Source organism: Episyrphus balteatus, chromosome 4 (genome assembly GCF_945859705.1).
Source record: "Episyrphus balteatus chromosome 4, idEpiBalt1.1, whole genome shotgun sequence".
Lineage (NCBI taxonomy): Eukaryota > Metazoa > Arthropoda > Insecta > Diptera > Syrphidae > Episyrphus > Episyrphus balteatus.
The window spans coordinates 68,252,105-68,531,901 of NC_079137.1; the positions used below are offsets into that span (position 1 = coordinate 68,252,105).

At 31.7% G+C, this 279,797-nt stretch overlaps 22 protein-coding genes and 1 long non-coding RNA gene across 32 annotated transcripts; 9 read left to right on the top strand and 14 right to left on the bottom strand.

Annotated features, from left to right (window-relative positions):
• The first annotated feature begins 1,687 nt into the window (after nt 1-1,687).
• LOC129918620 (uncharacterized) lies at nt 1,688-57,888 on the top strand. Its single transcript, XM_055999241.1, has 10 exons — nt 1,688-2,628; nt 32,822-33,048; nt 36,650-37,804; nt 37,884-38,014; nt 48,311-48,538; nt 54,939-55,191; nt 55,263-55,400; nt 55,460-55,736; nt 55,800-56,127; nt 57,109-57,888. The coding sequence occupies exons 2-10, from the start codon at nt 32,973-32,975 to the stop codon at nt 57,886-57,888; spliced, it is 3,366 nt and encodes a 1,121-aa protein (XP_055855216.1). The 5' UTR covers nt 1,688-2,628; nt 32,822-32,972.
• Nucleotides 43,244-45,139, bottom strand: LOC129918621 (cilia- and flagella-associated protein 157). The gene has a single exon (XM_055999243.1). It carries the CDS (start codon nt 45,021-45,023, stop codon nt 43,323-43,325), a length of 1,701 nt encoding a protein of 566 aa, XP_055855218.1. The 5' UTR covers nt 45,024-45,139; the 3' UTR covers nt 43,244-43,322.
• A 9,085-nt stretch (nt 57,889-66,973) lies between the features above and the next one.
• On the top strand, nt 66,974-74,761 carry LOC129918906 (probable DNA mismatch repair protein Msh6). The gene is made up of 12 exons (XM_055999665.1): nt 66,974-67,340; nt 67,404-67,858; nt 67,912-68,124; nt 70,409-70,609; nt 70,673-70,807; nt 70,861-71,631; nt 72,884-73,033; nt 73,102-73,401; nt 73,461-73,856; nt 73,912-74,241; nt 74,303-74,458; nt 74,521-74,761. The coding sequence occupies exons 1-12, from the start codon at nt 67,151-67,153 to the stop codon at nt 74,641-74,643; spliced, it is 3,420 nt and encodes a 1,139-aa protein (XP_055855640.1). The 5' UTR covers nt 66,974-67,150; the 3' UTR covers nt 74,644-74,761.
• A 3,564-nt stretch (nt 74,762-78,325) lies between these two features.
• LOC129917997 (glycoprotein 3-alpha-L-fucosyltransferase A) lies at nt 78,326-107,690 on the bottom strand. Of its 5 annotated transcripts, none has more exons than XM_055998281.1 (6): nt 107,582-107,690; nt 85,766-85,894; nt 85,201-85,688; nt 84,909-85,134; nt 80,373-80,556; nt 78,326-80,298 (listed from the first exon to the last, which is right to left on the bottom strand). In XM_055998281.1, exons 2-6 carry the CDS (start codon nt 85,849-85,851, stop codon nt 79,783-79,785), a joined length of 1,500 nt encoding a protein of 499 aa, XP_055854256.1. In that variant the 5' UTR covers nt 85,852-85,894; nt 107,582-107,690; the 3' UTR covers nt 78,326-79,782. The 5 variants fall into 5 exon arrangements, with proteins under 5 accessions (XP_055854256.1, XP_055854254.1, XP_055854255.1 ...); XM_055998279.1 differs by lacking the exon at nt 107,582-107,690 and adding an exon at nt 107,147-107,554; XM_055998280.1 differs by lacking the exon at nt 107,582-107,690 and adding an exon at nt 100,858-101,091.
• A 3,701-nt stretch (nt 107,691-111,391) lies between these two features.
• LOC129917998 (TGF-beta-activated kinase 1 and MAP3K7-binding protein 1-like) lies at nt 111,392-112,923 on the bottom strand. The gene has a single exon (XM_055998284.1). It carries the CDS (start codon nt 112,803-112,805, stop codon nt 111,444-111,446), a length of 1,362 nt encoding a protein of 453 aa, XP_055854259.1. The 5' UTR covers nt 112,806-112,923; the 3' UTR covers nt 111,392-111,443.
• Nucleotides 112,924-113,862: 939 nt separating this feature from the next.
• LOC129919336 (uncharacterized) lies at nt 113,863-114,714 on the top strand. Its single transcript, XM_056000194.1, has one exon. It carries the CDS (start codon nt 113,863-113,865, stop codon nt 114,712-114,714), a length of 852 nt encoding a protein of 283 aa, XP_055856169.1.
• Nucleotides 114,715-118,501: 3,787 nt separating this feature from the next.
• Nucleotides 118,502-119,043, top strand: LOC129917999 (cytochrome c oxidase subunit 6C-like). 2 transcript variants are annotated; one of them, XM_055998285.1, is made up of 2 exons: nt 118,502-118,605; nt 118,706-119,042. In XM_055998285.1, the coding sequence occupies exon 2, from the start codon at nt 118,741-118,743 to the stop codon at nt 118,978-118,980; it is 240 nt and encodes a 79-aa protein (XP_055854260.1). In that variant the 5' UTR covers nt 118,502-118,605; nt 118,706-118,740; the 3' UTR covers nt 118,981-119,042. The 2 variants fall into 2 exon arrangements, with proteins under 2 accessions (XP_055854260.1, XP_055854261.1); XM_055998286.1 differs by having other exon boundaries at nt 118,508-118,605; nt 118,722-119,043.
• A 3,108-nt stretch (nt 119,044-122,151) lies between these two features.
• Nucleotides 122,152-123,694, bottom strand: LOC129919622 (peroxisomal biogenesis factor 3). The gene is made up of 2 exons (XM_056000566.1): nt 123,544-123,694; nt 122,152-123,417 (listed from the first exon to the last, which is right to left on the bottom strand). The coding sequence occupies exon 2, from the start codon at nt 123,376-123,378 to the stop codon at nt 122,311-122,313; it is 1,068 nt and encodes a 355-aa protein (XP_055856541.1). The 5' UTR covers nt 123,379-123,417; nt 123,544-123,694; the 3' UTR covers nt 122,152-122,310.
• Nucleotides 123,695-125,384: 1,690 nt separating this feature from the next.
• On the top strand, nt 125,385-130,677 carry LOC129919088 (alpha-soluble NSF attachment protein). The gene is made up of 6 exons (XM_055999922.1): nt 125,385-125,651; nt 125,791-125,977; nt 126,043-126,174; nt 126,247-126,393; nt 126,457-126,630; nt 129,553-130,677. Exons 1-6 carry the CDS (start codon nt 125,560-125,562, stop codon nt 129,700-129,702), a joined length of 882 nt encoding a protein of 293 aa, XP_055855897.1. The 5' UTR covers nt 125,385-125,559; the 3' UTR covers nt 129,703-130,677.
• Nucleotides 130,678-132,649: 1,972 nt separating this feature from the next.
• LOC129919081 (serine protease inhibitor 77Ba-like) lies at nt 132,650-141,736 on the bottom strand. The gene is made up of 6 exons (XM_055999913.1): nt 141,244-141,736; nt 133,867-134,224; nt 133,525-133,801; nt 133,262-133,457; nt 133,018-133,193; nt 132,650-132,958 (listed from the first exon to the last, which is right to left on the bottom strand). Exons 1-6 carry the CDS (start codon nt 141,257-141,259, stop codon nt 132,695-132,697), a joined length of 1,287 nt encoding a protein of 428 aa, XP_055855888.1. The 5' UTR covers nt 141,260-141,736; the 3' UTR covers nt 132,650-132,694.
• A 4,380-nt stretch (nt 141,737-146,116) lies between these two features.
• Nucleotides 146,117-159,679, bottom strand: LOC129918087 (26S proteasome non-ATPase regulatory subunit 2). The gene is made up of 3 exons (XM_055998436.1): nt 159,563-159,679; nt 158,342-159,497; nt 146,117-147,911 (listed from the first exon to the last, which is right to left on the bottom strand). The coding sequence occupies exons 2-3, from the start codon at nt 159,389-159,391 to the stop codon at nt 146,253-146,255; spliced, it is 2,709 nt and encodes a 902-aa protein (XP_055854411.1). The 5' UTR covers nt 159,392-159,497; nt 159,563-159,679; the 3' UTR covers nt 146,117-146,252.
• A 788-nt stretch (nt 159,680-160,467) lies between these two features.
• LOC129918096 (uncharacterized) lies at nt 160,468-161,111 on the bottom strand. Its single transcript, XR_008772924.1, has 2 exons — nt 160,806-161,111; nt 160,468-160,739 (listed from the first exon to the last, which is right to left on the bottom strand). It is a non-coding gene; the product is annotated as an uncharacterized LOC129918096 (long non-coding RNA).
• A 2,800-nt stretch (nt 161,112-163,911) lies between these two features.
• Nucleotides 163,912-167,804, bottom strand: LOC129918097 (E3 ubiquitin-protein ligase Topors-like). Its single transcript, XM_055998447.1, has 4 exons — nt 167,657-167,804; nt 167,380-167,597; nt 167,074-167,311; nt 163,912-166,840 (listed from the first exon to the last, which is right to left on the bottom strand). The coding sequence occupies exons 1-3, from the start codon at nt 167,696-167,698 to the stop codon at nt 167,074-167,076; spliced, it is 498 nt and encodes a 165-aa protein (XP_055854422.1). The 5' UTR covers nt 167,699-167,804; the 3' UTR covers nt 163,912-166,840.
• Nucleotides 167,805-172,305: 4,501 nt separating this feature from the next.
• On the bottom strand, nt 172,306-173,181 carry LOC129918098 (uncharacterized). Of its 2 annotated transcripts, none has more exons than XR_008772925.1 (2): nt 172,865-172,916; nt 172,306-172,742 (listed from the first exon to the last, which is right to left on the bottom strand). XR_008772925.1 is itself a non-coding variant. In XM_055998448.1 (2 exons), the coding sequence occupies exons 1-2, from the start codon at nt 173,018-173,020 to the stop codon at nt 172,441-172,443; spliced, it is 342 nt and encodes a 113-aa protein (XP_055854423.1). In that variant the 5' UTR covers nt 173,021-173,181; the 3' UTR covers nt 172,306-172,440. The 2 variants fall into 2 exon arrangements, 1 of the variants encoding a protein (XP_055854423.1); XM_055998448.1 differs by lacking the exon at nt 172,865-172,916 and adding an exon at nt 172,981-173,181.
• A 1,044-nt stretch (nt 173,182-174,225) lies between these two features.
• Nucleotides 174,226-177,948, top strand: LOC129919620 (retinoblastoma-binding protein 5 homolog). The gene is made up of 7 exons (XM_056000563.1): nt 174,226-174,353; nt 174,419-174,639; nt 174,695-174,901; nt 174,959-175,140; nt 176,937-177,056; nt 177,116-177,738; nt 177,806-177,948. The coding sequence occupies exons 1-7, from the start codon at nt 174,335-174,337 to the stop codon at nt 177,889-177,891; spliced, it is 1,458 nt and encodes a 485-aa protein (XP_055856538.1). The 5' UTR covers nt 174,226-174,334; the 3' UTR covers nt 177,892-177,948.
• Nucleotides 177,949-179,484: 1,536 nt separating this feature from the next.
• Nucleotides 179,485-180,236, bottom strand: LOC129918613 (matrix-remodeling-associated protein 7). Its single transcript, XM_055999236.1, has 3 exons — nt 179,994-180,236; nt 179,738-179,925; nt 179,485-179,680 (listed from the first exon to the last, which is right to left on the bottom strand). Exons 1-3 carry the CDS (start codon nt 180,099-180,101, stop codon nt 179,563-179,565), a joined length of 414 nt encoding a protein of 137 aa, XP_055855211.1. The 5' UTR covers nt 180,102-180,236; the 3' UTR covers nt 179,485-179,562.
• A 1,874-nt stretch (nt 180,237-182,110) lies between these two features.
• LOC129918623 (adenosine kinase) lies at nt 182,111-188,919 on the bottom strand. The gene is made up of 3 exons (XM_055999247.1): nt 188,668-188,919; nt 182,565-183,219; nt 182,111-182,507 (listed from the first exon to the last, which is right to left on the bottom strand). Exons 1-3 carry the CDS (start codon nt 188,679-188,681, stop codon nt 182,142-182,144), a joined length of 1,035 nt encoding a protein of 344 aa, XP_055855222.1. The 5' UTR covers nt 188,682-188,919; the 3' UTR covers nt 182,111-182,141.
• Nucleotides 188,920-191,838: 2,919 nt separating this feature from the next.
• Nucleotides 191,839-192,699, top strand: LOC129918889 (40S ribosomal protein S12). Its single transcript, XM_055999638.1, has 4 exons — nt 191,839-191,887; nt 191,984-192,026; nt 192,148-192,282; nt 192,349-192,699. Exons 2-4 carry the CDS (start codon nt 192,010-192,012, stop codon nt 192,614-192,616), a joined length of 420 nt encoding a protein of 139 aa, XP_055855613.1. The 5' UTR covers nt 191,839-191,887; nt 191,984-192,009; the 3' UTR covers nt 192,617-192,699.
• On the bottom strand, nt 192,629-195,636 carry LOC129918888 (zinc finger MYND domain-containing protein 10 homolog). The gene is made up of 5 exons (XM_055999637.1): nt 195,093-195,636; nt 194,757-195,022; nt 194,551-194,702; nt 192,879-193,309; nt 192,629-192,826 (listed from the first exon to the last, which is right to left on the bottom strand). The coding sequence occupies exons 1-5, from the start codon at nt 195,539-195,541 to the stop codon at nt 192,739-192,741; spliced, it is 1,386 nt and encodes a 461-aa protein (XP_055855612.1). The 5' UTR covers nt 195,542-195,636; the 3' UTR covers nt 192,629-192,738.
• Nucleotides 195,637-195,673: 37 nt separating this feature from the next.
• LOC129918890 (probable prefoldin subunit 6) lies at nt 195,674-196,370 on the bottom strand. Its single transcript, XM_055999639.1, has 2 exons — nt 196,191-196,370; nt 195,674-196,127 (listed from the first exon to the last, which is right to left on the bottom strand). Exons 1-2 carry the CDS (start codon nt 196,261-196,263, stop codon nt 195,823-195,825), a joined length of 378 nt encoding a protein of 125 aa, XP_055855614.1. The 5' UTR covers nt 196,264-196,370; the 3' UTR covers nt 195,674-195,822.
• Nucleotides 196,371-198,004: 1,634 nt separating this feature from the next.
• LOC129919470 (GATOR complex protein NPRL3) lies at nt 198,005-201,323 on the top strand. Its single transcript, XM_056000353.1, has 3 exons — nt 198,005-199,566; nt 200,693-200,848; nt 200,905-201,323. Exons 1-3 carry the CDS (start codon nt 198,155-198,157, stop codon nt 201,245-201,247), a joined length of 1,911 nt encoding a protein of 636 aa, XP_055856328.1. The 5' UTR covers nt 198,005-198,154; the 3' UTR covers nt 201,248-201,323.
• A 4,693-nt stretch (nt 201,324-206,016) lies between these two features.
• Nucleotides 206,017-234,832, top strand: LOC129920139 (uncharacterized). Its single transcript, XM_056001352.1, has 8 exons — nt 206,017-206,624; nt 217,592-220,810; nt 222,941-223,638; nt 223,707-223,908; nt 223,981-230,221; nt 230,294-230,579; nt 230,656-230,832; nt 232,861-234,832. The coding sequence occupies exons 2-8, from the start codon at nt 218,217-218,219 to the stop codon at nt 233,385-233,387; spliced, it is 10,725 nt and encodes a 3,574-aa protein (XP_055857327.1). The 5' UTR covers nt 206,017-206,624; nt 217,592-218,216; the 3' UTR covers nt 233,388-234,832.
• A 13,556-nt stretch (nt 234,833-248,388) lies between these two features.
• Nucleotides 248,389-275,542, bottom strand: LOC129917932 (uncharacterized). 4 transcript variants are annotated; one of them, XM_055998168.1, is made up of 5 exons: nt 272,780-275,542; nt 268,055-269,980; nt 267,761-267,944; nt 254,049-254,170; nt 248,454-248,635 (listed from the first exon to the last, which is right to left on the bottom strand). In XM_055998168.1, the coding sequence occupies exons 1-5, from the start codon at nt 274,524-274,526 to the stop codon at nt 248,586-248,588; spliced, it is 4,029 nt and encodes a 1,342-aa protein (XP_055854143.1). In that variant the 5' UTR covers nt 274,527-275,542; the 3' UTR covers nt 248,454-248,585. The 4 variants fall into 4 exon arrangements, with proteins under 4 accessions (XP_055854142.1, XP_055854143.1, XP_055854145.1 ...); XM_055998167.1 differs by lacking the exon at nt 254,049-254,170 and having other exon boundaries at nt 248,389-248,635; nt 272,780-275,541; XM_055998170.1 differs by lacking the exons at nt 248,454-248,635; nt 254,049-254,170 and adding an exon at nt 259,715-259,963 and having other exon boundaries at nt 272,780-275,541.
• Nucleotides 275,543-279,797: the final 4,255 nt, after the last annotated feature.

Below are 279,797 nucleotides of genomic sequence, written 5' to 3' on the forward strand. Positions count from 1 at the left end.
ACAATAACGCACATTCGAAAAAGTAATTCACCTTCAAAAAAGAAGGAACAACAAAATTTTGAAATACAAAAATTAAAATCGACATTATTGTCATTTTTCGACCCTACTGTTAATATCCATATCAGTTCGGCAACACACAACATAATATCTTATTCATCCAACCAGAAAGGCATGCGCGCAAAAATTTGTTCACCCTCCTTGCGTCACATTGCAATTATCATCATCATAGACTTTCTATGCGATTTCTACTATAACCCCCTTTGTCCATGTCCACCATATCGTCATCATAAGGCATAAGAAGGTTTACACTTCGAACTATGACTATCATATCGTCGTACACACAACAAGCGGCGAAAAACAACACAAATAACAGAGTCGTCGTTCGGTTGGAGTTAGAGTCAAAGCCAGAGTCGAACTAAACCCAAAACAACCCTTAAAATTTATAGCTTTCACTGGCAGCAACATCATCCAATCCACCCCCTAAGCGCAATATAACAACATCAACTACATGAACAACCCACCACCACCCAACAAAAATATATTTGTGAAAGCAGCATAAGAACAGCAGCAGCAGCAGAGTAACAACACACAACAGAGCAAAAACTCCAAAAGAAGTCTATATGAAATGATGTTTTCCCTTCCAAAAACTACACTTTCACCACCAAGCAGCAGCACACAGTTGTACTATACACCAACCAACAAACCAACCCTCTGAGTCTGAGAGTTGTTGTCGTTGTGTCGTCTGTCTGTCGCTTGTTTCACACAATTCACAGTAAAGTAAAGCGCCTTTAGTTCTTTGCTAGCATTCGACGATGCCAGTTTAGAAGCGCTTAAAATATAAAATTTTAATTTCGTCCTTTTTTTCGTATTGATATTCAACAAAAGTTCGAGAGTTGATTTACGGAAGTATAAAAGCCAGATCAGATTCAGATATACACGGAAACACGACTGCGACTATTTATAATATCGTGTATTTTGGGGGAGGCATAAATTAATTAAAGTCCACGGAAAGCATTCCTGATTAAAAAACACACACAGGATTTTGCTGGCTGGATGTGAATGTCCTTGGCTAAAAGAAGCGAGATTTCGTATTAAAATTCGGAATTGAAATTCGAAAATTTTTGAATTATTCAACCGCGAGGGAGTTTTACAGGATTACATACATTTTCTACATCCCTTGCTAGCTGCTGCTTTCTCATTTTCGTCAGTCGCAAATATCGTAGTCATAGTCGTTCTCGTCATCGTCATCAGCGGTCGACAGCGACGGTTCTTCTTCCAATTTGAATATTTACCATCCTGTGTGTGCATATTTTTATTTGAGTGTACTTCTTTTTTTTTGGACAGGAGGATAATGCCGGCATAGTCCCATTCCAATTTTATTTGTTGTTTTTTGATGCCCAAAAAAAGCATGGAATATTGTTCCGTTGGCAAACACATCGCATGTGCAGTAAAATAAAGTCCTTAGTTCTTACTGCTGCCGTGTCATTTTATTGCTAAGCCGACCGACCCCACTGTTTGCCGCCGGCTTTGCCAATTTACAATTTATTCGTGACTTGTGTTTTTTTTTTACAAGAAAATTAAACAAAAATCTTTCCTTGTTGGAAATTGTAATCGGGGGTTACCATAAAGTTCATATCCTTGTTACTACCTGAAGACGGAGGTCATATTAAGTTACACAGTCCGACAGGACAATAGTAATAGGTATAAATTTTTACTTGGAAAGTACTAAATAAAAGTGAAAATTATATTTCGAAAGTAAAACGTACAACGAAAAGCTCCCCCACCCCCTTTTTTAATAGTAACTTGGCGATACCTTTAAAGTGAAGACCTTTTAGCCATATCGTCGTCATCCCCCTCTCATTCGGTTGGTGTTGTTGTCCCCTTAAACTGTGAACACCGCGCGCAAATGTTTATATTATAGAGAGTACCGAAGAGTACTTTGTGCATATTCGACTGAATAATCATTGCAAAAAGGAGTTTTTTCGACTAGAACGGCTTCGTCGTCGTCGTCATATCGTTCGTTACGTATCGTATCGGATTGCAGAATAGATACCACCTCTTACACAGCACGTACAACGACGTATAGAGTGTGTGCAACTACTATATACGGTTTAAAAAAACGGTATCCGAATGAACAAGTGAATTAGTGCGCTCAGGTGTGATTACAGCATTAAATCCGCTTGTACCTTCTGCTTGGCTCTGGTGGAAGGTACGTACGCGTTACCTATTCTCGGTATCCGTGTGCTTCTGCTTGGTGTTTATTTCAGTCTTGTTGATGTTGTTGTTTTTTTTTTTTTTTTTTGCTATAGTGTTTTCATTTTCTTAAAGCTGTTTACCTTCTAAAGCGTTTGAAGTGTAAGCCGTGGTCTTGACGAGATTTTTGAACTTTTTTTTACTTTATTTTGGAGTGCAGTTTTGCAAGACTATCTACCTACAAAAAAAAACAGATAGTTAGAACGTTGTTGTCGTACCTACCAACGACTGCGTGGGATTGTGGTTAAAGCGTACGAAAGGGGGTGGTTTTTTAAAGAAGGGTTTTGTTCGTCAAAAGCTAAGCCTGTTTTAAGTGGCATCTTCTCTCGTTCTGGTCGTTGAGATTAAATGGATACAAAAAAGGAGACGATTTGTGTAAGTTTTTTTTGTAGTATATTTGTATTTGTTTCTCTGTTTGTTTGTAATTTTTTTTGTTTCGTAATGAAATGTAAATAGGTTTAACAGTTGGGTATTTTGTTGTTGTTTTTTTTTTTTTTTTTTTGAAAGGAAAATCTTTATTTTTTGGTTTTATTTTGATATACCTAATTTGGAAAGGGTGATGGGAGATGGAAAGATTGATCATCTGTTTGAAGAATAACATTTTTTATTTCAAAGGCTAATTTAATTAATTTAATAAAAAAAAAAATTAAAAAGATTAAAATCTTTTGAAGATTATATTCTTGAATTTGAGATTTCAAGGAATTTAAAGTAGTCAGATATATGAGGAAATAAATATTACAATCATGAATTTAAGATGAATTCAAAATTTAGAATACATTATGTATTTACCTAATGCTTCTTCAATGTCGAGTTACAGTAATATCGTATAGAATTTAGTGACTTCAATTTATTGATTTTGAAATAATAATTTTACACATCAGTATTATTCCAGAACATCATAAGTATAAAAAACTCTTAAAAAAAAATTAAAAAAAAAAAAAAATAAAACAAAAAATCATCTTATAAGGTATGAGGTGAAAATTGAGGCTGGAAATCATGATATTTTAGCAATATTTTTCTAAAGTATTAATTTTCATTTGAAATGGAAAACAGCAAAACAAATAAGCAAAATCGGTCCAAAAATATAGGTAAAATGGCCCCCTTGCTAGAAATCGTAGAATCGAACATAATTAGAAAGTTTTATGAACGCGATTCTTATGTTAATCTGGCAAAACCGACATATACGAAGTTTAAGCAACTTCAAGCCATTATTTAAAATTCGACAGGTCAAACTGTCTCTAACCACTTCAAAAAGTACACTCGTTATAGTTTTATGATATTTTTTTTTTGCAAAAAAAAAGTATAAAAAACATTGTACATATTTTGGAAAAACAAGTTAATATACGTATGTATGAAGTATTTCTTAATAATTTAATGTAATAAGTTGGCTTATAACGATTTTAGATTTTTCGGTATAAAACTTAAATTCAAAAAACCCAAAATGGGCAAAATGGCCTACTTAGTACTCGGGTAAAATGTCATACTTACTTTCACATGGCATTTTATACCGTCTTTCACATTTTCATTTTTTTATAGTGAAAATGGTTGCTAAACATAAACGATCTACAGAGAGGAAGCCCTGGACTGAGGAAAGTCCTTCATTCCGTCCAAAATCTGGGAGATGAGAAACCAACAGGAACAGAGTTTTGAATGACTCACAGAAATTTTTTTGGGGGGGGGGGGGGGGGGATTAAGCACCACTTGTTCCAAGAAAATGGAAAAGAAGCCCTTTGACTCGATTTTTCATTTAAAATCACGTATATTTGGACAGTGTGCCATTTTACCCGGATAAATGTGATCAGTGAAATTTGTAGACGTCTTGAAAATTAAAAAATTTTAATACTTTTTGGAATTTTTTTAACTCGCAAAGCACAAAAATGTGAGAATAATATATTAAACTTTGAAAAGTATATAGCATTTAAGTTTGAATGTTACTTTTTTTTTCGAGATATGGGACATTTCCCTTAGGGGGGCCATTTTAGGCCACCTTCCCCTACCTACTTACTTTTAAAATTTTATTTTATAGGTAAATTCTAAATATCAAACGAAAAAATCAAAAATGTTAAATTGTTATATTAAATATTACCACCTTAATACTAAGCCACCTCAAATCAATGGAATTTTAAAAAACACTTAGTCTTTGAATAGTAGAATCTTGACAAACAAGAGTATAAAAAAGCTGGGGTCGAATTACGGCAAACGTTCGTTAACGTATAGTTGCTATGTGTCCCTATCTTTTTCTACTAATTAAATAGAGACAACAATAGTCAAAATGTTTTTTAACAGTTTCCAAACGAATTGATTTCAGAATTTTAAAATATTTTTTTGTTGACTAAATACAGTAGGGTTCGGATCAAAATTCTGCCGAGGTCAAAATTCTTTTACTAAATTCTGGTTTTAAAATTCTGTTGTAAAAATTCTGCTTTTCATAAATCAGTTTTATATAAAATAAGATTCTTGGAAAGCAGAAATTTATAAAACTGAATTTTTTGAAAAGAAATTTGACCCCAACTCTATACCAATGGTTAAGCTTGGAGTTGGAATATGTTTACCTACCTAAAATTTTTTTTAACAAGCCACACATTTAAAAATATGTATTGTTTTTATTATTATTATTTTATTTATTATTTTTATTTTTTTTTATATTTACTTTTTTCGGTGGTGGCTAAAATATATTTGTTGCAAGTAAAAATATTTCCCATTAAAAATGGAATTTTTGTATTGAAGAGAAAAGTTATCGCAAAAAATTAAAAATAGCAAAAAAAAAATATTTTCGAAATAAACAAAAAATTTTAAATGGAAAAATGTTTGCATGAACAAAAACTTTAATGCCAAATGATGCATTAAATTTTTTACATTATTGTTGAATATGTTTTAAATAAGTTCATCGAATTTATTATAATTTAGCTATATCTAATGTTATGGTTGAAATAGTTAATGTAATGCCAAATAGTTACCTAAAATTGTAAGAAATTCAACTTACATTTTGCTTTTTTGACCCCGGCTGCATCCACGAAAAAAACGTGATTCATTTTTTTAAATAGTTCTTTTTTATCATAAGCACAAAACCTGTTTTCTTAGTATGTTATCACGGAAAATTATCGTCCGTAAACCGACTTTACAGACAACCGAATTTTTTTTTGGAAAATAATATTACGCATACACCACAGTGACCAACATTATTATATACAAAAACTTTTATTTCTATTCTGTTTGCATTTTTTCAATGATAGTTTTTGTATTTGCAGTAATCATTTTTTAAAATTTGTAATGTTACTTTAAAGAAGTTCGGCCAATAAGAATGTAATTAAATTGACTTTGTTATCATTTTTTTCTTCTATTTTTCGGAGGGATGCCGGATCCCACAGTTCAAAAACCATACAAAGTAAAAAGAAAATGTAAATTATAACAATGAAAAAAAACAAGAATTAATTAATATTATTAATCCTATCGAAAGTAGCAGAATAACATTGATTTCAAATTAATAGTACCTCTGCGTATTGTTATTAAAATTTATAGATAACTTTTAGTGGATATATTAACCGGTGTGTCACTTTTTAAAAAATTTCTAATTGAATAATTTTTCACCCAATCAGCCCTCATTAGCTTTAATGGTTATAATCTTTCGGATTGAAAATTTAAGAGTTTTATTTTAAGCAACTACCCTGAACCTTTCACATCAAATTTCATGGAGTGTGGTTACCTGAAAATTGGTAAAATGTGACGACACTTTCAATAAAAAAAAAACTAAGGAAACGGTGAAAACACCGCACAAAATTTTCTGATTCCTGATTCTTTTTTTTAAAACTAAACTGTTATAAAAAATTTTCCATTTTAATTAATTTCCAAAACAATTTAATTTTACCCGATGGAAAAACAACAGAAGCTACCTTCAAAATATTTCCCTATTTACCTTTAACAAATTTACATATTTTCTTTTTTTATTATTCAAGACGGCTTACATTCATTACTCTAAATTAAGTCTTAATTAAGAATGACTGCCACTGTGCGGCGGTAATACAAACCCTGCCAAAACAATAGAAAATTAAGTCCTGATACCACAAGAATTTCATCAACATAAAAAAAACATACCTTCTTTATATCGTCGTATCGCACAAAAACCACAATAACGCGAATGAATAGAAATCTCTATAGATTCTTGAAAAAAAAAATTAATAAAAAAAGAAAATGACTCTTTACGGGTCAAAACTCAAAAGCTCCAGAATATGAAGGCTGTTAAATAAGTAATCACTGTTATTGTTTTTTTTTTCACCCTCTCCCACACCAATAATATGCATATAACGTACGAGTAATATCACTTCCCGTCTATGTGTGTCACCTCATTGACTTATCCTTTCCTCTTATTGCACGGTAGTGATGGAAATGATGGGTTCTTATGCACAATAATCATTTTTGTTAATCACTGTTACATATGTGCATGTTTTTGTAGCATATCAAACCTATATGCATGCATGTAAGTATATCTCTTAAGAGCATACAGAGCTCCCCTGATGATGTCGACCTCGCTCGGCGGCAACCCCTCTTGCGTGTGTCGCCTGCCTTTCAGTGTCGCACAAGAAAAACACCTTATTGAAGAATCCTCTTATAACAGCACTCTAAGCACCAGTGTTCGGTGTTCCTTATCAGATTGATGTGTTTTTCTCAAATTAAACACGTACATTTTAATTTTGAAAATTATCGCCATTCACAGGATAAATTGCATGCTCGTGCCTTGTGGTACCTCCTGGGGGAGGAGGTAAGAGAGGCTGATGGAGGACTCGTACTCTCAGTTGGTGGTATATATGTTATTTTAGGAATCCTACCTCTAAAAAAACACACACAATACACACGATACACTTGAATGGAGACCCCCGCGAGACGCGACATTCTGCTGGCTGGATGTTGATGTTGCTTGCGGTAGCAGTGTGGTTGTGTTTTTTTTTTGTTGTAGTCAGAGTTCTACCTCTACTAAAGAGTACTATAATAAAGGAAGGAAGCAGGATCTCCTCGGATTCGCCGAGTGTATTGCGATTGAGAGGCTGCTATACAACCATAACCACTTGCTTGTATTTTTTTTTTTTTTTTTTTTTTTTGACTGACTAAATGCTTATTTACAATGTAAGCCATTGGGTTGGGAAATTGCGTTTTATTATGGTGTTTTAAGGATAAGGAATACTTCTTTTGGTCCTTTTTTAGCAGACGAAGACAAGGAAGTGAAACGTTAGGCTATAGAGATGGGTTGCCACTTTGACTAATTCTTAGGAGAAATATTTTAATTGAAGAAAATATTATCGAATTTTGTTTTAAATAATAATACATAGAAGTGAAAATAATATGGGTAAAATATTTTTTTTTTAAGGCTGAAAGGGAAAGACAAATTTTTAGAAAACACAAACAAAAATGTTGCATTAAGTTAACCTCTTGTAACCCAACATCGTAAATTTTAAAATTAATAATGTCAATCGAAAGGGCTTTAGCTATAATAAAACACGTATTTTTTAAAAATTCAATAAATTCATTATTTGCTTAGTTATTTCGAAATTTACGCAGTAAAAAAAAAAGTTTAAATAATTTATTTTTGTATATAAATGCAAAAATTCAAACAAAAGGCTATCTAATATTTATTTTTAAGCGCATTCCTAAAATCCAAAAATAAAACCCCGTTAGTTTATGCACGAAAAATATTTTTTCTGAATTTCGTAGTTTTTATATAAATTTGCTTGTTTTCCAAAAAAGCCGAACTTTGAACATTAACTGCCAAAAAAAAACTATTGCCGCTATTTATTAGAAATATGGCGCATTATTTCAATAAAGCAATTCTTAAAGATTGTGAAAGAAGCTTTAAAAGAATAAAAATATGTTTTTTACAGCTTTTGGGCGATCTTTTTCGGTTTGTTAAAGAAATGTTACATGGGGCTACAAGGGGTTAAAAAAAGAATTAACAAAACAATAGGGCTTAGCTAAAATTGCATATGATGGAATGACTTGTTGACTTCAATCGCTTTGAGTTGATTTTTTTGTTTTAGCAAGTTTTGTAAAAGTAGCGTAAATCTACAAAATGGATTTCCATTCCCTGAGTTAAAGGCATTCATGATTTTAATGAGTTTAAAGATATTAATTTAGGCTTCAATCGATTCTAGTCGATTTTTTCGTCTTAATTTTTGAAATGGGTTGGGGTCAAAATTTTGTATGTGCCAATATTCAGACTCCAAAATTCTGTATTGCGAAATTTTGTATTTTAAAATTCTGTAAATTCAAAATACTATATTTAAAAATTCTTTATTTTAAAATTCTGTAGGTAAATACAAAATTCTAGATTTCAAAATTCTGTTTTCTAAAATTCTGTTCTTTTATTTTGGCGTACAGATTTTTGGTATTTTCATTTGCAGAAGTTTGAAGTTTAGTTAAAAAACGAAGATTGCTAAATAACGTAGATTATTAAATAGCCCGTTTTCATCAGAGTCCAAATGAGTTTCGAAAATTTTCTCGCTTCGAATGTCATTTCGTATAGAAAAAAAAAAATATTTTGAACTGACCGAATTTGTGTAATTTTAATTTTTTAATTTGCATTTAGTGAATGAAAACATCCAATGAACTGAATTTTGACAAAATAATTTTGATACCTGTAAAATTTTGACCCTAACCCTGAAATGCTTTTCTTAGTGACGTGGCTTTAAATATTTTGCCAGAAGCCAAAGAAGCTTTAGCATTTGCAATATTTCTTAATAGATGAGAGAGGCAATGATTGTTTCAATTATGTATACTACAGGCAATGAATATGACTTTTGGCTTTTATACTTTCTTCTTTATAATGGAAGATATTATTTTATAATAAAATATCTTCGTCTGGCCAAAATAAAAGGCCCCGATTCCTACCTATAGATTTGCATAGGCATTGCAATTGTCACTGAAATCGGATAAAACAAATGGAGAAGTATAGAAATTCCAGCGAAGATTATACCTAAAAAAGAGAATGAAGATGATCTCCTTGAACAATTAGCACTTTTGCTTCCGTTCCAGCTAAGGTTTCGCATTGAAGTGCTTATTACTACATATTTTCATACTTTTCCACTTTGATAGACAGTACCACAAATTCCAGCTCCAACATTGTTCTCAGGCAGTATTGTGAGAACAAAAATTCTGTCGTCAGCCCTTAAGTATTTTTCAACTATCTACTGACAGAATTAAACATGTACCTGGGCGAAACGCTTTATAAATTTTTGGAGTTGAGGTCACTTAAACTTATATTGAATTATATTCAATCACTCCACTTAAATATAAAAATAATTTTAATAATTTTTTTATTATTTTTGTTATTTTTTTCTTCGTTATCATGTGTAATTTCTATCAGCAAGCCCATAATAAGCGATATATTTAAAATCACAGTGAAGAGTTCTTCAAGTGTTACCAGCATTTTGAAATCTGTTTACATTACATTACATTACATATTAATCTAATCCGAAGATAAATCTACGGACTAGACACACACTACAGCTTCGGAAACTTAGTCCATTTTGCTGATACAGCACAAGACATTAATACAACAAAGAGAAAGACAAAGAAAGAAAGAACAACAGAAACACATATAACACATAACTACGTGGCACAGAGGGGGAAATCTGTTTGATTTTTCCCAATTCATTTAGATTTCGTTTTCTATGAAGTGGCAACCCTTATTTATCGTCTACAGCGGAAGCTTCGTCGTCGTTACTATCAAACAACAACGAGCCGAGAAAATGCAAATTAAATACACGCCAAAACGAAATTGTTGTAGGTATACATATATGGATTATTTTGTGTAGGTATATGTTTGTGAATGTTTGTGTATATATCCTTTTATGACGCAATGAAATGAATAAACCTGTCGTCTTTCGTCGTCGTTTGGTCGGTCATAGTTCTCGGTCTTCGCCCTTCACACCACCACCATCTCAAACCATCTCAACCATCATATCAACGTGCTAAGCAATGAAAATTACTATGAAACACTCCTGTGGAAATAAATCATAAATTTTGGAGAGCATGGAAAATTTTTAATCAAAGATCCACAGATGGCGTTTTGTTGAGCCAAGGTGAATTTTTGCATATAGCACCTTGGAGAGCCGCCTTTGCAAGAAGAAGAGAAAGTCTCTTTGTTTGTATTATTATTATTTTTTTCTTCACGTGCTTTTTTTTCAAACGGGAAGCCATGACAGCCTGAAGGATGTTAGTTTCCTGTTTTTTTTTTTTTTTTTCTTTAAGTTGAATGGAAAAGTTTATTTCCGTTCCTTCCGCACTTTTTTTTACTCTGTTTGTATACATTTTTAAATTAATAACTTCTTTAGAGATGGATACCTGAGGAGATATGACAAGTTGTTTCATCTCAAAAAGGGTGTGTAGGAACCTACTACAAAACTGTGTAGAAATAACTACAAAAAAATAAAAGGGGGGAATGTCTGGAGTACCTACACATAATAAATATATGGTAGAGTAGGTACAATATTGACAACTCTTGTTGGGTGCCAGCGATGCTATTAACATGTTTCTTTAAAACTTTGTCATATTAGATAGATTGAAAATATGTATATAAAAAAAAATTAAGTGGCATTTTGTGTTTGACATTTACCTTAGGGTTGTTTTTTTTTACCTTTCTATATTTTATGGCAAAATATTGACATAAATCTAACTTCGTCAAGACCAAGATGGTTATAGAGGTACTTGGTATCTAGTGGATTAATTCAGAGTCATTGAGAAAGTTTGTTTAAAACTTTGACATGAAGCAATTTTTTTTTGACTTAGAATAGAGTACACACATTAAATTGGTAATTATTTCCTTGTCTGCTTCCATGGAAAAATGGAAAAGAAAATCTGATAGGAGAGAAAAGGATATTTCCATTTAATAAACTTGTGGTTGATTGGGTTTATGTTTTGATGGATGAAATGGATAACTTTTGAAGGTAGAAAAGATATCGTTTAAGAAAAAGGGGTAGATTGTTTTTTTTTTTTCTTGCTTGTTTGGTTAGAAAATTGCAATTTCCGTATACAAAAATCGGTTTGTTTTCTTTTTGAGGACTGCATAATGAGATTGACTCTTTGTATGATGTATAGAAGGAGATATTGATGCTTATTCTTTTAGGAAGTCCTTGAATTTAAATATTTATAAGGACACACATACGATTAAGAGAAGTATAGGTACATACTTCATAAACGTTGTTTTTGAGATTTCCTTGCGTATAGGTACATTTTGTTTTTATGATGGATTTAAGGATTGTTTTATATTCATCAATCTGTGTACTTAGTCATTAATTTAAAGGGAAAACAATTTTTTTGACGTTGTAGGTGGTACATACACATAATACATAGATGATGATGATTTATTGTTTTTTTTTTGTTTTGTTATATTTTTAATGGTAACAAACATGCATCGTTTCGTTGAGATTACAGGAAGTCTGTGTAAGGCCTAACCAAAATTTGTTTTTGTTTTTTTTTTTTTTGTGGTAAAAAACAGTCCATAAATCACATTGTTTATTCACTTTCACTGTCATATACGAGTATATATTTTGTTAATGATAAGTAGAATGTTATTTTAAGGATTTCACATTGAAATTGTGTTTGTCAATTGACTGGTTTTCCTTATTACTCACACTGATAACACGCACTTTTCTCAATTTTTTTCCGTGGATTCAAGTGTAAGTATTTTTTTAGAGGCCTTCAATTTGTTAAAGGCAGAAATTCTATACCCATGTTAAATGAAAAAGATTAGAAAGTGCCATAATCATGGAGGCTTATTTATTATACCTTTCTCCACAAATGTTAACAAAATAATTATTTTACCTATTTCATTTTAACAAAAAAAAAAAATGCCCTAACATCGTTACAAGAATGCTTTCATATAGCGCAAAAGCTTAATATCAATTGCCCTCAACTCATTAAAATTGCAAGGATTAAGAAATTTTAATTTGCTTCAATAACTCTAACATGCTTTAAAAATAACAAATTTAAAAAATAATCGTATTTTTTTCCACTTTGTAAACGCCATAAAATATCAATATTTTATTCATATAAGTTATTTACAGAATGCGTTACTAGTGAATTTGTGGCCAGTAGTTGACATTTTTGACTTTTTTGTTGTCTGTGAATTTATAAAATAAACATACAAAAATTAACACATTCCGGAAACGCCAGTTGATAACAATAACCTTCGTTTTCTAAATATTGTTATTTGTTAGTAACAATCTAGCCTCCTACAACATAAGTTCTATTTTTTTTTTTTTTTGAAATCTTTTTATTAAACATGAAGGCGAAGATTAAAACGCGTCATTTATGGAAACATTCAAAAGTACTATGATGAATAGCGTTGTGTTCTTGATATGATTCTGTCTATTTTTTGGTATTTTTAGTCAGAATCTTATCCAAGTAGGTACGATAAAATAAAGAGCTTGACTAGGAAGCTCGAACCTGTTCTCATATTTCAAAAAACACATAAAACTATAACCATACAAAATTAAACTTTAAAGCTAAGTATACAGTTCTTCTAGCAAAAAAAAAAAAACAATGCATTTCTTATAGGAGAGATTTTTTTAGATTTTTTCCGAAAAAAATATTTTTTAACTCACCACAGCTGTAAACCAAAATCGAAAAAGAAATTTATACTTACCACGATTTTTTTCTCGCAAAACAATGTGCAGCCCATTGTTTTTGCGGAAAAAAAAACTAACAACTGTTCACCACAGATATTTTTTTCAAGACAACAATTTTTTCTTCACCACTTATTTTTTATTATCAAAAAGAACTGTAAACATACCAGGCTTAATTTAAATTTTTTTTTAAATTGCGTAAAATTTTTTTCTGTAACTTTTTTTGAAAATTTTAATTAATTTTAGAGCCCCCGCACACTACAAACTTTCTATCGGCCGAGAGTTTAGTCGGTCTCTTAATCAGAATGAAAATGTATGAGAGTGCGCACACTACAACGATTAAGTATCGGCCGATCAAAAAGTTTGTTTGATCGAAAAAAAAGTTTGTTTTGCTACACAATTGCCTTCAAACTAAAATATTTCATACCCAGCCGACTATTTAGTCGCCTGCCTGTGCGCACACTAGGAGCCCAACCCGACTAAACTATCTGCCGATAGAAAGTCTGTAGTGTGCGGGGGCTCTTAAACTTTAAAATGATAAGAAATATCTGTTTCTAATAAAATTTGAAAAAAAATCGAACTTTAAATCAAAACCAACATTACGATGATGGGGAAGTCCGAAAAAGTGGGTGTCGTAATTCTTTCCGTCGGTCTGTGCGTCCATCTGTACAAATTTCCACAGCCCAAACGGGTGAACAGATTTTCTTCAAGTGATTTTTATAGAATTCCGAAAGTTATTTTGTGTTATTGATTTATACCTCGCTTAAATAGTTACAATTACAATTTTTTTTAGTTTTTGCAATTTTCTTGAAAACAAATTTTGATTACACTTTGATGCTCACTTAATATTCAAAGCATTTGCAACAAATCTGCAAGTAAGGTTTATCAAAAAAAAAAAAAAAAAACCAAAAAAGACATTGAACAAAATTTTGTGTTACATGTCGGCTTTTTTCGTTTATCAACCAGAATAATTCTTTAAAATTTATATAAAGAAAGTTCTTATAGTCTACAAGTAAACTAATATAATAGTGCTTTGAACTGCAAGAACAAGTACATGCGACCCAATTGTGCAATTTATTTTTTAATACAAATTTTTGTTTTTGACTGAATTAAAGAAAAGCGCCCATATTTGCTTCTCACAAATACGGCCCTATTTTTTAATCAAGGTACTTTCAGTAAAGTGACAAAAACGATATACGGAAAATGTGTGGCTCGTTATTATCGTTATTTCGGCTGGTGATATCGTGATTTAGAAAAAAATCGCGTGCACTCGATTGAACTCAATGACCCCTGCACAGAGAATAACCACTGGCATTACCATTTGGTACCCCAGGACCGGGACTGGGACCATTCCCAAAACTACCACCAACTTCGACCACCAAACTACAACACACGGCAGAGATGTAAGATCTGATACACAATACGAGTCGAGTATACTAATGCCATTTGGTGTGTTCCGATGTGTGTGCACTATAATGGCATTTGAATGTTTCTTATTCTTTTTCTGTTGGGAAAGCATTGGCGGCAATTCTTAAATTTTCTTTACCGGGAGGGGTGGCGATGTGTGGTTGTAGTAAGCATAGTATAAATATTCTAGGGCAACGAGGGTTGGAAAAATGATCGATATTTTTCGTTCAATTTTTGTTTGTTTTTCCATGTTCTTCCGGGACTCAAATATCCATCCATCCATTCAATGTAGGGTAATAGCTTTAGTTTGTTCGTAGGTTTCATATGTCTATGTCCACCACCCCTTATTTTGAGACGGCTAGGCGTCGTCGGAAATGTTGATGGTGGCTGGCGTCTAGGATTTTTTTCTATTCTATTTCACTCCACCCTCACCCTTAATCTAAAATGTCTGGCTGATGCCACAGAACCATACCTCGAAGCGCCAAAGGGGGATGATGTTAATAATTGTAGAGCAAATAAATTATAATATTGTTGCGTTGTATTTTTTTTTTGTACGCAAAGTCCCAAAATTTGTGCGTCCTTGTTCGTTGTGAAAAATAATGTGTGCCTTGTGTTTTTGTACGAAACATGCAATTTGAATGTGATGACTTATTTGTGTGAATAATTTATCGTATTCACAGATGAAAAGAACTTGATATGGTTTCTGATGAATGAAATCACATTAGGGATACATTTTGTACGTTTTGTTCCCGGATCGGGCATGTATATGGAGGCATTTGAAAAATGCTCCTTTGATTTATTGAGATGTATATGGGTGTGCATGAGATTTATTTTCAACAAAAAAAAAAGAAAAAGAATTCCTTTACCATATACATACATAAAGAACAAATCAGAGGTGCAAAAGCATCAGGCGACTCTGATGAATTGAAATAGGTAGGTTTTGTAGGTTAGATTTAGTCTTTCCATCAAATAACCTCTAGGTTCGCAAAAGAAAAAAAAATGAAACGGTAGGTATTTCTAGTTTGTCGGATAGATTGACGTTCTTTTTGAGGTTCACAATTTTTACATAGAATTAAGGAAGACCGGAACTCTGGAGTTATAAATTGTTATGTACCTTTTGTAGATTTAGTAGTTCCTAACAGAAAAAGCAATTGCTAGACCTACAATCGGATGATTGATTACAGACTAAAAGACTGCCTGATAGTATAGAATGTAAAATAGAAATACTACCTACATATCATTTTACTCTAAGAAAATGAAATTGACCTTAGTTATAATAACAGTAACTGGAATAAATAATTTTGGAACCAGTCTAAAACAAATATTAAAAAACTTTTATAAATAAAAAAAACTAGTGAAATTAAAGTTTATTTTTCTGTGTTAAGATTGGAAGAGAATTTGTTTTTAAAGATCTTAAAATAAAACAAAATTAAATTTAATTGCTTTAAAAATTCAAAGATCATAAAAGCCCAAATTAAAAATACTAAATATTTATAATAATGATAACTAATCAATTAATATTACAACCAAAACAAAAATTAGTTAAAATATCATTAAGAGACAATATCCTTTTTGAGTTTTAATTTCAAAAGATTTTCTGTTTTAATTTTTTATGAAAGATGCATAAAAAATAGTAAATACTTGTTTGATATGCACAAAAAGTGGATAAAAAAGTTTATACTTTACAATTTGTCAAGTAAAAGCATTTACTATTTTTTATACATTATCATCCATAGACTAAAATTTTCTGACTTTCTCGTAAACGACTTTCAAAAAAAATTGAAACAAATTAACTTTTCTTTTGAAAAATATTTTTTGAAACTTTGTTTTTATGTGTAGATTAATATTTCATTTTTAATGGCTTGAGAAATTTTATTTATAAAAAAAAAAAACAATTTTCAATTTTTTTGTTTTAATTCTTATAGCGTACCTACTCGTACTTGGTTAAGAGGTCAAAACCATTAAAAAATATTTTTTTTTTATATTTTAAAATTAAATGTTATTTTTTAGTTTTATTAATTATTTTAATTTTATAAAATTTAATGAATACGCCTAACCTATATTCGAAACCAATGGAAATTTAAATGTTTATCATAGGATTTTATACTTATGTTAAAGTTCTCACTTTCTAAAAATAAGAACATATTTTTCTCTAATTGATTGATTGTCAATTTAGGATTCACAAGAGCTCTTGGTCTGTTGAGGTGCAGGGACATACATAAGCCCATAATTCGATTATGAATTTCTTTTGATATTTAATAATGGTGAGCCTAAAAATGGGGGTTGCAGGGGGCAGTAACTTTTAAATTTGTGGTCCTATGTTCCATTAAAGTGGGACATAAGTCCATAATAATTGCATTATGTTTCGCACCTCAACGGGATATAAGTACATTTTGGACTAATCTCCTGTGGAGCTATGTCCTGTTCTGACGTAAAATATGAGGAAAAAGATTTTTTTTCAAGATTATGTAGAACATCTTTGAGCAAAGGTTTTTCCAATAAATTTAAAAAAGACTTTTTAAAAATCATAAATGAAATATTTACAAAAACAGTCTGTTTGTTAATGTTCTTCGGAGGCCGAACATTTTTTACTGAGGAAGCATATAACATTTTATAGGTCATACAACTAAACATTTAAATGAAAGAATCTGGTACGCCTTAACCAGAAAACTCACAGTCATTATAATTAAATGATGGGCAATGAACTTAGCGAAAATGTGATTGAAACGGCTATAGCCAAAGGAAAGTTAAAATGCGGAAAAGTTCTCATTCCGCGGATCTATTTGGATTTATTTTTAAAATTGCGAAAAAGTGTTTCAGTAAATAAGGCAAATTTCTTACTGCCACGGAAATACCATTCCTTTTAATTTAATTAAAATACTTTTCATTTAGATTTTTTTTTTATTTATTGAACTTTATACAATTTGAGATTTTATTCATACATACATATATGTAAATAAAACAATCTGAATGAATTTAATTCAGATATTAAGTTTACTCAAACTCTTATTGATTCCGAAGGGGAACAAAGATCGCTGGGTCAGCTTGTAATTTATAGAATAAATAACTTAGCTATAAACCAAACTAGGTTATGTACATAAATTAAGCGACATACTTAAGTTTTGCAAGATAATTACATCATCTTTTATAGACACAAAAATGTCAAAATCGTAAAAAAAGACTTAATATTAAAGCCACAAAGTATAACGATCCTTGCCAGCAGCGTAATAATTATATTCTCAAGAGCTTAACCTAACTCATTTCATCAGCATCACCAGAACCAGCAACCAGGAGCAGCAGCTGTTAACACATCATCTTACTTCTTACCCTTTTCACTTTATAAAGGTTATAGGTACCTATATAGTAAACGAATGTATACTATATAGGTTATAAGCAAGTCTTATATAACTAGGTTTAGCATTAAGATTTTAATAACTTCCTCGTAAATTTTCGGGTGGACCGATGTTATGATGGTGAATATAAACCTCCTCCTAATAAAGCAAACAATTTTCCTTACACACACAAAATTCATCGAGAACAATTTTACCATGTTGTCCATATAGCTTAGCTAGTAATAATAATATTTCGTCCTGGGCCCTCTTTTTCTTCCTCATTTTGAGCTTACTGCTTTTTAATTAGTAATAATTTTGGAAAACCCTTAAAATATCAAATTACTGTCTCTAATCGGCCAGAGTTTATGTTTCGTATTTATTAATTAGTAAACAACTCATCAGTCTTTGCCCTCAAACTGACTCTGCCTTCCTGCCTTGACTTGATATGTTATCGTAGAGGGTGCTCTTTATGGATTCACTCAAGCACACTGAATATCTACTCCAGTAAGTTTGTCTTTTCAAAGTGAAGCAAAAAAAAAAAAAAATTATTAGAAGTAGTATAAGGATGAATGTATATCAACTTTGTAATGTTAATGTCCTTTTTTCCGACAGATACCGCCACTATACGTCAGCTATAAAATGTCTCGTCTCAGATTTCATTCAGAAAAATGCATTTCTACCCCGTTTTTTTTTTTTAATGGCTAGTCAAATAATTTCTGTTTTCGGTAGCAAATGCACATAAATTACACTTCTTTTCAACACAATGAAACAAAGCAGTGTGTTACATACAGCAGCAGCATAAAGACATGGAAGAACAAAAGCCAGGAAAAAAAGGAAACAAAATGAAAAAAATGAAAAAAAAAAAATTCACGACCAAAATAATGTAAAAATAGAAAAAGGATATGAAGAGAATTCCCTTTAAGGTGTATACAGAATATGTGTAGACGACATGCAAGCACGCGACAGACAGAGGGTAATAGCACTTAATAATTTAAAACAAAGCGTCCGGGAAAGGATAAAAAAGAGGGGGTGGTTGTTGTTGGCTGGTTGATATGGCTCTGTGCAATGTTTTTAAGATACACCTTATTCATTCCTTTTTTCCTTCATGTCCAGGATAATAATCTCTTATGGAATGAATGTGCTTTGTATATGTATTTGTGTGTATTTGAGAGGCGCGAGGGTGTGTGGTGAAGGAGTGAATCTGAATAGGTTTATCCATTGCTTTACCTTTAATTTATTTTTTTTGTCAAAAAAAGGGGGAAGATATAGTTGTTCTAAGGCAGAAGCAGCATAGCAGGAGGGTTGAAAAAATCTATCATCCTTAGAGAGTATATTTTCAATGTGTGCATGTGAAAGTGTCTCAAAGGACCTGTGCTCTAGAGCTTAGAAATAAATATCACACAAATTTGTGTTGCTGCTGCTGCACCGCATAACCAATACACTTGATTCTATCGCTAACGAAAGCCGCCGACGCTACAACGTTGATGTCGTTGTCGTCGTGTCGTAGTAGTCGTTATCGTCACAAAAGAGAAATAGCTTTTGGCTAGGTTCTTATATTGTTCGTGCGACAAGAATTTAGGACACAGACAGTCAGCGGTGGCGGTGTGGTATTTGACTGCAGTTCCTGTTTCTGTCGGACAGTGATGCATTTGTATAATATGTACAAAATAGTGTAGACAGTTTTTTATTCGCGCTTTAGCAAAAGGGTTATCAATTCATATAGAAAATCAGAAAAGAGATTTCGATTTTGATCGACTGTGGTCTAACAACACAATGAGATTAATAGTAGTGGTCTTTAAGCATATCGAGTTTCATTTAAGGTCCCATCTCATACAAAATTCTCTCCAAAATATAGTATGTTTAAGATTTTGGAGAGAATTTTGTATGGGAGGGTATCTATTTGTTAGAGCGATGAACTGTCAAGCCAGAGGTTCTGGGTTTAAATTCAACGTAAGCAAACCTGAATGGAAACCTTTTGGAAACTTAAATCCTTCCATCTTGCGAGGATTTAAGTTAACCTAGTTATGAGAGTGCTAAGTTTTTTGAATAAGATTTAGTGCAAAAATTTTTGGAACAAATTTTTTTGGGATTTTATGAGACTTTGAATTTTTCAGTACAAAATTTGTTTTTTTTTAAATATCTTACAAACGTAAATTTTATATATATGGTGAAGAACTAGAGGTGGACAAACGACAGAAATTTGAATTTTTGGGGATTTTAGGGGACTTTGAATTTTTTAGTACAAATAATGTTTTTTGAATATCACCTAAACGTAGGGTGGACAAACCATGTTTTTTTGTTTGTATCCATTGTTGTATCGAGGTGGACAAACGACAAAAATTTGAATTTTTGAAAAAAAAAGTAATTTTTGGGGATTTTAGGGACTTTGTATTTTCAGTAGGTACTCTGTGGTGTATACGTACTTTTTTATTGAAAATTTTGAAAATTTGGTTTTTGAATATCACACAAACGATGATTTTTGGTATGTATCCATTTCTCCAGGTGGACAAACGATGGCCGTTTTAATTTTTGAAAAAAAAAAAATAATTTTTGGTCACTTAAAAAAAAAACGATATTTTTAATGAGAGTTGCTAAACAAAATTCTTTTTGGAATATCTCCTAAACGGAGGGTGGACAAACGATTTTTGGTATACGTCAAAAACTCGAGGTGGACAAACGACAACAGTTTGAATTTTTGAAAAAAATTGATTTTTGGGATTTCAGGGGAATTTCAATTTTTCAGTGCAAAAAATATTTTTTGAATTGCTCCTGGAAAAATGATAATATTTGGTATGTATATATAACTCGAGGTGGACAAACGATTGCAGTTGGTTTTAAATGAGCGTTTTAGATAGAAAGAATATAACTACAGAATATATATATTATTTTAGAAACATTTTAGCACCTAACCTTAAGGCGTATGTTATAATGGAAAAACTCTAGATTGCATAGAAACAAAAAAAAAGAGGACATAATTCACACCAATTTGTTATGTTTTAATTTTTGTACGATTTAAGATTTTTATTGGGAGCTGAAAAAGAAAACAAATTATGCAGCCCTCTGTAAGCCCCACACTCAAAATTTTGACTCATTAGGCGTTTAATTTTCACAGTTAGTAAATGGTCAAAAAAATCAGATTTCCTATTCAGTAAGTTATTAAATTAGAGAAAAGAAACAAGGTCACTGTGGTGTATGCGTAACTTTTTGTTACATATTATTTGTTATGTGTTTTTTTTTTTCATTATTTTAGCTTTTGTTTGGGATTTGAAATTTTTATTTGAACAAACTACAAAGATATAAATTAAGTCATGTGACATTCCAATAAAATAGTGTTGCCACATAAATGTTCCCATTTTAAAAGTCCCAACCTTATTTTTTTCTTTTTCTCTATCAATTTGTCTTTCATTTTACACCAATTTGAAACTTTAACTTTATGAGCTAAGTTACCCTGCGGCTGTCGACTCTCCGACTCTATATCAATACTAAACAAACCAACTAAAAAGAATATTTTTTTTCTTCCAAATGACTTCTGAAGACTTAAAAAATAAAACTTTTCCGGCAACTGTCAAGATAGTGATATCTCCACATAGATAAGATTTTTGCATTGCGCGCGACTAATGAACCTGATTCACCATAAAGAATATAAAAAGTTCAAAATCATGTTCAAAAATGAACACCAAAACTATGGTTATAGTTTTTTTTCTTCTTCTCCATTCAAGTGTTAAAAAACGAACACAGAAAAAAAACTCAGTCCACAAAAGTTTTGCAAACCAACGAAGATGGTTAAAACAAAATCAACCAAATAAAAACTTCAACCCTATATATTTGCCCACTTAACATCCCGAGAGGAAGTTGAAGTTTAAAAAAAAAAAACGAATAATGAACGAATGAACAAATTTCTACCTTTAACTCTCTGGTGTTTGTCTGGCAAAAGTTCTTTGATTTCCATCTCAAGTGTTCTTCTTTACCACTTTTCTAACTTTTTAATTTAATTTGCATAAATTACACTAATAGACAATTTTTCCAGTCAAAATACTTTTTATATTAAGAAAAAAAAAAAAACAAAAAAAAAGGATGGCAAAAAAACAAGGAATGCCATTTAGCTTGAATCAACAACTTTATAAAACAAAAAAACGCACTTCTTCTCGTCAGTTGACTCAAAAATTAAACCCATTTGGAATGCAAACAAACTAACAGAAGGTACTAAAGGAGGAGTAAGGACACAAAGGATCCTCTCCATTTTCTGTCCTCTCTAACAAACTCTGATGTCATTCATCGTCTGTGATTTTAGTACTTTTTTTTTTCTGTTTAACTTTTACCCCAGACGTTATAGAGAATAATTCGCTTCCTTGGTCACCTCCTTTATGCAATCAAAATGAAAATCATTTTGAAAGACATAGACAAAATTGAAAGGATATACAAAACCCATATTGCTTGTTATGTATATGTATACACAATATTGTACCTATTTAGATTTTACCTATACACACACTCATTGAAAAAGGTATGACTATAGTAGAGACCTCTGTATTGCAATTGTGATGCTGTGCTGTGAAAGGTTAAACAAATATTTCAATGTTGCATTCCACTTGAATTGGTTTCATGAAATATGCAAAACATCTCAATAACGTTATCCATTTTGATTGTGCCAGCAATACATTCGATTATATCCTTTGTGATCAGCATAGAGAAGAGTGATGAGCAGGAGCTTGATGCTATATAGTGTTTGATGCTTGGGCTTGAAAGCCCCCCAGACCAAACTCACCAAAAGAATTTGCATATTTATGAAATAGCATTTCAAAATATTCTCCTATCTTCATTCTATATCTGGGAAAGTTTATCCTATATATAGGTTCACCATTTTGTTTTTTAGAATTTTCTTTTTTGTTTATATTTTAATTTCCATACAAAACATCCTCTTTTATAGTGGCAACCCGTTTTGTGATGTTCCATCAAGGAGAAAACAACTTATAGTAGAGAATCATAACTCTTATAAGTCACAGCTTCTAAATGCGGGCGTGCTCTCGAAACACTTATGTGCGAGTGATGCCAATGCCAAGCGAAAGCCATATGACTTAGGACTATAAGGAGACGACTACTATACTATCAGGATGAGGATGTAGGATGATGATGAAATGTGGGTGAAATGTGAATTGTTATGGAAATTTTTCCTTCCAGATGTTTGCACAATTTCAGTTTTTTTCTATTCTTATTTTTTTCTGATAAAAATATATTTTTTGGAATAGAGCAAAAACATAGAAGATATACCTACCATATTTTATATATGTTTGATAGATTTTGAAGAGACATTGGAGTGTTTAATAAATATTTATATTTTTATTTATTTACTGTTAGAGAGCAGGTCTTTTGGTATTTTTATATTAAGTTAAAAATATATGTTATACATGCTTTCATATACGAATAAAGTGTGCATGTGACTTTATTAAATAAGGAGTTAATTCTTGATCCTTTTGGAGTGTTAACGTGTGTGTGTGTGTATTTGTATGGTATTCCATATTTTTGTGGTAATTCATGTGTGATATATTGAGTTCCAGTATAAAAGTGGAGGAAATTACATTTTATCATGTTGAATATTATTGTCAATAAGTTAAAATATTTTTGGCATCAAAATGATTACATAAATATCGATATATTATTACGCTTTCGGAAATGAGAATGTTGGTGAAATGGAAAATGTTTCATTTTATATTTAAATAAACAGAACATTTATGTTTGTTTTGTTGAAATTTTGATATTATGCAATTACATTAAAGGTATCTCCATTACATTTACATAATTTGCTCAATCAAAAAGGGTCAAACTAAGAGAATGACAACAAGGATTTGTAGATAGATTTGTAGAAAATATCAGAACAAGTTAGATGGAAAAATTCTATATCACAGATATCAAAATTGAAATTTACATAAAGTTATTAACGTGTCTCTGTTTTCCAACTAAAATATGATTTGATTAGCATAAAATGACTCAAAAAGTGTTTTGAACCATTTTCAATTTTTAAAGACTTTTTATTACATACAGGGTGTCCCAAAAGTTAGCGTCGAAACGAAAACGGTAGATAGGGTAGGTGGTGACAGTTATCAGAAAAATAATAAAAAAAATCGCAGACATATATTTTGGGAGTTATGGGCATTTGAAAAAAAGTCGAAAAAATGGTCAACCTGTGACGGTTTTTCATGTGCCGTGACTATAAATCTTAAGTTTTCTCATTTTTTTCTTTTGTTACGGAACCTTGAATAACCCTGCTACCAAATGCATTCAAAAATTTTAACTCAGCTGCATCAGTTTTAAAGCAAAAATTACTTTTTTGCCCAACTAAGTACTAAAAAATTTTACATGGCTCTAATTCAATGAACCGTAGTGTAAAAAAAATACACTACGATGCTTCGGCAAGTTACCTTAAATGTTGGTGTGTTCAATTCTCTTTTCAAAAAGGTGTAACATTGTTGAGAATATTCCATAAATAACCCAGATAAAATTTTTTTTCTTAAGAAATCCGACTTTTTTATTAGGTAACACGGTGTAACACTCAAAATATACTCGGGCGGAGACCTATCAGGTTTTGTAGAGCTAGTCGCACTGATTGCGAAACGGTATTTGAAAATCCCCTAACAAATTCTGGAGTTACGGGCAAAAAAACGGATTTTTGGACCTTCACCCATTGAAAAAATTCTAGCTTCGACAATTTTGTACCCATTTTCGATTTTTTTACAGTTTCTGACAGAAGATAAATATACCTTTTTAACAATGTATAAAACATGTAACTCGGTTAAACCACTTAGAATTTATAAGATGTCAAATTTCAAAAATTCAATTTTTTTTGTCATTTGCCCAACTTCGGCATCAATTTAAAGTATATGTTTTCAAAACAACGTGTTATTAAAAAAATATATTTTAAAACTATATCTATTTCCCAATTGATCGAGGTATTTTTTATGAAAATCACTTCAAAATTGGCTTAGAAAAAAAAAATTTTCGATTTCAACCCAGATACAGAAATTCGAACTTTCAGGTATAGAACAAAAATGTTGTTTCGGCACGTAGTAGGATAAGTTGGGAGCCAAGATTTAATGAAGGGTTTTTGTAGAAGAGCTCAATACAAACATTTTTTTCTTTGAGAGGGGGGTCTATCTCCCCCCGTTTAGGTGGGAGGGGCATTTTTCTAAAAAAAAATTATCAAAATAAAAAAAAATTATTAAAAAACAACGGCAACACTTACAGTAATAAATGATACCATTTCCAAAAGGCAAAATTGTGCATTTGATTCTAGTTTTTAAGTCAATATAATATTACTAATAGTTTTTGAAATAATCGATTTCAAAGTTAAAAATAGGGGAACAAAAATTTTTTAAAACTCATTTTATACTATTTATGTCCAGACTGTGAATTTTAGTAAATAAATTACTTAAACAGAAAACTGCCTCAATTAATTCCTTATCAAACAGTGAAAACTATATGTTTCTATGTCTTCTAGTTTATGAGAAAATTGAAAAAAAAAAAAACAAATAAAAGCAAAAAATATTTTGAAAAAAGAAAAATCTGATAAAATAATAATTTTTCAATTTTCTCAAAAATAAAAAGACATAGAAACATATAGTTGTCACTGTTCTTCAAGGAATCAATTGAGGCAGTTTCCTTTGTGAGTAATTTTTTTACTAAAATTCACAGTCTGGACAAAAATAGTAAGAAATGAGTTTAAAAAAATTTTTTTTTCGCCTGTTTTTAACTTTGAAATCGATTATTTCAAAAACTATTGGTTATATTATAATGATTTAAAAATTAGAATCAAATGTACAATTTTTCCTTTCGGAAATGGTATCATTTATTACTGTTAGTGTTGCCGTTGTTTTTTAATAAGTTTTTTTTTTTTGATAATTTTTTTTTAGAAAAATGCCCCTCCTTCCTAAACGGGGGGAGATAGACCCCCCTCCCAAAGAAAAAAATGTTTGTATTGAGCTCCTCTACAAAAACCCTTCATCAAATCTTGGCTCCCAACTTATCCTACTACGTGCCGAAACAACATTTTTGTTCTATACCTAAAAGTTCGAATTTCTGTATCTGGGTTGAAATCGAAAATTTTTTTTTTCTAAGCCAATTTTGAAGTGATTTTCATAAAAAATACCTCGATTGATTGAGAAATAGATATAGTTTTAGAATATATTTTTTTAATAGCATGTTGTTTTGAAAACATATACTTTAAATTGATGCCGAAGTTGGGCAAATGACAAAATAAAATTGAACTTTTGAACTTTGACAGCTTATAAATTCTAAGTGGTTTAACCGAGTTACATGTTTTATACATTGTTGAAAAGGTATATTTATCTTCTGTCAGAAATTGAAAATGGGTAAAAAATTGTCGAAGCTAGAATTTTTTCAATGGGTGAAGGTCCAAAAAACCGTTTTTTGCCCGTAACTCCAGATTTTGGGGGTGTTAGGGGATTTTCAAATACCGTTTCGTAATCAGTGCGACTAGCTCTACAAAACCTGATAGGTCTCCGCCCGCGTATATTTTGAAACCTCATTTTTGTAACACCGTGTAATTTGTCCATATTTTTTAAGTTTTGTACCCTTTCAGAACCTTTCAGAATACAAAAACTTAAATAATATGGAAAAATTACCTCATAAGAAAGTCGGATTTCTTAAGAAAAAAATTTTTATCTCGGTTATTAATGGAATATTCTCAACAATGTTATATCTTGTTGAAAAGAGAATTGAACACACCAACTTTTAAGGTTACTTGCCGAAACATCATAGTGTATTTTTTTTACACTACGGTTCATTGAATTAGAGCCATGTAAAATTTCTTAGTACTTAGTTGGGCAAAAAAGTAATTTTTGCTTTAAAACTGATGCAGCTGAGTTAAAATTTTTGAATGCATTTGGTAGCAGGGTTATTCAAGGTTCCGTAACAAAAGAAAAAAATGAGAAAACTTAAGATTTATAGTCACGGCACATGAAAAACCGTCACAGGTTGACCATTTTTTCGACTTTTTTTCAAATGCCCATAACTCCCAAAATATATGGCTGCTATTTTTTTTATTATTTTTCTGATAACTGTCACCACCTACTCTATCTACCGTTTTCGTTTCGACGTTAACTTTTGGGACACCCTGTATAATGTAGATAAAATAAATTGAACAACGTTACTTCTTTTTTTAGTGTAGGTATATAAGTTAAAAATTAATCTCACCTAAAAAAAAGGATACAACTTGATGTCTTTTATTTAAATCCATTTTTAGTAAAACATTTTCACAATTATTATAGCAATTTTAAAATAATCCCATAAATAAGGAAAAAATAATTAAAATTATTTGTATTTTTAAGCTAAGAAAGTGAATATACCTATAGTTACATTAAAAAGTTAAAGTAAAAAATGAAATCCCATTTTGTAGCCTAAATTTTCAAAAAATTCAATGTCACATTTTAAAAAAATTGATTTTTCGAAAAAAAGAGAGCGGGTCAAAATTCTGATTTCATAGGTAATTCTACTACTATTTTAACGAAATTTTTTGTTTTTCAAAATCGTAATCTTTATTGTCTTTCAAAATTCTGCTTTTTTAAATTCTTTCAAAATTCTGCCATTCTAAACAAAAAAATTTTGCTAATTCTGTTTTTTTTTTTTTTCAAAATACATAAATGTACCTACGTTATTTTAATTTTGTTATTTCACTTTTGTATTTTTCTAGCTGTCTGTTATTTAATTGTTGCAAATATTTTTCAATATGCATACAATAACGTTCTTCTTACAATTCACATTTATTTAGACAACTAATTGGAAACAAAATTGTGTGATACAGAATATTAATTTTCTTATTCAATTTTTTTGAAAACCTACATATTCATTTTAATATGATATCAAATTTTAAATTAATTTTTTCGAAAATATTCAACATTAAAAATATTTTCCTAATATTTTCAAATTAATTGATTTATCAAAAAATAATATTAAAAAAAAAATTACAAAGCAAGTAAGTAATCAAATAAGCATCCAATTTTGTGATAAAGATGATTTTACAAAATTCTGAAAAAAATTAAAAAAAACGGTTTACCCTTTTTCAATTTTTTGCAGAATTTTGTAAAACAGAATTTTGAATTTTTTATAAATAATTTTTTGGAAAAAAAGTTTTATAATAAAATTGGTATGCCATTTTGTAGAAATCACTAATCAACATCTAAAAACAAAATTCAATGTCCCGTTTTCGAAAATTTGATTTTTCAAAAAAAAATTTTCAAAATTTTTTTAAAAATCCAAAAATTATTTTTTTTGATATTTTCTGCTAACTTTGATTTCGTTTTTCTCAAAAAATTCATTTTTTTTGTCTACAAAACTCGACTTTATGTACCTAAAACTAAAATTTTTGTTTTTAATTTCGCACTGTTACAGGAAGTTATAAGTTCTTTTTTTTCAATTCCTAAACATTTGCAATTTTCATAGATAGGTACATATTAATTATGTTAATTAATCTGCTAAATGTTTAAAACCGCGAAGACCACATTAACAAATATTAAATTCAGGAAATAATGAATCAGGAAGCAAATAATAATGTCGGTTATTCCGTTTAAAACAAAAATATTCATAATCAATGTCTATCTAACAGATGGCATTGACAGTTGACATAATTTCTGATTAGAAAAAATACTTGTCAAATCATTACCTTCCTCCCCCAACTACATACATATTTTATTGATAAATTTAAATTTCATTACAAGATGGTACAACGTAACTTTGATTAACTTGGTTTTTTCTTTCTTTAACAAAAGTTACAACATGTTGATTCACTCTAGGGTAGTACCATTTTATATGAAATCAACCTTATCTATAAGATCTATCGCATTCTGATACAAGATATCCCAAGATAATTAATAAATTAAATACCAAAAAGAAAAGTTTCTAAGTAGATTGATTTCTTATAGGCTATAGGCAAAAGTTAATTACGCTTTGGAATTTCAAAAGTTAACCCAATTTTTGTTTTGTTTTTATTTTTTTGCATATTGAAGACTTAAAAAGAATCAAAAACAAAAAAATTTAAGGCTTCATCAAGTAAATAACATTCCATGAGTGCAAAACTTTTTTATATTAAAAAATAAATAAAAAAACAAAACAACAAAAAAAATAGATAAGTGTCTACGTTAAGCTATTTTCAGCTTGAAAAACTTTGTTTTAAATTTCCTATACTTGCCATGGGTATAAGAAATTTCAATGTCAGAATCTTTTATAGAACAAAAACTTTGTCTTTTGTTTCTCTATGAAGGTACCTACTTTTTGATGTCTTAAAGTATTTTCCACCTTTTTCACGACAAAATCATTTAGGATACGTTTCATTTCAAAAATAAAGTTAGTTTGTGCGAAGAGAGAATACCAATGAAGTTTTCTATATCTCGCTAAAAAGACATCACAAATTCAAATGACAAAAAGGATATATATTCAAATGAATTGGCATTAGAAAATTGTTGTCTCTTGTTGGTATGTTTTGTTGCCAAACTTTAGTTCACAACACAACCTACGCTTCGTGACCTATTTAATGTTTATTAACAGAAACAAATTACACTACATGACATTACAACAAGCTCTATCTCTGTTGTATAGACTCTGTTTGGCAATTAGCACTTTGGGGCGTGATAGTCATAAATACTTTGTGTACCTATTAACTTTAACTTTAGAAAATCAGTCCCACCTCAACACACACAACCACTGCATATGTATAGGTACGGAATGGAAATAATTTGAATTGTTTTACAGAATCTTTTGTTGTTCAACAAATTTTCAAAGGCCATTAACCCAAGAAGAAGACACAATATGAATTTAGAGATAAATTCTTTTCAAAGAAACAAAACAAATAAATGTCATTTTTAGTGAAATATATTAGCCCATTAGGACTTTTTAACTCAAGATTATAGTAAATTGACTAAACACACTTCAATGCATGTACAAAAGTTTAAAATTTACAAGAAAAATCTTAAAATTTCTATCAGTTGAACGTTTATACAGCCCGGTACAAATGATTGGAGACAATGGCAAGAACACTGGTCGGCAACGGATATAGAGCAAGAACCAAACCCTACTTTTCAAGAGGAATTTTGTGTGCTAAGTCCGAATCTGAAGTCAAAATTTCACTGGCACGTCACGTTTTTGAAATAATTGAATATTAATAGGTCAAAAACGCGTGTTTTTGGGTACACTAAAGTCAATCAAAATCACCTTATAAAGTTCTTGCTCCCGACTTTTTTTGAATTTTTGGCCGACCAGTGTAATCATAGAGTTTAGTTTTTCTTTTATAATTCCATGAGAAAAGCTTGAAATTTCATAAGCTTATAAGCTAAGAGTTGCTTGGAAATTGCATGGCAATAAATTACCTACAAACGTTTTTTAATAATTTTGTATCAAAAAATGTTGAAATTTTTTTATAATGACACTACTTACTTTGCAGCTGAAAATGGATTCGTTTTCGAGATATGATTTTTTTAAGTTTCTTTTTTTTTTAGGCATAAACTAGTTTTCAAACTGTACCTTAAATTTTAAATGACTGTTCTGTAGAATTGGCACCTGAATTCTAAAAAAAATCAAGGGATATTAAAATAACTTTTCTGCTCGTAAAAAAAACTTTTTTTCACAGGAAATTTTTTAAAAAGGTAAGAAAAAAAATGTTCGATAAGATTTTTGAGTTTTAGAAATATAACGACAATTACATATATGTCCAATTTATTCTTTTTTCCTTAAAATTAAAAGCCACATTTAAAATGCGATTTCACAGATTTTTTTTATTTTTAATGGTGACCTGAAATATATTGGAGAGTGAACAAATGTCCGATGTTTTTTTTTTTCTTTTGGAAACTAGTGTTAAACCAAAAAGGTGTCACGTAGATACAGATGGACAATTTAAGAAAATTTATGAAGGTCCATTTAATTTTTTTGGAAACTCTATAAGATTTCGTGTTATGATGTGTAAAGAATTATTGTAGGCTAAGTCTACCTAAACTGCATTATTATAGCTAACAAAAAACTCTTATGAAACATATCGAGCCCTTTCCTCCAAATTATCTTAAACGACAAATCTTTTCTATCTTTTGTTTTTAGACTACTTATTGGAGACAATTTTGATGTGAATGATTTTTTGAGCAATTCTCGATTAGATTAACACAAAAAAGTTATATTTTATTCGTTCTTAAGCTAAGTATACAGTTCTTCCAGCAGAAAAAAACCAATACATTTCTTATGGGAGAAATTTTTTAAGATTTTTTCCGAAAACAAATATTTTTCAAATCACCACAGCTGTAAACCAGAATCGAAAAAAAATTATACTCACCACGAATTTTTTTCTCGCAAAACAATGTGGGAGAAATTTTTAAAGATTTTTTCCGAAAACAAATATTTTTCAAATCACCACAGCTGTAAACCAGAATCGAAAAAAAATTATACTCACCACGAATTTTTTTTTCGCAAAACAATGTGCAGCTCATTGTTTTTGAGGAAGAAAATTAAAACTGTCATCTGTTCAATTCTATATTGAACAGATGACAGTTTTAATTTTTTTTCAAGAAAAAAAATTTTCCTTCACCACTCATTTTTTTTTATCGAAAATAACTGTATACTAGGCTTTAGTTGAAAAAAAAAAAAAACAGTTATATGTTGGCCATTATTCATATTTTCCGAAATCTGACACTGGGGTGCCATTTTTGTTACAGTTTTAATGAAATCTACATAATTCCGAATTTCAGACTTTTTAGATTCTTAGTTCTTATACAGAATGATCCATTTTTGCAAACTTTAAAAAATAAAAAAAATTATGTTAGTTGTTATGAAACCGTTCTCAAACATACATAACATATCCATTCAAAAAACACTTTTTTTTACCAAATATGTATATTTTTAAGAACTTTGTGGATTCTTTATCCCTGCTTCATCTCAAACCAACATCCTGAATTTCATCAGTGTATCCATGGGTTTCGGTTTTTTTTTTATCTGTCGAAGTAAAAAAGTAAGCAGGTAGGTACCGTTAATTTCGATCAAACAAAAAATTAAAATCAGCTGTTTGAAAAATTAAACGAACTAAAAGACATCAGTGCTCTATAATTTTAACTGAAGTGCATAAAAGCTAAGTAAGTAGGTCAGAAAATGATTCACAAAAGTCAACTGTTTTCATTATTTGTACAGCAAAAGCAAATTTGTTTCTTACGACCTAGAACGCCGATCGCGTTAAATTTTGGCTCCCACAATTTATGGTAGCTTCAGATTGTTCGATGATTATTCTAGGCTTAGAAAGTTCATATTGCATTTTAGGCATAATCAGTATAAAATTGTTTAAATAAAAATTACACATACGCCACAGTGACTATGGCCGAGTAGAAATGTGAAAGTTATTTTGAAAACTTTTGGTATCGCTAGGCTTTGTAAGTGCTCTTATCAAATAAAACTGTTCCAACGAAATGTACTATTGGCAATAATTGTGCAGTCTAGCCAATTAAACCACTTCACTCTGAAGATACACCTTAAACCTCTGAAGCATATACCTATTTGTTTTTACATATTTGAAATAAAATATAGTGTTAAAATATGTCTATCAGTTTTGATTGGAATGCATATCACAACTTGATTTATATCCTCCAACAATCTCATTCCAAAAAAAAATAATTTAAGTAAATTTACTCGACTGTTTCTAACCGGTAGATTTTCAATGTAATAATAAATCTTATGTTTTCTTCTCTTTTGCAAACACCCTGGTCAAAATTTATTGGATACCAGCCAAAAAGGATGCAATAAATTCTCATCCTTCTCAAGTAATCGGAAGTCCAGTAGTATATATCTATGCGATGATTCATTGAACAAAATCCACATATACGAGTATGTATAGAGAGACAAAGAGATGTTTCTTTAAGCCCTTATATCCTATCTTAGGATTATGAGCAATCCCATTTGTACTATTATTATCATCACTTTTCATTGATATAATGGCTTTGGAATTAAAATTTATGGTTTTTTGTTCTCAAAAAAGTAGGAGCATGAGATTCATAAAGCCATTGTCCTTATCTTCAACACGAAGTAGGATTAAATAATTAGTTGGGTATTCAAAATGTTCTCTCATTTATATTAAAAGTTCGACTACCTTTACTCACTCTCTACCTATGCAAATTATATAAAAATACAACTGTTTTCAGATAAAAACTAATTTCTTACTTTTCTTTCTTTGTTTTATAATTTCAGCTTCAAGTAACTCTTTTATAATCTAACAAGTAAAAAAAAATAAAAGTAATAATGGCACACCCACACAGCTGCCTGTGAAGCAAAAGGAAGAAAAAAAGAAGACTTTGGAGCTCCTCTACAAGGATACCTCATGCTCTGGTGAGCGCACGAAATGTGCTGCTTCTACAAAACGCCACTAAAATGGACTGTGATACTATCATCAATTATCTTTGCTCTATGTCGAATAGGTAAGGAAATGTTTATAATAAAAGACGAATAGGAATGAACACAAGAAAAAAATAATACAAAAAAAAAATATAAATAAAGTAAAATAGAAGAGAAATATAGAAAGAGCTAAGGCAATGATTCTATTCCTTTGAATAAGTTCCATTTCTAAAGATAAGAAATCCATCCTATAGAGATGGGATTTTTCTTGTGTGCTTTGTATTATTACTGTGTCCAGGAAAGAATATTCTCCTATAGGGAGCAATTCTCCCGCAGGGCTGCCAATTGCAGGGAATTTTCAGTTTAACCCTTTGAGAAATTATTTATTTTAGAGTAGTAGTATAATTTGGAATTTAGAAGATGACGATGTTTTTTGCCGTTGGGTTTTTAGCTTGAAACTATTTACAACGGATGTTTGTCTTTTAAGAAAATTTTCCGAAAAAAAAAAACAAAATGGTTTAAAATAGTCGTAGAAAAAATAAGATTAGAAATATATACATATATTTTTTGAGATATTGCATACCCAACAGATTTTTTCAATAATAAAAATGAAAAAAAAAATTATATAATATATATGAAATTTTAGAAAAAATCTTTCAAGACAAGGAGCCCGTCGGGCGATTTCTTGTAATTTTCTACTTAAAAGCCACCTATGGGCAACTAAAAGATACAGCCATCAAATTTTCAGATCTTCTCCGCTGCACAGTATATGCTGCGTCTGGTTTCTGGACACTTATTTGTATGTATTGGGGGTTTATTTTTTTGTCTGTGTGAGTGAGTATTCACTTAGGGGAGTTCTGCTTAAGACATAGTTGGCAAGATGACAAACTTTCATTTTCACAGTACCTACCTAATTATAATTGCTACGGGTTTTTTGTAAACCCCAAAATGTAAAAATTTATTTTGCGCAAAAATTCCAGATTAAGCCCTTTCCTAAAAAAATACATTTTCAAAATTTTTCTCCAACTCGATCGAGTGAGACATCAAAAGAAAGGTCTCTTAAAGGTCTATTCAAAGGTAACTGAGAGCCAAAAGTTTCTTTGATATCTGTTTGCTGAGTTTATATTTACATGCAATCGAAATATTTTTTTGCGGAAGCAGATATTTTCAAATCAAAGTCTCGAAACAAGTTTTGGTTTACAGATACGAGTTCACAATAAATAGGCCTATCTTTTTATGTCAATACTCAATATATTACAAACTTTTTTTTTCGGATTTTCGTCAAAAAATCAAGGTTTACTTGCCTAATAAAATTGATTTAAAAAAATTTTATCCAAATTCATCCAGTGAGACATCAGAAAAGAAAGGTCTCTTTAAATTCAATTCATAACAGCAAACCAAAAGTTTCTTCGAGATCTGTTTGGTGAATTATTTGCAATCCAAATATTATACATTTTCAAAAATTTCCAAAAAAAATGTTCAAGTTGGAAGAGTAACAAGATTCGAAAAGTAGTTTTCACTAGTTTGCAAACCTTTTTTTCATGAGAAATTTACCTCCATAAAAGTATTTTTTTTTTTGTAAGAACTTTTTAAAGCAAGTTACTAAAGTTTGACAGTTGAACATGTCATCGCTGTAAAAAGCGCTGTTTTCATTTTTAAAAAAATATTTAAAACATTTTTTTATATATGAAAAAAAAAAAAATATTTTTATAATTTTCTTTGTACAAATTAATGAACAAGTTGAATTGACTTAAGTTCCGTTGAAAGTACTCATTAATTTTTTTTAAATTTTATGTCTTAAAGAAAAAGAATTACATCTTGAGTAGAGCTCTCCCACATCAGTAAAATAAATGTCAATGTCAATCAAGTTAGCAGAGCAAAGTGAGCAGAACTTTATTATTCTTATTGCATCTTTTGGTGCTAATTTAAAGCTAGTTAACTACCCCAAAATTTCCCCATTTCTTTTGAAAAAAATTAAACTTCTGATAACTGACACCATGATTTAAAATTTCCAAAAAATGCCAAAAATATCAATGTCAAAACCCAAAACTGTGTGTCAGCGTGAGTCTCATCGTATCCGTCAGTAAAAGATTTGAACTTAAATTTTACGTCCGAGTGCTGATTTGTTGCCCCCTTTTTTGGATCCCGTTTGAAACCTCTGTTCGGCTATTGGAACCACTTTCCTGATTGACAGAATGTTATACAAATATAAAGCCAGTTGTTGGTTTGTAAGTTCAAGCCTTCACTTTGAAACCTGTCAAATGAAAGTGCGAGGTGAACAGCCCACAGATCAATTTTGGGCTTACAACCCACCCAAAACTGCTCAAAAGTTAACACAAAACTTCCTATTTATTGCCAACTAATGACACAATTAGGATGGTCAAAATCAAAATGCAGCTGAACTCTATCTTTTGAATTGCTATAAAACAAAGTAGAAAATATAAAATTCGAGTGAGTTTTCGAATTCTGCGCATTAATTTTCGAAAGATTTTTCATTAAACGTTCAACCACCAATTTTGTAAAACAACTTTTAAAACCAGTTTTGATAAATTTAAATTTACGTTTTTTATTTAATTTAATATAGAATCTTACATATAGATTAATAGATTATACATAGATTTGTCGTGAGTTTACGAAACCACTTCATTAAGTTTTAAGCACGAACCACACACCAATTTTCAAAAAATTCTTCATAAAATTTTCAAAAAATTAAATTTATGAAATAATTTTAAAAAATCTAGTTGCAAATAATGTTTTAAAAAACTGTGTGTATCCTCATTGTTTTCAAATAAATATTTCTTAAGCACCTTTAACCCACATCCTGTGGGTTTAACAAAAATAACTACGAGGCTATCTAGCCAAACAAAAGTTTTAAATCTAATTAATTGATTTTCACTAAAAACTATGTAAATAGTAAATCTCGGAATATGAAGAAAACCTGATTGCAGTTTATCTTGGATTTAAAGTCAGTGAAAACATAGCTTAGGTCGCCAAGAGGTGTTATTTAAAAAACAATAATGCTTTTACCAATGTTGGCAGACGTTTTTTAAACATGTGGTATCAAAACAGTTTGATTGACAGCAGTCAATAGAGTAGTAGATTAGACACAAAAATAACCTCTAAAGAATAACCTCATAGAATAAATCTGCATCACGCAAACAGCTTCAGTACTGCAGTGATTGCAAGAACTTCGTTACATACGATTAGCGTTCGTGAATGCAGTGTTACTTCAAATGTTATAAAAAATTGCACCAGGTCTTGTATTTTTTTTAATAAATCATGTCTAACCTTCATTAATTGTACCTAAATGGTTATCTAATCTTTAAAGTTAATTTTTCACTGCCCCTAAAAAAAAAACAAAAGTTTGACTCTATCATACTTTTCAAAAAAAAAAAAATCAAGTACATTTATTTTCCAAACTCACTGTTATTTAATGACCATATGCCGCCGCTACCATTATGTGGTAACCCTAAACAAGTCTGAACTCAAATAACTCACCCCATTCAAGCAAAAACGGAACTCGAAGGAAACACTCGCAATTATAAAATTACAAAAGAAATTTATGTTTTCCCATTTTTGTGTTCTCTATTCATATAAACTCTCGTGCAATTTTCCTCTTCTTTAACTTTTCTTTTATGTGTATTTCTTTTTATATATGTATATTTTTGCAACGATTATCCTTAGGTCACGTGCTAGCAATACGAAAAGGGCGGCTAATGTGCCCCAGCTCGTTCATAGCTCTAAGTGGAGATTTACATGTACAATTGCAATATACGAGCATCACGGAATATGTGAATCGAACGACGACGACGAATGCCACGCAACCGACTACTACCTCGACAACACCATCATTAACCACTACCACCAGAACCACCACAGTTGTGATGGAGGAGCAGGATAATGCGCTAACGAACCTTGTCATTAGCATAATGACAAAAAATGGAGCCGAGACCGTAAGCAATATAACTCTCTACCCCGACCCGAGAAACAATGTTACACAAATCTCGGTACCATGTCAGACATTCTATCGGGGTGGTGAATACACCCTTCAAGTTATATCACAAACAACCAGTAGTTCTTCCATCGTTGATGATGAACGCTTGAAACAACAATTAGACGTCCGATGGCCTATAGCCAACATGCAAGTCACTCCTAAACGACTCGTCACTTATCCGGAGATTCCGGTCCAAGTCAAACTAACCTTCGACCAGGTACAATGTGACCTTACTTCCACCAACATGATGACTCTGATGAATCTACCCGAGTTTTGGTTGGAATTAATTTACTGTGGCAAAGATTTAACCTGTGCCAGTCATCATAATGACTCCAAAAGTAATATCCTGTATGCGGAGGAGATTCGAGGCTTTCCCAAACACAAACTAATTAAGTTGCGTTGTGAGCTTTTCGGATTAGCCGGCAATTATGCGGTCCGGCTGCGGCCAATACCCCCGACCCCTGCTGACATAACCACCGTACAATACATCAGTGTTGATTGGAGTAACAAGTTCGTGTTCAACGTCTATGCTAGGAGTATATTTCCTTGTGACCCGCACACAGGTATCGGAGTACTTTATGAATACCCAGCATGCATCCTGGAACAGGGCGACCGGGTGCGGTTATTTGCTAAGCTGCGTGCCGATGTGGCATCATTGAAACCACCCACTTCCTTGCACTACGTTGCCGAGCAGCGTGTGGTCAAGAGTCAGTATTCGCTGTATTTTAATTGCGAACTTTTTTCAGAAAAATACGTCGAATACTGTTTCGTGTATGTTAGTCAGGGTATTTCGGGGGCTGTTGCCGATGTTCGAATGGACTGCGTGCCAACGTTGCCAGTTAAAGGTGAGTTTGTTGGTTCCCACGAAAAAAAAGGCCAACTTCAGTGAGTATTTTAATTACTTTGTGTTGTGTGTATTTGCAGAATCGGATACTGGCGGCTGGGGACCGTGGAGTGACTGGACGGCATGCTCGACTAATTGTTTGGGGGGCACTCGAAATCGGTATCGATTCTGTGATTCGCCACCACCGAGATATGGAGCAAAGTTTTGCGAGGTAAGTTTTTTTTCAGTTTTTATTGTGTTTTATTACTTTTTACAGCTCCCGAGAATGTGAGGAATTTTTGTGTGTTAGAGACTTTTCGATGTTGAGCCTGCTGTTGGTTGTGAATTTATTGTTTTTTGTAGTAGTTTTTTTTTTGTTTTTTGCTCATAAAGTTAGTAGCTTCCAGGAAAACGAGGATAACATTATTTGCAATAGGGATTGTGGCAGGTTTATGTTGTTGTTGTTGTTGTTGTTCTATTGCTGATGGTTGGTACTGCATTGAAAACAGATTTTTGGGGGAATGGAAAAGTATTTGACTTGCGGCTCATAAAATGGCGAGTAGTAGAGTGAAAATCAGAGAAGAACTATGTTAGAAAATCGGTTGCATTAAATATTATATATACGTGCCAAGCGATGATGGTTTTGTCAGGAATTTTATTCAACAAATATGTTGTTGGTTGTTGGATATAGTATATACAAGTTTGAAAAACTATATGGGAATGGGAAAAATGTTGAAGAGGCGAGAGGATAAAACTTGAAACTTTTTTGATGGTATAAATGGGGTTAATGTTTGAATGAAAAATGCGGAAATAATATTTTTCAAACTTAAGAGTGTTTTTTTTTTTTTTTGTTTTTGTTTTTTAGTCTTTTTTTTCTAGGAATGTCATTCATACTTGAGTTTTTTGTTAATGGAAAACTTTTTCAATTAGTTCCACATAACTTTTAATAGCGCGAACTGCTATATAAAAGGTTTCGATTTAGATACTCATGTCGAACTATTAAAAGTTGTTTAGTGGTCAAATAATGATGGAGAATATTTCAAGTAGTGGTAAAAAGTTTAGATAGAATTTATGACATAAATTTTTTTGTAAAGATACGTTTTACCACGAGTTATGCTACTGAAACAATAAGTTGTTTTAGTTGTTTTTTGTTTTAATCTTTTTTTTTTATCAAAATAGTCGTGTTTAATCTCTATTCCTTCTTAATACTGTAAGCTTTAAAACTTTAACAGGCATGACAAAAATGTAGTTTTTACTTCATCAGGTTAGTAATGATGACAATACTTGCAAAAAAAAAAACTTGAATAAAAAACTCAAAGTCACATGAATTGTTTAAATTATTATTTCTTTTTCTTTTTGTAAGCATGCTGACATGAATAAATACACAGAGAAAAATAGACCACATAAAATAGAACAAAAACAATAAGATTTCTCTATGGTTTTCATCCAAGAAGGAAACCTTATTAAAACAATCGGGTTTTCCTTATTGTTTTAAAATCTGCAAACAAAATAAAAAAAAAGGTGACCAGGCTGGGAATCGAACTGGAGACTTCAAATCATTAGTCGATCACCTTACCACCTGAACCAACCTGCCATGAAAATATTGATCGCGATTTTTGTTCTAGTGCTAAGTTGCAAAAAAAAATCAACTTTTCAGTCAAATTTTAATAAGATTTTCTCTATAAAAATAATAAGAAATCTCCTTAAAAAAACCTTATTAATCGTTGATTTTAATAAGATTTCCTTATGAAATGTATGGACGGTAAAACAATATGGCAATCTGTTAGTTTTTATCGGGTCATATTTTTCTCTGTGTAGGATTTTCATATGATTAGGGTTTCGAGATTTAACACCTCGTTGGTGAGAGTTTAATAAAAAGTCATAGAATCATTTAAAGCAACAGAAAATGGTAAATAAATGCATTTGAATTTTTAAACTAAAAAAAAAGTACGTATACACCACAGTGACCCATATAATAATAGTTTACTTTATAGCCTGTTTCTTTTTTAATTTTTCTTAGATTTTTAAGATTGAGATATCAAATGAAAGCAGATATAAGAAGCAATATAGGAAAATATCTGATATAATATTGCACTGTGTTAATTCTGATTTAAAGAAACAGTTTTTCAAAATTCGCTTTTTTAACAAAAAATCTGTTTTTCAAAATTCTGCCAACATTGTATTTGAAAAAAAAACTGCAGTATGCGGTTATTTAGCACCTCAATAATGTAATAATTAAAGATAAGTACCTTTCTAACTGCTTGTTGTTTAACCATCCCAAACAGTTTTATAAATGCACTGATTTTTCTTACAACTCTATAATAGCCGTTAACAACTAGTTACAATTTTTTCAATGTACATTTTTTTTTTATTAATTTATTAAATTTTAAATTTATTTTTCGAAAATATTTAATATTGCATACAATTCCTTAATATTTTTAAGTTTATGAATTTACCAAAAAAAAAAAAAAAGAAACCTAAAAAAATGGACAAAAGTAATGAAATAAGCAACAAATTCTGCAAATCTTGCTTAAAAAGTTAGAGGATGATTTTAGAAAATTCTGGAAAAAAAAATTAAAAAAAAGGTTGGGAAAAATTTAAAAAGCACCTTTTTTTTACATTTTCCTAACCCTTTTTTAATTTTTTTTTTTTTTGAAAAGTTTTGTAGAACAGAATTTTGAAAAACAAAATTTTAAAAGCAGAATATCGAAATTCAAAATTTTGAAAAAAAAAAAAAATTGACCTTGCAGAATTTTGACCCCAACCCCTGTTATCAGTAACTACGTGAAAATATATATTTTTTTATTTTTTTTTACCTTAAACAGTCAATAAAACTAAACCTTATGTGGAAAATTATTCAAGCAATTTGGCCACACTTACAACCTTTGAAATTGGAAAAATCCCGTCACTGAACAAAAGTTTTCGTTTAAATCGGTTACGCCTTTTACGAGAATGTCAAACGTCAAGAAAACGGTTTAATGCCAGGTTTCGTTAGTAAACCTTCCAAAAAATATTATTTTTCAATTGAAATGTATTCAACAGCAAGTGTTTTGTGTGACCAAAAATCGTTAGATTGAAGAAATACAACCTTTGTCCATTTTAATCATGTGTAGCATTAATGTTGGTCGAAAAAATACAATTTCAATAAATTTTAATAACGACATTTGAATTATAAATCACTTAAGAGGCTTGAGCTGTAACTCGAAATAGAGACAGACAGACAGACAAAGCTACGAGACCCATTTTTTTCGTATTGTCTATTATCGTAATGTCATATCTGGGGTCGAATCACCGCACACGACATACGTTAACGTTTTGATTTTTTTGTCTCTATTTAATTAATTTCTATCTAAAATTCAATTTTTTGTATTGTAAACTTACCTTATGCTATATCTATGTATTGTAGGTATATCCAAGTGAAAAAGTAGGTTCGCTTCTCTTGAACCGGAACATCTACTCCCATGGATGTGGCAACCCTACTTACAAATTACAGAAGATAGAATTAGTATTGTTTGCAGACAAAACTGAACTTATATTATCCATTTCACTCCACGACAAATTTTGAAAAAGTTTATAATCATCCTAAAATCATTTAGATTTTCAGTTAAAACATTTTAAATTGTCTAAAAAATTTCAACCGTTTAAAGAATTTAAAAACAGTGAAATGACCACAAAATAGTTTAAATTATACAAAAAGAATTTTCAAGACCAAAAAACAACTATATATTGTCAACTTCAATTTCAACTTCAACACTTTTAGTCATCTTTGTTATAAAAGCAAATTCCTATACCTAACAGAACCCCTAGTCATTTATTAAAGATTTTTTTTTGTTCAGCTATAAAAACTTTTTCAAACACTCTAGTTTTTTTTTTCTGTTCAAATTTAATACTAACAAAAAAAAGTGGGGTTTTAGTTTTTCACCACAAATTCAAAAGAAATGTTTGCAGAAAGTCATAGAAAAAAATCTTCTTATCTAAAGCTGTGAATATTTTGCACTATGGTCTCTTAGTATCGTATAGTTTACAGGAAACAGATAAAAGGGTGAATGGTTTGAAAAAAAAAAAAATAATAATAATAAAAAATAAAATACCAAAAAGCATTGTCTAGTGTCCCGAATAGTAAAAAAAAAGAAAAAAAAAAACAAACAAAAGCATTGTTTGGCATCTCTGACGATGATGGCACGCAAAATATTTTTCAGTACAAAGCACTTTCATCATATTTTTTTTTTTTCATTTTTTTAATAATACCTTTTTTTTCTATATAGATACTATGTTACTCTCTTCTATTTTGTTGTTTGCCTTTCACTATCTAGCACGTAAAGCTTATTTTTTAGAGAATATTGGGATAAAAGATAACAAAAACACGGTTTTGATGGTTTATGGTATGTAGTATTGAAAAGAATGCATCTAATGTAGATAGAAGATAGTTTTTTTTTTTTTGTGGTTCAAAAGAATCCACAAATAATAAATTTATAATAAGGGATCATGATAGGGAAGTTTTCTTGAATATCATGGATGGTTAAAATAGTGTTTTTTATAAGGATGAAAGTTTGGGAAAAAAATTTTTATTCAATGCATACATTTTTATGAGATGATTAATTAAGTGTTATGCAAAAAAAATATGTTTTTTGTTGCAAGAAGTTGCTTGCGAAGTTACCAGTAAACCTTGAAATCATACCTTACAACAGCTTAGATTAAACTTCTACTGATAACGTCATAAGAAAAAAGGTTGTGTGCTTTTGTTAAAAAAAAAAATGATTTAAAAATTATTTATTTGTCAACTTTCTTGTAAAAATATGTATAAGATAGTAAATCTTTTAGAAAAGTACTTGGTTAAGATTAAGACCTTACATATTTATATCTGTATGTTTTGTAGAAAAACGGAATAATTTTTTTAATCCTATTATAATTTACAAGAAAAGCTTAAAAAAATACCTTTTTTGTTTTTTTTCTCATTATATTAATTTTTTATATATGATAAGCTTACAAAAAAATTATGCCATTAAAAATTTTAATATTATTTTTAAATAAAAGCATACTTAAATTTTTACAATGCGTAAAAGGTATAAAAATAATTTATTGTTTCAGCTCAAAATATTCATATCAACCATGTCTGCACGACATCTACAAAAAGAGCTAGAATTTTTTGAACCCAATTAGTTTTCAATAAAAAAAAAAAAAAAAACAAAAAAAATCAATCTTTTTTATATTCTCACACCATTAAATCAATTTTTTTCTATGACAGCCTATAAAAATTGTATATCATGTAAAAGCTTATTATTTCACCTTTTATATAACGCTTCAATCATATTTCTACGATGCCTACAAAAAAGTAAGAATTTTTCAAAGCCAACTATGTCGAAATTACAAACTGAGAATAGTAAACAGCAGAGCAGTAAACCTTGAAATCTTACCTTACAACAGAGTAGATTTAACTTCTATCATAAAAATGCATATCAAATTAGTTTTTAAAAAGGTTTATTTAATAAATGCTTCAAAAAAGGTAGATGGACAAAATATGTTTGATTAGCTGACAAAAATTAATAAAACAAATTAATAGAATCCTCATCTTCTCCTTCGAAATCTTCTTCCTCGGCAATAGCTTCTGCTGACAATGATGCTCCATCAATATATTCCGAAGACTTTAATGACGGATCTTTTACTGAACCATCAATACTTAGCTGTGAACGTTGCTGCACCGAAGAAGTAGTTTCACCAGTAGACGAAGAACCATAATCAGCACCTTCATCATCCTCTGCCTTTTCTTCTTCGACTGGTATCCCAAGTTCATCAGCCGTTGATGACATATAATAAGTTGATCCATATTCAACATCTAACAATGTATCCCCATCAACACTACGAGCTCGAGGTAGTATCTTTCCATCAAGCTGTTTCTGTTTGAATTCTGGTGAAATACGTTCAGCTGAGGCGATTTTTCGTGCTTCTCGTTTGAAAATGTCCAACAAATTCGATGCAGAACGCTGAAGAAAACCCATTTTCCCAGGTCGATAAGTTGATATTTCCGAGGACATAGTTGCCACAGATCTAACATCAACTGGAGCTTCAGAATACGATGCAAGAATAGCTAATAACTCACATAGAAGATTTTTACGTGAGATTCCCTCAACAGGTTGTTTTTCATCTATAGCCACTTGGACGGTATTTCGAATGCTTTTAATAATTTCCCGCAAATTAATAATTTCATTTTCATGTTGTTGATGCATTCCGATTAGTTTGACTTTTTCATTCTTCAAAGTATCAACGCGTTGCTTCAAAATTCTCAACTTATTTGCCAAATCATTGTAGGTGAATCTATCGCAGATATCACGTTTCACAGAAGTTTCATACAATTTACGATATTTCTGCAAATTAATGTATTTAACTTTTAAATTTTCATAGGAAGTTGTAAGTTTTTCGATGATTTCGATTTTATTCTGACAAGTTAGAATAAGACGTTGCTTCATTTCTTCGTTGGCTTTGAATTCTTCGTCCAAACGTTTGGTTTTAGCTTTAGCCTCGTTGTGTTCTTGCATCATTCGTAGTTGGGAAGTTATCAAACTATCAATTTCCTTGGTCAAAGAGATGTTTTCTCGAATCAGACGTCGTGTATATCCAGCGTTACGTATTTCACTTGATCTTGTAAAGTCTTCAGAAAGTTGCAAAAGTTTGTGTTCAACCTCTTTCTTGAGAGCATCTTTTTCAATGATAGCCTTCTGCTCCATTCCATAGACAGCTTCTTTGTGCATTCTTTGATGTTCTTTTAAATCTTGTTCCTGTTCATCAAATTTCGCCAAAAGAAGATCACGTTGAACACGAAATTCTTCCAAAGAATTTAGCTTTCCATTCAACAGCTTTATCTCGGATGTCAATTGTTCATGCATGGATTTATATTTAGTTTCCCATTCTTTGATTTTTTCAGTAAATGCCAAATTCTCTGAATCACGAACTTTAGATAATTCTGTCAAACGTTCATCAAGTTCATGAATTGTTTCGACTTTTTCCACTAACGTTCGATCTAAATGAGCTGTAACATCAGTTCGGTCTTCGTTTAGCTGGCGAAGTTTTTCAGTTAAATCTTCATTGATTTCATCGGTTTTAGCTAAATGTGTCCGCAAACGGGATAGCTTATTATTCAAATCGGTTATTGTTAGTTCGTAGAATGTTCTATCTACTTGAGTGAGTTTGTCCTTTTCAACTTTGTCTTTTTTGCCTTTTTTATTTTTACCTTTTTTTGGAGGCATTTTGATAAGAAGAAGAAGATTAAATACGATTTAGATTTGATTAATTTTTTAAAGAAGTCTATTTGAGGACTCTTTCAAAACTTGCTTCCTATAAATGCCGAATGAAAATAACAACTGAAATTTATCGGAAAAGAAAAAAGTAAACTCCAGGAATGCAAGGAATATTGATTAGTTTTTAGGTTACCAAGGTGGTTGCCAGGAGGTTCATTGTTTCGTAATAAACAAGAAGTTCTCTAATAAATAGGTGCATGTTTAAAACAGCCGTTGGTGAAATTAAATTAAAGCAATATAAGTTTTTTCACTCACTTAAGCTTCTGGGTATCCAAGGGTGTGACTTAAGAAAGAAAATATGCTTTAAAAATAGTTAAATCTTAGCTGAAACTGTTCTGAGATGCGCCATTTCAATACCACAATTCGCGTATCCTGATGTAAATGTTTTTAAGGTTTTAAAATTAAAGAACGCTAGGTTAACGAATTGTATTCATATTGCAGAAAATGCTAGAAGACTCGCTTATGGGAGAAAACGTCATTGTCTCATTGAGAAAAGTGATCAAATCTCTTACCTTCGACTCTGTTAGCTTGAAGGTCTTTTTGCCTAGTATTCGGTTTCTCATAATTTCAAGAGAAATATATTTCCTTTTTTATCACATTAATTTCAGATAGAAGTATTCTAGTTTTTTATATCACAACTAAAAACGTCTTTAAAAAGTTTGTTATCAAAAGCATCTTAAAAAAACAATTTGTTTTAATTGTTACCTGAAAAGTAGACAAAAAAAAGCACTTCATATTAAAAAATTCACTACACAATATTAATAGTAAAAAAGTGGTCCAGAAAAATGAACTGATTTTATCATTTGCTAAGCAAAAGAAAAATTTTGTCAATAAATAATTAATTTGTTGAATAAAAAAATGTTCCACATACGCCCCAGTGACCTTTGAAGTTTAAACTTTGAAAATTCATAGAAACAAACTTGACACCGTTACTTAAAATGAATCCATATAGAATAGAAACGTTTTTAATACGTAATGGTGATGCGATAATACTACTATGTAAATGCCTGAAATGTGAAAATAACCCAAATTTTGTTTGAATTGTTCGCAAATCATGGTAACATTTGTGGTCTGTCTTAGTAACGTAGTTGTTTTTCATACAAAAAATGGAAGTTATAGAGCATTATTCTCATGATATAAAGAAAAATTTCACTTAATATCTTATGTATCTTATTGTACTTGAAGATTGTTGACCAGTTTTCAATTATATCCCGATCTCAATCGATATTTATTTACCATATCATATTAAAATAAATACAAAATAATTTACATTGTATCAGTGCGTTACAATGTGAAAAAAAAAACTAAAAGTTAATGTAGTTAAATTTAATGAAACTCATTTTGTTTGACTTCAAGTTCAAAGTAGCTGAAAGAGATGCGAATGTTTACTAAGTGACCGCTGCTGACGAAATTTGTATAATTGTTATTCTTCTACAGGAGTTTTATGCTTACAGTTTTGTTAGTGATAACGTTTTTGCTGTTTGGTGTTTAACTAGGTTCATATTTACTACATACAAAAGATATTAACAACTTTGTTACTATTCTACTATATTACCAAAAAGAATAAATTGGTAAAGCAGTTATTTAAGATCCATTTTTAAGTTATTATGTTCAACAAATTTCATATAGATTAATGGAATTCAGTTTTTAAAATAATAATTGATTAATAATTTTATGAATACATTCTAGATTATTTGTTAATTTAAAGGTATTTATAAGTAAATTATTCTACGTTAAATCTTTTCTTTTTTTTTTTTGTTTACTATTCTAGAAGTATCAACTTTATGAAAGTACACATTTTTTGTAGGTAAGATACTGCTCTGGTATAAAGATTACATCTGCGTTACGTTTTTTCCCCAGTTTTGTATTGCATTTCTGATAATATTTGGGCTTTTGATTAGTAAAAATGTCTTAACTTCATGTGATTTACTGTCATAATTTGAAATACTGTCATATTTTGTTGGCTTTTTTTATTCGGTTTTAGGAAATTTGATGTTTGTAAGTTATTATTGTTAACGCAGAGATATAAGCTGTTAAGAATATTTTAATTTAAATTAATGTTTCTGTGGTTTTACCTTATGGAAGGCTTAACGTTTTAATTATAGTTTGATATTCAACGAGAAGTTTTTTTTATAATAATATTTAATAAATAAAACTGAAATTTTCGATAAAGTAACGCAGTTGTATAGTTTTTTTCGACCACATTGTATATAAACTGCCATAAATATAGAAATATCATTCAAAATATTCATAAATTAAATTAAAATAAAAAATAAACAAAGTATAAATATGAACAAAAGTACCTACTTAAATATGTCCACTTCCGATTTTTTTCAAATTGGAACAATTTCAAGCTGAAGACAGGTACTTTTTCTAATGAAATAAAATATTTGAGTGTGCATAAGTACCAAAACTACTTGTACAATAAAATATTCCATCTATATATTTCTTCCCTTTAACTACAATAGTTCTTCCTTTAAATAAATACTTAAAATATACAATTCCCTATTCCCATAATCTCTATACACACTATCTAAACATAGTCTTCTTCTCCACCCTCAAGCCAAATCACATAATTCTGTGTAAATCGAATCGAAGCACCTATCGCCTTAAAGTCTCCCCTCTTTTTCCATAAAATTCTTTTGTTATTCTTTCAAATACAACACCATAGAAGAGATAAAAAGGAGGAACCATCGAAGTAAAATCTATTTATTTTTCTAAATTTTATTTGAATTCGGAAATTGAGAAATAAAATCTAAACTCAACTTTTATAGTACCACTCTTTCCAAACAAAGTAGTAGATAGTAGAGTAGGTATACAATCTGTAAGAAATCTCCATTACAACAAACAGCGCGGACGTTATAAAAGAAGTATATAGAATATAGAGAATACTTTGATAACGATTCAGCAACAACAACAATAATAACAAAACCGATACGATTCGAAATTCTTTTATCAACAATATCACCGAGAGATAAACATTCGAATAATACATCCATTGATTGTGTGATTCGCTCAATACACTTTCTTACAAGGATAAAAAAAAAAAATTCAACACACTTAACCTCTTTTTAAGGACCAAAGCCCTTAATCTACTTATTTTTCAATTTGTCGTCCATACAAACACACACACTTACAAACTTAAATTTATCTTCTATTCTTTCTTTTTTTTTCAACTTCTTCCTGGTAAACTAACTAATACATACATATGTACTTTTGTACCATCCTTCCTGAAGGGTCCTTCGGTTGAAACGGAAAAATGTGGGAAATCTATAGCAGACACTTGGGATTGTATCTACGAATCAACAGGAAAATCCTCAACAGCAAATCGCACTGATGTCTCACAGGAAATCGGTCCTGGTTGCCGGTGTGGCTGCATAGTTCATCTGGGATCGTCAAAGCCAAAGCGTATTATTGCTGGAGCAACACAGAGCTGTCCTGGGCGTTCATTTTGGTTAATTCAAGTGAGTACACCAGCAGAACATCTCTAATCTAAAAACATTTTAAATTTATTAAATTGAGATTTTTTTTTTCTAAGAAAAATTTATATAAATGTGGTCCTTTTCTATATCGCTGATGGGGCTTTGGGGTTGGATGGTATTATGGAGAATTGAGCTGAGCTGGTTTGAATTGAAAAGTGATTCTTTTTCAAACTTTTTTTTTTGCTTTCTTTTTTTTTGGGAAAAATGTACCCTTGTGTACTATACCACCAGTCTATCGCCACCTTCAAGAAAGAATTATGTCGTCGATTTATGTTTTTTTTTTTCTTTCTGTCTCTTCCTTCTTTTCTTTGACTTTAAGAATCCCCAAAATGTTTGCAAAATATTTTCCATATGACCGGAAAAAATGCCACACATTCAAATTACAAGGATATTGTTCTTCCCCATACGAAATACAAATCCCCTTGCTCCATATACCGACCGATTGTATTTGACTTTCCAAACGATAAAAATCGCATTAAGGCGTCTTGGGTAACTGATTTAGAAGAAGAAGTGTCAAACAACTACCCTTATTTCTGGGGTAACTGCTTGGACAATATCCGGGTTTTGTATAAGGACGATGGGTAGTTTGAGAATTTTTAATACAATTAAGTGTCCTTCCGGAGATGACTGTTGTCGTCGCAATTCTCCACCACAAAAAGGTTCTGCTCCCTGGCGACAACGCGATAATTATAAGTTTAATGTGCGTCGCTTCGTCTTTAGGTAATAGAATAAGAAAAAAGGACAAAAGACAATCACACAACAACAACGCAAAAAAAGGACGTTAAATGTCCTTTAGCTTAAAGTCGTTAAGTAAAAAATAGTTTTATTTTTATTTTGCACTCCATTAAAAAGGTGTGGATGGGATTGAAAAAAAAATAAAAAAAAAAAAAAAATGGGGAACCGGAAGGACTATAAATTGGTTCAACTATACTAAACTTTTTCGTTTTTATTGACAATTTTTAAAAGGAAAGAGGTAGATTTAGGTACTGAAACGACTTTATACGGTCTTGTATATAAATCGACAAAGACCAACGATAGAGTTTCGAGTTTATAGACTCTGTTGGCACAAGAGGGCATATACAACGATGATGATGATGCTTCGAAGTATAAATCTGATTACCAGGTGGAAAGTTATATAGAGGAGGTGTACTCGATTAGGGATTTGATAGAGTTTCCCAAATGGGAAAAGTTATCTGGAAAATTTTTGGTTAACTAGCTTTTTTTGTTGAGTTTTATTTTTTTTTGTAACAACTTTTTAATAAAAATGTTATAAAAAGAGAGAAGATAAATAGATATATGAAAGAGTTTTTTTTTTTTTTAATCCTTAAGGAAAGAAGGAAAAGGATGAATTTATATTAACTCTTGTTATCTTTATTTACTTTTTAGTTTTTTTTTTTTTTTTTTTTTTAAAGCAAAACAACAGGATGCAAACAATATATAGAGTTTTTCATATTTTTGTTTGGCAAAAAAAAGTTCCTTCATTTCCGGCAAGGATGTTAATACAGGAGATAGTTTACATTAGGATATGTATGTGAAAGTGGCAGCCAAAGTAGCAGAAACAGAAACTCTAGAGAATTCAAAGTACTTGTAGAATGGATGAGACATGGTGTCTGTGTTTGTTGTATAGAGTTTTAAAAGAACTCAGAAACAGAGTGAATATGCATTTTGTAGACAAAAAGTCAATGGAGTTTATAAAGAGTCATCTTTTGAAAGTTAATTTTTTTTTATATGGATGAATGGTTTATGTTTTGTGTTGTTCTTTTAACGTTTAGTTTGTATCAAATACACGCTTTAAGTAATTTCAAATGAAGGCTATCTTGTTCCTGTCTAGAAAAAAGATTTTTCTTTTGAGTATCTCTAATGTCACGATTTTTGATTAAGGACAAATATTTCATTTACATTTTAGTGAACTTGTGTCCAACTATAAAACTAACTGCGAAAAAAGCATTTTCACAACAGCCATTACCAAGAGACGAACAAAAGAGTGAATTGAAATATTAATTTCAGTGTCTGTTTATTACAGTCTGGAGTTCAATTGAGAGAAAAAAAACAATGACAGTGATAAATTTGATGTTATGGAAGGAATACAAATTAGTTATATTGAATTTGGACATAAGGACATAAGGACATAAAATCCGTACGGTTTCTTTAAATTCTGGATTCTTGTTAACTTAACATTAAAAAAAAAATGAATTACAATTTATTGACAGATAGCGATGATACAATCGTATGTATTTTTATGTTTTTACCAACAATTCAAAGGAAAGCATTCAAGCTTTTAAATGAGACCATGAGACTTGAAAAAACATTATTTTATCCATTGCAAGTTTTGTTTTTTTTTTTTTATCATTAATCATTTATTTGATTCCGTTTTTTGCCGTTTTTTTGTGTATTAAAATATTTTTTGTAAATTTGTATAAAGCCTGAACTACATCAAAACACAAAGTCAAAAAAGTACAAAAAAGTAAAAAAAAGCTCAAAATATAATATAAAAATCACATGTATATTTACCTGACATCTATTGGAAAAAAATTAATTAACCCTTTCGAACCCAAGTCAAAAACATCATAACTAAGAAATATGAACAGCAAAAAGTTATTTTCCAAAATAATAAATAGCAAAACTAATGTGTTTTTCTCATGTTACATGTAAGTAATATGCACTGCCTATTACCACCAAAAAAGTCGGAGAACTGAGAAAATAACTTTTTATGAAACTATAATGTATGCTACTTCTTCTAAGCAAAAAAACAAAACACTTTCTGCATTAACATTTTTTATATCTTTTTTTCTTTTAAATTGTAATATCTTTAGTTCTAACTTCAACTTTGGAAACTTTTATACATTTTTGAAATCTGCAATAACACGGCAAGTTTTCAAAATAATAAACCAGGGTCACACCATAAAAAATTTGTTCAGGGTGTTGCTCTGAAATAAAAGTAAGAAATTGAGTTTTTATAAAACATGGAACTGTTAATTAATTTGCAGCAAAATGGCGAATGAAATAAAAAATATTTTGATTAATTAATTATTTCTTGTTATTAGGCAATGTTTTAGTGAAAGAATTGTAAAAAACAAAAATCTATTATGAGCGGAGGAAGCAAAATACTGTTGCAAAGTCGGGATTTATCGAAATTTCACAAAAACTGCATTTAATCAAAAACCGTAAGGATTTGGGATGAACAAGATACCAAATTCTGAGAGCCCTAAAGCTGGCCTATCAGCATACTTCGTTTGATCCATTACTTTTGGGACACCCTGTATATTAAAAAAATTTTTTTTGCAAAAAAAAAAAATCTGAATTTCAGTCCCTTTCTCGATAAAAAAAAAATTAAAGGTATGATATTTGACTAGCTTTTTGTAATAATTCAGTAACTAGGCATTATTATCCTTCAATTAAGCCATCGTAACCTAAGAAATTGTTTAATTTAATATTTTTTACGAATTTTTAAAAAAATGTTACGTGAGAGTAACGCTGGGTCCGAAAGGGTTAAAAAAAAGCTCTTTTGTTTTTGAAGTTTTTAATTTCAAATAAAAAAAAAATTGAAAAAGTAAACAAATTATAGTCAACTCCATCTTAGTCGAATCGTCACAGGACACGAAAATTAGTTCGAGTTAGAGGGAAATTCGACTAAGAGGAATCTATTTAATATTTTTGCTGCAGTCGGTTTCATTAAAAACGGTAAAAAAATTTGAGTTAGAGGAAAATTTGACCTAAAGGAACTACGACTTATAGTTAATCGACTGTTTTTGAAATTTCAATTCTTTGTCAAAAGAGCTTTTTTTTCGCAAAATGACAGGAACTATGTGATCGAAAAGCTTCCTTACAGAAAGGATATAAAATATTGTTTGAGTGTATTTGTTTTTAAAACTTTGTGAAAATTGAAAGCTTGGTCTTGTTCAAGCTTTTTGAATCGAATACTTTTTGAAAATGAAAGAGAGATAAACAAACAAGCTACTAGGGGGAAGAAGAAAAAATATCGTGTTTACTTTTTTGTACTTTTTTGACTTTGTGTTTTGATGTAGTTCAGGCTCTAAGCCAATGTAAAATTCTTTCATTGAAATATATTTGCATACATTCTTTTGATTCTTCATTTTCATTGTACATCAAGACGAAATATGGTATAAAAGTTATTTTTTACCGAATTACATAAAATTTGGTTCCATTAGAGTGAATAAAAATCCAAATTTCCTGAAAATTTAAGTTTCGTAAAAGCTGAAGTTGTTTTATAAAATTTCACTCGACTAGGTTCCGCTCAACTGTGTTTTAATGAAGACAAATATACAAAACTGCCATGCACCACTCTTAAAGTTGTCGAGATTCCGTCCGGCTTTTTTACTAATTTTTGATGCTCAATTGTGTTCAATTGGAGAAAAATTTTCAAAAGTGCCGGGCTAGACTTCTTAAAATTGTCGAATTCAGGAAAATTTTAAACACTTGAGTAAGACATTTCTGCAACGTAAGCACGCGTTTTGCTACGACTCTGTTTAGTGATGTTTTGTATCACTTGAAATCCAAGCTGATAATCGAGTTCTTTCTGTTTGATTAAATTAATATTGATGTCGAAAACTTACTTCTAATATTTAAAGTATTCAATAGCATAATTTTCGTTAATGATAGTAATTTTGGCCAATTTTTCTTGTTCTCCTCTATTTGAGGTACCATTTTTCAACCAAATATATTCATGGAATAATTTTAGTCTTGAATACCATGATACCATCAGAAATTGAACGTTTAAACCGAATTTCTTAAAGTTACTACTCAAATCACTGGCTAAATATCAGGTTTTTTTTATAATAACAAGTTGAGTAATTTTTCAGAAAATTAAAAAAAAAAAACGATATAAGCTGCACAATTTTTTTTATCAATTTCTACAAGTCATCTTCTGCAAATAAAATGGTCTGGCCACCCTAGAAATTTATTTTTCATTTTATTTTTTTTTTTAGTTATTTATTTTATAAACTCTGCACTGTAAAGAAGATTTGAAGACCTGTTGCGTATCGAAACACTGAAATTTGGTCAAGTTAAAGGCATTTTTTGACAGACTGGTTGAGCCACTGCGAGCGGTCGACTCTCTTTCTATTGCTCTATTATCTCGAACCTTAATTTTTGACCTAGTACCTACCATCGAGATCTCAAAAGCTATCCGTCCTATTGTTTTCAAATTTGAACTGAATCTCTTAGATTCAGGCGTAGGATTTTTTGATAACTTGTTTATTTTTTTTATGGTTTTGCTTTAAAAATCTCGGTAATAAATGCAAATTTTATTTTTCGACTCAGTCTTTTTAATGGTCGAAATAAAATTTTCAATGTTTTTTCTTGAAAAACTTTTTTTAATTTAGAGCCAAAAAATAAAATTATTCCTATCCATGTGTAGTAGGGTGTCCGTTATTTCCCAAAGTGATGTTTTCGGGGGAGACACCCCCTAGATCGAAAGTTTAGGGCCTAAATAAGGGGAATTTAGCAAAAAAAAATTTTTTGGAGGTCATTAACCCGTGCTCTAGGGTCATACTTTCCCCATACAAATTTGTATGGGAAATTTTTAACTCATACATAAAATTTTTTTTGTCTCGAGTTAAATCATATTTTTTTTTAATGTTTGATAATTCTGGTTGGAAAACAGTTACTTTAAAAGATCACATTCAAAATTTCCCGTTAAAAAATTTTTTTATATTCTATTTCGGTTTTTGAAATTATTAGCTGTTTTCGTAGTTTTTGCTTTCACCTATCACACAATTTTAAATGCAGTTTTATTGGTTTTTAATTCTTTTCAAATATTGCATTCAAAAATTTGTGAATAAATCAAAAAAATTTTTTTGAAATTTTTGCCGTTTTTATACGTTTAAATTTATTTTTCTCGAACTACAAAAGATATGTTTACAATATTTTTATTGAATTTTGTTTAAAAATTATTCGCCCAAAAAATTACATAAAAAAAGTTGCAAACAAGAAAGGGTAAAGTATTTAATAATATTTATTTATTATAAAAACGGCAAAAATTTCAAAAAAAAATTTAAATTTTTTTTGCTTAATTCCCCTTATTTAGGCCCTGACTTTCGATCTAGGGGGTGTCTCCCCCGAAAACATCACTTTGGGAAATAACGGACACCCTAATGTGTAGCTTCAAATTTATTAATTAAAAATAAAAGTTCCGGCAAATCAAGCCATTTTATATCAAATTGCTTGGTCTTCTTGTCTTTTCACTTAACTTTTAGCAACGAAATACGATTTTAAAAATACGTAATAGATAATTTAAAAACAAAAATAAAATAAAATTAAAGACAAGAAGAAGTCTTTCTTCTATTTTTTGGTACTAATCCGACTTGTTTTTACAATTCTTAGACAACTTTTTACTTATCAAAAATATTTTTTTTTCTCTTAGGTTGATGGTGACGATACAATTTCATTCGATATAAGTTTCCTCCGCCTGCCATGCGTTAGCCAATACATAAAGATCCGAGATGGACCATCTTTATCTTCAGCACTTTTAACTGAATTAATAAGCAATGATGATATAACACAATCAACATGGGAATCAACAGGTCAACATATTTTAGTTGAATTTTATTCTGGAGATAGTAATCTAATTGAAGCATCATGTACAGGAGGATTTCTAGCAAATATCGAACAGATACGTGAGCTAATACAAAAATTAAAATTATAACCAAGAAAATATCAATTTTTAATGACTTCTTCCAATTTCTAGAACCAACAAATCAAACAAATAAAATTGTTATACGAAGTCGAGCTGTGATCCAGGCTAAAATGAAAACTAATTTTACCCTAGTACATTTGTCAGCTGTTATATTTGCAAGCATTATCATTTTAATAAGTGCACTTTTGGGTTTGTCAAATATAACAAACATTTTAAAATAAATACTTATTTCTGTTTAACTTAAACAGGAGCCCAATATATTGTGCGATATAGGAAATATCATCTGGCTATAAGTGAAAGACATGATCATACATCCCCCGTACACACTCCCATGACTTCCATGGGATCACTTCATAATCCACCTTCTAGAGCAGTTTCGACAACAACACTTCTGTCAGAAGTGATATATTTGGTAAAAATTCGACCTAAAAGACAATTGAGACATTCAATTCTGAGAGAAAGTATAGATGCTGAAAATTTAGCTAAAGAAACCGAAATGAATGATACCGAATTACTGACGAAATGGTTTGTCTTTTTATACATTTTTGCAATACAAAAGTTCACTATTTTTTTTATCCTTTTTGACAGTGATGAAATGGGTAGCAATTCAAGCATAGTGACATTACGTAACGAGATCAATACTGAAGACAGTCTGACAACAAATAGCCCCGAGGATCAGAAGGACTCAGCATCAATGTTATCAGGAGTGAGTTCATCTGCTAGCACATCCTTACGCCTTAGTAAACATTCCAAATATCCCGACAGGCGGGACGATGGAACGTTAAAAAGAAAAAGCAGCCTTTCACCAAACGATGACTCCATTGAGTGTTCATCAATACGATCGCATTCAGTCCGAGACAGCAGTGATCGATTTAGTCAACTAGATACAAAAAGTATATCAGCATCATTGACGAATGTGAGTGGTTGGTAATAAATACCGCAAATAACGGTCAATTTCAATGCAAATATTGTTTGATAGCCTCATAAACAATTATGCTTCTATAAAGCCTTATAGGTATTTTTTTTAGCTTCTGTTAAGCTTTATAGGAGCAAAATTGATGGCTAGGAGCTCTGTATAACAATTTGTTATGAGCAACACTCGTATAACAATTTTGCTTCTATATAATATTATAGAATGGTACTGTTGCTTCTGTAAGACCTTATGGAAGCAAAATTGTTAGAATCGCAATTAAGTGATAGTCTTTATCGGGGCGTCCATGGTCAGGATCTTTATCAACATGTAAAGTCAGTTTTGCAGTGTATATTTAAGTTTAATGATGGTAAGGCAGTGCATATTTACATTTTGTCACTTAGGGCCAGTTTCAAGTGAGTGACACTTAAATACCCGATATGAACACTCTGTCATGCCGCCCGGGCCCCTATGTGTTGACTGTGAAGTAGTTTGGCAAGCCAACGTCCTTGGAACTTGACATTTCACCTTTTCACAACTTCTCATTTCCCAAATTTCTATCTTATCCCTGTTATTACGTACTTCCTTACCGACACTTTCTCTGTTCTTTTTATCTCGCAATAACTGGCGAGTATTGGCGGGGTCAATTTCCCACGCGCCACTTAATTTAAGGGGCGGCAATTCAGTTCGTATGATTTTAACATACAAAGTGTCACTTAAGGCCGGTTTAAAGTCAACACTTAAGTTTATGGATGGTAAGGCAGTTCAATTTTTTTCGTGGTTGTCACTTTTTAATCTGAGTCTAAGGGCTTTGAATTACAAGCACTAAACTTAAATGTTGAAACTCTGGAAGAAATTCCTATCGAGAGTTGATAGATTGTTTCCATCAAACTCGCAGACAAGCGAAAAACTTGATTTGCATTGAAATTGACCAAGTTTACTCCAAAGCAAAATTTAAAAATTATTTCCCTTTAATTACGTTTTCAGGGATGTTATTCGCCAGCAGCAAGTATAGTAAGTAGAGCAACAATTCGTACAACCAATCCAAAAGAAAGCAAAGAAAAACAAAATCGTCGGAAACTACTTGCCCGACCTGGATCAGAATTTTCTTTGGGCAATCCAGAAGATTTTGAACTAGATTATTATGATTATGATGTTATTAATGCTGGAGCAGCGCCGGGTTCTTATCTTGGCATGGATCCGGCATACTTAGTGTGGATTCCTCCAATGGATGAGGAAACGAATATAGATGAAGCAAATAAAACACCTGAACCTATTTATGAGGAAATTCTTCCACGATCCAATACAACTCTTAGTCCGGGAAGTAATACTGAAACACCCGAATTTGAACAAAGTCAAAGTAGTAGTCTAGCTAAAGTAATTCGATCACCCTCCGAGACAAATATGAAAAATGTTCTTATCCAGAAATCAATAGCTGCTGCAGCATCAGTTTCTCATGAAGGTACACCAATTTTGGGTGTACGAAGAAATCGATCGCAGAGAGATAATAATCATGATAAGGTAGTTCGAAGATCTACGGATAGTAATAATTCAGAAAAGGAGACATCTGTAGTGAAGTCGCCAAGTGATTTACAAGATTTTTATGAGTTAGATGATATTCAATTTGCTGATGAAGAAAGTGAAGCAGAACAACATGGTAAAGTTTTAGCACCAACGGTGACGCAGACGACGAGGGTAAGTTACTTAAAAACTGTCGCTATTGATAATCAATCAATTGCGTCAAGTACGGAACAGATAGCATTATAGATGTAACATGTAAGAAATTTATATTTATAAGTTATATAATATACAATTTGTAAATAAGAGAATTTAACTTTTAAGTATTTAGAATAATGTATAAGGAAAGCACAAAATATTATTTACACCATCAATTGCAATATCAAAATTGAAAAAAGAATAAACAATCCGAAGTATATTCATTCTTTAAGGAAGTTCTAGAGAAGCTTTAAAGAAAATTGTGGAAATGCAAGTTTTAGAGTCAAATTTAAAGGTAAAAGATGTTAAGGCTTAGATCTTCTGAAAAAAAAAGATGGGAATTGCATTGGTATATACTCAAAAGTGCGTTTCATTGAAAATCGCTAGCAGAAAAGTTTTTTTTTCGAAAGAAGGACAATTTTCTCATTTACAGAAGTGACAACTTTCCAGTAATTTTTTCACTCAACTTACAAATGGTGTTGTCATTATACTAGGAAGGAAATTGCAGTTACCATCTCTTATTGCGCTTTGCCATAATTTTAAGGAAATATGCTGTTTTTATTCGACCAACAAAAAATGTTCTAAAAAGAAACTGTTTGCATATTTTTTTATATTTTACCAGTTTGGCATCTCAGATTAGCAAAGCATCTTGAAAGCTTTTTTAAAACTTCATCTATCAAGTCAGAAGGACATCAGGCTAAGAAAAGAGAGTTCAAGCGGTTAGCAAAAAAATTTTAAATTAATAAAACTCATAAATAGCTAAAAACCTATGCAGGTAATAGCCAATAATTAGCAGTCTTCATTTTCAGGCGAATCGATGACAAGGCTAGGGGTGTCCTTAAGAGCGATTTTCAAAGAGCAGTGATAGCAGTGAGCAGCAATTAATAAAATATAAAATAGAAAAAGAAACTTATATAACGAAAGTGTGAAATCACCTTCATAAATAATATGGAATGGATAAATCTCATTTCGATTTCACTACCAATTACTAAATTTGTACCAAGTTCTTATTTAAGATTTCACTTTAGCTATTTTAGCTTACAAAGAAAGACGAAAGACCAATCTCTCTCTAAAACAATTTTCTCACATTAATACCATTCAGTCACTTTTTCCTAAACTCTTCTCCACAAACGACATCTCTGTTTTTTCATCATTAATTTCATTAGATACGAAAAACAGAAACAATGAATGCTCACAAAAGAGCAGATAATTTTCAAAGAGCAAGAGTAAGGTTTTGTACTGAGCAGTGAGCACCTATATTGAAGAGTAATAGCAACTGTTCTGTGCTCAGTGGAAGAGCAGAGTGATTAAAAGCAGCTATCGCAATAGCAGCCCTATACAAGGCAGCGTACATTTTTTCAAAGAAAATCCTAGTTAACGGCCGCTTTCATATTCGAAAGACACTCAAGAGCCATTTTCACAATCATAACCTTAGTTTACGAGCAATAAGGTACTGTACATATGTACAAAACAAAGCAATACTTAAGCGATCGGTATGGGTCATATAAGTACCACTTACTCGACTATAAAAGTAGCCCTAAGGTCCCCACAATATTGGAAACTTATATATTCCCTGAAAAAAAAAAGAATCGGAACTGCGCTACCTTCCCTAAGTTTAAGTGCAAATTGTGAAATTGACTTTAAGTTTCCAATATCTTCAACTTTAATTCAAATGTGAAACTTTTTAGATGCATTAATGCTAAATTATCTAACTATTCACTTTTAAATAATCAGATAAGGAGTTTTTGTTAATTTTATACCTTTTTTGTTTCTTGAGCTTCTGAAAGACATCTTTTATACAAAACGGATAACATTTCCTATTCCAATTCTCCTCATTAAAAATCAACCAAACAACTTCATAATATCATTCAAATAACTGTGTACCTTTAAGAAAAAAAAAAATATTTAAACTTAAAGTAAAATAAATAAAAAAAATTTAAATAATTCAAATTACAATCAAAACTTATATCAAATATGTAAAAAAAAAATATTTTAATGCAGTTACAATAATTCAGTGTAAACATTCATAGCCACAAATCTTTTAATCAACATATTTAAATTTAAATCACTGCCAAAGAAAATATCTATCATGTTTAATTATATAAGTTTTCCTTATTTTGTGTATATTTATGCCAAAGATCAAATAAGAAAAAAAAAATAAATATTTAGATTAAGAATTTTCGGACCACTTTCAAAACATGTGCTTTATATATTTTTTTTTTTGTAAAAATGCAATATTCTTCGCACTTAAACAAATCTGTAAATGTAAATTAAGTTTATTTTTATTTAAACAAAATAATGTTGGCTATATTCTTCAGTAAATTCTTTCATGACTATAAATTTTGGCAAAAGATAATAAATATTTATATAAAATTTAATCAAAATGTAAAATGTATACAAGTTTAAAATTATATTGTTAATTACTGTGCATTTGGTGTACATAAAAAATATACGCTTCAAAATTTTTTTAAACTTAGAAAAATATTAGCTAAAGGCCAGTTAAAAAATAGAATAAAATTTAACTATACTTTTTATGCTATATATTTATCGTTTTTTAAATTAAATTTATTTAAATATTTTTGTTGATGATTGCCTTTCCTGTTTTTTTTTTTTTTTTGTTTTATTTTATTTAATATTTTTTTTAGTTAAATTTAATGTTACTTCAGGTTTTTGCAAAACACTTACAGCACGCTTTAATGCCAAATACAATTCAGTTTTATGTACAGTTATATAGAGATTTCATTTACAATAAATTAGGTACATACCATTCATAGATATATAAAGTGTATAGCAAACAATAATAATAATAATCAATTCAAATAAATGTAATAAACCCACACATACTAAAAATTAGATTTGTTCATAAACAATATAATGCACTTTCGCATTTTATATAAATTTGAGATTTTATTTTAAGAAAAAATAAATAAGAAAAACTATTTATACAAAGTGTAATATTTTTATGTAAATAAATTGAACAGTTTATGAAAGGAAATGGAACATTTTTTTATTTTTCAAATACACAATTCTACTACTGTTTAACATGTTGGATATCCAGATCATTAGATTTTTTTTATCATAGAGGACATCCGTTGTAAGACTAACGTAATTGCAGGACGCAGAAAAATCCCGAAAAATTGTAACGAAGTGTTACATTTGTCCTATATATACCCCCGGACTATATACATCGCTTCAATCTTAAAACTGTACGCCCGGACTATAAAATCGAAGCAACCGTACCAGCCGTACTATAAAGCGTACCAACCATCACCACACCACCGACAGCAACAACAACAACATCTTATTTAAGAATTAGTAGAATGTATAAGAAATTACTCTTTGTTTTATACGATTCACACTTACTTTAAGTAATAATATCACTAAGTAGATGTAAGATTTGTATGAAAAGAGAGAATCGTCAACCTTCAATAACAGAAGTAGTTCTCCCGCCGCTACTAGAGTTGAATAGCAACTTGGTTATGGTGACCGTGGTTCAATTTTAATTAATTGTTCCTATTTTCAATAAAAGTTTTTAGTTTTAATAAATAACTCTTTCACCCTCGTTAGGAGGCTGTGCTTTAGGGACTTAATTACTTCCCACTCATTTTGAGCCTGGGCTTTCGCCAAGAGTTATAGGTAGCGCTCTATTCACCCTCGTTAGGAGGTGTGCTTGGAATATTCCCTATCACCTTGGGCCTGGGCTAATTCCCACTCAAGGCAGGGCTTTTCTATTCAGAGCATGTTAGGATATATTATTATGTAATAAATAAAAAAAAAATATAATAAATAAAGAAAAATAAAGAAAGAATAAATAATTGTAAATAAGAAAGTAGTTAGTTGATTAAGGGCCAATTTTTCAATAATCAGATAAACCTCAGATAGAGCTTTTTCCTTAGAATAAAAGTTTTTTTTATATTGACATTTATTCTACTGATAGTCTAACTGACGATTGAAAAATCAGGGCTAAAAGAATAAAGAACATTACTAATTGGAAAGAATTCGGTGTTTTCTCTCTAACTGAGTTTTTAAGATTGCTTTCCTCAGAACGAACCTTGGATTCCGGCGAGCTTACCTCAGCCCTTGAAAATTAAGCATCACAAATTGGCGCCCGAGCAGGGACCTTAGAAGATTCTTCCGAATTCTCACCGCCGCCGTCCGACCAAGAAATCTTCGACAGGTTCCACCGACCTCCGCTAAAACCGATTCCAATTACGTTCTTATCAACTAACCTTTCTTCCCCCGCTTCACCATGCCCGACGATTTATCACCACCACCGTCCGATGAAGGAAATCCCTTCAAAAATCTTGGTTTCATCTATTTGATGAAGAAAACCGAGCTCATTGAGATGCTGGCAGCCCGAAAATTAGACACTGATGGAAACATGCAGGTCCTCCGGCAACGTCTCAGTCAGCATCTTAAGCAAGTACGGGCACATGCTTCCACACAGAACTTATGTGAACATTGGGAGAACCTCACAGAGAAAAGGCTAGACGCCGCACTCTCCGACGAAGCCAGCGAGGTCGATTCTTCTAAAGATGAAACCGCCGGAGTGTCTAATAATAAAGTTCTGAAGACTCCTTTATTCATTCAGACCACTATTCCAGTTCCGGCCTTTCCACTTGTCCAGAACAACCAGCCAAGCCGAACCCAGTCCGACACCCTCGTTGCCACGAACAAACCACCAGCGCCTCCCAACCAGTACGATTCTTCCTCTTGTACAGGATTGGAACCGGTCAGAACAACTTTGCAGCCTCATTCCTCAAGTCGCCTAACGCTGAGCTATGAGGCCGAAGTGATGAACACCGTTCGCAAGTGGGGTTTGCGATTTGATTCCACAGGGAATCCACTCGAATTCCTCGAAAGAATCACGGAGTTGACCCGATGTTACAACATTCCACCTAATGACATGTTGAGGACACTGCCCGAACTATTCCGTGGCACCGCGTTGGAATGGCTGCGAATCAAAAGTGAAAGTTTCACTCAGTGGGAAGACTTCAGAGAAGCTTTTATTTTCTATTTCCTACCAGCCCGGTACCTCCAGAAGTTAGAGGATGAAATCAAGCGCAGACGCCAAGGTCCCCGTGAGCGAGCGAAAGATTTCCTTTTAGCCATCCAGTACCTCATCCGACAACATCCTCACATAACCGTAGCCGATAATGTTGATAGAATTTTCGACAATATGCGACCCGAGTATAGGTTATATATCCGACGACGGGATTTCAACACTCTAGATGAGTTGATGGATATGGCAGAAGAGTTTGAATTCATCAAGAATGACGAACGCAATAGCCGTCCAGTAGTGTCAACAGTTTCAACAGTGCCTCCTGCGCAATCCTTTCCTCGTGGTCCGACCGCAACCGTTCCATACAACAGGGAAACTCACTGCTGGAACTGCAAAGAAAAAGGCCACAAACCCTTCCGTCCCTTTTGCTCTTTCTGTGGTGAGGATGGGAGACTCACGAAGAATTGCAACTGCCGCCGAAACTCCGTAGCTGTCCTTACGTCGCCACCCGATCAAGATCCCCGATACTTCATGCCGATCACCGTAGGAGACCGAACCTATCAAGCCCTCGTCGATACCGGATCTACGAAAACCTTAATTGGTCATGAATTGAGACAACAGTTCATAGAACTAGAACTACCTGTAAGGTTTAAGCACCAGGCAGTGAATCTGGCAAATGGGAACCCAGTTACGACCACTGAACACTATACGGCCACGTTCACCGTTGGAGACCTTAAATTGTACGGAGAAGCAACATTCATGCCCAACCTTACAGAAGATATGATCTTAGGAGTAGATCTCATGAAGCAGGCAAACTTTCAGGTCTTTCTAGGTGGCAAACCCGTTACTATAGGAAAAACTAACCAGTGTGAAAACTTATCAGTCTGCTATGTAATTTCGCACCTACCTGCCCACCAAACGCAACCGCCGTCGAAGCATAGCCCTGATATCAGCCGTAAACCTTCCGTCGCTGTCACTAGCCAACCACCACCGAAGAACAACCCGAAAGCAAACGTTACCCCGCCAGACCACCAGAACATACCACCGCCAACCACTAACGCACCGTACCGCCGAAACCAATCGAAACCGACCGCCACCGCACCCTAATGCCATCACCAATTGAAACTGACCGCCACCGTACCAGATCACCATAGCCAACCGAAACCAACCGCTACCGTACCAGTTCGTCGAAAATATCCGAAGCCAGCCGTTGCTGCAGCAGGTCGCCAGAAAACCGCTTACCAGACCACTCCGAAGCAGAAAAACTCCACACCGAAACCGACCAGACCCGTACCAAAACACCACCATTGCGCTCGCAAGAAATTAAGAATGTTTAAATTTAAAGCCCTACCACCGGAAACTACCTCATTGCCCAACGATCCGTCACCAACTTTTGATCCTTTTGCGGGCATATCCTTGCGACAGAATCACCATCGCCAGCGCAAGTTCATTATTCAACGCCCATGGGGACCTGTTTTGGTGTTGTTAAACAGAAGCGGCAACCGAGCTTCACTCCGTTTTGGGGAATACCACAAATCCATTCCCATTCCAAAATTATTTCCTTAACCATTTTTTTTAGTAACCTATTTTTATTTATATGAATTACTTTTATTTACAATATAAAAAAAAAAAAAAAAAATATTTCATTACAGCCTTATTAACCTGAATTATACAAAAATTATAATGAATTATTTTTCTTTACCGATAGGGAGACCTATAATAGACGAGAAGGTTCTCGTCTCCGTAAGAAAGGGGGGTGTGTAACGAAGTGTTACATTTGTCCTATATATACCCCCGGACTATATACATCGCTTCAATCTTAAAACTGTACGCCCGGACTATAAAATCGAAGCAACCGTACCAGCCGTACTATAAAGCGTACCAACCATCACCACACCACCGACAGCAACAACAACAACATCTTATTTAAGAATTAGTAGAATGTATAAGAAATTACTCTTTGTTTTATACGATTCACACTTACTTTAAGTAATAATATCACTAAGTAGATGTAAGATTTGTATGAAAAGAGAGAATCGTCAACCTTCAATAACAGAAGTAGTTCTCCCGCCGCTACTAGAGTTGAATTTTGAATAGCAACTTGGTTATGGTGACCGTGGTTCAATTTTAATTAATTGTTCCTATTTTCAATAAAAGTTTTTAGTTTTAATAAATAACTCTTTCACCCTCGTTAGGAGGCTGTGCTTTAGGGACTTAATTACTTCCCACTCATTTTGAGCCTGGGCTTTCGCCGAGAGTTATAGGTAGCGCTCTATTCACCCTCGTTAGGAGGTGTGCTTGGAATATTCCCTATCACCTTGGGCCTGGGCTAATTCCCACTCAAGGCAGGGCTTTTCTATTCAGAGCATGTTAGGATATATTATTATGTAATAAATAAAAAAAAAATATAATAAATAAAGAAAAATAAAGAAAGAATAAATAATTGTAAATAAGAAAGTAGTTAGTTGATTAAAAGAATAAAGAACATTACTAATTGGAAAGAATTCGGTGTTTTCTCTCTAACTGAGTTTTTAAGATTGCTTTCCTCAGAACGAACCTTGGATTCAGGCGAGCTTACCTCAGCCCTTGAAAATTAAGCATCACAAAATGAAATAAGGCCGAAAAATGTTTTTAATACCCAGTTCTAAATAGGTTTTCATCAAAACCACATGTTTATTTATCATCAATTAGTTAAAAATTCACCACGCTAGAATTTTTGCAATGACTGCAGGTGGAAATATTTATTTCTCCAAATTCGCAGAAAACAAAATGTAGCATTTAACAAGTTCAACCAGCTGCTCTACAAATCATACTAAGTTCCAAGAGTAAGAAAAATTCTTAGGTCACTTTTCAGGTGTCATCAATGAAAAAAGTTGATCAATTCAGGGTTAATCTAATATTGTGTCACTTTGTTGTATCCTCAGTCAAGTCTGAATGTTTAAAAAATAATAGACGAAAAGGTGATGTTTCATAAATAAATTTATCAACAAGTCCAACCATGTAAAAAATCGAAAATCGACTCGTGAGAAGTTGGCATAATTTGATTGAATTTCTGCTATCACCTTAATTGTCAGCTATTACAAGCGTTGCCAACCCATTCAGTCAAAATTATTGTTTAATTTTAATTTAATTATGCCTTAATTTAGATTTTTTAATTTATGTTAAAAAAAATTAAATACAAAAATTGAACGTACACATAACGGAATCTTTAATTAATTAATTTATATATAAGGCAACTTATTTGTCATGAAACGGCCACTTATTTTCTTCGAAAGGAATTTTTCAAGGAAACTAAGACATTGCTTTACATAATTGGAAGAAATTGTCGACCAATTTTGTTCACCATTAAGAAATAATCGCCTATTTGCAAGCTTTTTAGGCCTTTTTATAGCAACAAAATTGCTTTTATAGATTCTCGTCTAGTAAAATTGATTAATGTGGACAAAATTCTTCGAGAAAAACATAACAAGAGTTAAAGGGTAAAAACCAATTCTGTAAATAAAATCTAAAACAACATTTATTTAAAAGATATAATGATATACTATTAATTTTTAGTCCTTTTTATCAATATATTTTTTAAAAAATTATAAGAATCTTTTAAAATATAAATCAAGAGTGGAATGAAAAAAATTATGCCTTTTTGGCAAAAAATAAGCCTCAATGCCTTAGCTAATAAAATTATGCCTTAAAGGCATAATTATGCCTCAGTTGGCAATGCTGGCTATTACACACGGAGACGCAAGGGGTGCGCCTCTTTTTGAAATTCCATGAATGGCTAAAACCAGAACTATAATTGTCGGATCGTCGGATGCATACGGAGGGGAACAGCGCTCGCAACCGCACTCGACGGATGAAAACTTATCGAAAATACAAAGAAAACAACAACAATTGACAGTAGCTTCCGACTCCATCCGCCAATTATAGTTCTGGCTTAAGAGAAAAATCATGTTGTCGTCCCCTTCTAACTCATTGAATTTCAAAAAGAGTCAAGCCTCAAGCGTCACCGTGTAATAGCTGACAGTGAATTTTGCTGTCGGTAATACAGTTTTTTTTAAAATATATAACAACTCTGTTTTCTTTTGTCTGCACCACAAATGTCAAAATCTATTTTTCTGCAAACATAAAAAAAAAAAATAAACAAAAACTTCGCAAAACATTTTGGCGGAAGCAAAAATAAAAAGACGCGTCGGCGACAGTCGTTCTTTCTCCTCGTTGTCGTTAGTCCTTGAAATTGTAATGTGCACGTGAAAAATCGTCTCAAACTATTGCAATAAGTTATTTCGTCTATATTTTGTTAAAAACAAAAGAAAAATGTCAAAACGCAACAGCCTTGGTGGAACACCCAAAAGCGGTGGCAACACATTATTCAATTATTTTGCTAAATCACCCGCAACATCAGCCAAAAAACCAACAAAACCAGAAACTGAAATTAAAGAACCATCTCAAAATGGAACCAAAAAAATTAAAGAAGAATCACCAAAACCAGAAACAACTAAACCAAGTAAGTTTATTTCACAAATTCTATTAAATTACATTAAATAAAAAAAACCTCCCAAAAAAACAGCCAAACGACAACTAGACACTTATTTCAGTGATTCCGATCAAGAAGAAATAATTGTCCAAAAGAAAAAACGTTCAAAAATTTCATGCATCGTCGATTCGGATGATTCAGAAAGTGAAAATACTTCTGACAACATTCCACCAGTTAAAGAAGTCAAAGAAGAAATGGAAGTCGATGTCAATGACAACGACGAAGACGATAAACCACCAACTGAATTAATGGAAAAACTAAAGAATCTTCAAGATGATGAACCAAAATCCAAGAAAGAACAAAAGAAATTAGAAGAAATTGTCAATTCTGGGTCAAATTTGGACGAGCCAGTTGTTTGGCTTCATAATAAATTGGAATTCCTTAAACCAGATAAAATTAAAGATAAAAAAGGTCGTCGACCAGATCATCCAGATTATGATCCGGGAACTTTATTGGTTCCGGAGAGTTTTTTAAATTCACAAACACCGGTAAGGATTTTGATAGAGTGTAATGTCTTTTAATTTATTTGTTTTAATTGAAGGGAATGAGACAATGGTGGGTTTTGAAACAAGACAACTACGATTGTGTGTTGTTCTTTAAAGTTGGTAAATTCTATGAATTCTATCACATGGATGCTGACATTACAATTAAAGAACTTGGATTCACTTATATGAAGGGAGAATTTGCACATTCGGGAGCTCCGGAAGGGACATACGCTAAAATGGCACAAACTCTTATTGAAAGGGGTTATAAGGTGAGTTTAAACTACAAATATTTTCCAACTTCATTTTTTTTATGTTTACAAATATTTACATATTTGAAAGTATTTTGCAAATATTTTGCCATTTAAAAAAATCATTACAAACGTTTATATAACTATTTTAAATAAATCTATTTTTAACGTATTCTGTATTCATATAATTTGTTTTTGAATTTTTGTAAATTTTGTTTCTTCTAAAGCCTAGGACCCTGCTGATGCGAAACGAAAATTTCCATACAAAATTTCGTTAACGAAATCTTGAACGAAATTAAATTTGTTACTTGAATTTTGTATTTGTATTTATATAATTTTTACTTTGCTATAATACCCGATGGCATTTTTTTGTTAACATGTTTGCTGTTGACTTTGGAGACTTCAAAATTTTTCGATTCGCTTCAGCAGCGCACTAGGCTTAACGAATTTTAATTATTGCATTTAGAAACTATTATAAGTCTATAAGTCCCTTTTTTTTAAATCATTCATTAGTATAATGGTTCAACAAAATTTACAATACCAAAAGTTATGATTTGTTTTCTTACCCAATTTTTCAAAAATAGCAAAAAAAATACATAAAAAACTATTCCAAGTCATTGCCGTGTTTTGATTCCATAGGTTCATAAATTTGAAAAGTTTGACAATTTTATAAGAACCTGGCTGGGAACTTAAATACCTACTCCAAATTTATCGAAATAAGATTTTTAAAAAACAAGTCAAACTCGTGACCCTATTTTTTGTTCAATTTATAAGTTCAAGTGACCTCAACTCCAAAAATTTATAAAGCGTTTCGCCCAGGTACGACAGTGGGCTCATCAGTTAGATCTGTCGTACCCTTACTAAGACGCCTTATTTTGGTCGATGTTTACCGACACTATATAAAATAAGGCGTCTTAGTAAGGGTACGACAGATCTAACTGATGAGCCCACTGTCGTACCTGGGCGAAACGCTTTATAAATTTTTGGAGTTGAGGTCACTTGAACTTATAAATTGAATTATTATATTCAATCGCTTCACTTAAAATTAAAATAATTTTAATAATTTTTTATTATTTTTGTTTTTGTTTTTCTTCGTTACTATTTTTTGTTCTTTAAATAAATGTATTGTTTTAAAAATCTAGTTTTGTCTAGTTTTTCTTTCTTTTGAAGCCCATTCAAATTTATATGGATCCATGGTAAACCAATTTAGGTCATTATTTTTCAAGCCATTCATTTTGAGTTTATCAATTAAAATCAAATAGTCTTCAGTTTCGAATAATCTTTTAAATTCTTGAGACCCGGCCACTACCACTTTTTTTCGTGATCGTCAATTTTCCACTTAGTGATGACAAGATTAAGAAAGGATTCACAATTATGATTTTTTTCAGAAACCAGATTGGTGGCATGAAATAAGATTAAATGATTCTAAGTAATTTTTTACCTGATTATATACAATCTTTTCCATAATTTTATTTTCTAGATACATCATTTAAACAAGCCTGAAATCCTTTACTCTCTTAAAATCTTATTTTTTTTTTAACTGGGGCAATAACAAATTCTTTGCAGCAATTTGTTAATGATACACTAATAATTTTAACCAACATTTCACCACAAATTTCAAAAGTGTCAGCTCCATTTGCATCCTTTTTATTGTTCATTGATTTTAACACAGGTTTCAAGTCATTCAAATTAATTTCTTTAAGTTGAAAATTAAGGTAATAATAATAATAATCAAATACAGAATTGAAATATGGTTTACTTGGGAAACTGTTTCTAATTTCGACAATGCTTTCGACAAAAAACGTGTTTAAGACATTGGACATTTGGATATATTTGGTGTATTTACTGTTATAACTTTTTAATTTAAGACGAATAGCTTAATTGTTCTCCACATTGATTTATTTTTGATCAACAAATATTTCAATATTTCTACTGAATTATTGGTTCTTAGCGTTGTTGGAAAGAAACGTTTTAAATCTGTTTCTGCATTGCTTGTAATTTTTTATATGAATTGTCTTTTAACGAATTTATATTTATATTACATATTATTATCACAGATTTAAAATCAAGCCCTAAAAAGTTCATCCAGTTGATCTGTAAATGTCCTATAGACTTTCACTAACAAAAACCATACCATTTATTCAATCACCATCGTTTTATGTATTTAATATTCCAAGTTTTCTGTTTTGATTTTTTTTTTTTTTTTTGATTGGGCTCTACGCTATAACACAGTCGTTTAACACAGTCTTTAATTTAACGATCATTTTCTACAAATTTCTTTCTTATCTTTGCTTGTCTCTTCAAGGTGGCTCGTGTTGAACAAACCGAAACCCCAGACATGATGACCGAGCGATGCAAGAAACAAGGTAAGACAACAAAGTACGACAAAGTTGTGAAAAGAGAAATCTGCCAGATATCCAACAGAGGAACTCAAATCTTTGGATCCCATTACTGCCAGATAACACCCAATTACCAACCCAACTTTATGCTGTCCATTGTTGAAAAGGTTTGTATGTCCTTCGTTTAACCAAGATTCTCTAAATAAGCTAAAGACTTTTTTTTAATTTAGAATGAAGGAACAACAAGCAAATATGGAGTCTGTTTCACTGATACATCGATTGGAGACTTTTATGTTGGTGAATTTGAAGATGATAAGAGTTGTTCTCGTTTTCTTACCCTTATTTCTCATCATTTTCCTGTTTTGGTAGGTTTTTATGAACGACACTCCTTTATTTCCCAATAACACACCTATTTTAGATTATTTCTGAAAAACAATCGCTCTCGTCGCGTACTCAACAAATCTACCGAACTATCTTAGGCGGTGTTCTAAAAGATTACCTTCCCTCTGGAAATCAATCGTGGACGGCAGAGAAAACCCTTAAACATTTGGGTGAAAGATATTATACCAAATCTGGAAAAGAATGGCCAGCATTGATTAAATCAATGCAAGATGAAGGCGATCATCTTGGTCTTACTCCTCACGCATGTTATACCCTTGCCTTAAAAGCTCTAGGAGGCTGTATCAACTATCTCAATCGATGTCTTTTGGAGGAGAAAGTTATGCCATCGGCACATTTCCATTTATACGTTCCACCTGATATGCTTGATCAATTAATTGAAAATAAATCATCAGCACCGAAATCAGAAGCTAAACGAAATCAAATGAATAATCATATGGTTTTGGATTCTATTACATTGTCTAATCTTAGAATTACTGGAGAAGAACATTCACTTTACAGCACTCTAGATCAGTGTTGTACAAAGTTTGGAAAACGTCTTCTTCATTATTGGGTTTGTTCGCCAAGTTGTAATATTGATGTCATACGTGAACGACAAAATGCTATTTCTGATTTGATGGCGAATGATGAAGTATTAAAGGAAGCCCGAGGTCTGCTAGCTCCGCTGCCTGATTTTGAAAGATATTTGGCACAAATTAATTTGTTTGGTAATAAATTGGTCGCGGAAAAACATCCAGATGGAAGAGCAATATTCTTTGATGAGAAGATGTATAACAAGAAGAAAATTCAAGTAAGTTGATAGTTTTTTTTAACAATTTTTTTTTTTTTTCAAGAAATGCTATAGATTCAAACTAGAAATTAATTTGAATATTTAATCCAATTAGAATACGGCATATACGTTTTGTTGGTCAATTCATATTTAGATTTGATTTTTTTTAACTCGAGTTTAGATGCCATTGAAAACAACGCAAACATTTATTATGTGAAAGTTGCTTTAAACATTAATTGAAGTCTAGTCAGTATTAAAGTTAAAGGAAAATATTTCAGAATATCATGTTGCCAATAACAATATGCCTTTTCGGTTGATCTTCCAAAGCATACTGCAAATGGTTTTTTTTTTTTAAGTTTAAATGGATATAATTTTTTAAAAAGAAGAAGAAAAAAAATGTAAACAAAGAATAATTTTCATTATTTTTTGTTTAAATTGCATGGACTTTGTGAATTTTAATTCAATTTAAAATTATATTTTTTCCCAATACAGCCACGGGACTTTAAATTCATGTCATAGATCATATTGAAAAAGAAAAATTTAGAAATCAAGACAATTTCTGGGAAAGAGTTCAGAAAACATTGGAACCAATATTGGTTGAAATCTGTCTACTTTTTTTGAGTTTGAGTTTCGAGTAGTTTTGCGGAGAGATTTAATGCAAACAGTTATTTAATCATATTGAATTTTTAACTGATGAGAAATGATGCATAAGAAAATTTGAGAAATGATCAAAAAGCAATCCTCCTTTATCTACTAGAATTATTATCTTCAGCATTATTATTAATGTTTTGCAGCTAAAGAGCAATATTTGAAATTTTACAGTCATTACACAAGAATGAAAACTTTTTACTCTTAGAATTCAAATTGCTAAGATATTAAATACAAATTTAGTAAAATGTATATGTATGTATTTAGTAAAAAAACTATTTTTTTATAAATAATTTTCTAAATATTTTTTTGAAAAACAAGCTGGTATGCCATTTTGTAGCAAATATTAATATAAATATTATTTTAGATGTTGTAAAAACAAAATTGTTGCGTTTTCGAAAATTCGATTTTTCAAAATCCAAACATTAATTTTTTCTCCAATTTTAGTTTTGACTCAGATTAGGCCGTATACATACAGAAAGACAAAGTTCCGGGACTCACTTTTTTTGCATTCTCTATTTATCGTAATGTCATGTCTGATTGTATCTCAACTTTTTTTTTAACATTCAGTGAAACAAAACTTTAAATATGAAATCCTAACTTTCAACAATTTTTTTTGTTTTAGAACTTTATAGACATTTTAAAAGGATTCGAAGTCGTACAACAAATTCCAGAGATTTTTAAAAACTGTGAGTCAAGTTTAATCAAACGCTTATCACAACTGCAGCCAGATGGATGTTTCCCAGAACTAAAGAAAGTCTTAAAGTTTTTCAAAGTAAGTGAGAAACATAATCCAATATTCGTTTACAGTAAATTGAATAAATGTGGCTTTTATTCTTCTAGAAAGCATTTGATCATGAAGAAGCTCTAAAAACAGGCGTCATAGCTCCTGAAAAAAATGTTGATGCCGAATTTGATAATACCGAAGCTAGAATTGAAGAAATTAATAAGAAACTCCAAGAATATCTCGTAAAACAGGAAAAATACTTTGGATGTCGTATAACTTACTTTGGTAGTGACAAGAAACGTTTTCAACTTGAAGTTCCCGAAAGTCATGCTAGGAAAGCTGGTAGTGATTATTTCTTAGAGGGACAAAAAAAGGGTGCCAAACCATGCCGCCGATATCATACCAATGAAACAAGGGTAAAAATACAAAAACCGTTAATTAAGAAATATTTTCAAAACAACAATTCTTGTTTTAGAATTTGCTCAAACAAATGCAACAAGCTGAAGATGATAGAAATAATGTTTTACGAGATTTATCTCGCAGAGTTTTTGAAAAATTCTCAAATCACTATGATTTGTGGAAACAATGTGTAGATAATCTAGCAACTTTAGATGTTCTATGCTCTCTTGCCGAATATGCTCGTAATCAAAATTTCATTTGTGTCCCTGAGTTCGATTGTGATGCTGAGACGCCATTCATTGAAATTGAGGAAGGTTATCATCCTTGCGTAGCGGCGGAGACCTACATTCCAAATGGAATTGCATTAGGATCATCTGGCAATGCACCTTTGTCGCTTCTTACAGGCCCAAATATGGGTGGTAAGAGTACATTGATGAGACAAGTTGGACTTTTAGTGGTTATGGCACAAATTGTAAGCTTGATTTATTCTAATTACTTTTTTTGTCTAACGGAAGATTAATTTATAGGGCTGTCATGTACCAGCAAATAGTTGCAAACTATCGCTGGTTGATAGAATATTTACTAGATTGGGTGCTCAAGATGACATTCTTTCTGGTCACAGTACATTCCTGGTGGAACTTAATGAAACCTCATTGATCCTGAAACACGCTACAGTTAACAGTTTAGTTCTACTTGATGAATTAGGTCGTGGAACTGCAACTTATGATGGCACAGCCATTGCAGCATCGGTTGTTCATTTCTTGGCCAATCTTAAGTGTAGAACACTCTTCTCTACACATTATCACAATTTGATCGATTTCTTCCATCAAGACAGTCGAGTTGTTTTGGGTCATATGGTTAGTATTTTACATGAATGGTTTTATCTTCATTTAATCTATATTTGTTTTTGTCTTTTAGGCTTGTATGGTGGAGAACGAAGATACCGAAGATCCAACTCAAGAGACTGTTGTTTTCTTATACAAATATACATCTGGTGCTTGTCCAAAATCATATGGCTTTAATGCAGCCAAATTGGCTGGAATGTCTCATTCGATTATAAAAAGAGCTTATGAAGTAAGTTTCTTAATACTTATTTGTTTTAAAGATGTTTTAATATTTTTTTATGTTTCTTATAGCTTTCTAAGAAAGTTGAAGCAATTGCACTTAAAAGAAAAATTGCTTCTAAAGTCATGGCTGGAGCAGATACCTCATCTATTAAGAACCTCATTATGCAACTTAATACCTGTAAAGTCCATTAATGAATCCACTTGTTTTTTATATAAATCTTATATTTACTTTGTTTTTGTAACCAGTGTTTTTTGTTGTTGAAAAAAAAAAGAAAAACCAAATACATTCTGTTAATGTTTCATATTCAAATATATTGTGTTTTGAATTGATTGGATTCGAATTTAGTTTATGCAATCAAAAACATTTGATAGCAACCGATTCACAATCTTGCCAAAATGAAAATAATAGATGATCACCAAACAGTTAATTTCGTTTTGGTGTTTGGTCAATTTTCCAATGCTTGAAGTGCTCAATCTTGGCTACTTATAGAACTCAACAAAACTCTTTAAGCGGCTTTATTTTGGAAACTTCTGTTAAGTTTATTATTTTGTTAGAATTGCTAATTCCGAAAATTAGAGTCGATATTGTTAGTTAAAAAGCCAATACTGAGTTCTTTTCAAAATCATAATTGAGGGCTTTTGGCTTAGACAAATGACAGACCATCAGTTCTTGTGAAAGTGAATTTAACAGAATAATGTGAGTTTCACATGGAAGCCCTTGCACCCGAAATATTTTTGGTCGCTCGGAATCTTGGAAGTTTCACCCGAATGGAATACACATTTTCTGTTTCTGTTGAGTGCTTTATGACCATTTCGTTGTCATTAATGGTAAGGATGAATAGGAGGGGACCTAAATAACTGCCTTGGGGAACCCTGAAAGTAGCGAAAAAAAGGTTTTCTGAAGCCCAAACTTTAAGAATGCTTTTAAAGGTAAGATGTTTGAAGAACATGAGAACATCGACTTCCAGCCCAGCCTCAACCGCTGAAAAGTTATAGGACAACCACCAAGTTGACTCAACTTATTTTCGATGAAATTTTTGTCGGTGATATAGGAATAAAGGGCTGAATGAAAAATGTTGGCAACAGTCAAAAAAGCTTTATCTGGTTTAAAAGAATCATCGGTGAAAACGATCTGACAAATGCAGAAGACAAATACGATACGTTAAGGGTCGCTTAAAGCTTCGTTTCGAACTCATAATATGTTTTAGGACCGTTAATGAGGTTGGCTTTGAGGACTACCAAACAAAATCGTTAATCGCTTTTTACATAGAAAAAGATAATAAAAAAAAACAGCAACACTTTTAATACTTTGTTATAAACCCAGCCAGAACTACATTCCTAATGTTTAAAATAAAAGATTTTTAGTCTCCAATTGCAACAGGTGGGACAATAAATCTGTCAATGCTAATTATGGAATTGCCCAAAAAAGCATGTCTATTATGTACCTATTCTTACTTTTTATATTTATTAAAATCAATCTTGCCTCGTCGCAATATTTTGAGACAGGTGTAATGGACATATGATACAATCACACACTTTTACATTTTATCTTGTAATAATGTGGGCAGCAAAACGTTCCAGTTTAAATGAATAAAAATTTAATCTTTCTGTTGCTGGATATAATTCATATTAGTTTTTGTCTATAGAAGTCGAAATCAATTGCGTGTTACAAATAACGGTATCCTTTTCTTCGAATTTAAAAAAGAAACAACTTCAAAAGTTAGGTATATAATTATTTTATTTCAAGTATCACAGAAACTAAAAAAGCAAAATGTACTTAAAAATCATCATAATAACACAGAAGTAAATAGGACTCATAAATTATTCACATACATTATTACATTTTTTTTTTGTTAAAATTAAAATTGAAAATAATGAAACAAAAATTATAACTTAATATACATACATTTAATTTTAAACTTCTTATACAAAAAAAAAACTTCTCTGGAAGCTATGGTAGGCAAAGTCTGATAATTATTTCATTTTGTTTTTTTTTTTTTTTTATTAATTTGTTTTATTTATTTTTAAGAATTGTACAAATTATATGAAATTGGTTTTTTGATTTTTTTTTTTTGATAAAAAAAAGTCAGTTTGGTAAATTCGAAGCATACGTTTTAGCTTTAAATGGAAATTAAATGTTTATATTTATTAGCATCGCTTTTTTTATCAATTATTTTTTTAAGTCAGTTTAAGCCATACAAAAATTATTTTCAATTAATTATAATTTATTATATTAATTTAAAACAAGTTGGTAAAAAAACCTAACAGTAAACTTATTTAATTTTTTTTTCTTGCAAAATCATTTTCGCAATTAAGTACAAAAGTGTCTGTGTAACATTTGGTTACTTATCAAAATGGTTTGCAAATGATTTTATTTATATTTGTTTGATTTTTTTTTTAAATTTTTATTTAAACTTTTTCTAAAACTAGAAAAGCCTATAGTTCATTTTTTTATATTCTATTCATTTTTTTTTGTTTGTGTTAAAATAATCTATTTAATAAACAGTATCTACTAAATTTTTTTTTAGTTTATAATTTTTGTTTTTAATTTTCTTTTTATTTTTTTTAATTTTTCATCAAGAAACAACTTACAATTATAATGATAAACTTTTTTTTAGCCTTAAGTCTGTTTGAGTCAAGAGAAATATAACTTAAAACAAAACTAAAATGAAACTTAATTTTTATTTATTAAATTTAACTTATTAATTTTACTATATTTGAACAATTATTACAATGATTTGTGCTGCTTTTTTAGATTATATTGAAGAATGTATGTTGTGTTTTTTTGTTTTGTTTTAAACTTAAAAGTTTAAGTTTAGCTCATTATTGCACATAAAAATCTACTTTTATCATAAAAAATTAAATTATATTTTATTTAACTTAACTTAAGTAGCACATAATTTGAATACAAAGAGGTTAGATCGTTTTGATTTCAAAATCATTTTTTTTTTTCATGGCCATGCAAGGTGGTAAATGACTAGAATTTAGGTTGGAATCTTTTAGCAATGTAGACATCAACCAAGGGTGTTTAATTTTCTTAGCTTAAAACATAAGTTCTAATTTTGTATTCGTTAGTCAAAGGCTCTATTTTAGTCCAATATTTTAAAGTTTTTTTTTTGGCTTTGCATTTTTGGTTAAATACACAACAGTCAAAAGTTAACTGATACTTTTTGGTTGCAAGCAAATGGAAATTCAATTTGCAAAGAAGTTGAATATTTAACTTAGAAAAAACGTTGGTAAAAAGTGCATATATAATAGTATATTTAAACTTTTTTACATACTTTTATATGCGAAAGTCATAGAAGTGTAATTTTGAAATTCCAGATAATTTGTATTTCAATTGAAATTACACTATGCATCGAACAGCATTTAAATGCAACAACTTTAGTTTAGAAAGTATTCATCATACCGGGAACGCATTCATAACTCAAAATTATAAATAATTTTTTTTTTCAATCAACCGACTTTATGTAAATGTAGAAGAAACTTAAATTAACATTGAAATACAAAATGTCTAAACATAATGTCACATTGTGGACACAATAAAAACGTATTAAAGTTAAATTAAACTTATTTAAAACACAGGTGTTTTTGAAATGTGCCTGGGTATAATTGTCATTTTTAGCAATAAATTCTAGTCAAATATGGCTTTAAAAAAAGGGGTTTAAATGAAAAGCATAACTTTTTTTTTCAATTAATTAACAAATTTTATTCATTCAACTTGACCAACGGATTCAAATTATTTTAAAATATTTTTTTTAACTAAAATAAATTATAAATAAATTCATTATCATTGTCGCCTTGGCCATTTATAATCTGAAAAATATAGTGCAGCAGCCAATTTTCCACCTTTATTATTTTGACAAAATTGTAGGTAAACTTTGTAAACGGAGTTACTGAATACCACCGCAATGACCTCACAAAGAATCATTGGCCATCATTCGTAAACGAACGACTGAGAAGAAATGACATTGAGACTTCTAAAGGCTTTGCGAATTCCTTAGAAGAGGAAAAAAATCAAGTCGGTATAGGTTGGATTTTATCCCAGAACCTCCAACTTGTCGGTCATATAGTTGATGTTCGACAGTGTTGACATGACTAAATATTAAAATAAGTTGAGGCAAGTTTTACAGTAAGTGGCAAGTGGTTAAATTTCCGAATAAGTTGTACTTGACACTGGAAATTTAAGTGTTGCATTTTAAGTAAAAATAAGTACATACGATTTCAGTAGCAGTTAGTGAATATTTCTTCTTAACCGAAGTTAAGTACTTGCACTTATTTATCCTTCCTACGCTGAAGGAAGACGAGTGATTTCAACAGAAATACATTTCTGAAACGACCACTCCATAAAGAAACAAGGCCTAGTTGCAAAATACTCTCAACCATTCTTCTGTGCATATTATCTATTTGCAGGAATAAAAGGGACCTACATTTTTTTTTACTGAGATGCACTTTTTCATCACAATTTTACTCTGTCAATTCTTCGCAAGAGGTAGAACCCCTGAACAAAAAATGTTTAGGTGGTAGATGCTGATGGGATTCAAACCCAAAACCTCGTTCGTTTTTCAAATTATCTCCATAAACGATTTCTGTATCATTTCTTCATTTTATATATTTTTGTGGTTATACTTTTTTCCGCCGCCGTTTAGGTATACAGAGTAAAAATTAACTTTTTAACTAGAATGTCAACAATAATGAAGGATTAACTGATGATCTTAGCACCATCTTGTTCTCAATTTGTTGAACAGTTTTGTTTGTAATGGTTACTAAGTTTATTTCTGTGAGTGAGAAGCATGAAGTATTGCGTGTACATGTACCTAGTACATACTTTTTTTTATGTATTGAAAAATATGCAATGTCTGGTCTTTATGGAAAGTTTCGGAGTCCACAGTTCATTTTAGGAATGTTAAGATACTGAACACACGCTTTTGAATTTTGATTACCCTTCGCGCAATTCAGCTTAACCAAAACCCAAATTTAGTTCTCACAAATTTCACTAAGAAAATTCACTAACCAGTTATTTTGGCAACGATTTTTATCTCACTCATATAACCAATTGGATAAAGTTTCTTTTAACTTACTACAGTCTCACCCTTGGGCCAAATTTCAAATTTTATTTAAAAACAAATAAGGCTTAAATCATCTTTTTTTCTTTTTCTTTGTTCTCTTTAAACAAAAAAATCAGTACGACCAACTTAATGAAAACAAAAAACAAATTTATATTTATTTTAAGCCTATTGCAATGCAATAATCTGAATACCTATTTATATAATAATTAATAATAAATATACCTACACATAAATAACCATCCCCTCCCTCCGCCCCCCCTTCTTAATCATCTGTGATTATGTCTTTGCGCGCTTTGAAATTCCGCCACGAACCATTTGTACATACTCCAGCACCTCGCCACCAATCATTTATATCCGTATACCATCTAGGTTTCTTTAAACCCTCTTCGTCATGCAATGTTGCACACACTCTACACCAGAAGTATGTATTTATAAACTCACCTGTACCCTTCCATTTGAAGTATGAATTGTACAATTCATCGTCCTTATCCAAGATGTTCAAATACTCGGCTAACTCTTTGGGTGAGGCAAATTCATCCACATGAATGTAAGATCGATGAGGCGACGACACTTCGTAATCCTCCGGACGGGCACCCATAACAATGGGTAATATATTCCGATTGAGTGCGTTCACAAAGAATTTCTCGGTAATATAATCCTTACAATTGGAATTCTCAAAGGCGAGGTAGAATTTGTAATCATGGTCAAGGATGTCGAAGCATCGGTCAGCCGTACTACGTGAGCACTTGAATGAGCCACAAGCTCCATAGATGTCAACCTATATAAGTTAAATAATAAGTTTTATTTTTAGTTTTTTAAGGTATTTTGGATTTTATATAAAATTGTATTTACATCGATATATTTTTGTAATTCATGAGCAAATTGTAATCGGCCATTTCTTGCACCACAATTCGACACAAACCATGCAACTTTTTTGGTTTTGTTTAGTGCATAATTTCGATCCTGTTCAATTTGTCGAATATTACTGTTATAGTATTGCCATTTTTCATATGGTGCAACAATGTCACTGTCTCTCCTAAAAAATTTTAAGAAAAAAAAACATACGAATTACAAGGATGGAGATTAAACATAAAATATGAAAAAAAAAATTACGTATACACCACAGTGTACAATGTACACTGTACATGCAGATTTTTATTTTTTCTACTTCTTAACCTTGTCTGTTGTGTGTCATGTTTAAAAAGGCTAAGAGTTAATTAAAAATCTGAGGCATGACTATTTCTTTGCAGCAAATTACACTTATAACATAAAATGAATTATCATTTTTGAGAAAGAAAGTGGAATGCATTTTTAAAATTTTTTTGAAAATTAACGAAATTTCCTTTTGTGAATTAACCTAAATACGTCTGTTAGTTGATAAAAGCACAGAGAAGATAACGGGGCAACAAAAATGAAATGTATCTAAATCAAAATCTTATCACTATTAGGTATATCAATTCATATAGAAAAGAAATAGATTCCATTCAATATACGAATACACTTTATGTACATATTTGTATAAAAGGAGGTCTTTATAATTTGTTTTCTTTTATATTTAATGGTTCTTCCCATTAAACTCTCAAATAAAATCTTGAAATCTATGAATAAGAATTATAAAATGGATATTTGAAAAAAAAAATTCTTTTTTCTGTTTTTTTTTGAGTAAAAAATTAAAAAAGAAATCAATAAATCCTTTCAAGCTTTAATGAAATGGACCGATAGATAGATAAAGCTGATACTTATCATGATTTATTTTAATAGTTCGCATGAGTTTTAAGGAGCTTGAAGGGTTCCTTGTATACAAAAATGAATTAACTGCATTTGTTTATTGAATGTTCTCTATATCTTTTCTTTAGTTCTATTCACTGTAGTATATAAATAAGTAAAAGTAATACGATATCTTTCTAAGAAACACTTGTCCAATATGCTTTGTAAGGCAACCCACATTTTTTTAATCTTCATAATAGATTTGTTTTTCAAATTGAAGTATTGTGATCGTGTTTCGCATAAAAACAAATTTCAATATGCCATTCTTTATACATATTATGTACTTCTTTGATATTTGATGAATACTTCCCATTTTAACAGTTATAATTTTTTATACCAAACACAACAAATATGTTAGTACACTTGCAAGGACAAAGATGGAATCATTACAAAATAAATTGCACGTACTTGCTCTTATGCTTAAAGTAACTATAATGTTAAAGCTTTTTATTCAAGAAATTTAAAATTTGATATTTTGAAGAAATTTTATAAGTAGTATAAAAAAATTAAATCTGTTTTTATAATTAATTAAACTCCGTTTTAAATTATCTTAAAACAAAAAACAAATATGCCATTTTATTTCTTGTATAAAAAGGTATTTTTAGAAAAAAATTTTCGAAAATTGTAGGAGCCGTTTTTTAAAAAAATAATTTTGTATGTATAAAAATTTTTTAACATTTTTCAAAAAAAAGTTGGTATCCCATTTTGAAGAAATAATTAATTTACACATAAAAACTAAATTTCAAAATTTTTCATTGATCCGTTTTCAAAAAATTGATTTTTCAAAAACAAATTTTGAAATATTTTTTAAAAATCCAAAAATGCGTTTTTTGAAAATTTTCTAAATTTTTAATATTATCTTTACTTGCACACGTTTGTATAAAAATTTTCATTTAAATCGGGTTAATGTTGTACGAGATATTCAGAAATGAAAAAACCCGTTCTATGACAGGTACCGTTAATAACGGTACAAAAATATTTTTTTTATTTAAAAAGTTGGCTCTTATGTGTAGTACTACACACAAAAATTTTAATCAAAATCGTTAGAGCCGTTTTTGAAAAAAATTAACTTTTCTATTTCCGTTATATGGCAGGTACCGTTAGTTTTGGTCATAAAAAAAAAATTTCAATTTCCCCTCTAGGGAATCACCAAAAACTGCTAACTACCAAGTTTGAAGAAAATCACTTCACTCGTTTAGGCTGCAGCTCCAGATAGAGACAGACACACAGACAGACAGACAGACAGACAGACAGACAGAATTGTCGGACCCACTTTTTTGGCATTCTCCATCATCGTAATGTCATGTAAAATTGTTATCTCGAGTTCGATTTTTTTTACGAATCCTAAACTTGCCCTATAGTACCTATATCGCAAGTAAAAATTAACTATATTTTGTGCTATCCATCGTTATTACAAACATGCGAAATTTTACTAATCAAAAGGGACACAAATAGTAGCGTCTTATATTGGCATGTTCACTGGTTTGCTGCTAGAACTGAAAATGGGTACCACGCCCATAGAAGCAATGGAGGCGATTTGAGACCACGGATATGCCCAGAAATTGTCTGCCTGGCGTAATCGTATTCGTAGAGTATATACGGACGACCTAGCAAGCAGTTTGCTCAACGCTGGTTTGCAGAAACTCCTAAAAAGTTTAATCCATAGTATTTCCTAACTTTGCCAAATTTTCTTTTCGCACTTTTCCATTTTGGATATTTTCTAAAATCTATTTATTACTTTGCCGAATTTAATTTTTCTAACTGTTAATTGCTAAAAACAATTTTTTGCCAAATGAATATTACTTTTATTTATGTTATATAATATTTTGTAAACGTATAAAAAATAAAACAACTTTAAGCAAATTGATCCCAATGCCAGATAAAATACCGAATTGAAAACAAAGAACGATAAGTATATTATTTTGTAAACATTGTAAAAAAAATACTTCTTAAACAAGAAATTACGGAGCAAATTTTTGCAGCATACACAATTGCGAAATAATTTTGAAAAATTGAAAAATATTAGAAACATTTCGACAGATTTCTGTTCCCAAAAAAATGTAGAGTTTCAAGAGCAATTTTTTTTTTCGTATATCGAGTTATATTTGAAGCCATCTTGTACATAGAGATTTTTTAAGCAACAAAAAATAAATTGCACGACTGGGGTCGCACGTACTTGCTCTTATGCTTAAAGTAACTATAATGTTAAAGCTTTTCATTCAAGAAATTTAAAATTTGATATTTTGAAGAAATTTCATAAGTAGTATAAAAAAATTAAATCTGTTTTTATAATTAATTAAACTCAGTTTTAAATTATCTTAAAAAAAATAAAAAATATGCCATTTTATTTCTTGTATAAAAAGGTGTTTTTAGAAAAAAATTTTCGAAAATTGTAGGAGCCGTTTTTTAAAAAAATTATTTTTTATATATAAAAATTTTTTAACATTTTTCAAAAAAAAAGTTGGTATGCCATTTTGAAGAAATAATTAATTTACACATAAAAACTAAATTTCAAAATTTTTCATTGATTCGTTTTCAAAAAATTGATTTTTCAAAAAAAAATTTTGAAATATTTTTAAAAAAACCAAAAATGCGTTTTTTGAAAATTTTCTAAAATTTTAATATTATCTTTACTTACACACTTTTGTATAAAAATTTTCATTTAAATCGGGTTAATATTGTACGAGATATTCAGAAACGAAAAAAACCGTTCTATGACAGGTACCGTTAATAACGGTACAAAAAATATTTTTTTTATTTAAAAAGTTGGCTATTATGTGTAGTACTACACACAAAAATTTTAATCAAAATCGTTAGAGCCGTTTTTGAAAAAAATTAACTTTTCTATTTCCGTTATATGGCAGGTACCGTTAGTTTTGGTCATAAAAAAAAATTTCAATTTCCTGCTAACCACCAAGTTTGAAGAAAATCACTTCACTCGTTTAGGCTGCAGCTCCAGATAGAGACAGACAGACAGACAGACAGACAGACAGAATTGCCGGACCCACTTTTTTGGCATTCTCCATCATCGTAATGTCATGTAAAATTGTTATCTCGAGTTCGATTTTTTTTACGAATCCTAAACTTGCCCTATAGTACCTATATCGCAAGTAAAAAAACATGTTATCTTGTTATATCTAATAAAACTGATAAAGAAATAATACTTAGGGCCATTTTTTTAATATAAAAATTCTCAAGTTATGTTCAACTCCGAGTGAAAAAAATGGCCCTTAGTCTCTAGTTTTTTCCTTTTTTTTTGAAAATTGTTTTAATGTTTTCAGATAAAAAAAATGTTATAAAACACAAAATTGCTGTATGTAAATCGATTCTAATTTATTGTTATTAATATTCTTATCAAATGTCTTTCTAAGGATGACCCTCTTAGCTTTCTTAGGATAGAGCTCAAAATCATTAAGGAAACTTCCTAAATAAGTAAACGGTTTATTAGCTGGTAAAAAATGAACTTAGCAGTTTTCAGATTGAGAAATTTGAAAAGAACGATTTTCCTAGCATATAACAACGATTTTGTGAAGGTAATCATTAAATTATGTTTTTTGAATCCCTGAATATGAATAACACAAACACGCCCCCAAAATATGAAATAAATTTTTTTAAACTCACCTATAGGTTGACGTCCAATTAACAGCGTCAGGAACTTTGACATTTTGCGTATGATATGGACACTCTAAATAATACAACATATGAACTTGTTTCGGTGGTCTTCGAACACCTGTTGGAATGTAATGATCCTTATACAGCACCAAATCTGCTGTATTAGCCTTATCTCTATTCGCTGTTATTTCACACGTATCAACTGGGCATTTATTTTTAAAAAATACATCTCTCCCTATAAACAATTGGTGTTTTTGAAATAATCATCAAATATCATTTTTGAAATACAATTTCTTCTTACCATTTTTAATATTCCATGGTCCCAGACCATTATACAATAATATCTGTTTCATTTGTCCACTTTCCTGAATTTGTTCATAATTCGGTGGAACAAACATCAATTGATTCATTATTCGATCACTGTGCTTATCGGCATGTGGCAATAATCGCGGAATTTTGTTCTTTCCTTTCGTCCTCTGCCATGGCATTGGATATCTATCGCCGTTCTTAAAGAACCATGCCTTCGAAGTTCGATCACCACTTGACTTTTGCAGCTGATCACTTTGTTGTTCACTTTCATAGTTGTTGTTGTTGTTATTTGTCTGTTGTTGGCTATTGGCAAAAGATGATGGCACAGTTTCGGTAGCTTCGTATATTGAATTTTCCAAATCGTCTGCATTTTGATGATGATGATGATTATGAACACTTTCTTCTACTTCGGTTGTATCAAGTTGGAATATTTGTGCTGCTCCTGATGATGTTGATTTTGGCTTCCAAACTTCACGATCTCTGATAGATTTATTTAAAAAAATAATACAAGATTGTAAAAACAAGACAGATAAAAAGATAGATAAATAGATACTTACTTAAAACTGAATCCAAAAATCAATAGCAATGCAAAAAACGATGTTAGGAAAAAGTACTTCTTCAGCGAGATCTTTAGACGTCGCATATTTAAATTCTACTACTAGCAATGATAGTTGTGGAGCATTTCACTAAAAATCAAACAATAAGATACAACATCTAAATGAAATATGAGTTTAGATATTTTTTTCATTTAAAAAAGATACAACAAATGAAAAGATTCACTCTCACAAAAAAAAGATTATGTATATATCAACACTCAGTGTTATCTGCGGTCCTATTGTGTGGCGTTGGTTAAAGTATTTTTTGGCTTTAACAAACAGATGGTACTTGTATCTATGGATTTTATTCATTTTTTTATTATTTCATTATCTAAAAATTTTGTTGATTTTTTTTTGTCTGCTTTTTTTAACATTAAAATTCCTAATGTACTTCATTTCTATTAACCAAAAAAAAATGAATTCAATTATTTAAATAGGTTGGATTGGAGGGGCGTCAATTCAAAAAAAAAAAAAAAAAAAACAAAAAAAATAAAATAAACAAACAAAAAATATCGGAACGGAACACAATGCGTGAATGGCCGAGAACTAAATAACTAATAGATCCCTCAAGTCAATTATCTGAGAGTGAAATGTGTCAACAAATTATATGTATATTTTTTTTGTGGATTTAATTGTTGAAAAGAGCTAATTTATTCAGTCGTTTTTTTTAGCAGATTTCATTTAAATGATCTTGAATCGAAACATCTTGTTCTATCAATCAATGGGTCTTTTTACCAAAATAGCTTGAATTTTTAGTTTGCTATTTATTTAGTGATTTTTTTTGTATTTAAATTAAATATAATTACCTACTAATCAATAAATAAAACAAGAGGTGTTGGCATATGGGTATTTTATCAAATAATACACCCTAGTTCAATTAAATAGTGATATAGTTTTTTTTATTAATTTATTTTTACTATTAATTATTATTTACTGAATCTTTATTTTACTCATTGATTTTGAAATTAAATTTAATAATAATTTAGTAATTGAAAGTTTTTTGTTTAAACAAAATTGACATAATGCAGTATCTATTTCTTTGGTTTGGACTTTTCAAAACGTTGAAATGAAGCAAAATTAATAATTCAAATAATATCGTAACTTTCAACCTTTTTTCAAAAAATTAACTTATATTTTTACCTATATATTTATAATTTAACAAAAGTTATTTTCATTTTTATAATCTTAATAACTGTGATCAATAAATTTGTTTTAATTATACCTAAACTTCAAAATTTAACTCTTCCCATCAAAAATTTAAAATTTCAACTGACTAAATAATAATCATCTTTAACCCATTTCCTGAAATAATTTTACTTGCATAGTTATTTAAATAAAAGATAAAAACAGATTTCGAGAAGATTTTAGGAAAAAAAAATTATATCAAACATTATAAATAACCCTGACTTTATATAGATAACAATTTTGTCAAACAAAAAAGTTGCACACTTGTCTGTTTTTTTAATTAGCACAAGTTATTAATGTACATAACAACTACCTTTGAGTTTATTACTCTCATCAGATAAAGCTGAAAATGTAAATATTGCTTCAAAAAATTTCTATTTCAACTTCAAGGCTTAACAAAATAAAAGACATTGTGAATGATAATGCTACAGATCAGATTAAAAATTTTGAATTTTGTTTTAAAGAAGACAAAAATTGATAAAGTTTTAAAAATTTGGGGTAAATTATTTATGGTTGATTCAATAAATATAAATTAAATAACTTTAATACCCTTTGACGATTTTTTTTTCAGTTCATTTTGAAAATGTTGGTTTAGTTAAAAAAGGTTCTGCATTACTTTTCACCAATGATAATGAGATCTTAGACACTCTTTTAAAGTCAAAGACTACAAAGAAGCTTATTAACATAATTTATCGTTAAATCAAACATCCAATAATTTTTAGCTGAATTAGCATTAGAGGTCTTTGAACTAACTTTTAGTACATATTAAAACATTAATAAACAACTTTTGTGTACCAAAAAAACATAATTTACATTTAGCCCGAAAATATTCATTTAAATTAAAGACAAAATGTGAGTGTTTCGGCTCCCGGGTAATTTGTAGCTGCATAACCAAAACAGACATTACAATTTTCGAATGGGACATTTAAAAAAAATTCATTTCAATCAGAGGCGGATTTAAAGAGAGGGGAAAGGGTTTCAAGTTAACTTTTGCTGGGAAAAAATGACAGAAATTTAAAAAAAAAATTAAAACTTAACAGTTGACCTTTTTTGTCTAATCTCTTGAAAAAGTATTCAAAATTTGGTGCAAGCTTTAAATAAAAAATGTTAATGAAGTATTTTTTTATTTTCTTGTTAAAATTTTTTATCAACATTTTTGAAAAAAAAAAATTCTTCAAAAAGTCCTAATTTGAATTTATTAACAAAATGCAACAGCGGCAAAAAAAATTCTTCAAAAAGTCTTAATTTTAATTTATTAACAAAATGCAACAGCGGCAATACATTATATGCAATCCATAGAATTAAACGTATTTTTAACTACCGACGACGCGAAGCACATTGGGGCAGAAAGACCCAAAAGCTAAATTGCAAATATTACTTGACTCTTTAATATTTTCTAATAAAGTAATAATATCCATCCTTGAAAATATATAATTTATTTTTTATTTATTCACTACATATTTTTGTTTACTAAAAGTCAGCTGCAGCAGAAGTAAAATTGTCGATTTTTAATGGTGGTTTGTGAGCAAATTTTAAAATAAAAATTAAGAAAAGGACTCTTTTCAGCTGATTCAACAATCAGGTAAAGGTATAAGAGAGAAAGGATTTAAGGTAAAACCGATGAAAAATTAGTGTATTATTAAGTCTCTAGCCTTAAAATAATCTTTCAATCCGAAAAATATTGAAATTTGTATTATTTCCCAAATAATAAGAGTTTAAGCGGGCGTGGGAAATTATAGCTTATGTTATGACCTAGTAAGGGTCTAAGAAGCATACATGCAAAATTTCAGGTTTCTAGCTCCAATGGCTGATTTGATATCACATTTTAAGGCATCCTGCCCCACTGTGCCTGATTCTGAAATAATGAAATTTTTGATCTCAAGTACTAATTGTAGATCAAATATATTACAAACGAAATACATAAAAATGAGAGTTCTTAATTAAGATGTGAAATTCTTTTGTAATTTTATAAAACAAGTAAGGGACAAAAAAAAAATCAAAAATACCATTTCTGATTTATCAAAGTTCTTATTCACTGTTAGTGAGCAAATTTGCGTGGTACAATTTTTTTTTTTAAGGTAACATTGTCATCTCAGACAATTGATTTAGGTTAGCTCAAACATATTTGTTGCTGTCATAATTGTTGTTGTGGCAGTATAACTCAGAAGGCTTCTGCTTGGATCCATAAGAATTCGATATCACCAAAGAAGGTTTATAAAATAAAATATCACACATATCTCAAGTTCACACAATTTAACAACCAAAAAATATTAACTATACCGGTTGAAATATATATTTTTTTGTTTTACTCGCTACCTACTTTATATAAAGATCGAATACTAACTACTGACATATATTTTTTGCATTAACTTTCTACTGCTAAAATGACAGGATTAATTTGTTAAAATAAAATCAAAAAACAGCAACAAAACTATACATCATATAATAATAATAATTATTATTTGTTCAAGTGCTATCATTTTGTATACCGAAAACACACATGTGTGATTAAAAACGTTTTAATTTTGCACTCTTGCAAAATACTCTATATCACGAATAATGTTTTATCTGATTTGTTTAAAATGTTTTAATTTGTTTTCTGAGAATAATATTTATAACCGCTCTAAGATTATTATTACAAATTTTTTTATTTCTTACAAAATAAAAGGTAAAATTGGAATTTTGTATCTTTCTGTGTTAAGAAGTTTTACAAAAGTATATGATTAATTGGAGTGTCATTCAACGACCTTTTTAAAATTAATGGGCTTACAAAATACAGTCAACTACTTTTTACCTTTTTTTAAGTTAAAAATTAAAAGAGCAAATTTTATGTCTACCTCAGGACATAAACAAGTTGTTTTAAGAAATGTGCTTCCAGAAAAAAAAAACTACTATGAATAAATTTTTAAATCCATGTTTCCAACTCTACAATATAGATACCTACTTCAAAATAAAAAGTGAAATCCTTAAGAAATGCCATCTTTTTTGTAAAGGAAAAGGAGATTCTATTTTTATTATTCATAGGTTTTACGAGAAAAAATCACATCTTGACACGATTATACCTACCAGAGTATACCTACACCTTTAAAAAAAAAGAAGAAACCACCTCAAGCCAAACAACAAAACAATAGACCTCACTTGACTTAACGTCCTTTCAAAAATTGCTTGCTACCCATTGTCCATTGAGAGCTGTGTGATCCATCGTAAAAACTTGTCGTCGTCAACATCATCGTCATCCTGAAGGTATACTATAACACATTTTTTTTTTGTATACCTCCCAACTATAATCTGTAATGCAATCGTTGTTCAACGTGAACGAATAGTTTGCATAAAAATATCAACCATCTTGTCCTTAAATGAGGTTAGTCGTGCACTATTTTTATATTTATTTCTGAGGATTTACAAAATAAAAAAAAAACTTGCTATCGTACACAGTAAATAAAGCTATTTTGTTGATTAACCTCCTCTTTTTTTTTGCTTCCCATTCAACACTCCTTGTCTACACTCTCAGAGTTTTTTTTTTTCCTTAATGCACTTTACGATTTTATTTACCCACAAAAGGATCCTCTCCTATAACACTTTTCATTTTTATACCATCACAGCTCTACACTTTACACAACACAGCACAGCACGCTAACTTGTCTACTTAGCCAGCTAGGTCTTAAACGGAAGCTATATTTATTCCTTTCAATCTTTATCTGTATGCTTTTGCTACTTTACTTGTGATATAGGCGCATTATAAGGGTAAGTTGTGGATTTATACAAATTTTTATTACATATGTACTTTAAATTCAGTATCAGTATATCATAAGGATGTTGTTCAATTGGTCATAATTTCATGAATGATTTGTATCTTTGCAGAGTTTATGTATAAATGCTCAAAAATTCATTTTTTATACCCACTTCGAAATAGGGAAAAAGTGAAGGAGGTGATAATCTATCAAACTGAAAAAAAAAACAAATGATCATAGTGATATATCTCAACATAGACAAATGGTTTTAAGATTTTTGTTTAATGCTGAATCAAATAAAATGAAAAAAAACAGCACGTTACGACAACTCTAAAAAAAAGACATTATAAGGTATTGATGAATGAATTTTTAGCGCAAAACGTAAAATATTTGCGTAAACACTTGGTATAAAGGGTTTTCATGACAATCAAGAATAAAAAAGATGTCATACAAATATATTGCCTAGAAAAGGTTTTTTTAAGGGTAATGTAGAACTAGTACGAAAACACCCAGCCAAAAAGTTAAGTTTTATTAGTTTTATGTATACCTACATGTTAACACTACAAACTATTTAGTTACACTATTTGTTGAGCAAAATGTCTAAATAAGAAAAAGTTAAATAAAATATTACGCATACGCCCCAGTGACTGTTTAAGTTTTTACTTTAAAATTGATGCAACATTTTTTGCAGTAAAAAATGAAATCAATAATGCTTGCCATATGTAAAAACCATAACTAGAAATAAAATGTGTATTTCATTAAAACTTATACATATGTATAATATACATTGTATATACATAAGTTCGATCAGCTTCGATTTTCAGGATTTTGACATTGAGATGATTGCGAATGCCAAAAAATAAGTCATTATCATAATTAAAGGCCATCGCCATATGGCTTAAATGAAATAAAGTTGTTTTTCTCAAAAACGGCTCTGAAGATTTTGATTAAAGCAAATACGTTTACTTTTGCACATTAGATCCATTGGAAGACAAAAAATCGAAAAACTTTTAAAAGAAACTTGCCATATAATAACCCCCTTTTTTAATTTCTGACTTAAACAAACTTAACTGATTTTCAAATTTTTTCTGCGAAAGCGTTTTAATAATCTCAATTTAAAACTATACCTAAAAAAAATTGAAAAATCAATTTTCCAAAACGATTTAATGATTTTTCTTAATACTTTGTTTAAATAAGCGGGTTTAGAAAATCGTTCATGGGATACCAATTTTTTTTTTCGTTATTTAAAACATTTTTGAACATTTTTACACACAAAACAACTTTTAATATTTATTTCACATTTCCTTTAAAATTGATTATAAAATTAAATTGAAATTATTCATTTATTCTATATAAAAAGCTTAAACATTATAAGCTGCTCGAACTATAAGAGCAACTGCGTGCGATCCAGTTGTGCATTTTATTTTTAGTTTTCACTTTACTCTCTAGAGTCGAGAATATGGTTCAGAGCCATTTCAATAAAAAATTTTAATATAAACTTCAGCCTTGTTGTAATTTTTTGTTCTTAACTTCTTCAAATTTGTTATTAAGTTTTTTTGGTTATGAGTTTTTTTTTTTAATATTTCCACTGCCTAATTTGGAAATAAATTGAGCAACGCGCTTGAGCATAGTTTTGAAACCCACTTTTGTTACATTCTGTACTATATCGTAAAACTAAGTTTTACCTACTGCTATTTTAAGTTTTTCCTAATTTGTATCGTAAGTTTACTATATTACGGTGACCATCCGTCCCGGTTTACCCAGGACTGTCCCGTATTTCTACAGCTTGTCCCGGGTTTTTATTTAAGCAACCCGGGATGTATAAGTGTCCCGTATTTTGTAATTTGTCCCGGGATTGTCCCGTATTTGCACATTCTCTGATTTTTTTATTCAATATTTTAAATACTTTGTACGGAAAACAAGAAAACAGTGGTTTGAAATTAAAATTATTCTAATTTGTCGGATAAAGCACTAAGCCTACCCTGCTGAAGCAAAACGAAAATTTTTCTAGGTCTCCAAAGTCAAAACCCTCCTGCAAGAAAAATTGCCTGGACAAATAAATGGAGGTGACAAACGATTGAAAACTCTCCATATATTCTAGCACAGATAAGAATTTCGTTGCCTAAGCTGGTGTATTGAGGAACGAAAAAAAAATTTTGTTTATGATTTCGTCGTGCTGGTTTTGTATTAAAATTTTCGTTTCGCCTCTAGACTAGGCTATAGTTTTTTTAAATGTTCGTCAATTATTTTGTTCCAGCCAGCTTCTATTTGTGTGGTTGCTACACCAGGAAAAATATATTCGAATAAAGAACAACATTATGGAAGATTAAATAACCCAGAGTTTCCCAAAGTTTCAAGACTTTCAAGGATATGCTAAAAGTTGTGTTAAAGATCATACAATTTCAAAATCATTTAAAATAAAATTAAATTGTTAAAAAGCAGCTCTCCCGTACTTTGATTAAAAAAATATTTTTTTAGAAGTTATTAACAGACATTATTATCACTCTGTCGGCACACGGGTGCGAATTTGGCACAACAAAAATAAAAAGTGGGCACAATGAAAAAGTATAAACCAAAATCGCAAAAAAGAGGTGTGCCTACAGAGGGTTATAAAACCATTTTCTTGATTTCTGATTTCGTAAATGACTTAAATGATTTCAACAAAAACGCTCCCAAAAAAATCGTTCTTGATACATATCAAAATAAGTAAAAATTATGAAAACTCATTTAAGAAATTTTTTTTGAAAAATCAATATTTTCAAAACGATCCAATGAATTTTGTATCCGTCCCGGGTTTGGCTTCCAGAAATATGGTCACCGTAACTATATAGGAACGCGACAACAGAGTTTACAGATAATCTCTATTACTTTTGGTTTTAAGGCTTATGTATATTGAAGACGATGTTGGTTGTATCCGTTCTTTAGAAAGTGTTGAAACAATAGGCATTTTGTCTTTAAATATATGTATAGCAATAAAGAACTAAGACGTTCATGGGTTTTTATTGCAGAAATAATTCAATGGTTTATAAAAGAAGATAAAACCACATATTACTATTAAATGAGAGGGTGAAAATTGAAGATAAGGGTGTAACAGTTCCCTTTTTTTGGTTTATTTAAATATTTGAATATTTTTCGTAAGAAAACAAAATTACGATGTATTGCGTTTTCAACTTCTTGGAGAGAATCAAATATCCTCTCGGAATAATGTTTTTTTTAATATCTTTAAATTGGGTCAACAAATTGGGATACGATTTGACATTACAGAACAAAAACAAATATCTTTATTTTTTAATTTTAATTTAGAATTTCTGTTTACAAAACCGAAATAACAATTTGGTGTATTTTCTTAAAAAAAAAAGCACTAAAAAAGTGTCATAATTTGTCGCCTTATCAAATCAAGAAGCGGACATGGTCTAGTACCTACTGACATTTTAAGTTTAATCAAAATGATCAACTGAATACGTTCAAGGATAGTGAATGGACAACAATGGTGAAATGGGTCGGTTGGTCTAATCAAGAAGAGAATTAAAATGTACAAAACAGTAAAAAAAAAAAATGTTACGCATACGCCACAGTGACCTCCATTAAGTTTAATTTTGAAAATTAAACAAAAATTTTTTAATTTTACAATCGATAGATCCTTAACTTTGTAAACCGAAAAATAACATCTAAGATTCGACTGATGGTCAAAGATGGTCAACACTTCGGTCACAAAAGAAAGAACTTCAGAATACAGTTTTAATTCTGTAAAAGCTTAAACCAGAAATAAATCTCTTAAATAAACTTCAGATATTATTAAAGATCTCCTTTGAGGGTTCAACATTCTAAAGAATTGACTTTTATTTAGTTTATGATAATATTAGCCCAAAAAAAGCAAGAACAAAATACTCCGTTTGTCTCCTTTAATTATTATTATTTTAAGCCACCACTTGAGCAAAAAGATAGAGAGAGTGACTATCGCTTCTTTTCATGACATGCATGTCATGTCATTTATCATTACAGGACGAAAAAAAAAGCAAAGAATGATTCAAGAAATATATACGAGTATATGGCGAACGGGCAAACATAATAAAGCTAGCTACACCTGAAGCAATATAAGAAAGAACAAAAAAACCCAAGAAGAGTCCCTACTTTCGAGTCATTCACCTTAAATTCCATCAGTTCAACATGGTTTAAGTTGTTATGGACGAAGAAGGCGGTGCGGTGTGTGGTTTGTATGGTTTAAAGGGTGCAGCAGGCAGAAAGAATTCTACGTACAAAAATTGCCGCAAAACTCTCTTATACTGCACAGAGAGATAGTGTAAACATTTGTCCAGAAGCAAAGTGGGCGTGCAGCAATGGCATAAAACAAAAAAATACAAAAAAAACAGGCGAAATAAATAGAGCAGTGATGGAAAGCTGTGAATTATTAATGAAAACAACGTTATGCTTAACGGTAAGTCTCATGAATATCAAAGGATTTATTTTTTTTTTTTCTTCTATGTATCTAGGTAAAGAAGCACTAAACCTACAACCACATAAAAATACACAATCAACTAGAAAATGAAATGTAGTATAGAGAGGTATAAGGTAAAAGGGTGGGTGGTGATGGTGAAGTGAAGACGAAAGCGAACTACCTACTATGCTACAAGTTATTGCTCTTTTGCTTATATTTTTACTTGCGATATAGGTACTATAGGGCAAGTTTAGGATTCGTAAAAAAAATCGAACTCGAGATAACAATTTTACATGACATTACGATGATGGAGAATGCCAAAAAAGTGGGTCCGGCAATTCTGTCTGTCTGTCTGTCTGTCTGTCTGTCTGTCTGTCTGTCCGTCTGTCTCTATCTGGAGCTGCAGCCTAAACGAGTGAAGTGATTTTCTTCAAACTTGGTAGTTAGCAGTTTTTGGTGATTCCCTAGAGGGGAAATTGAAATTTTTTTTTTATGACCAAAACTAACGGTACCTGCCATATAACGGAAATAGAAAAGTTAATTTTTTTCAAAAACGGCTCTAACGATTTTGATTAAAATTTTTGTGTGTAATACTACACATAAGGGCCAACTTTTTAAATAAAAAAAATATTTTTTGTACCGTTATTAACGGTACCTGTCATAGAACGGTTTTTTTCGTTTCTGAATATCTCGTACAAAATTAACCCGATTTAAATGAAAATTTTTATACAAAAGTGTGTAAGTAAAGATAATATTAAAATTTTAGAAAATTTTCAAAAAACGCATTTTTGGTTTTTTAAAAAATATTTCAAAATTTTTTTTTGAAAAATCAATTTTTTGAAAACGGATCAATGAAAAATTTTGAAATTTAGTTTTTATATGTAAATTAATTATTTCTTCAAAATGGCATACCAACTTTTTTTTTGAAAAATGTTAAAAAAATTTTATATATAAAAAATTATTTTTTTAAAAAACGGCTCCTACAATTTTCAAAATTTTTTTTCTAAAAATACCTTTTTATACGAGAAATAAAATGGCATATTTGTTTTTTTTTTTAAGATATTTTAAAACGGAGTTTTATTAATTATAAAAACAGATTTAATTTTTTTATACTACTTATGAAATTTCTTCAAAATATCGAATTTTAAATTTCTTGAATAAAAAGCTTTAACATTATAGTTACTTTAAGCATAAGAGCAAGTACGTGCGACCCCAGTCGTGCAATTTATTTTTTCTGTTTTTGTTGTTGTTTTTATTTATTTCTTTTTTTTTTGTATTTGTGTTTTGAAATTTAAATACGATTTAACGCTAGATAAGGTGGAAGATTTAGGACGAATTTCTTGTTTGAGTTAATTAATTTTTAATCAGGAGAGAGGAGCATCATGTTTGTTTATAAGATATTAATCATCGACATGGTACATATACCTTCCTATACTCGTACACATAAGGGCTACTAACTTTTCACATTTTTTTAATATTCTTATATCCTTATTGACACACATGGATAGCAGAAGTTGTCATAGGTATATGCTAGAAAAGTTCGACTAATATTTATTCTAGTTTGTTTCCAAACCATAAGTTGGTAACCTAGTTTTTGTGGAAAAATTATTATTCAAGTGAAAAAGGATAAAGGAAAAATTATTCAGAGGAATGTTGTTTATAGTGTTTAGTTTAGTTTTCTGGAAACTTTTTGCAGTCTACTTACTTAACTTGGGTTGATTTCGATATCATTTTGTAGGAGAAATAAAATGCTCGATTGTGTCTTACAAGTAAATTTTTTCTTATGTTTCAAATTGATTAGAATTTTGAGAAATTAAGGAATGAGTCAACATGAAAGCAGTATGACTTACAAAAAAAAACATGTGTGCAATTCACACGTGGTTGAAGTGAAACCTTAAAAATCATTTTTCTTGCAAAACAAAAAAAAAAACGAAAAAAATATAACTTTTTTTATTCCATCACTTTTTTTTATATGGCAACCTACAATACATTTTATACCACCTGAAAAGCTTATTGTTTCAACTCAAAATATTTATATCGACTATGTCTATACAACATGTACAAAAAGAGCTAGAATATTTTTAACCCAATTAGTTTTCATAAAAAAAAGCAAAACAATCAACCTCTTTTCTCTTTTAACGCCATTAAATCCATTTTTCAAATGACAACCTATAATAAATTTTATATCATTATTATTTCACCTTTTATATCAATCATATTTCTACCATGCCTACAAAAAAAGTAAGAATTTTTTAAAGCCAACCATGTCGAAATTTCAAACTGGGATTACGGTACTTCCTACGCTGGTGGCTGGTCATCGGCAAAAGATCTCCACAGGTGTTTTGAGGTATTTTTCAAGTTTTTTCAATTAAAGATTATATATTTTGTAGAGCACGTACCATTATGTGTATTAAATAAATTTGTTATGTGCACTAGATCAAAAGATATAACGTGTTTAGAAAAAGAACATCTTTTCACCGTTATCTCAGAATTTTGAATATTAAATTAATTTAAATTTTGCACAATTATAATTTATTTAATTACCTATTTACTGTAGAAATTTCATTCATCTATCTATTAAAACAAAAAAGTTATGATCAATTGATTCTTCCTGTCGCTTTTTCGTTTCTTCTTGTTTCAAATCACAACGATACTAAAGAAGTTTTCACTTCAAAAAGATGCCCTTAATTATTTTGTCTTAAAATACAATTTATAAGAACTTTGTAAGAATGGAAGGGAACTACATTTTACCGCCGAGTCTGAACGGCTAAGCAGAGTTGGACTTTTTCATGAAAATGGTACTCTTAGAGGATTTGTCAATTTCTCGGAAGAGACAATACCCCTGAAAATAATCTTTTTATTTTTAGGTGGAGCAGGCTAGGAAAAGAACTTGGACCTCTGGCGTCATAATCCATCGTTCTAACCACCGCTCCTTGGAGAACGACTACTACCACCATCTCTTTATATAAAAAAAATATTTTTTGCACCATTATTAACAGAAGGTACCTGTTAAGCACTGTTTTCTTGATTTTCTCTTAAACAATTGAAAGGATTTAAATTTTAGTACAGCAAAGTTTAATTAACTTTTATTTAAAATCTTAGAAATTTTTTTTTAAATATGAATTTTGGATATTTTAATAATATGTACTTATTTTTTTTAAACATCAATAAATTTTCTTGAAATTTTTATTTTAATTTGTGAACGAGTTAATTTCTTCAGAACAGCATACAAATTTTTGAAAATTTCTATGCTCCACAAAATTATTTTTTTTTTTAATGTCTTCAACAATTTTCAAAAAAAGAAAAACACAAATTCTTAGCTTTTGCAAGAAATCAAATGGCAAAAACTAAAAGAAAATAGAAACTAAAAAAAGAATAAAAGCGTTTTTTTATTTCTGAATTTCTCGTTAAAGATTAAGCCGATTTCAACGAAAAATTATATATAGAAGCGTAAAAACAACCGTATTCATAAAACTTTGCAAAATTTCCAAAAAAACACATTTTTGGAAAAAAAATATTTGTTTTTTAAACATCACTGACTAATTCATTTGCAATTTTGTTTTAAGCGTTGATTCATAATTTCATTAATATGGCTAGCCACTATTTCTTTTAAATGTATGAAATTTTGTATGTATACAAATATTTACTTTTAAAAAACAGCTCTAACGGTTTTAAAATAAGTTTTTCTGAAAATTCCTTTTTATAAAAGAAATCAAATGGAATACTTCGCTTTGTGTTCAAAACGGTTATTAAGTTTTAATTGCATATAAAATAAAATGTTATAAGCGTTTACATTTCTTATGAAATTCTAAAAAAATCAAATTATTACTGAAATTAGAGCTCCTTTACCATACGAACACGGCAACACTTAATCTCAAGACGATGATATTCTTAAATCTTAACTTTTTAACATAATAAGATTTCTAATGAAAATAAATGGAAACTCTGTTTAAAATCAAAGTGAATTTTACTTCATTTTAATAAGATTTTTCTTCTCAAAATTTTTTAAGTGTATCGTCTAAGAATGAAAAGATTTTTTCTTTGCACCATAGATACTATGTAAAGGTGCAATGAATTAACAATATTTTTCCACTCATTTAAGGACGGCAGTCTTCTTGGCAAAAAACATGTTTAGCCCAGGAGAATTAAACATTTCAAATGGAAAAAATTAGATCGTGCAATTTTTTTTCATAGGACGGTAGAGGGGATCACTGAGAGCTTAAAACCAGTTTTTCGGGAAAATCGACCTTGTGCTTAAGCCGCCATCTTGGATTAAAGGTAAAACACTTTTTAGTGAATAACTCGGCCATTTTTTATTTTTGACAAAAATTTATATATATAAAACTTGTAGAAAATTTTATTTTCTATAACTTTTGTCTTCATAAATTTTTCTATTTGACCCATATTTTTCGAGTTAATTTGAAAAAACTATACCCCTACTCAGCTTAAACTTTATACCCGCTTTGATTATTATTGTTGTTGAATTATTATTGTTATCAAGTTATGAGTTTTGTCAATAAGTTTTTTTTAGTTTGTTAATAACTTTTTTTTTAAGACTCTGATTTAAAATACCAAAAGTATAAAGAATTCGTATTTTATTTTTGATTTCACAATGATCTTGATTGTGAATTTATTATAATATCACTGAAACTATATATTTTTTATCAAAACTTATCCCAAAACAAGCGTACACACTGCAAAGAGACAGGACATAAGTCCATAAACTATGGCTTTCTATCCAAGTTGTTATCACTCAGGTATGCGATTTGGGATGGAATCTATTTGGAAAATATTTATAAAGGTCCGAAATTATCATTGCATTGACCTATTGGTTTTGTAATAGATAAAATCTTAACGTATTGAGTCAAAAGAAAAAACAAACAATTTTTCGACATGAATATTTCCTCTAGGTCGTTGGTAGCGATCATAAATTAGTTAATTTGTTAATAACGTCAATATCGCATTAACATCAATTAAGGAAGCACAATTATTGTTATGGAGACAAAATCGTTTTTTTTTTTTTTTTGTTCGCTAAACAGAATCTGAATCTTACCTATAAACCAATTCACATCTACTTAAAATCGACTGAATTATAATTTTGTACCTCTGTAAATATTTTCCAGATGAATTCCGTCCCGATTCACACAGCTGATTGATAAAAAACTTGGTTAAAATTCATATTTAGGTAGTTTTAAACATCTATTCTGGCAACCCCGCTCCTAGCTCCTACAGCTTTAAATGTTATTGAGGATCGCTGTGAATCAGCGAGTTTTAAATGTCAAATTTAATAAAATGAATTTACTATTTGTTAATGTATTTGTATATTTATTGTTATTTTTGAGATGCACTTATTTATTTTTTTGATTGAATTGATTGTATTTTTTTTAGAAGTTGATAGCTGATGAAATTTTTTTTGTACACTTCAACGCAGGTATTTTTTTAAGCAGAAATTCCACAGAAAATCACATAATTTTTATTGCAATATGAAATTAATGAAAAAAAAATGCAAATTGTTATACATTTCATAATATGATGTTACACTGTTCATTAAACTTTTTGTTTTCTTCTACAGAAATCATTTTCATTCATAAAGATAAAAAAATGCACAAAGTAAAGGACAAACAATTTTTAAAATTGTGAGACTCTTTTTTTTATTATGTTTATATTTTTCTCGTATTAAGCCAGAGTTTTTCATCATTTACCTTTAATGAAATAAAAAATAAACCGCACACAAAAAATGTTAAATTCTAAGCTTGTTTACTGTTCTGACTTAAAAGATCAAAGACGCGATTAGGAGACCATTGTTTTGCGCTGCCGGCCGGTGCTACTACCTCCTTCGCTTCATAATAACAAACAAACTGATATGAATACCATGCTTAATACTCATATTGATACTCTAACAAATTTACTAATTTGTATATGCTATGCTGCTAAATGAGCAAAACTGAACGAGTTAACCTAAATAAGAGATCACGATAATATATTATGGTAGAGTATAACAAGCTCTCGCCACACTGTATACATTATAATTTATTTATTATTAATTTTCTGATAAGATGTCATCCAAAATTTACAAGCAAAACAAATTATTTAAATCAAACAAAAAATTATACCGCATTGAGTTAATAGGTAAAAATGTAAACAAAAATACAGGGCCGGACTTTGAATGATGTTTTGATTAATTTAATTTATTCAGTGAATTTATAATGAGTTGAAAATGTCAATAGAAGTTCGTTAAACTTTTAAAATTAGATTAATGGTTATAAAAATGAATTGAATATGTATTTTTGTATAGAAAAATGTAATAAAAGCAAATTACTTCGAAACCCAGCCGAACAGCTTCGATTTTGATAATAGTTTTTTTTTCAAACGTTGTCGGTTATTAAAAATAATACAAAATAGAAGACATGTAAGTAACAAAATGTTAATGCATTTTTAAAAGGAATTTAATTAAATCTGTAATTCATATACAACATACTTTAAGTATATACCAATGAAATCGAAAACAAATAAACAATTAACAGAAAACATAAATATAAAAATACACAATTACAACATTTACAATGTAAATAATTTTACTGTAGGTATGTATAAACCCTTAACGCATGTTGTTTAAACTTGTAAATTTGAATGCTAATCTGTTTGATTTATTAACCTATTAATTTGAAAAAAAAATACTAAAGACCAATGACCCACGCTCATATATCATATAATAGTGTGGTTCATTGGTCTTAAGTATTTTTTCAATCTGCTTTTATTAATAGATAAATAAAAAAAAAAAGTAGCATTCAAATTAAAAAGTTTAAACAACACGCCTTAAGGGTTCATACATACCAAAATTAGTATGTTGGGGTGATAAATCAGCTACGATCGAAATTGTAATTTAATCTATAAAGGAAATATTTAAAAAATAAAAAAAGATACCTTTAAAAAAATGATCAAAATATCTTTTCATAATGTTTTCGCTAGTTTATCTTTTGGTTGTTTCGGAGTTCGTAAAGGTAATACTTTATTTGGATCATTTACATAATTAAATATTGTTTACATAGTAATAGATTATACATTAAGGGAATCTAATAATATAATTTTTTATAAAAAAAAGGCTTCCTAACAAATCTCAACTTATTGGTTTTTACGTGAATGCCAAAGTCGTATCAAAAAACAAGGACTTAATCATGTCCTAAATGAAACTCAGAAACAGTCAGGTTAACTAATATTCCTAAATCCGCTCATATAGTACGAGTCTGTTTTTAAAGTTATATGAATTGTTAAAATACGTTCTATCCAAAAACTTAAAATCTCAAACAAACATGATAATAAGATGTAAATACTAAGTTTAAGAATGGTTGTTTAACTGCATAACCTAGTTATAATTTTTATTTTTTCGATTCTCCAAAAGGGTTTATTTTCTACAACTAAAAAAGTTTGTATATATGTACATATGTATCTAGAAAAAAGTTCTGTCCATCCTTTGTTTTGGAACACACTTTTTTGAGGACACCTGAAACTATTTTTTCAATTTTTTCGGCCTCACCGATTTCGATAAAATTTATATATAGGGAAAAATTTAAATTGATCCAAGCCCGTGCATTTCGGCCCATTCTCTTTAAATTTGATTATTTTTAAAATACAAATACAACATGTTTATATTGTATTCAAATTTTACACTTTTTGGTCCTTTCACCATGTTTTTTATCCAAAACATACTTTTTAACAAATTTTGAAATCAAGGTTCGATAATACTTTGGAAGAAAACTATAAATTAATTTAAAAAATTATAACTAAAAAAACTATTCATATATGAGGTATTCCAACTTCACGGGTGGGACACTATAAAATTTACTTAGGCTTTCGTAATACCTAGAATGGAATTATTAAATTGATTTAACTTCTCAAAAAAATATATCAACCTAATTATTTTAAAAATAAATTGATTTTGAGAAAGAGTGTGTTCTTACAAAGTGTCTGCGAATTAGTTTCAATATTTTATTTAAATTCTTTGGTTCATATACATTAGACTGGGCCAAAAAAATAAAATATTTTTTTTTTTGAAATTAACTTCGAAAATCTTGTTCAGGATGATGAAAAAAAAATTTGGTGAAAATTTGAGCCGTTAAAAAAAATTTTAAGAGGTCTATCATCGGTGTTTTTTATTTTTATACATGATATGATGTTTTACAACAGAACTGCTAGACGATCAAAGTAAAAAAAATTTCTGTTCATTTTTTCTTATATAAAATTAAATTTCCTACAAAAAAGATCTAAATGAAAATTTTCGTCAGACGAGCCGTATTCGAGTAATTAAGCTTTTTAAATCGAAGTGTTTTTTCAATTTGCCTGTTTCACTTTGGAATTTTGTGATGAGCAAATAAGTGAATAGAAAAATAAAACCTCGACAGATTCTTATAGGAAATTTAATTTTCTACAAAAAAGGTCTTATAGTAATTTTCCCTAAATTGAGTTTTGAAGAAGTTATTCACGATTTAAATCGAGAAAAAAATTAAAAAATCAATTTTCAATTTCAAAATTTTCTAATTCACTGAAAATTCAATATTTTCAAATTAGCAAGATGTTTTCTTGTAGGGAATTAAACGTTCTATAAAAAGTTCCTTGGCAGCAAATTAATTGCTTTAACCGTTAAGAAGATATTCGTATCAAAACCAATGCCCACTGATTTCAATAATTTTCTTATGACAAGTATGCATTTGCGATTTGAATACGATTATCTTCTAAACGGTTAAAGCAATTAATTTGCTGCCAAGGAACTTTTTATAGAACGTTTAATTCCCTACAAGAAAACATCTTGCTAATTTGAAAATATTGAATTTTCAGTGAATTAGAAAATTTTGAAATTGAAAATTGATTTTTTAATTTTTTTCTCGATTTAAATCGTGAATAACTTCTTCAAAACTCAATTTAGGGAAAATTACTATAAGACCTTTTTTGTAGAAAATTAAATTTCCTATAAGAATCTGTCGAGGTTTTATTTTTCTATTCACTTATTTGCTCATCACAAAATTCCAAAGTGAAACAGGCAAATTGAAAAAACACTTCGATTTAAAAAGCTTAATTACTCGAATACGGCTTGTCTGACGAAAATTTTCATTTAGATCTTTTTTGTAGGAAATTTAATTTTATATAAGAAAAAATGAACAGAAATTTTTTTTACTTTGATCGTCTAGCAGTTCTGTTGTAAAACATCATATCATGTATAAAAATAAAAAACACCGATGATAGACCTCTTAAAATTTTTTTTAACGGCTCAAATTTTCACCAAATTTTTTTTTCATCATCCTGAACAAGATTTTCGAAGTTAATTTCAAAAAAAAAAATATTTTATTTTTTTGGCCCAGTCTAATATACATAACATTCGTAGTTTCTAATAAAAAAAAAATCAATTAACGTAAAAAAAGTTTTCTTTATACAAAAAAAGTGAGTAAACTTTTTGTAACGGCCGGCCGGTACGCGTGAAAATTGGTCTGCAATAGAAGAGTTTTTAAAGTCTACGAAACTTACAAAATCAATAATAACACTGGTTAACAAAATTAAACTTTTTTTTTGTTGCTGAAACAAAAATATACTTTTCTGAAGGTTTTCGGTGTGCTGAACTCGAATTAAACAAAAACAGAAAACCAAAAAACAAAACCATGGGCGGCGAGCACCCCAGACATAGTAAGAAAAATTCTCAGGTAAGTTTTTAGGTGTTATCAATGAAAAAAGTTGATCAATTCAGGGTTAATCCAATACTGTATCACTTTATTGTATCCTTATTTAAGTCTGAATATTTAAAAAATAATTGGCGAATGATTAATGTTTCATGAATTAATTTATCAACAAGTCCAGCCACGTAAAAACAAGAGGTTTTTTAGAAAAAAATAGTTTTGGTTTTTTGTTGATTTCTCGAAAATGACAAGATATTTTTGAATTTGGTTTTCTGTTTTTGTTTAAAAATAAATAAGAGCATTGAATTTTAAAAACTAAATTAGTAGGTACTTAATTACATACAATTTTGAAAAACATTAGTTCGAAATTTTTTGTTCCAATTTTTTTTTCAAAATTTTGATTTTAAACATTAATTTTTTAAAAATTGTGCTATAAAATGGCTTTGTTTAAAATGTTTGTAAAAGACTAGGGTTTTGGCTTTATAGCACGTTATTCTAAGTACAACCGTTGATTTTTAATAATTTTGTTTCCAAAATAAGTCAATTTTTTTTTTAATTGCCCCTCCCGGCTAAACGAGGTTGAATAGACCCCCCCTCCCATACGATTTTTTGCTTGTCTCGACCTAACCTACACGCTCTAGCTTTTTGGCACATTACTCCTGAATCACCCTGCATAAGGAAAGTTGTTTGAGCATGTTTAGTAACGCTTTCAATAAGAACTATTTTCCATCTCTCAATAAGACCTGTTTAAATCTTTCCGATATCTTTTTTACAGCCCGAGATATCCTCAGTTGTTTGGCATTTTATATCTACCATAGAAATTTTATAACGCCACTATCTCCTTTATTTATATGAAGTCAAACCCACTTACTTCATTTTAAGATATCTCGGGCAATAAAAAAGATATTGAAAAGATTTAAACAGGGTTTGAAAGATGGAAACAGTTCTTTTAGAAACTGTTACTAAATATGCTAAAACAATTTTCCTTATATAAAAGAATAAGGTCCGAAGTACTCAAAACAAACGGTTTTTTTTTGCATTTTCTAACGGTAATATTTAAAAAACGGGAGCTGATGATTAATGGCCGATTTCATAGACATTTAACAGGCTTTTAAAATTTTAAATGACGTTTTTGGGTGGAACAAACGTTATTTTTGGATGTAAAAGCGTTATAAATATTTAAAAGGGCTTTATGAAATCTGCCATAAGACTTTAAAAATATAACTAAGTTTTATTAGTGGGCGTTCATGAAATAATCTATTTTTTTTTTTTTTTTTTTTTGTTTCTTTGCTTTGTATACTAATTTAATTATTGTCAAACAACATTGAGCGTGTGATTATTAAGAGCATAGGTATAGTTTTTCATAAAATAATTTTTTGTAGATTAATCTTCCATACATTTTAAATAATGAAAGCAACCAATAATATTTATTTAGATACAAATTCCACCAACTGCAAAAAAAACCGACCATTTTTTGTTCGAAATTTCGAAAACGGCTGTTTACTGGAAGCTGGTAAGATTTATGATAAAGAACATAGTACATATCTCATGACCAGGGCTGGGCCTGCAGAATTTCAGCTTAGTCTATTTCTTTTGGGACAGCCTGATATCCATTTAAAATGTTTCTACTAACATTGCAACATTGTTACCAAAAAATTACAAAGTAGTATAAATCCTATATTGGATTTCCCCAAACCAAATTTTTAAAGCCTGAGGGTTTGTTTTATCTGACCGAATCCCCTTATATTTTGAAATATAATATCTTACTACTTGTATCAAATTACACAAACAAAACCAACCCCTTTTTCAATTTCATACATACTTACTACCAGACAAGGATCATAATAATCATCAACAAAAAAAAAAAAACAGCAATTAAATACCATATATACAACCAACAGGTTTGTTTTTTTATGTTTCTCATATTTTTTTTAAATTCTTATAATCTGCATCTAATACACAGAACAACAGGCAGACATCCGGATTCATTAGCTTAAAATAATTGCAACCTTGCAACCTATAAGTCTTCTTTGTTGGGTAGATATGAAGGTGGTAATGATGGGAGGAATCAATGTGAACGTATCTATATCTATATTCATATCATATCATCCCTTTTTTTTCTTCTTTATTATTCAAAAAAACATACTCTTGAGAAAAATCCTTTCATATCAATAAAAGGGCGGTAGAGATCCTTTTTATTCTGTTTTTTTTTTTAATCTTACAACAAACTCGTGACATTTACTTTTTTCCTTATTTAAAAACAAAAAAAATAGATAAAACAATGTGAATAAAATTATCTCAAGTGTTTACATTAAATTAAAATTCTTACATAACAATTTTTCCCTCCGTGGTATTTTGATAACATTTAAAATTAAAAAGGATTCTGTTTATAATAATTTTCTCTTGCCCTTTAAGTTGTGAAAAAGGACGATTTAATAGACAATTTTCAGTAAAATATGGAAAAATTTCACAAAATGACGAAAACTTTTTTTCTTCCAGGAAGAAATTTCTGAAACAAATGTTTTTTTGTTTTTTTTTTTTTGGAAAATTCAATAATCCTTCGCCCGCACAAAATCCTTCTCTGTTACACACACACACCCTTTATATCCGGTATCTTTTTTATTTCACTCTATACAAAATTTCACTCGGAAATGATGATGATTTAATTTAACAACCAAGAAAATTGAAATAAAGAAATAAAAATGTAATTAGAAAACTGTATCTATAAATGTGAGGAAAAAATATATAAGTTTTTGATGTTTACGTTTTCGCGATGCGTTGTATTTGGTTTTAACGTAACTTTAGTACTGATTGCACGGTACAGCTGAGCATTACGAATGCTTTTATTCGGATATACAAATATACATAATGTATGTATAAGTAGATATGTATCAATTCTTATGATATAAATGACAACATTTGACGGCTGTGCTCTTCCATCTATGGATAGGACACGAAAAGGGGGTGGTTTGGTTCTACACATGCGAACAAAATCTATCATCCAGGACGATGATGATATGGCAAACTGAATACCATGTTGTCCTTTATTGAGGAAATAATTTTTCTTTCGTTGAGTTTTGGTAAGACCAATTGGAATTTAAATTCAAATAACGGCGTTTATCCAAAATGAGGATTTTTCTTAAAATTAGGTTTATAGGTCCCAGGTATTCTATCTAAAAGTTCGTTCTAACCAAAGATAGTATTCTATTTATCTTTGATTTACCATTTATAGCAACGAGTTTATCTGTCATGTCGTATTTTAACTTGTTCTAAAGGGCAAGTTAGTAATTCGTTAATAAAATCGAGCTTCAGATAACAATCAGATGAGAGGTGATAGGTAAACAATGTCTTCATCTCGGCAAAGTTCAAAAGTTACTTAAAATAGGTACTGAAGATTTCTAAAAAACTCATAAGAGATTACCCGTATTTTTATGTAGTTTTACTTTTTATTTTATTTTATTATAGATACATTTTTTAATTCAAAATTATAAAAACATGTCTATAAGTGGTTCTGACCTCTAAACGCAGTTTAATTTTAATTTTTTTTTTTATAAAAGAAAGATTTTTTTTAAATTTACTTTTGGAATCGTCCTTTTTTTAAATACATTACATATTTGGTATTTCACACTTGTAATAAAAGAAGGAAAGGAAACAAAGTTTCAAAAAAAATCATTCATCAGTTTTCAAAACGAAAATTCGAAATGTTATTAAAACGTTTTTGTACAAAAATTAAAGTTGAAATCGGTTATTTCATTTTTATACAGGATATCAAAAAAAACTGTGTTGTTTGATCAATTGTTTTCTTGAAAAAATTATTTGGAAAAACAAAATGCACGACTGGGGTCGAACGTACTCGTTCTTATGTTAAAAGGACATGAGTATTAGCTAAGCCTTGGGAATTCATTGATTTGGTAATGTCGTTTTCTATTGACTTTTGAGATTTTTGTGTAAAATTCTCAGATTTTCAACTGCAAATCGAATATGAAATCTAGTTTTGTAATTGTGTACGAAATCTGAGCGTATACAAAAAATAAAACAACAACAAATGTTCAAACAAATGTCAAACAGAGGATGTGTGTGAAAGTGCGTGTGTTTGTATGCGTGAATCTTGATAAAAATCCAGATTCAGATTTCTGATTCTCAGATTCATTTTTTTGTCATTTTTTTGAATCTCAAGACGCAAATAGATCATGAAATCTGAGATTTTTCCACTATTTCCCCTCTTCACCCCCCCTCCCCTTTCAGCTGTCAGATTCACAAATCTCATTCTGAGATTCGTCAATAGAAAACGACATAAGATATCAGAAACAAAAAAAAAAAAAAAACAAATAAATAAATACAAAAGATATGTTTAAAAAAATATTATTTTTTTTTAAATTTTTTTCTTTGAAAATTTGAATACACAAATCATTTAGGGCGGAATTCAAAGTCGTTACTCAAGTTAAGATTTTTCTCAATCAAACTAACAAATAACGAAGAAAAAAATAACAAAAATAATAAAAATTATTTAAATTATTTCTATTTTAAGTGGAGCGATTGAATATAATTCAATTTTAAAGTTCAAGTGACCTCAACTCCAAATTTATAAAGCGTTTCGCCCAGGTACGACAGTGGGCTCATCAGTTAGATCTGTCGTACCCTTACTAAGACGCCTTATTTTGGTCGATGTTTACCGACTCTATATATATTTTTCTAAGGTCTGAATTTAAACAAATTCCCTTTGAATATTAGAATTCACAGTATATTCATGCTGTGAGTTTTATATAGAGTCGGTAAACATCGACCAAAATAAGGCGTCTTAGTAAGGGTACGACAGATCTAACTGATGAGCCCACTGTCGTACCTGGGCGAAACGCTTTATAAATTTGGAGTTGAGGTCACTTGAACTTTAAAATTGAATTATATTCAATCGCTCCACTTAAAATAGAAATAATTTAAATAATTTTTATTATTTTTGTTATTTTTTTCTTCGTTATTATATCAGCCTGACCACGGGCATACATTTTTCTAAGGTCTGAATTTAAACAAATTCCCTTTGAATATTAGAATTCACAGTATATTCATGCTGTGAGTTTTATATAGAGTCGGTAAACATCGACCAAAATAAGGCGTCTTAGTAAGGGTACGACAGATCTAACTGATGAGCCCACTGTCGTACCTGGGCGAAACGCTTTATAAATTTGGAGTTGAGGTCACTTGAACTTTAAAATTGAATCAAACTAACAAAGAAATTTGACTAATTTTCGTAAACTGTCATCTAAAAATGTATTCCTTTTAATAATTCGGTATCGATTTGATTTTGTGTTTGACGCGATTTAACGATATTTAACATTAAAGGAAAAAACTAATAGCGAATAATTAAAAAAAAATATTTATTTTAGATGACAGTTTACTCAAATCAGTCATATTTCATTGTGAGTTTGATTGAGAAAAATATTTTCTCAAGTCAATGCTCAAGTTGAGAAAAATCTTAAATCTTAAAATGCTGTTTTTTCCGCTCTAGAATGATAAGAATTATCTATCTGTAAAGTTTAAATAAAATCGGTCCAGTATTAAACGAAATATACGTTAATAACGAAAATGTCCATTTTTGCAAAAAGTGGCAACGCCATATTTCTACTATCCGAATTTTTTGAGAAAAAACAATAGCTTAAATAATTACTCACACTCACTAAATTTAATCGAAATTGTTATGTCGTGAGATTTAAAGAAACAAAAAATAAAAATTAACTTTTGAAATTACGTAAAAATCATCTGTACCAAATTTCATCGTAATGTCAGTTTTGATTAAAACCTCGGAATTTTTTTCACACGAAACCAATAAACTTGCCCTCTGGAGCAAGTAAAAATAATCATTTCTGTTCAAACTATTTTTTTTTTTTTTTGAAAATTTTGTGTTACCAAGCACTATTTTTTTGGTTTTTAATTTTAAGTCAAAAGTAAAAAAAAAAAAGTCAAAAACAAAAACCTCATTATACCAAAATCAGGGGTCACATTCTATAAAAAAAACGTATTGAAAACGATCATTCGTTTTTGAAAAACGAAAAAAAATGTGCGACAAATTCAAGGATGACATTCTGTAGGAAGGTATAAGTCACTGTGGCGTATGCGTAACATTTATATTGTTCATAAAATTTCAGCTATTTCTGCATTCTATGAAAAATAGTTTTACATTTTTATTTTTATTTCTGAGATCCAGATCATCAAACAAATAAAACGCAATAAGATGTCAGACCAACAGCTGATTTTTTGCCATAATACCAAGCAGACCAGAGCAATTAAAATCGCTATCGTAATGTTATTATTCTGACGACTCTTATAATTTTCAAAACAATGTTTCCTCAAAATGTCTTATGACTGTCAAATGTGGCTTTTATATTAACTCTTTTCGGTGCAATCCCTCATTTTGGGTAGAATTTCTTGGTTGTCCCGAAAGTAATGGTCTTAACTGAAAATGGTCAAAGTCAAAACAACTTCGACCACTTACACTCGAAACAGTATTTAATTTAGTTCAGGAATTGTCAACCTAAAAACAAAGTAAAAAAAAAAAAAAAAAAAAAAAAAAACCATCAAATAAATCCAACAACAATAAACAATTTATTACAACAAAAAATCTTAATCAAAAATCAATCAAAATTAATCCCCTCCGGCAGTGTCCCCTTCTGTCTGGCAGCTCTAACATTCTCATAATACTGTGAAAAATCCACATAAGGAGTTACTTTTTGAATATCTCCAAAATGACTCGAAGAACTCGTCTGCGATGTTATAGATCCTGTTTCAGTCATATTTGTTCCCATTACCGATGTATCATACATCGAACTGCTATCATCTGCACTACAATTAGTCAAGTCATTACGTATCTCTTGAACTAAAGAATTAAACATGACACGATTACTGCGTTTTGTATTGAAATTTCTTAGGAGAATTGTTAAATCGTCGTTAGATCGTCTTCCTCCATTCTCACAAGTTTCTCTATGCTTTTGAACAATATTATTTACAACAGCTTGAGCCACATCTGTGAGATCTTCATGATTCGATTGCAATTCTTTAGCACACATTTGTACAATTTGTCGATTTTCTTGTGTAGTGTCACCGGAGTAGATTTCTTGCAAATATTTACAAGTTCCACTCGACATTAGCAACAAAAATTGAAATGATGGATCAATTGTTATTCCACCAACAATTTCTGGCTGAGCAATGATTGGTTCAGCACTAGCATTTGCTAAATAGTGACAATCTTTATAACCTCCCTTCCCGAGATAGTACCCAATTGATCTAGTATTAAACATATCAAATCGTTTCAATTGTGAAACATCGACTCCGAGTTGAGTGAGTCGAAGAATTTCATCTTCATTGAGCAAATTATGATCAACTGAAAATTGAATAGCTCGAGAAGTGTGATTGTTGTCAGTTCGACAAAGGAGCACCCTACAAGTGCCCACATTACAAATAAACAAACGAGAGTTATAAATCAAACAAATTGCAGCACTAGCTCCAATTGCCAACTCTTGTTCGATGGATTCTAAATTTCTTACAATTTCATCATAGATTCCAACATTCTCAGCTATTTGACAACGCAAAACAGCATATTTAGCTAAAAGATTGTCAATCGATTCTTGGTATGATTTTTCAACAGTTTGAAAAGCCTGTCGCAAAACTTCATGAACTTCTTCGTCAGTTCGTTTGTCAATTAATTGGCCGAGTATGATTTCGGCAGCTAAACGTTGCATTGCCATTTTGGCAACTTTTTGTCCTTTGTGGCCAGAGAATATGGCATAGAGACTTGTGTTTTCGTTTACCTCGCAATAAAAACTACAATCGGATATTCTTCTAGTGCGAGAGGAAATGTGTCCTGGTTCTTGGGTGGACATGCCACTACCACCACCCCATTGAGGTGTTCGTTTAGCTGTTCCAGCGCCAGTGTTTTTACATTTTGGTAAGTCATCGGTCCAGGATCGTGATATTTCTTCGTTGTAATCGGCTTTCATAATTGGAAGGAGTTGATTTAATTATATTTTTTTTTTCTATTTTATTTATTTTTCTATTTGGAAGTTGATTTCGTTGTTTTTCTTTTAATTTTTTTTTGTTCTTGAGAAATGTCAACATATGTTTGCTGTCAGCAAAATTTTTGACATATTCGGAGTAGAATTCTACTAAATTCGGAAAAAAATCATACAGATTTGTTTGATTTAATGGCTGCCCTACACCATCAACGACAAAAAAAACCCGCGAAAGCGTTTTTTTATGGAAAATACTTGATTATCTGTAAAGTCAGTTGGTGGACGTTAATTTTATTTGATAACGTCATAACAAAACAAGAAAAAATTAAGTACAAAAAATATACTGGGCTGTCTTGCGACTCGAACCCCTATAGTCCAAAAGACAAATCGTTCAACGGTTTGACACTCTGACCTGCTGACTCTATACATACACGTATAACAAAAGTATTTTTTTTATTTCTTTCCAGTGCTATTTGTTTTTGGAAAAAAATACAGAAATTGTTTATTAAACTAAAAAATAAGCTTTCTGCATCATTATTTTTAATCTTGTGGTCGAAAAAACTGTCACAACATGAGTTGGAAAATTTTCACTTTTTGACTTTTTGCAAAAAGTGGCCGTTGTAGTTATAGCCTGGTACGCTGCTCGCGCTAAATTTTAGCTGAGATAAAATTCCCATACAAGTTATCGATAACTTGTATGGGATCCATTTTATCTCGGCTAAAAATTTTCGATAATTTGTATGGGAGCTAAAATTTAGCGCGAGCAGCGTACCAGGCTTATACCTGTGGCGATAGCCACTACATTTACTTTTTATTACTTGTTACTACTTTGTTTACGTTTTACTTTAAATTAATATTTCGATCGTTTCATCAAATTATTAGTTTTCAATTTTCATATTTTTCAATAATAAATTCTTGTTTATAATCAAATCAATAAAGACCTATTGTATAATTTCATAAGAAATAAAATATCTTTTATTTCCAAATTGGTGACCCCGACTTAGAATAAGTACCTACCAATCTTTAACAAGAATTCAAATATAAAATGAATGCAGAACAGGAAGCTGAACTTGCTGCTCTCCGAGAAGAAAATTCTCGACTTCTGCAGAATCAACAACAAAACGCAAGACCTCCAACACAACCAACAATCAACCGTGTGGCAGTGAAACTTCCACCGTTTTGGGCCGAACGGCCCAGCTTATGGTTTTCTCAAGCTGAGTCCCAATTTATTATCTCGGACATAACAAATGAAACCACTAAATTTCATTATGTTGTTTCACAGCTGGATACTCGTGTGGCTTCCGAAGTAGAAGATATCATAACCTCGATCCCAGAACAAAACCCCTTCACTGTTCTAAAAAAGAAGCTCATTGAACGCTTATCAGCATCAGAAGAGCAACGTGTCCGACAACTCATCAGTGATGAAGAACTTGGTGATAGAAAGCCTTCACAATTTCTTCGTCACCTTCGTTCTCTTGCTGGTCCATCAGTTCTGCAAGACAATTTGTTGCGACAACTTTGGTTGCGACGTTTACCATCGAACGTTCAAGCAATCCTTACATCGAGATCAGATCTTTCTCCTGATCAGCTTTCTGAGCTTGCTGATAAAATCGTTGAAGTTTCTCCACCACCAGTTCCTTTTACCGTTCATACAACATCAAATAATGAACCGAACCAAAATTCACAAGCCCTTTTCGAAGCCATTGACACTCTCACAAGACAAGTTGCAGAGCTATCTTCGAATAGAACTTTTCGAAATCGCTCTAAGGGTCGAGGAAGACAAAATTCAAGAAGCAGTTCTAAGTCTGCGAAGAGAGAAGGATGGTGTTGGTATCACTCCAGATACCAGCACAATGCACGTAAGTGTAATAAACCTTGTAGTTTTCAGGGAAACTAAAACAGCAGTCTATAATGACGGCGAATGACTGCAATGTTCCTGGAAGCCGTCTCTTTGTAACCGACCAAAATTCAAAACATCAATTCCTCATCGATACCGGATCTGACCTATCTTGCTTTCCAACCCGGCTTTTACCAAAACGACGTCCTTCCACTGATTACGATTTAAGCGCTGCAAATGATACCGTAATAAAAACATATGGATTTCTGCACCTCGATCTGAATTTGGGATTACGACGAAGTTTCATTTGGAGATTCGTTGTAGCTGACGTAAGCATTCCTATAATAGGGTCAGACTTCCTTGCCCACTATCATTTGCTACCTGACTGTCAATCGAAACGCCTAATCGACACATACACTGGACTTCAATCAACTGGAAAAACCACTTCAATTCAGCACAACAGTGTGAAAACAATTCAAATTTCATCGCCATGCACTGCTTTATTGACTGAATTTCAAGAAATTACTCGTCCTGCTGGTTTGCCTAGAGTTATTAAGCACAAAACTGTCCATCATATCCGCACAACACCAGGCCCTCCAATACAGTGTCGCCCTCGTCGATTGGCTCCAGAAAAACTCAAGATTGCCAAGAAGGAATTCGCTGACATGTTACTTGCTGGAACTATCCGACCTTCAGATAGCCCATGGTGTTCACCACTTCATCTAGCACCTAAAGGCGATAATGGTTGGCGTCCCTGTGGAGATTATCGTGCATTGAATGCCCGAACGATTCCAGATAAGTACTCTTCTCGTCATATCCATGATTTCACTTACAACATCAATGGAAGCAATGTGTTTTCAACTATTGATTTGTTGAAGGCATATCAACAAATTCCCATTAACCCTGATGACGTATGCAAAACAGCCATTACAACTCCATTTGGTTCCTACGAGTTTATGTTTATGACTTTTGGACTGAGGAATGCTGGAAACACCTTCCAACGTTTGATGGATGAAATTCTATTTGGACTGGACTTTTGCTTCACATATGTAGACGATATTCTGGTTTATTCCAAGACCACAGAAGAACATATGAACCACTTGCGCCTAATTTTTGAACGACTTTCAAATTATGGTATGGTCATAAATCCATCAAAGTGCGTTTTTGTTGCTTCAGAAGTAAAGTTCCTTGGATACACGGTAAATTCTGAAGGAATCAAACCTCCCAAAGAACGTGTTAAGACTATTGAAGACTACCCGCTCCCGAAAACAGCAAAAGGCCTTCGTCGTTTTCTTGGAATGCTAGATTTCTACCGAAGATTCATCCCAAAAGCATCTGAGATTCAAGCTCCACTTCACAATGCCATCAGCAATCCTCAACTCAAAGGATCTCAACCAGTTCCATGGACACCAGAGTTAGAAGAAGTCTTCAAGAGTTGTAAAGCCGCTTTATCTTCCGCAACTCTTCTTGTCCATCCAAGCTACGCAGCAGAACTTGGTCTTTTTACTGATGCATCAAACCACTCAATTGGAGCCTGTATAATGCAGAAGATAAAAGGCAGTTGGCAACCCTTGTCATTCTTTTCAAAGAAAATAACTGAGAGAGAGAACGCTTGGCCAACTTACCATCGAGAACTTCTAGCAATATATGAAGCAGTCCAACATTTTCGTCATATGTTGGAAGGTCAAGTATTTACAATTTATACTGACCACAAACCTTTGGTTCACGCTTTTAAACAAAAACGAGAAAAACTTTCACCTGTTCAACAAAATCATCTTACATTTATTGCTCAGTACTCTACCGACATTCAACATATTGGAGGAGAAGATAATATTGTTGCCGATGCTCTCTCCCGCATTGAAGCCATATCTTCCGTTGTCGATTATCAAGCCCTCGCAGTTTCACAAGAAGAAGATGAAGAACTTCAAAATCTTCTCGCGAACAACAGCACATCCCTCATTTTAAAGAAAGTTTTGATGCCTAGAACATCGATGCATCTTTATTGTGACACATCGACAGGTAAGCCACGACCATATTTAACTAAGTCTTATCGTCGTCAGGTTTTTGAAACTCTGCACAACATGAGCCACCCAGGAGCCAAAACTTCAACAAAATTAATTGGTGACCGCTTTGTTTGGCCTTCAATGCGCAAAGATTGCCGTGTTTGGGCCCGATGTTGTATCTCTTGCCAACGCTCCAAAGTATCTCGACATGTTAAATCATCTTTAGGAAATTTCGCAACACCATCTACTCGATTTTCACATGTGCATGCCGACATAATTGGACCGTTACCACCAGTTAACTCCTACCGATATTGCCTTACAATCACCGATCGATTCACTCGGTGGTCAGAGGTATGTCCATTGCAAACTATTACAGCCGAGTCTGTCACTATGGGACTATTATCGTGTTGGATATCCCGTTTTGGATGCCCCGAAAAACTAACTGTAGATAGAGGATCTCAGTTTACCTCACATACCTTTAAAGATGTCGCAAAACAGTTTGGTATCGAACTCCGCCACACCATGGCTTGGCATCCTCAAGCGAACGGTATGATTGAACGCTTTCACCGGCAGTTAAAAGCTGCAATCATGGCTCATTCTAATGAAAATTGGATTGAAGCACTTCCACTTGTTTTGCTTGGAATAAGGTCTGCTTTCAAAGAAGATATTAAGGCAACGTCAGCAGAATTGGTTTATGGTGAACCACTGCGACTGCCAGGAGAATTTCTTGCAAAACCGACACAAAATGAAGTTATTGATCCTTCACATTTTCTTGATCGTCTTCGAAAATGCATTTCACGCCTACGACCTATACCAGCCTCAAGACATTCTCAACATGGGTCATTTGTGTTTAAAGAACTGTTGAACAACTGTAGTTATGTTTTTCTAAGGATTGGCCCCATTCGAAGATCCCTTCAACAACCATACAAAGGGCCATATGAAGTTACATCAAGAGATGAAAAGAATGTTTCTTTAAAAATCAATAATCAAATTATAAAAGTTTCAATCGATAGAGTAAAACCAGCCTTCGTCTTACAAGAAGATTTTACTAAAACATCAACATCAACATCTTTACCTCACTCAAAATTCAAAACAACTCGATCCGGAAGGCATGTACGAAGTACGACCACCGAACCGCTATAGATAAAACATTTTTTTTTTTTTTTTTTTTTTTTTTCATTCCGTAAGGGAATAGTGTGGCGATAGCCACTACATTTACTTTTTATTACTTGTTACTACTTTGTTTACGTTTTACTTTAAATTAATATTTCGATCGTTTCATCAAATTATTAGTTTTCAATTTTCATATTTTTCAATAATAAATTCTTGTTTATAATCAAATCAATAAAGACCTATTGTATAATTTCATAAGAAATAAAATATCTTTTATTTCCAAATACCTTTAATTTAGATTTTTTTAATTTGAACATTTTTCGTTTCGCTTCAGCTACGTACAAGGCTTTTAAAAATTGTTTTTGGAACTTAAAAATAAGCTTTCTGCATCATTATTTTTTATTTTGTGGTCGGAAAAACTGTCACAAAATGAGTTTGAAAATTTTCACTTTTTGACTTTTTGCAATAAGTGGCCGTTGTAGTTATACCTTTATCACTCCAAAAATTTCTACACCTGGAAGTAGATGTTCTGGTTATGAATTATTTTTATACAAAAACGTTTTCGGTGGCGACTTTATCGTTGATTGTAGTTAGTATGGGACATCAAATGGCCAAATTATGTTGGAGCACAGCTTATTTGACAGATTTTTAAAATGCTTAAAAAAGCTTGTTGAAACTGACCATTATATCCATTGATAAAGTAGTAAAAGTTCTATTACCGACAATTTGTTCCGAAAACAAATCACAACCAACTTAACTTTGCTCCTCCATCATTTTTTTTCTTTATCATTCATTTTCTGACATTTCTAATGAAAAATCACTTCACAACTCGAAGGTATGGTTGAATATTTCTTTTAATTTTTAATTCTTTTTTACCAATTTCCAATTATATAACAATTCAAATATACATTTATTTCTTAAATTTAATTTCTCAGTACGTTTTATCAATAGCAAGTGAACAGTATTCAATATGTCCGACGCTCCAGCAACTACAGGCTCAATCCCAAAGCCCGTTCTTCGTGGATTGCATAATGCTACAATCAAGAGGAATTTGGGTGCTGCCATTGGTTTGGTCTTCACCGTCTCAATGATCTTCAAATTGACCGTCAAGGATCCAAGGAAGGAAGCTTATGCTGAATTCTACAAAACCTACGATGCCCAAAAGGCATTCGAAAGGATGAAGGCTGCTGGTGTATTCCAATCTTGTTAAAAAAAACGTCGTCTATTAAGGTTTAATGTGAATACCAAAAAAAAAATAGCAATAAATGCTATACAAAAAAAATATTGATTTTTGTGTTTTCATTCTTATCTTTAGAGCAACATTTTTCCACTAAGAAAAGAAATGTAATAGGCTATCATTCGGATATTTTTGTTAATCAGCTTGCTGTTAATCGACGTCTAATAACAAACTTCCAGACATGTCTTGTTTATTTCTTAGCATACTGCTTTCAAAACATTTTTTCCTATATTTTTATTTTCGTCTGCTTTAATGTACTTTTTCTTCAAGCACTGCTTGAATTCCTTTTTGTTACATGATAACTGGATAGTATTGTTACGCCAGGGGCTCGTATTTAGCCTTAAATACCTAAGTACTTTAATGCATCGCAACCACCTCCCCTCCAGAATACTCAATTCGCTGTTTCACCTGTTTCAGACACCTTTTGTGTCCTTTTGAGGTTCTTCTCTTTTAACTTGTACATTGTTAATAATTCGATCGTTGACACCTTTTTTGGCAACCGATTTTTTCTCCAAATGATGTCAAATCATTTGATGACAGGTAATCTAAATGAAGTTGCATGATAAGTCGAAACCTTTAAAGCTTTGGGCTGACTGAACGTAACTATAGCTCATTCCTATCATAAGTGAGTGACTTTAAAGTCGATAAAGAGATTGTGCGATGAATTCTGGTGGATGGTTAACTTTTCTCGTCTGAGTCTACACAGGTAAGGCCAATCATATAAGTTGGTTTAATGCTTCTGGCTTTTTGGTTATATTAGTCAAATAAAAATCCCCTGAGGAAGCTGGAAAGAAACCGGCGAAACGTAGGGTAACAAAAAGATGAATTAGTGTTTCTTTAATTGCATCCAAAAATAAAGATCCTTAAAGCCCAAATAAAACCTAAAAAATTAAGCTTCTGGTCCAAGTTCATGAAAAAATAGACCTTCCGTTTCCACCAGACTTAAAACTTTGGATATCGCTATAATTTCTTTTGGTAGTCCTCAAAATTCCAAAAAGTCGTCTTTGGAAAAGTTGGTATTCTAAAAAAAAATGAGCTTATGGGCTGTTCTCGCAGTATCTATTTCTAATTTAAAGCATCGATCCACTGGCCTCAATTTGGCTTTATGTCTTATACACCTACTTTCTTCACCAAACCTGGAGGTTGTGAATGAAAACTCCAGAAGAAACATGATAGGGAGAAGGGTTCTCAATTGAAAATCTTCCGCAATTTTTGTCTCTTTTAGCTTTTTAATCATTGTGAGTTTTACATGGAATGTTTTCCGCCCGAAATATTTTTGTTCGCCCGGAATTTTAAAAGCTATCATGAGTTTCGCCCGAAGGGGAATTATATTTTACGCTAACTAGTTTCTTGTTTGGCACAAAAATTTAAGTGAAAGAAGGACTGTCGAATACGTCGCAAATTACCTAAAAAAAAGTTGAAAATAAAGGGAACAACTTTTCGTCCGGAACTCACAATAGGGAAAAGTGAAATTCAATTTTTCCGGGTGGAATCTTGTTCACGTGAAACTCACAATATGGCTGATTATTGACGGAAATGGGACCAAGTTAAAAATGGAAAAGGAACGATATTCTGGAAATTTGCCGAATAGAAGCCATTCTCCCGAACACATTTCCCTGGGAGTTGTCATTCAGAATAAAGCTATGTTTTCTCCAAGGAAAGACCAAGTTAATCGAAAGACATTAAGGACGTGTAAAATGGGTTAAATATTTAGCCGATGATAAATTTTTAACATTTGTAGTTATGTCTGTTTAGTACAAAATTTATCTTTGGCTAAATTTAGCTATGTGAATTGGGTTACATTTTTGAAGTGGCTAAATATTTTTTTAGTTCAAAAACAAAAGAATTAATTGTGTTTAAAACATATATAAATATTTACAGTTTACAAACTTCCACCAAACGTTGTCCCGTGAATTTTAAGTTTGCGTTTGTATTCACTAACAATTTTTTTTCATCATCAATAAAGTGAAATATATGTACCTATTAAAAACTATTAGGTCCATTTTCTTCACTCGGAGTTGAACACAACTTGAGAATTTTTAATATAAAAATTCTCAAGTTTTGTTCAACTCCGAGTGAAGAAAATGGACCTTAATTTTCCCTAATAAACACTCATAATGTTGTACTAATTTCCCAATTTTCTTTCTTTATTTTCAGTTCTTGATTATTTATTTTAAAAAAATACATAAATCCCTCCGCAAATTTTCGGAAGGTCTATCAGAAAATAAATACCCGCTGGAAACCCCAAAATGTTTTGGGGTCATTAGACAGTATCGACAATTCTTGATCTTTGCATTTTAAATGCCAAAACATTTTAGAAATCGGATTTTTCAGAGCCCTGCCTAAAACCAGTATCGCTAATCCTTTGAAAGCAAGGCTCGTTTTTTTAACGTTTTTTTTACTAGGGACAACGAAATGTGGCGCAGCGGCTACAAAGATAAAACCTTAGCGCAGATAAACTAAGCATCAACTTTTTGGAAATGCCCAAAAAAACATGTGCTCGCTCTTGATTTCCTTGTATCCCCTAAGAATGTCGCTAAAATCAAACTATGAAAAAGTTAAGCATACTTGATATGTTTGAAGAAAATCATAAGACATCTGCTGTCTATAGGGAGGGGGGTTGCTTCCAACACTTTACCTCTTTTGCAGTAAAAGCATCCAAGTAGGTTGATGATTGGTTTCAGATCATAACATCTTTACCGGAACTTAGCTCCCATCAGTACTTTTCTCTGTAGAGTTTCACTTATCAGTCCAAGTTGTAAGGAATTTACATTTTCTGTCAATGTTGTGCACGTAACCCAGCTCTTTTCGATTATGCGCGTCAAAAGAGGAGCTGATTTCCAAAGCCAGCTATCGGACTAAAGGTAGTTTTAAGTAAAATGTAATTTTATAAAAGATATTTTGTTGTTTAATAGGAGCAGTTTCGGAAATATGTTTCTGTCTTGTTTAGGAATTTATTTTTGATTGAATCAGATGTGTGTTAATAAGACCTGAAAATGGCATCCATATCTGGTTTTGGAAATTACCTCCTCAAAAAATAAGAAACTGAACAAAAAAATCTCACTTTACCTTTAATCTATGTGATTGTTTTTCATAGTACCTGATTTTTTTTATTTTTTATTTATTTTAAAAACTTACGACCCATTTATTACAAACTAACAAAAAATATATTATAATTATATAAATTATACTCTAAAAAAAAATAATAAACACACATAGGAATGCATTTCAGTATGTGGTCCATAATTGTTCTCGCTTTTTGAAATCGCTGTCACAATCATCATCATTATCAAAAAAAAAAACTTACACACTAAAAACTTCATAAACATTCGCTCCCAGTGTCTTACACTTTTCCGACACCAAAAAGAATGTCACAATTGATGTGACAAAATTTTGTGGTTTCTTCGTGCTATCAACTCCTTTTGCAGTCAGTCCATTTAATATGGGTATTACTTTGGCTAAAGCTAATTCAATATTATTCACATTGAATTTAGGTGATTCATCAGCTTTGTCTTGCAAAGCAGTTTTAACTGTATCTGCCATACATTCTGCTATACAATCCACAGCAATTGAAAATCCTCGACAAATGTTATTGGAACATATTGTCGATACATCATCGCTTTCAAGCAAGTCGAGTGTTTCGCTGTACATTTTATCTAGGATTTCCCCAGAATTACCAAGTTGTGAGGGCATTACATAGTTTGCCAGTTTGCTATTTGGGTCATTCACATCGCTGTTAATCGACATCTGAATTGACCAAAAAAGCTGTTCCAAGTCGGACAAGCTTAAGCGAGTTGTGAGTGATTGTGTCCTTAAAATAGCCTTAACTTTTGATTTAATCAACTGAACCAAGTTAACCAAACCATCGCCAAGGAAATGCCTTATTGACGACAAATAAGCCTCTCGAATGTCGTCAGTGAGTTTATTCTCCTCCTGAATAGTGTCTTTATAAACATATCCACCAATGACATTCATTTGGACTCTTAATGTAATATTAAGCATAGATGTGGCATAAATAAATACTGCAAGTCGTGTAAATGCAATAATTTTCAATTCTTCCCAGAGTTCGATTTTGTTTTCTGGATTTTTTCGCAATCTTTCAAGCAATTCATCATTGTTAACCAATTTTAAGATCTCATTGCATAAATCTGTGCTAATGCCCATGATCACTTGATTGCAATTGCGCTCTTGTGATTCAAAATACTGAATGCGTTGTGTTCGATCGAGAAATTCACGAGCTTGTCGTTCTTGGAAATCTCGTAGTTTTTTTTGGGCATATTTGAAAATTAAAAATGAACCACCTACCACGACTCCGGTAACAATGAATTTCCTGCGATGACGTGATAGAAATCCTCGAATGCTTGATAACATTTTTGTTGGTGGTGGTTTTTTAAACAAAATTCGAAGAGACTAGAAGGAAAATATATATTTTTTATTGCTTTTGGTTAAAATATATGACAGTGCTTGAAAATGCTTTCTTTTGAAGATGAAAAAGTTCGTGAGAGTTATTGTGGTTTATTGTAATGTAATTCTTACCTTTGTTTTTTAATTAGTTTTATAAATAATTAATTAATTATTGATTGAAGGAATTAATTTTCATTGAAAAAAAACAATCGGCCATAGGCCAAAGGAAAAAAAAGAACTTTGAGCAGGTGAAATTTTTGTTGGAGTCAAGCAGTCAAGTTCGGAGAGAAATGTCAAAACAAAATGACATAATGCAGGATGTGTTCGTATGGTTTGAGTAATAAATTGGTTTGAGAAGCACTGTAATTTAATTAAGGTCTATGCATAATGAGAAATACGCAGCGCAAGTGACTAATAAAATAGCTGCGTTCCTTCCCAACAAACAATATCTCTTCTATAAAGCTTTACAGGAGCTACATTAACACCTGTAAAGCCTTATAGAAGCAAATTTGTTAGTCGGGTTTGGGAATATTTATCTACTGCTAAGTACTTAAAGCTGCTTTGAACGCTTCGGAATTTAATCGCTTATAGAAGTTCGGACTTGTTTAACAACTTCTAATAAGTTGTTTAAATACTGTTAAAGAAACTTAAACGAAGAAAGCTTGTTTTTCGGATAAGCTTTCTTAGTGAATTTTTAGAGGCTTTACAGAAATTACCAAGTTTTTATTTGATTTTGATATTGAATAATCTAGCTCGGACACTTTTTTGTTTTGACATTGAATAATTTAGCTCGGAAATTTTTTTCATTGACATTTCTGCTATTTGAACTGATTAAGTTTTTGATTTCATTAATGAATATACTAGAATGGCCGAGTGGGTAGAGTGATGGACTAACCAAGCAGATACGAAGTTCGATACCTGGGTGTGGTAAAAAAATTATATGCTTTTCAAATTATTATAAATAGATAAACTAAATACTAATGGAATGTTATATATAATATCAGGTCAAAAGATAAAATTCATGATTTAAAACCTGCTAAAAAAGAATTCTTTTTTGTTTTTGTAGTTGTTTTTTTTTTTTAATTTCGATAAGACATGTATTAAAGAGCTATACAAGCTGTTCTGAAGCTATCTGTCAAATCTCAAAGCTTCGGTAGAGCTTCGGTAAAGCTTCGTTTAAGATCCTTATAGAGAGTCAAACTTGTAAAACGTTCTCCTTTTTCCATGCCCAACAACCTTACTAAAGTTTAAAAGAAGCTGAAATGTAGCTTTTGTAGTACCTTAACCGAAGCTGAAATGTTAGTTGGGATTCACTATCACACAGAGAAAAAAATAGTCATTTTTAACTATTTTCATTGTTAAAATCGGGATAACTGTTTTGGATTTGGATTTATTTTTCACATTTTTTTGACAATTTTACATCCAGATGTATTTTTTAAACAAGTGAATAATATGGCCGTAAATGAAACAAAAAAAAAACATTCGAATATAATTTTTAATCCAAAAAATCAAAATTTTAAAAAACGTCATGAAAACTCTTTTGGACCAAGAAAATTGATCAATGAATGACAAAATAATGAGTGACAACTCTCCAAATAATCTACAAAGTACAGGTAAGAATTTCGTTTGTTGAGTTGCGTATGAAACGAAAAGCATGACGAATTTTTTTCAAATACGATTTCGCTGTGGCATTTTTGTAAATGAATATTCGTTTCACTTCAGCTGCGTACACTCTTTCATTCGAAAAAGATCGAATAGTGAAAATTCGGCATATTGTTTCATATACGTTAAAAAAAAACTAAGTACATGTTTGAACCAGTTCTAATCTGCGCAAATCGATGAATAAAAACTTGAACCAATGTTAAGCCAGTGCTTTTACAACAATTGACCTTGTGTATTTGCCTTAACGATCACCCAACAAACGAACACATCCCATTTAAACCACCTAGCGCCACCAAACATTTCACGACCAAAACTGTATCTGTCATTTCCTTTCGCTACGTCGAAAAAGAAGAAAAGAAGAAAAAAAAACGAAGTGAAAAGAAATCAATAGTTCTGTGTCATAAAGAGAAAATTTTTTCCATATTATATCCCAGGACGAAAATTTTTAATAGAAATAACTAATATTTCTCAAATAATCCACTAACCATGGCGGATAATGAACAAAAAGCAATGCAGCTAATGGCTGAAGCTGAAAAGAAATTAACCCAACAAAAGGGTTTTCTTGGTTCGTTGTTTGGGTAAGTTAAAGTTATTTTTCCTCTCTAAACCTACCCCCACCCCTTTTACAAAAAAAAATTTTCTTCCATGGAATATAAAATTGCATGTAATTTTTTTTATATATATATGTTTTTTTCAATGATAATGAAAAAAAATTAGAAGTGGTTCAAATAAAGTTGAAGATGCAATCGAATGTTATCAACGTGCTGGAAACATGTTTAAAATGGCCAAAAATTGGTCCAAAGCTGGACAGGCATTTTGTGAGGCTGCTACTTTGCATGCTAGAGCTGGAAGTCGTCACGACGCTGGTACAATGTACGTTGACGCATCTAATTGTTATAAAAAGGTAGAGAATAGAATCATTTTTAAGAATGAATTTGATTTTTATGTTTTTTCTTGATGAAAAAAAAGTCCGACGTAGAAGAAGCTGTTTCGTGTCTTTTAAAAGCCATAGACATTTATACTGATATGGGAAGATTTACTATGGCAGCTAAACATCATCAAAGCATTGCTGAAATGTATGAATCAGATCCAAATACTTTGGTAAAATGAAAAAAAAAAAAAAAGTCTTGTAAAATCCCCTTTTCACTAAATTGTTCTTTTGTGATGAAATAGGCAAAATCAATTCAACATTACGAACAAGCAGCCGATTACTTCCGAGGTGAAGAATCAGTTAGTTCAGCTAACAAATGCATGTTGAAGGTCGCACAGTATGCCGCTCAATTGGAAGATTATGACAAAGCTATACAAATCTATGAACAGGTAAATTAATTCAAAAGTAAAGCAAAATAAGTACTTTATTTAATTGATATTTTCTAATTAAAGGTGGCTACATCATCTTTGGAGAGTTCTCTGTTGAAATACAGTGCCAAAGAATATTTCTTTAGAGCTGCATTATGCCATTTAAGCGTGGATTTGTTAAATGCTCAACATGCAATTGAAAAGTATGCTCAACAATATCCAGCTTTTCAGGATTCACGAGAGTATAAACTTGTTAAGGTGAGTAATTGAGTTAAGTTAAGTATGGTGGTAAGTTTTTTTTCTTTTTTAAGAAGATACCCTTATTTAAGTTAATTAAAAAGTCAGTAAATTCGAGATATAAATGAAAACTGATGACGAAGGCTTTACTTTTTAAGTAGGTAAAACTTTATTTGTTAAAAAAGAGTATTCATTTTGTATCCTATTTCCATCATATTATATTCTATGAAAAAGTATAAAAAAAAACCTTGAAGGAAATTCTTAAGAAAAAAATAGCAAAAAACCCTATCTCCTTAATTCGTTATTAATAACTGAGAAAAAAAAAATCAAAGAAGAGATCTAATTCAGAGCAGACAAAATAAATCGATCATCATTTGTAAAAAAGAACCATTGGACTGTAAATAGGTCTTAAGAAATTCATTTTTTCAGTAGGCGAAGACCTTAAAATATCACTTTCAGCTCGGATAAGAAAACCATTTTTTTTTTTCAGATTTTTATAAAAAGTCTTCTTTACACATTAAATGTCAAAAAAAAAATATCCAAATGATAGCTATAACTATAAGGTTTAAGTCTGTTAAGTTTCAAACTTTGGGAATATTTTTTTGTATTAATTTCCAACCATATAAGCCTTTGTGAGCAAACAAATTTCAATTTTTATTTAAATAATGACGAAATATACGAAATAAAAGTCATACTTTCATATATTTTGAAGTTAAAGTTTGAATATCTTAAGTGTAAAACTACAACAATAAGAAAAAAACTAAATTTTTTCCTATGTTATTTATATAGAAAATAGAAAATAAAAAATCAGAAATAGGCACCTCTTAAAATTAATATAAGATCTCATCTTTTGAAAGACTTCTTCATATTTTCGAAAAAGTTATGCCTGTTTTTTATTTGAAAAAGAAAAGTTGCCTCAAAATGACACAGTCTAGTATACAAACATTTTCATTAAACATACAACCCTACAATTCTCAGCCAGCGAGTTATGTTAAAAGGAGATGATGAGAATAAATTATTATTATATTATTATTAAAGAAGGTTAATAGCGATTTTATGACAATGTCATGGAAATAAAATCAGTTTCAAATTTGAAAAAGCCTTCGTAAAGATTTTTAAAGCTTGATTAGTTACTAACTTATCTTTAGATGATTTGTATATTGCACAAAGTCATTCACCTTTTATTTGTAAAACGCCTGAGTAATTGTAACAGCCAGTGAACCGAAATGAAGCCAATAATTTGTATTACTCTTAATGTGAGATGTTTATACAATTTGGAAAATCGCCAAAGTACAATCTCCACGTTTCAACTGGGCTCGTAGAAAAGAAAAACATTGTAATCATCCATGCTATCCAAAACACGGACATCACTTAAAGGGTAATGTGCACAAGTATTATTGAAAAACAAGCTAACGGCAAAAACAAAATACTCACTGCTTATGTTTCCAAAATTTGATTAGTTCTTCATCCAATTTAACTTTGTTTGATTGAATGGATGATAATTTAGTGGAGTTGCAAACTGAATTTGGCCGATAACCCAAAGCAAATTTTGAAAGAAATGGAAGTACGCAGTTTTATAGCTAAATGCGTCTGATATCGAATTAATTCGCCGCTTTATATGGTTTTTGGTAGGTTGAATAACACTTTCCAATTGATGTGTGTAGGATTAATTTGTTAAATATAATGGATCTAAAGGATCTTTTAAGTTGACCTAAAGGATTTTTTAAACAAGTTGAAAAAACAGAACTTAGTTGGAATAGATTTTATTTAAGAATAATTTATAAAGCCTAGTACGCACCTGAATCGAAACTTTTTAAAGTTTTTTGAATTCTAACACATAAACAAAACTTAAACAGAAAATTCTCCAAAACATAGCCGCTTAAACAACTTATATCTTGAAGTCTTTTGATCTTATCGTCAAAATTGAGGTCTTCAGGGTAAGGAAAAAGGAGTATTTGTTCTTGTATTTAGATTGTGAAGTAGTGTGAATTTAACTTACTAATATTAATGGGAAAACTCCCGTATTTTAACCCCTCAAAAACCATATAAAGATGCGAATTAAAGCCACAAGATTTTTGAACTCAATATCAATACGCATCTATATATAAAAAACTGCGTACTTACATTTTGTTTATACCTCTGCTCCCAAAATGTTCTGTGGGCTCTTAGACCTCTGGTAAATAATAGAGATGAACAATATACGCTTGCATGGGACTGTTCCTTCCGAAAAACCTAAATTGGCGATTTTTACTGCTGATAAGAAAAAGAAAAGAATCGTCAAAACTCTAATGTTCGATCGTATTCGTGCGCCGTAATTTAACGTCAGTACTATTGCATCGAATTTGTTTGTTCGATGTTACAAACGCACAAAATCAATAAGAATCCATGTTCAGTAACTGTAAGAAAATAGTATTATTTGTTGCTAATAAGAGCTAAGAGAAATATTTTTGGATTTAATCAGAAGATTTGCAAATCTGCGACAATATGAACAGAATTCAGTTCTAAAACTGTTCCTCGTATTTTCAGAAGATAATAGTGATAGCTTGGAACATAATTCGACACTACAAGTGTGAACAATTAGAAACTAGAAACATTTTGTTATAAAATGAATGTTTAAACATTTATCGGCATATGGCAGCGAATTTGGCGGGCACAGATTTCAGTCGCTGCCAAATTCCACCCGTGGGGCTATCACGTCACAGGTGAGCCTACTGGGGATTAAAACAATACACTATATTACAAATAACTTCGAAAAATCATTTACATACGATACCTATGTATATCTCATAGAACCTTTTTCATAAACTAATGTCATCCAATTTCAATGAATTTTTTTATAGAAATATTCTTTAGTGTAAATAAAAAAAAAAACAATTTTTTTAGAAAAACATAACGAATTTTGCAAACAAGTGAATGAGAGCATATGATTTGTTTTTTCCTTAGACTCTATGTGAACATTTAGAAGAGCAAAACATCGAAGGATTTACTGAAGCCGTCAAGGATTACGATAGCATTTCCAGGCTCGATCAATGGTATACAACTATTTTGCTAAGAATCAAGAAAGCTGCCAACGATGATCCCGATCTTCGATAAATTCTCATTTTTGTTCCATCCTCCATCACTTTTTCTCTCTATTTCCCTCGTAAATAAGATTAAATGCAAACAAAATAAAATTTATAAAAATAAACAAGAAACAAAAAAAAAAAAAAAAACACTAAAAAATATATATCCAACATTATACAAAAGTTTTCTTTGATTCTGAAATAATTTTTAATACAAAATATGTTTACTAAACTGTTTCTTCTGTTTTTTTTTTTACACACATATACACAAAACTACGTACATATAAATACAGTTTTAACGAATAAAAATGAAAAAGAGAAGCGCAAGCAATTAAAAAACTAAAACAAACAAAAAATATATAGAAAGCAACGTTTTCAAAAAAAAAAAAAAAAACATTTTAAACTAAATTCCAAAATAAAAAAAAATTAAAAAGAGAAAAAAAAAATTGATATTTTTCTTTATTCCTTATCATGGCTTAGATCTTAGAAAACAATTAAAATGTGTTTAAATTTTTTTCCTTGTAGTGTGCTTCAGTGTCTTTCTAAGTTTTTTTTTTTTTAAGATAAAGGGATTTGATTATTGTCGATGGCTTTGAGATGAAAATAAAGTTGCTATTATAAGGCCTCAATATTGATAATACTATAATTATTATTATTTTTTTTTTATTTTTTTCTAATTTTGTCTATATATCTATATTTGTTCGTTATATTTGTTGATAGATTTTTATTTATACGTTAAGCATATAATATAATTAAATTGTTTCTCTATTCTCAAAAAACTTGGGCATAGACAGTAGCTATATATAATTGAATCTAAATGGATTTATTGTAATACATATTATATTACTAAAAATATATATAAGCCCAAAACAAACAAAAATATATTCCATAATTTTATTGTAATTTAAATTTGAAAAATGTCTAAATACAAAACAAAAAAAGAACTACATAATACACTATAATGTAAAATTAAAAAAAAAAAAATTAACAAAAAAAAAAAAAACAATTCGTCGGTGAAACCAGAAAAGTGTGTAACTCCAAATTTTATGAAAATTAGATTTGAATGCCATCTGCTAAACAAACCTGATATCTACCGTTCCTTAAACTGAAAACCCGCTTAAAGCTCATAGTTTTTACTTTATTAGCAAATTAGAAAATGAAAACTTATACAAATGCCTTCAAAACGATTTTGTTTTTTTGCTCTCCTATAAAATTTGCTAAAATGGAGTTACACACTTTTCTGGTTTCACCGACGAATTGCAATTTTATTGATACAAATTACTTGAACGTATATTATAATTATTATTATTGTATTCTTATATTTAAGAATCTATTTTCCAAATAATATAAAACTACTGATAACAAAAAAACAAAACACACACCGATAAACAATATTATATAATCTATTGGAGGAATAAACTGTAATAACCAAAATTTTAAAAACAAATTAAAAAAAAAGAAAAAACAATTAAATTCAGCAAACCTGTAACAAGTTGAAAATATAGTTGGGTCGAAAAATTTATGTTGGATGAACTATATATTAAAAACAGAGGGCTTAGTTGCAGGAACAAAAATTTCAAAAAACAAAAAATTATCCTTTTACGAATTTTAACAAAAATATATAAAAAAATAAAATATAATAATATAAAAATAAATATATTAACACTCACTCAACTTCAGAAAAATATCAAATACAGTTGAACAAATAGGAAAAATGCTTTAAATGCATTAATGTAAATCCATTAGATATTGAATTCGAGTCAAATAAAAAACAATAAAAAAAAATATGTTTTCTTTTTCTTTTTTACTAAAAAGTGTGTAAAGAGCCTGGTTAAGCGATTTTTTTTATTAGATTTTCTTGGTAATTTAACTCGATTTACACCAAATAACAGCCTTATTGATAAAAAAACTGAAAACATTTTGTATGCAAATAAATTTTCCAATTGAACAAATATTGCAGCAAATGCAGCGAAACCAACATTTAGTCGGACTCAGAAATGAAGTAATCGAAAACTGAGGTTTGTCGCCTCTTTCCAAAACAACAGGAAAAAATAAACAAAATAAAAAACCAAACAAAATCATAATTAAATAATTTCTCACGTTGCATTTTGTCATTTCACGGGAAAATATAAAATTAAAAAACCGTCTGTTCATTTTCCTGTTTGTTTTGTCTTATACAAAATTTCATAACACTCCAAAAACTACTTCGATCTATTGTGTGATTTTTTCCGGTGTTGGAAAACGGGCTTCTTAAATGCAATCGGAAATAAATAAAAAAAGAAAAATGGACTGTCTCACTATTAGCACTTCTCCTCTATCTTTTTTCATAGTTTTTTACATATAAAAAGTACGCAACATAATCATAACAACTGTCTGTTGCTTACGTCTTTGTATACAAACTTGGGTCACTGCGGCGTATGTGTAACATTTTTTTTAAACATTAAATTCCTTGTGTTTCGTTTATTTATTATGAAATCATCGAAAATTGTCGTAGATAAGGTCTTTTAAGTGTCAAATTTCACAGTTCAAAAACATAGAAGTATTAACTACAGTCGCAATTGCTAAATTCGATACTTCTAGGACAATTTCACAATAAATAACCTAAAATATAAATTGTTTTTCCGGAAAATTCTGTGAATTACCTAAGATTTTTTTCATACTGAAATAATTTCTTGAAGACAATTATTTCAAACAAACATTACCGCAATTTTGTGCAAGTAGTTGCATTGTGCATGTGCATGTGCAATGATGAAATTCTGAAATTTGGAAACTCCGAAAAGTTCAATACATATCTCCAAATCATTTGAACTTTAAATAGCAAAATAGTGAAATTATTTTATTAATGCAGAGGGTAGATTTCGACTGCCAATTTTTCAGCTTTTTAATCCACTACCTTCCGTCCCGAAATCATGAACTTAAGCTTTTCAGATAACATCAATACCAATCAATTTTAACAATAAAATACTACAAAACGACAGTTATAATATTAGCATACAAATTTAAATTTATTTTTATCAATTATTTTATTTAGGTTTAGTAACTTGTCCACAAAACAGTAAAGTTCGTGTTGTCTTCTCAACAATTAAGTACGCAAATGGCTTATTCAAATAAAATCTCGGTGGTGATGCTTTGTTTGCAAATATTCCTGCTGTAATAGCAGCAGCAACTGTACCCTCTTCACTAACTTCAATCTTGGTCTGATGAATAACTCTGGATAGATAAAGTGGTTGTTCTGACATTTTTGTCAAATTAGCATAGTTTGGTTGGAAAACGTCTCTAATTCCCATCTATTAAAACAAAATTTATAAAGTCATATTTTTGTTAAACACTAAATAAAAAAATGTACCTTCTCTAGGACACCATTCAAAATTAGACTTGTTGTTGTTGTAAATTTGGGCAAGAATACTTCAACTTCGTCCTCATCATATTCACCCTTATTTTTGTCTTTGTTCTCAAATTCAGTAAAAATTCTCTCCAATCCGACTTTACGAAGATTGTCAATAGCATCATTTATACGTACACCTTTTATAAAAATAAGTCAATTTAAAAATTTCAACTTGTTCTTTAAAAATCAAGCTTTTAAAACAAACCTCGTTTAGGAACAATTAACAACATAGAAAGACGATCTTCCTTGCCATAAGGAAGTTCCACAATATGAGATTGCATTTCAACAATTGGGGCATAGTTGAAAACTGCTGTTTGTGTCATCATTTGAACTTGTCCAATAACATTTCCATCATCGTCATAAAATGGTTCAGTTTTAGTAAAGGATGCATTGAAAGGCAGCTAAAGTAGTTCAAAAATGCAAATTTAATAAAATAATTTACATCCTTTAATAGACAAAATTATTTACCTTCCATTGACCTTTAAAGAAAATTGACGAAATCATAATCATTTGAGCATCTTGTAGATCTTCAAGATCAATGTTTGGTTTAATCAAGCCCCTTGTAGCTTTCTCTATGTAATCAGCAATCTCAGCTTGAGCTCTTTGCTGTTCAAAGAAATCAATTGGTTTCACATTGGCTTGATATTGTTGCTCAATAACATCCTCAAAGTCCCGCTTAAATGGCCGATTCATATCACGAAAGATGGTTTGCATTGTTGATACTGTTACAGTACTTGTGTTAACTCTGCAAAAATAAACAAACTATATGTTTTAAAAATTCGACTTAAGGGTTTTTTTCGGCAATCTTACTTTAGACTTTTTTCAATGGTACGATAACTTTCACGAAGAAATTCTTGATTATCTGAAATTCTTAGTGTTTGTTGCAATTCAGTTAGGGTAGTATTACTCGAACCCTCTGTAACAAGTAGCAGCAATGCCCATACTGTAAATGGTGATATCATAATATTAGCTTTGATGCCGGCAATTTCTCGGCACACCGTTGAGAACAGTTCCAGTGAAAAGTCTTCAGTTCCTTTCGATACAGTTCTCAAATATTCGGCAGGTGATGTTGTTGGACGATTTGAAGTTGAAGCTGCTCCAGATGATCCCCATGAGGTTAATCCTTGGGCGAAGATTACTGTTGCGAAACATGCTAAAAGCATAAAACCTAAAAGTTCAATAAATAAAAAGATTATTTTAATTAATAATAAACACCATGAAAAACATATTTTTGTTTTTGTAAATTGTAAGCCCTATTATAAATTTCACTAGGAACAAATTTCACTCGATTCTTTGTCATAACTTTAAAAGGAGTTTTAACCACGTCTAAAACTTGAATGAAAAAATTTCAAAAAAATATATTTTTTTTCGAAAATCACAAATCAATTGGTGAAACATATTTCAGATCAAATACTCTCAGTAACGAGATCTCTCTTTCTAACGTAGGTTAATTAAACTTGAGCTCGATTTGTAGAATAAAATAAATGAAATGATGGGTTTATTACTGTTAATTCTCTGAGAACTCACTGAAAAAAACATGTCATTCATTTACTTAAAAACTGTCATCTCAAAAACTGGTTCTTCAGAAAACGAGTTTTAAATTTAGTATCGATCGGTTTTTGTATGTAAAAAGTTAGTGGTCCTTCTTCTTCAGATTTTAAAGCTAAGAAATGACCTTTCAGGATTAAAGATTACTTTATTCTAATAACTTCTGCATTAATCAGCCTTATCATGAATTCTATTCGCATCGGAAATTTTCTACGATTCCCAAAAAAGCAATCACAAAATCCGATACGAATGGAATTAATGATAAGGCCGGATAACTCAATATTCGTGATTTTTGAGTTATGACAGTATTCAATTAAATGAGAGTTGTTTCAAAAATGAAAATTTCACCCTCTATAGCAGGCTTAAAATAAGTTTATTAAGTTTTTTCAACTTAAAATGTATGGTTTTGAGTTATAGCTTTTTTTAGTTTTTGGCAGTGTTGCGTTCGAAATTCGGTGTACAAAATTTATATTATTCATTTGCTTTAGTTATCAAACACCTAACCGAAAATTAGAGATGCAAAAGGTTACTGAATTTTAAACGGTCACTGTGGTGTATGCGCAACATTTTTCCATTAGAGAAAACATTTGGGGTTATTTGGTTATTTTTTCTTCTTCTGACCAAATAATAAAATAAGTTAGAAAAAAAAACAAATTATACAGTGTATTATACAGTGTAAAACTCTGTGAAGTGACACGTTACAAAAATGGTTATGTAACTATCTATAGCAGGCCTTAAATACGTTCATTAAGTTTTTTATATAAAAAACTTCCTTTAAGGGCTTTTGAGTGCTATTTTTTTCTAGTTTTTGAGAATGCTGTGTTCGAGACTCGGAGTCGAAAATTAATATTATTCATTCGCATTAATTATTTGCTTAACCAAAAATTAGAGACGTTACTTAATTTTAAACGGTCACTGTGGTGTATGAGTAACCTTTTTCCATAGAAAAAAACCCTTGATGTAATTTGTTTATTTTTTCTTAACTGATCAAATAATAAAACAAGTTGAATTTTGCTGACGTTTTGTTAAAGTTTTCAAAGGTTGTTTTTGGAATTTATCATTTACAACCTACTAAAAATAACGGTATATCTGTTAATCACTTATGCTATAAATTTTTAATAAAGCTATAGTAATTTAGAGATCAATTAATTGAAGTAACAATGAACTGACTCAAAGATGGTTCAGTGAACCAGCTCAATTTAACAAACGATAATAAACTTGAAATTTAATAACAAAAATATAAACACAAAAAGAAACATATTTTACTATCCAGTGCACCGAATAATATGTAAAACGTCACAAAAGACTTGTTGATGCGTTATTCATTATATCTGTATAATAATTCTCCCACGCTTTCTAGGTACTTTGTTATAAATTACCATGAAAAATTATATATTTCTATAGAAACTCAATCATCTTTTTTTTTTTGCTATCATCTATTCCGAGAAAGCTTCATTTTAAATGAAATGAGAAGAACTTTAAAAATGAAAATGAATTCATCATGTAAATTAACGGTTAAAAAATGTATTTGTTATGTATCCTTGACATTGTATCTATTTAATTGATTCATGGAAAAACTTTCTACGTCTGTATAACTTCTTGTACTCAATACCTAGTCTACACAGGTTATATTTAAAATAACACTTTGATAGACATTATTTATTTACAGATGATTCATTTCGTGTTAATTGAATGTTGGGTTTCTTTTCTGACGCATTTAAACTAATTATTGTGATATTTTTAGCGATTCATTGAGATTTAAGATTTAAATTTCTGCAAGACGACGAGATCAAGAGACCGGTTTTTGATTAAATGCATTAAGAAATCAATGATGATTATATTAAAATAATGCGAGTAAACATAGTTGAATATATGTAGTTTTTGCAAATTGGTTGCACTTATGAATGAGATAAATGGTAATAGGTTTTAAAATAAAATCCAGAGGGTAAAAACTTACAAAAACAACAGGAAAGAGGAAGAACATATAAGAGTCAACAGAAACCACAAACCAACCCAAAATAAATTTAATGTTGTTTTAATGTTTTTTTTTTATTTCCTGTAATAAAACTTTAATTTTATTTCTTTCTGTTTTCCGTATTTTCTCAATGAAGTCAACTAGTCTAGACCTTATAATAAAGAATGTGCAAATGCTGTGATTCACAGGTGATATGTGTAAACATGGCAAAATGATTTATAAATAGTTTTTTAACCGTTAAGTCTATATGGATATTTTAACTGGCTCTATAGAACTTTTTGGTATTGGGTTTCTAGTATCAAAAATATTTGGATTAAGTGGTTCGGGTAGTTTTAAATATATATTCCACACCTGAACGTTGACGTTCCGGTTTGAATCTTTTCTTTTTTTTCATACCCGTAACGTTGACGTTCCGTTTTTCATTCAGTTACCCGTACCGCATACATTTTGTCATGACTACCATGTGATATTTTGACTAATGGAAATATATGTACATATGTTTTTATATGTTTTTTTACTTGCGATATAGGTACTATAGGGCAAGTTTAGGATTCGTAAAAAAAATCGAACTCGAGATAACAATTTTACATGACATTACGATGATGGAGAATGCCAAAAAAGTGGGTCCGGCAATTCTGTCTGTCTGTCTGTCTGTCTGTGTGTCTGTCTCTATCTGGAGCTGCAGCCTAAACAAGTGAAGTGATTTTCTTCAAACTTGGTAGTTAGCAGTTTTTTATGATTCCCTAGAGGGGAAATTGAAATTTTTTTTTATGACCAAAACTAACGGTACCTGCCATATAACGGAAATAGAAAAGTTAATTTTTTTTCAAAAACGGCTCTAACGATTTTGATTAAAATTTTTGTGTGTAATACTACACATAAGGGCCAACTTTTTAAATAAAAAAAATATTTTTTGTACCGTTATTAACGGTACCTGTCATAGAACGGTTTTTTTCGTTTCTGAATATCTCGTACAAAATTAACCCGATTTAAATGAAAATTTTTATACAAAAGTGTGTAAGTAAAGATAATATTAAAATTTTAGAAAATTTTCAAAAAACGCATTTTTGGTTTTTTAAAAAATATTTCAAAATTTTTTTTTTGAAAAATCAATTTTTTGAAAACGGATCAATGAAAAATTTTGAAATTTAGTTTTTATTTGTAAATTAATTATTTCTTCAAAATGGCATACCAACTTTTTTTTTGAAAAATGTTAAAAAATTTTATATATAAAAAATTATTTTTTTAAAAAACGGCTCCTACAATTTTCAAAATTTTTTTTCTAAAAATACCTTTTTATACGAGAAATAAAATGGCATATTTGTTTTTTTTTTTTTAAGATATTTTAAAACGGAGTTTTATTAATTATAAAAACAGATTTAATTTTTTTATACTACTTATGAAATTTCTTCAAAATATCGAATTTTAAATTTCTTGAATAAAAAGCTTTAACATTATAGTTACTTTAAGCATAAGAGCAAGTACGTGCGACCCCAGTCGTGCAATTTATTTTGTTTTTGTTTTTTTTTTTTTTGAAAAAAAAAGTCACTGATGCCATCTCTTCCCTATATATCTCGTGTTAACCAATTTTGTTTAATTTTTAAAATAATATCAAAATCTGGCACTTGTATGTTTGTTTTAAATCTAAAAGTCTGGAATAAAAGCTGAGACCAACTCCATCATCATGATTAGTGTTATGTGTTGATTATTCTCCTCTAGTTTAATTTATAGCAATATAATTCACTAGGTAAATCCAATTTTTTGAATTTAAACTGTTTTCTATTCAAAAATACCTTGATGAAATATGTGATCAAAATTATTTGTTCGTAGTTTCAAACGAAAAAGGTTCTTAAGAATTGAAATTAATAAATAGAAAAATTATTTTACAACTTTTGTACTTTGTATTAACCAATATAATAAAATACACAACTGGGGTCGCACGTGTACTTGCTCTTATACTTAAAGTAACTCTAATGTTAAAGCTTTTTATTCAAAAAAATTAGGAAAAATTTGGTATTTTCAAGAAATTTCATAGGTAGTGTAAAAAAATAAAATCTGTTTTAAATGATGTTTTAAAATAAAAAACAATTATGCCATTTTATTACTTGTACAAAAAGGTATTTTTAGAAAAAAATTTTCGAAAATCGTAGGAGCCGTTTTTTTAAAAAAAAATTTTTATATATACAAAATTTCTAACATTTTTCAAAAAAATAGTTGGTATGCCATTTTGAAGAAATAATTAATTTACAAATAAAAACTAAATTTCAAAATATTTCATTAATCCGTTTTCGAAAAATTGATTTTCAAAAAAAAAATTTTGAAATATTTTTTTAAAATACAAAAATGCGTTTTTTGAAAATTTTTTAAAATTTTAATATTACCTTTACTTAAACACTTTTGTTTAAAAATTTTCATTAAAATCGGGTTAATATTGTACGAGATATTCAGAAACGAAAAAAACCGTTCTATGACAGGTACCGTTAATAATGGTACAAAAAATAGTTTTTGTGTAATACTACAAACAAAAATTTTAATCAAAATCGTTAGAGCCGTTTTTGAAAAAAATTAACTTTTGTATTTCCGTTATATGGCAGGTACCGTTAGTTTTGATCATAAAAAAAAATTTCAGAATCCCCTCTAGGGAATCATAAAAAACTGCTAACTACCAAGTTTGAAGAAAATCACTTCACTTGTTTAGGCTGCAGCTCCAGATAGAGACAGACACACAGACAGACAGACAGAATTGCGGACCCACTTTTTTGGCATTCTCCATCATCGTAATGTCATGTAAAATTGTTATCTCGAGTTTGATTTTTTTTACGAATCCTAAACTTGCCCTATAGTACCTATATCGCAAGTAAAAAAGTTACACATACTTCACAGTGAACCGCAGTTAAGACGCAAGCAAAACAGTTAAAACGAGTCGGCCGAGAATTTATCTTGAAAAAGTTCAAAATTCACATTTGGATTAAAAAAGATTTTTTTATTCAATAAGAATTATTTCAGGCTTTATTTAAAAGAAAAGATCCAAAATATAGCCTAGAAAAGGATGAAAAAAATATACATACATTGGAACCTCTCATAAAGTTGTAATCAAAGTTGAAAGTTTTAACAAAATCACAACGTTTTATGTGACCTTAATTTTATTCCATACACATAAAACTGTATACAAATAATGTTTCAGCAAAGGGTCCTAGCAATATTTTTGTTGCAATTAGGTACATAATGTTCGCTTTATTTTTCACCTACCAGTAGAAAAACTTTACATTTTGTGTGATTAATAGTTAAATTTAAACTTGTTAAAACCATTCGATATAGACAAAAAGCCGTTGAATATAGTTTTTCTTTTGACTAAATAATGTCAAAACAAAGTTTAATTTTGGGGTTCCAGATAATTTTGATTTAAATAGCTATAATTTTGTATAAAAATTACTCCAATTTACCGTGACACTGGCCTACAAAATTCTTCGTACGATTTTCAAATTTCAGTATTTCAAATTCCTATACTTTTACATAATGTTTACTTTTATGTTTGTTTTGCTCACGTTTAATGCTAAAGGGATATGAAAAAAAGAGTTTTTATTTTTCGTACGAAGAATTATTTCGTCCAGTGTAGTTATTAATTTTTGTAAAGGAATTATTTTCGTAAACGTAAAATTGACTTTGAAAAAAAAAAGACTTGGTTGGTATACGTATCTCAATTTTTTTCCTTTACATTTATATTAGGTTTAAAATATTTTCACAGACTTTGTATTACACTCAAAGATATTTTTTATGTGAAGCAAAAATGTTCAAATAAAGCATTATAATCAAAGACTTGCTCAAGTCTTAACCTTTTGTAACATATTTGATAAGACCATAGCGGCAGACGGCGGCAATGTAAAATTTCAAATGAATGCATTGGGCGTAAATTATGATTCAAAATTCATTTTTTTTTAAAGTAAAAAAGAAAGAAGTAAAATTTTAAACGATTTAGCAGAATGCTACTTTTACTTAACTAAAAACAGCCTACTTTGAGCTTTATCATTTTACTAAATCGTTTAAAATGTTGCGCTAGTCTGGTTTTTGACTAAATAACTTACTAAAATGGCTTTAGCATTTTACTAAACCCTTTAAAATTTTGCGCTAAAATGTTTAGCCGTTTGCAGAATGCAAAAAATTGGCATCTTTTTAGTGATTCCAATAAAAAATTATATTCTTTTTTTTTAACAATTGAAAACACCATCAGTTTACTACACATATTTCTTCCTAGTTGTTTGCAGTATAACTCTATACAGTATCCAATCAGAAGCGGTTATTATCATTTCACAAAAGAGAATCTCTCTCCAGAGGCGTCAAGGTGAACCTCGTAATTCGCTGGCAAAAAATACTCGTTTTTCTTGCATGCCGCGCCGCGCTGGCGCTGTTAAAGCTATGTGTACATACAACAAATCTTCAAAAATTCAACCTGACATCACATTTATTCGCATTTCTAGATTTACTTCCCCTCAAAATAAACCCAAGAAAAAAATAATAATAAATTAAAATATAACAAACTGCAAAGGTCATATTTTGTGTAGGTAGTTTCGTATAGTCAAAATATAAAAATTCCCCTTACGAAATGTTTATGAGCATAAATATAAAGCTAAAAAAACTAGAAGTTTTAACACTTCTCGTTCTCTTACCCTGCTTCCACATCATTTTCAAGTTGATAGAGGTTTTATCGGATTACGAAATCACACACACAGAATGTATTTTTTTTTTTTTTCGTTTTTGATAGAACGACCGATAGATTATCAAAATTTTGTTAATCGAATTTAAACTTTTCTTTTAAATTAATAGAACCATATAAATAGACGAACACAGTTTATGTAAAAATAATCATTTAATTTTGATTATAATAAAATAATCTATTTAAAAAACACCAGAAATTAAAAGTTATTTTTGATGAATTTCTAATAAAAATATAAAACATAGAGCGAGAGCGGCACACAGGAAAGACAAAAAAAAAAAACAAGATCAATATCTAACACTGAATCAGAGTATCATCCAGTGACTAGTAAGTGTGTTAGCACGACTCCAGCGAAAAGCCGTGTGTGATTATTTGAGACGTTTTGAATACTCGAAACGCCACTGCAAACTGACGATGATACCGGTATGACTAGAGGTCTACTTGTGTGCGATCGATGCACGAAACGAAGCCTCAGCACAACTTACTCTAACCAGTCGGAGCTCGAAGATCATGAACATGATCACAATAATCATCATCACAAAGCGATGAGAGAATAGTTTATAGCTTAAAACGAGATTCTAAGCACTAAATATTGCGATCGGACTTAGGGGTAAATGTTTTCAGATTTTGAGACGTTGAGTTTAGTTAAAATATAAATTTGAATAAATTTGCGTCACTCCATAAGAGTGACGCAAAGATTTAAAATTTGGTAATTTTATTTATGCTGAAAAATGATCATGATCAAGATTTGTATTTTACTACAATTGTTTTTAAATATCTTTATAAAGTTTGCAGCAAAGTAGCGTAGATACATTTTTTTTTTAAATGGCACTTTTGTCTGTACGTGACAACTAACATTTGTTTATTTTTATTGCTGTTCCTGTTGGAGCTCAAATCATCCTAACTTATTTAATTTGAACTATTACCTTATTTTTAAATTTGAATTAAAACTACTACTATTTTATTACATTCATTTTTGAATTTGGCGCTTAATTTAGACGATTCGCCGTAATAGTTTAATATTAAATTCGACTTAAAAATGTTTCTTAAAATTTAACGTAACTTCTCTCTCTTGAAACTGCTATAAAATATTAATAGATATCTTTTAACTTGAAAGAAGCTTTTAACTTAAATAAAACATCTTCTTGTTTAAAAACTCTAAGGGGGAAATTGCTGCCTTTCATTTCGTCCTTCTGCGTCAAAGTAGTTTGATCGTTCATTTTTGGCGCCCAACGTGGGACACGAACCCACCCTTGAGACATTCTTGAAATATGAAAAAAAAACATGGCAGTGTCGGTACGTGACGGTAGATTACAACTGCAGAACTCGTTTTTTTTAAATAGGTTTCCCATATCATGTAACAAAGTTCTCTAGTTTTAAAAGAGCTTACTTAATCCCCATGTTTAATTTCTAAATATCATCTTCATTTATTTATGGCACTAATTTTAACCTTCTTATAAATTAAGTAATTAAATGCTGGGATTTCCAATTTGATATCATTTTGGTCAAGAAACATTAAAAATTGGGTTTTTCCATCCTGATTATAAATTCAATTTCTTAAATCGTGATGCTCTTCAGTTGTTAGCGATTGATTAAGAAATAAAATCTGGTAGCCTTACCAGAAATGCCTTCGGCTATTGACGTACATTTATGCAATAGAATTTAGCTGAAGCTAACATACTTGCAATATGAATTTGAAGCTGTTATTAAAATCATTATTACACGAACCCTCATAAAAAATAATTAATTAATTAATTTGTACAATTTAAAAGATAGTAGTGTAGCTCCTGTAAACCTTTATAGAAGCAAAATCTATATTGTTTTCAATTGTTGCAATTGTGAGTTTCCATTTCGATTTGGATCAAACAAATTACCAAAATTGCAGAGAACATAAAGAGTTACAACTAAACAGATGAACTTTTAAAAAGACAACTGTGACTTTTTTAACTAACAAACATACATAAGTAGGTACTTGGTAGGTACCTACTCTTTTTACTTTCCATTTTTTTTTTAACTTAAAAAAGGCTTTGCTAAAGAATTAGTTCCTGGCTTAAAAACAAATTTGCACCGATTTTAAGTTTTATTATCAGACGAAAAAAAAATTTAAGTAATTTTTTTACAGAATTATTGTAACTTTTTTGGTTAGAATTATTGTTGAATAATATTTAAGAAACAACCTACGAAATGTATTCGTTTGGAAAACGTAAGTTATAAGAAAAATACATTTTTTGCAGATTACCTACACATAGTATCAAGAATTTTCTAATTATTCTATATAAAAAAAGAAGCTTTTGCTATTTCGAAATTCATCTTGATCATGATTTTTAAAAAAAAGTTGACCACCAGAGATGCAGTTTTTCACATTTTGGGTCGAAAAATCAATTTTTAATTATTAGAAGAAAAAAAATGAATCTTACATATTTATGACAACGCCAACGTTTAGTATAAGTGCGATTAAAGAAAAAAATGTATTTTACTAAATTCAATAGCCGCTAAAATTTTAAATTATTAAGGCTTGGCCACACCGGAGGGTATGCGGTAGCGGTACGGGTAGAGGTAACGGTACTTGTATGAAAAAAATTCCAAACTGACATATCAACGTTCAGATGTGGAATTTTTTTCATACAAATATCGTTACCGCTACCCGTACCGCTACCGCATACCCTCCTGTGTGGCCAAGCCTTTAAAATGATATTTTTTTAAAAACCTTACTCCGTTAGTAAATTCATTAATTAATTAATTCATTTCCATATGAATCAAACCAAGCAAAATAAAATGCATGACTGTGATCCACAAACTTGCCGTTAGAGTTCTAGCTTTTATATATTATTATTAAAATGATAAGTTTAGAAAAAAAATTTTCTGTAAACCAGAACGAACCAATAGAATTTGCTACGATTTCCCAAAAAACAATCACGCAATACATTCGTAATGAAAAATTTTATACAAATCGTCACTACGATCGGATTTTGTGATTGTATTTTCGGGAATCGTAGAAAATTTCCGATACGAATGGAACTCGTGATAAAGTCAAATACTTTTGTTTATCATAGCAAAAGCAATCATTTGCTGTTTACTGTGCTAAATTTTACTGAGGTAGGTACACTGCTTTTGTATAAATAATTTTTTGAACAAATATATGTAGTTGGTACATCCCATTTTTGTAGTAAATATTGATCAACACTTAAAACCCAAATTTCAAACAAATTCAATGATCCATTTACGAAAATTCGAATTAAAAAAAAAATCAATTAATTAAAAATAATGATTTTGGAAAAAAAAATTCATTAAAAAATAGACCCTGTATAAAAACTAGGACATGATTTTTATTTAAATAGTATGATCTGTTTTTAAGAAAATTGAACTTTTCTAAAATCGGTATATATAACAGGTACCTATATGAAAAACTTTAATGCAGGCTCCAGGTCAATAAAAGACTTTTATATGGTTACAACGTTTCGAGCGTGAATACACTCTTCATTAGGCAACAACAAATAGTTGATTCATATTTACAGCACAAACACACATTTCAATTTTATTAACAGCATTAAATTTAAAGAATTTTTTCACACCACTGTTCTCGACGACTGTTTCTTTTTCTATAGAATTTTCTATTTTCTATAAAAGAAACAGTAGTCGAGAACAGTGGTGTGAAAAAATTCTTTAAATTTAATGCTGTTAATAAAATTGAAATGTGTGTTTGTGCTGTAAATATGAATCAACTATTTGTTGTTGCCTGATGAAGAGTGTATTCACGCTCGAAACGTTGTAACCATATAAAAATCTTTTATTGACCTGGAGCCTGCATTAAAGTTTTTCATATATATACTATTTGAAGAGGTCACTACAAAATTCCTATAATTATAAAAGGTACCGTTAATTTTGGTAAAAAAAAAATAATTAAGAAAAAACCTCTGGAGAGTTGTTAAAAAACGCTACGTACCAAGCTTGATGTTAATTAGTCTATCCGTTTAGAATGTAGTTCCTCATACAGACAGGCGGACTTTGGATTCTTTACCAACTTAATTTCATGTCTGCATGTTATCTCAATTGTTTTTTTCTACGAATGCATAACTTTATATATCGTACCTACATACATTATGGCCTTTATTGCGAGTGTCGTTTAATTTTCGATGCGATAAAAGCCAATCGAATCGACAAAGATGTTTACTATTGTGAACTATGAACTTGATTTGACTCGATAGCAAAATAGTAAACGAAAAAGATCGAACGATAAAATTCGTTCACAATAGAATTTCACAATGCCAAAATTATTTTTCGATGGTCGATTTTCGACAAAGGTCGTCACAATATCAATCGACTATCGACAAAAGTCGTCAATCGATAGACAAACGACACTCGCAATAAGGGCCAATGACTTATAATCGCAAGTATACAGTTTAAACTTTTCAATTTTCAAAAAGAGTTTATACTGTATGTAACAAGGTGTTGCCGTCGTGTTCAAATTTTTGTTTTCCTGATGGTCCTGATGGAAAACAAACTATTCAAAATTGTTCTATTTGCGGGGTTATATCCTCCTATTAGTGGAAGGGCACTTTTCCATAAAATTGATTTAAAATAAAATAATTTTTTTTTAAATCATCGGCCACACATAAATACGTTTTCTTTTTATATAGGTATTGCATTGCCCTGATTAGGTCCGCTCAGCAATCCTTCATTTCATGACTTCTAAAATATATCTCCCAATACTTTTGTCGGTTTCAATCAATTACCTTACGAAATCACAAGGACTAAATGAAAACATCTTTCTTTATTTTAATTTCGATTTTTATTTGTTATCATACGATTTATGGTTGTTTGCTTTATATTTTATTTTTTTTTTTAAGTTGAATGAATAGAAAATAAACATATTATAGCTAAGAAATTAAAACAGAAATAATTAGTACATAAGAACATCTAATTTGTTTTCAGTTTGAAAAAAAAAAAAACACCATAAGAAATTTACTTCACATAATTGGGATTTTTCTTTAAAATAACAAATCCTTCCATCACTGGTGTTAAAGTTATGTACTCATCTGTTGCCAATTCAGCTCGTTCACCCATAGCCAATAGAACGGGTGTTGTGTGTGTCTGGAATCCGGTAATAGTTTTGGGTTTACCAGCTTGTCCGACCACATCAATTGCCATACCCACTCGAACTGGTACCTGCAATTGATTCAGTTCCTCATCAAATGTGATTAACATGCGGGCTTGCATTGCTGGAACCAAAGAATACAAAAGGTAATGAGAACGTCCTAGGATTAGATTCTTAACATCCAAAAATGAAACCAATGTAGCCATTAGACCAGCTACTGCCATTGGATTCATCAACTGACGATCACTGTGATATGGACTTAGAGTAAGTGTACCCTTGCCTAAATGAGTCAAACTTTGTGCAATGCGAACCATAAATAGATTACTGGGATCCTTTTGATGGTATTGAGCGAGTTGACGCAACATCGACGCAAGACGGGCATTATTTGTTCCAGCTCCTGACAAACCCATTGCAAAGATAGCATTATGGGCAACTTCAGCATCACTATCGTGAGAAAACTTGCTCAAAGTGTCTAAAATGTTTAATTTTGGATTTGAAGCAGAAATCAAACCCAAAGCCAATGGAACGGCTCGACGAATACATGGTTCACAATAACGGAGGAGGTTGCCAAATGACCTAAATGCCATTTCAGCTCCAATATCTTCTCCCATGGCAATCAAGGCAATTCCGAGAACAGCAATCGATTGGGTGCCAGACAAATCCTTCTCGCGTTCCTTCTCCTTTTCAGCCTTATCCTTCTCTTTGTTCTTCTTTTGCTTATCATCACTACTGTCCGAACTTGATGTTTCATAATGATCTGAGCAAATGTGAAGCAATTGTTGGATCTTGAGGACATTTCCAGTTCCAGCGTAAGCACAAATATCTACCATTGTTGTGGCCATTGATTTGTATGGTTCATCGAGAACTTCCAAAGTGCTCATAACTGCTTCGGTGGCTTTTTGTCTTCCCAAATACAACAATCCCAAACCCAACATCAAGAATCTAGTGTAAGTATCACGGAGATCGGTCTTGCTTAGGCCCATTATTGTCTGCAATAGAATCTCAGTTACCTCGGCATTGCAAGAGCCCACACTAATCAAACCCATGCTAAGAGCTGTAATGCCTAAAACTTCAATATTTGCTGCATTCTTGCGATCAGAGTTAAATACTGTCTTCAATGTATCAATGACAATGGAACGATTTGAACCTGCATAAGCAATTCCCAGTCCTAGAATAGCTCCAATTCTCATTGAAGTATTATTATTCTCAATATAATCAGAGAGTAAAGCATGAGCTGGATCGACTTCATTTCGAATGCCACAATTGACAATTCCACAAGCCAACAAAGCTCCTGACTTAATATAATCATCAGTGGAATACAAATATTTGTCAATCATTGCCAAACCACCATCGACATCCCAAAGCAAAATGAGTCCCAACGAAGCTGTGGCACTCAACATACCATGCTCTTTGTTCTTGTACAACCATTTGTTGCCATCCTCACTCAAAAGCTTGTCCACTCCGAATCCAGCATTGACAAATCCATTGACAAAGCTGGCAGCCAAGTTTTGTTTGGCAGAATCCACCTGAAAGTAAACAGAGATTTTTAAATTTCTGATCATGAATCCGTTTATATAAAATTATTTACAAAACAATATATTTATTTAAATCCAAAGCAGATTCGTTGTATAAAATATGAAAAGACTTATTTTATTAATGAATATACATAAATATCTAAATGAAAACGAGTGTATAAGTGAAGACGTAGTTGTGTGTGCTAAAATTTTTGAAGGTGCAATAAACCAAGGTCTTTCGGTTTTACAAACGTACGTTAAACGTATAATTTAACGTATTTACAAACCTTGCATTTTATTAGAACTATTATAGAAGTACTAGAAATTTCTACAAGTCTCAGTGCAAAAAAGCCAAACATGTACAGCTGTGTTCAAAATAATAGTAGTGCCTGCATCAAAATAACATTTTTTATAATTACGGTGCTTCTACGGTTAAAAATTTAGTTTCTTTGATGTCAAAGTTTGTAACGGTCAATTACTAATAAATGTATCATAGTTTTAAAATGAAAAAGAAGGTTCCAAATAATTTTTCATTGACTTTTGGTTGTTCTTTCTAATTTGACCTGCTCAAAATAATAGTAGTTAAAGTTATTTTTGAAGAATTTAAAAGCGGTTTATAACATAGAATATTTATTTTTGGTTTAAAAGTAAGTACTCATATAATAGGAACAATTTTTCAACAAAAAACGATTTGTTTCGGTTTTAATCTATTTAAAGTTCGAAGTGCAAAACACTGCAGTTCGGATAGCGGAAACTTTTACGAAAGCTGCTTGAAGAAGGGAAAACCTACTTGGAAATTCAAGGTTTTATGAGAATGCTCCCCTGCAATGGTAGCCAATGCAATAAACTCAACGAAAAACCCGAAACGTGCGGTAGAAAAAGAAAAAAGACCGTCGTAGATGACAGGCGTATTGTCCAGATGAGCAAAGTTGAGCCTTCTGCATCGTCGTTTCAAATCCAGAAGGCTTTAAGCCTGGATTGCAGTGCAGTGAACATTCGGAGGCGACTGTTAGAGACTAATTTGTACGCTTGAAGTTCACATAAAGTACCGCTGTTAACAAAGAAATATGTTAAAATACTAAAATTTTCGACCCTCCATGTTTAACTTTTTCCGTCGTATACTTTGGAACATATTCCGTATTGGGTGGACGTCGGACGTATTCTGGAGATCCAGTACCACCAAAGAGGACAAATTTGCTCGCATCAGTAAACAATATGTTACGCTATTACTTCGCTGGCCAGTTTATGTAATCTTTTACAAACTGGATACGCTTTTTAACATGTTTCACAGAACTTTTCGTGGACTTCAAGCGTACAAATTAGTCTCTAACAGTCGCCTCCGAATGTTCACTGCACTGCAATCCAGGCTTAAAGCCTTCTGGATTCGAAACGACGATGCTGAAGGCTCAGCTTTGCTCATCTGGACAGTACGCCTGTCATCTACGACGGTCTTTTTTCTTTTTCTACCGCGCGTTTGGGGTTTTTCGTTGAGTTTATTGCATTGGCTACCATTGCAGGGGAGCATTCTCATAAAACCTTGAATTTCCAAGTAGGTTTTCCCTTCTTCAAGCAGCTTTCGTAAAAGTTTCCGCTATCCGAACTGCAGTGTTTTGCACTTCGAACTTTAAATAGATTAAAACCGAAACAAATCGTTTTTTGTTGAAAAATTGTTCCTATTATATGAGTACTTACTTTTAAACCAAAAATAAATATTCTATGTTATAAACCGCTTTTAAATTCTTCAAAAATAACTTTAACTACTATTATTTTGAGCAGGTCAAATTAGAAAGAACAACCAAAAGTCAATGAAAAATTATTTGGAACCTTCTTTTTCATTTTGAAACTATGATACATTTATCAGTAATTGACCGTTACAAACTTTGACATCAAAGAAACTAAATTTTTAACCGTAGAAGCACCGTAATTATAAAAAATGTTTTTTTGATGCAGCCACTACTATTATTTTGAACACAACTGTATATATATTGAAGCTAAAATAACTGAAAAAGCTGGTGATAGGTTTTTAGAAAACTTAAGAAAAAATATAATCTTAATCAAGAAAAAAGTGAGGTTAATGAACTTAATATAAATGGCATTCAAACTAGAAATGATTTTGACAAAGCCAAATGCTTTAAATAAATATTTTATTGAAAATATTGAAGAAATATGTGAAAGTATTCCCGTGGTGTCATATTCGGATAACATTCCAACATTATGAAAATATTTTTCGGTTTCATCAAATCAACCTAAATGATCTTAAAGAAGCAGTGAAAGTTATAAGATGTCCCGAAGATGTGCCGAGCATATCCCGAAGATGTCCCGAGAATGTCCCGAGCATGTCCCGAAGATGTCCCGAGCATGTCCCGAAGATGTCCCGAGCATGTCCCGAGCATGTCCCGAGCATGTCCAGAGCATGTCCCGAGCATGTCCCGAGCATGTCCCGAGCATATCCCAAGCATATCCCGAGCATGTCCCGAGCACGTCTCGAGCATGTCCCGGAGATGACCAGAAGATGTCCCGAGCATGTCCCGAGCATGTCCCAAAGATGTCCCGAAGATGTCCCGAGTTTGTCCGTAAGATGTCCCGAGCATGTCGCGAAGATGTCCCGAGCATGTCCCGAAGATGTCTTGAGTTTGTCAATAAGATGTCCCGAGCATGTCCCGAGCATGTTCCGAGCTTGTTCCGAGCATGTTCCGAGCATGTCCCGAGCATGTCCCGAAGATGAACCGAATTTGTCCCGAGCATGTCCCGAAGATGTCCCCAGCATATCCCGAGCATGTCATGAAGATGTCCCGAGCATGTCACGAAGATGTCCCAAGAATGTCCCGAGCATGCCCCGAGTATGTCCCGAGCATGTCCCGAAGATGTCCCGAGAATGTCCCGAGCATGTCCCGAGCATGTTCCGAAGATGTCCCGAGCATGTCCCGAAGATATCCCGAGCATGTCCCGAAGATGTCCCGAAGATGTCCCGAGAATGTCCCAAGCATGTCCCGAAGATGTCCCGAGCATGTCCCGAAGATGTCCCGAGCATGTCCCGAAGATGTCCCGAGCATGTCCCTAAGATGTCCCGAGCATGTCCCGAGCATGTTGCGAAGATGTCCCAAGCATGTCCCGCACATGTCCCGAGCATGTCCCGAGCATGTCCCGAAGATGTCCCGAGCATGTCCAGAGCATGTCCCGAAGATGTCCCGAGCATGTCCCGAGCATGTCCCGAAGATGTCCCGAGCATGTCCCGAGCATGTCCCGAGCATGTCCCGAGCATGTCCCGAGCATGTCCTGAGCATGTCCCGAGCATGTCCCGAAGATGTCCCGAGCATGTCCCGAAGATGTCCCGAGCATGTCCCGAAGATGTCCCGAGCATGTCCCGAAGATGTCCCGAGCATGTCCCGAGCATGTCCCGAGCATGTCCCGAGCATGTCCCGAGCATGTCCCAAGCATGTCAAGAAGATATCCCGAGCATGTCTCGAAGATATCCCGAGCATGTCCCGAGCATATCCCGAGCATGTCAATAGCATATCCCGAAGATGTCTCGAGCATGTCTCTAGCATGTCCGGAAGATGTCTCGAGCATGTCCCGAAGATGTCCCGAGCATGTCCCGAGCATGTCCCGAGCATGTCCCGAAGATGTCCCGAGCATGTCCCGAGCATGTCCCGAGCATGTCCCGAGCATGTCCTGAGCATGTCCCGAGCATGTCCCGAAGATGTCCCGAGCATGTCCCGAAGATGTCCCGAGCATGTCCCGAAGATGTCCCGAGCATGTCCCGAAGATGTCCCGAGCATGTCCCGAGCATGTCCCGAGCATGTCCCGAGCATGTCCCGAGCATGTCCCGAGCATGTCCCGAGCATGTCCCAAGCATGTCAAGAAGATATCCCGAGCATAACTCGAAGATATCCCGAGCATGTCCCGAGCATATCCCGAGCATGTCAATAGCATATCCCGAAGATGTCTCGAGCATGTCTCTAGCATGTCCGGAAGATGTCTCGAGCATGTCCCGAAGATGTCCCGAGCATGTCCCGAAGATGTCCCGAGCATGTCCCGAAGATATCCCGAGCATGTCCCGAGCATGTCCCGAAGATGTCCCGAGCATGTCACGAGCATGTCCCGAAGATGTCCCGAGCATGTCCCGAAGATGTCCCGAGCATGTCCCGAAGATGTCCCGAGGATGTCCCGAGCATGTCCCGAAGATGTCCCGAGAATGTCCCGAGCATGTCCCGAAGATGTCCCGAAGATGTCCCGAAGATGTCCCGAGCATGTCCCGAAGATGTCCCGAAGATGTCCCGAAGATGTCCCGAGCATGTCCCGAGCATGTCCCGAAGATGTCCCGAGCATGTCCCGAAGATGTCCCGAAGATGTCCCGAAGATGTCCCGAGCATGTCCCGAGCATGTCCCGAAGATGTCCCGAGCATGTCCCGAAGATGTCCCGAGCATGTCCCGAAGATGTCCCGAGCATGTCCCGAAGATGTCCCGAGCATGTCCCGAAGATGTCCCGAGCATGTCCCGAAGATGTCCCGAGAATGTCCCGAGCATGTCCCGAAGATGTCCCGAGCATGTCCCGAAGATGTCCCGAAGATGTCCCGAGCATATCCCGAAGATGTCCCGAGCATGTCCCGAAGATGTCCCGAAGATGTCCCGAGCATGTCCCGAGCATGTCCCGAGCATGTCCCGAAGATGTCCCGAGCATGTCCCGAAGATGTCCCGAAGATGTCCCGAGCATGTCCCGAAGATGTCCCGAGCATGTCCCGAGCATGTCCCGAAGATGTCCCGAGCATGTCCCGAAGATGTCCCGAGTATGTCCCGAGCATGTCCCGAAGATGTCCCGAAGATGTCCCGAGCATGTCCCGAGCATGTCCCGAAGATGTCCCGAGCATGTCCCGAAGATGTCCCGAAGCATGTCCCGAAGATGTCCCGAAGATGTCCCGAGCATGTCCCGAGCATGTCCCGAAGATGTCCCGAGCATGTCCCGAAGATGTCGCGAAGATGTCCCGAGTATGTCCCGAGAATGTCCCGAGCATGTCCCGAAGATGTCCCGAGCATGTCCCGAAGATGTCCCGAAGATGTCCCGAGCATGTCCCGAGCATGTCCCGAAGATGTCCCGAGCATGTCCCGAAGATGTCCCGAAGAAGATGTCCCGAGCATGTCCCGAGCATGTCCCGAAGATGTCCCGAGCATGTCCCGAGCATGTCCCGAAGATGTCCCGAGCATGTCCCGAAGATGTCCCGAGCATGTCCCGAAGATGTCCCGAAGATGTCCCGAAGATGTCCCGAGCATGTCCCGAGCACGTCCCGAAGATGTCCCGAGCATGTCCCGAAGATGTCCCGAAGAAGATGTCCCGAGCATGTCCCGAAGATGTCCCGAAGATGTCCCGAGCATGTCCCGAGCATGTCCCGAAGATGTCCCGAAGATGTCCCGAGCATGTCCCGAGCATGTCCCGAGCATGTCCCGAAGATGTCCCGAGCATGTCCCGAGCATGTCCCGAAGATGTCCCGAAGATGTCCCGAGCATGTCCCGAGCATGTCCCGAAGATGTCCCGAGCATGTCCCGAAGATGTCAGGAAGAAGATGTCCCGAGCATGTCCCGAAGATGTCCCGAAGATGTCCCGAAGATGTCCCGAGCATGTTCCGAGCATGTCCCGAATAGTCTAAGAGCCGACAGCATATTTTGGCAGTTTTGATATAACCGAAATTTGAGTATGCACATATCTAGATATGCACCACAGTATGTCAACGGAAAAAGTCTGGCAGTGATCTTTTTCAGCTTTCCCTTGCCAGACGCATCCAAAGTGCAGCAAAAAATCAACTTTTGGCGTTTTGGTATAACCGAATAAATGATACACCAAAAAATCACAAAAAATCCCCTGATTTCGAAACTGTGGGTACCGCAAGTTTCTTTTTCAGCTTTCCCCCCGCCAGAAAGCTTTAAAGCATTTTTAAGTGCATTTTTCTAATAAAAAACCTAATTACTTATTTTCTGTTAGGTATTACCGAATGATGGTAACAAATTAATATTCTATGTATATTCCAGGTCTAGAAAATTCTGAAGTCAAAATGCATTTCGGATTTTTTCCCAGACCCCCATATAACAAAATCTAACATTCCCGTACTATTGAGATACCTTTTAGGGCGCCTGGCAGAGGGTAGGCTGAAACAAAACTGGCTTAAACTACATTTTCTTAAACAGGAAAAGGCAGAGAAAGTTAATATTTGGCCACCATATGGTTACTCTAAACAAAAAATATTATTTCAATTTTATAAGAACAAAACAGAAACTAGGTGTTTTTTGTATGGAAAAACCTGTTTGGGAAACCTTTAAGGGCGTCTGGCAGAGAGAAGCCTGAAAAATATCTGGCTTAAACTTATATTTTCTAAAACAGGAATAGACATAGAATTTTTATTTGTTACCATCATACGGTTATACCCAACAGAAAATAAGCTATTAGGTTTTTTTATTAGAAAAATGCATTTCAAAATGCTTCAAAGCGGTCTGGCGGGGCGAAAGCTGAAAAAAAACTTCTGGCACCCACATTTTTGAAATCAGGGGATTTTTTATGATTTTTTGGTGTATCATTTATTCGGTTTATACCTAGCAAAACGCCAAAAGTTGATTTTTGACTGCACTTTGGATGCGTCTGGCAGAGGGAAGGCTGAAAAATAGCTGGCTAAAAATTATATTTTCTAGACCTGGAATATACATAGAATATTAATTTGTTACCATCATTCGGTAATACCTAACAGAAAATAAGTAATTAGGTTTTTTATTAGAAAAATGCACTTAAAAATGCTTTAAAGCGGTCTGGCGGGGGGAAAGCTGAAAAAGAAACTTGCGGTACCCACAGTTTCGAAATCAGGGGATTTTTTATGATTTTTTGGTGTATCATTTATTCGGTTATACCAAAACGCCAAAAGTTGATTTTTTGCTGCACTTTGGATGCGTCTGGCAAGGGAAAGCTGAAAAAGATCACTGCCAGACTTTTTTCGTTGACATACTGTGGTGCATATCTAGATATGTGCATACTCAAATTTCGGTTATATCAAAACTGCCAAAATATGCTGCCGGCTCTCGGTCTAGAAGATGTCCCGAGCATGTCCCGAAGATGTCCCGAAGATGTCCCGAGTATGTCCCGAGAATGTCCCGAAGATGTCCCGAAGATGTCCCGAGTATGTCCCGAGAATGTCCCGAGCATGTCCCGAAGATGTCCCGAGCATGTCCCGAAGATGTCCCGAAGATGTCCCGAAGATGTCCCGAGCATGTCCCGAGCATGTCCCGAAGATGTCCCGAGCATGTCCCGAAGATGTCCCGAGCATGTCCCGAAGATGTCCCGAAGATTTCCCGAGCATGTCCCGAAGATGTCCCGAAGATGTCCCGAGCATGTCCCGAGCATGTCCCGAAGATGTCCCGAGCATGTCCCGAAGATGTCCCGAAGATGTCCCGAAGATGTCCCGAAGATGTCCCGAAGATGTCCCGAGCATGTCCCGAGAATGTCCCGAGCATGTCCCGAAGATGTCTCGAAGATGTCCCGAGCATGTCCCGAAGATGTCCCGAGCATGTCCCGAAGATGTCCCGAGCATGTCCCGAAGATGTCCCGAGCATGTCCCGAGAATGTCCCGAGCATGTCCCGAGCATGTCCCGAAGATGTCCCGAGCATGTCCCGAGCATGTCCCGAGCATGTCCCGAAGATGTCCCGAAGATGTCCCGAGCATGTCCTGAAGATGTCCCGAGCATGTCCCGAGCATGTCCCGAAGATGTCCCGAGCATGTCCCGAAGATGTCCCGAGCATGTCCCGAGCATGTCCCGAGCATGTCCCGAAGATGTCCCGAGCATGTCCCGAAGATGTCCCGAGCATGTCCCGAGCATGTCCCGAAGATGTCCCGAGCATGTCCCGAGCATGTCCCGAAGATGTCCCGAGCATGTCCCGAAGATGTCCCGAGAATGTCCCGAGCATGTCCCGAAGATGTCCCGAAGATGTCCCGAGCATGTCCCGAGAATGTCCCGAGCATGTCCCGAAGATGTCCCGAAGATGTCCTGATCATGTCCCGAGCATGTCCCGAAGATGTCCCGAGAATGTCCCGGGCATGTCCCGAGCATGTCCCGAAGATGTCCCGAAGATGTCCCGTACATGTCCCGAAGATGTCCCGAGTATGTCCCGAGCATGTCCCGAAGATGTCCCGAGCATGTCCCGAAGATGTCCCGAGAATGTCCCGAAGATGTCCCGAGCATGTCCCGAAGATGTCCCGAGCATGTCCCGAAGATGTCCCGAGCATGTCCCGAAGATGTCCCGAGCATGTCCCGAAGATGTTTATTATCAATGAATGGAAAAAGAAATGGGGAAATGGTAACAAAATGCTACTTACAAAAAAAACTGTTTAAATATGGGATTAGAGGGAATGAATTAAAGTTGTTCATTAGCAATTTAACTAATAGAACGCAGATGTTTATATTAAAGGATACTTCGTCAAGTTCACATAAAAGTATCCATTGGTGTCCACAAAGAGCAGTGCTTTGAGTTTTCATATTTCTGTTGTACATAAATGTCTTTGGTAGATGTTTTGCTGATGATACTCTAATGTCTATATGTGGTAAAAATTTTAAGGATTGTGAAGACATTATGGATCAAAATCATGGAGGTGGGATATTTGAAGGACCGAATTCTTAAAAAATCAACTTTGTTTTATTTCATGTTCAAATGTTCGATTTAGCTATAATATGTCGGTTCATGAACGGGCAAAGTACAAAATGCATTTTTTACAATTTACCGCAAAACCCCAAAATTTAGTAGATGGTGATCTCTTCAAACGACTTTAGAGGTCTAGAAGTATTATCAATGCACATGAAGTATCATTATATTAAGAAAATAATATTATGCAACTCCGAAATACTTAGGCCATGAGTAATTTTTTCTTTAAAAATGCAGTTAGGAGTGTAAGACCACATTATGTGAATAAACGTTCTAATTTCGTTTTCGATTGATCGTCCGAAAGAAGATTTTTAAATCAGAATCCAGAATCAGAAGCACTCACACATTCAAACCTTCAAACGTCAAATTTGCCAAACTTCATTTCTTGTTTGTTTTTTGATGCGATTGTTTTACTTAATACAAAATTTAATTAAATAAACTCTTGAAAAGTTCCACAAAATTAATATTAATGTTAATAAAGTGATTATGAATATTCTTACTATTTCCTATCTTCATCATCTACATAGTCGTCAAGTGATGAGGGAGATTGTGAAAAAACACACATACATACATAATACATACACATGAAACTTCAAACTGAAAAAAACTGTGTTTGGGTGTTTTTTTGGCGTTCAGTATCGGAGGGCTCTTCTGGATTAGCAATGATAGATGCAATGAAAAAGAAATGGAAACTTTTCTAATCAAAACATATATATTCCTAGATGCGTGTCTATTTGTACTTGTTCTGTAGGGCAAGTATTGGTTTCGTGTCGAAAAAAAATTAAGTTTTTAATCAAAACCAACATTGCGATGATGGAGAATTCCAAAAAGTGGGTCTCTCAATTCCGTCCGTCCGTCTGTGGGTCCATCTGTACACACTTCCATAGCCTAAACGCGTGGGCGGATTTTCTTTAAATTTGGTACAGATAATTTTTATAAAATTCTGAAAGTTGTTTTTTTTTGTTTTTTTTTTTTATATCTCACTTAGAAAGTGTACCTCCCATAATTTTTTTTTTAAACCAAATAACTCAAATACGGCTCTAACGATTTTGATATAACGATATCAATTTTTTTATTTATATACAGGGTGTCCCAAAAGTAATGGATCAAACGAAATATGCTGATAGACCAACTTTAGGGCTCTCAGAATTTGGTAACTTGTTCATCCCAAATCCTTACGGTTTTCGCTTTAATGCAGTTTTTGTGAAATTTCGAAAAATCCCGACTTGGCAACAGTATTTTGCTTCCTCCTTTCATAATTGATTTTTGTTTTTTTACAATTCTTTCACTAAAACATTGTCTAATAATAAGAAATAATTAATTAATCCATGTTCCATGTTTTATAAAAATTCAATTTCTGAAAAGAATTTGTATGGTGTGACACAGGTTTGAAGTTGAAAACATTGTTTGTTTATTTCTTTTTGAATATAAGCCTCGATTTTTGTTTGTTATTTTGTTCTGAAAACCTCTGTTTTTTTGCATTCAAATTATAATATCTTTCGTTCTAATCTCAACTTTGGAAATTTTTGAAAACTGCATAATAAAAGTAAGAAATTAAGTTTTTATAAAACTTGACACTGGTTATTAATTTGCAGCAAAATGGCGTATGAAATAAAAAATATTTTGATTAATTATTTCTTATTAATTTAAAAATTTTAAGGATTGTAAAGACATTATGCAAAATTAACTATCTTCTAAGAAATAATCTAATTTAAAAAGACTGAATTGTTAAAGTATTAAGTATTTTAACTAATAAATAAATTACAATTACCTGAATCGATGGAAAACGAGTTCTAGCATTGTCCAAATGCGACTTATAAATGTCTTCGGGAGTTTTAGGTTCCATAATGTCCAACTCTCGAGCCAAGTTCAAAAAGTTCTTATTCAAATTAGCGTTTGACATGATTTCCATAAGATCATCGTACTCTGGAATCGATTCGTCCAACTCGAGACAAACCTGCTGACGGGCTAACATGAATGCCAGCTGCTTCTGGACCGAAGGATCCTTTTGCTCTTTGAATATCTCAGCAATAATATCCATATCATTTAACATCAATGCCAAACGCATTGCCTGAGTATATTGATTGAATTTGCGTGACAAATTCAAAGCTGTCTGAAGGATAACCAAGTTATCTGGTTCAGGGACATATGGATAACAGCTGTGTAGGTATAAGCAAACTCTTGGATAAGCTCCTTCATCGACATAGTCTAACAAAAGATGCAAATGCTCAATTTCGATTAAAAGATCACAAGCATCTGCTTCAGCATTGTGTTCCATATTATAAGGAACAATCTGTTTGACCAATTCAATCAATTGAGTCTGGAATTCTCCAGTTGTCTCTAAATAATGGGCAGCGATTTCGCCAGACAAATGACGAACATATTCATGACCCCATTCGCCAATCTTTTGCTCAGGATCACACAAGAATCGATAAGCCAAGCAGTCTTTACCACTTCCCATTGTCATGGCTAAAACCGAAATAATATCGGCACAAACCATACGGGATTTTTGTTCGGGCATTTCTTTGTAAATATTCTTCATGGTCTCGTAATGGGGTCGCATAAATTTCAATGGTTTTGGGACAGAAGTCATGCTTGTTGTTGAAGCACGAATTAACTTACCCATTACCTCAAGAGCGGGGAGATACAAAGACTTATCGGGTTCTTGTAAACGTGTTACCAACATTTCCAATTCTTCCTGAAGTTGTTGATCTTCATCGGAGAGTTCTTGTTGTTCTTTTTCTTCAGTATCTTTTTTTTCTTCAGCTGGTGGAGCTGTGGAGGGTTTTGGTTGTTCGGCTTTTGCTGTTTCACCCGTCATTTTGGATTTTTTCTTTTTTTTTTTGTTCTTCTTTGTGGGGAATTTGTGTGACGTATGAATGTGATTTTTTTGATAGGATTTTTAACAAAAAAACGTCGATTTGACTCTGTATTTTTTAGAAAATAATTTAAATAAAATATTAGTTTATTAAATTTTTATTGAAAAACTTACTTTTTATTGAAAGAAATATAATTATTTCAATAATAAAATTTTTTTGTTAATTGCAATTCGGCGTTTTTTGTAGCTGGAGATTACAGTGCGTTTTTTAATGCTGTCAAATTTTTATGCAGGGTAGACAACATTGAGAAATTAAAAATGATGACCTATAGGGGGACATGTAATCGAAATTTTTTATCGATTTAAAATGAATGCATTCAGGATAGAAGAAGAGGTATTTTTTGATAAAATACTAGGTGGATTTTTTGCGCAACAAAAAACGAAAAAAATTCATTTGAAAAAATAAGCAGATCAAGCAAAATTTTAGCTTCCATAAAACATTTTCTCCAAAATTTGGCCGAGCTAAAATTTAAGAATATCAGCTGAAGTACGCAGTTCGCGCTTAAAGCCTGGTACGCTGCTCGCGCTAAATTTTAGCTCCCATACAAATTATCGAAAATTTTTAGCCAAGATAAAATGGATCCCATACAAATTATCGATAACTTGTATGGGAATTTTATCTCTGCTAAAATTTAGCGCGAGCAGCGTACCACCCAACTAACAATTTTGATGTTATAACGATGGTGAGAAGCTTTTTGTCATCACTAATTTCACACCTAAAAGACTCATATAACCCTGTTTATCATCAAAAAGGCCCCCTTTTTTTACTCCTATTAAACCTATAAGAAGTACAATGAAATACTCCTGTAAAGTTTTTCATCAGTAGCCGAATGTGGTATTCGATCCTATAAATGTGCGAAGAAGTACACTGTAAGACTACTGTAAGGTTTCTCATCAGTAGCCGAAAGTGGTATTCGATCCTATAAGCCTTCCACAGAATTCTTATTGGAAGCATAATAGGACTATTCAATACTCACCAGGAGGGAGGAAAAAAATCAAATAAAATAAAAAACCAGAAATTATTTATACAATTTTTAATTTTAATTTTTATTTTTATAAAGAAACACAAGTCAAATTTACCCAAAACAGCACATCCTTGACCTGGTTCTTTGTCCAAAATAATTTTCGAACAGAATCGCATTGTTGTTGGGCTGAGAATCCGTGAAGAAAGGCTTCAGATTTTATCTTATTTGGAAGATTGCAGTCTCTACGAACTAAACTAGTGATAACGAGCTGCTTTCTGTACAAAATCAACTTCATGCTCAACTTTACCATTACACCAGGAAGACTTCTATAAATAAAAAACAAGAGATGAAAAAACTAATTGATTTGTGAATGTGATTGATCGAAAATTTACCTGGATAAGAAAGTACACTACACTTGATGTTTCCTCCCAAAAACAAGCATGTTATTCTCCTTTCCAGTAAGGGTGGTATCAGCGGCATATTTTTCATCTCCACCATTACGAACAATTGAATTCATGTTAGAGTCATGATGCTCACTTTTAAAATATTCAATATAGTTTCCAAATATTTGTTGCAAATGGCTTTAGAGCCACCTTCAGCAATGAGCCATGGTTAGCAAGGCAGGCTTACGTGGCAACGGATCGTTACCTTGTACGATAGTCGGCCATGCTCTCCAAAATTCCAAAAGCTTAAATGAACTTTTAAATATAAAAAAAATATTTAAAATTTTTGGGAAAAATATAAATATACATAAGAAATAGTCTTGCCTTCTCAGAGTCCAGTACGACAAAAGCTTGAAGAGTGTTAAGAACCATAGCAATCGACTTCTAGTAAGTCAATTCAGCAGTTTTGTGTCTAAAAATGAATGGCACCAAATAGCAGCAGCAGCAGCAAACATTTAAACAATAGATTCCATGTGTGCGACAAACTGTTCTGGTGCTATATCGGTTAATGAAGCACCTAATTCACTTTGCCTTGGATCAGCTTAAAAAATTGTAAGACGTCTTGAATCCATTATCCCTTCTTTTCAGCTGCATGACGAATCAAAACACCAATAAACTGTGCAATGGCATTGCGAACGGATTTTTCGTCATCGGATCGTCATAAGTGCATTGAGCATTCCTTGTTTAATCCTGTAAATTAATAAAAAAATAATTAATGTTATATCGGGAGAGAAAAACTGCATTGCACGCTTAGAAAAATAATGTATGACAAAGAAGAAGATAATTAAATTTCCAAGAACTTTGGTCTGATCACCATTTCTATAGGACCCATAGCTTTGGAAATATAGAGCGATTCACGTTTTCCAAAATAGCGGATTTCGCCAGGGGGCTGGCGTCCCGAAAACCAGAACACTTACGGCCAATTTCTTCACATAAGTCCTAAGTCAGCTTAGTACCCGGTCTAGCTAGGTCAGGTCCTAGCACTAGTACTCGGTTCTAAGGAAAAGTTAGTACCTGAGCATTTCTTCACATTTATAGGACCTGATCTAAGTTCACAACGCGGTCCTAAGAAATAATTCGTATAAAACTGGTATAACTGTCATTTTGACAATATTTTGATGCTTGAAATATTTTATTTGATATTTCAACAGATTTTACAAAATATTAACAGACAAAAAACAGTCAATTCATGAAATTAACATTAAAATAATTTAAAAAATATTGTGACGATTGAAGAACAAAGACAACAAGAAAAGAAGATAAATTCTATCAAGAACCTTCACTATCAAGAACGACGAGAATGTGACGATTTTGTGCATAAGTGCCGGCATGCCTGATAGCTAGTTCACTAACGACTTGAAGTTAATTCAATAACCTGGGAAAGCCACAGAGAAACCAATTTATTTTATTATTAAAAAAGACAGTTTATATATGTATATCTCAATAAAAATAACATTTTTGAAAACTGAATCTTTATTGTTTTGGTGCAGTTTTGTTTTATAGCAGTCATTGAATGAAGATAATTTTGATCATAGTCTGCAATACTATTTGTAAATAGAATCTTCTTGCAAAGACATTTTGTGTTGAAAATTATTAGAGAGATGTCGGACGGCCATCACTGATGACCGTAAAATAGTGCAGAAAGAATATATTTTGAGCGAAAATTGTATGCAGGTGGCTTCAATTATACTTTCATAAACTGTGGTTTTCTTATTAGAAATGGATAATCTTCTGCAGTGCCAACGATTTTGTTCCATAATAATTTATTCAAAAACTGCATTGCTATTGCGATACATCTTTAAAAAAAATACAAATTACAAAATGCCAAAATTAGAATAAAATTCAATAAACTCAAAAATTACACAATTCAAAAGACACCAAAGCTCAAAAATGCTCATTAAATTTTTAAATAAATTCAAAAAATCCAACCAAATCAAGTATTATCGTCGCTAGACTGTCGATTTTTAGGTTCTAACTTTTAGGAAGTCCTAAGCAAAAATCGGTACCAATTTGACAGTACTAGGACTTAGTACTTGTGTGAAGAAATCACTTGGTACCGATTTGAGTACTAACGATTGGTATAATAACCAGGTCCTAGCTGATTTTGAGGACCTAGCTAGTACCGAGTCCTAACTAGTACTCGGTCCTAAATTGACAGTTCTAAAGCTTAGTACTTGAGTGAAGAAATGAGTTGATACCGATTTGAGTACTAACTTTAGGACTAGGACCGGTACTAGCGCTAGGACTCTGTGAAGAAATCGGCCGTTAAGCTTTTTTAATACCCCTCTTTCAGATTTGAAAAATTCAAATTTACTAACTATCCTGTGCTACAAATCTGCATGTGCGCGGGGTCCCATACAAGACCGTGTACTACATTTTTTCAACCAAACAGTTGAGTGACTAAAAGTTGAATGTGCGCGACTAGCCTAAGTCTTCAAATAAGTCAGACAATTCAAAATGCACTTTTGTTTTTCTTTCATTTTTATATGCAAATTGCGATATTGGATTTAGTGTCCAATTCATGGACAGAAGTAAGAAAAATGTAGTTAGGGCCTTTACGAGATTATGGGCAGTATAATATACCCCCTTAAACTCACTCCACCGTTTGAATATTTTGGATTATACCATACAGCTAACTGTAGCATAGTTTTCTGAAATGATATTTTGGGGATTTCTAATTTTTAAATTTTTGTGATGTATTTTATAAGGATACAACTTGGCAAAATCGTCTTATTCATATACCAGACTCAAATGTAAAACCTCACCAAATATTTAACTTACTTTTTAATTTCCTCTCTTTCTTTTTCCATTTTCATAAGAATTCCTCTTTGCTTCTTCCAACCATGCAATTTGACCTCAATTAAAGCTTTTTCTCGCATTTTAAGTAATGCAACTAAATGGTCTGATTTACTTTTGAATCAATTTTTCGTACTAAAGGAGAAAAATAACAGTAATAACTAAAAATCATTAAAATTAAAATCTTAACTTACCATTCCAATACTCGAATAATTTACAGTCGACGCCGAAAAACTCCTATTCAATGACAACACAGATATTTCGATATCAGATTTATTAAAAATTCTAACAAATACATTATCCATTGAGGAATTTATAAATTTCGACGAAAATCTAGCTTGAGATTCTAAAGAAACTTTATAACTTGGTGGTGGTACAGTTGATAGTAATTCAACTCGATCATTATAATCCCCACGCGAAGTGTTTATATGACTTTTAATATAGTCATCATGTTGCGAGGTTTCTAACGAATCCAAAGAGTATTGATTTCCTGATATATTCTCCTTGTTGGGTGATTCGCCAATATTTTCCAGTAGAATTAAACATTTCAAATGGAAAAAATTAGATCGTGCATTTTTTTTTCATAGGATGATAGAGGGGATCACTGGGAGCTTAAAACCAGTTTTTCGGGAAAATCGACCTTGTGCTTAAGCCTCCATCTTGGATTAAAGGTAAAACACGTTTTAGTGAATAACTTGGCCATTTTTGATTTTTGACAAAAATTATATATGTAAAACTTGTAGAAAATTTTATTTTCTATAACTTTTGTCTTAATAAATTTTTCTATATGACCTATATTTTTCGAGTTAATTTGAAAAAAACTATACCCCTACTCAGCTTAAACTTTATACCCGCTTTGATTATAGATTTTAAGATCAACGCAATATGGGAGTGTTTTTATATGTTTTTGGGGATGATAAATCTAGCTGCAATGTTAGTTTTTGCAAATTCATGAAATTTTATAAACAAAAGGAACTATCTCAAAATCGGAAAGTGTCGTTTTAAACAAGATTAGTGAATATTATAATTGATGTCTAGCAAGACAAGCAAGTTTTTGAATTTTTCAATTCGGTTCATTAATGCCTGAGATATGACCAATTGTTTATAACTCACTCCCTCTTTTAAGCTTTTATTATAAACAATTGGTCATATCTCAGGCATTAATGAACCGAATTGAAAAATTCAAAAACTTGCTTGTCTTGCAAGACATCAATTATAATATTTACTAATCTTGTTTAAAACGACACTTTCCGATTTTGAGATAGTTCCTTTTGTTTATAAAATTTCATGAATTTGCAAAAACTAACATTGCAGCTAGATTTATCATCCCCAAAAACATATAAAAACACTCCCATATTGCGTTGATCTTAAAATCTATAATCAAAGCGGGTATAAAGTTTAAGCTGAGTAGGGGTATAGTTTTTTCAAATTAACTCGAAAAATATAGGTCATATAGAAAAATTTATTAAGACAAAAGTTATAGAAAATAAAATTTTCTACAAGTTTTACATATATAATTTTTGTCAAAAATCAAAAATGGCCGAGTTATTCACTAAAACGTGTTTTACCTTTAATCCAAGATGGAGGCTTAAGCACAAGGTCGATTTTCCCGAAAAACTGGTTTTAAGCTCCCAGTGATCCCCTCTATCATCCTATGAAAAAAAATTGCACGATCTAATTATTTCCATTTCAGCTTAATTTTTTGTACATCCCGACTGGGCTATCATGAATTGTTTGAGTTCTTGTTGGTGTTTGCACTCCAGTTTCTTCTGAAGACACAGTTAATGTTTGTGTTCCCAGAGAAATAGGTGATTGATTGAGTGTTCGAGATGATGATTGGATATTTTTAATTGAATTTTGTGAACTTTGTGATGCTCCTTCTGGAATTTCTTCTTCGTTTGACGAAGAAACCGAAGAAGATTTTCTTGATTGTTTTGAAGATTCTCGTCGAACTTCATGGATACTACTATCAGTTTGTGTTTTAAATGATTTTTTAGATCCAAGTTTGCCTTCGGCGTTGTATGATTCTTCAAAATCTGACACATATTCAGCCAATTCAACACGATTAGTTTTCAAAACTGAATTAGTCTTCTTTTCAGGACTGAAAATTTGTGACTTAACCAAGGTTGTCTTCAACTGCTGATTAACTTCGATTACTTGCGAAAGACTTCGATGAAAGTCATCCAAGAGTTGACGAAAATTAACACTTCCATCTGATCTATTTGTAATCGAACCAGTTTCCCCTCTTCGATGCGAAGAGGTAGTACTGGAATTTTCAAAATGATCCCCTCTTCTAAGAGTGATATTACTCATCATTGACTTGAAATTAATATGTAAATTCGTAATATTGTCCATATACAGCGGACTTAGTGCTTCTGATTGAAAATTATTTGATCTTTCATTGAAATTCTTCTTTTTCTTCTCCGGACTTGAGAATATAGAACTAGAGACCGTTGTGTCATCATCGTCATGAAATTGATGTTGCTGTGGTGGCTTCGGTTTGGGAATGCTTAATGTATTATTCGACTCAGGAAGTTGTATTGATATCGAACTGAAATTGTATGTAACTTCTGAGACTCTTCTTGATAATCTGGGTTCGTTGATATTTTCCTTATTCGAAGATGATTTTTCAACTGATTTAAATAGAGATTTATCTTTTGCATCAATTATTCGCCTTTTAACATTGTTATTTCGCTGGAGTTTTGGATAAGAAACTGGAGTTTCTGTGGAAGTTTTCTTCGACACTTGTTGTTCCATTGAAGAGGAGGAAGATGACGCAACAGCTGGAGGATTTGCAATAGCTTCTAGTTAGTTTCTTGCGAACTGCCATAATAAGGTTATAAGGATAAGCTTGAACTAATGTTGGCTTTAGCCAATAAGGTAGTTCAGTATTTTTTTGCTGTTGTTGGCCTTTGGAAGATCCTATTGGATCGACTTGAACAGATTTTTCACGGACTGAAGTACGTGATCGAAGTTTTGCTTCTGGTATTTTCAAATCCAATTCGGGAGAACTTTTTGGTTTTAGCCTTCTCCCGGATAGATTTGATTCCGATAGTTTTCGATCTCTACTTTTGTTGCTACTTAAGGCGGATTGTTCTTTGTCATCCCCTTTGAATCTTGATGAAGCGTGTTCTATGGTTTGTGGTGTTAGATGATGTGAAAGAAGATGTTCTCCATTTGTCTGTAATCTGGAAGTGAGAATAGCTACCTGCGATGTAAGATTATCTATAATTAGATTTTCTGTCAATATTTATGTCCTTTATGGCACTGAAGGAGTGATTTTTGAACTCAGGCTTTCGCAAGAGACCGATTTTCTTGTGATTTTCAGCCAATGGACTTGGATCTTGATGCTTCGATGGTGAAGTCTTTGCATCTACATTATTAACTTTATCTGCCCATTTTCATTCATTAAATTACTTACCTATAAATAAGAGCACTCTGGCAGTGCAAACAATTTTCTATCATAAACATATCTTCTCCATAGTTGACTCAAGCTACCACTGCCCGTCTCGCCTTGTATAGTTTCTTGACTATACATGTCCAACAACTGAGACGGTGGTGGCAGTATTCTTCGATAATACGTCGAACTACTACGAATCACATTAGCATTGGCATTATTTGATGTCGAAGATGATGTTCCTGTTAAATCCAATGTATTCCTTAAAAGACAAAAAAAAAAGGAAATTAGAATTGCAAGGACTTAAGGAAAGAATCTATTCATTCTTACATGGCCAAATCATCCATATAGATGTGAACAGGTCGATTATATAATGATGGCAGTCTTGGATAAAGGTGTGCTGGTATTGTGAATGGAGCAAACGAATACGGATTTGGTGGTACCGGCACTGGCTGTTGCACCAGATACTCCTCGAACTGGTCAAATGATTTGACATTGTGTATATTGGATTTAAAGGTTTGCTTGCACAAAGGACACTCTGGTTTGACCTGTGTAAGAATAAGAAAAACATGTAAAAGTACTCCAGATGACTCATCAAAGATAATACCTTGCTACAATCAAGTAAACACTTGAAACAGAATTGATGCATGCACGAATCAGTGAAACACTTGTTTTTGCATTTCCCAAGGCAAATTGCACAATTCGGAGGTGGCTTCCTCAGAGTTATATGTCTTCTGACGGAGCTTGGCTGGACTGTTTTTGTTAATTTTATAGAATGAATTGTAAATAAACTCTAATAATTCACTTTGTTCAAAAACACTCTGCTTTTGTAAATCACATCTTCATTGTAAATTTGAATTTTATTGAAATTAAAACGTATAGATTTTTCTATCACTTTCTGTTCGAATATATCGAAGTACACGTGTTTCCTTTTAAATAAGTATTTTCCTTTCGAAAGATTTTCTCTAAGCTTTTCATCAGGTTATGGGCCCAGGTCTCGCAGATTTTGTTTAAACGTTTTAATTGAATTAATTTATATAAAAAAAAAAAACGAGAATATGGCTTCAAATGTTGTATCGTTAGAAAAGCTGAAGGGGCGAGAAAATTACGATGTATGGAAGATTGCGGCCAAATCCTATTTGGTAATTAAAGGACTTTGGGGTTGCTTCGAGGCAAATTTGGAAGCCACAGCAACTGAGGCACAAAAAGCCACCGATCTGAAGGCGAAGTCTGAATTAATTTTGTTGCTTGAATCGCAAAATTATTCATACATAGCGGATTCTTCTACGGCTAAAAGTGCATGGGATAGCCTTACGAATGCATTTGAAGATACTGGTCTCTGTAGGAAGGTGGATTTGCTGAAGCAACTGGTTCAATTAAGACTGAACGAGTGTGAATCCATGGAAGACTACGTGAACAAGATGGTGATGACTTCAATAAAGGTAAGGAAGGCAGGTTTGAATATAGACGACGAGATTGTGGCGTCGTTGATGTTGGCGGGGTTGCCAGAAGATTTCAAGCCACTAGTGATGGCTGTTGAAAATTCAACCAAGTTGTTAACTAGCGATGCTGTGAAGACTCTTCTACTACAGCAAGTCAAATACGATGCCAAGTCATCTGGAAATGCAATGTACGTCAAACCGAAGTTCAATTTCAAGAAAAACAAGTCACAATCAAAATTCAGGTGTCACAACTGTGGTGAAATCGGCCACTTCGCAAGGCAGTGTCAGAATAAGAAGAAATTTGGCAACACGTCAAACGATATTGCTATGTTTTCATCGTTTTTAGCAAAAAAAGAAGTCTCAGGAGATGCCTGGTACATAGATTCAGGGGCATCGGCACACATGACGAAATCGAAGTCATTGTTGAAGAATTTAAGACCATCAGAGCATAGAGAGATTGTTGTTGCAAATAATGCAAAATTGCCAGTGAACTGTGTGGGTGATGTTAGTTTGACTCTTGTGGATGGTATGAAAAAATCAAGTGCCACGATATATGATGTCCAATACGTTCCAAATTTATGCGCAAATCTGATTTCTGTTAGCCAATTAGTCAAAAATGGGAAAACAGTTCGATTTGAAAAGCAATGCTGTAAAATTTTCAATGAACATAATGAAATGATAGCATCGGCGTCGTTGGTTAACTGTATGTACCGATTAAATTGTATTGTACCTAAACCACTTTTAAATTATTCCATCGCATTGAGTGCTCAGAACGAAACTCAATTATGGCATCGTCGAATGGGGCATATCTGTGAAGACAATTTAATAAAATTGAAGACAGCGGTTCATGGTGTATCGTTTGATGCAAAGATGGATGAAAAGTGTGTTGTATGCATTAAAGGAAAGCAAACAAGAGAACCATTTAAGTCGATTGGTACCCGTGCGAATGCTCCTTTAGAGCTGGTCCATTCAGATGTTTGCGGACCGTTGCCAGTGAAATCCTGTTCTGGGAACAGATACTTTGTAACATTTGTGGATGACTTCTCCCGAAAACTATTTCTTTATCCACTGAAGCAAAAATCTGATGTTTTCGACACGTTTTTAACATTCAAAGCTCTGGTAGAAAACCAATGCGGAAGAAAAATTAAAGTTTTTCGGAGTGATAACGGCACGGAGTACTGCAATTCAAAGTTTGAACGATATTTGTCTGGATGTGGCATTCAACATCAAAAATCGGCCCCGTATACACCGCAACAGAATGGGGTTGCAGAGCGGATAAACCGAACCATTATAGAACGAGTGCGTTGCATGTTGTTTGATGCCAATCTTGATAAACGTTTTTGGGCTGAAGCGGCATCGACAGCAGCATATATATTGAATCGAGTTCCCTGCAGAGGTGAAAAAGAAAAGACTCCCGAAGAATTATGGTCGAACATAAAACCAGATTTGAAAATGTTGCGAGTGTTTGGATGTAAAGCGATGGTGCACATTCCAGGTGAAAAACGGAAGAAGCTTGATTCAAAATCAGCTGAATGTGTATTTTTTGGCTACAGTACCGAATCAAAAGCTTTTCGTTTGTACAATATGAAAACACAAAAGATTATTGTGAGTCGTGATGTTGTCTTCTTTGAGAATTGCCGAAATGAAAAATCAACTGATGAAAACCAAAATGTGAACAGCCCTTTTGTTTCGATTTTTGAAGAACATACTGAACATGATTCGAATTCTGAGACTGTTTCCCTGTCTGAACATCAAGAAGTAGAAACGGAGAGTAGTTCTTTTGAAACTGAAGCTCAAATTGTTGAAACCGAGAGTAGTTCTTACGAAACAGACGAAGGCGACGCCAATTCCATAAGCCCAGAGTCAACTAGCATTGAAGATGAAATACAAGCTGAATTGAATCCGGCCGAAAAAGATGAGGTTGTTTTGCGAAGATCCAATCGTGTGCGGAAGCCGAATCCAAGATATGAAACAGGTTTAAGTGCTATATTTGAAAATACTGATCCAGAGACTGTGGAAGATGCTTTGGCACGTCCTGACAGAGCTATGTGGCAAGAAGCAATGAATGTTGAATTTGAAGCTCTTCAGTCTAATAAAACATGGGATTTGATGGATCAGCCGAAAACGAAGCACCCCATTAAATGCAAGTGGATATTCAAAACGAAACGAGGAGTGGATGGTGAAATTTTAAGCTACAAGGCCCGTTTGGTAGTAAAAGGCTGTTCTCAAAAACAAGGCATTGACTATCAAGAAACTTTTTCGCCTGTAGCTAGATATTCATCGATTCGTTTTTTAATTGCTCTCGCATCGAAGTTCGATCTCGACATTCGTCAGATGGATGCTGTAACGGCATTTTTGAATGGGGACCTAAAAGAAGATATTTTCATGGAGCAGCCGACAAATTTCAGTGACGGGTCAAAAAAGGTATGTAAACTGAATAAATCTTTATATGGCTTAAAGCAATCGAGCCGCGTCTGGAACGAGAAGTTGAACGATGTTTTACTGAAGGCTGGTCTTAAGCGTTCCGAGGCTGATCAATGTATTTATTATTCCGTTTTTAACAATAATATGACTTTTGTTGCAGTCTATGTAGATGACGTTTTAATATTTTCTAACGATAAAATTCAAGAACAACTTTTAAGGGAAAGTTTAATGAAGAATTTCAAAATGAAGGACTTGGGCGAAGCTTCATCAGTGTTGGGAATTCGCATAGTTCGAAATAGGCAAGCTGGAACTATTTCAATTGATCAGTCCCAATATATATGCGAAATATTAAAACGATTTAGAATGTTTGATTGCAACCCAGTATCAACACCTTTGGATTTGAATCAAAAGATATCCCTGAAAATGTCTCCAACTACAGAAGAAGAAAAGCTAAAGATGTCTAAAGTACCTTACATGGAAGCTGTTGGGTCCTTGCTTTTCGCCGCTCAAACAACACGCCCAGATATAAGCTATGCTGTTAATTTGTTGAGCAGGTACAGCACCAACCCAGGGAAAGCACATTGGACAGCCATAAAGCGAGTCTTTCGGTACTTGAAAGGCACAATCAACAAAAACCTTACCTACCATAAAACAGCTACAGAGGTTCAAGGATTTTGCGATGCCGACTGGGCAAGTGACGTCGACCAGCGTAAGTCAACAACAGGCTACGTTTTTATGATGCAAGGAGCAGCAATTTCCTGGTCTTCAAAGCGACAACCGACAGTTGCACTTTCAACAACTGAGTCGGAATTTATGGCTATGGTTGCAGCTATACAAGAGTCAGTATGGCTCAAACGTTTAGAATCCGAATTGTTTCCAAATTGCTCTAAAGAAATGAATCTTTTTTGTGACAACAAAAGCGCAATTCAACTTGCTAAGAACAACCAATATTCAGCTAGAACCAAACATGTTGAAACAAAAACCAAATTCGTTCGTGAGAAAATTCAAGATGGAAATATCAACTTAACTTATATTTCAACTGCAGAAATGTTAGCCGACATTTTTACTAAAGCTTTGCCATCAACAAAACATACAGCAGATGTCAAGCGCTTGGGTTTATCTAAATAAATTTTAATATCATGTTAATTATTCATTCAGGGAAAGTGTTAATTTTATAGAATGAATTGTAAATAAACTCTAATAATTCACTTTGTTCAAAAACACTCTGCTTTTGTAAATCACATCTTCATTGTAAATTTGAATTTTATTGAAATTAAAACGTATAGATTTTTCTATCACTTTCTGTTCGAATATATCGAAGTACACGTGTTTCCTTTTAAATAAGTATTTTCCTTTCGAAAGATTTTCTCTAAGCTTTTCATCAGTTTTTATCATCTACATTTGCTGATTTGCAACGTGTTGTTTGTGCTTCTTTACTTGGTTGAATCTTTCGTGCGGTAGGACGCCGTAGGTTTGTATCAGTCTTACTTCTCTGAATGGAAGTTGTCGGCTGTTGTTTTGGTGGTTAATGTTTTGCGACTACAACTTTGGGTGGGTCATCTACCGTAGCCGCAGTTTCCTTTTTTTGCTTTGTTGAAGTTTTTGTAATTTCATTGAGCATTTCTTGGATTTCTTTGACTTCTCTATAACGGTCGTCAGCTGTGACGATGACAGTCGTTTCGTTTTCATTCACATCATCTCGATTGATTGAATTTGTTGTGGACGACGCTGCTGCTGTTGTTGTTGATGGATTGTAAACTTGTCTTGATATTTGGGTTTTCATCTTCCTGGGACTATGACTCCGTATTGTGCCAACAGTTGTTGTAGCTGAAGAAAAAAAAAAATACAATATTACCAAGAAAATTCAGAATAAAAAGTGAAATTATGTTTGATTTGTTTGATGTTGATTTTATAATGAAATGAAATGAAGAAAATAAAATATAGCTAACAAATGTTTGACAGATGAACTGATCCATAGATAAATAGCACAAGAGATGTATAACTCACATAAATAATTGAAACATAAATAAACACACAGCAAAGGACGCAGTCCCTTTCGCATTACCTGCCAGATCATAGGTTTTGACTTCGACGGAACCCCACATCTGAAAAGCCAATGCAACTGGTCGCTCTTCCAAAACAGTTCGAGATTTCCTCAAGTACAAACAACATTTTTAAGTAACTGACAAACATAGTAATACAATCAGGAGACAGAAGAATCTAGAGATTGTCATGGAAAAGAACAAACCACTAAAAATGCTTGATACATGTGCAGTAATTAAAAAATACGTAGCGATTATGAAAAACGCGTACCTAGCCTTGTACGTGTATATTTTTATGAAAGCAATTATTTTTTTAATTTGTTTTAATGAACCAAAATGTAGCTATTTCAATATTGTACTTGAAAAGGTAAAGTTATAACCACGTGGCGTCCCTTGACGTCCTTAAAAGAACAATCGAGAAGCTGAGTATCATGCCTTCTATAAACCTGTCCAGATGCTATATTTTGTACACCTGTAAAGCTTTATAAGAATAAAATTGTTATCATGATAAGAACCTTTATATGACCTCTGTCGTGGATTCCTATAGGATTAAATGCTTCTCGACATCGTTATAGTGTGCTTATAGATAATTTTCTCATCACACCTATAATCCCACTATAAGATACTCCTAAAAAGTTTTTTAGAAGTATAAATATCAGCGTTTACTGATAATTTTTTTACCGTGGGTAGTATACCAGCCTTATAGGTGCGAATAGCCCTTTAGACTTGAAACCCGTAAGCAAAAATGTTAGTTGGGCAGGCTTATGGGAATTTTATCTTGGCTTAAATTTAGCGCGAGCAGCGTACCAGACTTTAAGAACTGGAACTTCTAGTAGTACTGTGCCACCTCCCAAAGGAACAGCCCGACTAACAATTTTGCTTCTATAAAGCTTTAGAGATGCTATAGTTGCTTCTGAAAAGCTTTAAGCCAGAACTATAATTGTCGGATCGTCGGATGAAAACGGAGGGGAACAGCGCTCGCAACCGCACTCGACGGATGAAAACTTGTCGAAAATACAAAGAAAACAACAACAATTGACAGTAGCTTCCGACTCCATCCTCCAATTATGGTTGTTTGTAGGGTAGGGAGGGCTATTAATTTATTGAGTTGTTCTAAAAAAAAAACTCAAGTAGCAACACTTAGTATGCTGTGGAACCTATTTACATTGTTATCGATAACATAACACTCTTCAACCAAACCCAACTTCACCTTTATAAATCAAGAAAAAAAAATTTGTTTATATTTTTTGACATTTCTTCCTCAGCATTTTTGGTGAATTTTGTTTTCCGGTCACAATAATATTATTTTTTTATTTATTTATTATAAACAAAATATAGTTTATTCATTAAAATACAAGTACAAATAATTATGCAAGCATGAATCTTGAACTACTTGGTAAATATTTCATTTCAAAAAAATCCCTCCATCATAATTATAAACAAACATAACCATTTCTCCAGAATCGTTTGGACAAAATTATCCCGAAGAATTTGATGGTTCGCTGGATTGTATATCCTTGGCTGTAACTTGTTGTTTCAATAAATACGGAACTCTATTAGCTGTCGGTTGTAATGATGGTCGTATTGTTGTATGGGATTTTCTTACCCGAGGTATAGCAAAAATTATCTCGGCTCATGTTCATCCTGTTTGTAGTTTAAGTTGGACAAGAAGTGGACAAAAGGTAAGATTATAGATCCTTCTCTAAAGAGTGATTATATGTTATATTCAAATTAAAGCTTTTATCGGCCTCTACCGACAACAACGTATGCATTTGGGATGTCTTAACTGGAGAATGTGAACAAAAATATCGATTTCCTTCGCCAATTCTCAAAGTTCAATTCGATCCCAGAAATGATAATCGATTTCTAGTCTGTCCGATGAGATATGCTGCTGTTTTGGTTAAAATCAATGATACGCATATGTGCCTGCCAGTTGATCAAGATGTGAGTCAAGTATATTTTATCTAACAATCACAGTGTAATTGGTTTCATGATTTCCAGGGAGATTTAAATATTGTAGCTTCGTTTGATCGAAGAGGAAAATACATTTACACTGGCAATGCCAAGGGCAAGATCATTGTCTTAGATGTTGACACACTGGATATTGTGGCTAGTTTCCGGATCATTGTAGGAACTTCAAGTGCAACAGCTGTGAAAAGTATTGAGTTTGCCAGGCGGGGAGAGTAAGTTGAAACATTGATTGATTGATTGATATTTGGGGTATTAGAGTGTCATTTTTCCTCTTCGACCTAGTAGTAACCCAGGATTTTGAATTAGTATTAGTGCATTGCATCTACCCAGAATGTGATCTGGTGTTTCTTCTTTTACTAGGCCCAAAATGTTAAGGTACCTTCTTAACTTTCAGTGGCCCGTGAAGAGACCAGTTTTTTTCGTGTAAAGCCTAGTACGCAGCTGAAGCGAAACGAAATGTTCGTTAACGAAAAATCTTGAACGAAATTTAATTTGTTTTGTTTTTGCTTTAAAACTTATTTTCTGATACTTTTTCTTGAAATTTTTGTTTTTTACTTTTATTATTTTTACTTTGCTATATTACCCGATGGTATTTTTTTTGTTAATGTTAGCTGTTGACTTTGGAGACTTCAAAATTTTTCGTTTCACTTCAGGTGCGTCCTAGGTTTAAAACGTTAATTTGTCATCTAAACCAAAAATAAAATAAATCAGTGGGTTTTTGGGACCAATTGCATATTTTACTGTCTCTTAGAAAAAAAAACACCTTTCACCTTTCCCGGCTAAGCAGGATACTTGAGCCAAAAATCTGTTCGCACTCATTTGGTGTTTGGCAAAAATTCTTTAGGGTTAGTGTGTGCATAGGGTTTATGAGGCTTATCATAAAGCAGATAAATGTATCTTTACGAAGATGTATCTAACATTTGGCTGAGATGAATGGGGAAATTTTAATGAACAGTTCAACAAAAAGTGGCTCAGTCTCCCGCACTCCTCCTACATTTCTATCTATCAATGACACCCAAAATTTGCTGTGAACTCTTGCGTTCCTTTGGAAATATTTATCTACTGCTTAGTACTAAATGCAGCTTTGAACTACTTTTTCAATACAGCAAAAGTAGTTCAAAGTAGTTTTAAGTACTAAGCAGTAGAAAAAAGTTCATAAAAGAACGCAGCTAATGCTTGATAATTTTAGTTTCATTTAACCCTGATTTTTCAATCGTCAGTTAGACTATCAGAAGAATAAATGTCAATATAAAAAAAACTTTTATTCCTAGGAATAAGCTCTAACTGAGGCTTATCTGACAATTGAAAAATTAGCCTTTAGTGATATAACGTTATCCATGAAATGCATTTAAAGCCCAAAAGACGCAACATTAATCACCATCCTTTTTTTTAGTCTTTCTACTCTTTTAAAAAATCGCTTGTAGTTACAAGACTATCACAAATACAAAATTTGCAAATACTTTTATGAAACAGAAATATTCGCCGCACTCGTAAATTTTACTTGTAGCTACAAGTCTACGATACTTGTAGTTATTGTCTATTCAAATTCTTAATGAATGATAATTTACAAGCTACAAGTAAATTCACAAATAAATATTAGACTTGTAGTTTTATGAAATAGGGTCCTTGTCCTCTCGTCCCATTAAACGAGAACTTGCTCCCGTTTTTGCTAAAGAGCCCGCCTCCTTGTTCCCCTGGACACCAAAGTGTCCAGGTAGGTACCCAGTGGAGACTGGAGAGTGACTTTGTTTTTTTTTTTGGCAATTTCGTTAAGTTTTCCTATATACTCCAATACTAGGTTGGAGTTTATTTCGAAGGATTAAAATGCTTTTAGGGTAGCTTGATATATAGACATAATGACAATGTTTTTGCTTCAGTTTTTTAATTCGAGGTTTATATGTGCATATTTTGCAATAGCATTTACCTCAGCTTGAAAGATACGTGTGAAGTTGAAACATTAATAAAGTTTCCTTATAAAAAATATAAAATGTCTTGCAAATCATTTTAGTGCTTTTCTTATCAACACATCCGATCGTGTTATAAGAGTTTACGACTCTCGGGAGATAATCAATCAAGGAAGGGATGGAGAACCCGAACCAATTCAAAAACTTCAAGATTTAGTCAACAAGTAAGTTCCAATTACAGTATACGAAGTAATATATCCTAATTTTGAATATTTTAAAACAGAACCACCTGGAAAAAATGCTGTTTCTCTGGCGATGGAGAATATATCTGCGCCGGCAGTGCACGTCAGCATGCTTTGTACATTTGGGAGAAATCAATTGGTAATTTGGTGAAAATTCTTCACGGCACCAAAGGTGAACTCCTGCTAGATGTTGTTTGGCATCCAGTGCGACCAATAATCGCAAGTATCAGTTCGGGTTTAGTATCGATATGGGCACAAAATCAAGTTGAAAATTGGTCAGCCTTTGCACCAGATTTTAAAGAACTCGATGAAAATGTTGAATACGAAGAAAGAGAATCCGAATTCGACATCACCGACGAAGATAAATCAGTTGATCTGAGTGCAGAAGCAAAACAGGATGAAGAAACCGAAGTTGATGTTTGTAGGGTGGAGCCAGTTGCTGCATTTTGTAGTTCTGATGAAGAGTTCGATGATGAGAATGTTTTGCAATTTCTACCAATGGCTCCGGAAGTTGAAGATCCCGAAGATGGTTGGGCAGCACAAGAAAGTTGTGATCCAAATATTTCGAGAGAAAGTGAACCGATGGATGTTGATGATGATGTGCCGACAAAGAGACGCAAAATGAGTACCTATGATATAAGTTTACCAGATGCTCCAGTTGATGGTAAATTTTGTTTTTTAATTATCAAATTGAATTGAAGAATAAATTGTATGTTTTATTTGTATTTTAGAAACTCATCCTTTAATTGCGAGTAAAACCAACAAAGATAAACAATCGGCTGGTGGAAAAAAAAGTGCAGGCAGACCCAAAAAGTAAAAAAAAGTTTTCTTTTTTTGTCTTTTTGTAAAATATAAAGATTTTATATCACAACAAGATATTTTGATGTTTTGAAGTTGTTATTTTTATGTGCTGCATACCAATTGTGCAAAATAGCAGTTTGGCGTTACACTTAATGTGGAACAATGGTGGGTCAATCCAATTTTCAGAATGCAAGTCAGTAGGTCAAAGCTGAGTAATACGTTTGAAAAACATAATTAAGTTTTAAATGCTCAAGGAAGGACTTTAATTTACAGAATTTCCAACCACCTTGATTCGAGGCGAAAACTTCAAACATTAAACAGGAGGCTATTTGTAATAAATTATGTACTATATCAAGGATACAAAATTTCTTGGTATCATTACGGCAATAGCCACTTATAGACAGAAAGGATAAAGATTTTGAAGCATTAATTTTTTTGGACTCTCCATTCGATAATTCTGTCGATAGAGTTAAAGCTGTTCATCATATTTTAAGAAAACTATTTCGCGACAAGTAAGTTTGTTAGAGGTGTTAGAGGTTTCCTGCAACGGATTGGTTCTTCGCTCCATTCAAAGAATATAGTCCTCCGATTTTATCTGATCTCAAATGGAAATTTGGTTGCGTGAAGGTATGTATCGAATATCATGATAATTCAGTTCCCTCTATTCAAATCCCACTCGTTAAAATGGAATAAGCAGGTGTGTTGCGTTTAAGTAACACGAGGTAGCATTGAGTTTTAAAAGTATGTATTAAATTCCACGTGCTTAATAACATCTTACTGAACAATCCTGTCAAGATTTGAATTTAATTCAATTCATAGGTTGTCGCTCTAGTCCCACATCCGAGTAATTGGGAGATGAGTCTGGAAATATCATTGAAGACAGTTGCAACCAAAGGCGAAATGTTACTTCTATTTTCTTTTTTAAAATTGAACTATTTTACTTCATTTGAGAAATTTTAGTAGTCTTTGGCTTAGTTTTTTTTCTACAAAAAACTAGTTTGTCGAATATGGTGTTGCTGGTCTTTCTAGCTTTTTTGATTTTTTTTTTTTGGTTTTGCTCAGTGGATGTTAGTTTCACAAAAAAGGTTACATGTACAACTTAACGTAAATATTTTTGTTGTAATTTTTTGAAATTACACTTCTTTATCATTTATATATTTAAGACTTTATCCCTTATGACCATTGGCAAGTGGAATTAATGATTTTCTTTCGCTGAATCGTATAAATCTTTTAACATTCTTCAATTCATAAAAATACCCAAAGATCCTTTTTTTTTTGTTTGTTTTTTTTCTATGGAAAATATCATAAAACCTTTATAACCTTTCAGAAACACAAAAATTTTTTCTAATAATAATTTGACTAGATTATACAATTTTCTAAATTCATTCCATCTTTGCATTGTTGGGTGTTATTTATAAATACATAAATGCATAAAATCATTTTTTTTTTCAATTACATTCGTTTGCTTAAAGTATCTACTTTTTTTTTAAATGGAAGAATAAATATATCTATATAATATAATAACACACCACAGACTAGCTAAGTTTTTTTTTTTTTAAGAGAATTTTAGCAGTATACTATAAATAAGTAATACTCATATGAAACCATCAATATTTCAATTCTGCTTCTAATTATAAATCTAAAGTAAATAATTTTTGTATTTTATTGTCCTTGATTTTGATATGAATCAGCGATATAATCCCATTTGGGCTGATAATTCAGATTCGTCAATTTCTTTCATATTGAGTTCAGCTTCTTGTCGTTTGAGAAGCTCAAATATTGCAGAAAGTTGTTCACGTTCAACCCTTAACAATTGAAGAAACATTTAATTTTTATAGAAAACAATTAGTTTAAAAACATACCTCCTTTCTTCTTCTCGTTGATCATCGGTAAGAGAGCTCTCAAGCTCCTTTAAACGAGCCGACTTTAGTTTACTAACTAGCCCCTCCGAAAGTTCAATATCTGAATCAGATTCTGCTACATCCTTGCTTTCATTCATTGCCTCAGTTTGTTTTGAATCTTTATCTGTTGCATTTAATAATTTTTCATCCTAAAATTAACCTTGATTTTAGACGAGTGTTCAATTAACATAAATAAAAACAAAACAAAAAAACAGACCCCATAGTTTGTTAAATTTGCGCAATACAATGCAATTATCACAGCCAAAAATACTGTTGCCGTACTGAGAATGTAAACATTAGATAATCCTGCGAAAAACTCAATCATTCTTTGATGGTTTTATTTTGTTTGAATGTAAGTTAAATGCGATTATTTTATGTAATTTTTTTAAGCGAAAATCAATTAAAAACGAAAATTAGCAAATTAAAAACATTATTTTGCTTTGACGTTTGAAGTTTACTGATAAGAGATTCCACATAATGTGGATTGTAATTAAAACAATGATGCCACTTTACTTTTTTTTAAAGGTATTTATATAGGGTGACCCAATTGGAGTGCACTTAATTATTTTAATCGGTGATTGTTAAAACAAGATAGGTGAAAGTTATTTTTTTTTTAAGGACAGATAAGAACCCCTACATTTTCCAAAACTTAACCGAATTTTAGCTCCCATACAAATTATCAAAAAATCGGCTAATTTTGTTTCGATAAACTGTATGGAAGCTAAAATTTAGTTCGATCTGCGTACTCGACTATAACAATCACCGCATTCACTCACGAACACACAAACGGCCCTATTTTACTATTTCTATTCGATTCACGTGAATGTCTAAAATAAGAAGGGGTTAAAATGAAACTTAAGATAAGAATTTCTTAACAAACGAAAACAACGATTTGAAAGTTAGAGGGGTTTCAAAGCCAGTTCAAAGTAATAAAGGAAAGAAATCGTTCGATTCACTTGAATCGAATATCAGAATAGGGCAAAAAACGTACTGGGAATTACTTAATCTTTTTTCTCCCAGTAAAAATTGTTTGAGATAAATGTTTTCCAAAGGTTTGAAACAACTGATCATGCTTACAAAAGTCCTCTGAAACCTGTGTGATTGGTAGGTTTTTGTGAAAAATTTTTACTTTACATTAATAATATGTCTTTCGACATAATTTGGGAGGATGGTGAAAAAACATTTTCCCTGCAGCTTTATTTCAGAATAGGTCTGCGAGGGAAATGAGTTTAAATTTTCCTAATCTTAATTTAGCTTAGCTTAGGTAATGGGAGGTTATAATGATCAGGAACAAAATTCAAATTTATGTTTTTACTCGATTTAAAACACAAATTGAGGGTTTCATCCGAATTTTTTTTTTTGCTAAACTATGCCCCTGTCCTGTAACTTTATTTCCGATAAACATTTTTGAACGTCTATAAAATCCATTTTCTTCCATAAATAGATAAGGTAAAATTTCTTTTTAAATTCAGGGGTCGAATTACACATACGATTGCGATCATACGTTAACGTTTTGACTATTGCTGTCTCTATTTAATCAGTAGAAAAAGATAGAGACTAATAGCGTATATACGTTAACGTATGATCAAAATCGTATGCCGTAATTCGACCCCAGAATTTTTTTCCTGATCGCTATAACCGTATAAGCCAAGTTTTTTTTCTACAGTTCAGAAGTTACTTTTTTCATATAGCTATACTAGTATTTGTTTTGCTTTGCGAAAAAAATAAAAAAAAATGAGTCCCTACTGATTTTAGGGAAAAAAAAACCTTAAAAGTAAAGCAGTTTTAGAATTGTAATTCATACTAAGCTTTACTAGTTTATAACCTAATTTTAATCTACAAGTGTGTATAACCTTTTACAAGATTTACTACTCAACCTTGAGCAGCAGATTGTATGTCTCTTAACCAAAATAAATGACTTTAGCGACTTACATTCTTATCAGTTCTTACCAATCCACAACTTTCTCATCTAAAATATAGTGTTTCAGCACTTAAAAAAAAATTCAAATACTTCTATTAATTTCAAAACGATTTTAATCGGATTCGAGGTCCTATGGTTAGTTAACAAAAATAATTTTTGAAAATCGAAAATAATTCCAAGAAATACCAATACAAGCTTAAATGTTATATACAATTTAACAGGTTTTCTCCTTTACCATTTAAAAAAAATTATAATATATGCGTAAGTCATTCAATATTTAAAATTTGATACAATTTTTATTTTGAATGAAACAAAAGAAGTTACATTCAGGTGCTTTAGAAAGAGATTTTAGTGATTTGGATTTATCTGAGTGTCTACAAAACTTAACAACAATTAATTGATATAAATTCTTATTTACTTATTATTCTTTTTTTTGTTTTTGTTTTATTCCTCAAAAGTAGGTTTTCCCTCAAACGTGCATCCACTACGTTGTATAATTTGTCTTGCAGCCCAATTACCACAGCGAATACACACGCCTAAGGGTTTCTTTTGTACGTATTGCGACAGGAATCCACCAACAAAAGCATCACCAGCGCCATTAGTATCTACAACTTCTTCACGTTTTAACTTTTCCACAGGAAATTCTTCGATACTATCTTCTTGGATGAGAAGCACAGGATTTTGTCCTTGGGTAATTATAACTATACGTGGGCGGTTAGGATTTTCTTTAGGAAGATTGACCATTTTCTTGCCAATGTCTTTCATATCTTTTTCATCCCAGCTTTGTTGTTGAGCAAAACATTCTGCTTCCTATAAAATTCGAATACGTTTATAAATTTATTTGGAATCAACAAATTTCATATTTACCGCTTCATTTCCAAAAAGAATATCAACAAATGGAAGAGCAGCCATCATTGGCTCCTTGTAGAACTCCGACAGAAATGGAGCACTCAAGTTCATCATAAACATTCGATTGTGCTTATTGGCATGATGTGCCACTTCCATAATACTCGGTGGGCTAACAGTCAAAAAGAATCCAGATATATAATAATACTCGGCATTCTCGAGTAATTTCTTATTATCCGGTGTAGCCAAATGATCTTTTGTAAATAGATTGGCCGCTGCTAGATTTGCACACAACGAACGATGTGTGCCGGTTATAAGTACAGCACACGTACCAGTTGGAGCCTCTTGGGTATATTGATATTGCACATTGACGCCATCCGAACGGGCTTTGGTTTCTAGAATTTTAGAAAATTTATCATCACCCACACAGCCAAAGAAAACAGCAACATTGGGCTTCTCGAGTATCCATTGGGCTACTCGTAGAGAATTTTGAACAGAACCGCCGGCAATGTATTCGGCATTGTAACGCTCGACTAGCTCTTCGTATAAGGGCATGTGTTTGTCTTCGGCCAAAATTGCATTGTCCGGCTTGAGATCGTATTTTTGTAAGAATTTTTCATCAGCTACTGCTGATATATCAAGTAGAGGATTACCGCAACCCAAAAGTAGACCTTCTCTGAAATTGTAAAGAGGAAGAGTAGGTGTTTTTATTTATTTTTCGACTGCAGACTTTAAATTAAAAATGTGTTTACAATGATTTCACAATTATTATAAGGTTTTTGTAATATGAGGATCGTTAAATTTCTTAGAAAATCTCATAACTAATCCTAGCCTTCTGATAACAACGTACTTTTTGGTTGTCCTAGGATAAAATTAAAAAAAAAATTTAAGGTATAATAAAAATTATTTATTTAATCATAACACTTCATAGGGTTTAACAGACTTGGGGGTCATTTTTTATCTACGAACATCTCTCTTTTGGTGTATATATTGATTACATTCTATCAAGGGCTAATGCTATGTCCGGATTTTTGTTTAGAAACTCTCATGAATTTCGGGATCTCTATATCATTTAGAATTACATACATACATACTTTAATGTAATATTCGCGAGAGATGTAATAACGAACCATATTGAATGTCCGCCTTTTTTAGCCTTGTTCGGTATAAATGCACCTTCTAGAGTCTAAGACCTAGAAGCAACGCTTTTTTATATATTTCACGACATGCAACAAATTATGGCCAAAATGAGCCGATAACAAATGCTTGCGTTAAATTCAATCAATATGCAAATGTATTCGATTTTAATCAAAGCAGAAATAATTTCAAATCACTTATTATGTCAATGATAATCTAATGTTTGTAATTTTAATAAGTACTCATTCTGAAAAATCATATTTATTTGATCTCTGTAAAAGTAAAAAGTGAGCCTTAACTAAATCAGCATAGAATACATCTGTTTATTAATAAGATTTGTTAGTTTGACGAGACTTGTTGACATAAGTAAGAAATGATAAGTTATCAAAATCAGTGATTGAATGAGTGGAAAAGCTATGTTATCAGTCTTATCATAAATAATTGTGTCGTGACGACAAAGGTCGAAAAATGATGACTGCTCTCAAATCAAACTTTGGATTAGATTATCTGAAGTTCAATGAGTTTATAATTTTCAATCTTATCGAAATTAATAAGTAACTGGAAGCATGTAATTGGATAACTGATAAGACGGCCGACTCTTTGGTTTTGGACATTCTCCAATTTTTTTCACTGATAACTCTTTAAGTGGACTAAATTCCCTGTGCAGGGACGGGTTAGAATATTCCTGCAGCGCCTCCCCGCTTGTCGTAAAAGGCGACTAAAGGAGCAAATTTATCTAGGTCACAAACACCAAGGTGAACCTAGCGACACTTAACACCTGTAAACTTTCCCAAAAGTGTGCATGCCAGTCCCTGGGTTGGCACGACTGGAGATCACCGGTGCTGTTAAAGAGAGATCAAATACAAAACTGGAGTATGCACGCGTCGAAAAAACAACAACAACAACAACGTTTCGCAAGATTTTGTGAACTGAAGCATTATGGAAGTACTCGTCCAAAGAAATGACACTACCCCGCCAGGCACTACCATTACTAATGGTACTGATCCTGGACCGAGTAGCAATGCTCGGGTCAGAGCTAGACGGATTCCGGGGGCTAGCAAAGTAATGCCACAGATTATACAAAATCTGAGAGTTGCGAGTTGGAACGTTGGGAGTATGACAGGTCGAAGCTTCGAGCTGGAAGTGATGATGATAAGAAGGCGAGTAGACATCTTGTGTGTCCAAGAAACGAAATGGCGTAACACGGGAAATAGGGCCCGTTTCTTGGATACAAGGACAACAAATTACAAGATGTTCTACTATGGAACGGAAAAGGGTAAGAACGGAATCGGAATCATCCTTGCAAAAGACCTCTTAGGCAGCATATTGTCCATTTCGAAATTCAGTGACCGTTTGATGTACCTTAAATTGGTGATTAAAGGAAAGTTGTGGAATATTGTCACTGCATATGCTCCCCAAATTGGATGTGAGCAGGTGGAAAAAGATGCATTTTGGCTAGATTTTCACAACCTACTTAAGGACATCCCAAAGGAAGAGTTTTTGTTCGTGGGCGGAGATTTAAATGGACATGTCGGGAAAACAAACGAAGACTATGAAGATTGCCATGGAGGCCTCGGATACGGCATCAGGAACTCTCCTGGTGAAGACATCCTGAGCTCGTGCAAATCATATGGTCTTATCGTACTTAATACCATGTTCATCAAACAAAGCCGACACCTGGTCACTTACAGCAGTGGTGGAAATGAGACTCAGATTGATTACCATTTGGTATCTAGTTTCATGAAACCTCGGGTCAAGGATTGTAAAGTGATACTGGGAGAAGCGATCGCCCACCAACACCGTCTCCTACTGACAGAATTTTTTATGGAGACAGTGATCGACAACAAAAAGACAAAGACTTTTGGGAAGATCAAATGGTATAATCTGGATAAGGAAAAAGGCGAAGCTTTTATTTCGAATATGCAAAACTATCTGTATAACAACACCAATATATTTCGAAATGAAGAGAGTACAGCACAAAGTATGTGGGACCTCCTACAGCGAACTTGCATAGAAAAAGCCAAAACACTGTTAGGGGTTTCAAAAGGACACAACCAACAAGGCAAAGAAACATGGTGGTGGAATGATGAAGCTAAAGCAGTTGTAAGTAAAAAGAAAATGGCTTTCAAAGCTTGGTCGAAGTGCCCCTCTAATAATACAGAGCAAAAGTCACGCCTCGAAGTGGAATACAGAAACTGCAAGAAAGAAGCGAAGAAGATATGTGCCCAAATTCAAGCCAAGAATACGGAAGACCTGTATCGGGAGCTAGATGAAATTTCTTCCCCGACTGCTGGTGCTATTCAAGAGCTACGACAAAACGTGAATAAGGGCGCAACCATCTTCAAAATAGCCGCTCAAAGAAGAAGAAATGCTCAGGAGATCTGTTCGGCAAAGTTTATTAACAATGCTCAAGGCCAACTACTTGTGGAAAACGAAGAAATCCTCCACAGGTGGCGACAGTATTGTGACGAACTTCTAAATGAACAATTTCCAAGGCTACACTTTCCAATAGCTTCACCTAACTTAAGCGAAGTATCCGATGTCACAGTCGAAGAAGTTAGTGAGGCTGTAAAATACTCCAAAAAGGGAAAAGCTGTTGGGCCAGACGAAATACCCTCAGAGTTTTGGAAAAAGATGGGAGAAATCGGGTCTAGATGGCTCATGGTTCTTGTTTCCAAGCTTATACGAGGTGATCGAATGCCTAATCAATGGAGGGAAAGTTATCTTCTTCCAATATACAAAGGGAAGGGTGATACTCGAAGCTGTGATAATTACCGTTCGATTAAGCTGATGTCACACACCATGAAGATCGTTGAGCGAGTCTTGGGTAGCCGACTGCGAAAAATAATAAGGCTATCTGATGACCAGTGCGGGTTTGTTGCGGGTAAATCAACCACAGATGCAATCCAGAGTATCAGAATCATTATGGAAAAACATCGAGATTCCTTGGAGGATTTGCATGTGGTATTGGTTGATTTTGAAAAAGCATTCGATCGACAACCACGAGATCTGATATGGGTGGCCCTCAGACAACGAGGAGTTCCGGAAACCTATGTGCGGATAATTATGGACATGTATGATGGAGCAGTTACTAAAGTAAGATGTGCAGCTGGAGTCACCGAAGAATTCGAAATCACAGTAGGTGTACACCAGGGAAGCGTCTTGAGTCCTCTGCTCTTTATTACCGTTCTTGATTACCTGCTCCAAGGCAAAGTGACGGACCCAAAAGTGCATCAGTTATTCTTTGCTGACGATGGAGCCATCATAAGTGAAGACCCGATATCCCTGCAACGAGCACTTGATGTATGGGTGGATGTTCTAGAAGGTAGTGGGTACCGCATAAGCGCGAAAAAGACAGAATACCTATGCTGCCCATTTTCTGATCCACACAGGCCTATTCCTGACATTTATTTGAATGGTGTAGTGCTTCCCAAGTGTGAAAAGTTTAAATATCTGGGGTCTATGATAAATAACGAAGGTACTTGTGATGACGATATCAATCATCGCGTAAGCGTAGGGTGGATGAAGTGGCGGGAAAATTCTGCTATCTTCTGTGATCGAAAAATGCCCCCTAAGCTGAAAGGAAGGCTCTACACCGCAGTTGTGCGTCCAGCACTCACATACGGTTCACAATGTTGGACAATGTACAAAAAGTATGAGAGTAAGTTAACGGCAGCTGAGATGAAGATGCTTCGCATGACAGCAGGAGTAACAAAGCTTGATAGAATTAGAAGTACGAAGATCCGAGGAAGCCTTCATGTTAAAAATACCATCTCCCAAAAAATTGAACACGACCGACTCAGTTGGTATTGCCATGTTCAAAGGAGAGATCCTGAGAACCCCGTCAAAAAAGCAATATCATATAACGTTCCAACACGAAATAAAAAGAAAGGTAGGCCTAAAAACTCCTGGTACAAGCAAATGCAAAAACACCAGCATTCAGTTGGCCTCAGAAACGGAACAATACAAAACCGGGAGGCTTGCCGCCGATTTCTGAGGTCAACCCGGCGAACCCCACAGGCGGATCACTAGTGTGAAGCAGTAACGTGGGAAGGTTATGATCCCCTCGACATCGAGATCATAACAGCGCCGAGAAAAAAGGAAGAAGAAGAACTCTTTAAGTGGACTAGAGAAGGATTAGAACAACCGGCGTCATTGCGCGTATATAGCTTACTTCCGTAGCTTCCCTTCAAAAAGTTTAACAAACTTTTCTTAAATTTAATCCCTCGTTCCCATAGTTAACAAGAAAAGACAGTTAATTTCACACGTCCTCAAACGTTAATAACTTAAAGGTAACAGCAAATGCTTCCCACTTCCTTGAAAGGCCTTCAATAAGACACGAGCATAAAAATATACGAACAAAAAAACTATAAAGAACCAAAATAAACCAAGAATTTCAAGTTTAAATAGAAGCAAACAAAAAGATAAATTGAACCCGCAAATTGCATTCATATAAACAACACTCTGCTGGTAAACGGAGTTCATACGTAAGTAAATTTAGCATGCAAACGAATGCTAAATGAATGCCCACGCTTTGGCGGTACACAGAAAAACACAATAAAGCAAACCAAAAGGAGAAAAACTCATAAAAGTAAACGAGGTAATCAAGCAATGCCTTGGACTAAGAAATTAGAGAGAAAGTCTGTTATCAATTAGAGATGGGTACCTTCCGAAAAATTTAAATAAGACAATTATTTATGATTGTTAAATCTTGAATACACGTTTTAATAGAATAGTTTAGGTATGAATGGCATGATGATAGTCTAAACTATAGACGTCAAGAGATCAGAGAGCAAAAGACACAAGTTAAAACTAGAAAAAAAAAAACAACACTACCGCAATAATTCTAAAGAATTTGAAACAACAAACAACTTGATGATGTTATCTCATAAAATATGAACTATCTGTTATCTCATTGACTTTAGGTTTGTATTGAATAAGTATCGAATATTTTAGAAAATGTTTTTTTTTCTTTCTTTTGTGTTACCTTAAATCTTCCATTATGTAAATTCTTTAGAAACCACAAATGTGTACACAAAAAAACACGATATTTTATTTGTAGGGGGCCGGAAATTTAGAATTTAAAGTTATATTCTATTTTTAAGCTAAGAGAAAGATTGTTTTCGGAGTGGAAAATTATAATTTTGTTAGCAAAAACAAATTTTTAACACATCTCTTCTCGTAGTCGACCGAGCATGCTGTGCTGTCGCTGCTAGAGGCGGGTTGACAGCTGTACAAAAAAAAAAGACAGAAAAATGACACATGACAGTTCGATCAGTTCGATGAAAAATATTTAACGTTCGTTGAGTTTGAAAGAAGAAAACGAAACCGGAAATGGATTTTTGACGGAAATATAAGGGTGAGTGGTAGGTAAAAGGTAGAAACTGTTTATTTCTAAAAACATCTTAGACCATGTTTAGATTGAGTCAAATTAATTTCATTAAGGTTTTTTCATTTTCAATTCATTTTATGCAAAAGTTGTTACAAATTTCAATCTAATAAATTATTGGAAAACTTAACCCCCCGATTCTTGCCCTCAGTTACAACTTGTGAGAGTCACAAAATGAATTTATTCTTCGTTAATGCTGGATTTACATTACGTCTGCATTTCCAGAACTGCATTGAAAGGGGACACCAGTATTTAAGAACCATCACACATGTTGGATAAAGAGAGTAGATAAAAATGCAGAGATCTTCACTTTACTTTTCTGCATGCAGACGTATGTAAATCCAGCATAAGTTGTTGTGAGTTGTGAGATCACAACTTTGAGAATTTTTGTGACTGCCGCAAGTTGTGACTGTGAGGGATAATTGCGTTGTAAACGTGTTAAAACGTGGATCAACAACTATTAGGTCAGCACTGATCCTTGGCTAAGCTTATTTTCAAATCCTTGATCCATGGTTAAACTCTGTTTCAAACAAAAAAAGTTTTTTGTGTGGAAAAAATACCAATTATTCTCAGGGCCAGTTGTACATATTTTCATCTTTTGAAAACAATGGTAAACCTGAGGTTTAGCACTGGTTCAAGTTTCGTGTAATGTTAAAACAGCAAAATCCATGCTTGAACCAAAGTAGAACTGCAGTTAATCCACCAAAATCGTCAAATTAAATTCATGGAGCCCCAGCCTAACGGCCATATTATTCACCAGTTTAAAAAATACATCTGGATGTAAACAATGTCAAAAATAAATCCAATTCCATAATATTCACTGCTTAAATCCAATCTTAAATCCAATTTTTTAAATCCAATCTCACTAAATCCAAACAAATTTATGGCGTTTTCGATTGGCTCTCCGGAAGCGTCCGGAATCATTCAGAAGCCTTCTGAAAGTGTTTTATTCCCCGAGTTTGACAGGCAGAACGCTTCTCAGAATAAAAATTCTCTTCTTGATTTCAAAACAGAATTCAAATCAGAATTCACTCAAATGTCAAAATAAAAACACTCAATCAGTATTTTTTTGTTTTTCATTCAACAATTAATTAGGGGTATTCACGATCTGGTGCAACAGGTCTAGTAAAAGTGTAAAATTTTATTTTTTTACAATAGATCGTGAACGCACCTCTTCTTATCTATAGTAAATATTGAATGGAATCCATGATATGAATTATATCAGCTTCACCCTTTTTTTTTACGGAGTTGTCTTTCCACCGATGCTTCTTCTTTTTTTTTTCAATTTTTTTATAATTTCATTCTTTGTTGTGTTCGGGTTAATTTGTTTTCACAAATTACATCAAAAGAAACAAAATAAAAAAGAATAAGAATAAAAAAGAACTGTTCATCATGGGTGACACACGACGGTGAGCTGCCATCTGTCAAAAAAAATTTACACCATTGTATTTTTATTTTGCAATAGGGTTAGGGTATAGCAAAAGTGCAAGACCATTGTAAAATTTCAATCCATATATTTTGTTGTTGTAGTGTTGCAAGATTTTACACTTTTGCACTTTTGCAATGATACAAGACCAGTTGCATCGGATCGTGAATACCCCTATTGTTTTCTGAAATTTAAATTAATTACAAATCAAAAATGGATACACTAATGGATAAATTACCATTTTCTTCGAATAATAATTCATAATTTTCCAATTAACACCATATTTGACAATTGAAATTTCAGACAAATAAAAAAAAATAGAATTGAGTGGAACCGATTTGACCTGTTCCATTCGATTTCAGAATGAGTCAATTCTTGAGTGAAACCAATCGAAAACGACATTAAACTGCTCTCTGAAGGTCTGTTTAACTTTGTAAATCCAGATGTAAAATTAATTTTCACGGTGTTCAGTTGTTTTGTCAAGTATTTTGTAAAGGAAAAATAAAGTTAACTGCAAATTATACAAAGTTTATTGAATAATCACATAATTTTTTTTGAGTGAATAATATGAACAAAAAATTAAATCCTTGGATTTATGAAATTCAAATTTAGGGGTTGGATTCAAAATTAACTTAACTCCAAACTAAATCCAGAGTGAATAATATGGCCGTAAAGGTCAGTTGTAGAAACATGGTTCAGGTTAAGCTTCAAAAAGAGTGTATATGTACTCGTGTATATGCGATTAAAGTTATATTTCTCATTTAAAGAAATTGACTCAGTAGGTTGACACTATAAAATAAAAAACATGTTTTAGAATTATTAGCACTAGATGTTGCAACTCACAGTACACATAATAAGGTAATATTTTACGAACGTTGTCAAAATTTGATCGTGAAATTTGTCAAAATTTGAGACCTTTTCAATTTTTTCGCTCTTATTTTGACAACGTTCGGAAGATATTCCCTTATTATATGTACTGTGTTATACTACTCAATCCCTTTGAAATTTGTGTTCTGTCAAAAAATTAATTTTCATACATCGCCAAAGAAGCATAACCTCAAAAATATCAGATTAAATTACCTAAGCGTGATTTGCGTACTAAGGTTTTGAATAACCACCAAGTTTACTATATGATCGATCAAGTTGACTCTCTTTTGTGTTGAAATTTCTGAAAAAATGGATGCTTGTTTCTTTCCATTAAAATTTTAACACAAAAAAAAATGTGCTTGGGGCCTTAAAAAAATTGCAAGCACTGAATGCATCCAATTCGATATAATCCACAAATCCTAAACCGAACGCACTCAAATTTAACGAAAGTTTTTTTTTGTTTTCGTGTGGCTCTTGGTAGATTGGCAGCACCGCCTCTTCTCTTTCTTTCCGGTTGTCAAAAAGGTACGAATAGAATGAATTTTCTAAAACCTTAAAAAAATAATTCGAATTTTTCTAATGCATCCTTAATTTAAATATTGAAAAACATTTCTATTTCAGTTATAAGACGACATAAATAGCTAAAAATGGCCGACGTTGATGTGTAAGTTTAATAATAAAGTGTATATATTTTGTGAAAGTAAACATAACCCATTTTAGTAGTATAGTGGAATAAATACTTACGATTGTAATTAATATTTGTGCATATTTCTAATTAATTACAGAGATGTTCCCTCAGCTGCCCCAGTTATTGGAGGTGCCATGGATATCAACACAGCCTTGCAAGAGGTTTTGAAGAAATCCTTGATTGCCGATGGATTGGTTCATGGAATTCACCAAGCCTGCAAATCTCTTGACAAGTAAGTTTTATCAAAAAATGTAAACTATAGAGAAGTTGTGTTAAACAAACTCTTGTCTTATTACAGACGTCAAGCTGTTCTTGCTATCTTGGCCGAATCATTCGAAGAACCCTTGTACAAGAAATTGATCACAGCCTTGTGTCATGAACATCAAATTCCATTGATCCGCGTCGATTCACACAAGAAACTCGGCGAATGGTCTGGTCTGTGCAAGATCGACAAAGAAGGCAAACCACGTAAGGTTTGCGGTTGCTCTGTCGTTGTCATCAAGGACTTCGGTGAGGAAACCCCTGCTCTTGATGTTGTCAAGGAGCACCTCAGACAAAACAGTTAAACTACATTCTACTGAGGTTAAGAGCATTTTTTTTTAATAAAAAGAACTAAGAAAACAAAACTTATGTGAAGATGTGAAATTGATAGTGTTTTTGTAGTGCCGGTTATTTCTTTAACATATCCTCAATCAGCTGTTTCTGTAGTTTTTGTTGTTGTTTCTAAAGTGATGCATTTCTTCTTGTGGGATGGCCAGTCATCCAATTGGCATTGTCTAAGAATTGTTAAGTTTAAAATGAGTGGAAAAAGAACATCAACAATCTTACCTAGAGCAGTAAAATATGGTTTTACATTTGGAACATTTCTTCTCGGCTTGTTTTTTACAGATGCGGCATTTCTTTTCATCGTTTATTTTTCCAACAGACGATAAACTTTCTTCATTGGCTTCCATCTCAGCTAATAGGTCAGTATTGTAAGCGGAATTTAATCTTTGAGCTAACGAATAAATCTTTTCTTTGGAAGTAGTTAGAAAAGTATCGGATTGGTTTTGGGCAATAACATGGTAACCACCATTTTGTTTAGCTTCTTTTATAAGATTTTCTTTTATTTCGGGTAATTCTTCTAATATTAGATTTGATTTTTTCTTTGATGATTGGTGGTTATTGCCACCTCCCATAGAAAGTGTACATAGAAAATGTTTTAGTTCAATTAGTGGTGGTAGTTGATCCAAGAGGGTATCATGCAAAAGTCCTTGACACTGTAATTTACAAAGAAGTTGTAATTTTCTTAATTTGATAGGAAAGGTCTCAATGCATTTTTAAGTCTAGTGGCAGTTTTGCAGCTAGAATTTTTAAAACTGGGAACGCTCGTTATATTGAATGAAATTCAAACAATCAAAATTATTGAGGATTAAGGGATATGATATTTTCAAACATTAATTTTTTAAAAGTTCGGGTGATTATAAATGTTGGACGATGTTTACCGACTAATTCATGCAGCGCGTGTTATTTTGATGAAAGATTTTTTAGTCAATTCACAAGAGTAGACTAGACAAATTTTATGAATTTGGAATAGCTTCGATCTGATTTTGCTGGCCTTAAGATAGCGAGAAGTTCCAGAAACCTATATGCGGATAATTGTGGACATGTATGATGGAGCGGTAACTAAATTTTTGATGCGGTGGAGTCAACAAAGTCTTGATAGGTGTACAATAGGGAAACGTCTTGAGTCCTCTGGTCTTTATTACAGTACTTGAAGGCAAATTGATGGACCCAAAAGTACATCAGTTATTTTTCCCAGACGATGGAGTCATCGTAAGTGAAGATCCGACATACATTTAACAAACGTTTGACGTATGGTTGGATTTTCTGGAAGGAAGTGGGCTCCGCATAAGCGCCAAAAAGACCGAAAATTTATAATGCCGATTCTCTGATTAACATAGGCACATTCCTGATATTTTTTTTTAATAAAGTAGTACTGCTCAAGTGTGAAGAATTTAAATTTCTGAAGACTATCATAAATAGCGAAGCTACGTAGAGAATCACCATTTGCGTTTCCATCTTAGGCAGAAGGGAAATATTGCCAGTGAAATTTTTTTCACTGGCACTGGTTTTTTGGGTACATTTGACGTCAAATTACATCACCGTTAAGTTATTTTTTTTGCAAAACTTTTTATGTAATCTCGAAACGCCGTATTAAAACGTCTTTAAGTCTTTAGTATATGAAAATTTTGAGACAAAATTATTTCTAACGTTTTCCCAAAAAGAACTTATCAGAACGTTGCGTTTTCATTTACGCATTGGTAACGCGCTCCATATAACAGGAGGGGGTTATGAGTTTTTGTTAAATACACCGCGGCGGTGAAACGGCGCATGGACTTCGTAATCTCACCGAATTACCGCTAATGTTACTGAAGTGTTCAATATATTTATTTTGAATTTTTTGTATTGATATCGAGTGCTTACGAGTCAAAACTGAAAAAAAAATTTAAACACCTACCTGTCCCAATCTTTTTTGCCTTGAGTCATTCATTTCATATGTTTCCATAAGACTAGGATTGCATAAAATTTGTCTCAAGCAAAACCAAGTCTGAGCTTCGTGTTTAACAACTTTTGTCACGTCTTCCCCAGTTACCGTTGTCCATTTGTCCTCTTGGAAAGTTAAATTATTGAATTATTTTTTATTTAGTTTCTGTTTTAACTTACCAATGAATTTTTGTATACCCTTTGAAGTCTTTCGATACCATGGACAAAAACTAAGTAAATCAGCCAGTAACCATGGAATGTCGTGTGTTGTTACCATGCGTCTTGTAGCACTACACGGTAACGCATCCATATTATCGGCTAGATAATTCAAAATCGAAATGCATCTCATCCCGATTTTGTATAACATATCTCTCTTCTGACGATCCATTTCGGTGAGTATTGATTCATCTACATCGATGTTGGTTTCATTCTCATGATAACCCATACTATTTAAAAAAAAAAGCAAATTATTTTGTAAAACTGCTTAGGAAATACATTAGGAAAATAAAAAAATACCTAACTAAACCAATAAGCTGAGCAATAGCTTGTGCGCAGTAATCTACCAAATCCACAGATGATTCCTTCAAAGATGCACATCCATTTTGATGAAAAAGTGCCGTCTCCAAAAGAGAAATCACTGAACCTTCATGAAAGAAAACTGTATAGATCAAAAATGTTGCCTCTGGATTTGGATCTATCTCCAAAATTTGAGGAAGAATTTTTGTCTTCCACAAGAGAATGCAATAAGCTTCATGAATCAATATTTTCAACTTTTCACGGAGAATCAAGTGTTCCTTAACAGATTCTTCTCGATGAGTTGCAGCTTCGAGAATCGCCTGTTGGCTTAGTTTTATAATCATTTCATGACTTTCAAGCCATTTGTCATTTCCAACTTCGTGCAATTGATATGGACGGATATTTTCTATGAAATAAACCAATTCTTCGGGATATACAACGTCCGACATTTTTAAAAGAAAATAATATACTGTTGAGAGGAGTTCAATAAAATTCAATAAAGACAGAAAAAAGAAAATGGATTTCAAATTCAAACAAGGTTCACCTAGTTTCCATGGAAATAAACAAAAAAGCGGGTGGAATTTCTTTTTATTAAAGATGTTTATTAGGAGTGTTTTTTCTTTGCTACTCACAAAAACATTCTTAACAATAAATTATGAATACATTTGAATGAAAAAATAGTGAAAAGAAAAAAAAGAACATGTTTTACATTAAATAGAAAATGCGACATTTATTTCATTGCAACAGCAACTTGATATTGTTGTTGTAGCTTCTGTACATTTTCACGATGTTTTGCAATATCCTTTTCCATAGTCTCTAAAGTTTTGTTGGATGATTTTAATTCCTTGGAAATGTATTCAATACGTTTGCCAACATTTTGACGGGATTCTTCAAGATCTTGTTTAACAAGAACCGGACCGTACAATTTGTATACTTTGTTATCGGGTCCAAGAATATTGAGTTCATCAAGTACCCATTTGTTTTCATTTAATTGACCTTCGAGAATTGTTCGTTGTTTGGCTAATTTCATGAATGCTAGAAAGGTATGGATTTGATCATAGATATGGGCATATTTGGAATGGGTATGAAGGAACTTACTTTTTTGGCCTGTTTGGTAGGATTCAAGTTCGGATTGAAGTTTTTTAAGTAAAGCAGCACTGCCTTTGTCCATTTTGAATATAATTTATTGGGATTTTGGGTAATTTAAAAGAAAAATTCGAGCAGATGCCGAAATGGAATTTCTTTTTACCAAACCACACTTGAAATTGAAATGTCAAAAATTCAAAATGTCATCTGTCATCTCATTCATGGATCTGTTCGATGTTGCCGTGTTCATAGTGTTGAAATAAAAAAATTAAAGAACATCTCTCCAAATATTTTTGTAAATCGTTGGTTTAGTTGTAAAATGTATTTAACCCATGGTTTAATAATTTGTATCCTCTCAGATCGCGATTATTAACTCGTAATAGCAGATTTGTATTCGTTTTCATATACTTAGTCTGTTATTTAACTTTTATTTAACTTTACGCAGCTTTAGCGAAACGAAATTTTCCATACAAAATTTCGTTAACGAAAAAAACCTAATTTATGAGAAAACTGATTAGTTTTGTTAATTAGGGTTTCAATTAATAACGGTTGGAACCATTCTCTGTTTTCAAAACTTATAGTTAATTTGTCTCCATATTTTGGCAAATCTCACAAGTCACAAAAACCTCACAAGGTGATCATAACTTGATTTTGTGAGGATTACTAGCAACAATCCAACTTTTGAGTTGTGACCTCCTTCAGAGCAGATCACAAATTCGAAAGTTTTTGTGACGAAAAAACCTCGCAAAATCAAATTCAGCTCACTTTGTGAGGTTCTCATAACTTGTGAGGTTTGCTATAAGTAATAAAATACTGAAATTTAATTTTTATCAACTATCAATTGATAATTATAAATTTTGTATCGCCATTTATACAATTAGTTCAGAAAGGTTTATAAAGGTTAAAAAAGCCAAATGCATACTTGAATCAGAGTTGATCCACAGCTAATTCCCCGAAATCGGTGAAGTAAAACAAAAAAAAATCTCTTCCTAAATCTGACATACGAGTTAACTTCTCTTGGTTAAGTAAAATAATATCAGGTAAAAGAATTATATAAAGGTTTTTTTACAGTTAAGCCTGGTACGCTGCTCGCGCTAAATTTTAGCTCCCATACAAATTATCGAAAAATTTTATCTGAGCTAAAATGGATCCCATACAAGTTATCGATAGCTTGTATGGTAATTTTATCTCGGCTAAAATTTAGCGCGAGCAGCGTACCAGGCATTAAAAAAAAAAAACAATCTGTTCTATAAAGAAGATATTTGAGAAGTAATTTTAAAAAGAAAATTATTGACAACAAAAATAAAGTAAATCATTTGTTACTGAGTTGAATAAATCGCAAAGTAAATTTATAACAAGTGTCATATCTCAACAATACGTTCACTCTAGAGTTTTTAATACATGCTTTTATTACATGTGGAAAATGATTATTTTCAGTACAGTGATTTAAAAAAGTGTTGTTCAAACTGAACTGAAAACATTTTTATTCACATTTAATATTTTAAGGGCCATTTTTTTCACTCGGAGTTGAACATAACTTGAGAATTTTTAATATAAAAATTCTCAAGTTATGTTCAACTCAGATTGAAAAAAATGGCCCTAAATCTGTTCTATAGGAACCACTAGTTCACTGTAAAAAAAAAAGTCAAAAATCAGCCAGATAAATCGTGAACGAGAAATTAACATCAACCATTATGTCAATTTCATAAAATTAAAATTGTTAAACCGTGGTTTAAATCATTTCACAACTAGCCCTTACATATCTCTTCATGGGACACGTTTACTAAAACTTGTGTTTGCCCCTTAACAAAATGTCATCATGTAAACGTCAATTTTTGAAGTTTCATGTTATGTTATCAAATCTGTGTGGAGCAAAAATGTAATTAAAAAAGTTAAAATTTCTTTTTTAAAGATTAAATTTAAATTATATAAAAACCAAGTACATGTAAGAAATAATAATTTAATAAAATACAACCATGGAAGTAAATCCTCTTGCCGTCATTATCGTCAATTCCGATAGCAAAGGTGATCGCTTACTCTTTCGATATCCTTATCGTATCGAATCAGATATTGGTGTAATAAACAAAAATAAAAAACGCAATCCCTATGCAATAAACACCTCAGACGATATTCTACAAAAACCACCACAACATGCTTCCAATATAACAAAAGGTCATCTAACTGGCTTTACCGATGAAGTGTTATCAACACTTTTTGCCGTCAAATCTGAATTGTGCAATCAGAAATTCGAACTCAAAGTAAACGATGTGCGTTTTGTAAGTCATCCAACTTTAATGCAACGTAAAGAGTTTCGTAAGTCTTCATCGACTGAAAGACACTTGATTTTAATAAATATAGTCTTTGCTTTGCATGCGCAAGCATCATTTTCCATTGTCAAAAGTTATTATCAATTGAGTAAGAAATTAGGCTTAGCTTTGAAAATGGAAGAACAACGCGTAGGTTATCTCTCCGAGGAGATAAGTGACATGATTAAAACTCATGATGAAGTTGCCAATATGATGGAATTAGACAGTGGCGTTGGTAGCGAACGTGATTTGTCTGCTTTTGATATGATTTTAGAAAAGTCTAGTCTAGCTCAAGCAATTCGGGCAGTACATCAGGATCTTTGTACAACGGGTCTTTTAAATACAACTTTGAATAATTCACTTACATTGAGTTTCTGTTTGCCACAGAAAGCTCATCAGAGTCATAAAAAAGGTTGTATTGTTGAGCCAGAGGCAATTGATAAATGTTTGAAATCTCTAAAACCATATCATGGAATGTTGTTGCTCGTTGATTTTGCTGAGCTTTTAGACTGTGTACCGCCTTCTGGTGCCAGTATGCTTTTACAGTTCTTTGAAGTCTATAATCCTTTAAAGAGCTTGCAAAATATGGCATCAGATGCGGATTTACATATCGATCATGTTAACAAGTTGGTTGGGCATCTTGTCTATTGGGCAAAAGCCACAATTATTTATCCTCTTTGTGAAACTAACGTCTACGTTATAGCTCCCGATGCTCCTCTCCACACAAAGTCACATTTGGTTGAGAAATTTGCAGCTCGTTTCTCGGGAATGTCTCTATTCGAGGTGATTAGTGATTTTTCCTTACCCACATCGATTGGACACTTGACAACACCTCTACAGCAAACAGCTCGTCAGAGAATATTAGCTCAAATGGTTTTGTGGATGTTGCAACATCATTTATTGATGCAGCTGCATACTTATGTGCAATTTATGCCAAGTGACATGACAGACTGTGACAATCGTTCGATTGATTTCAATAACGATGTGATTAGACGAGATGATGATACGGAACAGGATATTGATGAAGTGTTGGATGATGAGATTCCACGTAGTAGTCTGGGGCAAACGAGCGATGATGATTTGTGAGTTTCAAAAAAAAAATTTTTAAAAAGAATGGCTTTTAGTAATAAACCAGAATTTAGCAAAAATTGATTGTAACAAAAAATTTATTACACAGATCAACACGAAATTTGTGCTTGGGTTGTGACTTAGAAATTATGTTAGATATATTGATACTCATCTGGAACACATTTTTTTTTTTATTTTCTTTTGTAGTCAGCAGAGCAATTTCCAGTATATTCAACTAAATCTTTTTCTTCATTTTAATGCTATTTTCATTTATAAAACATATTCAGAAAAACTGCTTGATGAATAAGTCTGAAACTTTGCATATTAATTTCAGGTATATTAAGCCTCAGTTTAGTCTTATCACCCATACTTATAAAATAGCTGCACATTTTCTAAAAAACCGTAAAAATGGCTATTTTGATAGCTTTTCTAAATTGATATCAAGTGTAAGAATACATTTTTAACAAAGTAAGCTTAATTTCTCTGTAGAGAATTGAATGAAGTTTTAAAGTGTATCCTTGAATTTTCTGTAAGGTTATTCGTTGTTAAGATATTGATAGTCAAAGTCAAAAGTATGGGTTTTGGTTTGATGACTGATAATGCAGCCTAAAAAAAATCGTAAAAGTTTGACCTAATTTCTTAAAAAAAGTCGAATAGAGTGCTTCAGCAAAAACTTAGAGCTTTAAATCATCTACATTTTATAGCTTTTACAGTTTTTTTTTTGTACAATGCACGGTTTTTGGACTATAGCTCATAAAACTCGAGGTAGGCTGACAGGATATGAAAATTGTATTTTTGGTCCCAATACTACAAAAGCAAATCTTAGGAGAGGAAAGGGTGATTATCTATTATTTTGGTTGGACCATGAAACCAAAAGAGCAAATTAAACCCAAGCACAAAAAATTTTGTTTGTTTGTCGACCTGTGTTAATGGTAATAAATTATACAACTAACTTCTAAACTTAGAATTGGCTAAGATGCAGTTCAGCTATAACCAAGACGATTTTAAAATCAAAGCTCTTTTTTTATTTAAAAGTGAGATGTATGTTTTATTTTTTATTTAAATCGAACCTTCGCTAAATTCGGGTCTATTACTAAGGGCCAATGAATTTTATCTTAATTCGATTTTTTTTTTTCTTAGAAATGATGGTTCCATGTTGAGTATGTCCAGTCAACCCCTTCCAGTACCGAATATCAGTGGACGTTCAATAACAGAAGATAGATATTCTGCCGCTGGATCGACAGTATCTGATAATATTGCTGCTCAGCCAAGTTCAAGTCATAAATCGAATTTTAGGTAAGTAAATTAGATAAGTTTTCATTAAAAAAAGAAGTTAAATGTTCCCTTTTCAGTATGACAGCATCAATGAGCACTGACAATTGTGATAGTATAGATTCCATTGAAGATGAAGAAAAAATCAAAGATTTACTTAATGTATTCCAAATACAAGATCGCAATGCAATACAACGCATCCCAGCATCGGCTAATGTAGATGATTTATCGCTTATGGTAAAGTTATATCAGGCGGGTTATTTTAAAAGCGAACATCATTTAGAAGAGATAATGTACTTTGAGAATTTAAGGCGATGGCAATTGTTACAATTGCTTGATAAGTTTCGAGATGTTTTGGTTATTTATGAAACAGAAGATCCTGCAATTGCGTCTATGTATCAGAATACTGTAAACATAAATTGAATGTTTTGTTTTAGATAGTAGTAGTGATAAGATAAGTAAAGTTAAGTATACGAGTATGTGTAAATAAATATGTAAATGTTTTTTTTTTTTAATTTTAATTTATGTTTTTTGAAAAGATTATTTGTTTGGTTTCGAGAGAATAACGTTTATTTTGTGTTAAATAAATAAAATACTAAACATACTATGTATAACTATTATTTTTTTTTTTTTTAATTCAGTTGAACTTTAAAATTGAATAAATATGCTTATTTATTTTAAAAAGTTCAATTTTACGATTTGCAACAATAAAACTAAAGATATTAGAACATCCACTGTGGCGTATGTGGAACATTTTTGTTTTGAAGTTCTAATTCTTTAATTGGGTTTCGTTAATATTTCGCTTTATTGTAACTTGCAAATCTAAATTGATTACTTATCACGCAAAAAATCTGCTGTGTCAGCTCTTTGAATAAAAAAGTTATACTATCAATCCTTAATCTCATTGAACTAACATTTTGGGTACTACAGAAGCTAAATTTTAATGTTCTTATAGCTTCTTAATGGAGCTAAAATAAAGGATATTTCGATAGATAAAACAATAAAAACAAATTCCTTATTTTTCAATTAGATAACTGAAATAATGTATGATATTCTTGTTTATTCATTAATTTTTCTTATAGTTTCACATTTATGTTTTTATTTACGCTAGGATTCGATGAACTCGGTATCCTCTGCTTCACCATACAGAGCATTATATTTTCACCTTGCCATAGTTCTTCATTAGAAGATTGAAAAAACTGAGATATAATAAAAAAAAATAATATAAAATCAACGTATTTTGCTTGGTTAAATAAATAATAGACACATAAAAGTCCCATCTGTTAGAATGCGATCTATGTATAAATCTTTTTTAATAACCATCAAACCTTTAAATATTTTTTAGGCCTTACAAAACAAATCTAATAAGTTCTTCTATAATTATGTTAAAAAACTGTTAAGTCTTTCGAATTTTTCTTCTTATTTCACTTTCGAAAATCGTTCTGAAGTTGTAACACTTCTTAACAACGTTAAAGAGAGTTTGATTGAAGGTGTGTAACTTGTGAAATTTCAATTTTCCCATAGCACGATGAGTTTTAGCGTCAAGCGCGTTGAAGAAGGTTCTCTTAAAAGATTACCTCTATACGCATTATAAACCGTGTTTTATTATTCATGTGGATCTGGATCAATTTTACACATAAAACAAAAACAACACCTTAATCCCTGTTTTCTATTGGGTTCATTTTTATTAAACAGATGGATTTTGTACGTCGTCGGTAGAGAGAAAGACAAGAGATGGAGTATGACTATGAGTATGAGAAAAAAAAAACTAATAATCTGCATTTATTCATTTTGCTTACCACTTTTTTTGCAGATTTGTAAGTGCCAAACTATGACTGAAAAAATTATAACTATACATTTTAGAATTTTAATAAATAATTAGAATTCATGAACCAGATTTGAAAAAACAACTAAGGGCCAGTTGTACAAATATTTAATCCGTGGTTCAGCAACTTTTATCTTCTGAATTCGGTGGTAAAATTGATTTTTAGCACTGCAGTAGATACATTTTCCCAAAGGAACGCAGCTTATGTCGATCAACACTTTTTTTTAATTGTTGACCAACTTGCTACTCATCCACACTCTCATTTAAATGTGGACGTACAATTTTTCATATTGAATGTTAGTGAAATGTCATGTTACGTCATGTTGATTATCACAAATCAACATAATGTGGACGCAGCTTAACAACGACAAATCATAACAACACGTTGAACCTCAGTGCCATCCTAAAGGCCTACAGTTTTCTGTCTTGTCGGCATCTTTCTATCTCACCCCTTTGCTTTTTTATGCACAAAACAATTTCATCTTATTTTCAAAAGACACATAAATTCAAAACCTAAGGTAGACTTAAGATTATATTGGGTTATAAGACTTTTTTTTTATTATTGTGAAATCTTAAATTATCTTATGTGGACTTAAGATATTTTCGCGGGTGCAAGCAGAAACAAAAAGTCATCCTTTTTTAAAAATTCCGAAAGAGTGTGAAAAGGCAAATCATCTTATGTCAACTTAAGATTTTGGAAATTAATACAAAATACAATTTATAGAAAAGCCAAACTATCTTTAGCTGCGTTCCTTTGGAAATATTTATCTACTTTTTAGTACTTAAAACTACTTTGAACTACTTTGCTATACTGAAAAAGTAGTTCAAAGCAGCTTTAAGTACTAAAAAGTAGATAAATATTTCCAAAGGAACGCAGCTTTTAAGTCATATTTTTCCTTATAATGGGAGAAATATTAAAAACAAGGGAATCCACGATTCTATGCAAATGGTCTTGTAGCGTTGCAAAAGTGTAACGTTTCCTTAAACTTAAACAGCCAAATATACAGACTTTAATTTTTTTTTACACTTTTGCACTTTTGCTATACCCTAACCCTAGTGCAAAAATAAAATACAATGGTGCAAAATTTGTCTGTTTAAGTTGTAGTAGTAGACAAATAATTTAGCAATTTTACACCTTTTCGTTACATTGGATCGTGAATACCCCTAGTATCTTTTTGAAATAAATTTAATAAAAAAGATCATAAAATTTGACATCTAAATGTTTTATACAATTAAATCTACACTTGAAAGAATTTGTTGGGAGGCAGCTTTGAAGTGTTTTTTTTTTTTTGCTCTCCTGAAAAATCATTAAAATTGACATAAGATACTTTACCTTTTCAGTCGAGATTTAAGGTCTGTTTGGAAACTGCCTAAAGCCTGGTACGCTGCTCGCGCTAAATTTTAGCTGAGATAAAATTCCCATACAAGTTATCGATAATTTGTATGGGATCCATTTTAGCTTGGCTAAAAATTTTCGATAATTTGTATGGGAGCTAAAATTTAGCGCGAGCAGCGTATCAGGCTTAAAACAGAAATATTTCTACTTTTTTCAACATTTTCAGCCCAATTCCTGTTTGGGTACTCTTCAATGGTGTAGTTTTGTACGTTATTTTTGACATAAATAGAAATATTTATGTTTTAGACAGTAGGGGAGAGTGGGGCAGTTTTGAACACTTTTTGCTTTCGCAACTGCTAGAAAGATATTTATTCGATTTATTGATCTGTTAAGTTTACTTATATGAAGCAGTGATATTGAACTTCGATTTTAAATTATATCTGGTTATTTTCGCATATTATTTATATTTAATTTTAATTTTAAACCAATATTAGGTCTTATGTTCAAAAGTGCCCCATGTATGGGGCAGTTTTGAACATGGAAGGGGCAGTTTTGAACATCAGTATTAATTTCGTTGTAATGAATAAATAATACTTAACTTTTTATTAGTTTTTTAATAAGAACATACAAAAACTCCAAATTGATTATTATATCATATTCAATTAACCAACAAATAATAAAAACTCAGAAAAAAATAACATTAAAATTTAAATTATAGTTATCAGTTTATCACATTTATAAGTTCAAAAGAAAAACAAAAACCAAAAAAAATTCATTTAAAATATATCTTAGAAAAATGGTATTCATACCATTTATGCTTCTCAGAGTAAAATAGATTTATTTTCAATATATATAGATATATTTCTAGACATTAAATCCAAATGTTAACAAAGCGGATGTTCTTCATGTACCAGGAGCATTAATTGGTGTAGGTAGCTTGACTTTAATTTCTATAACGCTTAAGCGGTATATAATCGAGTCCTCATCGAGAACAGTCTAGCAGAACTTGAAGAATTCAGGCATTTTTTTAAATCCTCAATAATGTTGTACATATTCCCATTTTTTCTTTTATTTTGCTCACAAATGCTAGTTTCATTATTTTTTAAATAAAACAAATTTATTAAATAAAACACATTCAAGTGTCCTTAAAATGTCTGATACAAACTACTCGGGCGGTTTTGAACATGTTCAAAAGTGCCCCACAATACTTGTTCAAAACTGCCCCAACTGTGTCAACGACATAAAATGTTGAATAAATATTTAACATTAATATATTCATTCAAAAATTCACCGTCAATTAGTTTAAAATTCATTAACCATTAACAAAAATTGTATTGCGTTTTGAAATCACGTACCAATTTTTTTTAAACTCTTACAACTAAAAAACTGAAACAATGCAAAACCACTATAAAAATCACCTTAAACCTATAAATCTGAAAGTCAGCCGAGATAACGATGGAAAATCATTGACATTTATGGATATCGTGTTGACGGGTTCAAATATCGTAATACTTCTAAAAAAGATTGATATACTAAAACTTTATATGCAGTGTTCAAATGTGCCCCGTGTTCAAAATTGCCCCACTCTCCCCTACCCAAACAGACCTTTAATTTGGTTGATTTGGAACAAACAATCAACCTAGTGTGAACCTAACTTTAAATATACACAAGTGCCACCTACATTTGAAATTTTAAATATTTTTACCAAACTCTACCAACACATCCCACAGCGGATGTCAACATTTTGCCATAGTTTCGTTCTTTTTCGTTCAATTTTTTTTCTTGCATTCACCAACACTCCATCTGAAAGAGATAAAACATCAAACCAACTCATACATTCTTTCTCATTTCCACTCTCATTCATACCATATAACTTATCTACCACCTCTCCTCACTCACATACTTCAACTATCTCTTTTCAATACTTGAAATAAAAAAAAAAAAAAAACTCAACTCAACGATGTATACTTTCGTTAATGTATATATTTTTTAATTGGATTTGCTGTATTGGTGATCTCCATCATCGTCAAGAAAAAAAAATAACACACTCCAATGGCCGCCATTTATTGAATTTGTAGGCACTTGGGAAAATGGTCGAGATTTTTCAACTTTGAATTACTCTGGTAGAATTCAATAAAAATATTTTGAAAAATTATACAAACTATAGTAAATTAAAGCTATTCTCAAGTGAATATTGAATTTTGTTAAAATCAAAAGTGAAAAACCATAAAAAACCCAAATTAAATTTGTTGACATTTTTTCCTTACAAAAAATTCTGTACTCTCTTTCTCATATATTTGATTTGTGCTGTTGGTACCCAAACCCAACTAAGTTTTTTTTTTCCATCATCATTTTCTTAGTGCAGACTTTGTCGCGGGTGTTTCTATTCTCAAATCAAACCAAAAAAAAAAAAAGTTCTCTTCTACGTCAACGTTTTGCAACACACTACAACGTCAATTTCGAAATAAAATAAATACAAAATTTCATCGAAAATATAATTAAAAAATACAAAAAAAAAAAAAAAATTATAATAAATTTTTTTGAGTGAAGAAAATTGTGGAATTTTCTGGGAAGTTTTTTCTTTTCCTTGTGAATATTTTAACTTTCCCACTAACGGTGGCTTTTTGGTTGATCTAAATGTAAGTAATATTTAAATTATAAGTTTTCCTTTTGCTAAGTTCGTTTTACAAGTGGAATTGGTTGGAAATAAAAAACAAATACGTTTTTGGGACGTTCATTTTTTAGGAAGCTTCCTGCCTGAGGAATCCTATAAAATTTAATGATGATCTTAATAAACGTTTTCCCATCGTCATTAAATACAAATTGAACTTTGAATTTCCCTAATTTATTGAGTTTTTGCGATTTTTTTCAAAGTTTTCCATTGGAATGGTTTTTGACATATTTTTTCGCACATTTTCTGCAAAGTGGCGCTATTGAGGCATTTAAGTTAGCATTTTCTTGTAGGTAATCGATTAAGCATCCATTTGAGATAGTTTATTTGTGAAATATTTGCTTAGAATTGATGTTTTGCGCGATTTTTCATATAAAAATTTTGTATTGTAGCCATTTTTATTTTTCTCGTCGCCATATTTAATGTGGGGAAAAAAATTCTGAACGAAGAAAAAAAAATATAGTTTCGATTTGTATGTAGTTGTGTAATACATGGAAATGTTGCTTGCGCATGGAAAGAATACAATCATAAATTCGTGTACGTACATGTTATTTTTATACGTATAGAAAAGTGGCAGCCATTTTTAAAATTTGAAGTTTGTAATTATGTGTACTCTGTTGGATGGGCTAGAAAGAGATGGTCTATAATTGTAAGTTTCTTCTATCTTTGGTGTGTGTATTTTTTTTTTCTTCTTATTTTCGCATTTTCTCGTTTATTCCGCATTAAAGAAATTCCTTTGGTGTGAAGTTGGCTGCACAAAATTTAGATGAAAAGAATAGAAGATAGAAGAGAGTAGATGTATATGATTTTGTCTTGATTTTTATATGGCTTTTTCATTCACTTGTAGTTGAGGTATATTCTGTCTACTCATTTTTATCAATCTATCTCTTTTTCACTAGCTTGAAAGAAGATAAATTTGGCATGTGCGCGAATATACCTCTAGTTCTTGTTTTTTCTTTTTCCTTTTAACTCTTTTTTTTTTTTTGTTTCATTTTTGTATAACCTCACTTTTTTTTTTATTTTTTTTTATATCACAAAATTTCTTCTATTGGATTTTTGCGTTGCTTTTTTTTTGCTTTTGCTTTGCTGCAATTTGTGCTTCTTGCTTGGTTTATTTTGCTCTCGAGATTTTTTTATTTATCTGTATATTATTTTTTTTTTCTACTACTTGTCTGTATATTTTCATCTGGGGGGATTTTATTTGGTTGCGCTTTGATTTGCACTCGTTGCTACTGCTGTAGCCTGGTCTCTGGTATACATGTACTCGCTCGTAGTTTAGAGCCTGTTCCCTGATTATGCCCCCAAACTCACTTGGTCTTGGATCTGTCTCTGCACTCACTTTTATCCAATATTTTATTTCTTAATTTTTGTTGTAGGTATGAACTATTTTTATTTAACAGACAAAAAAGTATAGATTTTTTGTGTGTGTGTTGCAATATAGTCAGTCGAGTCGGTAAACATAGTGCCTTTAACTAAGTTTATTGCCTGTGCTCATCGCTCTGATGATGATGTCTCTGTGTAAAAAGAGATTCTGGGGGATTCATTCAAGTCGATTCGATAGTGCCTATTGAATCGAAACAGCAGCACTACCAAACTATTATAAATGAGGTGATAATACCCCCGGACTGCGAGACCGATCGATGAACACGATTTATTTTATTAAATAAGAAAAACTAAAAAAATCTAGCAACGAACAAGCAAAATGTTAAATGAAATTGGTTTTGGTTGCTATATCGTCATCGTCGCCACGTCTAGCCTTCGTTAATTAATTAATTTTTCGTTTTCTGTTTCTTTTTGCTGCTCACAATACTAGAAAGTTCTAGATTATCTTTTTTAAGTGATGATGATAATTAAAAGAAAAAAAAAAAAAAATAACTATAAAAACAGTTTAATATGGGTTTACCTGTGTACATACCAACATTATAATAAACAAATTCTCGATGATGGAATGTCAAAAATTGATAATCATTAACATTCTAGTACATTTTTTTTCTATCTTGGAATAGATTTTTTATTAAGGGCACCTTCACACATGCAAGTTGTTCCTAAATTAAGTATAAGTCCCCAAGCTAATATAATTTTTTAAAGTTAAGAACATAATTGTTTAGAAATCTGGAAATAACAAAATCCACTTCGTTACTTTATTTAATTTATAGTAAGTTAGTAAGTTTAAACCTTATTTAAACATGTCCGCAGATTTCTATGGTTGGGAGGTTTAAGTTCTCACAATGCTATTGACTTGGTAATAGTCCGTCTGCTGTCAATACTTTCAAAAATGATATTTATTTTTCTGTAGGCTAGGTAAAGTTTCAGGGACAAGATAACGCCAGGACGCCAGGCCTTCCTCCAATATCTTGGATGACCGAACCTTTCGAGGAGCCAGAATTATCTCGGATGTGTTTCTTTTGTCAATTATCTTCTGGTCATAGTGGGCGATGGTTCTTACTAACTGCCTTTGTATTAAGTTCTCGTTCGCTGTTGAAGCTGGCTGAAATATTTTGAACAGGACATTTTGTGCTTGCTTGTTCGGTAAAACAAATTAGAAAATCCTCGTGAAAACTTTCAAATGTGTTATCTATTCGAATGTGTGAAAGACATTGTAATCTGTACTTGAACACATTTCCTCGGGAGTTTTCATTCCTGACTGATAAATAACATATTTGCTATTGAATTTTTTAGCGCTTATGGTATGACGATTTTTCTTCTTCTCGTAGTATATTTTAACCTTAAGTCTTAAATCGTTAGCCAATTTGACAGTGCAAAGCAATGTTTAAGCAAAGACTTAAATCGAATAACAATCGAAAGTTGTGAATGGTGAGGTGATATTATGACTCAGACCACTTTAAAAATGTTGTTAGCTTGTCCTAATTTCAAAATTGTACTTTCTATTTGTAAGGAAGCTCGTTCAAATTTGTACATTTTGATTACATCTATCAAATAATTTTATCAATATTCAAACAACAAATAGCTGTAATTAGTCATACTTTTGAAGAACACCAACTAAAATGTGTCATACTTTTGAAGAACACCAACTAAAATGTATAAAATCCTTTAGCTCTCCATTTGTGCAACACATTGTCGTTAAATCGATTTGCTATGAAAGGAAAACTATTTGTAAGGGAGTATTTATGGTCTCTCTAAATAATAATTAGTCAACTGTATAAGGAGTGTTTGTGATCAATCCACTTAACAATCAGTTTTAATAAATAAAACAAATAAAATAAAAGACCAGACAAAACAGAAATTGGTTCATCATCGTTAAATAACATTTTTATTCAATATACTCTTTCGAGACTAGTCTGCAGCAATTATACTGTCATCGAGAATTAATTAAATTTTTCTCGTATTTCAAATGCAATTGTATAAAATAAAAACACAATTAAACTACAACCAGCGAGCATCAGGTTTGTTTTAAAAAAAGCTTAAAATATTATAAATAGAACGAACATGATCTTTGACTTGGATACTTAGTGCAACTTTGTATGCATTAAATATTTAATTTATTTCCTTTGAACACTTGTTAAAAACAAATGTTTTTGTTTTCACGTGAAGTGTGTAAAATGTAATTTTTCTACGCAAAAAATTGTAGATTCATACAAATGAAATATAAATACAGAAACAAAGGGCAAGTTTGTAATCGCCTGACTAGACGATTTTTGCAATAAAAAAAAATTACAAAATATCATTTAGAAATCATTTGACGATTTTGTTTAAGAAATCATTCTGAATTCTACCGTCATTACGGAAACTCATTTGATTTGGCTCATTTGGTTGATATTTTTATGTTTAACAAGTTTAAAGCTGATAAGAGATTTTCTATTCATTTCAATGAGTAGGTACTCAATATGCTGAAAAACCATAAACTATTGTGACCGACAAACGTTTTGTGTATGTACAAATATAAATGCTGATAAGATTGTCATACACAATTTCCTTTTTATTTTTCTTTCTTTTATTAATGGACTTTTTCAGTTAGATAATCATTGTCAATTAGTCACTCAAATAAATGTGATGATGCTTCTTTTTTAATGCTTTGCACCTACCTCAATTTATACCTCTATTTTTTCGATTTTTATAATTTTATAAGTGATACAATGAAATGTTATTTGGCAAGACGACACATCATCAACAACAAGAGTCACCTTAATTCAAAATAACCATACACAAAAATGTGGTGGGCGCGAGAATTGTATAGACCAGAAATTAAATAAAAATAATCGTGATTGTTCTTGTTTGATTCGTATAACAATTGATCAAATTTTAATTAGAATAATAAAACAGTGTTCCCACTGCTTTGTAAATCGATTTCTATCAATTTAGTTTAGATTTCAAAACAGTTTCAGAATATCATCTAAAACAAAGAAAGTATCAGAAAAGAGTTTCTAAAACGTTGTTTTAAGGCTGTCCGACCTACAAAAAGTCTGCCTGATCGACGCGACCAAAAAAAAAAAAACGCTACCCCAACGTTTTTGTATTAAAAAAAATCCGTCCCGGGACTTCGGCGTTCAGGTGTGGAATTGTTTCATACAAAATTTCTGTCGGCACTGTTATTTTATCGCATGACAATTTTGGTGTACAACAGCCTTTAAGTGTTACAAAATATTTGATTTTGGAGAATTCGGAATATTGAAATGTATTTATTGGAAGAAAAAGAAATAGATAAAATAAAAACAAGATACATTTCAGAAAAAAATTTCAATAAAAACATTTCATTTTCGATGTTTGTTTTCGAAAAATGAGAAATATTTTAGAAGAGTTTTGGGCTGAATTGTTTCTTGTAACTTTGAAAACCGAAATTTTTTAAAATTTCTTTAACAAAACAAAATTCTATTCTAATACACATTAATAAAGTGGGAACTTTGTTTAACAAAAATCATCATACAAGAGCCTTTGCTTTGCGCATCTTACTCTGTGATTTCATATTCTTCGTGCTAAACAACAAATCAATTCAAAAAAACTTTCGTTTTTCAAATAATACAAGAACCGGAAACATGATTGCTGTATACACATAAACTTAAAACTCGCCAGTATGTCACGAAAACTCGTCTTTTATATTCCAATCCAAAGCGTCAGCCATCAGCCTCAGTAAAGTTGTACCTCCTCCTATTTCCTCTATGATATTTGTTCTCTCTAGCTGATGTTTCTGATGGGGGATTCTTTTGGGGTATTTTTTATTCGATTTGTATGTTCGTTGTTGTATTTGCTTGAGCGCGGCGGTGGTGGCGGTAGTTTTATTTTTTTGGCGGCTTTGGCATTTAATTTAAAAATGAATAGGAATACAAATAAAAGCAAAAGGCAAAAAGCAAAAATTTCTTTACAACACGCCAGAGTCCGAGGTTACATAATGATGACGATAAAGAATGATGAAGGGGTGTGCTGTACTATGCTGTGTGATGTGATTGTGTATATAGGCGACGACGACTATTGGATTCAGCAGACATACCCTTAAAAATGTTTTATTTTATATTTTTTTTTATAGGCATTGTTTACTAAAACAATGGAAAAAGCTATTTTACGCGCAGTTACTTGGCAATCGTTAGCACAAAAGAACACTTCCTAAAGAATTGATCCCTCCGAAGTCGTCCCAATCTATATTATTTTCTCCTCTTTCTGTTTTGTATAGTGTACTTGCTTACATGCATCTATATGAATATATAGTTTGGACAGTAGGAACGAACGAACGAACGAACGAATAGTGTAGTAGGTACCATGAAAAATAAAAATGTTGGTGCTTTTCTAGCCTTTTGGTGGTAGCCTAGCCTAGCCTTTGTGCATTGCACTTATGTCGTGGTCGGTTTTTGCGCTATGAACTTTATTCAAATTTGTGTCCAATGCTATTCGTTGTCGTTGACGTTGCCTTTGCCTTTGCTGCTGCTGCATTATATTTGCTGTTGCTTTCGTGTATATTTTTGTATACGTGCATACTTTTTTATTCGTTTTTTTCGTAAACTCATGTAGTAGGTATACCTAGAGTGAATGCACTGTGTGCATCGACAACAACGACGACGACTTTCGTACTCTTTGGTCATGTTCAGTACACTGTTTTTATTTTTCGCCTTTTTGTTGTTGTTGGAGTAATGAAAATATAAAGTTTTTACTTATTTTTTTTGGCCATTTTATTCTGTATTCTGTTTTTTTCTCGTAGATAATCTGAATGTTTTGTATTGCTGTTGTCGTTTTTACAGCTCACACACATTTAAGCTTTGAAACTCTGGGCGCACAACCATTTTGTGTTATGATATTGTTATATTTGCAATTCAGATGGATAAGCAAAAGCAAAAAAAAAACTAAAATAATAACAAAAACTACGCATGACGGTATCTTTGCAAAGGCGCAATACTAAATAGTTGAGGTTAGAAGATTCTATTTTTTTTTTCTTATTTTCGTTTTCATCTAAATAAATTTTTATTTGATTGAAGATGCACTTTTAGAATGTTCTATAGAATTCTATTATTTTTTTTTTTGAGTTACAGAGGTGTGCTCCTGCTCATAGGCATGATATGTGTTGTTAGATTTTGATTGCCTTATACGTTCGTAAAGGAACAAAAAAATTAAGAGATCTTCTCCTCCGCAGCGGAAATTGAAGAACGCACCTTACGTTTTTAAGGGTTTCTTTCCTATTCTTTAGAGGACGTGGAGAATAAACGATATCTTTTAGTGCCTAGAGCTTTTGTTGGAACAAGATTATTCTTATAAATGTTTTCTATCATGACGATATAGTAAACCATCACAAATATTTTTGCGTACTTGGAGTGGATTTTAATGAAATTGATTTGCACCGATTACTTGAAAACTTGCACAGATAAAATTTATTGCATACTTGTAGGATCCATTTCAGTAATCTTGAATAAATAGCTAGCAACCATTTCAGCATTCTGTGACTGAAGTTTAAAATTAAGTTGTTTGGTAATTTAATTTAAAAAAAAGAGTAAAGTTTCTCATTTTGAGAGCAATGTTCTCCGGCACTCAAATTATTCCTTGGGCAGATCAGTCAGATATCTTCCAATTGCCAAACCAAACCGTTTTTAAGAATGCTTCGACATTATTTTCATAGTAAAGTTAAGTGACTTGTTTGCGAATGTTCAAATTTAATCTTTACGAAGTTGCATAGTGTGTAGCAAAATTATTTTGAAAAAAAACTTGCATTTTTGAAGTCAAAATCTTGAATTTCAGGCCGAAGATCAGGGTTTGAGTTAAAAAAAAAAAGATGAAGTAACCAAAGTCTTCGACCCAAAATTGTCAGTCATACTCTAAATTCCTTTATTTTTCTTATCTACTGACGTCATCGTCAATATTCTAAACACTTCATTCTTCATTATGAAGTTTTGCAGTGTTTACTAGAAATGATAATTCTAACAGACATGCTTTACATGTAGAAGCAACACGTCATGTTTCAAAAGTTTTTGGTTTTTGTAAAGTCGTCCAAAAAATTATTACTTTAAATTTTCAATGCTAAGTTGTGGCGACTATCAATTCTAATTCCATTTTTTCTTAGCCTGAAGTAATTAAGAAAAAAAAAAATCCAATCTCATCTATCAAATCGTATAGTTTTGTGAATGTCAATAAAGGTAAAAGAAAAAATGAAACAACAATTTTATTCGTGGCTGGCACGCATGACTGAAGTTTTCCTCTTGTCATAGTTTTTCGCACAAATTTTTGTGTTATTTTTGTTCCTTATTTCTTCTTCCGATTTTGCTTTGCTCATAAATCTTCACGATTTGTGTTTCTCTTTTTATTTATCCAATTTTTTGTTTTAATTTTTTCTTAGTGTGTATCGCACCAATCTATCTATTCTTTTTTATTGATTTCACTCTAGTTCTAAAAGATTTGATGGATTTATGATTTTTTTTTAGGTCAGACAGGGAACACTCATAATAATATTTTTTGAAAATGATTTAAAATAATTATATTAAATCCACAAAATATAATAGGTATATTTTCACTGGTGACGTAATAATGTAACAACGACTAGTAGGTACCAACAAGCACCAGACCTCTGAGCTGAGCACACATCACGACAGACCACAGCCAGCGACAGCACTCCAAGAGCGCTGCTGAAACTTCCTTCTGTATATTTCTTTGTCGGACGTTAACTTTGCAATGTTGTTCAACCTGTTTTTGTTGGTCGATTTTCTTTACAACAACAACAACAACTAAGAAACAACACTTAAAACCCAACAACTACAACTTAAACTATCTATAGATATTTTTCTTGTGCTTGCTTCTTTTGATTTTCTGCATCAGCAAATCTTTCCTCGTTTGCAATTATTTTTCTGTTAGCCTTTGGAGACTTTTTCTTCTTGTTTTTCGTTGTTTCTTGGTTTGAAATTTTCAATTGGATTCGTTTTGCTTTTGATCAACCACATCTCAGTTATGTTAAACTATACGAATTAAGCACAAAAAATTTTCTATCTAACTTCAAGTCTGTATATTGGCTCTATCGCCTTTGTGTTGTATACTTGAATTGTCCATCTTATACATCTAACGTTGGCAAAAAAAAAATAATTTTCTTTCAATTTTCTGTATCTTTTGTGCAAAATGCATTTTCTTCTCATTTTTTTCTTCTTCTATAAGTTTTTTTTATTATTTTATTCGTCTTTATCGAACATGCGCATACAGAAAAAGATCTGGGACTTGTACCACTTTTTCTTTGCTGATTATTATTTTCACTTCTCTTCTCCTAGTTTTTAGAGAGAACACAAAACACACTCCTGTACTTCTTCTTCTTCTATACACATATGGATGATGTAGAACAAAAAATAAATAAAAATAATAAAAAAAAACAACTTTATAAAATAATTGCTTTGAATTCAGTTTTTTATTGATTATCTGCATCTCTCTGTTACTCGCTTTATTTTTTGCTTGCTGCCTTTTGATTACATTTTACTGTAGTAGGTACACATAAAAACATAAATAAATAAAAAAATTAATGAATGTTTATAATGCCTGCATGTGTAGCTAGCTGCTAGAGTAGGTACTCTGCTCTCTAGCTTAAGCTTAAGCACAGCACCCTTCTAAAAATATTATGTGTATTATAAAGAATTATTTGATGGATTTGTTGTTGTTGTTGTTGCTGTTATTAACTAATTTGTATGGGGAAATTATACTCGTTCCATAAACCAAGTCATGGTACATGCATGGGACGTGTCGATTCTTTTTTTTTTTTTTGCCTTCCACTATGTAAAATTTGTACACACAAATCTAAGGGATTAAAAACTGAAAGGGTTTAGATGAGCTTTTTTTTGCTTCTCTAAAATTGTATTTGCTTTTTCTCCCCAATTTTTTATTTAAAATTGACTTTCAAATCTCCCTACCTATGTATATGCCAATTATCATAGAGTACGTTTTTTTTTGGATCTTTGAGGTTTTAATTTGAAGTAATATTTTTATCTCTGCTGCTGTAATACACAATCAGCTTGTAGACAATTTTAAGTAAGAAATCAATATTCCATTGAGAATAATATTGCACCATGTATGTACAATAATGATGTATTTGCGAAGTAAAAAAAAGCTTACACAAAAAGGGTGTGGGATCCGTCACCTCATACACGTCTAAAACTTTTTATATAAGCATAAAATATGCAATTCATACAATCTGTAACTTCGTCTCGGAACTGAAGAATGCATCAAAAAAGGTTAAAAAATACCACACCTCCACACATAGTTTTCGTCTATATAGATTGACCTCTCTATGGTCAGTTGTTGGTTTTCAAAATTGCCTTGTACTTTGGAAAATGCATTCCCATAGCTGTTTCGATGTGTATGATGAAACATTGAAAACCTTTACGCTTTCGCAGTTATTTAATCGATTTTTCACAAATCCCCTAGTTGTAGGTTGCATATTCAATAACGAGTTTGCTTCGAAATAGTACCCTTTCACAAAGGATGTATGGAGATGTGTCGCTGGTTCCAATTTCTAAACCCAAATATTTGAAACGTTTAATACCAAGTCATTAATTAGCTCGAAGGGTTTTGTCGATTTATAGCCCCTGATAAAATTGTTGGAAAAGCACCGCTCACTTGGTTATTCCCAATACGTCAACGCAATTACTAACATTAGAGCACCTCTCTGCAACAGTCCCTAAAATCTTGAGGAAGTACCAAGCATTCTTATGAAATTGAGTACGAGTCCTTTTTAGGAATTTGACTTTAATGTACCTATAGTCTGCCGTTCGCTAGCTGGCAGAAAGGGTCTCCAAATGCTTAGCATTGTTTCCGAAAAAACTATGTAAATTAATGATTCATGCTTAACCAAAATGTACTTGCTGTCTTTTGGAAGACAACCTATTCTTTAAGGCCCAACAATAATAGGCATAAGTTCGCATGAACTTATTTCAAAATGGCATTTGCGATTAAGCTTAAACAGACAGTGATATGGAACTTGCTATAATGCGCATATGCGTCGATCGTTCAACTTCCGTTAAGTTGGGCCTTTAGTTTGTTAGAGCACATTCGGAATCTAATTGTGACTTTTCCGGTGGGGTTTTGTGAATTCTATTATTTCTTCTACAGCATCTTGGCAAATGCTTGCTTTGATATTCTTGATTCATTTCGTCACTCAGAGTCGGCCTTATCACGAATTCCATTCGTATCGGAAATTTTTTACGATTACCGAAAAAACAATCACAAAATCCGATCGTAGTAGCGATTTGTATGAAGTTTTCCATTACGATCGGATTCCGTGATGGTTTTTTCGGGAATCGTAGCAAATTTCCGATACGAATGGAATTCGAGCCGATTATCTCGAAAATCTTATGTATGTTTAGATTCAATTTTTGCGAAACTTCTAGTTCTAGGCTGTTTTTTTGTAATCCTAAATTAGATTTGTTTGTTTTATTTCCTCCAATATCATTTAGTAAACAATTACTTTTAAAATAATTAATTAATTAATTTAAAACAATATCTAATTTAAATTTAATTTTCTTTTCTTTCTAGATGAACTAAAAAACTTAAAGAGGAATGAAACATAAAAACTTTCGGAGACAACTCTAAACCCAAAACAAACACAAAAAAAAGTCTCATGAAACATCTTCAATAAAAAATAATAAAATTAAATTAAACATTTAATTTTGAACTTTTCGTTGTTTTTCAAAAACAGTAATGTTATCAGATGTAATGGCTTATAATGTAATGTCAACAGAAACGAAAAATTCTATTGATAGCTATAAACATAGCCCCCATGATTTTGGGGGCCCTCCATCAGCGTTACTGTTACCGATAAACCCAAATGATAACAGTTAAGTGTAAAAATTAACATAATCAAAAAAAAAAAAATAGTTGAAAGATAAAAAAATTTATAAAAATTTCAAAAAAAAAAACATTAAAAAATGAACTTCCAAAGGAAATTATAGAAAATACAAAAAAAAAGTGAAAAAATAAAATTAAAAAAAAGAAAAAAAAATCTTGCACAAGAAATCCCGAAAAAAAAAAAACAATTTAAGATTCTCGAGAGAAAACACGAAAGAAATTGATTTTCTTTTGTCAACTTCTTCGAGAGATATTAAGGCATTTTTTTTAAAAACAAATGCCAAGAGTTTACAAACAAAATTAGCTTTTTGCAATGCCATTACAATCGTCGGGTATAATTGTTGTAGAAAAGACATCAGTTATTGCTGGTTCAGGCACAACAACAACTTTAACCAATAACAAGTCAAATCTACAACAATTTTATGAATTTTACGATGTCAATGATGGCAATGTTGGCAATATTATTACCGAAACAACAAACAATAATAACAATGGTAATAATATCAATAGTAGCAATAACAATCCACTAATGCGTCGACATCAGCGTACGATATCATCATCGTCCTCATCGTCGATACATTCACCATCTTCCACCACCATTCAACAACAACAGCAACAACTTAAACATCATCAAGTTGTTACAACAAATTTACAAACTCTTGCCTATAATCAACAACAACAGCAGCAACAACAACAGCAGCAACAACAGCAAATGAATCAGCTTAACCAACAGCAACATCATCATCAACAACAATCATCTCAATCTGGAGGATCAGCAGGAGCACAACAGTTGATTGTGAGTGAAGAGTATCTCGAGCATGCACAAAACACAGGTGGAAACAATGCATCTGGCAGTGGAGGCAATGGCAACGGAAATGTCATGATATCAACAACGAACGATGTACTAAATCAGCAAATAATCAAAATTGTTACTGCCGGTGGACCAACTGGCAATATGATTATAGATTCCATGGGGAATGTGACCACCACTAACGGAAGTGGTGGAACTGTTGGTGGAAATAATGGTACATCTAAAGTACTCTTCAACAATCTGACTGTCATGTCGAAGCAGGGAAATTCAGCTGGAACTGGAGGCGTCCAATCGACAGGGGCTAGTCAGTTGACACAACAACAGCATCATCAGCAGACAATAAACTTTGTCAACGCAAAGAGTCTACCGTATATAACAACATCGAAGGGACAAACGACAACTCTACAAAAGATGACTGCTTACAAGACAAACAATATTTCCATTAAGCAAGGAAATCAGTCATCTCAGCAACAACAGCACCATGTGCTTACCTCTGCTGGAAGACAAACTGTTATTGGTAGCCAACAGCAGGGCCAATCCCAGCAGCAAGTTGTACAGAAAGTGACTATGCCACGAAATGTACAAATGGTCACCAGAGTTCAGACTTTGGTTGCCCCACAGCACTCGCCACAGCAGCAGCAACAACAGCAACATATGTCCAACAGCGGACAAATGGTAATGCAACAAAAGTACGTTCACAATATTGTTACAACTGGCAACACTGGCATTGGCGGTGGAAAGACAAATCTAATTAAGAAATCCACTGGTCAATCGATGAAGTTGCAACAACATAAGATAATCAGCACTCAACAACAGCAGCAGGGTGTGAAAACATTCATTCAGCAGCAGCCAAGTGGTGGCGCAAATCAGCAACACTTTCAAACAATCAATATTAACCAAAGTCAGCACCAGAATTCGTCATCAGGAGGTGTACCACAGACGACTCTGAAGCACATCAAGTCACAGAAAATCATTAAACAATACAACAATGCTATTACGAATAGTAGTGGTGCAGTTTCAGTGGCGACACTGCATCATAATCATTCCGTTAATGCTTCCTCGGTGCCAACATCAGGGACCTATACAATAAGCAATAAAATCAACAATGCCGGTGGAGTGCATCAGCAACATCACCTGTCGACGAAGCTTTCGAAACATCCAAAGTATGTTATGCAAAATCATATTGTCATTCCTTCGTCACAGAATCAGAATCACAAAGTGGTGAATAATGCAAGTGGGAATAGTATAATGGTTAATCAGCAGATTTTGAATTCGATAAATTCATGCAACAACAGTTCGGGAACAATAAAGTTTGTTAATGCTCATGGAACGGTTATTCAGCAGCAGCAGCAACAACAGCAACAGCAGCAACAACAACAGCAGCAGGCACCGACAATTATAACTACAACCACACAGAAAGTGCGAACGAATAGTGGGAGTAGTGGAGGAGGAGGTGGTGGTGGTGGAAATAATAACCATCAATACCAGCAACCTCATCAAGTGCATATAACTCAGCAGCAATTTGTAACAACCGATGGAGCTAAATCAGATGGTAATAATATCTACCATATATCGTCGACTTCATCCGGGAATTACATACAAAATTCTGGTAATTCGCAACAGCAACAAAATACCCAAAAGAATTCACCCCTCCACACAGATGATATTATGATTGTTAATGGTACCCAAATGACTGATGAGCTATCGGCCAGAATACTCCAAAGTATGGCTCAAAAATCTTTTAATAATCAACAAAGATTCCATCAGCAACAGCAGCAACAACAACAGCAGCAACAACCGCAACCAGCGGTAACGAAATTAATTCATCAATCAAGCAATATGCCACCACCAGCACAGCTAACGGTGCAACAACAACAACAGCAGCAGCAGCAACACCATGCCTCAACATCGAATTTAATTTTATCGCCCAAAGAATATCCAATATATGGAGTTCAGCAACAGCAATACCAACAACAGCAACAGCAACAAAGATTATGTAATAGTGCGCCCAATAGTCGATCACATTCATTAGAGAGGAAGTATCATGATACTACAATATCAACGAAGAAATCTACAACGGAGTACTATAAAGTCAAGTAAGTACACAAAAAAATCAAAAAAACATCAAATTCTTCTTAGGTTTTCTAAAAAATATTTTATTAAAATAGTATTTTCTTAAAAATAGTTACTCAAAAATATGTTAAGTTACTTTCGGGAGTGGACTTTGTAGTTTATTCTAAATTCTTTGACTTTCGATGGCAAAAAGTTGTCGCCAAGGCTCGGGCTATTACAAGGCACTGACCTATTGACTTTTGAGGTCATTGATGTAGTTTGATAATAAACAGGTCCATTTTCAAATAACTATTGCAGTTCAAGTTTCTGAATAAGATACTCGTATTTAAAAAGTAAATGATTTCACATCCTTTATCTTCGATCTTCAGCGGCCCGTGTCTGTGTGTCTCGTTCCGAAAGTAAAAAATTTCTAATATGAATATTTGGTAATCTCTATTTCTAAAGCGAAATGAGAATTCCGAAAGTGGAATTTTTGTACCCCGTAACTGGTTTGCGAATGGCAAAAGCATTCGAATACGGAAATTTTGTTTTTACAAAAAATGTGATAGCGGAACGCACAAAAAAATATCTCAAAATGTTACTTTTTTTAATGTAAATCTTGGCGTTAGTAACAAATTAAGCAAATAAAATTCATTTATAGAGAATCTTGAAGCTAAAATTTACCAAAAAAAAAATTTATAATAGGGATGTTGATAGAATTCGCGTGTTTGTATACCGAATTGATACAGAGCAATTCATGGAAGAGATTTGCATAAAAAAATGGGATTCCAACCTGCAAAAATTTAATAATTATTGTCCGTTCAATCCGTTATTCATTTATATCTGCATTTAAGTGCAACCAAATCTATTTGTCTTCTTAACTAATTATTATAATAATTTCTTATCCAACTCGTTTTTTATTTCTTTAGGTCACTTGATTTGAAGAAATAATTCGGAATTCCAAAAACTAATCCGTATGTTGGAATAGTATTAAGTAATATAATATTTTTTTCCATTTCGAAAGTTTTGCAGAGTACCAATTCAAAATCGGAACGGGAAGCACTTTTGATTAGAATTGACTTTCGGAACGAAATACAGAGTAGGGCCTAGTTCTTTAAATTCAGGTCTTAAGAAATTTGACGAATGTTAAATCGGAAGATATACCCATGTAAACTGTTTTTACTGTCGTTGCAGAAAAATTATTTTTCATATCAACAAAATGAACAGGATATGATAATATGGCTTCGAAGATAGGTACCTCTATCATATCAATGAAGGAAGATTATGATAGCAATCTGATTTTTTTGCTTTCAATAGTTGAAGCAAATAAATTTGCAATCAGGCATGTACAAATGTAGTTGTTGTTCATTAAACAAAAAATTGGTATCATACTCAAACGAATAACTGATAAGATCAATAAATATCTAGTTTCTACCTTATTGAGCGATACCCGTTATCAACAGTTTTCACTTTTCTTTTAATTAAACCAACACATACATTTAAAACAAAATATTCTTTATTAAAACGTGCTGTCTGGCCTTAAAGTTTATTTTAATCCATTATCTCAAAACGATCAGAGTAGTCTACGCAAACATGTAAGCGGTCTGGCATACAATTAAATCTGCAATTTCAGATTTTCTGCACCCAGACTATGTAAAGATAACGAATTGTTTAATACGAACCAAGTGTTGTTCCTCCGCTGGTATGAAAATAACCTAACCGGCTTTTGCTTCAACTTCCTGTTGTGTTTTTCATTTGCATTTGAAATATACATTTCTTGGAAGCTTTGCTTTTCTTTTCAAAGCAAGGAATATGTACTTTTTTGTGAAAAGAGTGTAAATGACAATTGGAGGAAATTTGTATCAATTTTCTATTTTTTTCTTTTATAGTTTATATCTTTTCGTTAATTTGTCCTTTCATCATTTTTGATTTTTATTGAAAAAGACAGACTTAACTAATTTTATTTATTTTTATTTTTATTGTATCCTTCCTTTTATGTATTGTTCGATTTGTATTTATTCCCTAACAAAAAAACCTATAATTAGTTGTGAAACACATGAATCAATGAATCCTTCTGTTTCCTCTTCAACTCAATCAATTAAAACTTCATCTGTTTCCACATCAATAACTTACATTGAAAGTATTCCCTTACCTTTGTTATCTTCTCCTCAAAGAAACGACACCATCGTAAATCAGCAACAACATCATTTGCATCATCAGCAGTCTTCAGCATCAACGATGGCATCAAGAATTCCAATTGGAACAACTTTAACGCAACATCATCATCAACACCAGCAACAACACCACCAACAGCAGCAGCAACATCAACAACAACAGCAGCAACAACATCATCAGCAACAACAACAATCACAGCAACAACTACAACAGTATCAGCAACATCAGCAAAAGCGTTCATCGCCGTCCCATGTTGATCAAGATGATGAGTTAATTGGTGAAGAGGTGCGTCCAATCCCAGTTAACACGAATGATGTTCGTTTACAGGTTTTACAAGCAGTCTTGCAAGATCATACCTATGTTGTAGCGATGCCAACTCGCTTCCCAATTGATGTACCACCACCATCACCTGTTGCTCCTTCACCCGTCGTTGTCCAACAACAACAACAACAACAAACACAACATTTACAGCAACAACACCAAAAGGCTTCAGTTTCTACGGTTGTTGCAGTATCAGCAGCAGCACCAGTAATGGGACATTCAAAGATTGTTCCAGAAACAAAAGTTGTTTATTCGACAAGTTTACCAAACAACAACGCCACGGGTCAAGTTTCCCAGTTGTCCTTGATCAATGTGAGTGCCCAGAATCAACATGGACAATCTACTACATCAACGTACACGATGTACGGACAACAAAGTAAGTATAAACTTCGTCGTGCTTTAAGACTTTCGGACTTATATGTTATTTTGTTTTTTTCTGAACAGTTGCAAGACCACAGCAAGACGATGATGCACACTCGGCCATTAGTAATGGTTCAACAAGAGTAACTGGAGCATCCGGGGAGATTGATCCCGGCGAAGAAACCGAGACAGCACCCGAAGCAGAAGCTGAAGATGACTCAGTAACACGTTGTATATGTGATTTAACTCACGACGATGGATACATGATTTGTTGTGATAAGTGCTCGTAAGTATCTTAAAAAACGTTCTATTGAATTTGGGAATACATTTACTAAACATTCTCTTTATTTGTTTTTAGTGCATGGCAACATGTCGATTGCATGGGTATCGACCGTCAAAACATACCCGATGAGTATCTCTGTGAGCTGTGTCAACCTCGTGAGGTAGATCGTGCACGAGCACGCAGTTTGCAACTGCAAAAACGTAAAGAACAAACACAAATGCTCCTAAATGCTACCCAAATGAATTCTGTTGGAGGAATTACACTGATTCCCAATGATCCAACGAAAGCAGCTGCAGTAACAGGAGTCCTACAACAACAACAACTTGGCATTACTCCAGGACTGCCTGGTTCTAATGCCCCTCAACCACAACTCACAAAGAAAGGTAAACTCATCAAACGTAAAGAATTGGTCAAAAAGGCTAAGAAAGAAAAAACCACTGGTGTCACGGCCGCAGCCAAAAGGCGAGAGAATAAAAAAACAACAAAGAGAAAGTCAAAGAACAATTCTGGTGATCCAGTTGACAAACATGCCGCCAACCTTCGTCAATGGATCGAAAACTACGAATTGGCTGTTACCAATCATTATTCACCTGAATTAAGAGCCCGTCTACATGCTATCAGCAAGCAACCGAGTCTCCTACAGACTATAACGGCGACCGAAAATAAGGCCCTTAAACATTGCGGCAATCTTGAGAACAAAGCCACAACAGTGCCACATGCAGGTGGAAAAATTCTCATCAGCAATTTTGATATACCGCCAAACTCGCCGATATTTGAATTACGCGGCAAATATATGCTTACTACACAGTACAAAAACTCCAACACTACTGTCAATATGAATAGTCCTCCGCCATCAAATTATTTGCAGACTCTAAAGTCTCACAAGATTCCTGGTGCATTCATATTCTTTTATCAAATGGCGGGTGGCGGGAATGATGGTATGCCAAATGGTCCTGAAATATGCGTAGATACCCGAACATATGGAAACGAGGCTCGTTTTGTACGACGGAGTTGTCGCCCAAACGCCGTTATTCAGCATTTGTTTGAAAAAGGTACAATTCACCTGTACATTGTATCCCTCACAAACATTATGGCTAGCACCGAAATTACCATAAAACATGAGCCGCATGACTTACTTGCCTTGGAGCACAAAAAGCAATACAGTTTCGCTATACAACCGACCAGCACGAGTTGTGCGTGTGGTCTAACAAAAGATTGTCTATTTGGTGTACCAACACCAATGCCACCTGCTGCGACACCAACGACAAAACCTGCCCGAAGCAATAGCAAGGTTGTGTTAAACGGTTGTGTGGAGAAGACTACCGGAGGTACAACGGCAGCTTCGAAAAAGAAGGCCCAAAATATGAATCGTGGCCGAAGTACATCGTCCAGTGGAGACAGCAATGCTGGTCTCCTCAGTCCTAATAATAATAATAACAACAACAATAGTTATGCGCCAAACTTGTACAATTCGACTGCATCGATTGCCAGTTTAATGCATGATTCGGGAGTGTATACCTCGTCTTCATCGCCCTCGGTATCGATTCCGTCACCTCCAACAGCACACATTAGCTCTCCACCTGTGCAACCGATCCTCACGGGACAGTCCCAATCAGTGCAGCAATTAGTGCCTCAGCCAGTGCAGCATGTAGCGCACTTGAAGTTGACACCACCATCACCGCAGCCGATGTTGCCTATTCAACAAATTCAACATCTGCCGCCACAACTTCAACAGCCGCCAATAGTGATGAATAATCTTCCAGCGCCGTTGTTGCTTCCACCTCCTCCTGCACAAATAAATCCGATCGAGGTAGTGGCAGCGCCTTCTGTTCCGATAATCGTGCAGACTTCGCATGAATCTATACCAGAATCTAAGCCTGCGGATGTTTTGTCCCCAGTTGCAGTAACAATCGCTAAACCAATTCAGTTTGTGCCACAAGAGATGAAAATAGAGGTTCTGCCGCCGTCATTACCACCTCCACTACTTGAACCACAATCTCAACTTCAATTGCAAGCGCAAACGCAACCGCAAGTGCAACAACAACCCCAAATACTACAACAACAACCGCAACTACAACAACAACCACAGCTACAACCGCAAATACAACCGCAAATACAACCGCAAATGCACCCGCAAATACAACCGCAACTGCAACTGCAACTGCAACCGCAATTGCAACCGCAACTGCAACCACAACAACAACTGCAACTGCAACCACAACCGCAACTGCAACCGCAGCCACAACTGCAACTACAACTGCAACCCCAACCAGTGGTGAAGATTGAAGAATCAGTAGTGCAGGAAGCTTCTCCTTTAGCTCCAGTCCAACCTCCATCGGAAGTTGTAGTTAAAGAAGAAGATGCCGTTTCAGTTCCAGTCGTTTCGGCGGTAACTTTTGAAGCAGGCCCTTCATGCATAGCGCAGCAGCAGCAAATTGCTCAACAGCAAATATTGAATGAATCACTCCCCGATGAAATCGGTTCACCAGTAAAATCACCACAGAAACCAAGCTGCGGTCGAAAGACTCCGGCAAAGCAACCTCGCACAAGTGTTTCGGAAGATTCCAACGGTGCCAATCAACAACAACAACCTACACCTACAACACCCAATCCAACACCACCTCCAAAAGAAGAAAAACGTGAATCCCGCAAGCTAACCCGCGAAGAGCGAAAAATGGAAGCAATTCTCCGAGCATTTGAAAAAATGGAAAAAAATCAACAAAGAAAACAGGAGCTTAAACAAGCCAAAACTGATGTGTCAAAACGAAGAAACAGCAATTCACCAAGTCCAAAACGCAGCAATAGCGCAGATGGTGGTACTCCTTTCAATTCAGGGCCGAACTCAGTCAAGAAAAACGTATCAAATTCGATGAGAAAGAAGAAGCGAAAGTCTCATAAATCGTACAACATTAACAGCCATTCACAACGAAAGCGTCGAAAGAGTCGAATGAATAGTAACGATTCTGATGGTGCTGGAACCTCTGAGGAATCTTCATCTATGCTATCTCCTCCAATTCAGGGCTTACAGAATTGTCTACCTCCTGGGGGAATACCAACTCCAGAGTCAGTAGCCAATCGGCAGTCTCAGCTGATGTCACAGCTGATGGAAGGAGGACGACCAGAACCAGAAAGTCAGTCACCTCCAGATGCTGCTAATGTTGACGCTGCTGCCGGATTACTTTTAGCATTTGCGAATCCCGATAAGGATATTAACGTTTCACAAGACGCTGAACCACAAATGGAGGACGATCTAAAGTCTCCTGAAAGACAAGATGTTTCCGGTGATTCGCGCACAATATCACCACCTGCTACTCCGACAATTGTAAGCTCAACATGTTTGTTGATTGAAGCAGCTGTCGGTCCATTGGAGAACCTACCTGAATCTGCAGGACCTTCTGGAGAGTTCAAGTATCCAGCTAAAACTAAAACAAAGAAAGTTCTTATGAGCAATTGGCTGAATCAGTCTAGTGACTTTATGCCAAATCAGGAAATGGGACCCATGGAATCTCATCCTGAATTGCAAGCTGATATCCAACAACAACAATATCAGCATCAACAAATCCTTCCTCATCAGGAAATTCAGCAGCAGGCAATACAATATCAAGAAATTCAACAGCATCAGGAAATTCAGCAGCATCATGAAATCCAACATCAGGAGTTACAACAATTGGTGGAACCACCACCACAACCAATAGCACCGCCTCAAGTAATTCAATCTGTAGGACTTGACAGCCTGGTTCAAGCGGCCATGTGTGAATATGGACAAGCACCTATTGTAAGTCCATCATATATGACCCACGTTGTTCCGAGCTGTGAAGAGCCACAGAATTTGAGTATGGTTGCAAAAAAAGTGGAAGAATTCATACACCAAACAGAGGCGACAACACAAATAGTTGCACCACCCCCACCACCAGTAGCGCCACCAATTGCACCACCAATTGCAGTAGCACCATCAATAGCACCACCAGTGACAACTCAAAGGAATGCATTGACATTGCCCTTACAGGTAAGCACATGCAGCAATAACTCCTCTGTAAAGAAACGCTGGCTTCGGCAAGCTATTTCAGAGGAGACCGATGAGAGCTCCACTCCAACACCATTATCAGGAGCATCGCCCCAACTTCCGAATGGCTTTACAACGCCGTTGAAAAAACGCCGTCTAGTAATCAACTCTGATGGAGCTGCTACAGCTGAAGACTTTACTCCAGAGGATCTAACCCGAAGCTATTCAGAACAAGGAGGTGAAACCAATGTTAAGCAAGAAGATATTAGTGAGTTCAAAGAGGAATTGAAACAAGAGGGTGACATGGATGACGATGTGGATATTCTAAGATCACCCAGTCCTGGACAAAAGATGGTAGCTGAAGACAATCTGGTCAAAATCGAACCTGAAGATATGACTTCTGGAGATGATGTTAAGATCGATGTTGAGCGTGAGGAAAGTCGAGAAGGTGGTGGTGAGAGATTTGAATTCAAAGAAGAAACCACCAAACAAGAAGAAATTGTCGAAATTCCAAAAGTCGAAGCTAGTTGTAAGATGGAGGTCAACGATGAAACTATTGTGAAAATGGAGAAAAACGAAGCTGAGGAACAAGAACATGTAGAAGTTGAGGATCATGTGAAATCTGAAGATGAATATATTGCTGTCGTTGATGAACCTGCAGCTCCTGCAGCTTCTGTTCCTGTTGTAGTTTCTCCTCCTCCTGCTGTCGTAGTGAAAGAAGAAGTTAAACCAAAAGTTGAAGAAGTCTTAGAACAACCCACCAAAATTGAAATTATTCCACCAGTAAAAGTGGAAGAAGTCAAGCCACAACTACTTCCACCACCACCACCAGTGACAGTGAAGAAATCCGAATCTGAAAAGAAGAAACCCAAATCGGATGACAAACCGAAACAGAGAAAATCATCTTCATCATCATCATCGGCATCGGCAACTCCACCAGTAGTTATTCCCAAATTAGATCCATCAGCGGAAAATGAAAATATCCCCGATGAATTGGCTGACATACAAGAACGCCTACATTCATTCCACAAGGAGAATATTATGATCTTACAATCGCGGAATAAAAAATCTAAATCACCCAAACAACATTCCACATCGACAACAAAGGTGTCGCATTCCTCTTCGTCAGCCGCCGATTCGACGACGAAGAAAAATTCATCGTCGTCATCTAAGAAACCCAAAAAGGCACGAAAAACTCCGAAGAGTGAAACAGCAACCGAGAAAACTCCAGTGTCTTTACCAAAGACCAAGAGTACTAAAAAATCCTCATCCTCATCGACGACGACTGTGGAAAAAGAAAAGGGCAAAAAGCGTCATCGAACCTCGTCGACATCTTCAACCTCTTCATCAAAGAAACGTCAGTTGAACTTTGATATCGATCGGGTTGTGGGTCATCACAAACGTAGCAATAGCACGAGTAGCACCAAGGACGAATGTTCTGCTGCAAAAAAGCGACGTGAATCGAGTCGCAGTGATGAATCTCATAAATCGACAGGAAAAGCTCATAAAACGTCCAACAATTCAATGGCTTTGCTTCCTTTTCAAGAGCCATCTGCGATGCCTGTTCCATCACAGACAACACCAGTTCCATCACCAGTTTCTGTTGTTCCGTCAACGGTTGTAACAACATTACCCAATATGACAAATCTTTTAACACATGCTACCACGAAAGAAGAGAGTTTCCATCATGCGGCAATGACAATCCCTTGCTTCAACCATACAACTGTCGGTGCAATGCCAATTGCTGGATATGTTGTTGCAAGTTCCACAACGATGCCACTCCCTCCAGCAACGCAAGGTTATGACATGCAGACTTTGATGAAAGTACCTGCATCAGTAATTCCTGGACAAGGTGCAACAACTCCGGGTGGTCATCCATTACCTTATTACAGTACGGTTTATGGTAAACTTTTGGATGGTTCATCAACATCAGTTGAGTCAACTGTTGCAGCAACAACTTCAACTACACCAACTACTCCGTCGACACCACCAACGAATTTACTTCTTGCCGACTACCTGGACACAAAACCAAAGAGTTTCAGTTCTTTGGGAAGCTTTACATCGTCGCATTCGACTTTGTTTGGTAGTTTGAATTCGGTGAAAGTTGCATGCAGTTCAAGTGAATTAATCTCAACTGCTGCATCAACATCACCCAATTCTAGTGATCCCACATCGCCGGTAGCTGACATGACTGGATCGTCGACACGACTACAAACGACACCATTGAAAATGCTCACTAAGACCGCTAGTCATGATCCAAGGCTAAATCCTAGCTTAACTGCACCCGAACCGCCACCAGCACCAAAGAGAAAGGTAACAACAGATATTCCTTAAGTGCTTCTTTAGAAACTTTATCTAAAAAAAAAACCTTGTGTCTTTTTTCAGCTTTCAATCAACGAATATCGCAAGCGTAAGCAACAATCAACTGACGATAAGATCGGATCACCAGAAGGTGTTGGATGTGGTGGCGATTCTTTGTCATTTTCCTCCTCATCATTAGCAACACCTTCGGCTAAAAAATCTGGTGAACCGCAGGGTTTATGTTCTGGTGCAACATCGGCAACGTCCACACTATCGGGAGCAAGTGATAATGTTTTCGATAAGGCCTTTGATGATTGCGAACGAAGAAATAATATTTGCCATAACAGCAAAATTGATGATACACCCAAAGGTAAATTATTTTAAGAATTTTTTTTTTTGTTTATCTTAAAACTAAGTTTTTTTTATATTATTTTTTGGTTTTATAGTACAATTTAGTCCAGCACCAACATTATTGGAAAAACAACAAGAAAGCATGTTGGAACGTTTGAAATCATTGAAAAGTAAACAAGCATCATCAGCGGCATCAATGGGTATATCATCGCTATTAGACTCAACTACATCATCGTTGATTGGATCGACGAATCATTTAAGTTTGCATCGAGGTAAGAAAAAAATGATTTTACTATAATAAAGGAAAGAGGGAGACAAACAGTTTTAGTTATAAAAATCATTTCGCATGGGGTAGGAGGGGAAGACTCATGTTGATTGTATTTGATGAGTCTTTACCTTTTTAATATGCAATGAGCTTTAGTTGATTCGAATAATAATTATTTTTAAAGTTTTTGTTTATAAAAAAATACTTTTAATTGCGATTCAGAATAAATTATAAGTTTAAAATGCTAGAAATTCAAGTTCTTACTAACTCTCTATATGAGGTTTTGTTTTCTGGTATAGAATCTAGAAACTTTGCACAACTAATTATATTAACACTTAAATTTTCATTCAATTCAATTAAATTAGTAACTATTTATAATACAAGAATACAAGAATCATAGAATATACTTAAAATACATTATATAATTTTAATAATGAGAATAGATAGTGGCATCTTTAAGAAAACTAAATGAGGTAATGCGACAAAAAATTACAGAAGAACAATATAGACATAGTTCAGAACTAAACTGAATACAAACAATCGAGATAGTATGAAGTTTAAATTTAATAAAATATAAGAAAACATTTTTTCAAACCATAAATAAGTACATAGGTAGTTTTAATATCATATCGTCGCTGTTTTAGAAAACCGGGATAACTCAAAAATCCTGATTTTTGAGTTATAAGTGCCAATATACTGGAAACAATACTTTCTTAATTTATGTAAACTCAGTATAAATTTAAAAGATTTGCATCCTATCACACAGCTGATTCTTTTTTTCAATTTATGAAAATAGTATGAAAAATTGACAAACTTGGAAATTAAAAACAACTTTTCTGAAGAATTACGATTTTTGAGGAGTTATGCCAGTTTTTCGAAACAACGGCGATATATAAAAGCAGAATTTAAATTTAATATAAATTCCGAGGGAAAGTTTTCGTGATCATTTTCGGTCCCATGTTTAAAACATGTGAAGCATTCCCAAGGAAATTTTAATTCAGAATAAAGCTTTTCGTTTATCTGCAAATTATTAAAACAATATTTGTTCAAAAACTTTTTCAACTAGATTAAACATTCTTTTAAAACTTTTTTCCCAATTTTTTTCAAACTCATACTTCATTTCATTTGTGAGTCATGTTTTGGAAATTGTTGGCCTAAGGTAAGTTTTTTTTAAGTTTAAACTTAGAAAAACATTTTTTCTCCTCTTGCGACTGTAACGGGAATTGTCATCAAAATTCGAAGTGATATCCATATATTTGAAAACAAATTCCAGTGAAGTCTATTCCTTAAATAAAAGGGAAATAAAATGAAATAGATTGAGCGAAGATTAGGAGTGCCTTTGGCCTTCAAAAAAAGTGGGGCTAAAAATACTGGCGCCTTTCGGCGGCTTTTTTCTTCAAATTTGATAGGGTTTAAAATAAGGGCGCCATTGTGAAACCCAAATTTAATTGAATAACGGTTGCGGTGCCCTCGTTTTTCATATAGTAGAGTATCGTTAAAATTTGTCGCACCTTCTTCGTCTTTAAAAAAGAATAGAATTTAAAACAGCAACATCCAAAAACAGGAAACGCAAAAAAAAAAATAATATAGATTAAATAAAGATTAGGGTCAGGGGCGCCTATGTATTTCAAAAGACGAAAAGGGTTGAAAACTTAGACGACTTTGTGAAAGTTCAAATAAATAAAACAACAATTGGGATGCCTTCGTTCTTTTATATAGAGTATAGAATTCGAGGCACCTAATTATTGCGCCCCTGGCAACTATAAAAAAAAAGTCCCAAAATATTAATAGAAATTAAAAAAGGCACTGAAATCACGACCTTCGCGCTTTTGGCTAAAGCAAGGCGGCTTTTTCTTGAAAATCTTCTTTAAAAGTGTGATTTTTATTCGATTCTAATGTTCTAAGAAAATTGATTCGTTATTTAAAGCTTCTTTTTCATTTTTAGCATGCATCTTGCACATTACATCTCAAATTACTTTTTTTAATCCTATTTTATGCTTCAATATCAAAATTCCTTTAAATTGTTTTCTTATAGATAATTTTATTTCTACAACACTTAATCGAACAAATTCGGATTTAGACAATTGTCTAGAATCCATTTCATCATCTTCAACATCATTGGCATCTTCGCGAGAATCAACACCCGAGCCACGAGAGCATATTAGCTTTAATAATATTTCAACAACAACAACAAAAAGCAATGTATGTTCTTCGTCAACATCATCGTCTTCTTCGTCATTATTGCCTAATTCAACATCTCTGACGACCGCATCGAATGCAGCAACAACAACACCATTAACAACAACAACAACACCAGCATCAACAACGCCAACAACAACAAATACCACCAAAGCCACAATCGCAACAACTCTACTACAACAATCGGAAAACTATTTATCATATTCTCCGATATTAGACACAAGTGCTGATAATTTTGATTCTCCAATAGCAGAATCAATTGAACAACAAAAAGCCGCCGCAGCATCTTCGCCCAAACAACAACAACAACTACAACAACCAGACAACAATACAACAACAGATAAAGATGGTACAACCACATAAAGCACACACACATGGTAAGAAAAAAAAAATTTTATATAAAAATATAAAAATAGACCAAGAAAAAGAAACAAAGAAAACACACAAAAGTTTATAACTGAAATCAGTAGGCGAAATGGAATGATAACAATAAAATACATTTTTTCAAATAATCTTTTTACATTTATAAATAATAATTCTTAGTTTTTAATTTATTTCATTTAAAAATAAAATTTTCATTTATAAATTAATCATATTGAATAACAAAAAAAAAAACACATTTATAACAAAAAACACAGTTTTAGATTTAATTGTTCTCTATTTTATTATTATTTTTTGCTTTTATATTATAATTCCTTTTATAAATATTATATTATTTTATAACTTCACCTATTTGTACAAAAAATACAAAAACAACAAGAAAAAAATCCTGAAATTTAACTACATAACAAAAACAAAAAGAAATTAAAAAAAAACAAAATTATCACCATCCCAGCTCCATTTTTAAATATTAAATATAATTTTCTTTAATTTTTCTTTACTTTAAGTACTCTACTGATTGAAATAATTATAAGAATTTTTACTATTTCCTACTTAAACACAAAAAAAAAACAAGAATTACATTATATAAATATATAGATATGAAACGAGTAAAAAACTACACACACACAGCAATCTGTATACTATATATAAATTATATAAATACAAAAAAACTTATATATTAACTAAAACGAATCGAATAAAAATATATGTATTGTGTATATTTTTGTATAAAGAACTAATAAACAAATTGATTCTAACAAAAAAATAAATAAAAAATAAAAAAAAACGGTAAAAAATGAAATTTTAATTAGTTTTTTAGGTGATTAATTTACTTAAAAATAAAACTAAACAAAAAACTTACTTTTATGTGTACATATAAATAAATATAAATAAACTTAATGAAAAAAAAAAAAAATAATTTCCGTTTTCTGGATAAAACGGAAACAAAAAAAAAAGAAAACAAATGTTCGCCATTATGCATATAGGTGAACAAGAGAGAGAGCACCAACCAGCCAGTGAATAATGTAATCGAGTGAGAATGTAAAAAAAAAATAAACACATGTTTTTGTAAATAATTTTGTAATTAAAAAAATAAAATACATAAATGTATAGATATATAAACAAAAATATATTTTCCTTAATTTCCATATGAAATAAAACTTTTTGTTTTTAATGTAAATAATTTAATAAAAAAAAAATGGATGTAAAATAGTACAAAAATAATATATAACAAAAAAAAAAAAAACGTAAAAACATAAAAAAAAAACACATCGGAATTTAGAAATTTATAGATTTAAAAAAAAAAAAGTTAATTGCATTAAGATTTTCACAAAAAAATAAATAAATATAAATCGTATATTATAATAGAGAGATAAAACAGTATCCTGGATGAATTAGATTTTAAGAAACAAAAAAAAAAAAAAACATACAAAATCAAAGAACAAAAAAAAATCAATGAAAACCCTCCAAAAATTCAAAAAAAAAAAAAAAAAATGAAAAAAACAATAATCGTTTTTTACGTGCTTCTTTGTGTAGCATTGCAAATTATTTTTTTTCTGTACATAAATCGATCGATGAAAACAAATTTAATTCGTCTTTTTTGAAATACATAATAATAAAAAAAATAGCAGCAAAATACATTTCGAAATAATAATAAAAAAAAAAAAATGCTTTAAATTAATTTTATCCTCTTCTTAATTTTTAATATACTTAAAATTTAATTTTTTACCTTTGTTCGGTATTTAGTGGTTTGAAAAAAAAAGGATGAATTTGAAGTGTTTAATTCTTTTAATCTCGAAATGAGATGATTGCTTTTAAGTAAAATTGGAATACAATCAACACTAGGAAATATTATGATGAGAATAATTTTTATTTCGTAACATTTGTTTTTAAACCATAAAATCGGGACTCCATTTTATGAAAATAAAACGAAATAGGTAGTATTCGATTTTCAAAAACGAAAATAATGTGCAACAAAAATAGAATTAAATTAAATTATATGTAATATGAAGCTAACCGTTCGCACAAACGAAATTTCTTCGTTATTCGTTTTCTCCTGATCATTATGATGAATTCAACTATTTGGGTTGTAACGGCAAAAATCGAAATGGGGTTTCTACACTATCATGCATGCTTTCTAGCTCATTTTGATTTTTCAGCTTCAGTTAATTAATGAAAAAAAAAATTAAACGAAATTGCGATTAAGACAAAGATTATTTGTTAAAATTTAATGTCAGCCTTAAGTTAATTGACTATTATGCCGATGGATGTTTTGAATCTAATGGTCGATTTCAGTTAGCGTTAAAATTGAAGAACAAAAAAAATTCCTATTATGAATAGGGTTGTTGGGTTGAGAAGTCTTACAAAACCAAGAGGATTCAAGTAATTCAAATGATGCATCCAAATGGTTGATGTACATTTTCGTCTTCTGCGTGAAGAATTGCTTTCAAAAGGAAAAACGCCTCTATGATTTTGATTCTACTTTATCTTATTCATCACTTTTAAAGTGTTATTTGGAAACATTGGCTAAATTTGTCTGTTAAATTTGTTGTTGCTTTTCACATATGTATATTCACAGACGTGAAATCGGATTACAAAAGCAACATTGTAAACAAAAGGGTTTTGGGGGGTGAGACGTAAGAAAGTTTCCAGTCTTGGTATAGTTTGTCGATGGTGGATGCCATGCGCCATCAGATACGCACGTGTCTAGGGATTCAACGTAAAACAAACACGATGGAACGATGTATTCTATCGGTAAAGAATAATAGGATAGATATCTTCAAAACGATATCGTTTAGTTGTTTTCTTTTTACATAATAAAGCACCCGAATTGGGCTCTAGATGCCAAATTCTAACTCGAAGTTAAATTCTACTTCGAAGAGGTTGAAAACATAGAAAAATAACAAAGATTTCCATAATCACAAACTGCAGGTTCTACAACTTCTATCGGCTCAATTCGAATATTTTCTATTTTGGGGTAGAAGCAGATTACTCTTTTTTTTTCTAAACATCCAAACGGAATGCAAAAAAAAAATGCAAATTTGGTTTTGTTAGACATAAAAATGGTTCTTTAGATCAAATACGATTTCTAGGCTCTTGGTGGTTGTCTGTTATCGGTGGCTTTTGTCGTTATTTTCACTAAATACCGAACGATATTCAAGTGCATTCATTATGAACAGCTTAAAAATGGTGATTTCTTCTTAGCCTACATTTAAAAAAAATTAATTGTTTGATGACCCAATTGAATTTGAATCTCAATTGATTCTTAAATTTTGTCTGTATATCTCTTATTAAATTTAATTTTCGTTTTAAAGTAACTCTTTTTCTAGGTTAACTCAAAAAAATGAACAACAATGTATATTAAAAACACAGGCTCCCTATTTTTATCTTGTCGTTTTTTATTTATAAAATGTATAATTATAAAAAAAACTTTAAACAAAAATTTATTAAATCATTACATTTATTAATTAAAAATACTTTGCTATGAAAGTTATTGATTACTTTTTCTTTCATTGATATGTGGTTACTTGTTAAGAGTTATTAATGTTCAGTAAAAAATATTTGTTTTTTTTTATAATCATTTTCCAGTGACATATACGAATATGACAAGTACGTTTTTTCAATTTAATTTATTAATTCAAATTACACTGGTCAACAAGGTTTTTGCCACAAGAACCAAAGTTTACTTTTCTATATGTTTTTGATGTGCTAAACTCGAATCTGAAGTCAGAAAATATTGATTGGCCTCCGTTTTTGAAATATTACCGTTAGAAAATGCCGAAAAACGTCATTTTGGCTGTTTTCGAGGTTATGTTTTTATGTGGGGCAATTCATTTTGAAAAAAAATTATAACGGTGTCCATAAGAACTGGTTTTATTCTTCCAAAAAATGTTTAAATCTTTCCGATATCTCTTTTACTGCCCGAGATATTAAAAAATTAAGTACCGGTCTTTGACTCAGAAGCGGCACTGGCCAACCAAATTAAACTTTTTTTGCCACAAGAACCAAAATATACTTTTCTAGAGGTTTTTGGGTTGCTGAACTCGAATCCGGAATCAGAAAAATTCTATTGGCCTCCGTTCTTGAAATATTACCGTTATAAAATGCAAAAAATGGTTTTTATTATAACGGTTATATTTCAAGAACAGAGGCCAATAGAATTTTTCTGATTGCGGATTCAAGTTTAGCAACCCAAAAACCTTTAGAAAAGTATATTTTGATTCTTGTGGCAAAAATTTTATGCCGAGGGACTCAAAATTTAGAATAAAATTAGTGTCTCTTTGGCTTCCTAACTTAAATTTAAGATATCTCGAGCAATAAAAGAGACATCGGGAAAATTAAAACAGTTTTTGAAAGAAAAATGTCTGTTCTTATAATCATCGGTACAAATTTGTTTATAATGAATTATCCCACATAAAAACAGAAGATCGAAAACAGCCAAAATGACGTTTTTAAGCATTTTATAACGGTAATATCTCAAAAACGGAGGCCAATCAAATTTTTCTGACTTCAGATTCGGATTCAGCACCCCAAAAAATACTAGAAAAGTATATCTTGGTTCTTGTGGCAAAAAAAAAGTTCAATTTTGTTGACCAGTGTTATTAATGTGTAATTTTTTTAATCAAACGAAAAGTTTTTTTTTTTTATTTAAGATCTTATGTCTTTTTTTTATTATACATACTTCATATAAATTTATAATTTAAATGATGAAAAAAACGTATACATATTATATTTATATTTTATAAACAAAAGAACCATGCATACACTAATATGGATGTTTCTATTGCAACCTTTCCCAAACACATACTATTTCCCTTTGTATTATAGTTTTTTTTTTTTTTAATTCGTTGTAATTTCGAAATAGATATATACATAAAAATATATATATTATATTAATTTTACACTTACACACACACATTTATAAATAAATATAAAATATATATCAAATATGTATTATTTAAGGCGAGGATTACATCTTCAAATTATATTTTTAAACAAAAAAACTAAAATTATATTATTATGTTTGTTATATCTTAAAGAATGATAAACATAAAAGAAAAATTAAACAAAAAAAAGAAAACAATATTATTGTTTACATATAAAAGAAAAATTAATTTTTCATCAAATATAAAAAATAAAAACTGAAAATAATTTAATAAAAATTTTTATGTTTGTTTTATTTTGGCTTTTTTTTTGTTCGTTTTATGATTTTTTCTTCTATAAGTTTTTAGAGAAAATCTAAATTTTCTAGGAGAATTTCACAGACATTTTAAAACAATTTTTTTGGGAATTTATCTTTGGAGAGATTCACTCCACAATAAACTCCGGAGGTAACAAATATAGGACGTTCTGGGTCAACATGACTATAAGAAAAAGTTCATGGTTAATTTTATTTCCACGTTTGAAACAAGAAAAAGATTCATAGAATTTTTACTCACAATGACCCCCAAAAAGTCGTCACTGGAAAAATCATCGAATGTGAATCCCGATAACTATGTTTTTAAATTCCTTTGGGAATTCCATGTTACTTTCCGTCCTAAGAAAAGCAGAACGGATTGTGGTTTACTAGATTTGAACAGCAAACCATGTTAAGTGGAATATATGGAACCTATACTATAGGGCGGACTGAGAAATCCTCTTATGAAATATTTTTCGGTGAAAGAGTCATTGAAAGATTTCTGTTTAACAATTAAACAATTTTATCGAACATAACTATAATTAGCCCTATCGTGAGTTTACATGAACAAAATTCCACCTGGAAAAAATTTAATTTCACTATTCTCTTATTGTGAGTTTCGGGCGAAAAGTTGTTCAAGTAGGGATATCTTCCAGTATTTTCAATTTTTTTTTCAGGTAATATGCGAGGTAGTCAACAGATCTTCTCACTTAAATTTAAGTTTAAGAGTTTCACCGGAAGGGAATTTACATCCCTTCCGGTGAAACTCATTCGGGTGAACTCACAGCTTTAAAATTGCGGGCGGAAAAAAATATTTCGGGTCGAAAAATTTCCACGCTAACCCGAATTTAACGTTGAAATTCAGATTATTTCATAATGAAAGAAGGTAGTCTTACACCCGACAAAGTTTTAGTTTAAAAACTAGATTAAAGAATACTTTTGTATACAAATTTTTCACTAAACGGAGCTTTAACAGCTAGAACTTTCTCAAAAAATAGCCCTTCTTGAAGCCATACAATACGGTACTTTGAATGTCTATGGGATTTAAGTCATAACTTTCAGCAGCGCTACAAAAAATTGAGTGATATCATTAAATTAAAGATGAATATTCTGTAAATTTAGTTTTAACTTTATTTTATAATCTGCAAAAAAAGTATGTGTCTAGTCCATTCAAACTCTTAAAATCTCAGTAACCTACGAATGAAATTCGTGATAATGCCCATTAAACTTAAGCAAATTCTCCTTTTTACTTATGGCAAAATAATTTTAATTCGCTTCTTAATTTTCTAAAAATTCTAAAAAAAGCTAATTTATTAATTAAAACATTACATAAATAAAAGCGACTAAATTTGTTTTCATACAAAATTACTTTGTTTATAAGAATAACTCGAATTCACTTATCCGCTACAGTTCTCTAAAAAAAAAATAAGAAGAGTGATAGAAACGTCGTAAAAATGATTCCTTAGCAATTGTTTCTAAAAAAAAAATGCCTAGCGAAACTATAATAATAAAACGAATTTTCATAATTAAAATTTAAAAAAACATATATTTAAAAATTTTTAGTAAAAAAAAAATAAAAAAACAAAAAAAAAAAAAAATAGTCAATATAGAAAATATGCTTTGTAAATATTATTTTATATGAAATAAATAAAAGCAAAATTATGTAAATATATTAATTAAATTTCTGCTCAATAAATTATTGAATGCTTAAATTATTCTTTTATTATGTACATAGACAAATATTAAATTTAAAAAAAAATATTCACTGTAAATAAAAATAAAATATATTTTTAATATTTTGACAAATATAAAATTAAACAACAACAACAAAAAAAAAACACCATAATGATCATAATTTTAAGGTATTAAACGATTTGTAAGATAAATGTTTTTTTTTTATAGTTATATCAGTTTACAACTTTATTGTATACATCTTTACATTTATACTTAAAATTACAATAAAAAAAAAAACAAATTTTAATAAAAAAAAACAAAAAAAAAAATTAAAAAAAAGATGATATATTTTTATTTTTACAAATGAAAATATTAACTAAAGTATTAAATGTTTTTTTTTTTTTTAATATTTTAAAGTGTCTTTTCAATCCAAAGGAGACAAAATTAAAACTTTTGAGTTTTGTACATTTGTTTGTAAATATTTTATTCAAATACCTAAGTTTTAAACAAAATAATATATTGACAGTTATGATCAGCAAACAAAAAACAAAGTAAAAATATTTCATAAAACAGAAAAACTAAAAAAAAAAATAAGTAGAAAAGTTTGTTCTCTAGTTTCTTATACTTAATTCTGGCAATCGGTCTTTGTAACGATAGCATACCCTGTACAGAAAGTGAATAAAAAAGTATTTTAAATAAATAAAAAAGATTATATTCAAAAAAAGAAAAAAATAAAAAAAAAAAAAAAAAAACAGATCCAGACAAACGCTGATGTATTTTAGTTAAGTATTTGATTAATAAGAAGTATGTTAAAAAACATTTTTGAGAAAAAAAAAAAAAAACAAAAACAAACTTAAATAGTGTAACAGAAAAATAATTTAAAATCTGTTCTTAATAAACTAAAAAAATAATTCAAAATTTTGTTTTATTTCTAAAAATTTATATTTTTGGAAGGAAGGAAGGAAATAAGTTTTAAAGACCTCTAAATTAAGAGAGAAGTTCTCTAGAGATTGTTTTCGGCTCCCGTCTCACTTTAGGTGCATCGTATTAAACTATTTGAGATACCGGGTTTTAAAACCACAAACCAGAATGAAATTGCAAGCTAAATGAATTTGTTTTGAATCGCCGAAAACCATGTATGTAGGTACCCTTATCTCTGAAGCTGAATATACATATTATTATATTATTGTTAGCCAAAAAAATAAGTTTTTTTTAAAACGAAAAATAAATGTTGCACATACGCCATAGTGACCCTTCAAGTTACAAATTGATAAATATTGTATGTATGGGTGTTTTTACGTTAAGCATCAGACTAAAAAAGATCTGCAATCACAAAAATGAATAAAATAATATTTTTTTTTTCAGAAAAAAAAAAACAAAAATTTAAATTCAATTAATTATGACCTTGGCAATTACTTAAGTCTTACGCTTGTGAAAACACACAAAAACAATTAATTTGAAACTCAACTGGTCACTGTGGCGTATGTGGAACATTTTTTTTTTTGAAAAAATATTGATTTTCTTGCAGTTAAAAAAAATTATTTTTTCAATTTGTGGTTAGCTCAGCTTTAAGAGCTTGATTTAAGAAACACATTAGAATGACTGAAACCCCGAATTAGTCTCATAAATCATATAAATGTACTTGTATTACCGTACAATGAAACAATACAAAATTTTATGGGAAATTAAGAAGTTGAACTGATAATACCTACTACCTACTAAGAAATCATTTTCTACCGAATTACTTCAAAATTAATATGCAATTTTATACAAATTGCAAACTTGAAAAGATTATTTGCATTTAACTTTTTAGTAGTCAAATCATTTTCCGTAAAAAAAAGAAAGCTCTCCCTGTCCCGTATGAACTTTATACTTACTTTTCGTCACTATTTTTGTTTTACTTATCTTTTTCGTTTACAATTTTGCTATCGACTCAAATCCAGTTCATAGTTCACAGCAAATATCTTTGTCGAAAGAGAGAGTCGAGAGAGAGTCGCATCGAAAGTTGAACGACACTTGTAATAAGGGCCATAGATCTTTTCTCGGCTAATTTTTACTATGGTTAAAGCACCCTATCGTAAGGTAATACGTTCGTCATTGACGCAATCATTTTGAGATGAGTCAAATCATACATATATGTAAGGATATTTTCATTGTTACGGGCGTGACACATTTACTTCATTTTTTGTTTCTGATTTGTGCTTCAACACTTAATGATTTTTAAAATTACATTTTGCTAACTTGCGTTATAACGTCACAATTTATTAAGACTAGGTGCAACGGATGTGACGTAAAAAGAATTGTAAATTTTTGGAATATTGTACATTTTTTGAATTCAGTACATGGAATGCATGTTGAATGTGATAATCTGGATGAAGCTTTAAAACGTTCACTTTTATTTTATTCCTGTTAGTATGGTCAACTTAGGTTTACAAAATTTATCAAAATCGAATTATATTTGCTACGAAGATAAAAATAATAAAAATTGTTTTTTGTTCCCAATATTTTTGAGATTGTGTATAAATTCTATCGAAATAACAGTTTCGGAAGTTTTAAATTATTTAACATTTCGATAAGAGGGGTGCGACTACGTTTTCTCACCCCATAAACTTTTTTTTCTCCCAAAACCTCTTCCGTCCATCTGTTGCGTTTCAATCGATTCTTCTTTTCATGATGATAAGTTCTTCACATCTTAACTGTAAAGTTATAAAAAGATTTTTTTTCGAAAAATAAAACAAATAATTTTGTTAAGTTTTAAAATATTTTCTTTATTCTCATTAATAATTACGAACAAAATATTTAAAATAAAAAATATATTTTATTATTCAACTGTAATGTGTGTCTGTTGTTGTTCTTCGTTAGAAAACAGAAAAAAAATTAAAGAATAAAAATTAAAAAAATCAGTATTGTTGCTTTTTCTATAACAATATTTTAGCAATACGCAAAACTAAAACATTCAAATATCATTTCTTCACTATTTTTTAATTTGTTAATTTATGTTTTATTTTTTTTTTTATTTACTCATTTCTAGTTCAACATACGAAAATGTTTATTTTCATTTTATTAAATTATTATTTTTTGTTTGTTTTCTTAAATCCAAACTCATCATCTTTGCAAATTTTATGTACCAGCATAAATACTAAAAAACTACTATAGTAAAATCTTTTTAAATAGTTTTGCACGCAATAATGTTGCATGTTTTTTTGTTTATTTTTCATTTAATTGTGTTTTGTGTAAATTAAGTCAGCCCGCGTGCGAAAGACGGATTCATTTGGTGCAATTTAATATAATTTAAAATATGCAATCGGAATCAATAAAAATATATGATTTTATTGATTAGGTTTTATATTTAGAAACGAATAATCTTTTTAAATGAACTGAGAACGTAAAACGATAGTAATGTAATGTACTTATTTTAATTATTTAGTTGGTTATTTATAGTACTTTACTATGCAAATAGTTTTTTGATGTTATTAATTAACTCTTAACAATCTCAGTTCATATTTATTTTTTTATAATCATTTTTTTCAGTCCATCATTGAAAATATATCAAACAATAGAGTGTTGTGTCGTCTGTAAGCATGAAAGTTTATTCAAAAAATATAAATTTATTTGTTTATATAATAATAATTATTATTTTGTGCATGATGTGTATGTAGTATCTATTATGTAATGTCAAAGCGAAATAATTTACTACCAAAATAAATAAATTTATCTTAAATAAATATAATTTTGATTTTTTTTTGTTTTTCATTTTAAATATTTAAATAAATACCAAATGTATAACAATGCGAAATATGATTTTATGTTTAAATCAAATAAATAAAGCCGATGCAAAAGTATTCGAATGGTTATTTAAATGTCTACTTTTGTAATTTAATTTTATCTGTATTTTTGTTTATTTTTATTGTTTTTTAAATTAAATTTTTTAAACATGTTTAAGTTTATTTATTATTTTTTTATTTGTTTTAATATTTTTGTTAGAACGTATAATAAATATTTGAAATATTTATTTAGTTCTATGTGAATGTGTATTTTTTCGTTTTTTGTTGTAGTCTAAATTTATTTATTTTTTTATATTTAATTTTCTGTGTGGCACAGTCAGAGATCGGCGGATGTTTTGTTTTTTTTTTTTTATTTCAATAAAATTTTTTAATTTTTATTTTCCAGAACATCCAAGAGGAAATATTTTTTTATAGAATTGCGATTTGAAGATGCCTATTATGTATTATTGTTTTTTTTTTTTTGTTTTGTTTTTTAATCTTAATTGTAATGGATTTTTGAAAAAGAGTGAACATAATGGGTGGATAGGTTATATTTTAGGAGAGTAACAAAAAAGAATACATTATTTTATAAAAAAAAAAAAAATATAAATAAGTCTAGAAAAAAAGTCGTTGTAATCAATTGCACAAAGAGTTTAAAGCGTTGAGCAGGAGATTCGAAAGATTGTTTGTTTTTGTTTTTAGTTTAGTCAAGGGCCAATTTTTTCATTACTCAGTTAAACCATAGTTTAACCTTACTCCTATGAATACACATTTTTTAAAGATTCAACGCGTTCAACGCAGGCTACCCGAACTGAAGTTCTGAATTTTTACAGGCACTGATTGGTCAGATGTCATAAACAATTAGGTGACATTTGGTTCTGATCAATAAGAGCCTCTAAAAATGCAGAACCTTAGTTCAGGAGGCCTGCGTTAATAGTCTAACTGATAGTTGCAAAATTAGCCGTAAGAAAATTTATTTTTATAAACATGAATTGAAAATTTGACATATTTGCAATATATTTCCATAAACAATCTTTCGACAAATAATATACTAAGGTAAAGGCATATAGCGGATACCACAACAATAGTAAGGTCTTTTATGATATATTTACATCGATTTTTTTTTTTTTATTATTAATTAAATGACTACAGTTGACGTTTGAAAGCACAAATTATGTGCATTATATATATATTTGTATAGACTTTGTATGTCAGATACCTCGGAGTTTGGAGTTTTATTCTTTCTAAATTAAACTTTCCAAATATTTCAAAATGAAAGTTCAGAAAATTCGCTTCAAACTATTATTTGAGGTTATAGAAAAATTTTATGAAGTAAATCATAAGCCATGTGACCTTAAACAAAATTCAAATCAGTTTTATTGAACTAAGTGGTTCATAAACTGCCGCAATGTTATACTGGTCTTTTGGATTCATTTTTTTTTTTCAGAAGTTCGTTTTGTTTAAGAAACTTTCAGCATTTATTACCCAGATCTTAAATCTTTCTTCATGAATGCTTGATAACCTATCATTGCAGACACTTAAGGGGTAATAACACTTTGTAAGCACTAAATTGACTGTCATTTTCATCAGCGTATAAAACAAAGGAAAAACATTACTTCCTTTTGGAGTTTAATTAATTTGATTAAGTATATAAATAGGTATACAGAATAGGCTAACGTGAAATTTTTATAATAAAATAAAATGGCGACGTAGTTTTTCCATATGGCGACCAACTTAACTCCTACAGTTTTTAACCGATCGGGCGGGCTGAAATTTACTGTGAAGTTTAACAATACTATTCCCCAGTAAAGTACGTAGGATTTTTTGATTTATAGATTTTTAGAGAATGGCATTAGTTTTAAAAAATTCATTTATTCCAAAAACAGAATTCGGTGAAAAAAGACCATAAAATCGTTAAATTTTAATATTTCAAAAAATCCAACGATCGGTTAAAAACTGTAGGAGTTAGTTGGTCGCCCGATGGAAAAACAGGAGTTTATGATCATCCTGAACTACGCCGCCATTTTATTATTGAAAAATTTCACATTAGCCTATTCTGTATACCTATTTATATACTTAATCAAACTAAATAAACTCCAAAAGGAAGTAATGTTTTTCCTTTGTTTTATACGCTGATGAAAATGGTGAAACGATTTCGTGCCTACAAAGTGTTATTACCCCTTAACAAAGTGCTTTTTGAAACAACTTGTTTTCAAACCAAAAGCCTAGCTTTCTGCATCATTTTATCATTTTTCTAATGTCGAATTGGAAATCCATATTTTTTTCAGTAAAACATGTTTACGACACGAAAAACGCGTTAAGATCCATTTTAATTCCATTTTTTTTTTTGTTGAAAGGAATTCGATGTTTTGAAAATGTTAGCTTTAGTTCTTTTTGACTTTTTAGCCATAGATGCTTTATAGATGCTATAACATTTGGTACAGGGCTTTTTTTGGCTTTCTGAGACCAAGTTTATAATGCAGATGAAATTATTTTTTTATTTTTTGGTTGGCAAATGATTAAAAAAAAAAAACTTTGGGGAAGGACCTTGAGTTAAGCCAATCGAAAACGGCATTAGCTTATTGCCATTGATTAGATTAAAAATTTATTTGCGTAATTGTTTGCACCTGGCACACTCGATGGTCTGTATGAGAGTGCATTTCGAAAAGTATATATAATTTGTCTTTTTGTTCAAAAATGTTGTATTCAAATTTATAATCTACTAGCACAAGTATATAAATTTAAATACAATTTTTTTAAATAATTTTATTACATAATCGATGTAGATATACATAAATCAGTGCCTACGTTCTATAACTCAGTCGAGAACTTCTCGCATCGAAAAATTTTGAAACGAAAATTCCAAACGTTTCTCTATTTGGAAAAATAACCTGTGTCTGTATCTCGATGTGAGAAGCAACCCTGTAAGTTTTTTATTCCATTGGAATATATTGGAAACTGTCAAAAAAAGGGAAAATATTTTTACCTTTGGCCATAAAAGGTCATATGGACATAGTTTTACATTAAATATCCCAAGGTTCGGTAGTCCGAAGGAAGAGCATTCGGTCGGCGAGTGGAGGGTACCGAGTTCAAGTCACGGTTAGGACATGAAAATTTTTCATTTTTTTTTCTTTAATATTCTTTTTTTTATTTTGAAAATTTAAGGGACACAAAAATAAATTAACGTGAACACATTTTCAATAGTAACATCTCACATTTAATGCAAGATTATCAATTTTTTTCAAATATCTTACTTTCTCGCATCCTTTTTGCTTGTGAGAAATTTTGGCAGTTCAATCGAGAAATTTTCTCGATTATTTTCTTACAGACACAGTTTTATTCACATTTTTCCAGTCTGTCAAGCATTTTCATTCAGAAATGTTTCAAGGCGAGAAAATTTTGTTTATAGAAACAAACGAATGTGAGAAAATGATTTTTGTGTCGATTCACATTATTTTTGTTCCGATTTGCGTGTTTCATGCGAGAAATTTCTCGATGCGAGAGTTACAGAACGTAGGCACAGAATAGAAAAAAAAAAAATTCGTTGTGGAATATAAAAAAAAAGAATACAAAAAATTCAAAAAAAAAAAAAAATACCTAACATGATATTTTTGTATTGCCACATTATATAAAATCAAAATGAGACAAAAAATGTCATCAGCTTAACAAAGTTTTTTTACTTAAACAAAATCACTTAAGTTTAAAAAATACAAAAACAAAATACATTTTATGTAATATAAGGAAAAAAATAATATACTGATAATGGAAAAGAAAAATAAAATACTAGGTATAGATACAGATTAAAAAATAAATTTTGTAAAGCCAAAGCAATTTTTTTTATTACATAATAATAAATGATAAACAATTAATATATAATTTAGGATGGATTTTCTGATAGCTTAAAATCATTTTATAAAGTTTTCTTTAATGATGTTTAATTTTTTGTTTTTAAAAAACATATTTAAATGAACATTCATCACAATAATTTTCATTTTAAATAAAAAAGAAAAAAAAAATACAATGGATTTAGATACAAATTAATTTGTATAATGTTTAGATTTAGATTTAGTTTTTATATTTTTATAATTTCATATTTTTTGTTTGCGCTTTTAATATCTGTGCTATTGGCTTTTTTTTTTTTATTATGCACATAATTTTTTTTAAATTTATTTTTGTGACATTTTTAACCTCATCAAAATCACAATATATAAGGTTAATTTTTTTTACATAATTTATTTCATAGCTTCTGATATCTACTTACAATTATTATGTGATATATGTATCTCATGATTTTTTTTTTAATTTTAAATTTAATTGTTTTTATTTTTAGCAACACAATTTTTGTTCCTAAACCATGTTTTTTTTTTAGTTTTTAATTTAAGTTTTTTTTTTCAATATATAGTATACTAAAATTTAAGAAAAAAGAAAACAAAAAACAATCTTAAGATCTGTTCGTACTTGAAGAAACATAGGCGTGCTCCTCATCGCTGGATTCATTTGATGTTAGAGTCCATCGATTATTTTCTAAAGATGGTTGATTCGAACTTGAAGATTGATTATTTCCATTTAATGATCCGACACCATAGTGAAATGACTGTGACCTCGTAACTGTCGAACTATTTTGAATGAAGTAGAAAAAAAATGAAAAATTTTATTAAAATGATTTGTATATTTGAAATTTTTGTTGTTGTTGTTTTTGATTTAAAAGCTAAGCGCAGGCACTTGGTGAGTTGCATTATTTTTAGTTGATTTGTTTTAAGAATGTGGTGTTTTGTTTTGTTATTTTTGTAAAGTGAATTGAATTACAGGGTATTTCAAAAATAAAATATGTTTTTTTAAATAATTTTTTAATACAAAATTTATAAATTTTTAAAAATCAATTAATTGTATTTTGGATCAAAAAAAAAAAATAGATAATACAAATTTTGCACCAAAAAAAAAAAAAAAAAAATGAGACACCCTGTAAAGAAATGAACACATTTTTCGTCCACAAAATGAGAATAAATTAAAGACTTTTTATTAGGAATTAATAAATATTGTGAAGAGTTGTATGGAAAATGTTTATTAAAATGCAACTTGTTAATACAACAAAATCTAAAGAAATGTGTGAGTTTTTTTTAAAAGAATGTTTGCTGTGTTTAATTTCGTTTGATTTTTTGTTAATAAAATAAAACAAGTTGTTTTATTCAAATATAAACTATTTTAATAAGAGATTGAAAGTTTACGAAAAAAATTCTATTTTTTTTTTTAAGCTGCAACCTATTGAACATGTGAACTAAGAAATCTGCAAACTTTATAAAAAGAACTTTTTTTTGAAATTTTATCTTTTTTATTCAATGCTGTGGGGAAAGCCAAACACAAAAAAAAATATATATTCGCGTGTTTTTAGTTGGTAATTTATTCTTTTATATATATTTTAATAAAATTGTAGACAATTTGCACTTGATAAAAAACATGCTTAAAAAAAAACACTGACGTTTTTAAAAAAGAGAATAATAAATTGTTTTATGGATGTTTTATGAATACACTATGCATATTATGTTAGGTGCTATTTTTATTTATTTTTTTTTAAGAAGCTTATATTGAATGGAAATATGTAAATGTTTTATAAATTGATTTGATGTCATCGTTAATTTGGCATATCATTAAGTTTGAATTATAAATAACCTGCAGGCTTTTAGTCAACAAACTTATTCAAAGAAAGTTATAAATGTTTCTTTAGAGAAAGACTTTGGGACATGCTAATTTTTTGTATTGTACTTAAAAGTATAGTTTAGGAAACCACCCACTGCTTCGATGACACATTTTTTTTTTTGTTAATGACAGTTTTTTTAGGTAAAATCTCGCTTTGTAAATCAAACTCATTCAATAACCGGACTTCATGTCAGCAAATTTGAAGACATAATTCATAAAATAACTTTTTCTTGCCAAAACTAATGTATGAACATTTATGACAAAAAAGTACAAAGTTTAGATAAGTTTTTTGGATCTTCGTATTCAAAACCAACCCCTCGTTGTTAGCACTTTGTTTAACAGCAAATAAATTTTTGTTTACTAAACAAAAGTAAGTACCTATTAAGTTGAGCTACGAATACTCTACATTTCGATTTAAATCGATCTTCGGAATAAATTCGATTTTCGATGTCCTAAATTTCATTGGTTTTGCCATATTTCGAAATAACTTATTCATTTTCATTTTTTTTTTTCATAAATAATACATATTAATGTTGCGCCTCAATACGAATGCAATATTTTAAAAATTAAATTAAAATAAGACACTTCCCTTGAGAGCTCTCATAAACGATATGGTACATCTTGAAAATTGTCCATTCAAATAGTTATTTAATTATTTTAATGGCTTATTTAATGAGGGTCGCTGAGTGTGAACAAGATTCTAAAGTTACGAAAAGTAGGACGGACCTGAAGGTTGGTACAACTAAATTGACGGTTTTGGTTAAATTTAAGGAAATACATTAAAACTTTGAGGTATCATTTAATGTTTGATCTAATGAAGTCGAAACTTAGACAATCCAACTTACAGCACAACATGTAAAATATTACCCGACTGTTATTCGGATTTCAAAATTCCGTATTTTTAAATTTTGTAATTTTAAAATTTCATTCGTTAAGTCAAGATTTACGGAATTCAGGGACACAGATTAATAGAAAAGCAGGGTGATGGTATACAGACTCTGATACAAAATTTTGGTCAAACATTATGGAATACATAAAAAAATGGCACGTTCTCTAACTTTTAGTCCATTAACTGAGAACGACTCGTTCTACCTTCCAAAATATAGCATGTATAAAATATTTGAGGATCGTATTGCTGTATTTCAAAATTCTATATGGCCAAATTTCTGTGTTTCAAAATACTGTAAAATCAAAATCTTGTATGAGTGAATTGTATTGAAATAGTTCTGTATTTGAAATAGTTCTGTATTTTTTCAAAAATGTAAAAAGAATGTTAATACATAATTTCCAATACGGAATTTTGGCAGGTTTTTACAAAATTTTGATTTACACTATTTTGAATTACAGTATGTATTTTACATTGATGTTATTTTTTATTCAAATAAAAAACCTGTCAGAGTTCTAAAATCCCTACAAGAATATATCTTGCTGATTTGAAAATAAAGAATTTTCAGTGAACTGGAAAATTTTTAAAGTAAAAAATGTTTCTATAATTTTTTTTTAACTTTGACCTCGAATATCTTTAGAATGGTTAGATTAATGAAAAAAATTAATAAAACCTTTTTTGTGGAACAATATATTTCCTACAAGAATATGTCTGGCGCGTTTGATTATTATAATTTTTCAATTTGTTACAAAATTAAGAACAAAAAACGAATTTTTAAAGATTTTTTCGATTTTTGGACCGCAAATATCTATTAAACGGTTAGATAAACGAAAAAAGTGTACAAGGCCTTTTTTGTAGAGCGTTCAATTCCCTACAAGAATATGTAAAGAAATTTGCTAAAAAGTCGATTTAAAAAAAAAAATGATTTTTTTTTAGTAGAAGCTTGATGTAAAAATGGAAAATTGCAAAGCGGAGGACCTTCCCATTAATATTAAGAGCTCATATTTGGTGTGTATATTCTTGAGGTGTCTAGCAATCGATTTTTCGGAGTACCAAATCAAAAAAAAAAAAGAATTTTGATTTTTTTGACCCACCCTAGTGCACCTACATATAAACCTTCGTTCCTAAATTTTGGTTATACCCCCAAACAAGAAATTGGGTCTTAGACTTTATTGGGATATTAATTGAAATATTGTTCAAATGCAACTGGAACTATTGGTTGAAAGATATTGGAGCGTACTCATAGTTGTTGTTTAATTTAATTTGGCATTTATGCAATCCAATTCAAATAGAATAAACGCCTTTTTTTAAAAGCAGCTCAAAATGTGTTTATGAATAAGTCTATTTTTTTAAAGGCTTTGTCTTGATTTTATTATATGTAGCTTCGGTCATATGTTAGTTAACAAACTTCCCTAATTTTTGTTTAAGAAAATATCTTGTATATTAATAAAAATCATAATATTATAATAATTTAAGCTAACATTATATTTTTCTTTTGTTCTCATGTTACCACGTGAACCGTTATTATCATTTTTCAAAGCTATTGTCTTTTTATTTTCATTTAATTTAAATAGAACAAGAAAGAAAAGAATCTTGAATATCTTATAACTAACGCAATATTTCCTAGGTCGGTCGGTCGGAGAAGTATCGATTGAAACGTGTTTTGTTCAAGTTCAAATATCAAACATTAGAAAATTCACCCCAAACATGTGTACTGTGTTCATAGTGTACATACGAATGTACAAATATGTTTACATTTTCCATACACATTGCACATCCCACCACTTCTTTTGCTATACATCAATTTTCTTTGTCGTGGTCACATATTTTACCAACCAACATCTATGTCATATAGCTGCAATAATTCTCTTTAGCGATTGCCATCAAATGACAAGGTAAATTGAAGAAAACTATTTCCTATACATTTTGTTCAGTGTCAGTAGTCAGAAGTAGGTATAGTATAGGCAGAAGCAAAAAATCCATAATGCAACAGAAAAGAAGACCGATCAAGTATTATGATTGCAATTGAGTGCATTTCTATGATAATATTTAGCAGTGAATGGGAAGTGAGTGAAAAGGGGGAGTCTGTTAAAGCCGATAATATTGAAATACTAAACCAATTCTGAAATATGAATACTGACAGCATTTTGCCTTACGAATATGAATTAATCTCTTTATATTTTCAATGATTTTCTGAAGTACAAAATAAGAAACTGGGGTTGAAGATTGATTAAACTTAAGTTTAAAAAAGAATTTAATTAAACCGATGACATATTTTCAACTAACACAAAAGATTTGGAAGTTCTATGCAAGCGTTGATAGAGCTTGCATAGAACTTGCTTTAAAAACAAATTGCTTATAGAAGTTCGAACTTGTTTTACAACTCCTAATAAGTTGTTTAAATACTGTTAAAGAAACTTAACCGAAGAAAGTTTTTTTTTTGATAAGCTTCGGTTTCGAAAAGACTTGGTTAACATGCTTCTATAACTACTTTATCGAGTTTTTGGGTAAGACCTTAAAATATATTAACGAAGCTTAAAAGAAATTACCAAGTTTTGTATTTGGTTTGGTTTTGACATTGCATAATTAAGCTCGGGCATTTCTCCTAATTGAAGTGATAAAGTTTTTGATTTTGTCAATGAAGAGTAAACAGATACGAAGTTTGAAAATTTTTTTTTTCCAGGAATTTTGTTTGTTTTTGATGTTGTAAATATAATTTCGATAAGACGTATATTAAAGTACTATACAAGCTCTTCCAAAGCTATCTGTCAAATGTCAGAGTTTCGGTAGAGCTTCGGTAAAGCTTCGTTTAAGCTTCTTATAGACCTTATAAGGACATTGTTATTAAGGGTCTAACTTTTATAATGTTCTCCTTTTTCCATGGCCAACAACCTTACTAAAGTCAAACAGAAGCTGAAATGTAGCTTCGGTAATACATTCAGTTTAGTATTTTAACATGAGTTACCCCTTTAAGGTATTCGAATCCAACGGAACTTGTATCACAAAACGAAAAGACTTGCTAATCAACTAGTTTGTAACAAGTAAATAGAGTATTTCCATACAAAAATGTTTCCAATTGACATAAAAGTTTATAGTTTTCAGTAATAAGCCTTGCCTTTTAAAAGCTCCAGGTAATGAATTGAAAACAAGTCGTTTTAAATTCCTACTTTATCCCTCTTTAAATGAAATTTTGTTTGATGAGTTAAATAGAAAAACTTAAGGAAATAGTTTAAAAAAGAAAAACAAAAATAATTGCAATTGAGTGCAATAGTAAGTGCATCATCACATACATAAATCTGAATCTGAAAACGCTGACAAAAATTACAAAGAAAACAAAATTAAAAAATAAAAACGAATTGTGTATTGTTTGACTGTTGGGCGGCGGGCAATATTACAATAATTAATTTTAATTATCGTTTTGTTTTTGTTTTTCTTATGCTTTTAATTACCATAGACAATGCTACCACCATCAGATCGAATGCAGTTATTGTTATAGAAATTGTATCTTTTTGGATTGGAGTATTTAACATTATTCACTTTACTCCATCGAACAATTAGTTGAGGTTTTTTTCTACAAAAACAACAAAAATAAACAGAGTCTTTTACTTTTTGCATTTTTTGTATATCATTTTATTTTATCTTATAACGAAGAATATAATTAATTTATTAGTTTATTGCGAGACGATTGCAGTTGTAATGAATGAGTATTAATTGATACAACTTGATTTATTTTAATGAAGTGTGAATAAATGGTTTAAAAGACTAAAGGTTAATTGTTTTTAGAGAGATATGCGATGGACAATGATGTCATTGATTTAAATCGTGATAATTTCTAAAAAAAAAATTGTGACATTTCAAGGAGAGATCTCCGATTGTTAAATTATAGAATAGCTCCATTCCACTGTGTGCATTATCTGAAAGTCAGAATTTATCAATTTGTTATAGTATTCTCCGTTGTTAAGCCTTAACTATGTTGGTATTTGAAAAATTAAAAATAAAGTGCAACTTAATTAAATTTTGTTTGTGTTTTTGTTTTTATTTTTCTTCAATTTTTTTGCGGTCAATAAGGAAGAGACTTAAATAATTTTAAATATATTGGCCACTTTTAGCAAAAGTACAAAAGTAAAAATAAATTGATAATTTTCACTTTTGTACTTTTTCACTTACGTAGTTAAGTGTTAAGACTTAACCATTAACCTTAAAAAATGATTCAAAAAGTCTTTAAAAACGACTTTAATTCTTATTCCGATATGAATTAATTTAAAATTGAAAAACTCATGAATTGTATTGGCTTCGTTGTTAGACTGTATATGGTTCCATATTTGAGTAAGTCAACAGTACTTTATACTATCGATCTCAGGATTTTTAGCGACTTATTTCAAAACCGTACTGACAAAATCGAAAATTAAAAACTCTTGTTGGGTCATTTTACGAATTCAAATCAGCATTCAATTGTTTAAAAAATGGCTACAACGAATTTAAGATTGAAACATTCCGAAAACTCGATCTTTGAAGTGGAAGTAAATTCTTCGAATGATCTTCAAAAAAAAAAACTCCTTTCATCAAAAGATGGACTTTGCCCTAAAATTGTCAATTTTGGTCAAAATCGGGAAGAGTGGTTTTTAAGAAAATTAAAATTGAAGGCATTTTTTAGAAAAAAAAAAAAATTCAAAATCTTTAGAGCCATTTTTTAAGAAAAAAAAGTATTTTTGATTTACGAGTATATTCAAAATTTTTTTTTATTAAATTAATTATTTTTCATTTAATTCAAACAAAGCTTCGGTTGGAATCAGTTGTGTGGAAAAAATTCAAAATAAAAAAAAGGTTTTATGGCAGATAACGTTAATACTTACTTAAGAAAAAAAAAAATTAAGGTAAAAAAATGGACCTTGTCTAAAAACGTAACAATTAATTTTTTTTTTTTAAATAAAATCGTTTTCTAAAATTGCTTTATAACATGCACCGCTATTTGGTCCTCTGTAGAGTTTCCAAAAACCGCTACACATATTGAGGAGGTACCCTTTAAGTTAACCGAAAAAAAGTCTTCACCAAAAGATACAACTTTTTATTAAAAAAAAAAATGAGCACGAATTTTATCAAGAAAGTAGAAAAAGTTTTTGAAGTCTGGATGCAGAGTAATTTAAAATCCAACCTTTTTTCTCGGACTTTTTCGAAAAAATATATCTTCAGACCCAAGTCTTGAAATTAGTCTTGAATTAAATACTTCATAGTGAACAGATCTATAGATTTAGGTACAAAAATTACAAATATAATTTATTGGATTTTCGTAATTACCTACATATTTGCAATCGAAATATTTTTTTAACATTCGGAAGCAGATATCTTCAGACCCTAATCTCGAAACAAGTTTTGGTGAAGAAATATGTGTTCATAGTGACCAGCTGTATCGATTTCGGTTCAAAAATTAAAAATAATTTTTTTTTAGATTTTCGAAAAAAATGCAAGGGGTACCTCTTGCCGAAAAAAATTGCATTTAAAATTTTTTTCTCCAAATCCACCGATTGAAACTTCAAAAGAAAGGTCTCTTTGAGCTCTATTCTGGAATGAGAACTAAAAGTTGTTTAGAAGTCTGGTTTCTTATGTTTGGAAGAAGATATTTTCGGACCCAAACCTCCAAACAAGTTTTGGTTTGAAGATATGAGTTCATCTCTATTTATTTAGGTACAAAAATTACAAATCTATTTTGTTAGATTTTCGAAAAAAAAATGCAATGGGTCACTTTTCGAAAAAAATGCATTTTAAAAAATTTCCTCCAAATTTATCGAATAGGATGTCAAAAGAAAGCCCTATTAGTGAATGAAAACCAAAAGTTTCTTTGAGGTCTAGTTGCAGTATTATTCGAGTCCAAACATGTCTTTTTCTTATATTCGGAAGTAGATACATATCGTCGCCGTAAAGCAAAATTGGTCAAAGTCACAAAAAGCAAATTTTACAGGGGACGATTTTTAAGTTTCAAATTGGTTTAAAGCTACAATTTTCTGTTCGTTTGCCATTCAAGTTATGTTTTTTATAAAGTTTGTTCTTTTCTCTTGAATAAAATATACAAGTTTACCTCATTAGTAGGTGCATACTATTTTTAAATATTTTTTAAAACTAAAAACCCAAAATTGGCCATAGAACAATTCCTATACAAGCACTTTTTTTTTTTTCTTAAATAAAAAGTGGAGTTAGAACAAAATATGATGGGACTTAGAACTTCCCTGTTTTTATTGTTCTATGTCCCATTAAATTATATTATCTCAAAAAAAAATTTTAATTTAAAGATGTGAGTTCATACTGAATATTCGTTTCCATTTAGGTGCAAAAAATAACAAACTATTTTTTTAGATTTTCGATTTTTTGCAATTGTTAAAAACAAAAAATCATTTGAAAAAAATTTCCTCCAAATCCATCGAGTGAGACTTCAAAATAAAGGTCTCTTTTAACTCTTTTCATGAAAGAAACCCAAAATTTTCTTTGAGTTCTTGTTGGTGATTTATTTTTGAAATCGAATAAAAAAAATATTTTCTTTTATAAAAAATGTATGTCTTTTATAAGTTATGAAATTTAAAAGACAACAGTCAGTCAGTCATTTCTCTTCTGACAGACTTCACTAAGAAGCATTTACTAGCTGTTCTAGTTTTCGCCATTCGCTGCACAGCGGGTATCAAGTTAGTTCAAGTCGTTAGAGAAAGGTTAAATATGTTTTAAAACTTATCAGCAATTAATCATAGAGAGATGTATTATTTCTTTAATCAATGTCAATAATAAATAAATTGCACGACTGGGGTCGCACGTACTTGCTCTTATGCTTAAAGTAACTATAATGTTAAAGCTTTTTATTCAAGAAATTTAAAATTTGATATTTTGAAGAAATTTCATAAGTAGTATAAAAAAATTAAATCTGTTTTTATAATTAATTAAACTCCGTTTTAAATTATCCTAAAAAAAAAAAAAACAAATATGCCATTTTATTTCTTGTATAAAAAGGTATTTTTAGAAAAAAATTTTCGAAAATTGTAGGAGCCGTTTTTTAAAAAAATAATTTTTTATATATAAAAATTTTTTAACATTTTTCAAAAAAAAAGTTGGTATGCCATTTTGAAGAAATAATTATGGCGTTTTCGATTGGCAGTCCGGAAGCGTCCGGAATCATTCTGAAAGCGTTTTATTCGCACAAAAGTGATAGTTTTGTGTGAATAAAACTTTTTCAGAATGATTCCGGACGCTTCCGGACTGCCAATCGAAAACGCCATTAATTTACACATAAAAACTAAATTTCAAAATTTTAATTGATCCGTTTTCAAAAAATTGATTTTTCAAAAAAAAAATTTTGAAATATTTTTTAAAAATCCAAAATTGCGTTTTTTGAAAGTTTTCTAAATTTTTAATATTATCTTTACTTACACACGTTTGTATACAAATTTTTATTTAAATCGGGTTAATGTTGTACGAGATATTCAGAAACGAAAAAAACCGTTCTATGACAGGTACCGTTAATAACGGTACAAAAAATATTTTTTTATTTAAAAAGTTGGCTCTTATGTGTAGTACTACACACAAAAATTTTAATCAAAATCGTTAGAGCCGTTTTTGAAAAAAATTAACTTTTCTATTTCCTTTATATGGCAGGTACCGTTAGTTTAGGTCATAAAAAAAAAATTTCAATTTCCCCTCTAGGGAATCACCAAAAACTGCTAACTACCAAGTTTGAAGAAAATCACTTCACTCGTGTAGGCTGCAGCTCCAGATAGAGACAGACACACAGACAGACAGACAAACAGACAGACAGACAGACAGACAGACAGACAGACAGACAGACAGACAGAATTGCCGGACCCACTTTTTTGGCATTCTCCATCATCGTAATGTCATGTAAAATTGTTATCTCGAGTTCGATTTTTTTTACGAATCCTAAACTTGCCCTATAGTACCTATATCGCAAGTAAAAATGATCCACAAGTGAATTGAAAAGAAAAATTCGAAGGGTATTCGGTTTTGTCAACGAAAACAAAATCTACAAGTAGTAAATTCACTTTTTAAATGAAAACTGAAATAAAGAAAATGACTCATCCAAAAATCACAATTGTAGATCTTTGTTTTATGTACCTTATAAATTTATATCTTTTGAATTCAACCGCAAGACCTCATTCCACTTAGTTATTAGAAAAAAAAAGAAGAGTTAAAAAGTTTTTTGTTAGTAATTAAAACGCGATCAATGACATCTTTTGTCCCACATTTTGAATTTTAATTGGTCACGCTTATTGCGATTTCGCAAAATAATAGTACAAACTGAAAAAAAAAAAGAATTAAATAAAAAGGAAACAAAATTGAATAAAAAGAAAAAACCACAAACAATGCACGAAATGATGATGATAATGATGATGGAGTCATATAAAAATGCTTTGCCTATATAAATTTACACAACCTGTTTACATGATAATAGTTATTTTTTTCACTTCTCTTTTTTTATATATAAATGAAATGAATCATACTCATTTATTATTTTATGGCTTTCCCCACAGACATGGATTGAAAAATAAAATTAACAAATAAAAAAAAAAAAAAAAATTCGCATAGCGAATTTGGTTACTAAATTTTTAACAAATACAAAAATATATATCTACTTCTTCTTTTTTTAATGCAAATATATATAATAAAACGGTTATTTATGCAAATCATTAAATATCCGGACGTTAATGAACTTTTTAATTGTCACTCTAGAGTGTTAAATATTTATCACGTAACGCAATAACATAGTTTTTTAACAATTTCAAATGAATGAAATGTTATTAAATTTTAAATTTAATTAAAAAAAAAATAAAAAACAAAAATTAAAGCAGTGATTGAACTCAACAAACAGGAAACAGAAACAGAGAAGAAAGATGCTTTCGAAATGATGAATAAAAATAAAAGATTTTTTTAATGATGAGCAAACAAACGTCACAAACATTAAAACAAAAATTAAATATTAAATATAAATAGAATAATTTTAATTTATAATAAAGAAAGAAATTTAATTAATTTATTACTTTCTTTGCGACTAATCGTTTCGATTTATTCATTTATTTTTGTGTTGATTCGTTGTCGTTGCTTATTACAATTATTATTTACAAATTCGTTGGAATAAATTTCATTTCATTCGTTTTTTTTTTTTTTTTCATTTTCATTGAAAATTTTTTGTTTGTTAATTTTCTTGTCGAATAGACTGTAATATTTATGTGTTTTTGTTTTCCTTTTATATTAATATCACTTTTCATTTCTTTTTTTGGTTTCGATTTATATAATTTGGGCATTTTACAAGTCAGTGACAAGAAGCCCCTCAGGTTAGAACTCTCCCCGTCTATAGGGAGATCTTGAAGGCCTATTTTGTTTTTTGTTTGTTTTTTTTTTAGTTGAAGATAGTACAGTAGGGGTTATAAAAAAAGGAAGAAAAATAAAAAAAAATAAAATAAATAATATAATATAAAAATATGAGCAGTTTGTTCAATTAAAAAAAATTGCAAAATAATAATATAAATGTTTAATACTAATAGTTTATAGTTTAATTAAAATTTAATACTTATTTGTTTATAAGCTAAGGTTGTTACATATTTTATTTATTTACAAACTGTTACAAGGTGCTCATGTGTTTGAGCATACTGGTACCATTAAAAAAATACAATTTCTTTTAGTTTTTTTTTTTAATAAAAACTCTCAAAAAAAGGGACGTGCAAAGATCTAGACGAAAGAACGTCAATTTTTCATACAAAATTAGGAATTATTATGGCTCTAAAAATATGTAACGTGTGAGTGTTTGTAATTTCAGTCCTCTCTTTTCTGATTCATGCTTCATTTTAATTGACACCAAAGTAATCAATTTAAAGTTTTTTATTAATATATTTATATTTAAAGTTCAAATTAACCACCGAACCAATAACAAAATTACATAAAAAATCTTTTACTTGTAAGCAAACTATTACAAAACCCATGTTGTTGTTAAAAGGCAGCTTAGCTTACATTAAGTTTCATGTCTCATATCTCTGTCACTGATTCCTCACAAGTCTCAAGAAGAGGTGAAATTTATTTTAAGACATTTTCGTATTCTCCGCGAAAGTCACAAAAACACAGGAGGATTACAACTTATCAAAATTTCGATGTTTTCAAGATTTACGTAATCTTAAAAAAAAAACACATTTTGAGGTCAGAAATGAAAAAAAGAAGACTTAGCTATTTTTAAACAAAACCTATACTTTCTATAATTCTTTTTAACTCAAATCTATCGAAAAAATACGACCACAAATGAAGAACACAAAATTAAGCTCTGAAACAAGAACGAGACCCTTATTCACTCATCACAAATTTCACTATTGGAGCATTCCAACGTCACGAGTGGGACTCTTTCAAATTCAACACACAATTGTAAAAAGTGTACTTAGAATTTTAAAACTGCAGGGAAAACATATTTTTTTTTCAAAAATTCATATTTTGAAAATTAATCCCTTAAAAAAAAAATTAGACGCCAAATTTCTGAAAAAAATGTCCCCTACCTATAATAACCTAACCACTGTATCGAAGGTCTACCTCTTGCATAGTTTTTAAAAGCCGAATATAGCTGAGTATTGAAATTTTGAATTTTTCAACACTTTTGCCATTCTTCTAAACAAATTTATTTTAATAAACAATCAACTATCTACGACTTACTGTAAAAAAATAATTTTTTTTATCATGTCATTTTACCCCTATTTACCTTATTTTATAAATTTTTTATTAGTGTTCACATACAACCTTTCAAATAAGCTATAGTAGAATTTGTTGTAAGCTGGACTTGGCGTCATAAGATTAAATTGCAATCTATGCCACACTCCTTGGGTTCCAAGAAATTTTAGTGAGATTTTGCAAATGAGATAATTTCGGTGAAATTTTCCAAATGAGCTACTAAATAATATAATTTCACAACAACTAGCAAACGTTCCATTCGAAATGTGATAATTTTCATTTCCCCGGAAATTTAGTTACGTTTAAACGAACACATCGTTTCATTGTGAATAAGCTACAAAGCAATTCAGTTTAGCCTATAGCTGAAATGAAAATAAAAAAAACATCGTAGATACAAAGAGATGTGTAATCCGAATTTTTTTTTTTGTATGAAAACTTTTTGTGGAATTTGTAAAATTTGTCTCCGAAATCCTTCCGAAAGGAGCAAATAAAGTAATTTTTTAAGAAATTTGTCAAATGAGCTAGTAATAGGAAATAAGGTCGCACTTCTACGAACTTATTTCGAATGGGTAACAAATAGGTCATCTGCTCTAAAGTGGTCCGTACACACCACACTTAAGCGTTTGTGCATGAACCCGTAAACCAATGGAGACACCGACTCCAAAGATCAATATTTTGTTTTTTTTTTCGTAAAAGAAACCTAAAGCAAACCATAATTAGCATCTCTTAAATGTAAATTAAAGCAAAATCGTGAAGAATCTCTGCAGATGCAATAAAACGGTCCTTCAACCTTCATAATGTATATTTGTGCGAATCTTACATTTCACACCTTTTAGCGAAATGCCATTAAGTATAATTTTAAAAGCACACATAATGATTCATATAAGCTTTCTTGCATAGTTAATAAGTCCAACAAAACTTTTTTCCACCCTACATTTACTTACTTTGCTTACTTGTTTTTTTTTTTTTTTTTTGTTTCAAAAGTAATCAAATGAAATTATAAAGTGCAATGCAAAAAAGTGTCACTAAAAAAGACATTTTCTAAAGTGGAGGCACTTTATACATAAATCAAGGTCAAGTTTGTACCTACTTTATGCAAAGGCACCAAAGATTAGATATAAGATATACACTCTACATTCCTACCTACCTACTACTTTAAAGTATATTCAACCGCATTTTTATGACTCATTCAAAAGTTTCGATTTGTATAAAATTTATGGTGTAGCTGAGTTAAGGAAACTTATAAGTGTGACCTAAATTCTATATGTATATTTCATTTTTCCCTCTATCTTTCTTAACTTATTATAATTCTTAATAATCCATAAAGTTTCCTTTTTTTATATTCGAATATAGAGACCATGAAATAAAAACAGAAAAAAAAAACAACAAACACAAATGGTAGCAGCAACAAAAACAACAACACAAACAAAATCCCATCACCTATGTAGCTAGTCTGTAAAAACTATAATATTTTCACTTTTATCTTTTTACGTTGTTTATATCTGTTTTTTTCTGTTTTCATTTTTTTTTTTTCAAGTTGAGTCGATCCAAGAAATCCAACAAACGTTGTTTTGCCTGCTTATAGGTTAATGGTAAAGTGTGTTCCCAATGTGCTTCGCTTTGCCTCGAATGCTATTTTTGAAATTAGAGTTTTGAGCGCGTAGAAAAATAGAGTCTTCATTTCCTTAGACGACGACGATGATGACGAGGGAGATATAGAAAATTATGTTATATTCGTCTTCATTGTCAAAGTCAACAGGTCTGACCTATAATTTATTTTAGAATGAAGTTCTTTAACAAAAAAAAAAAAAAAAATTTGAATTGAATATGATGTGTGTGGAGGGCAACATTTTGAAGAAGACCACTTGAGCAAATATATTTCTAGAACCATAATAAATATAGACAGAACCACCTAGCACCTTGTAACTTATTATTCGATGACGTATTCGTTTTGTTTTGTTGTTGTTATTGTTTTGATTTATTAGAAATTCCAAATAAATTAATTTACAGTAAATAAATGAAGATCCCCTTTCATTCTTTTCATGGCAACATTATTTTTTGCCAAGTCAGGCGATAAATCCTAAGCAATAGTTTGATCGATTTTATTGATAATTTGTAAATTAAATACAAGCTTATGATGTAATTTGATATAGCTCATTGAGTTGTCTTACAAAATAGAGAGAAAAAAAAAAACAGTGTTAATAAAACAATAAACTGTTTGTGCATTACTGGCATGCATAGTATTTAGTCTTGTGGAAATAGTAGTAATTAGCAAACACCTGCTGTAGCCGGCTAAATATAATTATTTGCATAACCATTTTGCCCCAAATACTTAAAGACTTCTTAATTGGCTCTTTTAAGGAATTGATGTACGTTTTTTTTGTTTAGATCATCCATTGTAGACCAAAATCTGACGAACTCATTAACACTTTGAAGATTTTTCTTCCTGCTGGATATTCATTCCAACACTCTTTTACTCATATCCAATAATAAATTCAATTACTATCACAGTTTACTTAAAATCTAAAGAAAATTTTATAATAAAAATTAAGTGTTGTGGCTTTTAAAAAAGGTACTATTCATAAGTGTAAGTGTTGCCGTTGATTTTTAATAATTTTTAATAGTTTTTTTGAGTTTAAGTCAATTTTTTTGAAAATTGCCCTTCCCAATTAAACGACCAATAACGGCCGAGAAAATCAAGTAAATGCTTTTTTTTCAGTTTTTTTTTTTCAAAATGGCGGACGACGCAGAGGGTTATTTTGTTCGAACGTTGTGGTTTAAGAATCCCTAAGAGGTACTCTTTAAAATAAAACAAAAAAATTCTTCTTAGCTATTTTTTAGATATTTTCGATTTTCATATCTAATTTTAGTAGACTAATAATTCAATTACTATCACAATTTTTTTTTTTAATTCACAGAAATTGTTTTCGAATCTATTTTTAAAATGCGATTTCAAAATTCAATTGTCTCCAAGACAAAATAAATTATTTATATGTGGGTTGTGTTAGGAGCATTACTATAAAATTTATTTAAAAATACAAAATAATGTGGACAAGGATACATATAAAAAAAAAAATAAAACAACTCTTAAAAGTAAACCAATCCAATAAATAATTTAAAACAGTGACAATATGGAACTATGAGAATGAGTCAAATAATACAATTTTAGCAATGACAAGTTTTTCTTGTGCATTCGTCGTTCCTTATGGAGATGTTAGTGTTTTCAATTATTTCAAGATCATCAAGTCTATAAAAGGATATGAAACTAATTTAAACCAATCGAGTTAAGTTAATTACAGAAAAGAAATAATAGAATCATCCTGAAACTTGTTATTATTTTTGCATCATAATGTGAAAATGCAAATCTTAGATATTTTAAAGACATGAGACATAAAAGTTGTTACAACAAGTCTCTTCATTACTATGCAATGGAACTATCTGTTTTACTATGAAAGATTTACACCAACATAATAATAATACTGCCATCTAACAAGCTTGATTTAAGTTAGATAAATAGAATGTCACAGTCACACGCCATCCAACAATTTTTTTTTTCTGCACAGCAAAAAAAAAGAAGGCTCATAAAAACGAAATGTGTCTTATAATCATCATTATTTTAAATGTGAGGGGAAATTTTGTGAATAAGCACTTTTAAGAAAAAGGCAAAAAAAAAGTTATGAAAAAAAGGGAAAAGCTAGAAAATTGTTAAAAAATATTTCAGCTATTATAATGACAACAGCACCAGTACTATTTATACTATTTATTATACACCGACTGAAATTAGTCATACAATGTATAAAATAGATTAAAAGTAAGAGATGGTTGATAGAGCTCATAAACTCAATTAATAGACTAGGAAGAGATGATAAGCTTAAGATAAAAAAAAAACTTAATAAAATAGTTTAAATAGTTTTTCAGTTTTTAATTATGCATTATAATCAGCGGTTTAGTTTTCGTTCCCATAATGGGATTCAAAGATATTGTTTCTGGATTTATTTAAATATTCATTTATGTTAAATCATATTAAATCAATAGGTCTTAAGAAGTTCTGTTAATCTTATCTTTTTGACAAAAATAAAATGCACCGCTGGCTGGGTTGAATGTACTTCTTCTTTGTTTTGTTTGGAAATAAAATGTAAAAAAAAACAAGAATTATTCTAACAGTTCGAAAAATATTTTGGTTTTGGATTTTTTTTTTTTGATATTAACAATTTTACATCCAGATGTATTTTTTAAACTAGTGAATAATATGGCCGTTAAAGTTTTAGCTCAGAAATTGATACTAAAAATCAGTATTCAAAAATAATTGCAATGAACTTGGCAAAGAAAAATAAACTTACAAAATTTACAAGGATCAAAGTAGTCCATTAAATTTTCTGGAGTTAAAGGTTAATCATTCTTCGAAAACAAGAAGACGATTCTCCAAGTTTTATTTTTAAATAATAAAAATATTTTTTCTACATTCACAAAAATCTTTTTAAATGGAAGCAATATTTTTTTTTTAAATTAACCTTCGTAATCAAGTCGGGATGAAAAAATTAAACAAGATTACTTAAAAAAATGCATCTCGTGAATAGACTTAAATTTTTTTGTGAGAACAACTTTATGTTCTGTATGCAGGGCAATATGGATACAGTCATGTGTGTACTACGAAATTTGTATGTGATACAAATTCTATGTAGTTAAATATTTATACCAGATTAAAAAAAATTGAAGGGAATGATTACTAAATACGTAATTTTGGAACAAAAATAAAAACCAATCTCTTCAATTAAAGGCCAGTTTTTTTTTATAGTCAGTTAGACTTCAGGTTTACGATTTTTTAAACTTTAAAAATCTAATTTGTTAAGTTCTTTAAGTTTTTGAGAAAAATATCAAAGTAAGGACTACAAGGTTGGTACTTAATTCGATTCCAAAACACGAATATAAAAAGAATAATCAAATCATCTCATAAAATCAACTTTTTACATTACAACAAAAAAATGTGTGGGAGTTAAAAGGTTTATACGTTCTTACAATTACAAGACTTATTAATGAATTAATGCAGATAGTAAAAACTTGTTTATATATTAATTTTTCAATCAATATACTAGGTATTTGCAAACTATTCTTGATATATGTAAATCATTAGCAAACTAGTTGGCTGTCTCGGCAATAAGGAAAATACAACTAGCCAACCACCTGAGATAATGATTTTTAATTCATTTTTTTTTTTTTTTTTTTACCGTCTGTATGAGATAAAAATAAATATCTTAAATTATTGATTTCATTTAAAAAAGAATTTAAATAAGAAATATTTTTTTTAATTAAAAGGATTGCATTCCTACTTATTTCATTATATAAATTACAGTTTTTCGAATGGGAATACATTACAATATTGCCGTTTGCCTGAATATCTATTTTCTTTTTTAAAGTATACAAAAACTAAGGCAAAATAAGCATAAAAAATCTTCTTTTTCCATATAAAGGAACTATGTAAATGTGTAAGATAACTCGAATCAACGTCATCGACCTACTCAACAAAGAATACGCATCTACAAATACGTACACGTATGAACTGTAGAAATAAATAACAATAAATACCTTGGCAGCTTGGTGTAGGTTGGCTTGGCGCATGACTCATGCTATTTGAATGCCAGACAAACTCCGACTTGTTCGCCAAAGTCTATACCAGTGGTTCAGTAAGTTTTAAGCTAACTAAAATTTCATATACAAATACATACATATGTTTCCCTATATCATTGGCTTTGAAATTTCTGTGATATATTTATTTTATGAAATTTCAAACCAAAAACCATCAATCATCGATCAATTTATTGCAAAAAAAATAACTCCTTTCAAAAATAACAATTAAAATCCATGCCATTGAACCCCTTCTCTCGCACACGACTCTTGAAAACACAAAATTTCTTTATAATCTTCTTTCTTAATCTCATTGCATCATCGCAATTTAATAAAACCAGCTCCAGGGGATCCATCGATCGCATAATCCTCGCCAAAAAACTAGTTTTATTTTTTATTTTACGAATTAACCTCTGAGTCATTTCATCTTTAAGCCAACAAATCGTGGGTAGATTAAAAAGATAAGTTTAAGTCTATATCTCGACTTAATTTCCTATCTCAGACAAGACACACTTATTACCCCCAGTCTAGACGCATAAAAAACAAACATAATAATTAAAGTAACCACACCATATCGGGATAAAAAAAGTCATATTCAAATCCAGTTTTTCAGTTTTTTTCTATATTTATCTCAAAACTATGAAAAACAAATCAAAAACGAATACGTCATCTTATGTCCTCTCAGCTTATACCAACCACCAACCATTGATAAATAAAAAAAATACTAATCTACATAGAGAGTACCACTACCCACCACTTTGGGAGGACAAACAGAATATTATATAAAAAAGTAGAAAAAATAAAAGAAAAACAAAATGTAAAAAAAAAACATCTTAAATACCTCTCAGTAACAGCACCTCCAGCCTGTCCATTATTATTGCCCTGTGTCGTATTCGTCGTCATCGTCGTCGTTGTTGACTTTTTTGCTTCTTCTTTTTTCCTCCGATCCTCAGCAGCTGCACGCATTGGATCATATTTCGCACGTCTTTTCCACATAGCCAATTCAACTTCCTTCTGTTTTGTGACTGAAAAGAAACCAAAAAAGAAAATCATTATTGTCGTCGTCGTCTTGGTCGTGGTTTGGAGTCTTAAGAAAAAAAATTGCATTCCAAACAAGTCTCTGTCTGTCACTTACCAGAAGTATCTCTCCACGCTGCCGAAGCTGATGTCCCTCTACCCGATGTCGCCGATTTAACACTCCTATTCGATGCACGCGTTGCATCCGTCCTAGACAAACCCATCGATGCACTGCTGGGACTACGTCTAATCTCTGGTTTCAATGTGCTCTTGGCATCGTTCTTTCGCAGGAAATTATTCCCTTGTACTGGTTTATATTTAGATATATCCATATACTTTGGTTGGATACGTTTCGAATTGGCATTTTCAATTGATGATGATGATGGATTAGTTGCAGCTGATGTAGACGACGGCGCTACAACTGCATTGGCTGTTTGGAGAATTTGTTTCTTCGCCGATGCTAGCGAATTAGGTATATGACCAGCCAGTCGATTCAAACTTGAATCGCGCGGCATCGATTGTCGCATCGAGGAACGTGGTGCACTTTTAATAGTACGTCTTGGCAATTCTGGAGTATTGGGACAAGCTACTACTCCAGCTGCTGATAGGAGATTCGATTTGGCTACACCACCAGGAGCAACCGTTCCAGCTACCTTCTGTTTACTCCTCTCGATTCTCATTAAAAGAGCTTTATTATACCTCGTATTGGTCAATGGCACCTCAGTCGTCTGCACAGACTCCGAGACAACCAAATCATCATTATACTCTTCATAATCTTCATTACCCGAATGTAGATCTTCATCCGATGACCCATAATACTCTACATCGACTAAATCATCCTCATCATTAATGTAATAAGCCACATTATCATCATAATCGCTATAGACATGTCTGAATGTAGTGCTACTGGCTGATTTTTTAATTGCCGTAACTGGCTGCTGACCGGGTCCACCAACATAATTATGCCTTATTGTCGGTGGGGTATACATATTATTGACAATTGGTCTTTTTTGCTGCGATGAAGTCGTGGTAGTTGCCCTACACTTTGTTGAGAAGGAACTTGACCTTCGCAATGGAGATAGTTGCTGCTGTTGTTGTTTAATCAATGTTTGCTCCACGACAACAGCTCCCCTATTCGTTTGATCGATGTTACCATAATACTGTTTATTATTTGTCAGCAAGGGCTGATGTTGTTGTCGTTGTCGTGCTGGTGACACAGTCAGTGCTTGGGCGTCGTAGGAGTTCTTTCGTGCTCGTGGAATTTTAACATCTAAAACAAGTTGTTCGTGATAGCTGTTAGTCATAAGGTTGTTGCCAGGTGTTCCTCGTTTGTGCAATGGATTATTAACTAATAACTTTGCTTCGATACTATGTTGTGGGCTATATTCATCTGCTGAATAGTATTGATGACGTTGTGTTGATACTTTCTTTGGAGAATCTCTTGACGATGGAGGAGATTTAATTGAATTCTTTCGTGATAAAGTTTGCTGAAGATTCGATATTGCTGCTGCGGTCTTTTGTAGATACAAATCTGTGTTATTCGGGTCATCTTGGATAATATTCTGCAGCGAAGCTCTTGTATGACTTGCACTCCTCGCTCTTCCAATCGAGTGAAGAGGCGATGGTATTTTTGTCGGTGACTTTGGCGGTCGTTGGGCAGAAACATTCGGATCCGACGCATAGTCAAAATCACCCATCCGGAACCGATCAATAGTCTTATTGCGATATATCATACTGTCATCAGTTGGAGGGTCTTCTTCGGCAGCACCACAGTTGTAACTTCTCGACATAATATCATATTGCTGTTGGTTAGATTGTTTGATGGGCGAACCTTTAATAACCGAGGCAACACTTCTCGCACGAGCATTCCTCGCCCATTCTTGTATCCAATCGTTTTTCGTTTGGGCTGTCTTTAGTCCACCCGTGTCAGAGTGTTTGCTAATTGGAGATTCTGGTGATTCGATAGCGGATGACAGAACTTGGGCGTCAGTTTGAGTGGTGAAAACATTCAATCGATAGCCAGATTTCTGATGGTCAGTATAACCTGATTAAAATATTAAAATATCAAAGTCAATTGTTTAACAATAGTCTGAGGGAGTTAAAGTATTAGAAAATAAACGCTTATAATAGGGCTCGTTTTTCAAATAAATTCAATTGACTGGAATGTTTATAAGTTAGTGCGAAACCTTTAAAAAAAAAAAAACAAATCAATAACACTGGTTTACAAGAGTTTTGTTGCCAAAACAAAAATATACTTTTCTGAAAGTTTTCATTGTGCTGAACTTGAATCCGAAGTCAGACAAAACTTATCAGCTCCCACTGATTTTAATAGTTTTCTTATGACCCATATGCATTTTGGATACGAATATCTTCTACAAAATTAAAGCAATCAATTTGATGCCAAGGACTTTTTTTGTAGAACGTTTAAGTCTCTAAAAGAATCCCTCTTACTAATTTAATAATAATGTCTTTTCAGTGACTTAGAATATTTTGAAAAGTAAAAAATGTTTTTATTATTTTTTTAAGTTTGACCTCGAATATCTTTAGAATGGTTAGATTAATAAAAAAAAGTAATAAGTCCTTTTTTGGTGAGCAATCTGTTTCCTACAAGAATATGTCTTGCGCGAAAACTATAATAATGAAAATAAATTCATAATTTTTGTTTACATAATGTTTTGTGGACTTTATGAATAATATTCAATTTAATAAAGTTTTTATGTATAGAAAATTGCTAAAAAGTCGATTTATAAAAACATCATTTTTTTTTTGTAGAAAAAAATTGCTATATTAGGGAACCCTCTCGAACAGCTCTGATTTTGAAGATTTTTTTTTATTTCAAATGTCGTTAATTAAAAATACTTTAACCTCTATAGATTAAAAATTGCCACTGTTGTCGTTTTGATTTTTTAAATTTTATTAAAGATTTTTGTGAACAAAAAATATGTTGTTTTCAAAAATTTTGCTTAAATTTCATTAATTAATTATAAAATGCCAAATATTGTCAAGGAAATTAAAGGAAACAAAAAATATATGGGAGTGAAGGACAATCTTCCATCGTTAAGGCGATAAATGCAATTTTCTCACAAATTGGCTTCAAACACAAAACACCTACACTATTTAAATATACATTTTTAAAATATTTGTAAAATTAAAATTAAGTAAATTGAGGGTTTTTGAAAAAATGGGAATTAAACTCAGATTTTTGAAAAAAAAAAAGAAAATATTGAAAAAATTTTAACATGTCGTTTTTAAAACAGTTTCGTAATATAAAATGCATTTATTTTTCAAATTTTTCTGGCCACATTTATTATGATTTGAAATTATAAAAGGAAATATCAATATGATATGTATTACAGTTTATGAAAAAAATTAAAAAGTATATCATTTAGCCCTTATTGTTAAAAGTTAAATAGCAAAAGTTTAATGTACTTATTTGTCAAAGTCTTTGAGAAAATCAATAATTTCAATGCAAAAATGATAAAAACTATCAAAAAATTTTTAATTTTTTTTTTTTAAACTGTAATATGTATTACTTTCTCCTCTTCGGAATTCAACTGATAAAAAATTTTTTTTAAATAAATTCATATTTTACTACGACAAAGTCATTTAAAATTTTTTTCAAAAATCTGAGTTTGAGGACCATTTTTTCAAAAACTCCTCATTAAATTTAGTGGATTTAAATTTTTCAGATAGAAATGAGATTCTGGCTTTTTATAGATCGTTTCAAATCAAAAGTCCCATGGAAAATTGAGCAAATATAAAAAAATCTCATTCGCTTACTGGAAGGAAGCATTTATGAGGCAGCTGAACTTTTTCTAAAATTACGATAAAATAATGAAGAAAAGTTCTTGATATCCCTATTTTAATTAATTGATCCGTCTGTGAGATTCACTGGGTTAGCCTCAGAAAGCGGAGGCAAGTCTTCCGGGCTTGCATCATTCCATATCCGCGGATAATACAAAAAAACATACAATTATTTAATTATTTATCATTTGAAGGCAGTTGGGATAACTTTGCCGAAGATATTGTTATAGGACTAGGTGAAGATGGACCAGAAATGTCCAGTTTATATGATAGCAGTTCATAGCTTCAAATTCTATTCACATCTTTTTATTTGTATAATTGGGCAGTAAATATATTATTTTTATTTTTCAATTATTTTGGAGTCGTCACCATAGAAATCATTAATAAACAAATTCAGATTTTTCGTTTTTTTTATTTTTTTCTCTAACATTTCTTTCATTCAAACAAGCATGATTTGTTGTTATTTTTGAGTTGATTTCTCGCAATGAGCCAATAAAATTGAGTTTTTTGTTTATTTGTTCTCAATTTTATTGGAAGGGAGAAAATAAGCTCAGAGTCAGGACTTTTGATTTGAAACGACCTATAAAAACGTGTATGTAAATATTGTAGGTGTTGCTGTTGTGTTCAAATTTTTTTTTGTTTTGTTTAAAGTATCATTTACTTTAATGAAATTTAAGCAAAAAAATGATTTTGTTGAAAAAAAGAATTAATTTTAAATTAAAAAAAACAATACGGCAACATCGGCAATTTTAAACCAATAGACTTTAAAGAATCTATAGTTACCGACGTTTGAAAAAAAAAGATCATAAAAATCAAAGCTGTTCGACCGGGTTCCCTAATAATTTGCTTTAATTACTCCACTAAAAGGCTTGCAAATTTTTAACACCTTGCCAAATGAATTAAAGTCTGAAAACAACCTAAAAAGCTTTAAATTATTATTATTACACGTCAAAAAGTTATAACAAACAAGACTAAAAATGTACCATGTTTTTTTGTAAATAATAGTCGAAATACTAAGTAAACCAACAAACAAACATACCTCCATTGTAAGCAGCTCCAGAATTGGATTTCAATTTCGCCTCAGTGCTAACATATTCCGAACTATCAATCTGTGAAGTCGACAAACTACTTCGTCTTGTCAGCTTAGGATGTGAGTCCAAAGTAGTCTTTTTAGCCAAAACCCCACTCGTTGTGACACTAGTAAATGTCCCCACATCTGGATCTGGTGGTGATGATTCCTTCAATTTATCTTGTTGATGATGATGATGTCCCTGCTGTTGCTGTGGTTTCTGTGCTGTAATATTCCTCACTCTCGATTTAATCTTCTCCAAATACGATGTCTTACTTGCTGCTGGCTTATACGGTGTCGTTGTTGTATCATGATAGAAATTAACTTCTAAAACATTATTTCGTCGTCTTCCTTGCAAACTTGTTTGTATATTATTTCTCAATGGAAGATCTTTAGGACGTTGATGTAGATGATGATTCTGATTACCAGATGATGAAACCTCCGAACTAGTTGTAGTTGTTGTTTTATCAATGTTCATTAGATCTTTTTGCTCCTCAGTGTAATTGTCTCCATCAAGGGTATAAGTTCCAGCTTCACTAACATTATCATTTAAAGCCATATTATGATGATAATCATCCAAAGGAGGTTGTGGACATAAAAAATCAATTTTCTGCAATGCCATTTGCATTGCAGTCGATCGAGGTGTAAAGGGTTTATTGGATGCAGTCTTCTCCTTTCTTGATGGCTCTGGATGAGTGGACGTAGACGACAAAGTCAGATTCGACGGTTTAGTTTTGACTTTTTTCGTTGTTGTTGCTGGGACTTTATGAGCAACCACCGACACTGGTTTGGGATGATTATGGTTCGTCGCTGGATGATATTGTGGCGGTTCAGTTGTACTCGAACGAGGTGACCAACTGTGTCTTTTGGTGGCGTCTTTTACCCTCGAAGTGCTTCGATCTCGAGCACGCATCTTAACTTTAACTGTGGTATCAGGAGCGCCTGCAGGAGGCAGTTCAGGCGGCGCCCGAGGACTCCGAGGAGGTGCAGTCGGAGTTGGTGGTTCAAGGGAAGCCGGCGGCGTAGCTGTAGATTGAGCTACTTCACCAGCCCCTTCAATCTTCGACATTGAAGCACCTCGTCGATGACGATTTTGAAATCGCTCAACCATACTCTTGTATTTGGCTGCTGCCGCCACCGATGAACTTGAATCTTTAACAGAATCATCACCAAAATCGATTGTAAAAGCCAGACATTGTTGCTGTTTGGCAGTGGCCGACGATGCCGATGATTCATCGTCATCGGCGATCGTGGAATTTGGTGTCGTTTGGCTGAGTTGTTGTTGTTCGTCATTTATGGACACAGTTGCAGTCGACTTATTTGGAGGATTTGCTGCAACTGTGTCTGTTTGTAATGTCTTCAACTGATTTTGTATGACATCATCGATTTTTTTTGCATTCTCTGGTGTGGCATCAGTTTTTTCACGTCCATCGGACGACGAAGCCAGCGAGGTCTCCTCCTCGTCTGCCTCGTTTTGGTGATGGTGGACCGTGTTTAAAATGACACGGTCCTTGTGACGATTTCGAGGAGTGGCAACGGGCTTGGCCACATTCGTCTCACTATTGTCATACTTTTGTTCTAAAAAAGCAGCTCGTAAAGTGGCCGAGGCGGTGGCCAAGGGAGGAATTGATTCAGGACTTTTGGCAATATCAAGAGGTTTGATATTTTTATCATTAACTGATAGTTCACTCAAATGTTCAGCTCCCAAGTCGTCCATTGTTCAGAAAATATGTTAAAAAACCTCGAGCAAAAAAAATGAAAAAAAATCAAGGACCGAGAAGAGGAGGACTTGGAGAGAATTTCGAATACGCACAGAGACAACAACGCAGAGTGGAGACAATCACGTCGAGAAGAAGAAAATAATGAAAAAAGATTTTTTTAGAGACCAAAGGCGTCTGCTGATCGAATCTAAATTAAGAGTATCAGGAGGAATTCAAGGTTCCTTTTTGGGTGATTTCCCAATAATAAAATTTTTGTTTCTTTTTTTTCTACTACTTTTTTTTATTCAAAACAAAAAAAATTTGGAATTGTCACTTTAAAAAAGATAAGAGAGAGAGAGCACCAGAGAGAGAGAGAGAGTGGTGCTATTTACACATATTCATTCATACACTCGTATACAACCCAAAAGAGTAAATGAGATAGATATATTATAATATTTTGACGTCGACGGAGAATTATGTTTACATATTTGTTTTTTTTTTTGTTGTTATTCGTTGTCCCAAATTCGATTAGACATTCTTTCGCACTCACTTTAACGTAATAGATTTTTTAAGCAACTTATGGAATAAAAAAGAGATGACACTATTATTTATATGTATTTTATAAATTATAAGGAATTTCTTTCCTTTTTTTTTCTTTTTTTATAAAAAATCGTTTCAAGGTGGACACAAATTACAATTTTTTTTTATTGAGCACTTGACATTCTTATTTTTAATTACAATTTATTCATAGATTTAGTTAGATAAGTTTTAATAAAGAAAATAATAAATAAATAAACTTATTTTATGAGGAATATGTAATTTATTTGATATTTTTTTTTGGGGGTGAACGAGAGCAAAGCAAGCAAGCGGACGAAACGACGAATGTGAATTTTTATGTTGGAAATTCGCGGATGCGTATCTTTTTTTGTTTCTGATTGGAATTTTTCACACACACTGACTGAGTTGGAGTGGATGATGGTTTGAGTTGGTTTTGGCTGCTGGTTTGGTTGTGTTCTCTTCTCTCTTGTTCTATTTTTGTTGGAAAGTTGTGGGAAAAGAAAAAAGAGGGAGAAATGTCAGATTTTTGTTGGAAATGTAGCTAACTTCGGGTGAATGTTTTACTACCTTGCCGACAAAAAATGAATGTATTCAGGTGGTAATTTGTTTTTTGGTAGATCTACATGGAGACTTTTGTGTAATAAATTCTATGGAAAATACGAAAAAAAAAAATACGTGGAATACGAAAGGTAGTATAAAGCCAGAACTATAATTGTCGGATCGTTGGATGAAAACGGAGGGGAACAGCGCTCGCAACCGCACTCGACGGATGAAAACTTGTCGAAAATACAAAGAAAACAACAATTGACAGTAGCTTCCGACTCCATCCGCCAATTATGGTTCTGGCTTAACGTGAAGAAAGTCTGTATCTAGAACTGTCAGATGAAAGCAAAAAAGATGGCTTCCTAAGTTTTTGACAGCTGCCCTATTGAAATTGTTGTTGCTTTTGACTTTACCATATTAAACGTCAAAAAACTTATTTCTCCATTTTGTAAAATGATATTACCTTCTCTTCTTATATCATGCACTGCATAGTAGTTTGTTTATTCTTTTCAAGTGTTCCACCTGGTGCATTATTCTGCTGAGAAGAAATTATCATTAAATGGAAAAATGACAACAAACCATAAATGAATGAGTTAGTTACACGAACTTTGTTCGTCGTATGAATGCTTCTTTTTTTAACATAATAGCAAGTTTTCATAAAAGTATAAGGTATATAACACAGATTCTCCACTGAGCATACAGCTGTCCAACAACACAACCGCAATCCAATCCACAAACAGAACAATTTTTTTCGCTGGGCAAATTATGTCATGTCGTCTCATTTTATCTTTCGTGTACATGTAAGGTTTTCTCTTGAATGTAGAGGTAAAATGACTGGTATTACTTTCTACATTCAAGAAAAAACCTTACACGTACACGAAACGTCAGAATCATGCAAATGATTTGAACAACGCTCATGTCATGTTCAAAAAACGAGATTCTTCGACAAGATGTCGGTGTGGGCATGAATTTTTCTGCCTCCATTGGATTTTTTCAAGACATGTTCATGAACAGGGCATCGTTCATGCCCTGTGGAGACTCTGTGTAAGGCAGAACTATAATTGGAGGATGCAGTAGGTAGCTAATGTCTTAATCCTACGTCGGTTTTTTTCAGAAACGTCAAAAGCATAAGCTACTTATAATAATAGCCCGATTCCATTGGTGGTGGTTTACTCATGAGTAGAAATCTAGTACAACAACTACACATTCCTATTCCCTCATGTGCTGATTGAAGTATTAGATCTACTAATCATCTGATCATGAGTAAATTTTCACCTATAATGGAACAGGGCTAATATAAAAGAAACAGGTGGAATGTGCAAATCTCTTCTGCCTTCACACTTTGATAAGTTTCTGCATTCAATTGACTAAAGTGCGGTTCCTTGCGCTATTATCTTCCGTTTTGTTCAGTTGAAACGACAGAGCGATAAGTTCCTATCTCCCGATTACACTTTACAGTCTATTCTATTACATTCTGTATGTTCACACGGTCTTTGTATATAAAATCTATAGTACTATCATGAAAAAAAACAGCGCCACCAAAAAAGTAAGCTAGCGAACGAACTAAAAAATATGTCAAATTTCAAACAGAAATGTATATCTCATCTCCTTACTCCCATTATTAATTCGATCTAAGCGCCCTCGCGACCACTCAGGTAACGAACAAACTAAAAAATTGCACTTCATGATAGTACTATAGATTTTATATACAAAGCACACGGTAGCTCAATTCAAGCACGAAAACGGAGTTCTGTTTGATTTCTCCATTTGGACACGCCATTATACTCACACATAGACAATTTTTTGTGTATGAACACAAAATCGAAGGAGAAACGTGTGGTGAAAATTGACGAAGGAAAGAAAAAGGCTACAGAATAACAAAAGCGTCATTCTATTTTTTTTTTTTTGCAAAGTCTGTCACGTCGTGTATCGTGTCTCTCTGTTTTATTTAATTATTATAAATAATTTTTTAACCCAAAGAAAGGTATGCATTGCTGAAATGTTGGTTATTGTGCTTCTGCAGCAATTTAATTAAACATTCAACAGATAAAATTTGTGAGATTACATCAATTACTCCTGCCGCTTGCCAAAAAATAATAACAAAAATTTTCTTCGTGAAAGTAAAAAAAAAAATAAAACAATTTCAGTGAAAAAAAAATAAATCTTGTTCTTTTTTTGGTCGCAAATGCGAAACGTCATTTCTTTTTTTGTTCCTTTTTCTGGTATGTTTTCACTTCTCCAACTCGGGTACGACTTCGACTCCGTTTTCTCAGAATGGAGAATTTCACCACACCAATACATATGCAATCGGCTCCGCGGTGATTATAATTTCCATACTAATTTCAGCCACCTTAAAGCCGGTTCCGTTGTCGAGCTCGGACTCACTTCGGAGCCGATTCGGACCGAAGTCGTACTCGTTTGCTTGAAGGGATTTACCACTTTACCAAGTTTACCACGGTTTCATGAATACCCCTAATATTTTAAATTCCAAAGTATTAAGAAAATTCTGTTTGTTAACTTGTTCGATTACATTTGCTAGCTGTGTTTCAGATTTTGAATGTTGTGTTTTTTTTTTTTTGTGAATAAATTTGTTGATAATTCTGTGTTCACAATAATTAACCACTGAAGTAGAGTTAAGGAAGAAAAAAGAATGAAGTCTATTAATGCTTTCTATTTTTAAGTCTACATTTATTAATTTTTAATAAAATCTAGGCTCTGTTTTCACTAGAGCCCAAATAAGATAATTATGTCTCATTTCGAATGTCAAATCATTTAGAAAAAAATTTTAATTTGAAATTTGAACAGACCTAATTTGCGAAAGTATCTAAATTTTGGACTATAGTGAAACTAGAGTTAGCTGTGGATCAACTTTGGCTCAAACAAACATTTAAATATATAGGGACCTTGAACCAGTCCCAAACCGCAACTTTACCACCTATTTCAGAAGATAAAAGTTGCTGAACCAAGGATTAAATATTTGTAGAAAGTATACAGTTCTTCTACAAAAAAAAAACAATGCATTTCATATGGGAGAGATTTTTAGATCTTTTCCGAAAAAAAAAAAAAAATATTTTTCATTTCACCACAGCTGGTAAACCCAAATGGAAAAAAAATTATACTCACCGTAAAAAACAATGTGCATCCTATTTTTTTTTTGACGGGAAAATCTTACAATTGGCATCTGTTCACCACAGACATTTTTTCATGAAAATAAAATTTTTTTTCGCCACTGTAAACTAGGCTTTAGAGAAATATGTTTTATTGGCATTTCTTACGCTTACCATTTCACCATTTTGACCTAAAAATTGTGTTTATTTGTGCACAATCCCTTCTGATTTGTTTATCTGTTTGAAAACATTGTCCATGCATTCAAAGCCCAAATTAATTATGTTAAGTCAATTTTAAAGCGTTCATTTTTTTTATTATCGTTCAATATTTTTAGTTATTTGTTTTTTTATTTATTATTATGGATAAATGTTTCTTTTTTTTTTTGTTTTTTATTTTGTTTAATGTGAAACTCTTTGGATAAGGTAATAATACTTTGTTTTTGTTTGTGTTTAATGTAAGCTTTTATTCAAATAGCTTGAAATTCTAAGTTTATTTTATTTTAAATTTATTATAATAATTACCATTATTTTATTTGTTTTGTTATAGGAATTTTCATGTCTTCAGTTTTGTTTTAAATGTTTTGTTTTTTTTTTTATGTTTTATTATTTTGAAGACTTGATATTGATATATTGTTGTTAAATTCATTTAAAAGATTTTGGTTTTTGGTAAAAAAAATAAGCAGATGAATGTGAGGCGATTTTGTTTTTGTTATTTTATTTTTTATTATAAGTATATTTTTTTTTGTTTTGTTTTGATAAGTGATGATGTAGTGTATGGTGAATATCAAAAACTTACCTTTCATTTGCAGGACATTCTGTAGAAAAATAAATAAAATTCAATAAAATGAAATGACAGTTTGATGAAAGCAAATTAAATAAGACAAACAATAAATATTTTTAATTTTTATAATTTTTTTTTCTTTATTTTTATTAATTTTTATTGTATATTGGTTTCTCTTTTGTGTTTTTTTTTTATTATTATTTTCTTTGTATCACTTAAGTATAGATTTTATTTTGGTTTTTATAAATCTTATACATTTTTTGTTTGTTGTTGTAAATTATTATAGACATTTTATAGAG

Coding starts and splice junctions, on each gene's coding strand:
- LOC129918620 (XM_055999241.1), top strand. CDS start 32,973: ATGTGCTGCTTCTACAAAACGCCACTAAAATGGACTGTGATACTATCA. Junction 48,539..54,938: donor GTTCATTTTGGTTAATTCAA/GTGAGTACACCA, acceptor TTTTTCTCTTAG/GTTGATGGTGACGATACAAT. Junction 55,192..55,262: donor AGCAAATATCGAACAGATAC/GTGAGCTAATAC, acceptor TCCAATTTCTAG/AACCAACAAATCAAACAAAT.
- LOC129918621 (XM_055999243.1), bottom strand. CDS start 45,023: ATGCCTCCAAAAAAAGGTAAAAATAAAAAAGGCAAAAAAGACAAAGTT.
- LOC129918906 (XM_055999665.1), top strand. CDS start 67,151: ATGTCAAAACGCAACAGCCTTGGTGGAACACCCAAAAGCGGTGGCAAC. Junction 71,632..72,883: donor ATAACAAGAAGAAAATTCAA/GTAAGTTGATAG, acceptor TTTTTGTTTTAG/AACTTTATAGACATTTTAAA. Junction 73,034..73,101: donor AAGTCTTAAAGTTTTTCAAA/GTAAGTGAGAAA, acceptor TTATTCTTCTAG/AAAGCATTTGATCATGAAGA.
- LOC129917997 (XM_055998281.1), bottom strand. CDS start 85,851: ATGCGACGTCTAAAGATCTCGCTGAAGAAGTACTTTTTCCTAACATCG. Junction 85,689..85,765: donor ATTTTTGGATTCAGTTTTAA/GTAAGTATCTAT, acceptor TAAATCTATCAG/AGATCGTGAAGTTTGGAAGC. Junction 80,299..80,372: donor AATTACAAAAATATATCGAT/GTAAATACAATT, acceptor TAACTTATATAG/GTTGACATCTATGGAGCTTG.
- LOC129917998 (XM_055998284.1), bottom strand. CDS start 112,805: ATGAAAGCCGATTACAACGAAGAAATATCACGATCCTGGACCGATGAC.
- LOC129919336 (XM_056000194.1), top strand. CDS start 113,863: ATGAATGCAGAACAGGAAGCTGAACTTGCTGCTCTCCGAGAAGAAAAT.
- LOC129917999 (XM_055998285.1), top strand. CDS start 118,741: ATGTCCGACGCTCCAGCAACTACAGGCTCAATCCCAAAGCCCGTTCTT.
- LOC129919622 (XM_056000566.1), bottom strand. CDS start 123,378: ATGTTATCAAGCATTCGAGGATTTCTATCACGTCATCGCAGGAAATTC.
- LOC129919088 (XM_055999922.1), top strand. CDS start 125,560: ATGGCGGATAATGAACAAAAAGCAATGCAGCTAATGGCTGAAGCTGAA. Junction 125,652..125,790: donor TTTCTTGGTTCGTTGTTTGG/GTAAGTTAAAGT, acceptor AAAAAAAATTAG/AAGTGGTTCAAATAAAGTTG. Junction 125,978..126,042: donor CATCTAATTGTTATAAAAAG/GTAGAGAATAGA, acceptor ATGAAAAAAAAG/TCCGACGTAGAAGAAGCTGT.
- LOC129919081 (XM_055999913.1), bottom strand. Junction 133,802..133,866: donor ACCATTGAAAAAAGTCTAAA/GTAAGATTGCCG, acceptor TTATTTTTGCAG/AGTTAACACAAGTACTGTAA. Junction 133,458..133,524: donor TCTTTAAAGGTCAATGGAAG/GTAAATAATTTT, acceptor GAACTACTTTAG/CTGCCTTTCAATGCATCCTT.
- LOC129918087 (XM_055998436.1), bottom strand. CDS start 159,391: ATGACGGGTGAAACAGCAAAAGCCGAACAACCAAAACCCTCCACAGCT. Junction 147,912..158,341: donor CTCGTTTTCCATCGATTCAG/GTAATTGTAATT, acceptor GTTTACTTTCAG/GTGGATTCTGCCAAACAAAA.
- LOC129918097 (XM_055998447.1), bottom strand. CDS start 167,698: ATGCATCAATTCTGTTTCAAGTGTTTACTTGATTGTAGCAAG. Junction 167,598..167,656: donor GTTTACTTGATTGTAGCAAG/GTATTATCTTTG, acceptor ATTCTTACACAG/GTCAAACCAGAGTGTCCTTT. Junction 167,312..167,379: donor TATATGGATGATTTGGCCAT/GTAAGAATGAAT, acceptor TTGTCTTTTAAG/GAATACATTGGATTTAACAG.
- LOC129918098 (XM_055998448.1), bottom strand. CDS start 173,020: ATGTGGGGTTCCGTCGAAGTCAAAACCTATGATCTGGCAG. Junction 172,743..172,980: donor CAAAACCTATGATCTGGCAG/GTAATGCGAAAG, acceptor TTTTTTCTTCAG/CTACAACAACTGTTGGCACA.
- LOC129919620 (XM_056000563.1), top strand. Junction 175,141..176,936: donor GAGTTTGCCAGGCGGGGAGA/GTAAGTTGAAAC, acceptor AAATCATTTTAG/TGCTTTTCTTATCAACACAT. Junction 177,057..177,115: donor CTTCAAGATTTAGTCAACAA/GTAAGTTCCAAT, acceptor ATTTTAAAACAG/AACCACCTGGAAAAAATGCT.
- LOC129918613 (XM_055999236.1), bottom strand. CDS start 180,101: ATGATTGAGTTTTTCGCAGGATTATCTAATGTTTACATTCTCAGTACG. Junction 179,926..179,993: donor CAAATTTAACAAACTATGGG/GTCTGTTTTTTT, acceptor GGTTAATTTTAG/GATGAAAAATTATTAAATGC. Junction 179,681..179,737: donor CAACGAGAAGAAGAAAGGAG/GTATGTTTTTAA, acceptor TCAATTGTTAAG/GGTTGAACGTGAACAACTTT.
- LOC129918623 (XM_055999247.1), bottom strand. Junction 182,508..182,564: donor TTCTTTTTGGAAATGAAGCG/GTAAATATGAAA, acceptor CGAATTTTATAG/GAAGCAGAATGTTTTGCTCA.
- LOC129918889 (XM_055999638.1), top strand. Junction 192,283..192,348: donor GCCTGCAAATCTCTTGACAA/GTAAGTTTTATC, acceptor GTCTTATTACAG/ACGTCAAGCTGTTCTTGCTA.
- LOC129918888 (XM_055999637.1), bottom strand. CDS start 195,541: ATGTCGGACGTTGTATATCCCGAAGAATTGGTTTATTTCATAGAAAAT. Junction 195,023..195,092: donor CAGCTTATTGGTTTAGTTAG/GTATTTTTTTAT, acceptor TTTTTTAAATAG/TATGGGTTATCATGAGAATG. Junction 194,703..194,756: donor GGGTATACAAAAATTCATTG/GTAAGTTAAAAC, acceptor TAACTTTCCAAG/AGGACAAATGGACAACGGTA.
- LOC129918890 (XM_055999639.1), bottom strand. CDS start 196,263: ATGGACAAAGGCAGTGCTGCTTTACTTAAAAAACTTCAATCCGAACTT. Junction 196,128..196,190: donor CTACCAAACAGGCCAAAAAA/GTAAGTTCCTTC, acceptor ATACCTTTCTAG/CATTCATGAAATTAGCCAAA.
- LOC129919470 (XM_056000353.1), top strand. CDS start 198,155: ATGGAAGTAAATCCTCTTGCCGTCATTATCGTCAATTCCGATAGCAAA. Junction 199,567..200,692: donor CAAACGAGCGATGATGATTT/GTGAGTTTCAAA, acceptor TTTTTTTCTTAG/AAATGATGGTTCCATGTTGA. Junction 200,849..200,904: donor AGTCATAAATCGAATTTTAG/GTAAGTAAATTA, acceptor TTCCCTTTTCAG/TATGACAGCATCAATGAGCA.
- LOC129920139 (XM_056001352.1), top strand. CDS start 218,217: ATGCCATTACAATCGTCGGGTATAATTGTTGTAGAAAAGACATCAGTT. Junction 230,222..230,293: donor CACCAGCACCAAAGAGAAAG/GTAACAACAGAT, acceptor GTCTTTTTTCAG/CTTTCAATCAACGAATATCG. Junction 230,580..230,655: donor AATTGATGATACACCCAAAG/GTAAATTATTTT, acceptor TTGGTTTTATAG/TACAATTTAGTCCAGCACCA.
- LOC129917932 (XM_055998167.1), bottom strand. CDS start 274,526: ATGGACGACTTGGGAGCTGAACATTTGAGTGAACTATCAGTTAATGAT. Junction 269,981..272,779: donor TGGAGCTGCTTACAATGGAG/GTATGTTTGTTT, acceptor TATTTTAATCAG/GTTATACTGACCATCAGAAA. Junction 267,945..268,054: donor AGCGTGGAGAGATACTTCTG/GTAAGTGACAGA, acceptor GTTTCTTTTCAG/TCACAAAACAGAAGGAAGTT.